The sequence below is a fragment of the Dermacentor variabilis genome, chromosome 1 (assembly GCF_050947875.1).
Source record: "Dermacentor variabilis isolate Ectoservices chromosome 1, ASM5094787v1, whole genome shotgun sequence".
In the NCBI taxonomy this organism is placed as follows: domain Eukaryota; kingdom Metazoa; phylum Arthropoda; class Arachnida; order Ixodida; family Ixodidae; genus Dermacentor; species Dermacentor variabilis.
This window is the reverse complement of record NC_134568.1, coordinates 49,552,545-49,840,902: the sequence shown is the minus strand read 5'-3', so window position 1 is coordinate 49,840,902 and position 288,358 is coordinate 49,552,545. Positions and strand designations below refer to the sequence as shown.

Sequence of the window (288,358 nt, the reverse complement as noted above, 5' to 3'; positions counted from 1 at the left end):
TCCTCCACTACGGCGTGCCTCATAATCAGAAAGTGGTTTTGGCACGTAAAACCCCAGATATTATTATTATTGACGTTTGGAAATTTCTACAAAGAAATTGTTTAAAAAATCTTCGCAGTCACGAAATTTTGCTTTCTTTAGGAGTACAACAAAATTATTTGATTAGGTACATGGGTTGCCTGATAAGGGCACTCTGAATCTCACACGTACTTTATATATATATATATATATATATATCTCGCAGTAAACGATGACTCGCATTCTAATCTGACTGAACCAGCGCGTTTTGTGCGCAGTCGTTACCAGACGATACACTACCAGCTGCTAATGGGTGTCGTGGTAGCTTCGTCTTTGTCCAGCATGCTGTCCCGCGCGCACAACAGCGTCCAGAGGAACGTCATCGGGTACGTCGAAAGGTAAGCATACACGGGGTTGGGTACATCTGTCCGAAAGACTGCATTATGTTACATTTAGTTCACTCCCTTTAGATAAGTTAACACCACTGTGGCGTGGCACAAGTATTCCAAAATTATGAACTTAATATTATTAAGTGGCAGAAAACTTCCAAGCAACAATGCTAGGAGCTTCTCCGCCGGCCAATGACAGAAAAACAAGCGTAATGAATCAGTTTATTCTAAGCAGTAATGCGAACTTCTGGGCTCGCATTCACAAAACTTCTTTTACGCGAGTGCCTTACATGATTTGCCATCCCCATGTCGATCGTGTAGTCATCACGTTGATCGTTATCACGAGTGGCGGGCTTCAAAACGCCGGCCAAGTGTTGTTAATGTAGGTAGTGTGACTGAAAAGTTCTCGGCTTATCAATGAAAGGTAATCAGCTGCTGAATTTCTCATCGCTATTTTTCAACGTGGTCGCCTTTCAGCGGCACAAACTTTTTCCACCGGTGCTGCAGGCCCATTATGCCTTCCTTGTAGAATGCTTCATCCTGCATGTAAATAAAGCCTTCCACCGCAGCAATGACGTCATCTTGTGATGAAAAGTGGGTTCCAGCTAAGTGTTGCTTGAGCTTAGGGAAAAGAGGAAATTCTCAGGGAGCCAAATCTGGTGAATAGGGAAGCGTGGAAGCAGTTCGAATCCAGAGGACTCATTGGAAGACACTGCACTGGTGGACTTGTGTGGCGGTGCGTTGTCTTCGTGGAAAAACGCACGCTTCTTCAACATTCCCAGTTGTTTCGCCATGTTAGCCTCCCGCAAACGTTTTCACTTGGGCGTCATGATATGTTCCGTTCAGTGTTTCACCCCTTTTGAGGTACTCAGTCGCATCCCAAAAAAAAAACAGAGACCATCACCTTGTCAGCTGATGGGACTCCTGACATTTTTTTTAGGGGAGCGGGTGCATGAGGGGTGTTTGTAATCTTTTGACGGTACTTTGAACTCTGCCTGAAAGTGGTGTACCCGTGCTTCCACGCTCACGAAACGTTTGATAAATATCACATGATCTGCCTCAATGAAGGTCGAGTTTATTCATACATGACATGTCTCTAGTGTTGGTTTTCAGCACTCATCATTTTTGGAGACCCATCGAGTTGATATCTTGTTCACGTACAGTAGAACTGCTAGGATGTGTCGAACTCGTTCCTGGGACACCCCACATGCTCTGCGATAAAACGTCCTGTCACACTTGTCTGTCGTTACAATGTCCTGGATTGCTGTGATGTTTTCTTCGGCATTAACTGTTGCTGGCCTTTCATTGCGAGGGGTACCTTGAACAGAGGGGCTCGCCCTCTTGAATTTAGCAGAAAATGTTCACCTCCTGCATTTCAGTCTTCTATATCTGACACGAAAAATAAGCTAGCAGCAAGAATTTTGATACGAGGCCTTGCAAAGGACATCTACTATGAGTTGTAAAACTAATATTTGGCTCAGAAAAATGCATCGTGGTTAGGCCGAGAAGAAGCCAGTCACCCCTATATGGGCCCAGAAATCCATATAGTTCTATAGCGCGCTCGCAAACGCAGAGTAACCGAGAAATAAACCATGGCTATACTCCTTACCATGATTGTGGCGAAACAAACAAACAAACAAACAAACAAACAAAAACGCCGCGACAGAAATAAACAGCAGCAGAAGAACACCGAGGACACGTGACCGTTTGGTTCATCTGTGGATTCGCTCACTTCTATAGCAGGTTCCGCCAACCTATGATGACAACCGCCATCTGGTGCATCGTGCTGTTACCCGCCGAGCTGCTGGGCATCGGCGCATTTTGGCTGCGCATCAAGTTCGCCTTCCTGAGAAATTTGTAAGAGGATACTGAATACTATAGGCTCATTGAGCATGCATGGTCTTTTGCGGGTAGCAGCCGTGGTCACCTTCACGCCATCGGTTAACTAACCATTGAAATATTTCAGTGACGCTCCCGACAATCCAGAGGCCCAAATCGCCATTCAGCTGCTGATCCAAAAGATCCACAAGGACATTGGCCTATTCAGGTAATCTGCTCAAGAAAACGCCTTGTCTAGGCAGGAAAGTTGTTCACCTGCGCGTGAATTGCTCTACAAATACAGTTTGCTGATAGGAAATGCTTCTGAATGCGAAAGACGAATGGTGACGCCAACTTCGGTTCCCCATGACGTCGTGGATTGTAAAAAAGTCTACCTGAGGCGGTAATTAACTGCAATTTCTTTAAATAAGGCATTACACTGTATTCGAAACGAACAAGAACTCTACCTACAGGAACTTCGGTTCTTGCTCGAAACTCAATAAGCATTACCATTGTTTCTGCTAACAGACCATTCTTATAGCTTGAAAAAGTGTGCTTGTAGCCAAACCTAAGCCACCGTCTCGTGATTGCCTCGTTCCGTGCCACGAGGACCAATGCACAAACCAAACAGCGCTTTACCTTAGTCACACACAAAAAAGTTTTTGCAGATGCGGACTCGGATTCGTGATGCTTTTCGTTCTTACAAACTGACAGTAACCAGTGGCTTCGCTATTAGCTCGCTATCATGATTGATTGATGGCTGGCAACGTGTACTTTCGCACGAATGGCTTCGTGTGTCCAGACACTGGGCTACAGGTTCCACACCTCGTTCGACGCAGCTTTATTGATAATCGGAATCCGGCCCGTGTTTCAAGGGTACCGTTCGTTCGCAATGGCTTCGAGGACTCGGCATGTTTCACAAGCATGTGTCCACATGCAGAAAAACTTGCACTTGGAGCGCGTTTCTGAGGCTACATTTCCACATTACGTGCCACGTTGATGTCGCAGTTTAGTGCTCGAGTGCTTCCAACTTTACAGCATCGATAATCTCCGCGACACGCATCGAACGCGGCGGCTGCCGCAGTTTAACACCCAATAAGTTCACCAACGCTATTACGCAGGTACGCAGAGATAATACCGACGGCGTTGCTATTGACGTGGGTCCTGGTGAACTCCTTCAACATGCTCGATTGGAGCGCCCCCTTCGACTTCGGCGAGTGAGTACGAAAAGTGGAGCGATGCGAAAAAACACTCGCCGACAGTTTTTGTGCAAGTTTGATACCCGCTTACGCTCCAGTTGGTGAAACCGTGAAAGCCCTGGAATTATTATAAGGCGTCTTCATTAATTGGCCGACATTTCGGTACTAGCGCTGCACATTTCTTGGCTGCTTGGGGCCATATACTCGGTTTAAAAGCGATCGGGATTTTTGTGCATTCAGTGCGACTTCACTGGCTGGTACAGCGACAATTGATATAACGAAAGAAACGACACACTTCCAATAAGCGTTAGTTTCACGTCAATTATTGTTCACGAGAGCACCGACAGGATGCGCTTCGCTCATGTGAGGCACCGTGCTGTACGTTATCTCGCTCATAAATTAGAATGCACAAGTATACTTGAAACAGAATAAGGCCCGTGTTTCGGGGTCAAAATGATATGCGTGAACAATTAGAATAAGCGGGAGGGAGGGACGGAGTGAGCGATAATGCAGTTCTTGACGGAAAGTTGCACCTTGCCTTCGCTTCATATGAATGTCCTGGAGACGTCTAATCGAAGTTTACCTAATTTTCTCATGTGCTATATTTGTTCATTACTGAAAAGAACGTCTATTTATGTTTATTTTCTGTGTGCGGAGCGTGTGGCGTGTACAACACTTGCAATGTCACAGAACTTTAGCACAGCTATACAAATAATGCGGTAATCCGCTGGCATTTCTGAACATTTTGCCCAATTTCAAGCGTTACCTAAGTGCCGTAAAGTTAACTTCGCGCGAAAATAAGGCCGTGCTGAAATGCGTGTAGTGGAAACACTTCGCACTGCGAAAAATGTCCGCTGTAAGAACAATGCGTTTCGAAGCATGCCTTCACTGAACATTTTGTAGGCGACTATAACTGTATACTACATGCTTTAAAAAAAATAATGAAATTTCAAAAGAATCGCCTGTGTCAGAAAGCACAATTTTAGTTATCCAACTGGATTTCTCGAAGAGGCAGACATTACTCGCAAAATAAATAGAAATAGACAATTAACTAATTAAAGCATTTCAATTATTAAATTTTTAACTGATTACTTTAGAGCACATATTGCAAGTTACCAATTGTAGGCGGTAAGTTTGCAAGGCATATCCACTTGGAACGATATCTGAGAATGGCACCGGTTTCGAAATATGCAGTCAAAACGCACTGTTGTTCCACTCATTTTTTTTAAACAGAACTACGTTTCATGCATTGAAGCAAGCAATTATACTCGAACGTCAACTTGTTTCGTTGTACGCATGGCAATGAACATTATTAACCTGGCGTCATGCTGAGAGAATTCGTTCCAAGTGGATACGCCTAGCGAACTCACCGGCTACAATTAATTAAATTGCAATACGTCCTGTAAAGCAATTAGTTGTAAACTTAATCAATTACACATTTTTTTTATTATTCAATCATGCATTTGGACTTCTTGTGCAAGTAACTTGCATCTTCGAGTAATTCAGCTGAAGGTCTAGAATTCTGCTATCTAGCTTCCACAGACGATTAAGAAATACCCGGTATGCAGGGTGATCATTTTTAAGTTTTACGAAATTTTTAAAAATAGCTTTTTGCAGATAACAAAATTCTAGCCCTTGAGCTGGAATATTCAGAGGCGAACATTACTTGCACGGCAATTCGAAACACCTGCTCAACTAATTAACAAAATGTCACTGATTATCTTCTGAATTAATTACCTTACGGTACATATTGCAATTTACGAATTGTACACGCCAGTTTGAATATATGCGCCATCAAACTCGCCATAAAAATGCACTGTTGCAAGGTTCCACTTGCTTTTTAAACAAAACGCTTTTATACCCTGAAGCAGTAGAAGAGTAACTGGAATGCCCATGTATTTCGTCCCAAACTTTGGGAAAAAGTTGACAGCCACTTTAACATACGCTAAAGAGGATGAAGGCGAAAGCTTGGGCGCTGTTGGATCTGGAGGACAATCCCACCGCTTTTCCCCAGTCCTTGGATCTTGCCGTTGAGTGCGGGAGTTGGCCGACGTTGAGGAGGACTTTGAGATGAAAACTGGAGGTTTATTTACATTATTTACAGTGAGAACACAAAGAAATTAACAGTAATAAAGTCATTGATGGCCAGCAGCAAATCGGACGCTGCGGCCCGTGGCAAGAAGCCCGAAAGCGGTGAATGAATGAAGGAAGGAATGCCCCTCTCGACTCCCTGTCTCTCGCTTTTAACCCCTTCGGTGTCTCGGGGTCACGTCAGTTTTGGCCAATCGTCGAGCCCGCTCAGGTGTCGTCATTTTCCTTCAATGGTAGGCGCCCGTGCAAGTGCCGTCACAATCGGCGGGTAGGGGGTTCTCCAAGGGCTCCACCGTAGGAAGGGTGACTTGCCACCGGCGTTGCCTCGCGGCTTGCAAGCGCCGTCACAATAGGCGGATGGGGGTTCCGAAGGCTTCACGGTGACTTACAGCCGACGTTCCCTCCGGCAGCGCTGGACTCGACTCTCTCCGCGCGGAGGAGCGAGTGAGTCGAGTCCGGCCGTGCCTCCGGGTTTGCAAGCGCTCAGAGGGGGAGGGACGGGCCGTTCTCGAGCGACCTCTCAGAGCCGCAAAACAACTACGCTCGAGATCCAGGTTAGCCGGAATCGTGCCAGGCTCCCGCTGCACTTTCGGGAGGAGTCAAGCAGTAGGACAATAGCTCTACGTGCGGCGCACGAAGTGGGGGACGCCAACTTGTCTCGTGGTGCTGCGCCTCGGGAACGTGGTAGATGTGCTTCTGCGCACCTTAATTAGGTGCGACGGCGATTCGATGTGGTCTGGTGAACTCGAAGGATGCCAGGAAAAGGCCATCCTTCGGGCGTCCTGTCTAGTCCTTGTGGATCGTCCTTTGCGCGCTATGTTTCCAGTGTAACTATGTTTTGCCAACCAGCCCAAGCCTATACTCCTCCGTGTCTAACAGCGCTTACGAGAAATTCATTAATTTACTTGACATTCTCATACAAATGCGTTGTTACTTCCTATTACTTGTTTTCTCCCGTCAAAGGTCGTAGGTTCGAGTGCTTAACTACCCGCCGTGGTTGCTCAGTGGCTATGGTGTTAGGCTGCTGAACACAAGGTCGCGGGGTTGAATCCCGGCCACGGCGGCCGCATTTCGATGTGGGCGAAATGCGAAAACACCCGTGTACTTAGATTTGGGCGCACGTTAAAGAACTCCAGGTGGTCGAAATTTCCGGAGTCCTCCACTACGGCGTGCCTCATAATCAGAAAGTGGTTTTGGCACGTAAAACCCCATAATTCTTTAAAATTAGCTCTATCTTAACTGTGCCTAAATTAACTTCGCCTTAATTAACGCCAAAGGTTGTGGGTTCGACCATCAATGGCGGCACCATCAATTTTGGTGCCGTTGAATTTTGGTCCCACCAAAAGTCGAGGGTTTGACTCCCACCACGAGTGGTGGGTTCGAGTGCCTTAATTAACTATATCTTAATTAACTGTGCCTTAACTAGCATCGCCTTAATTAACACGAAAGGTCGTTGGTTCGGCCATCAATGGTGGCACCATCAATTTTGGTGCCGTTGAATTTTGGTCCCGCCAAAGGTCGTGGGTTCGAGTCCCACCAATGGTCGCGGGTGGCAGCATCGATTTCGGTGTGCTTGAATTTTGGTGCCATAACGCCGGACGGTCAATTTTTCGATAACGCCGGACAACTGATTTTTCGGCCCATGAGCCACGTAAGGCTTTCGCCTTAACATCTCGGACCTGGTGTCATCCTGGATATTCATTTCAAGTGGATACGTCCTGCATGCTCACCGACTACAATTCCTAAATTGCAATATGGGCCGTAAATGAATTAAGAAGTTAATTAGTGAATTGTCGTTAGTTGGTTGAATATGTGTTTCATGTGTTTGGATTTCTCGTGCTAGCAATGTCCGCCTCTTCGAAATAATATAGCTGAAGGACAAGAGCTATGCTGTCTGCCACAGGCGATTGTTAAAAATTCCATAAAACTTAAAAACGATTACCCCGTACGAAAGTCAAACTGAAGAGCCGTGCATTTTATAAAAGGGAAAGGTTAAAAATGAAAAACGTGCCAAAACCGCGATTTCATTATGAGGCACGGAATAATTTAGACCGCCTGGGGTTCCTTAACGTGCACCTAAATCCAAGTACACGGGTGTTTTCGCATTTCGCCCCCATCGAAATGCAACCGCCGTGGCCGGGATTCGATCCCGCGACCTCGTGCTTAGCAGCGCAATACCACAGCCACTAAGCAACCAGGGCGGGTAAGTGGGAAGATGAACTTGCGGAAGCTGATAAAAGCTTCGATGATTTGAAAAGCTGCTTATAATTTTTTTATGTTATTTCTGCACTGTTTTATACGTCGCAGTCGCAGAATATATTTGACGCACCGTTTTCTCGTGCACCGAGTAAAGCGGACGAGGTTAGGAAATGTCTCCCTCGAAAGCGACACGAGGTCAGCGCTCACGTTACATTACCGGCCAGAGGTTTAGATTAGACACAGTGTCTACTCACGTAAATTTTATGAGGCTAATTCCCGTGCGAACCACAAGAGCACTGTCTTCAGAGTCTTTCAGACAGAGCCGAACCCAGTTTTGCACCATACTCGCGCATGACATTGTACAACACGAAGTTCACGACAGCACGCAGCGATATATGCAAGAGTTGTGGAATCACACCAGCTCTAAAAACAACGTGCGTCTGAAATGAGTTTCATGTGGCTGCCGAGACGTGTTTGCCAGAGTTGTCGGCTAGATAATTGCGGAATATCGGCAAGCAAGCGGTATACTTTATTCAGTGAAGAGCGTGGAATTGCGATAAAACTCCGTGGAAAGGAAGTGGGGGGGGGGATGGGGAGGGGGGATTTGCTGAGAACCTTGTTTTGCTGAGAACCTTGGCCTTGTTTTGTTCCGCCGATCTCTATGGAAACATTGCGTATAAAAGCTTTATCATTCGCCTCTGCGCTCTTCTGTTCATTAAAAAAAAGTAAATTCTTAGGTTTTAAGTGCCAAAAACACGATCTGGTTGTGAGGCACACCTGTAGTGGTGGGCTCCGAATTTATTTTGATCACCTGGGTTACTTTAACTTGCACCCAGTGCACGGGACACTAGCGTTTTTGCAGTCCGTCCCCGCGGGAATTCGGCCGTTGGGATCGTGCACCCGCGGCCTCAAGCCCAGCAGCGCACCACTGGACTACCGCGGCGGCTTCCAATTCATTTGCTTGCTATGATGATGCCAAAGGCACGAGACGCTATCGCAAGTTTATTGGTGCTTCAATCGTGGCCTGACGCACATGCTTGCCTTCTCAAGATACGCTACCTTCTTCCCTTTACGACACAGCGTAGTCTACATTGCGAACCCACGAGAACCACTTGTGCACCGTGGTGGCTCTCACAGCCGGTGAAGAGAGAATTGAAGGTCGCGCTACTTTTCGTGCCCTGTAAATATTCAAAGAAGCGAGGCGAGCGGAGGACAGCGCGGCAGAATGCTAGGCGCATTTATGTGATGGCGAAGCAATTAAGGTAGTGCCAGATCGACTGCGAGGAGGCGCTCCTAGCAACTGCATATCCTGCTTACCACAATACTGAGGTATTGCGGGTAGGGTACCTATATTTTTTCAGTCCACTATAGTATTTGTTCCACGTTCCATATCCTGTTTCATTTCTTGGGACACGTTATTTCCGCTCATGTCGGGAATATCGCAACGCCACCTGAATGAATCCACTTCGTCGGCTGAAGTGATTGCGCTAAGGATTCCCAGCGAAGCGAGCAATTTAACTGTAGTCGACGCAAGTAGAACCAGTCTCTTCTGGCGCTCTGACTCGTGTACCTGCGCTGCGTTCGTTCCTTGCCCGCAGAAACTGCAAGCACCTCGAATTCGATTACTTGATGGCCATCCTGGCGTTCGCCGTCCCTTGGCAGCGTTGGTACGACGGCCGGACGCTCGACTTCCGCCAGGTGGCTCGGCGGCTGCCCTGGGGAGCCTTTTTTCTCTACCTCAGCAGCCTGCAGCTCGGCTTCGTCATCAAGGCACGTATGCTCTTGCTTTCGAGCTCTTAGCGCGCGCAGGTACCCCTGTCGTGATTTAGGGCCTTAGAAGCGGGCTTCTCCGTGAAAGAACCCTAATTGTGAAGAAGCCGACGTTCAAGAGCAATACTGACAATTTACAGGACGGACCGACTTGACAGTCGGCAACGCGCGTCACGTGTTGCAACGAGACACACCACGGCCAAGTTTCGTCATAGATCGGGTGCTAGGCATAAGCCAGTTTATTAAGAGTATTTGTGTGCACAACCCCAAAATGCCAGAACGTTACCATCGCTACGGTAAATGCCGTATTTAGTAAATTAATGCGTGTCACCAGGAATCTATAGGCCGAGGCCCTCGATTGTAAAGACCGACGTTCCACTGACTCCATCATCAGGAACACTTGGTAAAACGCCTGCGACGCGCCATGCAGTATACGCTCCGCATGCTGCAGCGTGGATGCTAGTTATGCGATGAATCAGACGCGGCGGCAGTGGTGGGAGACAGCACGCGCGAAAACACGCACGGCTATCGTCTGCAGCACTCGGGCGATGAACATAACAAATTTTATGGCAATCGGAATTACATGGACACTCTAGGAAAAATTTCACCGTCGCTATATGATCGCACCCCGCGCACCGTTTGCTGTGGTTGCGTAGGAAAGCGTGCAAGGGTGAGTCGAGAAGGATGGCGGCTTGATGCGCGCCGCCCTTTCGCGTGCCCGGTGTTGGATGTCCCGCGATGAAGCTCGCGCAAGAAGGGTTGTAAGGGAGGGAGGAGTTGAGCGCGCTGTATAACGTGATTATGCGCGCGCCGTGAGAGGGATGGGGCAATTGAGCGCAAGCCTCCTCTTTAGCCCGGCCGTGGCTGCGCATGGCTTGTCCGTGCGCCATATCTTGGAGGTAATCTGCGGCGGGTGCAAAGCTTGTAAGAGCCGAGATGGCTGGCTGATTCACGTGAGCTGTTCTGCCGCGCGCCTAGTGTTAGAGGTCGCCTAACCTCAAGTGTCGGAGACGCGCTGAAGCGAGGCAGCCCGAAGCGTTCGTTCACCGAATGCCGGCGCTCTTCATCACGCCACCGTTGTGACAGTGAGTGCTCGCGGTCATTGAGCGAGATGTTCCTGTTTGCCTGTGCGCGCGTGACATCATGCTCGTTGATTTATAGTTAGTAAGCGAATGTTTACTGCAATTTTTACGGCCATCAAAACTACGAACCTTATTTCGTGTAGTTGTCGAATACATTGCTATCGCTATCAATGCTTCGCCTTTCGTGTGAAACTGCGATTTTTCTAACAGTCCCCACCAGCTTCTGTGGTCACTTGGTTTGGTTAAAAAGCGAATGTATTTTTCTTTTTACTGAGCAACGTAGTTATATGTTTTTCAGCAGCATTATCTCTCACACAGTTCTCTGAGATCCGACAGAGGGCTGTCGAATGTATCATATTTAGGCACGTAATCTATCGCGTTTGATCATCTCCGGCACACCTTCGTAGGAGTTCGGGCTGGCAGCGTGGATTTCGCGGCGAGTGCGCTCCATCCAAGCGCCCAACCGGCACTTGTCACAAGTGGTGCTCACTGTGTGCTCCGCGCTCCTCACCGAGATGACCGGCGACGCGGCCACCGCCTCTTTGCTCATGCCAGCCGCCGTGGACGCGGTGAGCGACCTGCTTGCGCGTGCCTCTTTCCTACAGCTTTCCGTCACGGCAAGGGGCCCATGGTCGCGCCACGGCATTCTGACGGGTCCCAGTCCGCCTAATCCCACACGGCCCAGTCATTCGGCCGACAGTGACGCTCGCGGTGAATATCCACAGCGTATGTCTGGAGGTCGTCGCTGTGGTTTCGCAGGCGATCGGCAACCGGTGCCACCCGCTGTACTTCGCGGTGCCGGTGCTCGTCGCTTCCTCGACGTCGATGATTTTCCCCGTGGGCTCTATGGCGCTGGCGCTGCTCAACAGCATCACTGACATTGGAGCCAGGGACATGGTACGCTGCGTTCATTTCCCACGCCCACTCCCCGCGTCCGCGCGGGAGCTGCATGAGCCATTCTGGCCCTTGGAACGATCTTAAATTAGGGGAGAGCTTGAGAAGTGGCCTTTGGATTAGGTGGTTAAACATGATGCAAGAATACAAGGAACATGATACAGGCAATGAAAATAAAATTTGCACAACGAAAGGGCACGTGCTCGTGGGCGAGTTGGTTATACATGTCTACGACGAATGCGCCAAATAAAACGACGGACGAAGGAAGGCTACACGAGACAACCACGTATAGGCACTAACGTGGCTACATGGTTGTCCCGTGTCGTCTTCCATCGTCCGTCGTTTTATTTGGCGCCTTCGTCATAAACAATGACAGGGACAATGCAGATGAAATTAACTTGCACAGACAAGCTCCATGTGACGCTTGGTGAATTAAGGTCACTGACACCTTAGGGCAAGCTATGGTTAATTACGATACATCTTTAAACCCGAGAAGGAAATACACGTCAATTTACTTTCACGGCAATTAAGCACGTCAGTCTTCGCACCATTACAAAGGGAAGCGCCCACCCGTACGTCTCCTGCGAGCAACTGCCTTCGCCGTACAGGTGCCCGTGTCGCATTAGCCGGCAGCCGAAAAATTGTAAACCTGCAATGACCATCACGTCACCGACGCCTCGCTTGCAAGATCTTCCTCACGTAGCAGAATGCGTGATTCGCAAGGCAGCCCACTTGCGCTAAGTGGCAAAGCTGAAGCCTGTGTCAACTTGTGTATAGTCCAGTTCGCTCTACACCGTTGGGGAAAATGGTAAAACAAATTCCGATGACAGTATACCCACCGTACTCCGAAGGGATTTCTATTTTTCGATCGTGGTATTCACTGTGCAGCGCATTCCCTCTTGGCCGTAATTCGAGTAGCATCCGAGCGAGCAAAGGCGGCAAAAGGTGCAGACGCACGCAGTGGCTCTCCGCTTCTTATCTGCTATATAATCGACTTGTAGTGATCTCCTTCAAAAAAAAAGAAAAGAAAGAAAGAAAAAGAAAAGAATGGCTGACAGCCATATTTTACTCGGCAAAGCTCATTCTGAAGGACCTCATAATTGTGCCAACTATGCACACGTGACCCAATGATAATGCAGTTCTCTTTTGCCAGTAGCCCGTTACTACAATAAGTGATAAGAAAAAAATGCAGGAGAGGCTGTTCCAATTAAAGCGGGATGCTTTAACCCTCCTCGTTTCAAGAAATAGTGCTATTACAGGTGGGGGGGGGGGCACTGGTACGAGAAAGGTAGGCCTTAGCAGTTCAGCTTCATCGAAGACGTCGAGTTCTAGCGGCATACGCGGAAAAGCTAAACTCGTCAAGTGTGGGGACGAACGTAGATTACAACAGAAACGAGTCGTTCGAATAGGGATTAGGAGAGGGATTTCACTAATGCTTTGTACAAAGTATTCCCTAGACAACACTTTCACCACTTCACATCAAAATATGACAGTGATGGTGATACTAACTCAAGCAGTGTGTTGCTTGAGCTATTAGAAACAAAAGGAACTGGTTTGAAATAGAATCATACTTGAATGGCGGCTATATTCCAGCCACCGGGATTCCAGCTGTACATAACTGGCAATTTTACATAATATACACGTTATTACCATGCTTAGACATCAGTATATTATTTGGAGTTTGGTATACTATTACATATAATTTGAAACGTGAACAAGAAAAAAAAAGCGTACCAGAACTCCTGCTATACCCATGATTACATGGGCGTGCGACGCGGAATGGCTATGTATTCGTTTGTAAGCATGGTGTGGTCGCAAATCTGCGTACGTTTTGGAGCTAGAATTAAGTCATTGTTACAAATGCAGGTGAACCAGAAAACGCAACAACGCATTCCTGTCGTTTTCGACTTTTTCGCGTTTCAATTTACACTGATATGTGTATGGTCCAGTGCTCTATACTTGTGTTCAAGCGTCACGGCTTGCTTCTGGAAGTGTGAGGCTCATCAAACACAAGTCAATTTCTTGCTCTCATTTCATAGCTCTTGAGTAGTAGTGAAAATCATAGATTCCGCGCTTCCAGATTGACATTCTGAAAATCTTAGTTAACATCATTCAGATGCATTATGACAGTATAGAGTGGATACAAGTAAACTGTTTGGGGGCATAATTCCTGGGTGCAATGAAATGTGTCATGGTCACTCAGAACATGAAACAACAATTTGTTTTTAAGTTTCGGAAACTCCGCATTTCCTGTGTTCAGCACACATAATCCTAATATACTTAAAAGAAAGAGGTCCAGACACCGACCAAAATGGTTTAAAATATGTATTTACGTTTCGGTCCTCTTCCTTTTAAGTATACATCATCCCGACCAGACGGGCTTCCGTCATACTCTCTACTTCATAATCTTAATATGTTCAAAACATGTGTTAAGTGTAACAATAATACAATAAACAGAATCTCATTTAAAAAAATCATGTTTTCACTATAGCCGCCATTGCAGGCTTCAAAGCACAACTTAGCACACCTTCGCTAAGAACAGGAATGTACATAATGTGAACTTTGTGTATTGGTTTTAAAGGTCAACACTTTCTGAACATGGTATCAATACTTGCTAATTCACTAGGCAATGCTTCCAAGGACATCTGAGCGCCTATATTATTCATGTACCTTAGCTGGGAGCTCAACATTGCGCTCGAAAGGCTGCCTGCCCTTCAACTTTTCAACAACCCAGCCATTCCCTCCTTACTCTTACGCAGAAGTAAACATAATGGGGACTGGGTGGATTTCTTTAAGTGCCAAGACTATGCAGTGCCTCTGGCTGAAGCATTTAAGAGCGCATAGATATTATGATGATGGTGATGATTTATTGGCATCCCCTTTGAAAGGGGGCGGTAGCAAATCGTCACCTAGCCTGTTTGACGTAATCAGGTGTGCTATACATGCCTTTCATTCTAGCATTTTTGTATGTTTTTCTCTTCCTCAAAACTTCTCTGTCTAGCTTGTACTGCTACATATGCCTGTAACATATCCGGTAGTATCAATCTCTTCCCTGCTTTTTTTCACCAATACTCTCAACGACTCTTGCTTATCTCGACTTCTAACCGGTTGATGCTCCCGTCCATTTTAAATCGAAGCGCTTCTGGAAAGTGTACTACGTTACCTACGGGTCTCACTAGGTGAGTCCCTTCACATTCCACTATAGGATGTGCTGAGTGGTCTTCGGATTTTTGCTAGAGCATACACATGCCTCATTTTATTGCAAGTATTTGGCAAGGCGCTGTCCTTTGTGTTATTGTACATATTTTCCCTTGTAATTTGCTTTACTGATAGGGCGATGACGATATCTAGTGGTGAAGAACGATGCCACTGCACCGATGCTATGACCATGACCACAGTATGGTCAGTGCGACGGAGGGTGGCGCCACGTATATAATATGTAGGCGATGCTGGCACAAAACCTTGTTAAGATGGAGGGCGGAACATAGCACGGCATAGGAGGCTATGGGCACGGAGACATCGTTATGTGAAAGTACGAGAGTGCGGCTCAATACCTTGCGAGTAGTAGGCATGGAAGTGGCATCATTTGATTGCCGATATCTTTTTTAAACAAGGCGCGCAATAATTTTTTTAGAAGATTCGTGAGAAGATGCCTTTTATTACTAGACAACTTCCACACCTTTCATAAGTGATGTTGCAGGGTCCCTTAAGTACATTGTACGCATTAACACAAATGAATAATATGGGGCTCACTTATAAGGTTCTTTATGCATGTAAAGAGAATATTTATACTGAACATGAACTTAAGGACAAAAAAAAAAGGTAGCTATCAGCAATACTTGAACCATCGTCGTATTTTCAGAAGCTTCATATGCTGACAAGCACATATTACAGTTTATCCCTCTATTATTCAGATAAAAACGCTTAACATTTGCAGCAAGGCAATGATATTGCTACGAAATAGTATTTCTGATGACGAAGAGGCGAGCAGTGAGAAGACGACGACGACGATTGGAGGCTAGCGCGGGCGGTTGCCTCTTGGCCAATTGCGGCGTATTACGTTGTAAATATACCTGTATATAGCTTTTCATCTGCGTCTTCTTACGTAACATATCTGGTGGAGGTGGACGTTCCCTGTACCTCCTCACCGAGCTTCGCAATGGACGGTACGTCGAGCCTTCCTTCATGGCTCCCGGCGATGACAACTCGACTCAGCCGCCTCCGACACCTGCTGCCACTTCGACGACCTACATCACTCTCCCTGCTCCTCGTGATCCTGGCGCATTCTCAGGCAAAGATGGGGAACACGTCGAGGACTGGATCAGCCTGTACGAACACGTCAGCCGCAATAGCCGGTGGGACCCTACTATCATGCTCGCCAACGTAGTCTTTTACCTCGGTGGCACACCTCGAGTTTGGTTTCGGACGCACGAAGATGAGCTCACCAATTGGGATTCGCTTAAGCAAAAGCTCCGAGACTTGTTCGGCAACCCCTACGGTTACCAACTTGCCGCGCAGAAGGCGCTTTCCGGCCGTGTGCAGACGTCAACAGAGCCCTATGTCACGTATATCCAGGACGTCTTGGCTCTGTGCCGCAAAGTTGACGCACACATGACTGAGTCAGACAAGGTATCCCACATCCTCAAAGGCATTGCCGATGACGCCTTCAACTTGCTCGTATTCAACAACGTGGCGACGGTGGATGCAGTTATAAAAGAGTGCCGCCGCCTGGAACTCGCTAAAAGCCGACGTATCGACCAGCAGTTTGCCCGTTTACCCAACACCCCAGCGACATCTTCCTGTGCCGACGCTCCTCGTCCCAACAACACTGGCGATATTACCAGGATCATCTGGCGTGAGATTGAGGCCGCCTATCCGGCTGCCTTCGACTCCAGCCCCACCAACGCACCTGCAGTCACGGTTTCCCTGATCCAGGCAGGTGTCCGCCAGGAGTTCGAAAACATGGGTCTTCACACCATCTGCTCGGCCCATCGCCCTGATACCCACCCGGCTTCTTCGATTCCGCCCCGTCCCGCATCTTCTTACCCACCACATTTCCGCAACCCATCTGAATGGCGCACTGCTGACGACAAGCCCATTTGTTTTCACTGCCGTCGAATTGGGCACATTTCTCGGCACTGTCGCAGTCGCTGGACTTCCTCGACCCCATCTGCTTATACTGCCTACTCTCGCCCTTCAGGTGGCCCTTCTCGTCCCTATGCCGCACGCTCCGATAATGCCGCCACTGATTCTTCTGCGCCGAACCGCTCCTATTCTCGTTCACCTTCTCCCCAACGACGACAATCTCGCTCTCCCCAGCCCCGTCGCTCCTTTTCGCCGACTCCCTTCGGACGGCGCTCCCAGCCGGAAAACTAGATGATGCAGCGCCTCGAGGTGACGCTGCATTGCTCCCTACGCCGCCAAATCCTCTACTGACGTTGCCCACTCATCTGAACTTTCTTGACGTGCAAGTCGACGGTTTTTCTGTATCTGCTCTTATAGACACTGGGGCGCATTTGTCGGTAATGAGCGCTGACCTTCGTAACCGCATGAAGAAAATAATCACGCCCGCCACGACGCCTCTTGTCCTTGTCGCCGATGGCGGAACAGCCCCCGTAATTGGCATGTGTGCCGCCCGTGCCTCCTTCGCCGATCGCTCCACAATCGTGCTATTCACAGTCATCGCCCACTGTCCTCACGACATCATCCTCGGCTTAGACTTCCTCTCCGCACATTCTGCTCTCATCGATTGCTCCGCCAGTACTCTCCGCCTTGACCTGCTTGTTCTGGATCCCGCTGAGCCACACCCCAGTCGCCTCAGTTCCGTCGACTTCGTTCGCTTGCCACCTTCGGCACTGACATACGTTGACTTAGTGTCATCCCCACCAGTGCCCGACGGTCACTACATCGTGGCTCCTATGCAAGACGTCCTACTTACGCACGGGATCACAGTACCTCATACCGTTTTATCTATTACGGCGAATTGCGTCTCCCTGCTGCAGTGGTCAATTTTGGCTTGACGACACAAGTGCTGCCACGCGGGATGTCTCTGGCCCAGCTTTGCTCATTCGAGGATCACTCAATAGCACCTATTGCAGTAGACAATTTACCCGATCCTCCTCTACCATCGCAGTCGGCAACTTGTACCGTCGCCGACTTACAGAAAATGATTGCGCCTGACATGCCGTCCAAGCACGCTCATGAGCTCTACCGCGTTCTGTTTTCCTACCACGATATTTTTGACTTTAACGATCGTCCTTTGGCCCAAAGTACAGCTGTTAAACTTCGCATTAATACCGGCGATGCCCCTCCTATTCATCGCCGCCCGTATCGAGTGTCACCGGCTGAGCGTCAAGTTATTCACGAAGTTCGCAAAATGCTTGCCAAGAACATTATAGAACCGTCATGTATTCCATGGGCGCCGCCTGTTGTACTGGTAAAAAAGAAGGATGGCTCATGGCGCTTTTGCGTGGATTATCGGCACCTTAACAGGGTTACCAAAAAGTACGTGTATCCCCTACTTTGGATTGATGACGACCTTGACTGCCTCCACGGTGTTCGCTACTTCTCCTCTATTGACCTTCGCTCCGGCTACTGGCAGATTGCCGTGGACGATCTCGACCGCGAGAAGACTGCTTTTGTAACACCCGACGGTCTTTATCAATTCAAAGTGATGCCGTTCGGTCTATGTAACGCTCCTGCCACTTTTGAACGCATGATGGACTCCCTTCACGGTTTCAGATGGTCCAGGTACCTGTGCTAATTGGACGACGTTATAGTATTCTGTCCAACGTTCGCTACGCACCTCGAGTGCCTCTCGGCAGTCCTGGACGTTTTTCGTCGAGCTGGCCTGCAACTGAACGCATCGAAGTGCCAATTCGGCCGTCGCCAGATTACCGTCCTTGAGCATCTCGTTGACGCGAACGGAGTGCAATCGGACCCAGGCAAGATCCATGCTGTTACGCACTTCCCTGTTCCGAAGTGTGTCAAGGATGTGCGCAGCTTCATCGGCCTTTGTTCGTACTTCCGCCGTTTCGTGAAATATTTCGCGGCCATAGCACGACCAGTAACCGAGCTTTTGAAAAAAGACGCCCCTTTCCAGTGGGGCGATAACGAGGCCCCTGCATTCTCGCATCTAATCGACCTTCTCACAACGCCTCCCGTTCTGGCCCATTTCGATCCTTCTGCGCCTACCGAAGTCCGTACTGATGCCAGCGGTCACGGAATTGACGCAGTACTGGCACAACGCCAGCGCGGCAACGACCGTGTTATCGCTTTTACGCCAGCAGGCTCCTCTCACCCTCCGAGCACAACTATTCTATCACTGAGCGTGAGTGTCTGGCCCTAGTTTGGGCGGTTGCGAAGTTCCGCCCATACTTATATGGCCGACCCTTTTCAGCTGTCCCAGACCATCACGCGCTTTGCTGGTTATGTTCGCTGAAAGATCCTACAGGAAGACTTGGTTGCTGGGCCCTACGCCTCCAAGAATATTCGTATACTGTCACCTACAAATCTGGCCGACTACACAAGGACGCTGACTGCCTCTCTCGTTACCCGGTAGACGAGCCTGACGACGCCGACAGTAGTACCTCTAACGGCATTTTCTCTGTGTCTGCCTTCGTTAACATCGCCGATGAGCAGTACCGAGACCTCATCGAGCGTCTGCGCTCTACACCTACCGACCCATCCGTTCGCCGATATGTCATCCAGGGTGGCATTCTGTACCGAAGGAACATCCTCCATGACGGATCTGATGTTCTTCTTGTCATGCCAAAGATCTACGACAGACTGTGCTCTTTGAGATGCATGACGCACCCACTGCAGGACATCTCGGGGTAACCCGCACGTACGACCTCGTCCGCCGTCGCTTCTATTGGCCTGGTCTCGCTCGCTCTGTCCGACGCTATGTTGCTGCCTGTGATCCCTGCCAACGTCGGAAAACACCTCAGGTGCTACCTGCCGGTCATCTCCAGCCAATCACTGTCCCTGTGGAACCGTTCTTTCGTGTTGGATTAGACCTCCTCGGCCCCTTTCCCACGTCATCCTCTGGGAACAAAGGGTACCCGTCGCAACTGATTACGCCACCCGGTACGCTATCATGCGGGCTCTGCCTACCAGTTGCGCCACTGAAGTCGCGGACTTTCTCTTGCGTGACATTATCTTGCTTCATGGCGCCCCGCGACAGCTCCTTACTGACCGTGGTCGAAACTTTCTCTCGAAAGTTATCGCTGACATTGTGCGTTCCTGCTCCATTCAACACAAACTGACTACCTCATACCATCCTCAAACCAATGGCCTGACAGAGCGGTTAAACCGTACTCTTACCGATATGCTGGCCAAGTACGTTTCCAAGGACCACCACGACTGGGACATTGCCCTTCCTTACGTAACATTTGCGTACAATTCTTCCCGGCACGACACCGCTGGATTTTCTCCCTTTTATCTACTGTACGGTCGCGAACCTACCTTGCCCTTAGACACGGCACTTCCTCCTGCTTCGGTCTCAACAAGCGAGTATGCGCGCGACGCCATCGCCCTCGCCGACCATGCACGCCAGCTTGCCCGTGCTCGACTGACGGCCTCGCAAACCACTCAGCAGTGCCAGTACAACGCCCGCCACCGTGACGTACAGTTTTCGCCTGGTGCGCTCGTGCTCCTGTGGTCGCCCACTCGTCACGTCGGACTTTCAGAGAAGTTCCTTTCGCGATACACAGGGCCCTGCCGCGTGCTGCGCCAGGTGACGCCTGTGACTTACGAAATTGCTCCTGTGGGTTCAACCTCGCCCTCTCCTCTGGCATCTAGTGATGTCGTGCACGTCAGTAGGCTCAAGGCCTACTACACTGCTTACAAGTCCGGCCTTTAGTCGCTCCGGGACGGCGCTATTGCCGCCGGGGGTAGTGCTACGGAATAGTATTTCCAATGACGAAGAGGCGAGCAGTGAGACGACGACGACGACGATTGGAGGCTAGCGCGGGCGGTTGCCTCTTGGCCAAGTGCGGCGTATTACGTTGTAAATATACTTGTATATAGCTTTTCATCTGCGTCTTCTTACGTAACAATGTTAATGGAAACCCAGAGTGGCAAAGTATGATTAATCCTTTTTCCCGGCAATCTGGACCTGGTTGTCTTTCTCACAGTACCAGTGACCTTGTCATGTAACATGACTTCGTATGCTGTTGAGCATAACAAGGAAGGGCCAAAGCTCATGCTATATTCACTTCACCACGCAAGCAAGACCAGTTTTATTGTAGCATCTTTTTCACGGCCCTAGAAATGCCTATTAAACCAAAATAATGCCAGTAATTGTTATTTGTAGTGCTCAGACTTGTACACGTTAAATAAAAAAGGTAAGCAATTACAAGTGTAATTGCTTCATTAAAATGTAATTGATTACAGTTACCAATTACTGCCTCGCGAAAGCAATAAAAATTACTCAAAAGTAATCGATTACTTCTACGTTACTTCTCTTGAGACTTTTAATAACGTTGCACAGATACCGTAAACAGAACAAGCTGGCCCCGCACATTCAGTGCGTTTTTTGCAGCCTTTCACACATTGATTATCTTTGATAATAATTTTTTTTTCAAACGTTTCATCCGTAATCTTCCTTCGTTTTTTTCGTGAAGACATTAGCAGCGGCACCGAAAACTCGCTCGATGTGCGCGCTGGGGAGTAGGGCGCTGTTAATTGTAACGTACTGACATGTTGCGCGCAAAATTGTCGTTACTCAGCATCTGGGCCCTGTGTGAAGCGAAGCGCTTTATTGTTCCTGGAATTTGCCGCTCCTGGTTGGGCCAATGAAAATCTGTAAAAAATCGTCCGTAGATAATATTCTGGCATGAGCGCCCTAAGTGGCCGTCGCGATTGACACATACCAGCACCGGTTAAATTCGTTGACCAGCATCCGGCAGAGTCCCCTTTAACGCGAGGAAACAAATGTCTGTATGGCATCTGGGTTTGCCTGCTTGAACTGGCTGTCGCGCGTGGCGCGATCTCGGGCCTTCTATACTTTTAGTTTCCGCCAAATTCAGCTTTTCGAAGTCGCTTCACCTGTTACAGCCTGTCTCGCCAATAAATTACATGTAAGTTGCACTGACAAAAGTAACTGAATTACAGTAAGCGGTACCGTGTAAAAAATGTAATCGTAGAATTACAATATTACCAAGAAATGTAATAGATTACGAATAATTAATTACAATTAATTAATTAATTAGGTCTGGTTGTGCTTGTGATAGTGTTTGTGAACACCATTGGGAAATTCGAAAATTTGCTCCTATGTGAGGTATTCGGCTTAACGTTTGATTTAGTTAAATCAAAATGATAAATTTAAAAATAATTTGCCCTCTTCACATGAGAGTCGTTGTGGGAACTAGATGGTAAAATAGATGGCTTACTCAATATTGTACTGCACATCTCTCCGTGGTGCACGTTGCAGATGGTGGCCGGACTGATGACCAAGGCAACCACTATAATCATAATGCTCTTCACAGTCAACACAGCTGGATATTATGTCTTTGATTGGAAGGAGGCCCCACCATGGCTGGACCCAGCAGGCACCGGCACCGTTGGAAATCTGTCTACCAGGCTGGATGTCCTCCCCGTCTGAATTCGCTTACCTAGTCTCTTAACGTCACGCGTCATCCTGCCAAGTTCCTGACATGCTACAAATATCTTACTTCCATTTGTTACAGCACGCACGCCGTCATGTTAAGAGAATGCAGTGCAAAACATCTAGTGTCACGCTAAGACGCTGACATATGTCCGCCCACAGGCGAGTATCGGGATTTGAGCCTCACAGGTCTGTTACACACAGTTTGGACGTTTGCTCATTCCCACTTAAGTGATGGACATTCACAAAACGCGTAGCTGTGTGGCGCGCGTATCTCTGGCGTCACATGAATTAAAGAATAAAAACAAACACGCATGATTTTGTTGAGACAAAAGCGAGGTGCAATCCGAGTCACCGTTGTCAAGGGCAACCATGGATACAAGCGACTGCGCAGCGACGCCCGCCTCTCCGATGAGCGTCGCGTGCAGAACGCGCCCGCGAGCAGTGTGGGTTCCCCTGGATCACAAAGGAACCTCCACTTTTATCCATGTTTAAACGCGTGTTAGATGTGGGTTTCCTCGTCCTCCCATAGCGGCGTTCGTTGCCTAGAAAAAAAATAATTGCATGATGCAAATGTCCATTTTCTTTCTTCTTTTAAAATATATTCTCATATCTAATGTTTAGTTACCAGTGATTCATACCTGTACCAGTTAACATTTAATTTCACAATTTTCACTTGGTAATTTTGTTTCGATTTATGTTCCTGAACATTTTTTTTTTTTTTACCTTCGTAGCGCCCGATTCGTGGCCAATCTCCCATAGTGGGTTGCGCCATTCACACTAAAGGACGACCAACCTATCAACTTATTTGTGAAGAATGCCCACTGTGTCGATTCACGTTTACTTCGTTTTCAGTTCCTCTTTTAAAGCTTCTTCCAATTCTACGCGTCTTGAACGGAAGCCGGAAGAGGATCCTATTGCCGAAATGTGCCGTGAAACGAGTCTGTCAGCTGCCCTTGTTCTCAAATGCCGCCGCCTGCGTCCGTGCGCCGTCTATGCCAATGCCCCTAGGTAGCGCCATCTCCTTTCCTCCTCCTCCTGCGCCGGCGTTAGGTCCCTCTACGCGAAGCCGAACTAGCTGACGCTCTCCGAATCAAACGCTGTCGCTACGTGTCGCTCGCGCTTTCGAGGCCGTATTTCGATCGTGATTTTTTGACTATCGTGACTGGCTGCTGAAACATCGAGAGGACGCCTGATTGTCATTGCGCTTGGATGGCTCGGTGGGCTCTGCTTATCCGTGCTACCTCTCTCATTTCAGCGCCAACGAAGCGGCGAGAACATAGCGTTTCAGCAGCGCGCACTCAGCGACTTTCGCAGATAGCTTTTCAAGATACAGGCCGGCGCGACTCTCTTGAACGCTAAGTAAGCGTCGAGAACACAAAGCGCGAACCTATATCAGAGTCGGGACTCTCTGTCGGCATCGCAGATCGCTTTCAAGGTACGGTCGCGGGACCGTGGCCGCTTCGTAACGTACGGCGATACACTCAAAAGGTGCTGTTCGCATACATTGAGTCCAAAGACAACGCAATGGAATGTATGACTCAGTCGACAAAAAGCATGTGCGTTTGACGACTACTTCGTTGAAGTCGGTCTCGAAAGTTACAAATAAGCGCAGCGCGAACTATCGAAACCACATACAACAAGTGGCAGCATATGAGATTAGCGATGAGCGAAGGATCGCTCGCTTACCTCACAGAACCGGGACCACTGCGTTGGTTTGAAATCAGCCCGGCTGATTCTTTGAAGCCAGACCTTCCTCCGCGCCGTGTTTCGCTTCGCAGATAGAATCCGGAAGAGTCGCTTGCCGTCAGTTTCACGTGTGGTGCATCCGAAGGCACAGAAACACATCACGAACACGCAACTACGCTACGAAAGCACAAAGGAGGCGCAAACGTGGCGTATGCGTATGCCGCTCGCGCAGTGTTTGGCACCGCGATGGCAGCGGAAGCAAAAACACCCAAGAAAAAAGCTCGTGGCGGCGTCCGGCCAGTGGGATGGCCGAACATCGACGGAAAGCTCAGGGGAGCACGACGGCGGCAATCTTCAAAGGATGGCACTACTATTGCTTTTTAGTGAGGAGTTTTAGTGTAGGCCACAAAGATGTAAACGGCTTATAGTGACCAGGCGTGTTTGGTTTTTAATCAGTCTCCGTCCCCTTTTACAGTGAAGCTGTTAAGGGCTACTTTCCCCACTGTCGTGTCGGCGTGTATCGTGTTAGCATTGGCTCCAGCGTCAGCTTCAACAGCTGGCTCGTTGGCGCCCCTAGGCGCTACCACGCGAATGCGCTCGTGCCACTGCTTCCGCGTTCGTCCTCGTAATTAAATAATTATTTAAGCAACACAGTGACGTAACCAATAATTGAGAAAGACTTTAATAAACTGTCGGGATTTACCCAGTGATAAACACCGGGACCGCACGTTTCAGCTTCGGTGGTTAACCATCTGTACGGAGTGCTTGGGCTGACAGTTTTTTGCTCTAAAGGCTGTCCGTTTTATGAGAACACAGACACCTCATAAATGGACGCTATTGCGCCATGCCAAATCAGCGGTACAGGCGCTAAAATGCTTTTTAAACAAAGGACCATACTACCTGCTTGTGCTGGAAATCGCCAAACTTCATCACAGTGCCGAGTTAAGTGGCCACGTGATCACCTTTCAATAGGTGCCTAGTCATTGTGGTGTGATTGGCAATGAACTCGCTGACAGTGAGGCAAAATCGGCCTTCTCTTCCTCTGATGAAGTACGGATTGCCTACTTGAGACCTGACACCAACTCCATAATCAAGACACTCATGCAGGACCTTACAAAGGCATACAGAGCCCACGATGACAACATTCACAGACGCCTACATATGATCGACCCAGACGGTAAATTCTGTTTGCCCCCGAAGCTTACACGGAGCAAAACGTCATGGCTATATACACAGGATTCGTCTGGGCGTTGCTTTCACCCGTCGCTACGCGCACCTCATCGGCCAATCGAACAGCCGTGATTGTGAACACTGCCAGATGCCTGAAACACTGGAACACATACTGTGCGATTGCCCAGCATATATGCTGGAGCGAAGGACGTTAGAAAGTTTCCTAGCCAGCGTTGGCAGGCAACCACTCTCGGAGGAAGCTATCCTCGGCCCATGGCCTGGCACTGCAACTTCAATGCGTACAACTAAAGTGTTGTTGAAGTTTCTGCAGGACACCAAGCTCGACGAGCGGCTCTAGCAAGGCAACTGTCTCTTGTACATAAGCACTCACCACTTCTCTTATCATCATCATCCATCCCAGTACTTTCACTCCCGTTCCCTCTTCCACAGTGCAGAGCAGCAGACTAGAGCGCACCACGACGTTTTGGTGTGAACACATTGCCAGTGGGTGAGAAATTATTGGCCTAATGAAGGAACATAATACCGTAGTAAAGCGAGTATATATATAACGTGTCATTTTCGATAAAGCGCGCAAAACAAAGAACAACAAAGCGGTGGAAGATGAGACATGTGCGCCGTTTCCCGTTTAAATATTTATCTTGTCCTTCGCCTTTACGCGCACTTTCCAAAATATACCAATATCAACTCGCCCAGTATCAACTAGAGCTTTTACTAGAGCCAGTTGCAAGAACTCGTCTCACAAGCATGCTTCGTTATTGCTTTTCCAAACCTTTGGTTACTGAATGCGGCTTTAAGTCACGTTATTATCGTAATAATTGTATTATCATATTCTTGACACTTTGGGACGTTCCCCTCACAACGTTTACGTGGTCGCGTTATACGAGTCCAAATATGGTACATAAAGAAACCTTTGTAATAATAAGCACTCACTGGGATAAAAAAGTTTGTCATATTAGTAACCAAGAGGCAGCACAGCAGCACTTTTCTGTCCGAAATTGTACGGCTCACAGTAATGAGTTCGGGGACAGCAGAGCATAGACTTCGTCTCCGACCGTGATTCGGCCATCTCTGATGGGCAATGCGCCCACACCAAAAAGTGGTTGGAATTCATACTTCTTCACTCCTTCTTCAGACCTGTCAATTCTGTACCTGCAAAAAGAAGCTCGTCGTGAAAACGCTTGAAGCCTGAATTAAGCGACCACTTTTTGTACTTACTTTCGCAGTGTCACAAGTGGCTCTTTGTCAGTTCTAATGCCTGTGTCTTGATCTACCGTCGTCAAGATACACCTGTAAATTAATGACAGTTTTGAAACAATGCCAACAAGAAGACAAAATTGCGGAAAAGGAAATGACCTGGGGAATGTGAAACATCTCTTGCCTCTCTTGCAACTTGCTGCAGCACAGTGGTAATGATGCAGAGTTTGTGCATCGACCTTAATTTAAGTGAGCGTAACAACTGCAGTAAATATTGCACTGCAAGAAATTTCTTCATGCATATTTGGTTGCCTACGAACATGAAAGAAGATGCTGATGGTTCTGGCCCATGATCTACTTCTCAACATTAGACTGCAATCTTTTAACTTACGTGCTGCCAGTTCGCTAATTATTTACATTATCTCAATTTTTGCAGTTTCAACAGAAAATAGAGCATGTTCTTAAAAATTCTACTTTATTACCTAGGTGTGCGGCTTAAGAATGCCATCTCTGCGCCTGAGATCCTGAAGCGTCGCCAGTGGTCCTGCACATGTACACGTAAAGTGTGATTCATGACGAAAGCTCCCCCGTAAAACGAACATTCACCTCTGCATGGGCTTCACAGCCGTCTATGAAAAGTGTGGGTCGGAAATTGCGCTGTTGAATGTCACAGTCTGCAGGCAGCTTTGACAATAGCCCATCGAGGGATGCCTTTGAGAGGACGTGAAATGATGATTCATCTTGGAAGGCCACCTGAACCAGAAGAGTGAGCGAACAAGTAATGCAAAATAATTGTTCAAAGATAGCATCGCCAACATAGCTGAAGGAAACACAGGGATTGCTACAAAACTGAAGCAAACGAGAAAGCGTGCAGAAAGAGACATCATGGCCAAGACAGCTTAAGCTATGGCAGAAAGAAAGACTGCTTCTGCCGGCTGTGAAAAAAATAAAAATATGCAGAGCAGGCAAATAGAGGAAGTTAATTACTTTGATCGGACTTTATAAGTTCCCTTGCTCTGGTGAAAAACAATATGCAGAAACTCCACAGGAGTTGTGTGAGTGAACCTGAAATCAATACGTAAGGCAAGGAATGCACAAAGAAAAAAAATTCTAACAGGAGCGTATACAAACTATTAAAAGGACGAAATGCGCTAAGCAAATGAGAAAACAGAACGTAATCAGCTAGCTAAGCTGATCATTCATGTGAATAAAGAATACACTGTGAACAGTATAAGCAATACCAGCAATATGCAAAATTTCACATATTAAATAACTATATATATATATATGTATATATATGTGCGTAAAAAATGAGAAGTACAGATAACCGTTCACACCCCAAAATGACTTTAAATTGTGAGCGAGCTCTTCATGGTCGGTGATACAGGCAAGGTCTCAGGGTAGGTTATTCCATTCATTAATAGCACGGACAAGAGGTGAATGTAAAAACACGGTCGTTCTGGCAAACAAAGGTTCTTATTTACATTGGTGGTCCAGGCACGAAAACACTCGATGGGCAGATTTGATAAGAGATGATAACTGGGAGCCGCTATGGTAATCATTGTGAAAAAGACAAAATTGATGGCAGTCTGCGTGATTTCAGAGAAAACAATTTTAGGGATATTTTTATTTCACTTTTGCTGGATGTTCGAGAGTAAATTTTTGCTATTAAACGGGCACTTTTGTTCTGAAGTGATTCAAGCCTATTTATTAGGTACGCCTGGTGAGGATTCCAGATTTATGATGCGTAATCCAGTTTTGAGTGAACCAATGTATTGTAAGCTAAAAGTTTTGTATCAGAATTTGCGAAATGCAAGTTGCGCCTAATGGATCCGAGCGTCTTACATGAGCTACTAATTACAGCGTCAATGTGCATATTCCATTGTACGTCTGACGCTTAATGAACGCCTAAATAGTTGATGTAGGGTACAAATTCAACTGGCCTGGTATTCATTATGTAAAAATACGTTAATGAATTTAGCTTTGCAGTCGGCTTTTGTTTTGCTTACGTTTACTTCAATTTGCCAGTCCTGAAACCATTTACCTAACCTGTGCAAATCACACTGCAAGTTATCAGCATCCTGAGTATTACTTACCTGTTTGTACATCATGCAATCGTCCGCAAATAATCTTATTGAAGAAGTCATGGAATTTCTTATATCATTAATGTAAATTAGAAACAAGATCAACCCGAGCACGGATTCTTGTGGCACTCCTGATCTGACGTGTGCTAATGGAGAACAATGTTCGTTTACTACAACAGATTGATGGCAGTTTGTTAGAAAATCTGTTAGCCAGTTGATTACGTTAGTATTTACGTTAAGGCTGGTAAGCTTTTCTATTACACGCATGTGAGGGACTTCTGCGAAAGCTTTTGTAAACTCTACAAAAACGGCATCGATACAGAACAAATCGTATACATCAATGTGAATTTCTGTAATTAACTCGAATAATTGCGTCTCCCATGACCGACCGCGCAGGAGACCGTGTTGGTTAACGAAAGAGAAAAAGTTATTAACCCCTAAGTATTCATGACTGCAGATGAAATGACGTGCTCGAGAAATTTGCTAGCAATACTGGATAAGAGATTGGCCTGTAAATAGTTAAATTAGAACGGTCTCCTGATTTATATAGATAAATTACACGAGCTAGTTTCCAATCGTCTGGTACATAGCACGTGTCAAGAGAGAGGGAGCAAGGACAGGAAAGCCAGGGAGATCAACCAGACGAGCACCCGGTTTGCTATCCTACACTGGGGGTGGGGGAAAGGGGAATAAAAGAGGAAAAGGGACAGTGTAAGCATTGAGTGCGTGTGGGAGGAACACTATACACAGGGACACTATGAACGACCTCTTAAGCCGGTGCACTTCAAGTATTGCACTAGTGCACGAATCGCTTTTCGTGCCAGTGACGGGTGTGGCCACGGTCCGAGTATCTTTGACTCGGTGAACGGTCTCGAGTCCAGTCGGTGTAAAGTTGCCCGCAGAGAGAGGCGTTGTACATCGTAGCGAGGGCAGGTACACAAAAGGTGCTCGATGGTTTCCTCGCACCCACCGGAGTCGCACATCGGGCTCTCGACCCTTCCCAAGCGATAAGAGTATGCGTTCGTGAACGCCACTCCCAACCACAAGCAGCATATCAAGGTTGTTTCGCCGCGGGAAAGGCTAGATGGCAGTTGTAGCCGTAGCGTGGGGTACAGTTTATGTAATCGGCAACTGAAGGCACTTAAACTCCAAAGATCTTGTTATTTTTTACGTGCAAGTAGGCGAAGTTCCCTGGCAGCGTCCCACCTCGCCAAAAGTGTTGGACGCGTCTGGGTATCTTAGTTGGCAGACCGGGCAGCCTTGTCAGCTAGGTTGTTGCCGACGATGCGACAGTGAGCAGGAATCTATTGAAACATAATGTGGTGCCCTCTTTCCAGAGCATGGTGATGCACTTTCCTGATGTCAGATATCATCTGCTCGTAAGTTCTGTGATGTAATGCAGGCTTGATACTGCGAAGAGCTGCCTTAGAATAACAAAATATGACTCATTTCTCTGTTGGCTCTTCGGTGACGTACGTCATAACGGCATGGAGAGCTGCAAGTTCTGCCTACGTAGATGTAGTCATGTGTGACAATTTGAATGTAACTGTAACCTGCTTAGCTGGAACGACTAATTCGGCAGTTGAGCTAGTAGGTGAGGTCGAACTATCGGTATATATATATATGTATGTGGTCATGATACGTCTCGTACAGTAATAGGAGCGTAAGTTGCTTCAGAGCCGGCGATGGATGATTGGACTTTCTTGTAATTCCAGGAATATCAAAATTCACTTGGTGCTGTCGCACGCACCACACGGGAGATGAAGGCTTCGCCATTGGCGTAAAAGATGACGGCATGCACTCTTGATGAGCGCTAATCACTCATGAAAAGGTCGCTTCAGGTCTCTCGGCTGGTAGGGAGGCCAAATGATGGTCGGGATTCTTGACAGATGGCGAATGGTCGCTCTGAGAGAGTCTACAGCTGCATGTGTCTTCTCCCGCGATGGCGATTGTTGCTGCTCCTGAGGTGCACCGAGGCAGCCCTAAACACGTGCGTAGGGCTTGACCTTGTGTGCTCTCCAAAGTGCGAAAGTTCGTCTTGCATGCATTTGACAACACTGGTAGACTGTAACGTAGGAGTCCGAGAAACAGTACCGTGTACAGCTGCATCATAGAATGGACTGGTGTACCCCAGTTTTTCCCGCAGAGAAATTTGAAGACCTGAGCAATGGCAACTAATTTCTTCTTTAGATAGACGCAGTGAAGGCTCCACGAGAGGTTGCGGTCAATGATGACACCCAGAAAGCGATGCGTCTGAACATAGGATACAGCTTGACCATTGATTGAAACAGGATACAATGACATTTGTTTGGGCGTAAAGCCAACCAATGCGCACTTTTCAGTAGACAAACTGAGGCCTTGTTCTCGGAGATAAGACGCCGTCATGGTTGCCGCCCGCTGAAGCCTGGCTCGTACCTGAGGGCGAGTCACCGCAGAAGCCCAGATGCAAATGTCGTCGGTGCATACTGAGACATGAACTGTTCGCGGTAATTACTCTGCTAGTCCTACCAGGACGAGGTTGAACAAAATAGGGCTCAACACTCCACCCTGCGACACACCACGGCAGATGCAATGGCTTGAAGATGGGCCATCTTCGGTCTGAAAGAAAAAGCACCTCTCATCAAATAGGACTGAATCCATTGATACATCCGCCCACCAACTCCCACAGTCTCAAGTGAGTTCAGTATGGCCTCACGGGTGACGTTGTCGTCCGCTCCTTTTATATCTAGAAAAAGTGCCACTGATAGGCGCTTGAGGCTTTTTTGATTTCGGACCCAGGTTACGATGTCAATGACGTTGTCGATGGACGAGCTACCTCGACAAAAGCCCGTCATGGCGCCCGGATAATGTTGAATCGCTCTAGGTACCATTTGAAGCTAGCAAGAATCATTCTTTCCATCACTTTGCTGACGCAGCTCGAAAGCGCAGTCGGACGATATGATGATAGATCAAGCGGAGACTTTTTAGGTTTCAGAATGGGGATCAAGCGGCTCGATTTCCGTTGTTTAGGAACGGCGCCGTTCTGCCAAGAGTCATTGTAGTAGTTGAGCAGCTCTCCACTTGCGTCATGTCCAAGGTGGCATAAGGCAGCATACGTGGAGCCATCAGGTCCTGGTGACGAAGAACGCCTGCAGGGCGCCAACGCAGCATCGAGCTCTTCGTGTGAAAATAGCACATTCATTTCTGGTACACGTGCCTCAGGGATGTCATTCAGTGATGCGTCAGTAATGATGACCAGGGACCCAGCAACCCGTGCACAGAACTCTTCAGGCACTTCAAGTTCCGAGCGGAGTTGGTAGATGGCCAGAGCAGCAAAGGGCTTCCTTTGATGCGGAGATGAGCGAAGACTCCTAAGCGTTCTACATATGTGCGAGAGCGATTTTCGGTGATCAAGCGACTGACAGAACGTTTTGCATCGCTTGTCTTCCAATTTATCCATACGACGCTGGGCTTTCGTTTGTATGCGTTGTGAAGCCCTCAGATCCAACATGGACTTTGTGCGCCGATACCTTCTCTCCGCCTGTCAGCGTGCCGCACGCACCCTCTCCAGTTCAATGTCCAAGTTTTTTCGCCTCGCTGACCTTGTAAGCGAGCAGATGGATGCTTTCAGTGCCTCTGCGTTTGCATCTTCGATAGTGTGTGAAAGGCCTTCCCGACATGCGTCATCCATATCCTTCTTAAACCTTGACCAATCAACTGTACGCAAGACAGAAGAGGAGGAGCGTTGCTCAGCTCCTCTAATCTTTATGCATGTTGGAATATGGTCGCTTCCATGTTTTTCTATGTTCGTGAACCATGGACGATCGAGGCAAAGCGCCGTGACACCAAAGTTAAGTCCGAGCAGCTGCTATAGGTCGTGCCTCGCAGAAATGTAGGGCTGCCGTCACTCACACAGCACAAATCATGGTCGGGAGCAAAGGAGGCAAGACTCCTGCCTCTGGAGTCAACTTTAGTGCTTCCCCATAGCTGGTGATGCGAGTTAAAGTCACCTGTGATAACCCAGGGGCCATTGTGGTTGCTGATTGCTGATATTCCTTCCGGTTAGTGATGCAGCCAGTAGGCTAGATGACTTCAGGCTTTCATTTGTGAAGGTTAGTTGTTGGATAAGGTGCTAAAGAGCGATAAAGGCTTATAATGGTTATATAACCTTATCCGTCCGCGTCGATCCATTATCAACCGATATCAGAGCCATTAACGCCTCATCACTCCTTATCATCCTTATTAACTTATTGACTGCTTATCTGTCTGTATTACGCGACAACACACACAACGCGGTACAACGCATTCATATCATTCAGATATTCGCTTTCTGCAAGCGGTAGGCATGTGGGCTCTAACTCCCTCTGTGTTCTCGAATATTCATTGGAATCAGTCTCCACTGGGATACCTTGGTGTGCCTCTCGATGACGTCCGTAATTGTGGACCTCATTGGACATCCGCAATAACCACTATCTGTCGAAAGGTGACAACCTGGCAGGGACGTGACCTCTCCGTTTTTACGAGAGCTAAGGCATGCAATATATTTCTTGCTTCTAAGCTTCTTTATGTTCTGCAGGTCTAGCACTGCTTTGGCATCCATGTTCAGGCATTTCACAAATACTTGCATGTTTTATTTGGCGTTCATCATGGGAAGCCATGAGAAGGGACAACATTTTTCTTCCACTTGAGAGGGGAGGTGTTACGGTTCACTTTCTGCAGCCATGAATGGAACGGATGTCAAACGCCTGAGACATGACGTGTCTAATCGTCACGCTTGTCAACATGAAAAGACTTGTCCGTCGAGTGTGTGCGACGGGATTATGTACCAGTGTAAATCCTACTCTCCTTTGTCATACGTTCACCCCCTCTACGCCAGGAAGTCGTTTCTCTCCAAATTCCTCTGGGTGAGTTGACAGTGTGATGACCCGACGTGACCTGCGCTCATCACCTCTACACCAGTGAGGGGTTTTTCTCCGTATTCCTCTGTGTGAACTGACCAGTGTGCTGACAAGGCCTTCTACCAGGGCGCAAGGGAGAATGAGGTTGCCCGGATGGTGTAGCACATAAGAAGGCCAACGAGATGAAACGTGGAGACACATCTTCTCTGCCATTGCGTGCAGGAGCACGCACGCCGAACGTTTCTGTGTTTTTTTGTCTTGGAGCGTACCGCCCACCCGTAACGACGTGTTAAACTTCTGTTATTTGCGTTTACATCATCTGGTCTTTCCTGCTGGACCCTCTGCGATGGTCAATCTGGTTCGAGCTTCAAGCAGACGCCTTGAAGGTAGCCGAAGCCCCCTCCCCGTACCAACTCGTGGCAGCCTTAACAGAGGTCTCAGTCTTGTGCATTTGTTTGTGCGACAATTGGTCATGCGATTATTTTACCTTAAGAACGTCCGTATCCATTCCTTCTTGCGGTTAATATAAAACGTCTTGCACACTTCCCTTCTCTCTTTATCCCGACAAACTTTGCTCAAGAATTGCCGTAGTGGGGCTTCCTTAAAGAAGTTGTCGACACTATATTTAAAAGCCACATTCACACTACAGTATTTATTTAATATTGATCGAACGTCGCTAAATATAGAACTTGTACATAACCTTTTCTTTGAACCGATGTATCGAATGCCGTATCTGTCTCTACTTGCTCAAGATGTTCTTTGCCGTGTCCGTAGAATGTGTATAACGCCAGCGGCGAAAACGTTTTTTCTTTAAGCTGCGCACTTCCACCCTGCCAGTTAAAACATGGCTTCATGAAAAAAAAAACATTATACGTACCCTAGAATGCAAATTGTAGACTTTGCAACCAATGCGAGACAATAGAACATTGCTTTATTCTTTGTCGTGATGCATTCTTTGTCGGCAAGGTTCGAATCTCACCGACGTGTTTTCTTCGAATTTTTCCTTCCTTCCGAGGTTTTGTTTTTCTTTGTGGAACGTATCATGTTACGCGTTACGGACAGACCGACGGACTGGTTTCCTGGGTGAGTCGCCTGAGAATGCTTACGCATTAATAAGTACATAGATGTGACAAATGAATAGAGATATATATATATATACGTCACCGGAGCAGCACCATTCTTGCTTCGGATGATGGTCTCTCGGTCAAGAACAACCCTCGCCAGACGAACATCGTCATGCTTGAGGTAGTTCCTGAACCAATCTGAGGCTTCTTCAGACACTTCATTGGCTTTATAACTGAACTTTCGAACCCTGCATGCAAGGTACACGTACAACTGTGACATTAGGCAGATAATGAAATGTAGTGCAAAATGAAATAATTGCAGCAATAAAAAGCCTATTATTCATATGCAGACAAAGACGAACTAATTTTGTGCGGAAAATTAGTTGAAAGTCATGCCAGTCAGACGCATATATTGCAATTTATGTGAAGCGGTTATTAAAATGCTATAAATTTGGCCATTTCATTCCCGCATATCTCGCGTAAAGGAAACTGGCGCGGGCACATATCTTGTCAATATGCTCGCGAATTCGTACTACGCAATGCGACACACGCAGCGATCATTTCATGCAGCTAGTTGGCGTTGGTACGATGGGAGTATACCTACGATTGTCACCTAATGGTCAGAGCGTCGGGCTGATGTACTTGGGGACCGAGATTCCATCTCGTCATCGGCCTCGTAATTGAACTTTATTTTATTTTTTTAAAGTATGAGCTTTTCGGCGAGGCAGCATCAGCAGCTACAGTCAGGAAAGTCCTGGAGAGTTCCAGATGAAATGACGTGGAGTATTGGAGTCCTGGAGTATTTGACTCGGCATGGAATGCCGAGTCAAATACTTTCTCCTGGCACTTTAACGGCTACAGAAAACACGGACAAGCGAACGGTGCGTCGCTTGTCCGTGTTTTCTGTACCCATCTTTTCGTACATAGCGCAAGAAGAAAGTAGGAGCAGCCAACAACTAGTCCCTTTCATCGCCCTTTTGAGCTGCTTAGTTCGAGGTCGCTGGTTCGACCCTGCCCGCGGTGGCCTCATTTCGATGGAGGCGAAATGCAAAAATGCTTGTGCGCCTATCGTTAAGTGAACATTAAGGAACCCTAGGTAGTGAAAATTAATCCGGAGTCCTCTGTTACGGAATTTCTCATAATCAGAGGGTATGTGAAACCCGAGAATTTATTCTGTTTGAAGGCAATTTCATGACATGGCATTTTAGTAGACAGCTTTGACATAGCACTACCGCTCTACCGCTGTCGCTACCGCAATGGCCGAGCGCCAATGTAGCATGTGAAAGCTTGGCTAGCACATGCAAAGATCGCAGGTGGCGAAGACAGTAGCGGTATGCTAAGACACACTAATATCAATTGCTATGGCAACTGCCATGAGCTTAGATCTATTAGCAACACGCAAGCGCATGACCCGAGGTAGGCAATAAATACAGATGAAAAAATCTGGGATGCAGTGTTATTTTATTTGACTCGTTTGAATTTTCAAACATTTCAAAAGATCGCGTATTACATATACCAATGCAGCATTTCTTGAAATTCATTTTCCATAAGAGGCGTCGCTAAGGTAACAAGTGTATTCTTGTGAGCATTGCCTGAAGTCGCAAATAAAAGAAAGTTTAAGGCGTTACTTTTGTTGCCCAGGCATTATAAGTGCGGTAAGAATTTTGTGTGAGTTTGCTGGAAACACAGTGATATAATGTATATTTCAGATAATTGTGATAAATTTATTGCAGCTTTCGATTGCATGTTTTGTCACTTTTCCACTTCATACAACGTTAACTTTTGGGGGAACTGTTCGAGGACGGGACAAGAAAGGAAACAAACACGAGCGCACGTGCTTGCTTCCCTTCTTGTCCCGTCTTCGCGAAGTTCACCCAGAAGCTAAAAACCCGTCTCCATACAACCTTCCTTCTATCGATTGACGTCGGTGTGCGCTAAACCACTGCCCTACAAACGACTAAGGCCACATTTCGTAGTGGCTATCAGGGCATCATAGTTGACGTTACCATATCACAGGCCTTCTTACCATAGGCCTTACCCTAGGGTAACCCTCCGTTGAGTAACTACAATCCGTCCTAGCCTTTTGATAATGGGTTGAGTTGTTCTTTTTTTTTCTCGCTAGGATTCGTCGCAAGGCACATCAAACTCAATCGTCGCAAGGCAAAAGAAAATCAAATTAAAGCTTCCAACTCCACGTCATGCGGGAACTGCAGCAATGTTTCTGCAATCTTATTGTCCGTCACCCAACGGGTGTGATATTCAGATACGTCTGGATTCAGCCCGGCTTTCATTCAAATCTTAAGTTTGATCACCAGCGTTCCAGGGCACATCCAAAGCAGGTATCGAGCATCTGGCACTTGCTTTTGATGTGCCCTGGGTTGAGTTGTTGGTATAGTAGAGCTGCATAACATGAGCCTATGAATGGTAATGCGACCTCTTGGTTGAAAAAAGAAAGAGCGCTTAAAAGGACAACCGCAGACAACATACACGAGCGTTGAAATATGCGGAAACGTTTTTGTTTTTCACTCTCTTTTATTCTGAAAATGCTGTGATCATCCGCAAGAAGTCCCATGTAAGTGAGGTCACCTACCTGACGGTGAACGAAGGTTTTTTGTGCTCTTCAGGATCACAAGCATCCAATATGAGTGGTGCATAGCCATCAACTGTCAGTGTCAGTGTCAGCTTGTCCTCATCGAAGGTGACTCTAATCTTGCCGAGGCGTGGCTCTTCGCGCATGGAGACAAAGCAATCGCCCTTGACAACGAGCATCTGCCTGCATATCAGAAAATAAAGTGGGGGCACTCAAGGCTCTTTCTTCGTAGCAAGGTGCGAGCTGGGGTCAAATTGGTTCCAACATCTCAGAAAGAAACAAGAGCGAGTGATGATGGGACAAAAGGAAAAAGACAAGCTCTTGCATTTTTAATTTTTTCTGTGGTCCCGTATCCGATTGCTGCAAGAACTTAAAGTAAGATAGGAACGAAAATATTATGAAACAGAGAGGGCACCGGACACACTGGAGAAATTGGAGGTGTACACTGGAGGGGGGGGGGCGCAGTCACAAGAAATTATCAAAGTTTCCCTAACTGTTGCGCACCGTACAGATAATGATGAGACTAAAACTATAGCAATGTGAAAACCAAACGCCAAATTGGAACGATACATAGTAAGAATACGGAGGAAAATTGGAAAACATGATCCAGTTAAAGGTTTGTATAAGCTCTGCTTTCCCGCAACCTTCAGACGCTTCGTGGCCGAGCCTACCGCTTGGAGAAAAGAATACGAGTTAACGACCGTGGTTCCGAAAACGGCCCGACGCACATGTTTATTTTTTGGGGGGGGGGCAGGGGGGGTATTGCAGAAGAGTGCAGACGTGTTAAGTTCGAACACAACCGGCCCTGATGACCATGACGTCTAAGACTGGTAGACTTTTCGTACATAAAAAGTGAGTGTGCACAGTGGGACGACGACGGAAAAAAAGTGCACCGCGTCATATTTTATTAAACAGGTATTGCGATTGAGAACCTGTGGTTGCGCAATTATGAAGCTGAGCTTGCCGCTTGGTCCGCGTTCAAGGTAATGTTTGCAGAGGTGTTGACTTGCCCGGCTGTGCGCACGCTTCGCGAAGAACTGCGAAGCGATGCATTACTCGTTGTCCTTGAACTGTTCAAGTCCTACGCAAATGATATCGACGAGTTTCGATGAAGGTTGCATACGCTCGCAGTTGTTGACACTGGTGTCGCTACATGTCTCCATTATAAGTTAACAGCTTTACCACTCTCTTCCCAATGTTACAACACCACCTTTAGGCTTGTCGCTTCTTAGAGCCCGCGTGCAACACGTTTCAGTCCAGCACGTTATCTATACGATTGACTTTTTTTTTTGGTCCTGACGTGTTGCTTCTATGATATCATAACGGACGGCATTTCCTGTCCGGCAGTAATGCCATCATCCATGGATGGTGTTTGTACTACTACATTTTTCTTAACTATGCGACGCCCCTTCTAACGCCGACGTTCAAGCGCCAATTTTCCCTCCGATTTGCGCCTCTATTTCGACCGCGACGGTTCCTTTTAGCCCATCGGATGTTTTCACCTGCCAACGATATTCCGCTGTCGTACTCTGCGCCTTTTTTACGTGGCGAGGCCCAGTGCCGTGTGTAGCCCGTGGGCGTTCTTGAAGACCTTGACTCTCCTGGTTTCTCACGTAATGTTAATCTACGCGCGTAAATTAAAATATTTCGTCCATGGCATGAGAGGATCTTTTATATTGGTTGTGAACTTTAGAAATCAGCTGAATCATTCATTATTATTTGGAACATTTTATTACGGCGTAATTAGAAGTTTATCCAACAAGTATACGTATATCCAAGCGCAAGTCTACTCAGAATCACAAGTACGAGAAAGACTAATTACACTTAAATGGCGTTGTCCACATTTTGAAGCGCTGCTGATTAGACGTGTGCTGAGGATTGATATGCGATTAGGATTAGACGCGTTCTGATATTGATGAGCGAAGCGTCTTTGAAAATTTAGGGCTAGCTCATTTCTGAAACTAAGCGACCGCTGAAGCTAAGGCTAGTTGGGCTACAAGACAAGGGAAAATAGCCATAATGTGTGCGAGTAGCGCGTGGTCAGCCCCCACTGCGCTGCGAACACGCTCACAACATTCCTTTCTCGCTTCGAAGGCAGCCTTAGCCTTTTTTTTTTTTTAATTATGGGGTTTTACGTGCCAAAACCACTTTCTGATTATGAGGCACGCCGTAGTGGAGGACTCCGGAAATTTCGACCACCTGGGCTTCTTTAACGTGCACCTAAATCTAAGCACACGGGTGTTTTCGCATTTCGCCCCCATCGAAATGCGGCCGCCGTGGCCGGGATTCGATCCCGCGACCTCGTGCTCAGCAGCCCAACACCGTAGCCACTGAGCAACCACGGCGGGTGCAGCCTTAGCCTGGCGCTTCAATTCGATCCATTGAACTCTTTGTCGTCGATGCAGCATTTTCTCACAACGGGTCGTGTTGTTTTGAAACGCTGCTAAAGCTCAGCCGTTAAACTCTTAAGTGCTTTCGACAGTACCTGCAGACGACGCGGCGTTTCCCTTAGACTCACGTGCTTCCGGTTTGTCACGCGCACCACTCAGGAGTCATGAAAGGCATAAAAGGGTTCTGACGCGTACGTCATTTGTAAATGTCACTGAACGTTTAAGTCGTCTCAAGGAGCGATGTCACGCAAGCGAAGTAGGATATAGCCGAAAGGGTTAGAATAGTTAATGTGCTCCGTGCGTGCGTGTTTAAGCGTTTTGACGTGTTCGTGAGTTTGTGTGTGTCAGTGAGTGTTTCAGGGTGGGAGCTGCCAAGAGCGAAGGAGAGTGAACGCTGGCCTACTCTGCCTGTTATCACGCCTATCTAAGCCCCTGACTCGGCGAGCCGCCTGTGTGTTTCTTTAGCGACGGGCGTGCCTTGTTGGCTATGCCTTCAACCGTCGATAAGAAAAATTGACATGGTCAAAACCGCCGAGGTAACCACCCAAATATTGCTTCCGAGATGAGATGAAGGGAAGCGAAAGTCTGCAACCCCCGTACAGTTGCCGTGGAGGGGGGGGGGATGGAAGGATATTGCTACGCTTTCAGTCTGAAGTGGGAGAGCCGCCATGTCCATCAGGGCCATGACGTTGTTTCCGTTTAACCACGACGCCGGAAGTCTGTGGGATACCAAGCCATAGACCGCAGATTTTCAAGTAATATAGGTGTCGGAATGTGAGCTTGCTGTTCCATGGCGGCTTCCTCGCTGAATCATGTAAGAGCACGGGTTGCCAGGCACTTGACTAACAGGATTTCCAAAAGCTTTAAAAATGTGCTGAGGAATACTTGTATCTCTACTGGTCATCCTACGCATACGCTGTCTACATGTAGATGCCTGCAGGCGTGGCGCTGCCGGCTATGCGCTGTTTGTGTCCAGCGGGCTCTGTTGGCCACACACGTTTCATTTTTGTAGTCGTTCACGTCAGTGTTGGACACGGGCCCATGGTGTGCGCCACAAGCAGGTTTGTCCATTACTGAAGTCGTCTGATGCCGTTTTCAAGAAATTAAATTATCGGATTATGCAGTCTGCAAGCAGCACGCTAACAAAATGTGGAATTTGCTGCAGTGTTGCATTATCGGTAAAATGTGGCGTTAGGTAAGTAATTGACGGATGAGCAGTGTTAAATGTCAGGCATGGTGCAAGCCCAACGTGCTAAGAAACCTAAAAAAAAAAGCGTGAAAACATTGTTTGGCTGAGTGCCATGTCCCATGTTTACATGACATTCCTTCACGTACAATAGGAAGATCATCCGCTTTTCGCATAAAAAGTGACATTCTAGCAGACTGCACAGTAAATGTTCACTGCTGTCAGAAAGATTGAATACCCCCCCTCCCCCCCAAAAAAAAATAACGAACAAAGGACGGCGGAGCGCCGCGCCCTTTAAGTTTCAATGCGTAGCACCGAACACTCGTTGACAGGTTTCTCGCGGTTATAAAATGTCTGGAGAGAGATATAGAGAGGAAGAAATAGATAACATTATTTACAGAAAGACAGAGAGGTCGACCTGAGCTATAGGTGGGGCACTTGGCCAACATTTTGATTTATCCAGTCAAGTCCATTCACAGAGTAGAGGCCTGCTATTCTACGCTGCAGTGCATGGGGAAACGGGACGGGAGTAAGAGGGCTGGTGAATGATGATAAGCGTATGGGAGCAATTTCACAACGTTACAGCATCTCTAAAGTCGTGCGTCTAGCCAAGTGGCTTGTAAAAAGGTGATGACTGCACCTGTAACGAAGGCTGCGCTGTTTCCACCAGGTCAAGGACTCCAAAAAGAAACTCGTCTGCAGATAGCGGCCTCTTATCTATGTATACGATGGAAAAGACCACTTTCTGTCGTTCATGCGCGCACGCGGGACAAATGCAGAATATGTGAGCAAGTGCTTCTGACACTAGCCCAAATGTCTGGAAGCCCTAGTAAAAAGGCGGGAAAATTTAATATGGACAAAGGTACGTGACATAGTCACAAAGAAAAGTAGACAAAGTTACGTAGTGGTGTGCCACTGAGCTAGCATGTCCAGGAAAATTACATTTGATTACTTTCACCATGCCACTAACCATAAGAACATCACGTCACGAAGGACTCCGCTTGGTCCCTGCTCGTTAACCAGTTCGGCGTCTATGTTAAGAACAAGAAATACAATGAAAACCCAACATTTGATGCAGAGTTATTTCTGCTCCTGCCTTGTTGGGTAGCATGCATAGTTCGCGGGTGAGATTTGTACAACTATCTATCGTGCACCGAAAACGGGCCAGTGTACCATCGGCCAAATACTTCCTCTATCGCCTTAAATATACTTTTCCCTAGGCGTGTCATACATATTTTGAAAAAAAAAAAAGATGAAATGCAGAACAAAATATTGAACTATTTGACGAAATAAGTAACTCAAACACAAGCACAATAAATAGTACGCACCACGGCTGCCTTAACATGTTTTTCTGCGTATATTTTTCAGTCGATGGAACATTTTTATTCTTGAATTGACAAAGTTACTTCTTACGATTTTTGCGTGTTTCCTTCCCTAAATGTTTTTGGGATTTATAGAGTTGAAACTCTGAAAAATAGAGACAGCAGCTAAAGAGTGCCGTGTTACGCAACACGCTGTATAGCGGCTGGAAACCTTCCTTCGCTCTCTTATAGAGCGAGGTAGAAGGAATGAAAATTCAGCTATTCCAGCCAGAGTGCAGCAAACGACAAAGGCGATTCCCCTAGCTCATATCACCGGAACGCTGTTCGCAGTGCCACCATCCGTTACATACAAAACCAATAGTTCACCTAAGCCATAGAACACCTTACATACCCAGTGATTCTAAACACTGCTTATTCGGCTATTTGTCAAGCTTCACCGCAATGTACCAGCAGAACGTCGAAAAGATACTTCCTTCTAATAACACACGCATTTGCAGCACTTACCCCCGTATTCAAGGACGCAACTTGAGTTGAAGCCCATGCTTCAACTTTTCACTCCCTTTAAATTACACCTGTACTGAACGCGCCAGGGGGAACACAATGAGCGTCCTTGGCACGTTCACGTCAGGTGTCACTCAGATCAAATCAAGCATGGCCCGGGCTTCAATTTAAGTTGCGTTCCTGAATACGGCGGTCAGTCGTAACTTCCCCGCAGCGTAACTTTTGGGACGTGAAGCCCTATCAGTCATTATTAAATATGTCCCATCATACAACTTAGCTGTATGGAATTCAAGACAGCGAAAACCTTGTTTACTTCTGCGGAACTGTTGCTAATTCTTGTTTTCCTTTCCCACTTTTAATCTTGGACAGCATACGACAGCAAATGCACAGATTTTACGCCCACACACAAAACATGTTTAACAGAGCATTATGCAACGGCTTAGTGAACGTAATAAATTTGCTAGAGCCAAGGTATGACAGTTTCTTAAAAGAAATGCAAATAAAATGCTCTAACTTCAGATCCTCCTTTTGCGTTAAATTCGCCTTCATCCATTTTACGGCACTGCAGATACAACATGAAATTTTCTTTCTGTGTACTCTGAAGAATACGTGTGTGAAATTTCAATGTATTGATACAATTTTAAGTACGCAAAACGGTCTGCAAAAATTATGATTATAACGGAACAAAATCGCTAAATAAGAAAAAAAAGCACTGGAAAGTTTATTAATGTAAGGGTATTTGAAAGTCATCGAAATACGTTCCCTTTATTAATTAAATTATGTCCTACTGCTACACAACATTCACAGAAACCCATTCATAAGACTGTGACTTTCCATATTATTAACTCAAACATAATTAACATACTCAATTTTCTTGAACTACCATGGCTGCATTGCATAATTTTACATGAGCTGTTGTGTCAATTTCAGCCTCGACTTTTTTTCTTTTTTACATATGGAAGTAATATTTGTGAGAATAAAAGATGAAACTGTAATAAATTTCATTTTATTGCGATAGCAACTATATGGACACTCCAAGCGCATTTCTGGTGTCGCCGTCGCCGTCAGGTTTCGTATAAAGTCCAAGGGCGATAAAATCGTCGCCGCGCGCCGTATGCTATATGTGCGAGTGAAAGCGTGCGAGGGTGAACCAGCGATCGCTGTTCAATCTCGCGCACGCAAGTGAGGAAAGTGCGGGGGAAGCGCGCCGTCTTCCGTCCTGCGCAAGGCTCCAGCGGAAGGGTAGGGAGGGGGGGGGGGGGGCGTTCTACCCTGGGCTGCCATAAGTTTAAGGGGCTTTAGGCTGCCACGCGCGGCCGCCCGGGCCACATTTTTACAATTGCTATGGTGCGTGGCGTTTCTCGCGGCGCTCGACGTTTCTGCGCAGGCGCGAGTAAGAGCGGGTGCTAGACAGAAAATCTGGAGGCCTTTGCTCCTTGAATATGTGACTCTGCCCAGGCACTACGGAGGAGGTTTCTTAGCGCGGGTTGTATGCGTTTGTCCCCTAGACATGCCGGCATCGCTGGCTGCACGCGTGGTGAGTCAGTGGCCACGGACGCCCCATTTGATCATCGCCATGTCTGAAGGGGCAAGGTTCTGACTGGTGTTGTATAAGTAGCGGGTCGCTTTTTTCGTCGCGACGATAGATTGCATTTTTCACAAGCACTGTTCCAGGAGGGCACATGTGACCGGCAAACGGATGCCTGAGGAGAGGACCTGAGGTTATAATAAAGCAGGCGGCGCAGGATCTCCAGGGCACCCAAGGAGCTAGTAGCGGGGGGATCAAAGCTGGAAGCAGGGTGGCCCGTGGGTTGGGGCCGCGGAGGCCGAAGCGTGCCAGGGGGTGTTCGCATAAAAAACTGGCTGTCCGCTGTCGCGGACAGCCGATACACCCCTGGCACGCGCATGCCTCGGCGAGCACCAACCCACGTACCAGTCCAGGTTTTGGTGTCCCCGTTGCCACTTTGGTGTCGTGGAGGCGCCGCCAATAATGCGAAGTAATGACACGTTGTTTCAATGAGTAAAAAATACGTTTGAATAAATATAATTATGTCTAGCCGCCAAGTTGCGACACTAAGTTCAGCACCACCACGCCCCGCGACTTCTGAGGGCACGCCTAGGGACGAACGCATACAACACGAGTTACGCGCTAAGAAACTCCTCCTGCGTAGTGCCTAGGCAGAGTCATATATTCAAGGAGCAAAAGTCCACACATTTCCTCTCTCGCACCCACTCTTACTCGTGCATGCGCGCAAACGTCCGGCGTCTCCGCAAGTGACACGTCCCGCTGTACTTACTAGCAATTGTAAATACGCGCCCGGGCCGCTTTATCTTGAAAGTTATCTGCGACGGGTACAGAGTCCGCCGTGCGCTGGTTTCGCGGCTTATTTCGCATTGATGCGAGAGGCAGCACGAATGTCAATTCGCTCGCTGCTGCTGCCGCGATTTCTCACTCCAGCGTTCTGACAGCGAGTTTCCGCGGTCATCGAGTGAGATGTGTTCATGTTTGCTTGTGCGCGCGTCACACCATGCTTGTTAATTTATTTAGTATTCCTATGTTTACAAGTTTATACGGCTTATAAAGCTACTATATCCTTGCTTCGCATAGCTGTCCATTAATTTGCTATCGCAATCGATGCTTCGTGTTTCGGGCGAAACTGCAACTTTTTTAGCACTATAATGCAGTTCGCGAGTTCAATATGTTTCCTTTAAAGCACTTCCCCTAAAGCTGTTATCACAACGCGCTACACTAGGCTTACAAGCTTCATATGTGCATGCGCCGTCTAAAATAAAATTTTCATTGAAGAACTAATGCTGGAAGTGTTTAATTTAACCGCTTTCCAACTGCATTATTCTCTATGCTGATCACGTTTCCCTGAAGCGAATGAAATGATTGCTTCTGATTCAGCACTCTAGTGTTGACAACCTAAAGTGATATCATAGTGACATTCGCAAGATGAGTACAGCAATCTGAAGAGTTTGGTCAAAGTAACCTAAATTCAATAACTTAGTGTATTACACAAGATACTCCATTGGGCAAACTTAGCCCCTCTATTTACTAGATGCGCACTACCACTAAAGTCACGCAGCATACATGTCCCAGTAGCTTTCGCTGCAAACCTCCAGCAGTAACAGCTCTAACGAAAGGCTTATTTCATCTGAACTTGTTCCATTATTATTTGTTTAGTAATTAGCTTTACATGCTCCTTCAAAGCTGAAGATACTGGTTCTTCACTCATTTTTCTAATGCAGTGAAGCTTTTTTTTTTCTCCAAGCCGTTACGTGCGAGTGACCGCACACTTTAATACCTTCCTAATTTCCTATAACAGGAAACATACCCTCACCTGTCCTTGAGCCCTCTGTAGACTGGTCCAGTCACTGTGCAGTCTGCATAAGGCACCTCTACTCCAGCAATAGACTTGATTGGATGAATCACAATGTTGGCCAAATGCCCCACGGGCACAAAGTTGTCATTGTCTCTGACCTTGCGTTTTAGCCAGAAGTAAGTCGCAACACCCACTGCTCCGCCCACAGTTGTGGCAGTCAGGGCAATGGCGCTCACAGTAGGTGCACGTATGGTTGAATATACCATGTCGGCAACAACAGGCGCTTCACGTCCACAGCAGCACATAAGAAAAGGGAGGAATGAAAATGAGCACATGAGAGAACCTTCATATTCTGCGTATAACATTCATAAACATAGCTGACAGTTAATGCAATCGTGCGATTAATTGTCCTGTCTCGTCTCGGGATGTGTACAGCTAAGAGATAAAGTACAGCAAAACTATAATAACTAACACCTGCTATCGTCCTTTAACTTGCACCATAGCTTGAGCATCCGAATGTCTCTGCACTTTCATAGCAGAAATGCAGCCGACACAGTTGTAACAGGAACTGATGGTTTGCCTCGTTTTGTCTGTCCTAAACACACTGTTGTAAATTAGAAGAGAAAGCCCATAGAAAAATGAACTGTGAGCTTAGTTACGAGAACAAGATGACTGGCTAACATTGCCAGAGCCAGGTCATGCATACATGTAGTACGTAAATGCAGTACAAGCACGGTGTAACAAGGTTGAAGGGAAGCGGGCTATTATGTACTTGGTTAAAACGGTGTTCCACTAACACGACCGACATTAGCGGACGTTGCGACATTAGCCGCCGGCGAGGGAGGGGGGAGGCATTGCTGTCAGTAACTACCAGCTAACCCGTTCTGAAGAGCAAGAACGCATAACTGTACACGCTGGCGCCCAGCGACGGCCGTTGCACGAATTCGGAGGCTCGCAGCGCACCGCCGGCAAGTTCCAAAACAGTAAGTCACCAAACTGATAGCCAGACGATCGCCCAAAACATGAGCCCGTGTATTTTGGAACGACCGATCTCGTTTTCCACATTTATTCGCCGCGCCAATGATGAAGGTAGAAAGAAAAAATGAAAATTGAATGGATCTTTATAAGATACGGTCCCAGGACGCGGAAGACCTCCTGACTATGCATGCGCCTATGGCGGCGGTGGTGAGACGGCGCAGCATGTACCGAAGTGTCCTTCCTCCACGTGCCAAAAGCAACGAACTCTGCCATCCAAGGCGCATCAAACTGTGCACAGAGCGCAGCTGCTAAAGCAATCAAGGATGGCCGCTGCAAGTTGCACACATCTGTAATAACTGGTGCTCCCGATCATTGTATATGTTTTTCTATCAAACGCTACATATATGCATAAACTCAGCATAAGCGTGTGCAAACGCGTAGTATGCACAGCTCATATCTTTCATGTAGGGCTTGCATGCTCCAGTTGCACAGTTATTGCCGGTGGAACATCAGTTGGTGAACATGGATTGCTTAATTTACCCAGTGCAAGCGAACTTCAGATTTTTCATTTTATTTGCTAAGGATAGGTGGATAAAAATCTAATTGTAACTTCCACTAATTGATCTACAAGAGATTTTCTTTTATTTTTCCCAGCGGTAAACTCTGCCTCGAAACCAGTTTAAATGTTATCCGTTGCATGCTGTTCTGTGTAAACTTGTTCTCCAACACATCACTCCCTCTTGCTCAAAAGTCAATAAATGCAAAGTGATACTTATAAAATAAATTTCACTACAAAGAAGTGGATAAACAACAGCATCGAAGACTCGATTCAACTTTATGTTAGAGAGAGGCAAGCCTTCTCTGCCTTCTGAAAGAGGAAGTTGGACTGGTTCTAGGATTTTATGTAAATATGACCTCTGAGCACTGTTATTTTCCTCACAGAGGCATTGAAGTTACACTGAAGCTATGGAACATGCGCAAAAACAAAACGTTTGACACGATTTAAAGAACTCGCTGTATCTGACAAACTTCCACATTGACTGACGTTGAAGCATCTTATATTTCTGCGGTAGATTTGCATTTGCAAAATTTAAGTGTTTGGTAATATATTCACAAAGCTCCTTCAGGTCGACCAGGGAAATTCATCGTTACGATAGGGCATGTAATCATAACCGGTAAGATATCAGAATTGCAAAAGATATAGCACATCACTGGCAATGAAGTTGTGCAGCTTGTCCGCAGATACATACAGGTATTTTTTTTTAATTCGAACCCTTTCCTGAAAGAAAAAAAGCACATGCAGAAGTTGCTGGAATGAAGTCACTCAATTCTGCCCAGGCGGATATAATTCGCTAGAAAAAACCAAATCAATAAATTCACTAATTAGACAAGTTCCACTAACTAACTTCTTAGCTACAAATCTTACGGCGCATCTTTGTGATAAGAAGTTGTATGGAATCGTCATAACAGTCTAGTTCCGTGCTTCCGCATTTCAAAACGGTCATGTAAACCGAGATAACTGCCGTAAAATTATTCGTTCAATTTACCAAATTACCCATTTACCGAATTTACCAGTTTACACTGCAAAGCACGGCTCGCAGCGCAGCCCCCCTTTGACGTAGCAGGGGGGCGTAAAGTGAAGTGTTGCCGCAGGGTGCGATAGAGCGGTCTGCCTCGCCCCTGCTGCTGAAGTGACTGTGCATCCAGTCGGGCAGCCGCACGCAGCGCCAATCGAAATGAGGTAGCGGTAAGTGCGACGGCAGCTTCCTTTTGCGCACACGCTTTTACGTCACACAAGGGGTCTCGAGGTGGCACGTGCCCGAGCAGCTAAAAAAAAAAACTAAAAAAAACGTAATCTGACGTTAGTTATTTTGGTCTATATGTTCTTTTAGATATGTAGAAACACAGAACTAGATATATACGACGATTGTCTTCAACTTTCCAACATGAACATGTGCCATGAGGTTGGTAACTAGGAAGTTAATAATTGCATTCAGTTTAATTAGTAAACAGATTCCCTTGCTTTCTCTTGCAAATGATGTCGGTCTGGGCAGCTAATTCGTATGTAGTGACGTAATCCGAGTAACTTCTGTATAGGCTTTTAAAAAAAAAAAGTGTTCGAAATAAAGTGACAAAATAAGAGTTAGAAAATATTTATAGACCGCAGTTTTCGAAAATTCCTTTAGCATGCTTGGGGAAGTGGTTACTTGTAGCCCTGTGTTGCACTTTCTGTTGGCGCTCCCCTTGCCACCGTGCCAACTTCGAGCGCCGCATCCTTAAGTAACCACTCGGAAAGCCCGCGCAGCGTGTCGAACGACAGCGTCTCAAAACGTTAGCTGTCACGAGGGAAGAATGCGAGAATGCTCACTTTACCACCGTGCCACCGCGCGGTATACCACACGGTGGCACGGTAGTGAAGGGATGGCTCTATCTTCGATGTACCGTACCACTGTGCGGTTTTTACTAATTTGTTAGGCTTTGCTATCTTCGGGATCAGCCTACTAAAACGGCTAGACGGTCGCGAGAAATCGCAGTTAGTTCCCAAAGAATCCTAAACGCAGTGCCATACTGTATGCATATGCTTGGAGAGTGAAGTTTATTTTACATGTATTCGTCGCTGGTTGGTTGTTATGGACCAACAAACAGCTTGATTTGGGCGAGTTGGGTCATACTAAATAACATAGGTACAGCGCAGCAATTTCAGGAAGGAAAATGAAGAGACAGAAAAGAACGCTGATTTTCCGTTGAAAGTCGGCGTTCTTTCCTGTCTCTTCATTTTCCTTCTTAAAATTGTTTCGCTGTACCTACGTCATTTGTTGTGGACATGCTGTGACACTCTATCGAGGCATTTAGGTCAAAAAGGGAACCTTACAAGTTTCATTCTGCTGCTAATCTTTTGGTTTTACTCGAGCGAGAGGAAAAGGAACCTTTGCAAGTTTTATTCATGATTAAACATTAAGCCCAGTCAGCATATCCTTTGCAAAGGACGTCGCGAAAACATATGCTTGTATTTGTGCATCCTTACAGTGTGCTGCTATTAATTTCATTTCACAACTTGGCACACGTTGGTTAATAGCAACATATATAGTATCCTAACCTCTCTCTCACTCCCATATTTAAGCAATACAAAAAACATAATTTTTTTGTTTTGTTTTAGTTTTTTGCACAAGTGGTGATAAATTACGAGGGAAAATGCACGACGAGCGCTACAGTCAACACGCTACACGCAGAAACCGCGGAGGAAATAGCTATCGCGTTAGCCACAGCACAATCACAAGCGGGCATAATCATCAGCGATTCCCAGACGGCCATGCGAAACTTCGCCAACGGTCGAATCTCCCCAGAGGCACTGCGACTCCCAAAATTAGCCAATAACCACGACAAAGGTGTCCATCTCATCTGGATACCCGCTCACACACTATACCAGACGGTAGCACTGAGGCGGCGCACCGCATGGCTCGAGAGCTTACCGACCGAGCCTCGGTTAGCCCCGCCTCACCGACTACCGACGAGTGGGAGGGGGAAGATCGAATGACCAGCTTTCACGAAATTACACAACACCATAGGTTGCAGAGGCGCACATTCCCGCCGCTGCACCCAAAGTTAAGCAAAAATCAGTCTGTCGAATGGCGGCAGTTACAGACCAGATCCTATCCGAGTCCAGCTATCATGCACCTAATACACCCAGATTTATACACGACTGACAAGTGCAGACATTGCGACTCTAGAGCCACGCTGGAGCATATCCTATGCGAATGTACGGCTATAATACAGGATAACGGTAATGCAGCCTCAAACAGCGACATCCTCCGCGCGTGCTGGGAGTCTGCGTTGCTCAGCTCGTACCTGCAGCACCAACTCTGGGCCGTCCAGCGAGCCGAGGAAGCCGCCAAGGGCCAACAACCCTTGGCCGAAACCTATAGGCGGGGTCCAGGCTCACCCCAGCAAATCGCAGGGCACCCAATAAAGTTATTTGAATGAATGAATGAATGAATGAATGAATGAATGAATGAATGAATGAATGAATGAATGAATGAATGAATGAATGAATGAATGAACTCCCCACACAACATTAACGTTTCATCACATATACATGGTTGTATGTTATAGGCCGTGTATCTTGGTCCCCTGAGCATCGCAACGCGTCCTGCGAATGTGTCGATAAAATTTATTAATAAATTAATGTAGGCGCTAAGCGAGACATTGAAGTTCACATTGAGCGACTATGTTCTTGTTTATTTTTATTACATTTCTTCGTTCACTGTGAGGTCAAGGCAGAAGACTCGAGAAAATAGGCAACGTCAACTTAAATTCTTTCATTATCGCTAGAAATGTCCTCATTTCGGTGCTTTTATGCTTAACATTTTATTTGAAGACGTAGTAATCGCAACGTATACTGCGATGCATAATATAACGATGCCTGGTCATTGCTGTCTTGAATGGATGTATAGCTTGGAATTTTTGTTAATTATTATGTTAATTGTCAAAAAAGCGCCTCAAGGAACACGAATGAAAGTAATATGCTATTTTTAGTATATGCACTGAGAGTAAAATAGAAGAATTCTAACCGAAATGTTTAACAAAGCGTATATAAAATCGATCAAAGTGATCGAGTTCTATAGGCGTCGTAACGAAAGAGTTCAAATATTAAATGTGGCGAAAGTGTTGACTCACCAAAGCATTCGAGCAGGGACACGAATCACGAGTCTTGTGTTTCCAAATGAACCTCACCAGAGCAAACGGAACGCAGTCGGCAGCGTTTCGCACAGCAAGAAATAATTCAACTTGTGGGCAGCACGATCAAGGGAATGCGAGATCAAGACGAGCACATTTGTTGCGCATCCATGCAGCACGCAGCAATCACTGATGAGGATGCTGAAATCGCGACAATTCGTGGGAGACGCTCAAGTTCTTGGGAGACGTTCCTTCAGATAGCGCCGACCTTGCGCGCGTGCAAATGACACCGACCGACGCGTATTAGGCAAGTGAAGAGCGATAGTGGCCGCCGAGACGGTATCTTGGCTCTTGCGGAAGGAAAACTTCTAGCGCAGCGACAACTCCGAAAGTGTGCCGATGAAAAGAAAATGGCAGCTTCGCCCTAAGGGCGATGCATTAGAGAGTTTTAGATTAGGGGACACAAGCCGCGCCCAAGCGGTGGAGGACGCAAGCTCCATTGTGGGCCCTCCGCGCTCTTTTGTGCTCGCTTTGGGTTCTTTTGTACGCCCGGTTTGTTTGCGTCCCCGGACCTAAAAGTCTCTATCGACAGCGATAGCAGATTTAGCGTTGCGCTCCAGCTAGTTGGATCGTGTCCTAAAAATACGCGGATAAACGCGGTGGCGACATGCTGGCGCGACGCAGCATGCACTTGCTGTGGCGCAGCAGAAACAGCGCCCCGTAGCTGCCGCCAGACGTCTTACAACATCGTTGTAGGGTGCTGCACCATACGTTGGCGTGCCGAGGAGCGCTGCCGGAGTTGTGGCAGGAGTGGCGCTTCGAGAGTATACGAGGCCGTTGGAACACTGTCGACTTTTGTCGTCGCGAAGTGGAAGTATTTTAATTTTTAGCCTAGCATTTACTGTCCCTTTCAGCTCAGACCAGTGCTTGTACGCAGCGGCTCAGCACGAATGCTAATCTGTGTGCGCACAACGCTCATGCACGTTCTCATGTGTGCGCACCGCTGATCTCTATACTATAATATACAGTGGTGGAGATCAGTGGTGCGCCGCGGTCTAAACGACGGCCTGCCGCGGTGAATCCACGTACGCGGCGCGAGAGCACGGAGAAACCTGGCTCGACCCTGGACCCGGCTGCATTTTTACAATTGCTATTAGGTACAGCGGCGCGTGGCCTTTCTCGCGGCGCTCGACATTTATGCGCAGGCGCGAGTAAGAGCGGGTGCGAGAGAGAAAATCTGGGGGCCTTTGCTGCTTGAAAAAATCTATGAGCACTTTGCTGACCTAAACTGCGATAGGCGAAAGCCTATCTATGACTGCCTCTGTTGCTACTGTCTGAACTGTTCTGCGAACGGACGCCGCCGTGGCCGCGAGCATGGGATGCAAGCGCAGTGCGCGCGCTCTTCGGAGACATCCGGCTGACTCGGCTATACTTTCTTTTATTTTTTTGTTTAATTACTTTATTTCTTTTTATTCGATATTTTCTTGCTTATTTTTTAATTTTTAATGACCCATTGTTCACTCGGAACCACCTGTCAACTTTGATGCATCACCCAACTTTCACCTAAGACCATCTGTCAACTTCGATTGATCCCCCATTGTTCACCTAGGGTCATCCATCAAGCGCTGTCACAGCTGTCACCGACTGTGATTGATCACTGCTTTCCTGCGTCCACCACGGACTGTACATGGACACCCATGAGCCACTAAAGGCTTACGCCTTAATATGACTCTGCCTAGGCACTACGGAGGAGGCTTCTTAACGCATGTTGTATGCGTTTGTCCCCTAGACAAGCTGGGATTGCGGAGTGCGGTCGAGTTTGTTTACGGTCCGCCGCTGGTTGCCCGCGCGGTGAGGCAGTGGGCACGGATGCCCCATTTGGTGATCGCTGTGTCTGAAGGTGCAATGTTCTGACTGGTGTTGTATAAGTCGCGGGCCGCTTGTTATGTCGAGACGATAGCTTGGATTTTTTACAAGCACTGCTCCTGGAGGGCACATGTAACCGGCAAACGAAGGCCTCAAGAGAGCACCTGATATAATAAAGCAGGTGGCGCAGGATCTCCAGGGCACCCAAAGAGTAGGGGGGGGGGGATTAAAGCTGGAAGCAGGGGGGCCCGTTGGTTGGGGCCGCGGAGGCCGAAGCGTGCCAGGGGGTGTTCGCATAAAAAATTGGCTGTCCACGATAGCGGACAGCCGATCTTATACAACCCTGGCACGCGCAGGCCTCGGCGAGCCCCAACCCGCGGACCAGTCCGGGTTCTAGCTTTGGTGTCCCCGTTGCCGCTTTGGTGTCCTGGAGGCGCCGCCAATTATGCGAAATAATGACACGTTATTTCAGTTAGTAAAAAGAATGATTGAATAAATATAATTACGGCCCGCCGCCAACTTACGACGCTAAATTCAGCACTAGCTACCGCGCCCCGCGACTTCTACCGGCACGCCTAGGAACAAACGCATACAACACGCGCTAAGAAACTCCTCCGTATAGGCAGAGTTATAGGCAGTCATATATTCAAGGAGCAAAAGTCCCCACATTTCCTCTCTCGCACCCTGTTCTTACTCGTGCGTGCGCGCAAACGTGCGACGTCTCCGCAAGTGCCACGCCCCGCTGTACCTACTAGCAGTTGTAAGTACGCAATTCGCAACGTTTCAAAGTGGGCATTCTACTTTTTTTAAAAGCGCATGTAAGAAAACATGTAATATCACCATCACTTATATTTTTTTGCATCCGTACTACTCACACGCTTTTAATATTTATGTGTGAGGTGAAAAAAGCCAATTATTCGATATCATTCATATGTCGGGTGCGCAGGTGGCGCCGTTGTCACATCGCGCATGACGCAATCGGAGCTAAATTTACCCTCACGCGCGGCGTTCAGAGGCGGATACAGCTCGGCAGTACGTTTGTCCATCCGAGCAGAAATGGTCGCATTTGAGAGAGCTCACTATGCCACAGCAGGTATAATAAGGAGTTATGAGGTTTACAAGTGCGCAGTTTGTTGGAGAAATTTCACGCTTTCTCGGTTATGGCGGTATAGGTTGGGGTGGCCTTGGCGAGGCGGTATATAGCATACATTATGATGATGCTATGCATGATAGTCACCTAGCCTGCTTGATTTAATAAGGTTTTATTACATCTATCGTTGTCTAGCCTTTTGCCTATCTGGTATCGATCTTAACGTTCGTGTTTAAAATCTCTACCTCTATCAATGTAATATATACCATTACCAACGCTTACAATGACTCTGGTTCTATCAATCCCTTCTACCTGCCCGTTTTTCCACCAATACTACATTCGTCTCTTACTTTTGCCGACTGCCGACGAAGTTAATCGTTCCACCTTTGAATCAGAGTGCTTCTGGAAGGTGGACACTCCCTACGGGTCTCGCTGGGTGAATATCTTGGCATGCCACTACGATGTGCGCAGTCGTTTCGAGGCTTCTTCTTTTTTTTTTTTTTTGCAGCACACGCATGCTTCATCTTGTGGCGCATATTTTCTGCGGTATTTGAGGCCCGAGCTGCCTGCCCAAAAAAAGCAAGGCACTTTGCGTTATACTACAGATATTGCCTCCTGATATCTTTATTGCAATTTTTGTAAATCTTGATTTTTTTTTCATCCTTCGCATCCAATTTACCACCTCTGTTTCTCGCACTTCCTTTGTTACGAGTCCTGGTTGTCTATTTACACTTTCAGTTACCCTGTACTTGATCGCCAACTTTCTTTATCTCTTACTCCATTCCGTGTCTACGTTTTTGTGCACTTGAGCCGGTCATTTCTTTTCATCCATCTTCCTTAGTATTTCTTCAAAACCGTGTTCAAAACTAATCTTGCCCAGCGCTTCTCTGACTTGAAAAGAAGCCCAATCCATGTCACTTTGCAATGCCTCATTTGTGGTTTTACCATGGATATGCGGACAATACTGTGTTGCTAGCTAACAAGCAAAGCGATTTGCAACGTCTGGCTAATATCAGTGAACAGGGAGGCAACAATATAGGTTTGAAATTTAGTGTTAGAAAATCAGGTGTTATGGTATTCAATGAAAACAGTGAACAGACAGTGGCGATACAGGGCCAGGAAATACCTCGGGTAACAGAATATATGGTATATGGATAAACGAAGGCAATGGATATATAGAAACACAGGAAAAAACAATAACAGTGAAGAGGAAGAGAAATGCAGCCATAATGAAGCACAGAGCGCTATGGGGATACAATAGGTAGGAGGTGCTCCGAAGTATGTGGAAAGGTGTAATGGCTCCAGGACTTACTTTTGGAAATGTGGTTATTTGCTTTAAATCAGGGGTGCAATCAGGACTCGACGGCAACCAAAGGTTAGTGGGTCGCCTCGCATTGGGCGCTCACGGGAAGACTACAAATGAAGCTGTGCAGGGTGATATGGGCTGGACTAGCTTTGAAGTGAGGAAAGCTCGCAGTAAAATTGAGTATTAAGAACGGCTGAGGAATATGAAAGAAAGTAAATGGGCTGGGAGAGTGTTCAGGTATCTGTACAGGAAAAACATTGATTCACAGTGGAGGAAAAAAACTAGGAAGCTTACCAGCAAGTATGCGGCCTGTAGGGTGGGCAACACAGCAACAAAGAACGTCAAGCGGAAAGTCAGAGAGGCCGAAATAATGTCATGGGTGGCGGCAATGGAAAATACGCCTGCCATGAGTAACTACTTAAGAGGAAAAAATGAAATCAGGAAAGAAACAATTTATGATAACTCAAAGAGAAGCTCATTACTTTTCGAAGCGAAATCGGGATGCCTTAGAACACGCACCTATAAAGCGAGATATAAGAAGGAAGAAGAAGCATGTGCTTGCTGCGGTAAAGCTAGGGAAACTATGGAGTATGTTTTATTACAATGTGAAGACATCTACCCAGCGGTCGATTTAGGCACCACTGGCCTCCCTGAAGCCCTTGGGTTCATCGAGAGCAGTGGAAAAGTAAACATGTCCGCAGTAGGGATTAGTAAGAGGTGATAGGAGGATTGGTGGAAGAAAAGTAGGGAAGCGACAAAAAACGGAGACGTACAAAAACACAGTTCGCAATAGGGGATCAGAAAATTCGGTTGTGGGAGTTCATAGGTTTTTTTTTTCTTCTTTTATTGTTAAACTAGGTAGGACTTTAGGCAGTGTAATAGCAAGAGCTTGGTAGCGCACAACCCACCGCCCCGTTCCAAAGTGGAATAACATCCATCCATCCATCCATCCAGAGGGCAATGACCCCCACGCTGAGGCAAGCTGGATTACCAAGGAGCAGGGACAACAAAGTGACGGACGGTCGCTACAAGGGCTCACCCTCACCCCCCCCCCCCCAGAATGCCGGAGGCTTAGGTGTGAATAGCGGAAGGAATGCAGAGTAATGTTCAAGATAGGCTGGTTTCACGCGGTCGCACGACACTGTCTCATCTTTGCCGCAAACACAATCTTCAAGGTTTTCTCTGAAGGCGAAACCGCACGAAAGGGACCTTCATAGAAAGGAGTTCATAGTGTCTTGATAGAGTCGCGCCGCAGAAAGACGTACGTGGTTGTGTCCGTTGTCGGAAAACTAAACGCAGGCTGCCCGCGAGCGATACGTGGCGGTGTAGGTCGAAGCTGGTCGAGCCAGGAATGTAGCATCTCTAAGTGCTGCGCGGCCGCTGACGGAGTGGTTTGCTCGGTGCCGAAAAACTGGCCAGGAATGCAGATTGCTGACCCATAGAGCATCTCGGTTGCGCTGACTCCGAGGTCATCCGTGATTGCTGTTCGCAGCCAGTAGTGCTAGGCGTAGCCTTTCCACCCAGTGCTGTCTGTCGGGCGTGGTGGTCAATGACGCCTTCAGTTGTCGGTGGAGATGCTCGACCATGCCGTTTTTCCGTGGGTGGTAAGCCGTGGTGTTATGAAGGCGCGTGCCGAGCAGTCTCGCCAGGGCGGAAAAAAGCGAGCTTTGAAATTGTCGGCCTCGGTCAGTAGTTATTCGCAAAGGGCAACCGTACCGCGACACCCACGTAACAACAAATGCTTCCGCCGCAGTTTCGGCCGTGATGTCTTGCAGAGGCATCGCCTCGGGCCGCCTTGAGTACCGGTCGACATACGTGAGGACGTACCCGAAACTTTGGCAGGGCGGAAGTGGCCCCATCAAGCCTAAATGCACGTGATCGAAACGGCTCTCTGGTTGTTGAAACGGCTGCACCACTGAACGCGTATGCCAAGTCACTTTCACGGCTTGGCAGCTTCTTGCCTAGGTTCGAACATCTTTGTTGATCCCTGGCCAGACGAAGCAGTCTGTGATAATCCTCTGTGTCGCTCTGGTGCCGAGATGGCTTAGCCCGTGCAGTGAATCGAATATTGGCCGCCGAAACTGAAAGAAAAGCGAGAATGAGTTAACAGCCCGTAATATATGTATCTGTATCACAGTTACCGTTGTTTAAGTAGTTCGGCCGCTCATATTGACTCGTCTTAGGGTGTAACAACATGGCACATATGCGCAGGTGTGCATGTTTTGCTACATTTTGACGCTATTTCATATCAGCGATGGACCTTTTCCACAATATTTGACGATAACAGCGACTTGCGGCTGTAGATGTCGATGCAAACGAGTGCACTGCCCTAATAAATCCGACGCAGAAGGCTGCGCTCGATTGGATTGGATTGGATTGGAGAAACTTTATTTATGCCTGCAGTTGGGCGCTCGCGCGCCCCGACGAGGGCCTACGTCATCCTCAAAGAATTTTTGAATATGCGAAACGTTTAAATAATGTGTAACAAGAATCAAAAAGTGATGTCCAAGTGCAGAAATCAGTGACAAATTCCAAGGCAGCCGTGCCGCCAAACGGAACTCAGCGTGCCTTTATCGGCCGCATTATTTGCAGAACAGCGCACTCAGGCCGGCTCACCCAGTAGTCATTGAGTGCTACATGGCTCCGGGAACGACATGCTGTCCCGAAGAAGCCATTAATAATTTTCATTTTCATTTCATTTGTTTGTTGTTTGAGACATACAGCTGTCTCAGGTGCTGCAGCAAAAGGCAGTATTCTTGCCTGACAAAGGCTGCAGCACCGAAAGCATGTTGACACTCTGAAGCAAACAACAGCACAACAAGTGTTACAATTTTCGAAATATGATAACATATCAAAAGCGATTAATAATTCGAATCACAATCAGAACATGTTGAAAAGGAAAACAAAACAATGACATTGTGGTACATAAGGAAGTTATACAATAAAGCAGCGAAGAAAATACGTTTTAACAGATTTCTTGAACCTCAAGCTTGATTTCGAGGTTTGTAATTGTTCCAGGATTGTGGGATTATTGTTTAGTAAGGTTGATATTTGAAATTCTAATGCCTGTTTCCCGTAGTTCGTGCGAGTAAGAGGTATAGAGATTGGGTCATGTCTGAGATTATACGGAGTTTCTTTGGTGGCGAAGGTCTGATTAAACTGTATGTGATCAGCTTGACGGAGACGGAACGCCTCGAGCGATAGTTTATGCAAAAATAGGTGGTCTATATGGAGTATGCCAAGCTTATCAAAAAACGGTTTAGTGTGTGCAAGAACAGGTAGGTTACAAACTGCCCTTACGGCTCTTTTTTGCAGCCTATATAGTGACATAAGGTTAGTTTTGGTAGTAGTTCCCCAGACCAGAAGTGAATAGTGTAGACGAGAGTGTATTAGTGTGTAATATAGCTGTTTCTTTAAATTCATTGGAATAAGATGCTTTAACATGTTAATCATTCCCGTCGCTCTACGAATGTCGGCTCTGAGGGTATCCACATGAATGGACCAATACAGGTTTTCGTTAAACCATACGCCTAAAAATTTTACGCACTTCGTATTTTCTATAATGCGCCCCCCAAAATTTAACTCGTAGTGACCCATCAGCTGCTTTCCTTTAGGTCTAAATATGACGTACTTTGTTTTTTGATGTACTTTGAATGCTTCGCGGTCCCCGAAACGCACAACCGACGCCCACTCAACGTGGGCGCAGGTACACAAATCAACCGGCGAAAGCGCGGGGACCCTTCCAAAACGTTTTCAGAGGCGTGCGGCAGAGGGCAACACAGCCACCGCCACCACAGAGTTCACCCGCTGTGCCCCTCTCTGCCCAGATCGCTCAGGCTTGGCCGGTACCGACCATCAGACGTGGACAGTGTCTCGGAGTGCCGTTGATAGGGCAATCACGAGAATAGGTGCGCGCACTGCTGGAGGCCTTGACGGTATCCCGGCGGGACTTGTGAAATGTCTCGGTATTGAATCACGGTCACAGCTGGCTGATTCCTTCAGCAAAATTCTGGACGGTGGCTCAATACCCATAGACTGGCTACGTGGCAAGGTGATCCTGCTCCCCAAAAGGGGTGGCGACTCCGGCCCTCTACGTGACTACCGGCCACTTACAATCACAAGCGTAGTGTATCGTGTGTTCGCCCAAGTGATAAAGGCGTGGATGACTGCGTGGGCCGAAGAGGGCGGGCACCTCACTGAATCGCAGAATGATTTTCGGCGTGATCGACGGCTCGAGGACAACTTGTTTGTACTGAGGAAATGTATAGAGGTCGCACGAAAGGAGGAACGTGGGCTAATTAGCTGCTTTCTTTATGTGACGAAGGCCTACGACAGTGTCCCGCACGAGCCATTGCTACGGCATCTTGAGGCGACTGGGATAATGTCAACATGGACTGGGCTTATCAGGCGCCTCTATGCAGACAGCACGGTTGTAGCTACCCTGAACGGCGCCTACTCGAGCGAGGTAGTGGTGGGAAAGGGTTTAAAACAGGGTGGCCCATTCTCTCCTTTGCCTTCTCTGGCCCTGAGGCACCCGGCTCGCTGACGCTACCATGCGGAGGACTACTGCCCCAGGCAACTGAGTACAGATACCTCGGCGTGTGCTTCAGCGCGCAGCAAGATTATACGGCAAACCATGAAAAGCGCCTGACAGGGACATCCCAGCGGGCCAGCCAAATACTCCGCAGGAAGTGCCTGTGGGGATTCAATCGCTTCATTATGGTGGGAGAGCTGTGGAAAACCGTACACGTGTCTGCACTGACGTTTGCTAATGCAGTCGTATGCCCCACAGCACAGACCTGAAAATGGCCGGAACGCAGCCAGCGCGCTGTAGGGAGACTGGCTACGGGCTGCCACGGCAACGTGGCAAACGACGCAATTCAGAGAGACCTTGGTTGGTCCCGGTTTGAAGCGCACGAGGCACGCAGCAAGCTGACGTACGAGGGCAGGTTGCGCCTGATGCAGCAACACCGCTGGGCACGGCGTATGTTTGATTACATACATCGCAATGGCATCCGCACCAGGTGAACGAAAAGGTTGCAGCAGCTGTCCAAGAAATACGGCTTCTTCTCGAGCCCTGTACAGGATGAGACCGAGAGAACGTGTACCAAAGCAGTCGAGACCCTGTTGCGACAGACGGAGGCGGACACTTGGCGAGGAGCAATGGAGGGTAAGTCCACACTGAAATTCTATAGTGATACAAACAAGAGATCAGTGTGGAACCCCTCTATGGCAACAGTGTAGCCAGCAGCCTCCTCTTCGAGGCACGAGCGGCGCTCTCAGAACTCTGGTTTACCGCCGGCGCTTTGACGACAAAGTGGGAAGCGCTATGTACAGAGTGTGTGATGCGGATGAAGAGACAATTGAACATTTGGTCCTGCACTGCGCGAGCCTCACACCAGCGCCTATATATGGCACCACACTACCGCTAGCGCTTGGCTTCTTCCGCAGCGTTCCATCTAGCGGCGGTGACCAAGTGGCCACAACCAAGAGTCGACTCAATGAGTGGTGGGCCATAGTGCGCGCACATTAACGGCCAAACGTGGTGTTGCGTTTCGCCTGCGACACGTGGTTTTGCCGGCGCGACTGCGGCGGGGCGGCAGACATTTTGGCCCGATCGTCGTCGCCGCAACACTCATCGCCAGGTGTTTCCAGGCGCGTCTGCGGCGATGCGACCGCCTAGGGATCTCGTTCCAGTCATTGTGCCCGAAACAGGCGATGCCAAAGCAGGGATCTCATTCCAGTTATTGGGCCCGAAACAGGCGATGCCAAAGCAGGGATCTCGTTCCAGTCATTGTGCCCGAAACAGGCGATGCCAAAGCAGGGACCATCTTCTCGTTACAGTCATTGTGTCCGACCGGCAGCGCCACGACAGGGTGCTACGAGATCGTGCGCAGCGCCACGACGGGGTGCTACGAGATCGTGCGCAGCGCCACGACCGGGTGCTACGAGATCGTGCGCAGCGCCACGACAGTGTGCGTCACCATTAGCCCATTGTACATTCACGTGCTCGTCTTTTGAGGGGTTCCTTCTTGCCCTCAACTGCGAGAGTATAAAAACAGCTGCCCCCGGACGCCAAAAAGAGGGCTCCGATTTCTTCTGTTGAGTGAAGTGCTCTCCCGTCTCTCTACTTCGGTCAAACCTGACCGCCAACTCTTTGCGATGTTAAAATAAACAAGTTGTTTCGTTGTTACCAGTCGACTCATGCTTTGCCGGGACCTTCGGATGCTTCCTGTTGTACCCCAGGCCGCCAGGCCAACGCTACCCTTGGGGCTTGCGACCCAGGTACAACCACGGGCGTCAGCGCCGAGTTCCCATCCGATCGCTCCAGTGTCGCGATCCAAACAGTGGCGTGTGCCTGATATTGACATTGATAGTGTGTGTGAATGCATGTGTGACTGCTTATGTGTGCGTGTACCTGATCGTTACCTACCAAGGCCAGGGCAACGCTACTTTTTCACAGCGATGCCCAGCCGTTACAAAGGGCAAGGCCACCAAATCCAATTCAATCCAATCCAAGGCGGATTAAGGTGCGCAGAAGCGCGTCCAACACGTTCCCGGACCTGTCAGACAAGTTGGAGACCCCCACCGCATGCGCCGCACGTCGAGCTATTGTCCCTCTGCTTGACTCTTCCCGAAAGTGCAACGGGAGCCTGGCACGGTTCCAGGTAATCTTGGTCCTGTTAAGAACGGCCAGCTGCAGTGCAAGTTTGCCAACCATTGACGACAGCGGTGGCAACCTCATCTTGGAACGCCGCCGCCAACCTCTAGCCACGGCGTGACTAAGTCGACTTTGTGTCGGGAACAATGTGCGCATCCTCCACTCTCCTTCGCTTCAGCTAGGATGCGGTTGGCGAAGCAGGCTTTGTGCTGAAACCACCACCGTTACGCTCTAGCCTCGTCGCCGTTGTGACTGAAGGAGTTCGACGAAGCAGGCTTTGTGCGCAACACGACAACGCGGACCTGATCTGCTACGGGTGGGGGAGTTGCCGCGGGAAAGCCGACGAAGGCTCCTTCCCACGCGCCGACCAAGACGCAAGACAATGTGCTACCCGGGCGCGCTACCCGGAACGGCTCCGAGTTATACGAAATTCGTGTGGTGTCGATTTCGGACCGTGAATGCATGTGTGTGTGTGCGTGTGTGTGAGCCCTCATCCTCCTCCAAGTCGAGAGCCCGCCTCCTCCAAAACGGCGGGTCATCTACAATGCCGTCGAACTATGACGTCGAGCGGAGTGCTCGTTGTCGTGCTCGAAATGTACTCGTGAGCTGTGTGCTCGTAAGCTGTTTGCTGTATGCTCGTCTTGCGGGCTCCATTTGGGAGTCACGCTAGACTGTCAATGTATCTCATCATCATCATCATCATCATCATCATCATCATCATCATCATCATCAGCCTAGTTACGCCCACTGCAGGGCAAAGGTCTCGCCCATACTTCTCGAACTACCCCGGTCATGTACTAATTGTGGCCATGTTGTCCCTGCAAACTTCTTAATCTCGTCCGCCCACCTAACTTTCTGCCGCCCTCTGCTACGCTTCCCTTCCCTTGGAATCCATTCCGTAACCCTTAGTGACCATCGGTTATCTTCCCTCCTCATTACATGTCCGGCCCATGCCCATTTCTTTTTCTTGATTTCAACTAAGATATCATTAACTCGCGTTTGTTCCCTCACCCAATCTGCTCTTTTCTTATCCCTTAACGTCACACCCATCATTCTTCTTTCCATAGCTCGTTGCGTCGTCCTCAATTTCAGCAGAACCCTTTTCGTAAGCCTCCAGGTTTCTGCCCCATATGTGAGTACTGGTAACACACAGCTGTTATACACTTTCCTTTTGAGGGATAGTGGCAACCTGCTGTTCATGATTTGAGAATGCCTGTCAAACGCACCCCAGCCCATTCTTATTCTTCTGGTTATTTCAGTCTCATGATCCGGATCCGCAGTCACTACCTATCCTAAGTAGATGTATTCCCTTACCACTTTCAGTGCCTCACTACCTATCGTAAACTGCTGTTCTCTTCCGAGACTGTCAAACATTACTTTAGTTTTCTGCAGATTAATTTTTAGACCCACCCTCCGGCTTTGCCTCTCCAGGTCAGAGAGCATGCATTGTAGTTGGTCCCCTGAGTTACTAAGCAAGGCAATATCATCAGCGAATCGCAAGTTACTAAGGTATTCTCCATTAACTCTTATCCCCAAGTCTTCCCAATCCAGGTCTCTGAATACCTCCTGTAAACACGCTGTGAATAGCATTGGAGAGATCGTATCTCCCTGCCTGACGCCTTTATTGGGATTTTGTTGCTTTCTTTATGGAGGACTACGGTGGCTGTGGAGCCGCTATAGATATCTTTCAGTATTTTTACATACGGCTCGTCTGCACCCTGATGCCGCAATGCCTCCATGACTGCTGAGGTTTCGACTGAATCAAACGCTTTCTCGTAATCAATGAAAGCTATATATAAAGGTTGGTTATATTCCGCACATTTTTCTATCATCTGATTGATAGTGTGAATATGGTCTATTGTTGAGTAGCCTTTACGGAATCCTGCCTGTTCCTTTGGTTGACGGAAGTCTAAGGTGTTCCTGATTCTATTTGCAATTACCTTAGTAAATACTTTGTAGGCAATGGACAGTAAGCTGATCGGTCTATAATTTTTCAAGTCTTTGGCGTCCCCTTTCTTATGGATTAGGATTATGTTAGCGTTCTTCCAAGATTCGGGTACGCTCGAGGTCATGAGGCATTGTGTATATAGGGTGGCCAGTCTTTCTAGGACAATGTTCCCCCCATCCTTCAACAAATCTGCTGTTACCTGATCCTCCCCAGCTGCCTTCCCCCTTTGCATAGCTCCCAAGGCTTTCGTTTCTTCTTCCGGCGTTACCTGAGGGATTTCGAATTCCTCTAGACTATCCTCTCTTCCATTATTGTCGTGGGTGCCGCTGGTACTGTATAAATCTCTATAGAACTCCTCAGCCACTTGAGCTATCTCATCCATATTAGTAATGATATTGCCGGCTTTGTCTCTTAACGCATACATCTGATTCTTGCCTATTCCTAGTTTCTTCATCACTGCTTTTAGGCTTCCTCCGTTCCTGAGAGCATGTTCAATTCTATCCATATTATACTTCCTTATGTCAGCTGTCTTACACTTGTTGATTAACTTCGAAAGTTCTGCCAGTTCTATTCTAGCTGTAGGGTTAGAGGCTTTCATACATTGGCGTTTCTTGATCAGATCTTTCGTCTCCTGCGATAGCTTACTGGTATCCTGTCTAACGGAGTTACCACCGACTTCTATTGCACACTCCTTAATGATGCCAACAAGATTGTCGTTCATTGCTTCAACACTAAGGTCCTCTTCCTGAGTTAAAGCCGAATACCTTTTCTGTAGCTTGATCTGGAATTCCTCTATTTTCCCTCTTACCGCTAACTCATTGATCGGATTCTTTTGTACCAGTTTCTTCCGTTCCCTCCTCAGGTCTAGGCTAATTCGAGTTCTTACCATCCTATGGTTACTGCTGCGCACCTTGCCGAGCACGTCCACATCTTGTATGATACCAGGGTTAGCGCAGAGTATGAGGTCTATTTCATTTCTAGTCTCGCCGTTCGGGCTCCTCCATGTTTACTTTTGAGTATTCATTATAATTAGGGTATTCATTATCCGCATATTATTCTGTTCCGCAAACTCTACTAATAACTCTCGCCTGCTATTCCTAGTGCCTGTGCCGTATTTCCCCACTGCCTTGTCTCGAGCCTGCTTCTTGCCCACCTTGGCATTGAAGTCGCCCATTAATATAGTGTATTTTGTTTTGACTTTACCCATCGCCGATTCCACGTCTTCATAGAAGCTTTCGACTTCCTGGTCATCATGACTGGATGTAGGGGCGTAGACCTCTACAACCGTCATTTTGTACCTCTTATTAAGTTTCACAACAAGGCCTGCTACCCTCTCGTTAATGCTATAGAATTCCTGTATGTTACCAGCTATATTCTTATTAATGAGGAATCCGACTCCTAGTTCTCGTCTCTCCGCTAAGCCGCGGTAGCATAGGACGTGCCCGCTTTTTAGCACTGTATGTGCTTCTTTTGGCCTTCTAACTTCACTGAGCCCTATTATATCCCATTTACTGCCTTCTAATAGTACTGCTAGACTCGCCTCACTAGATAACGTTCTAGCGTTAAACGTTGCCAGGTTCATATTCCAATGGCGGCCTGTCCGGAGCCAGGGATTCTTAGCACTCTCTGCTGCGTGGGAGGTCTGACCGCCGCCGTGGTCAGTTGCTTCGCAGCTGCTGGGGACTTAGGGCCGGGGTTTGATTGTTGTGTTCATATAGGAGGTTGTGGCCAAGTGCTACACCAGGGTGGCCAATCCTGCTCTGGTGAGGGAGTGCGTTACCGGTTCTGGTCACCGGGATCAGGACACACTCCAGGCCTGTTTATGCAATTTTATCAACAAGGGGATTTTTTTTTAATCCGGTGGAAAATTGCGCGGCACGGGGATTCGAACCACGGACATCTCGCACGCGAGGCGGGTGTTCTACCTCTACGCCACCGCTGCAACCCTTTGCCCTTATAGATATGGTTGATCCTGCGTTCACCCCACCCAAACAGAATTTCCCCCATTTTAATCGCTTGTTTTTTGGCATTAGACAGCACTTCCTTGCTCTTTGAACCCAGCTGTTTGATTAACTGCATTGGGATTTCATAGAATCCCGCGGTCGTATATTAGGGACATATTGTTCTCTTTTTTTTTCAGTAAAAGCTTGTTACGAAAAATTTTGATCTCTCAGGCTTCTTTGTTGCTGGATCTGTTTGAGTTTGGACTACGCTTTCTTTCTTTTTTGCCGAAATTATCTCTAATAACGTCTCTGACATACGACAGCGCGTCTTCTCCTTCGAAGGCGTTACCGTCTCCATCCCTTACAGCTGTTTACGAATTTTTAATCGCAACTTCTAGTGCTCTTACATGGTTCCAGAATCTTTTTGGTGCGCTTTTATAATTATTCTTTCTTTCTTTTTTGCAAATGTCGAGCACCCAACTTTGACTTGTACATTTAATTTGTTGTTGCAAATGTCGAGCACCCAACTTTGACTTGTACATTTAATTTGTTGTTGTTGTTGTAGTTGCGCTAGTACGCTCGCCACTCTTTTCTTTTCCTCGTAATTGTCCCATCTAAGTAGCACTTCCTCGTGTAATCCCAAAATTTTGGCTTCTCAGTGATCCCTATAGACGCCTACTTACGCTCTTCTGTAGCTGGTTTATTTCGTTGTTCCACCGCTTGCGTGTTCTTCTCTTTCCAGTCCAACAATTTTTTAGCAGTGTTTGTCGTATCTCATGCTGCATGACGTCTACGAGTAGATTGTAACCCCAGACTGCTGTAGCAAATGCCTCCGTTTTCTTCTCCACACTTTTTGCTATTTCTTTTATTTGCTTTTCACTTTAAATATTGTGCTGCTGTTGCTTCCCGGCATGCGTCGGTGTCGTTCCAAAAAGTTATGATTCCAAAAGTTACGAAAAGTTATGAAGCATGAACGCTTATTGTCACTACCAAGGCTATCTGTTCCTTGTTCATCAATCGTCATTTAGTCTAGTCGTTAGTAAGCCGGTTCTGAGACTAAATAATAGTCGATATATCACTGCCGATTTCCGTACTGCAATGTTGTCTGTCCATGGCATTTACTTTATCCTGTTAATTAGTACAAATATCTGTTTCTTGCACAGCTCCAGCACTAAACAGCCGTTGTGATCAGTATATCCGTCTAGATCTTTCATGGGCGTATTATATCTCCTACTAATGTCATGTGGCCTGATTTTCTGAACTCACCTAAATATATTCTAGTTCAATCAATCAATTCTTCATTTTGATCTCTACTGTGACTACCTATCCACTTGTAAGCTACTCCCAGCGACGTCTTTTCACTTTCCATGTGCAGCTGCTACATAAATGCTCCTTGCATGCCTGTTTTACTCTTTGCCACCTCATATACCTAGTCCAATTAGCATGCCCTTGCCTCTGTCTTTTATTGACCGAGTCATGAGGTTGCACTCTCCCCATACAAAATTGTCAATAACAGGAGGCTGCCTGTTATCGTTCTCTACTACTACTACGCTGCTCTACTACTGTCCTAATAGATGGCTCTCGCCATCTAATAGCGGCACGCGGAAGTACGCAGCACGCGAAAATTCGACAATGCACAAGCGCGGCATCGGAGCGAACGCGATTACTCCTCCAATGGAAATTTGTTTTCCCAAATTTTGGGCTGCCAAGCTGGGGGTGCGACCCTTACGCGGGTGTGGCCCTTACACGAGTCTATACTGTATTTGTCTATCCACCGTCGAATGCGAACGATGCAGACGTGGCACATTATTACGCCGACCCTTTACTTTCTTCCGAACACGTTAACAGATAACATTTTATTCTACAACTTACTTGCACAGGTAATGCTCTGGGCGGAACGCAGACATGAGAAAGAAGGCACAGACGGTTTCACCCCATGGGTCCTTCTTTTTCGGCCACCCATGAAATAACGCACAAGTGATGATTACTCAAAAGAGAATCTAGATAAGCCCGTGAAACTTGAGGCGTGCCAAGAGTAGAATTTTCGGTGTTAATACCATTAGCTCGTTCATCTGAGGGCATCACCAGAGCTCGGGGAGATCCCTAACTTTTCCAAATTCTGGCCATCTTGCATAGCACCTCTGGTAAGAGATGGTGGGCAGAACCTTGAGGGGATGTTTGCATGGAGGACACTAGGAGAGAGAGAGAGAGAGAGATAAAACGAAGGAGGGGTTGTCCACTAGTCAAGAGTCCGGTTGGCTGCCCTGCGGTGGAGAAGGAAGAAGGGGAATAGAAAGGAGGGAGAGAAAGAGAGAGATGGGGATATAGATACGTGCACGGACAGCACTACAGAGTCAAAGGGGCACGCACAAGACAGACGTTCTCAGAAAGCACAAAAATACCTTTATTGCCTTCTGAGCCAATGATCGGTGTTCTAGTATTGTTTGTTCAGTCAGAAGACGATCATCTAGTTTCCTGTACGCGTTGGACATAGATGGTCTTTGTGCTTTAAACTGAGGACAGTTGCCCAATAGGAGGTCAATGTTCTCGTAGCCGCAGACACAGCACTCAGGACTGTCAGCCATTCCCACTACTTCTGTATAAGCTTTCGTGAAGGCAACTCCCAACCACAACCGACACAGAAGAGACGCTTCGCGCCGGTGCAGTTCGGCCGGAGGTCCGAGTTGCAGCGAAGGGTTGAGTCTGTGCAGTATGGTGCACCTTGTATGTGCGGTATTCCACTCAGATAACGAGAGTGTGCGTGCTAGAGTGCTAAGCTGTCTCGCAGCGTCTGTACTTGAGAGAGGAAAGGGGACGCAGCGGTCTTCTTGGTTTGACGTCCGAGCTGCCTTGTCTGCGTCATTTCCTATGATACTTCAATGGCCTGTTATCCATTGAAAAGTGATATAACGACCTTTTTCTCTCAAGTGATGGATGAATTCCACGATTTCGCACGTCAATTGATCGTGAGCTCCATGTCAGAGAAATGACCGTATGCATTGTAACGCCTACCTTGAATCGCAGAAGACTGCCCATTTTTCAAGACTCTGTGTTGATCACATGAAGTGCACCGCGAAGAGCCGCAGGCTCTGCAGCTGTAGATGTAGTGACATGGGAAATCTTGAATCGTTGGGTTATTCCCCTTGTTCGTACAAATACAGCGCCACCGCAACTGGTTGATGTAGTTGAGCCATCAGTATAGACGTGTATGTAGTCGTTGTATTTCTCGTACAAGATGAGTAAAGTAAGTTGCTTGAGTGCAGATTACGGCAAGTCCGACTTTTTTTGAAGTCCTGGGATTGTGAGGTTTACTTGAGTACGGCCCACACATCATGGAGGAATCGAAGGTCTTGCAGCAGGTGCGTACCTTGACGTAACAGAGGCACGGTTCGCGAAGGCAGTTGCACTGAATGTCGTGTAGGGCCTTTTTACAGGTAGACTTGCGAGGTGGTGGGTAGTGGTCCGGGCGAAGTATGCAATGCGTGTGCACACGCATTGTTTCAAGGATAATGTGCGCTTAGATAGTGCAATCTTGAGCTATTGCAACAACTTCTGTCGTTGGCGCGCTCCGCGGTAGACCAAAGCATATCCTGAGTGCTTGGGCTTGGATACCTTGGATTCTATTCAGATTAGTTCTGCAGGCATTGGAGGTGACCGGCAGGCTGTACTGCAGGAATGCAACAAAGAGGACCATGTACACTTGAAGCACAGATTGTATTGACACTCCCCAGGTGTTTCCTGCTAGGAATCTAATATACATGGCAAATTCCTGTAAGTTGTTTTTTCACGTAATTCACATGAGGGATCCAAAAGTGGTTTCCGTCAGTAACCGCCCCCAAAAATCAGTGACTTGTGCTGTACGAGATCAGCTGTCCATCGACGTATTTCACGTACAAAGATATTGGTTTCCTGGCAAATGCCACCACTGCACACCATCCACATGATATTTGAAGTACTTGTTCTCGAAGGTAGGATGATGTTAAAGTGGCTACCTTCTGAAGCCGCGCACGAAGCTGAAGTCGCGTCACACCCGACATTCAAATAAAAATGTCGCCGGCATAGTTGGAGAGCCGAACGATGTATGGAAGGATGTCGGCGAGTCCAATGAGTGTTAGAATGAAGAGCGTTGGGCTAAGTATTCCGCCCTGAGGGACCCCACGGTTACTGTAATGCCGGTAGGTTGAGCCATCCTCGGTACGTATGAAAAAGGATCTTCTTTGCAAGTAGTTGCTAATCCAGAAGTAGATCTTGCCGCTAAGTCCTAACTGCCTCTAACCTGCTGAAGATCGCTTCGTGTGTTGCGTTATCATATGCTCATTTAACATCCAGAAACAGGGCAGCAGATAATCGTTTGCAGAACTTCTGGTGCTCGACGAACGTCGCCAAGTCGACAACGTTGTTTATGCAAGAACGGCCACGCCTGAAGCCTGCGAATACGTCTGGATATACCTCGTAATGTTCTATGTACCATTATAATCGTGCTAGAACCATTCTCTCCATTAGTGTTCCGATGCAGCTGACAAGCGCAACCGGTCGGTATAATGCCATGTCTACAGGCGACTTGCCAGGCTTGAGCAGTGGGATTAGGCGACTGGTCTCCCATTCCTATGGAACCGTGCCTGTCTGCCAGAAGCTGTTGAACAAGTACAGGATCACTTTCATTAGATGGTCGGTATGCCAGTCAGTGCGAAACAGTATTGTGTGGGGTGTGTGACAACGCACTGTTTTATCGTGGCTGCATTGCTGAGTGCCAAAACAATAAGGAAAGTGGTAGCTAGGTGTGAACGAGTGTGATACCACGTCCATTGTGGAACCTGCAGGTCCAATTTCACAGCCATTTGGCCGTATAACATAAAACTATTCCAATGTGTTTTTATTCCAATCTCCTGACGTCAAATTTGCGTAACCGCCGACGCAAGCATCGGGCGGTCACTCGCAGGCTTGTCTGAACAAACCAATCAAATGCTCCCCTCGTTCACAGGAGGTCACTTTTGTTTGCTTGGAAAACGAATAACATTGCCTGCACTGATCAGCTTGTCTTATCTAATTGACTCGCAAGATGCGAGGAGCATGCTCAAGTGGAGAGGCATTCGATGGGGCCGAGCCACTGCAGTGAATATCGATAACCGGATGAAGAGGGTGGTGCCGGCGTCTGCGATTGGTCCGCTTTCTTTAACTTAGCTTGCGGTGGCTCGTCGACAATCGCGGCGGCATGCAACGGAAGATTAAAAATGACGCTAAAACGGATCTCAGCAAAGAAGAGTTGGCAGAACGAGGTCATAAACGTGCCGAAAGTGCTCGAAAACGTTACATGGCTACGCAAAAAGTTTTGTTAGACGCAAATAAACCCATGCTCTCCGGCACGGGCGAGTAGCCAATGCCGGAGCGATCGGCAGCAGCCATCTTTTATTACTTTCGGAACGGGGCAGCCTGCGGCTATTCAGAAGAAAATTCACTTTTGTTCGGCAAATCAATGCATCTTTAACGCGTACACGTCACTTCGACGCGGTGAGTTTTTGCGGTTTTGTGACGCCACGTGAGAGGTAGGTGAAGTGGGTGCAGCCCGAAAACTTTTGACCAATAGCCAAGGGCTATGGCGAAAAGGTGTTGAATCAGAAATAACTATTTGTGTTTTGTTCGGTCACATTATGCATAATCAGTGTGTACACGTCATATCAGATGGGGAGCTATCGCGGTTTTCGTGACGTCGGGTGACAGACAGGTGAAGTGGGGGTGGTCCAAAAAGTTTTTGACCAATCGCGGTGGGCTGATTGCAGAATTGGAATAGAAAAGTTTGGAATAGTGTTACGTTATAGCACCCATTGTCACTGTTTAATCTCGAAAACAAAACAATAATCAGGTGGAATCTAGAAGAAAGAATGGCTCACACCACACTAATTACGTGTTGCAGGATGCCAAATAGTCAGGTAAACAGAATAACTATAAAATATTTATATAAAAAGCTTGTTATGTCTTTTTTTGCTTAACTCTGGGGCGCTATAACCGATTAGCGCCCGCGAATTTCCTAATTTCATCGCTCCACCTAGTATTCTGTCGTCCTCGATTGCGTTTCCGTTCTCTTGGTACCCATTCTGTAACCCTAATGGTCCAACGGTTATCTAACCTGCGCATTACATGACCTGCCCAGCTCCATTTGTTTCTCTTGATGTCAATTAGAATATCGCCTATACCCGTTTGCTCTCTCAACCAAACCGTTCTCTTTCTGTCTCTTAACGTTATGCCTAGCAATCTTCGTTCCATCGCTCTTTGCGCGGTCCTTAACTTGTTCTCAAGGTTCTTTGTCAGTCTCCAAGTCTGCCCCATAGGTCAGCACTGGTGAAATGCACTGATTGTACACCTTCCTTTTCAATGATAATGGTAAGATTCCAGTGAGGAGCTGGCAATGTCTGCCGTATGCGATCCAACCCATTTTTATTCTTCTGTGAATTTCCTTCTCATGATCAGGGTTCCCTGTGATTAATTGACCTAGGTAAACGTACTCCTTCACAGACTCTAGACTGGCGATCCGAAACTCTTGTTCCTTTGTCCGGCTATTTATCATTATCTTTGTCTTCTGCATATTAATCTTCAATCTCACTCTTACACTCTCCCTGTTAAGGACCTCAATCATTTGTTGTAACTCGTCTGCATTGTTGCTGAATAGAACAATGTCATCGGCAAACCGAAGGTTGTTGAGATATTCGCCGTCGATCTTTACTCCTAAGCCTTTTTAATAGCCTGAATACTTCTTCCAAGCACACAGTCAATAGCATTGGAGAGATTGTGTCTCCCTGTCTGACCCCTTTCTTTATAGGTATCTTCCTACTTTTCTTGTGTATAATTAAGGTAGCTGTAGAACCTCTGTAGGTATTTTCCAAGGTATATACGTAAGCGTTCTGTACTCCTTGATTACGTATAATGCCGCTATGACTGTTGGTATCTCTACTGAATCAATTGCCTTTTCATAATCTATGAAAGCCATATGGAGAGGCTTATTATACTCTGCGTATTTCTCGATAACCTGATTAATGACATGGATGTGATCCATTGTAGAGTATCCTTTCCTGAAGCCAGCCTGTTCTTTTGGTTGACTAAAGTCCAGTGTTGCCCTTATTCTATTGGAGATTATTTTGGTAAATATTTTATATAATGCTAGGAGTAAGCTAGAGGCCTATAATTTTTCAATTCTTTAACGTCTCTCTTTTTGTGGGTTAGTATATGTTTGCATTCTTCCAGTTTTCTGGGACCCTTGCAGTCGATAGACACTTTCTATAAAGAGCCGCCAGTTTTCCAAGCATTGTGTCTCCTACATCTGTGATTAAATCGACTGTTATTCCATCTTCTCCTGCCGGTCTTCCTCGGTTCATGTCTTGCAAGGCCCTTCTGACCTCATCGCTAGTTATAGGTGCAGTTTTTGTATCCTGTTCATTACTGTTTCTAATTGAGGTATCCTGACTTCTCTGGGTACAGGTCAGTATAGAATTGATCCGCTGCTTTTACTATATTTTCGAGATTGCTGATGATAATACCCTGCTTATCTTTCAGTGCATACATCTTGGTTTGTCCTGTGCCAAGTTTCTCACTGATTTCAGGCTGCGTTTTCTTCTTCAGTCTTTCTCACGTTATAGTTTCGATTATAACTTATTTTCGCCTAGTTGATCAGTTTTGACAGTACGGCGAATTCTATATCTTATCTCTTGAGCTGAATACTTTCGTTTTTTGTCGTTTCTTTATTAGGTCCTTTGTTACTTGGGGGAGCTTGCCTACTGGTTGCCTTGGTGCCTTGCCTCCCACTTCTATCCGCCTTTTTCACGGCGCCACGGCGCATGCGCCCTGCCCTAGCGGATTAGTCGCGAAACGTTTTGGAAGGGACGCCGCGCGCGGCCGCGCGGCCAGATATCGCGCGGGGGAAAGTACTCCGAAAAAAAAAAAAAAGCGATTGGACGCGCGCTGTTGCAAACGCTTGTGCCATGTACCGCGTTGAAACTCTACTGGTAACTCGACGTCGGTGCGGTGCCGAAAACGTGCGTAAGACTGCAACTCCGCTTTGAAACAGAAAAGGGCCAGGGCTTGGTCCGGTCTGCACCGTGAACCACGTAGTTGCCGCCTTGCATTGACGGCTGTCAAATTTATCAATAAGCCCCTGCGTTACACTTGGGCGACACTTCAAAAACGCGTTACCGACGCAGTCTTCTTGCAGCGTCGGCCCACTGTTGCTGGTGGTGGCAGCGCGTGCCTGACTTCATGTACTGTTTTAAGGCGTCGTAACATTGGGTCGATACGAGACCGACAAGACGCTGACGCCGACGATCGGTCGACTATTCAGCACTGTGTCACTGAAAGCATTTGATCGTAATAGGCCGTCAACGACGCATCCGACGGGTGCGAGTTGTCATATAGCGCGACGGGCTTTCGCGTCGACGGCACTGACAAAAACAACGTGCCGACCGTGATAGCTTGACCGAACCCTACGTGATCAGCCGTCGACCGACAACGCAATAGCTGCAGTTAATTCACTTGTAAATATAATTATTCGCGCTCAAAATGCGTCGACATGCCTTCGAAGTTGAAATGCACGAGCTTCAGTCCTCTCAAGCCGTGCACGTAGAGTTTGAGTCAATATTGATCCTGTTTAGCGAAGTTTGGGTTAGACCTGACCCCGTCAAGTTCGTGCACCCGCTACCAATGGAGCTGAACTTAAAAAATAAGCAGTCGTGACGAAGGAAACCACCCTTATAGTTAGGTTGCGGCCCTATAGCGATTTGATACCTACTCTTCACTTCGCACGGCACGTACACAAAAAGCGGCAAGAGGCGACACAGCGCTCTGCCAACATCTTGTATTTTGGTCACCGTTCCCGAATGCTGCTGGGCGCATTCCCGTAGACGGTGGGTCTGTGTGTGTTATGCTGACATTTCTTAATTCCAAAGAAGCATTGTTTACCCCTGCGTCAAACAGGAAAGAAGAGACAGTGCATTCGATACAGCAGCATAAACTCGCTCAGTTGCCAACGGAGTCAGCGAAGGCATCCGCCTTTTCGCCAGAGAACTACACGGCCTATAAGTGGGGACTTAGGCCGAGCACAGTTCTCTCTAATAATACTTTATAGCACGCGCAAACTGTAAGAATGATGAAGTTAAACAAAAGGGAGAATCAGTGGTTATCAGCGATATCAGTGGAATCAGGGAGCAGTTATTTAAGGGACTTGGCCGCTCATACTAACTCGCCTGTATGTTTTGCTACGTTTTGAGATTATTTCACATCAGCGATGCGCCGTTTCTACAATAACCGAAGCTAACAGCGATCTGAAGCTGTATAGGTAAACAAATGCACCGCTTTGGCAAATCCCACGTGGAAGGCTGCGCTCGAAGGCTTCTTGAATAAGCGAAATTTTTCGCGAATGTGTAAAAGGAATACAAAAAGCGATGTGTAATCGCAGACATCAGCGACAGCGAACTCAAGGAAGCCGCGTCGGCAGACGGAACTCAGCGTTCCCTTATCGGCCGCGCTGTTACCACAACAGCGCACTCGGGCCTGTTCACCCACTATACTCGATGGGTGAGCGACATGCTGCCCCGGAGAAACCATTAATAATCAATCGCGATCCACGAACCGCACAACCTACGCACACTCAACATGGGCGCAGGTACACAAATCAACCGGTGAAATCCCCGACACCCTTCCAAAACGTTTCCAGCGGCGTGCGTCAGAGGGCAGCACAGGAACATGAAAGAGGCGGATTGCTGCCTCTGAAGCCAACATAGTTAGGGTTTCATTCATTAGCTCTATGTCATGATCATTTCTCTTTTCTAAGGTTGCATATTTGTTTGCAAGTACCAGCCTGAATTTGTCTGCTTTTACCCTTACTGCCTCTAGATTGACCTGTTTCTTCTTGACCAATTTTTCTCTTTCTCTCTTCAAATTGAGGTGAATCCTAGCCCTCACAAACCTATGATCACTGCACTTTACCCTACCTATCACTTCTACATCCTGAACTATGCTAGGATCGGCAGAAAGATTGAAATCAATTTCATTTCTTGTTTCACCATTAGGGCTTTTCCAAGTCCACTTTCTGTTGCTATGCTTCCTGAAAAAGGTGTCCACTATTCGCAGCTTATTCCTTTCCGCGAATTCTACCAGTATCTCTCCTCTGACGTTCCCAGAATCGACGCCGTAGTTGCCAATTGCTTGTTCACCAGCCTGCTTTTTCCCCACTTTTGCATTGAAGTCGCTCATTACTACAGCATACTGAATTCGCACTTTTCTCATCGCTAATTCGACATCTTCATAAAACTGATCTACTTCCTCATCATCGTGACTGGATGTTAGACAGTAGGTCTTTACCACCTTTAATCTATACCTCTTATTAAGTTTAATTACGACTACAGCTACCCTCTCATTAATGCTATAGAATTCGTTAATGTTGCCCGCTATGTCCTTATGGATTATGAATCCTACCCCGTATTGCTTCTTATCTAGGAGACCTCTATAGCAGAGGACATGTCCGTTATTCAGCAATGTATAAGCTTCACCAGTTCTTCTAATCTCACTAAGGCCGATGATATCCCAAACAATGTCTGATTGTTCCTCAAAGAGTCCTGCTAAGCTAGCCTCACTCGATAAGGTTCGGGTGTTAAACGTTGCAAGGGTCAGTTTCCATTGGCGGCCTGTCCGGACCCAGAGATTCTTAGCACCCTCTGCTGCGTTACAGGTCTGACCGCCACCTTGGTCAGATGCTCCGCATCTGCTGGGGACTGAGGGCCATTGGGTAGTTGAGTCAGCCATTCGGGAGGGGGTGGCCGAATACTGCACCAGCGAGGCCAATTCCTGTTCTGGTGAGGGAGTGTCTTGTTGAAGCTTAGCGGGCCTTTCTAATTTGGTTGTACCTGGATTAGTATAAGCCCATGCACTCGCTCTCGGCGTCTTTTGCCGATGACAGGCGCCACTCCAAGCCTGCAGATGTTGTGCACTGGAGGAGGTAAATTTCAAGCTCACACTCGTCAAAAAAAAATAAATAAACCTTATAGAGGTATTCGAACTTCCGACTATGGCAACCGAGCATTCGACATGGTTCAGTCAGATAATCCTATATAGATGGTGAGGCTACCTTATAGCCTACAAGTACAGCCCAGAGGGCCCTACATGCCTAAAAACATCTTGATTTATCCGCGATGGAAGTGTTTTCCTGAGCGCGATGGGTAACTAAATATAGAACGATTTCTAAACGGTTCTGGTCTCGTAGTTCCGGAATCGCACGTGCGCAGACGGCCGTGAACTCGGCTATGTAAACCCTACAGGCGTACCGACGATCACATATACGTAGGCGGTCGTGAATTCGGCTAGGCAAAAACTATACAGCCGACTCCAACTCCCGTTAAAAATAATAATGTCGTGCACGATGCGCTCCCTTGGAGTCAGTCAAAGTCAATTTCGTATATCTCAAATGCTTGAAAACATGTTGGAAATTTTTCGCGCAATAGGGGCTTTGCTGATGGCAGCAGATGACACGGCATAGTATTCCTCAATGGTTCTAACATCGTGGTTTCGGAGTCACCCATAAGCATGCGTCCATGAACGCGGCTAGATATACGATACACTTTCGGCGAACTTGAACAATATTTAAATGTAGCGTGAAAAAAAAGAGAAAAATAAAAACTTTCTGCGCTTCCCGGTAATTTACTAGTCGCCTGTTGACGGCGGTACACCAAACAACACCAACCACCAAAATATAATACACCAACTATTCGTATTCGAAAGATCGAATATTTGTTCACCCTATAGTAAATAAATTAGTACAGGTAACGATATCAAAAGTTAATACAAAGTAAACTTAAAGCTAAACTAAAGCTAAAACGATCTGCTGCGTCGAGCTGCTTGGAGGCGCAAAGGTAGATGGCACACCAACATGGCTGCATTTCCGGCTTCAAAAACGTGACGTCAGGGCCTCTCTTATTTCGTTTCTTTCTTCCGTGTATGCATTGTTCATGACTTCGATGCTGCTTTCATGAAGCTGTCTACTTTAAAGTCTTCGTGAAAATTGGAGCGATACTTGGCCGCAATCCGCGTAGCCGTCTACTTTGCCGTGTACGGCGAGCATTAGAAAGCCTCTATGACATGTTCAGCCCTCTGCGCATGCGCGTCGTATAGGGCGAAAAGACTGTAGCGTTACCGCCGGTAACCGTAATTGCCATCCTAACCGCGATTAGGTAGGGACATGGCAGCGCCGATGCAGCCCTGACCTTCTGCTTCGATCCAAATTTGCGCTTGTTACTGCCTCTCAGCCCAGAATTCAAAAAATAAATGGTAGCATCAGTTATCGCTTAGTGTAACTGCATGCTAAGGGCAAAGCATCAGGTATGTTTTGTCTTATTATTGAGATCAAATGTTTGTCTTGGTGCTGCTAAGACTACAGAGGTACAGCCGAGCCGTAAGTGGTTTCATTTCCACTTAGTAGATGGCGCCACAGCATCCGCACTGGTGGCATACGTTGACGATGCGGTACTCCATAAAGGCCTATTTGTTCATTACATCATTATTTTACTATTACGCTCTAGTATGGTACGTGATGGCAGGCGAACGAAAGCCAAATAGACGCCGAGCATACGACGCGGCATTTATACGGGCGTTCGCCATTACTACTGGCTAAGGAGGCGGCAAGGAACTGCTGAGAAAGCGTATAGATCAAGCGGAGCCCCGCTCACGCGTTCAAGTAAACGCTGCTTATCGTTATACCACCAAAACATTTGCTGCGTCAATCCACCAACCGTGGAGGATGGCAGAGCAGACGCTGAGCAGACGACGCAGCGCGGATGAATATTTTGAGGTGTATTCGGCCTTCCTATTTTCTAAAATGGCCTGTTGCTTCCACAGGGCTGCAAGCAACTGAGATAGAGTATAGAATAGTCTAGTACACTATATTAAACACACGACGTACAGGGCGAATGGACAGATTTTTGCGCGCTCAGTGAATGGAATGACGACGATGATGATAATATCTTTACAAAATGGCAAAAACACAACTTTGGAGGGTGGACCAGGAATAGCTAGAAAAAGAAAGAACTTAGAACAAGTAAAAAAACTATTAATAGACATTTTACAAGGGAAAACCCCTAAGCCGTGTCTAAACTGTGTCTTATTGTTCTTAATTGTTTCATGGCAAATCCCTAGATGTGGAATCATCATCAGCATGTGCACGTGAGCTGCTTGCGCATCTACCCAGCTGTGGATTAGGGCTACCAGATTGGTTTGGCGACCATGCCACCCAAGCGTTGTTACCCCAGTCCGTCAACATCTCAAGCGCAAAAGCGCAGCCGTGGAGGTGGAAGAGGGAAACTACGAGGCAGGCGTGAGCCGGCAGCTTCCTCTCCAATTCCAGGTGCGCGTCATCGCTACCCCCTGGTGGACTCGCCGCCGATGCCTAGCGACACGTCAGACACGGTGCCAATATCGCTGTCCAGCGACGGTGAGCCTGGAGTCGTTTCTGTCAACTATAGCGATGATTGGGTCCCTTATCCGTCGTCCAGTGATGAAGATGACATAGAGACCATGCGGTGCTCGTCATCCTTCGAGGGCAGCTCCAGTGTGGCTGCCACGGCGGGCTCCTTCAAGTCTGGCTCTCCTCCTCGGGTATTCGTGGCACCACAGTACCGTTTGTCAGGATATCGGCCCTTAAGTTCCACAATGGTTGAAGCCGGTGTGCCCATAGACATCATCCCCTCGCCGAGCACTTCTGCAATAGAAGTGCCACTTGCACCTTCTCCACAAGACGTCGAGGATGAGCCCAGCACTTCTGCAAGGGAAAGGCCACTCGTGCCTACTCCGCAAGACGTCAAGGATGAACCCAGCACTTCTGCAGGGGCAACGTCACTTGCTCCTCCTCTCGAAGGCGAAGATGAACAGCCGTCGACAATGACAGAGGCGATTCCACCATGTCCTTTAGGATTGCATCGGATCATGCAGCTTCGCGAAATGAGACGCTATGGCGTACACTTCAGCGGGTTCCTGCCGCGTAACAAGAAGTGACGAGGATCAACATGCAGCGTTTTTTTTTTCAGTCCGTTGCACCGCTTCTTTTATTTTCTCAAACACGACATAACGCTCGAAGTGTGTTGTATATTCTTTGAGGGCCCGGTTTTGCCGGCCGTGCGCCCAATTTCTCCTATGCGCGTCGAGACCAATCACTGGCCCAGAACCTTAATCAGCGGTTGTAGAAGGCAGCCATGTTTTCCTAGGCATTGTGGAAACAGGCGAACGAGCGAGAGGCCTACAGCTCAGTATATACGTACTTGCCGCATGTGCGGCGCGCAGTCACTCCAAAGGCCACGCCGACAGGTGGTGACTTAGGTCGAGATTGTGTGGTGTGCTTGCTCTAAGCGTGGGTGCGAAAGGAATGATTCATGACAGCGCAGCGAAGTCTAGGGATCTGAAAGGCACTTATTTTAAAGGCACCCTCTTATACATTTTTCAATATTCGTGTCTCTAAAAGCCGTTGATAATTTGAAAGTAGCGACACACTCGTCCTCACGGCGATTTCCTCCTCGATTCTCCTCGCCCGCCGGCTGCGCACGGCACGCTTTTTCTCCTGGCCTCCCGCGGACGGGAAACAGCATTCCATGGAGGCGCGGTATTTTGGGCCAGTTGCACGCTCCAGTGGTGATGAATATTTTGAGAAATGCTGATAACAGCATCGATAATGCTGAAGACAACGTTTAAGAGAAAGTTGTTTTTTTCTTAAAGGGACACTAAAGGTTACCAGAAAGTCAAGTTAAAGTGATAAAGCAATACTCTAGAACGTCTAAGGCGTCAATATAATCGCGAACAGAGCTTTAGTAACCGAGAAATTGAGGCAAATGCATGACACGATTTGAGACCCCCCAGCGACATTCCGGTACTAGCCCAATGACGAAAGCACTCGTCATCATAATTTATGTCACTAGTACTCAACTACTCGTATTAAAAAGATGATTTCATTAGATTATAAGACGGAAGAAAATACTACTTGTCTACTTCTATTCGATTCTACGAAAAAATAACATTTTGACGTTACCCTTGAGTAGTATGGGTGATCGAAAGGTTTCGTTTTCGCTCGACTCGGCGCGCTCGACTTTGCGCCGCGCGCGCTTTGGAGTTTCAGTTGTTTCTTTATCGCGTCGTGCTGCGGTTGTCCTGCTGGCTCGCGAAACTTGCATTTGGAACAAGCAGCGAGAATGCCACGTCCACGTGATGTCGTGGGATGCGCGAACGGTCCGCAGAACTTGGCCAAGGGCAGTTGCAGCGGCGAATCCAACGTTACTTATCACTGTGTGCCAACGAGTGAACCTCTTCGTTCGAAGTAGTTAAGTGCCGTACCTCTGCCACAGCGCGCTGGCAAAGAGCCGAAAAATCACGTAGTGTGCTCGCTGCACTTTCGTCCAGAGGATTACGAGTTCAGCGCCGACTTACTGAAGTCGCGTGAAGTGCCTTTCAAAGCAGGCCGTCGTCGTAGTAGTACGCAACGACGCCGGCAGCGCGAGCCCTCAACAGCAGGTCACGTTCATCAGTGCTTAAATCGCTGAACTCGAGCCCAGCATCGCGAGCTAATGTGTCGTTGTCAGGGTCATCCATTGCAACGAGCGTCGAAGTTGGCGTCATAAAATAAAGAACCAGCTTATTGTCGTGCGCTTTCCCTTCCGCTAGCCACCCTAGTTCCGCTTTCGCGCTGCTATCGGCTCTGTCTTGGCTCTTTCTGGCCGCGCGTTTGCGTTTTGTGCAGAAAAGCCGTAGCGCCGTCTGCGGGAGCCGTTTTTACTCACCGACGGCGCAACGTCACTATGAGACCATGACGTCAATACTCCTCGATCGGAGAGCGGGTGACTTGAACTGCGCTAGAGGTACGCGAACGCTTCAGAACGCATTTTCTCCTGAAAAAAGGCTTTTCTTCGCACGAAACAAGCGTTTCGAGGTTTCTGGGAGGGTATCTCAACAGTTCACGTTGACTTAATAGTAACCTTTAGTGTCCCTTTAAAGAACCCCAGGTAGTCTAAATTTCCGGAGTCCTCCACTGCGGCATGCCTCATAATCACGTCAATATTTTTTTATACACCTTAATCCTTATTCATTCACCTTAATCCCCTTTAATACACTCTAATTCACCTTAATTAAATCACTAATGTATCATTAATTGGCTAATCATTCTCTTATACAGGGGTGAACATGCTTTTGGAGCAGCAGCGAGAGCTTCAGTAGCGCGGTTGCTATGGCAACGTTGACGTTTGGGGTAGTAGTCCCAGTGCTCCTTTGCAAAAAAAAAGCACGTGACTACCACCACACTTTTTCCAACATGTCCGTGTTGGTCGAAGCCTCTCCTGTGCTTTCCTTCCTCCGTGCACCATAATTTAACTACTCTCCTTGCATAGTGCCGGCTTCTGAGCCACGTGGAAACCATTCCAAGGGTTGGTACCATATGCGCAAGCACACAGCGGCGAAGAGCGGCGGCGGCAGCAGCGCGGAGATGGAGGGACGGCGCATGTCGAGCTTATCGTCTGCTAGAAACTCGAACCCTCAGCAGTCCCGATTCGACAGCAATTAAAGACAAAATTTTATGAGCATAAATAAAGAAAACGGAAATGAACACATATTTCTGCTTTTTCTGCACGTATACAAAGCATTTGTAGATGTCCCTAGAGAAAGCAGACGAAAAATAAAGTTGTACGAAAAGGCGCTGCAGAAGTACACATTTTTCACGCCCGAACGTGCACGCGTAAGTGAAGGTTATGTGCTACGAACTTTTCATGTTCGGCGCTTTGTTTACTATGCGTGCAGTATGTTTGATCATGCCCCACGGAACAAGGTGTGTTGACACTCATGCGCATGACACTCATGTTGACACTCATGCAAAAGCAGAACAATAGAGTAGTAATTGATGAAATGTTCTGCGCCCCGCTATAAATCCGGATATGGCAAAGAACAGGGAAGTTTGCTCTCTTTGTAGCAGTCTGATCCGCAACAGCAGTTCACGTCAATACCAACCTTGGAGACCACTATTGCATCAAAACGTGAATTCCTTGACTTATACACAGCTGGTATTGAAATGGGGCCCGCAACTTACACTATTCAAGGCTATCATTTTTGTTCTACCGGGCGTTTCTTTTTTTTTTTAGACTGCGCAGAATCTTTTGTCATCGCCTGTTGTACTAAATCACTCGAAAAGGCCGACATGCACGAGAAATCTAAAGGCTTAATCGAATCATGAAACCAATAAAGGTCAATGAATTACTTTACGACACATATTGCAATTTATGAATTGTAGCCCGTGCGCATGAGTTCGCAAGGCACATCCGCTTGGTATGAATTCTGCAGTTTAGAGATATTCATTCCCCAAATGTGCGACGAAATACATTGGCGCTCCAATTGTTTTTGTGATTCAGTGCATAAAATGCGTTTTGTTAAATAAAGTTGTACAGCAGTGCATTTTTACGCAAGTCCGACGGCGCTTATCTCATGACCGATGGCATCCTCATAATTCGTTCCAAGTCGATATACTGTGCAAACTCGTCCGCTACAACCAGTAAAGTGGAATATTTGTCAAAGTAAATAATAAAGACTTAATTGGCGGATTTTTTTCTTATTCAACCAATTATGCATTTCGACTTCTCGTGCAAATACCCATCTCTTCGTGCAATCCAGTGTAAGGATTAGAATTGTGCAACCTGCCAAAGGCAATCTTGTGAAATTCTGTATAATAAAAACTCAGTGCCCTTCCACTCTGCGAAGAAGGATGACCAGCGAAGCTGCGTATGTGGGCCCCTTAAGGGGTTCCTCACCAGGTCCCATAGCAAATTTGGTTATACGCTGGAAGTTGTTACATGTCCTCTAGGGAGCGTTCTGCCGTAAAAATTTTTCAAATCGGCTCATTAATAGTCGAGATTGAAATATTTCAGTGCCGCGAACTCATGATTTTACAAGGTGGGCTCCACTGTCAAGCGAGACAGTCTCTCCACTTCCCCCGTCTAGCCTCCGCAAGCGAAATTCCTTCCCTGCGTTATCCCATACTGGACCTCGAGGATCGCGTGAGGCATACGTCACGGACCCGCCTTCATTTATTTTCTCATCGCTTTTTCTGCGGCCGCGCGCACTTCCACTGATGGCGTCGTGCGCGTGCTGTTCTGATTGCCTCGTTTTGCGCAGCGCACGATTTTGCGCGCTGTGCACGAGGACACCTGACTAGTGGTATAAGTCAGTCCTACACAAATACTGAGGCAGACACAAGCGGATCACAGAGCCATCATGAATCCCTCCGTGCAAACTATCATAAGCGACTCCAAAAGGGCAATAGTCAACTTTTCGAGAGGCAGCATAGGCGTCTGTGCAGCGCGAGTCCTACGGGACTTTACAAATGAAAATAATGTTGAACTCGTATGGGTCCCTGCCCATTCGGGGAATCAAGAAAATGAGGAGGCGCACTGGGTAGCCCGAGGTCTAATCAACCGGGAGGTGTGCCCCTCACACTCGGATCCCATGGATCAGGCACCGACGACATACCACGAGGTAACAAACTACTACAAGCAAAAAAGGCGAATCTACCCGCCTCCAAACGCAAGCCTCACGCGAGCGCAAGCCTCGATCCTGCGTCGAATCCAAACTAAATCGTTCCCCAGCCCACATTGGCTAGCCATAATTATCAACGGGCAATGGAACCCCCAATATGTCAAAACTGCACAAATCAAACAATGGCTACCCAAAATCACATTCTTTGGGAGTGCGAGGGCTTACCCCCTCCCAAGTCGCTCCTTCTAGCTCCCTAACAACAGACGTGGGAGGAGCTGCTCAGAACACCGGATGAAAAACTACAAAAAGCCCTCGTTGCCTGGGCCGAAAGGGTCGCTCCTCGTGAGGGGCCATCCTAGGACTCGGGCCTGCCACATCATAACTGAGCAGAGTCTCAATAAAGTTGTTACCACCACAACCACCAGAGCATGATCCCGCTCTGGAACGCGGTAAGAAATAACATAGTTTCGATGTCTGCGCGCGTGACAGCACGACGTGGAAGCAAGCAGACGAAACGGATGTACATCTCTCTTGCTGCGATGCGAAGTAAAACAAACATGCAGACATTCCGTTTGTGTTTTATTATTTCTATAAGCTTTAATTCGTCTATTTAGACAACATACTAAACAAACAACAGATGTTGCCTTAAATAATTCTCGAAGTCACGTGTCACGTCACAGCACAAACAAGTGTACGTAGGCTAACTAGCACGCGTACGGAGCCACGTGCACTAGCACGTGGCTTGGAGCGCGGCGGCCGCGATGAGAAGGGAAAACGGCGTTCGGATTGAAATTTTACGTTTCCGCGGTACGTAGCTATGCAATACTTTGCAAACACGATCTTTATCGCGCATTGTATGCTCTGCGTTTGTCAGCTCAAAATGGCTGGCGAACTGAAACTCCGCCATGGATCGGCCCGGCATTGCACTATCTTCGGAATCGGCCCACGTATGGGGAGTGATTCACGCCTGCTCCACCTCCGCCGCGGGTCGGCCCGGCACTGCATTACCTTTGGGATCGGCCCACGTGTGGGGAGTTTTGTGTCTACACACGGACACGATCCTGGGGGAACTATAGTCCTTAACAGCTTTGCTGTAAAATTGGTTACGCCTTTGTGTTTCTTAATGACGACGACAGACGCAGGAGCACTGGCGCAAGCCCGTTCGTGCGGTAGCGCCGAGGGGCGCCAACGAGCCAGCTGTGGAAGAAGCTGGGGATAATTCTGATGATGATAGTTTTGTGTCTACACACGGACACGATCCCGGGGGAAAGTATGCCATAACAGCTTCAATTAAAAAAAAAACTGCTAACTATTCGTCACATGTCATAGAGATCAAAGTAAAGATAACTGTCACAATTATAACACACGCGAACGTAAAAGCAGAAGCCTCAAAATGCAAGCTATCCTCAACTCGAATTTTTGCGGCTCCTAATCTCTCATTTCACCCTTCCAGTGATGACACTGACATGCGTACTTGGCCTTTTCTCAGGGACTGCATCTCACCCATTAACAAGATATTGCTCAGCGCAAGACGCGCCTGCATGATTGAAACTTACTGCGATTCTTATCGATGGTTCTATCTGTTGCCTGTTTTCACCGATGCTTTTGTAATCTGATTGTATGCATGACGCGAATTGTGTAGTATATGGTAGTAGTTTCGCCATTCACAGTTCTACCGTGTCCTTGACCGTCACTACCACGTGACATCTGGTGGAAGTGCTTTGCGTTCATGTATTGGACACCCCCGACAAGGCGTGATCCAAGCCCGGACCGCGAAGAAAAGACCAGCGTCGTCCCGGACCATCGAGCAAGCCGCAGGCTACAACACCTGCCCCCGGAACACAGACTTGCACCTGAGACAACCAAGAAGATTGTGGCCAAGTCTACAAACCCAATGGCAGCCCCAGCGTCCCCCATCGTGCTGCAACAGCCCAGGGAACCACCGACCTCAACGTGCTTGTCAATGGCCACGCAGTCGCCGCTTTAGTCGACACAGGAGCCGAATGCTCCATGATTAGTGAACCCATCGCCGTCCAGTTGGAGAAAGTTACAATTACATGTGAAAGCCCTCAAATTCGGACAGTTGGATGACACCTAATGACACCAACTGGAATTCGCACGCCAATAATTACTGTTCATGACCGGACCTACCCTACTACCTTCGTTATTCTTCAACAGTGTTCACAAAACGTCATTTTTGGCATGGACTTCTTGAACCAACACAGCACAATCATCTATCAGAAGTCTATAATGCTATCCGAAGATCAAGCGATACCACTGGAGAGCGCTCTTAGTCACCATGCCTTGAGTGCACTTGAAGATCACGTCAGCAACCAGCCTCGCTTCAGCATTGTCATTTCCAGCAGCACCGAAACACACGCAGATGTAGAAGGAGTCATCAAGGGCGACCAACATCTACTGCTCGACCATGAACTTTGCATCGCAAGAGGCATTGCTCAATTGCACGGACAGAAAGTGAAAGTGATGCTGACAAACTTCAGCCATGAGTTCAAGCACGTCAACAAGGGCACAACTATCGCATGCATCGATGAAATTCTGAAAAGCAGCAATGCGTTTGTCCTCTCAGATTTTGCCACATCTACCTCGACGACTACAGCTTCCGAAACCAGACTTCAGCATACAGACAAGTCTCCCTGTGAGTAAGCAGCAAAAGCTTGAAAGCCTTCTCCGATGATACAGACTGCTTTTCAACGTCATTGAGGATTCGACAAGCGTTGCATAATCAAAAAAAAAAAAAAGAGTGCGCAGGTGTTTCCGCATTTTACACATTTCCGCATTTCTGCAAAAAAGTACACAGGTGTTTCCGCATTTCACCCCCACTAAAATGCGGCCGCCGTGGCCGGGATTTGATCCCGCAACCTTTTGCTTAGCAGCCGAACACCATAATCACTAAGCAACCACAGCGGGTAATCCTGTTCAAGTCACTAGTCGTTACTATGTTTACCCATATTTCATGTGGCCTTACTAACAAACGATTAAAGACTCACTGCTGCAGAACAGACTGATCCCTGATGTTTTACGGTATATTTATTTCACAGCACTTTGACAGCTGTGCCAGCAGTAAGTGAGCCAAGCGAACACACAATGGCAATTAACTCAAGCATGCGAAATGTGAAACGCTAATCGATATACAGCAGCCCCTTTGAGAACTCTGCCTGAAAGCAGGTCGAGTGGCAGTTGTGTGCAGTAGCACTGAACTGCAATGTCGAATCAACGGTGATTTGCGAGACCTAGGAATCTGCGCATTTTGGCAACATTTGACAGCGGCTTTATATTAGCGATCACTAACTTTCGCGGGATCCGGGCGTATTCCGTCATTGATAACTCGGCACGCCAAAAATAAACCTCTTTTGCACTGAACTGGCACTCTTCTTGATTCAAAGTTACCCCAGCTTTTGCTAAGCGGTTTAAGGTATGAAACAACTGCTCGTCATGCTCTTTCTGGGAAGAACCAAAGACCAGTACATCGTCCATTAAATTCACGACCCCCGGAATTACATCAAGAATTTCACACATTTCTAGTTGAAAATACTCTGGAGCAGGGGTTATGCCAAACGGAGTAATAAACATTCTTAATAGCTGACATTCTTTGGTTAGCTTCACTTGATGGAATCCCGAGTTAGCGTCAAGTTTAGAAAAAACACCCGCTCTGCAAGGCAACCAGAGTGCCATCAACAGCGAGGAGCACAAATCACTCGCGTTTCACAAGCTTGTTCAGTTGAGTCAACATATATTTGCACTTGCCATGACGGCTTCAGGACGGGCAATATGCCAGCACCCCATCCTATGTGCCCTCGAACTTTCCGAATGACCTCATTTCTTTTCATTTATTCTAGCTCGTTTTCCGCCGTCCTGCAGCGGTACAAGCATGCAACGGGTGGTGTGAAAGGTACGGAGCACAGCATCTGTTACAAGACGAATATAGCATTCGCTTGTCAAGGTAACAAGGCCGCGGAACAAAAAAGGGAAGCGCGTTTGCACAACATGGTGAACCGAAGCTTCGTCCACAAATTTCACTATTCCTAAAGCTTCTATTGCTGGTAAGCCAAGAATTACATTGCTAAGCAAGGTGCTGTGCAATAAAAACATGGACGAGAAGAGCATCCTTGTGCTCTTCTTGTCCATGTCTGCATTGCGCAGTACCTTGCTTAACGATATACGACTGGCTCGCCCAATGACACTGCTCGCTGAGTTGACGACAAGAGCATCCTGCCTCGCCAAACTACGTTTCCACAGAATGTCAGCAGTGAACTTTCCTTTGTCTAACACTTCACTGCTTTGCCCCTTAAGAATTACGTCAGAAAGATGCAGTTTCTTGGGTTTGCCAGGAAACGATGCTGGAACAACATTTACCTCAGCTTCGGTATCAATTTTGGCAGACAATTTTGATATCAACCTGAACAAAACAATATTTTGCAAATGTACCAGTTAAACCGCCAACGAAGTAAATCGCACAGTTCCTAGCTGTCTAATTGCTCTCTATGAGTTTCAGTCCGGTGAGCACTGCACACGCCTACTACGAATGGCATTGCTTCTGCTTCCGTGAAGTTCTGCTTCCGTGAGCAGACAGCGGCGAAAATGTCCCCGGCATTGGCGCTTGTAGCAAAGTGCCCCTCTGGCAGGGCGCGATGACCTCGAATGAGGGCCCCTACCACAACATGCACACTTCTGGACGTCTTCACTGGCCCGCTGGTTCTTCAAATGTCCCCAGTTCTAATCAGTCGGCCAAGTGAACAGACGTGCCATCGGTGCACTCCGACACCACCGAGACGATGCGACCTTCACCGACCGCCCCATGCCCAGGCTTCTCTCGCCGGGAGTCATATGGGAAGCGCCCTTTTCGCCATTTCCCACGGATCGTCCTGTTCCCGTTAAACCGAACGCCTGCGGCAACGGTGTGGGCTCCGACTCGGTGCTGACCTAATCATGGCTATGGAAGCAACTAGAGATTTCACGAGCACCGGGATGCTACACCGGCAAGCATCGGACGACGACGAAATCGACGTTACCGGGCCCGGCACGTCGACGGGGTACCAACCATATGGATATGAGCGGACCTAATCTACAACCCCCCCCCTCCCCCATATCGATGCAATGCAGACTGGCAAACGGTGCTTACACTACGTCAACGGAAGCAACAAGCGTTGGAACGAAAGCGCAGCAAATCGTCGGCCAAAGACAAGCTGGAAACGAACACGGAAACCAAGAAGCTCCCTCTCCAAAAGGAGGAAAACTACCCAAACTCCCACTTCTACTAAAGGACAATTTCAAGATCGTTATATGACCACGTCAGGGCTTACCTCAACGCAACATAATCACACCAGCAATGGCGACAGCAATCGTTGAAGCCTGCAACCATCAATTTTTTGGGGCTCAATTTCTCCTCCGAATCAAGCCAGGCTCTAAGATAGCCATCCTCTCGACTCCGCACCAAGAGGTGGCCATGAAAGCACAGGGACTTCGCCTCCTGACCATCAACAGCACAGGCCATGCCATCAAAGCACACGCGGCCACAGAGGAAGACGCACTGCGAGAGGTGGTGCACAGCATACTGCAACACACTTCGTCAGAGATCGTGCTTGCTAGCAATAGGATTCGCACGCAAGGAGTCTAGCTGATACAGGCCCAAATGATCGGCAATATCCAAAGTGCCACCCTGACGTTCAGCAGGCCCATACTACCAAGAACTGTATACTATTAGGAGGTGAACTCTTGTGTCACCCATTTCTTGCTACTGTGTTAAGTCTGTAAGATCTGCCACGGCACAGGACACCGAACGGCCGTTTGCCCAAATCCTACGTGAAGAATCTGCAAAGTCTGTAGGCTCGAGAATCTAAGCGAAGGCTACCTTTGTGAACCGATCTGTGCGTCGTGCAGGGGGGCCCATCTTACCGGGGACAAAGCTGCACCAAGGGCTTAAAGCAATCGCAACAGCCACAAGCATTGCGGGCACTATGTCCACAGGCCACCAGACAACTAAGATGGCTCTCCTCCGAGTATGAGCAAGAGGACTGCAGGGCAGGTCGAAGCCAGAGAAGCAGAAGCGCCAGCACGAAGAGATCCCGCTTGAGATCCGCACAGCACACTGCTGCCTTCACCCCGCTAACAAGTACACAGAAACAAAGATCCCAATCCCATGCCTCGACGAGCAACAACTACCAGCAGGGATAAAAGACCAAGTCAAAGAATACAGCACAGGTAAGCCGGGCAGGGGTTGCATCTTCCACAACCAAACTTGTCGCGCACAGTGAGAAACACAAGCGACCAATCCTGCACAGTAAAATGCAAGAGGTAGAAACACTCAAGCAACAAGTATCTATGCTCACGGCTGAAATGGGGACACTGAAACCCAAGCCACTCACTCAGTCGCAGCAATGGCAACCACAACCACCGCTTGCGACACAATTCAAACAGCCAACACAACCATCACTGTCACAGTGGCCACCAGTACAAACACAGCCCTCGTCACAAGAAGCAACAACACAATGACACTACAGCAAGTTGAACACGCTAGCATTACAGCAGCAACGAATCCAACAATTTCAGCAAATGCAAGAGCAATTACAAGCGCAAATGCAGCAATGTTTACGGAATTCCAAGGACTAAAACGATATGTAGACAATTCCATTCAGAAATTCCAGCAAGTATATGCCCCTCCCCATAAACACCTAACAGGAGAGGAGGCTATCAATTGGACAAAATTTCAAACAGTGGTTCATCCCCACTTAAAAAAATTACATGCCATGTTCCTGACATGCCATTGAGGTTCCTGCCCCTGGTAGAGACTAACTCCTGCACTTTTTCACAGTACCTAGGGCTGCTCAAAACAGCCCCCACACCTGAAAGACACATTTGGCAGCACAATACACGTTGGAGCAGTGGGAGGTGTAACTGTCCAGCTCTGACTAAAGACCTGGCCGACCAGCAATCGCGGATCGACCAGGTCGGACAGGCCCATGGAGCTCTCGACTAAGGCTCCCCAATGAGAATAATCTATTTTATCACTGTATAAAGTTTCTTCTCTCTCTCTCCAAGAACTGCGCAAATGACGACAGAGACTCGCCTTGGACATCATCATCAGCCTGGTTACGCCTACTGCAGGGCAAAGGCCTCTCCCATACTTCTCCAACTACCCCGGTCATGTACTAATTGTGGCCATGTTGTCCCTGCAGACTTCTTAATCTCAACCATCCACATTACTTTCTGCCGCCCCCTGCTACGCTTCCATTCTCTTGGAATCCAGTCCGTAACCCTTAATAACCACCTGTTATCTTCCCTCCTCATTATATGCCCTGCCCAGGCCCCCCCCCCCCCCCATTTCTGTTTCTTGATTTCAACTAAGATGTCATTAACCCGCGTTTGTTCTCTCACTCAATCTGCTCTTTTCTTATCCCTTAACGTTACACCCATCATTCTTCTTTCCATAGCTCGTTGCATCGTCCTCAATTTAAGCAGAACTCTTTTCATCAGCCTCCAGGTTTCTGCCCCATACGCGAGTACTGGTAAGACACAGCTGGTTATACACTTTTCTCTTGAGGGATAGTGGCAACCTGCTGTTCATGATTTCAGAATGCCTGCCAAACGCACCCCAGCCCAATCTTATAAGATTCTTATGGTTATTTCGGTCTCATGATCCGGATCCGTAGTCACTACTTGCCCTAAGTAGATGTATTCCCTTACCACTTCCAGTGCCTCGCTACCTATCGTAAACTGCTGTTCTCTTCCGAGACTGTTAAACATTACTTTAGTTTTCTGCAGATTAATTTTCAGACCCACCCTTCTGCTTTGCCTCTCCAGGTCAGTGAGCATGCATTGCAATTGGTCTCCTGAGTTACTATGCAAGGCAATATCATCAGCGAATCTCAAGTTGCTAAGGTATTCTCCATCAACTTTTATCCCCAATTCTTCCCACTCCAAGTCTCTGAATACCTCTTGTAAACACGCTGTGAATAGCATTGGAGAGATCGTATCTCCCTGTCTGACGCCTTTCTTTATTGGGATTTTGTTGCTTTCTTTATGGAGGACTACGGTGGCTGTGGAGCCACTATAGATATCTTTCAGTATTTTTACATACGGCTCGTCTGCACCCTGATTCCGCAATGCCTCCATGACTGCTGAGGTTTCGACTCAATCAAACGCTTTCTTGTAATCAATGAAAGCTATATATAAGGGTTGGTTATATTCCGCACATTTCTCTATCACCTGATTGATAGTGTGAATATGGCCTATTGATGAGTAGCCTTTATGGAATCCTGCCTGGTCCTTTGGTTGACAGAAGTCTAATGTGTTTCTGATTCTATTTGCGATTACCTTAGTAAATACTTTGTAGGCAATGGACAGTAAGCTGATCGGTCTATAATTTTTCAAGTCTCTGGCGTCCCCTTTCTTATGGATTAGGATTATCTTAGCGTTCTTCCAAGATTCCAGCACACTCGAGGTTATGAGGCATTGTGTATATAGGGTGGCCAGTCTTTCTAGAACAATGTTCCCACCATCTTTCAACAAATCTGCTGTTACCTGATCCTCCCCAGCTGTCTTCCCCCATTGCATAGCTCCCAAGGCATTCTTTACTTCTTCCAGCATTACTTGTGGGATTTCAAATTCCTCTAGACTATTCTCTCTCACATTATCGTCATAGGTGCGACTGGTACTGCATAAATCTCTATAGAACTCTTCAGCCACTTGAACTATCTCATCCATATTAGTAACAATATTGCCGGCTTTTTCTCTGAATGCATACATCTGATTCTTGCCTATTCCTAGTTTCTTCACTGCTTTTAGGCTTCCTCCGTTCCTGAGAGCATGTTCAATTCTATTCGTATTATAGTTCCTTATGTCAGCTGTCTTACGCTTGTTGACTAACTTAGAAAGTTCTGCCAGTTCTATTTTAGCTGTAGGGTTAGAGGCTTTCATACATTGGCATTTCTTGATCAGATCTTTCGTCTCCTGCGATAGCTTACTGGTATCCTGTCTAACGGAGTTACCACCGACTTCTATTGCACACTCCTTAATGATGCCCATAAGATTGTCGTTCATTGCAAGCTGAGCACAAAGATCATAGTCACCAGGGAAACCTCGCCGTAAAAATGTGCTGTTGTTCAACTCACGCTTAACAAAACTCTTTACTGCATTGAAGCAGAAAACTGGAACGCCCATGTATTTAGTCCCACACTTAAGGAAATACCTCAAAACTGGTCTTATCCTGGAAATCAATTTCAAGTGGATACATACGTCTTACAAGCTCCCCAGCTACAATTCGAAATTGCAATATATGCTGTAAAGTAATTCAAAATTAAGTAATGCATTTTTGTTAATTAGTTGAATATGTGCTTCGATTTCTCACATAAATAATGTCAGTCTCTTCAAGTAATCCACCTCAAGGACAATAATTATGCTACCTGCTATAGGTGGTTCTTAAAATTCCGTAAAACTTAGAAATGACCACCCCGTACATACATATGCGTGTACGTCACGCATGCGTCGGGCATCACTTGAGTACCTGTGGCATAACAAGACATATAGATAACACACAGAACTATAACGTCACACTGTTCTCCGTATGCTTTGATAGCGCAATTACTGTCAATGGCAATCCAATAAATTAATGAAAACAAAGCAAAAATCTTCTGCCAGTACTCCTTTAAAGTAGAGAAATCAATGCCCAAAAGCTTCCAGTATTTGTCTCGAGGAACACAAGCACGCTATAGATGATGCAACTATTCTTTTTTTCTTCGCCTGAACTTGGATGCTTACCCGAAGTGTGTCATGTCTAATCTAGTTAACCATCGAAGGCTTGCAAGTCCTTCAGAGCAGGAGCAGTCGTTACTTTAAACTCTGGTGATCGCACGTAGCCAGTGTGTGGTTTGACACACGTACGCATAAACTTGGATGCACGTATGCACACGCACGCACACACGTGGTAAACCAGTACATGCGCAATTGGTGGCATCGGTAATGGTAGAATGGCAATGCTATGCTAAACTCATAGTTTCCTACAATAATTACTGTATGAAACTATGGCTGAAGTACTCTAGTAGAGGCACCAATTCTAGGAGATCGAAGACAAGAATATCGTAACGCATTCAATTCTATAAACACATCTACAAAAGCAAAAAAAAATTGGCTAGGGTAATATATGCAATAATCCTACTCGAATGCAGTTCCTTTTGATGCTCCATTGGCTGTCCAAGCGGCACTTAGTGTTCGTTGTCACCAGCTCACCGGAATTGACTGTTACTGAATGGCGGATAAGGGATCGAGGAAAAGGGTGGAGTGCTTATACTGGGCAAGGTTCCTCACATTTCATTTGGCATACTGGAACATTACTCTCTAGTATGGGTGTGCAAATAAAAGTTTCAAGTAATGCATTGAATACATTACCCTATTCAATTTTTTCGTAAATGCAAATATTTCTCATAGTATTCAAATACCTTGCATCACCGCAGTTAACGTGCATGTTTTATTCTTGATAGTATACATGGACGCTAACGGGTTGACAGACTGGCTTCGTTCTACTAATTGATAAGCAAACATGCTCCAAAGAATTTTACTTATTTGCATAAGACAGACACACTGTGCATTGCCAGGCGGCGCTACCGTCGGCTATCAGAAAGCTACAGTACACTGTAGAAAACGCCACGACGCCATCACATGATCATTGCCTCCGAGATCGAGCAGTGCGCGATCTCGGAGGCAATAGTTAAGGGAAGGAGCGGGCGATTCCATCAAGTTGCAAATCGCCACGCGAGTTTGGCACGGTGCTCATTATGGCAACAAAGTGCATTCCCGTGATCATAGTGACGATTTCTCGAACTATGAGACTTGGACACATTCTTTCGCGTTGCTAACGTCAAGGTAAAGCTCATGTTTAGAGCAAGCCACGTCTACAAAATTGAGGTGGTGGTGGTAGCAGCCGTTGCAGGTGCTTTCAAGATCACTGGGATATGTGTTCCGCAAACTATAATCAATGTAGCAACAAAGCAAAATTTATTGTACAACTTACCTGCAGCAGCATGCACATGGGGTTCTTGATTTCAGGTTAGCAATCCGAGAATTCAAACGACTGCCACAACAATGTTGCGGCGAAGTGTTAACACACTGCGGCTGTTGCTCTGCACGTTAGCAAGACTATGTTGAACTTGTGCACAGGCCAGTGTCGTGCGCAAGTGTTCTTCCGCCATGGAAGGCATATCAGGCTTTGGAGGATTCGTGAGCCAAAAGGAGAACTTAGTAAAGCTAGAACGATTTGGTGGCTATCCACACATTGTAAGGAAACTACTATTATACCATTATGTGAAGGTGCTTTAGAATTGGAGGATACTGCCCATTACAAGGTATGCTCTTTGCAAAAACAAACTACCTTTCAAACTAACACGCATTACCTGATCCTGCCGACGAAGAGAAAGTGCTGCTTTTCGAATGGGTGAAACACATAACGGTTTCAAATGTCATTGCTCAAGAAGCAGGATCAACAACGATGCGAAGGCTCTTGTCCACACTGAAGCAGGTGATGTATTGACAACCGCGGCTGGCAGGAACCTTACGCTTTAGGTTTGCCTTTGTTCGGCCAATATGCTTTGCCTTATTACACGTTTGTACTAAGGTGACGTACACTAAAGCACATTCGTCACTTTTCACGTGCACTGCTCAGCCGTCCCAAAACATTTGCTGTTGCTTTGCAAAACGCAATAGTTCATGTGTGCAAGTAACCGCTCGACAAATTATTAAGGGCACATGTTTTGGAATGTGAACACTCCTTAATGCGAAAGCAATTTCACTGCTACATCGATGGACATTCCAGGAGAATTTTCGTCGTTGCCGTGCGGCTTGGCATATATTTAAGTACATGTATGCTATATGTTTATACATGCCGTATATGAATGCTATACTATTCAACCACCATCTCTTGATCAAACTAGGTCTAACGTTCTTGACTAGACTATTCCTCAGTATTTTGTGAATTCATTGCTATAGTGCACTCCATGGAGGCGCATGGCCTTTTTATTGTCTTCCGAGACTACGAAACAATAAATGTGTAAAAAAAAATTTTTCTTAAATGGGTGCTCCAACCTGAAAAAGATGCAATTTTGCTGGAGCGGCTCTTTACAAGCAGCATAGTGGTGCCTGTGCAATACCATTACAGGCCATGTTAGAGGTTTCATGGGTGCCAGAAATTTTGGCAGATGCATATATCACGTCCGCATTGCTCAGACCTGCGTATTGTTAGAACACTGTCTGAGGAGTTGCTATCACAGTCAGCTCGCCTTTCACGCAAATAGCCAATATTTTAAGGGCCGCTCACCAGGCCACATAGCAAATTTTGGCTATATGCTGAAGTTGTTCATTCCATCTAGGGTGTGTTCTACTGCAAGAATTTTTCATATTGGCTCATTATTAGCAGAATATTTGGAGCGTCGCAAACCCATGGTTTCAGGAGGCAAGCTTAACTGCCAACATAGACAACCTCGCCACTTGCCCCGTCTAGCCTCTGCAAGCAAAATTCCTTCCCTGCATTCTTCCATACCAGAGAAAAAGTTTATTTGAACAAGACGTCACTAACATTGCTAGTCACGGTGACGGCATGATACGAGCAAGGTGAGATCATTTACAAAATGAGCACTATATACATGGCATATGTTTTCAGAGAAATTTGTTTAGAAAAAATTGATTTCGACAAAAGACGATATGAACATTTTGAGTCGCAATGACGTCACAATTCCACTGGATGATAACATATACAGAGTCCTAAATAAATGTCAGAGTCCACATGGCCTCACTAACATATAACCACATAGACCCAAAGAAATGCATAGTTACACATAAACCAACAGTCACGTTATATAAAATGTTGAATATGTACAATGCACACAATGGTTATGTACAATGGTGATGTGACAGGGGCACTTTATATAAATATGTAGTGATGCTATGAGATGTGCATGTACAAAAATTTTCAAGCATACGAGAGTACACACGCACAGAAATCACGAGCACCCACATATGTACATTCAATCAATACATTCGATAGCCTGGCTACAAGAACAAGGCTGGTCGAAAATTAAGCCATGTGCGTCCATCAGCCACCAACAGGAAACAGCGTGACTACTGTCGAAGGAACTCCCCTTCACCAAGGAAGAACAGCTCCTCTGACAGGAACGACAGTAGGTCAGAGCGGAGCCTCCCTAGAAGTGGAAACAGAGGGTGGCAGCAATCCCACATGGCAACTGCCTTGCACCGGTTACGTCACGCACAAGAGGTCCCATTGCAATTAAAAGCCGTGCAAGGTGGCCACATGAGCAACAACCAGATTTGATAAAACAGTTAACTCCAAGGCCAGGAAACCAGCATGCCCGGCCCTCCAAAATATCCTAGCAATGACGCATTGCTGCAGCACATGCTTATAGAATTCATGAAAGGGGGCAATTGGGACACAGCGAAGATGGGCCCATGCCCCACTGCTCTAGTCTGTCACGCGCTGGGAGCACTTGCCACCCTAGAAGCCACATGTAGTTACACAGATGGCCAGGCAGAAAGGATGTCATTATTGCACCCCACAACACATTAGTGGAATGTGCGCGGCGCACTGCGCTAACCAGAGGAAGCACTAAAGCTGACATTCTATTCACAACTCAGTTTTCGAGGATGGCTACATCAGGACATACTTGTGGTACATGGCGATAAAATGACCTGGCCATAAAGTAAAATGAAGGTACGTTTAATACTTGCGACCTGCAATTTAAGCGTACGCCCAGGAACAGGTAACAAATCTTCGTGCAAAGAAAATAGCCGGCTAGTTCACGTGCAGGACACTGATCACCGAGTAACAGCCAGAGCAGAAATCACAGAGCAAGAAGCCGGCAGCAAACAGACACAGATGGAAACGCGAACCCACTGTCAGAATGTGGCTGCCCAAGTGCCGCTGACAGACCAGTTCTGTACTGCCCGACCAGAAGAAGGGCCTGTAATGATGTACTAACACGTAAGGGTGGTTGTACAATGTGACAAACATGCCACACATGGCCGCAAAATAGACTGTGCTAAGTACTTTCTTTTTAATAGGTGTAAATCGTACCCCTGAGCCTCCTGAATATTTTGTACTGCATCTTCATGAATTGAAAGCCACACAGAGTCTGATATGCCATCATAGGTGTAATCAAGGCCTAAATGCGAATAGAATCACTCTTTTGAAGGTGGAAAAAGGGACTTGGGGGCATGTCTGTAGGAAACCAACTGACATTTTGAAAAATTTAGCATCGCACCTGAAATATTTCCGTACTAAGTGAAAATTCAAAGGCTACGGGTTAAGGTGCCTTCGTTCAAGGGATACAATGTGATGTCATTGGCAAAGGCCGTCACCTTCACACCACTACAAGGCAGTGGGAGGCTACACACACAAGGGTCTCTCAGTAATGAGTACAGAAATGGCTTAAGGCTGAGCACATAGAGTACTGGGAATAAAGGGCACCCTTGATGAACACCACGAATAATGGGAAATGGTGCACTTTCACCTCCATCAAGAAACAATGTACTTCAGATATTTGAATAGGCATTCCTAATAAGTTCAACAAAATTTGACGAAAAACTAAACAATGTCACTATAGTATGTAGCTATGTTCAAAGCCATCGAATGCCTTTTCTTGATCTAGTGAAACCAAGAGATCCCGTGCTGATATGGTCAGGGTGTACATCATGTCCCACTTAACAAACGAGAGACTATGTATATCTCTGCCAGGGACTGAGCATGCCTGATGGTGTCCTATTAAGAAAGGCATCCGGCTTCCCAAGCGTCGAGTGACACAGCTGCAAAGGTTTTGCAGTCAACATTGAGAACCATGACTGACCTTCAATCCTCTGGACGAACTGATGATGGATCATGACTGCGTATCAGCACAATGCAAATGTCGCAATAACTGGGAATTCAAAGTTCTCAAAGCAGTGGCAAATAACAGACATGAAAGTGGCACCAATATTTTCCCAGAAGGTTAAATAAGCTCAACGGGCAACCTGTCTGGCCCTGGGGCTGAGCCACGCTTCATAGAAGATAATACTCCTTCACCTCATCAGCTGACAGCCGTGCACAAAGACAATCAGCCATCTTTGTGAAACCTTTGGTGGAACCTGGAGTAGCACAGGTGGGTTGCCTTAGGTGGAACCTGACGCAGCCCACTAAGCATTGTATTAGATCCTAGAGCACCATGATCTATTTGCATAGCCGTAGGTGCCGTTTCAAAACGCATTACAGAGTGAAGAATTAAGCGCGGGAGGCATACAAGAAGTGCTCTTGTAACCACAGAACCCAATGGCTTCGGCTGTCTAAAAAGTGCCTTTCTTGCGAAGCACATAACTTCAGGTTGCATGCACACACAGGTTATGTCTGCGTCACCAAGTAGCAGCTGACGAAGACTATGTTGCGATGAGGCATTGGAAACATGTAGTTCAGGCTTCCAGGCCTGCATCAGCAGAGTGAGTCGATTGGCCCAAAGGGCAATACGAACATTTGTTGGTAGTATCCGCTAGTTCTTCTAACAGTTGTCCAAGGGTACATCCTTCAACTGAACGATGTAAGCGCCACTGCACTTTGAGCACGTCCAATGACTTTAGGCCAGGTCACGGCTTTTGACAAACTAGAGAGCAAGCGCGTGTCATGTAGAATGCAGATGTCGAGGTGCCAAGGTTTTACTGATGAGAAAGGAGAGGCAAACTTCAAGCAAAACTGGTCTTTGATCGGAGATATAAACAGCAGATGAAGGTAAAGGTAAAGTTATCACATCAGATTGTGAGACATACAGAGCTAAAGTGCTTGGCACACAGGCGTGATATAACCTGCTAAGCGTCGCGCCGCGTCCAGATAAACCAAGATTCGTGTATGAGTCCGTAAGTATCCAGCAACAAAAAGTGCTGGATTAGATGACACAACGCCCATGCGTTCCAGCCAGATCGACCGCAGCCTGGGCCTTGCACATCAGCTCCATGTGACAACAGTCTAGGAAATACACATCCAGGTCATGAAAAAAATCATTAGGCAGTGGTTTGCGCTGGTCCGTAGATGCACAAAATATGTAACTTAAATGAAGATAGTGCACAGTCAAATCTCAATATTTGCCTTGTCCCATCATAAAAAAAAACATGACCTAACAGTGAGCTCCTTGGAAAATAATGCTGCCGACCTCACTAGAGAATGATGTCGCGAAAGAGAAAAAAAAAAACAATATAGGTTGGTATGCGTTTGAAAGCAAGAACATGTCCAATGGTGAAAAACTGTGTTTCTTGCAAACAGAGAATGTCGCAATTTTTAGCAAGGGCCAAATAGATATCTTTGACTTGGTTTATAGGACTTCGGCACCCCTGTGAATTTAATTAAGTATTCAGGGCGTCAGCCACATTAAGTTATGAAAGTCTCAACAAACTGACCTGGTCGTTTTGTTCAAGTCGGCACCCTGGGAACAACTCCAGGGGGCATGCACCACACATCACAAGACACGCTTCGACACTCCCTAAGAAGGCCGAGGTTTCTTCGGTCGCTGTAACTTGGTGCGGCGAGCTGGGGCGTCATCCGAACCAGAGTCCGATATGTGGGCACGCTTTACTTCTCGTGGGACCACAACTTTTACGTCCAATCCATCCAGGCTTGGTGAGAGTCTAACGCTGTTTTTTGATGACGTCGGTAGCGGTTGGGCTGCAGGATCGATGTTCTTGCCGCCAACAACTTCAGTAGCCAGGGGCTCATTTAGATGCAACGGTGCAACAGCTTTCACAGAAGCTTTTGGAGACTGCGTTGGAAGCGACACAATTGTGGAGGCTGAAGCCACAGCAGGTTTTGTTGATGTACCCAGCATAGAAGTCATAGGGTCAGGTGTTTTCGTAGTGTTTAAAGCTCCAGCAGCAGCGTCTAAGTCTGAGCGCAGTTCAGGGCACATGACCGTAGGATGACCATCCCCGCAACGCTGACATGGACAGTCACATCCTTTGCTTTCATGGCCGTCGATTCCACGATGGCCACAGAATGGTGCGGTGCACTGTGCATGGCAATGGTCACTCGAGCTGCACTGATGACACACACTTCGTAAACCGTGGTAGTCAAACTTCACTCGATGACCAGAGACTCGCAGATAATTAGGGACAGGGTTTGTGGTGCACATCTCCATCCGAACGAAGCGCGTACCTGTGAGCACGCCATGTCGTCCGCTCATAAGACCAGCATTGACAGACAGCACCTTGCCGTATGGTGAGAGTGCCTGGATGAGAACTTCGTTCGGAACGAAGGATGGCAAGAAGAGGCAGGCTACATTGGTGACCTGCAGGCCGACAGGAACAACAAGACAACGCTCGCCACCGATGACAAGGCAGCCAGCATTGACAATTAGAGTCATGGAAGCCATGCTCTTGACAGTAACTTGGAAGTTGAGGCCTCCCATGTGCTGGACGCAGTAGACCTCAGAGAGGCCAACTATTGAGGCTGTCGCATCGACGACTGTCTCGGGACCATTCCCCGCAGGGACAACAACATTGAAGACTTGGGCCTTTGAGGGAGTCCACGACACTGTAGGCGCCATGGCATGAGAGGTGGACGTCCCTGATGTGTAACACGCAGAGATGTCAGCAGTTACACATTAATGATCGTCACATTGTATACATGATGTTGAATTTACATGAAAACATGCATGAAAGTACCAGCAAAATGGCTGATGTACAACCCTTGTATGCTGACCAAGTATGCCCACCTGTGTTCTGAGCAACAAGAAAATGACTTGGATGATACAATCTGCACGTATGTCGTTTCAGAGGTATCTCTAAAGCACATGAATCTGTTAATGGAATGGTGAAATATATTTAGAGCATTTTTTAATTTCATTTATTTTCTTTAATTTAGCCACTCGGCATGAGCCAGCAGGTGTGTGCCCATTATTGGTCAATCTTCTAGAGTAGGCATGTCCCACTATGATTACTGAGTGTGTCCAGATAAGGACAGACTGGAGGGATCCCGACTATTAATTTTCAGCAAAATTTTGATGAGGCAGTAAAATGTCTCTGTAGAAAGGAATCAACCTTCATTTTGCGACACTTGGCATGGATTTCTTTTAAAATACTCTTATTTTGCTAAAGGTAGAAAAGAGCGTTTTAACGACTTGCACATTTTACAAATTCGAAGGCCTACCACTAAAATTAACACATTGTACCCTGCCAAAATGTTTTTGGTAAATCTATGTCACCAGTACTATTGGCCCACAAGAAGTTAAATTTGTGTCACCCACAGTATGTTCTTGGAAAATTTACAAACTTTGGTATTAGAGCAGCTGCATCCGACTAACTCAAAAACCAGGGGTTTTTGGGCTATTTTAGTTAAGGCGATAAACTGAAAAATATTTTGGACAAATCTTCAAAAGGTTTCTTGCAAACTAAAAAAAAATGCAACACCACGTATTTCACAATAAAAGCCAGAAAATGCCAAAATTAGAACATTTTATGGCCATTTTAAAATAATCTTCGCTGATTTCTATGAAAATTTTATAGAATAACCAACCAGGACTGGTAAATGTAGTACTGCAAAAACATGTTGCATTATTTTGTTTTAAATGAGAAAATTGAGCCTATCTTAAGACCCATGTATGGACATCCCAACAATGTGTCTCGTTCTAAAATAAAAATTGCACTCACTGAATTCTGAACTCATTCTTTTTGTTGTAGTAAAGAAGAGCAACGCAGATTTTCTTTTTTGCATCTTTTTAGCCATGAAACGAGTTGAGCTGGAGGTTTCAGGGCTCCTGCATCCATATTCCTACTACAGTATTTCAGATAGCAGATGCAATTAGCGATCAATGACAGAAATAGGTTACCCCGACCAGTCTTAAAAACTCTTATGCGCTCTCACATGCTTTCTACCTCAACATACAGTAGTAGGAATACGGATGCAGAGCTCTGAAAACTCCAGCTCAACTCATTTCATGGCTAAAAAGAGGCAATAAAGACAAAATGAGCCACTCTTTACAACAAAAAGAATGAGTTGAGAATTCAATTAGTGTGATTTTTATTGTTAGACCAAGACACATTGTTGGGATGACCACAAACACCATGGCTTAAAATAGGCTCAATTTGCTCACTTAAAATAAAATAATGCAACATATTTTTGTAGTACTATACTTACCAGACCTGGGTGGTTATTCTATAAAATTTTCATAAATATCCATGATGATTACTTTAAAATGTCCATAAAATTTTGGCATTTTAGGGGTTTTATTACAAAATGAATATGTGGCATTGTTGCATGCTCTTTTTTTTTTGAGCTTGTGAGAAACCTTTTGAAGATTTGTCAAATATTCCTCAGCTTCATCGCCTTGAGTGAAATGGCCCGAAAGCCCCCAGATTTCGGTGTCAGTCAGAGGCAGCTGCTCAAAAACCAAAGTTTGTCAATTTTTCAAAAACATAGCATGGGTGACATATATTTACCTTCCTGTGGGCCAATAGTACTATGGTGTAGCTTTATAAAAAAAATTTTGGTGGGATACACTGTGTTACCTTTGGAGAAACAGGAATTTTTTAAAAGAAATCCATGCTAAGTTCTGTAAAACAAAATTGTCAAACCGCTTTATTCTTTAACGAACTGATGCTGGTGTATCGTGAATAATCTGAAAAAAAAAAAAAAAAAATTGCGCAGCATGGTTTAGGAAGGCTTCGATGTTACCGATGATATAAGCTTGTTTGGGGATCCCAAGTGGCAGACATGTATTCTAGTTTGGGACGGATTAATGTGGTGTCCGCTAGTTTCTTAATATACATTGGGGCATCTCTTAAATTATGTTTAAGAAGTCTAAGAGTGCAGTTAGCAGAGGCAAGGGTAAGATTAACATGATTATTTAAGTTGTGGCAAGTTCAACAATGAGGTTATCAAGGGAGTAAGTAGTTGGAATTCGTGGCCTATTGGTGAAAGACATGAGTTTAGTTTTGGAAATATTTAATGGCATTAACCAATTTGAACACCATACACTTATCGCTTCTAGGTCAGTTTGTAGCAATTTGCTATCACTGTTGCACGTTAGACATTCATAAAGTACACAATCATCTCAACATAGTCTGATTTTGGTCGTCATGTAACTGGGTAAATCATTGATATAAATTAGAAAAAGTATAGGTCCAAGTATGCTGCCTTGTGGAACTCCATACATAATATCAACATAACATGAGTTAGAATTGTTAACTGGTGTAAACTTTACCCTATATGAGAGAAAATCGGTGATGCATGCAATTATATTAGAGCGAATGTTAAGTTGTGGAACTTTAAGCAATAACTTATGGTGCGGAATGTGATAAAATGCCTCAGAAAAATCTAAAAACATTACATCAACTTGAAACCCAATGTCCATCAGTGCATGTATGTCATTAATACATTCGGCAAGCCTGGTGTCGCATGAGTAGCCCTTGCGAAAACCGTGCTGATGCTTGAAAATAATGTTATGGTCTTCAAGGTAGTTGATGACTTGAGCGTGTATGATGTACTCGAGTAATTTACATATAGTGCTGCTTAAAGAGATGGACGATGATAAAGTGGAGAAGCATAATCACCTGATTTGAAAATCGGGATTATTTTAGTTACATACCAGTCATTAGGAATGCAGCTGGTTGATAGAGACATTTTCCCACCTCATATAAAAATTTCGCTGAAAGCTAAACATAGTCGGGACCACTCAGCCTGTTCTTATCTGAACACACCCTACTACATCAAACTCGTCAAACCAAACCAAATCAAGCTATCTTTGTATAGCATCAAATAGGCATCACCAATAAACAAAACTTTGCTTGAAATTGATTATAACATGTGCATTGGATCTGCATGCAATATCACCAGGGCTGGATACTCTGAAGAAAATCCAAGTGAAGAAGAAAGCATAGCCATCGAAGACCATCTTTCAAGTCACAACACCTAATCTGACACGCCGTTTCTTGAATATGTGCCCACCCCTCATGTAATATCCCATTTAGGGACCTTTGAAGTATAATAAATAAAATAAAAATAAATAATAATATACTGCATGCATCAGTCATGTTTTGAGGCAACAACAACTATATTGAAAAACAATAAACATGCACATATGTAAATATGCAATACGCGTATATATGTGTATGTGTGCATTAGTACAAAACATTTTATTTATTTGAATACCTTCAGGTATTCAAAATAATTCTGTAACGCCCATAGGGCGTTACAGAAGGGAGTGGGAACAATAAATAGGAAATAAAAAACACAAAGCAAATATTAGGTAACATATTCAAGCGCATTTTTAATATAGCTGGGGTCCGTAATAGATACAATGGAGGTGGGCAAGTGGTTCCAATCATTACAAGTTTGAGAGATGAAAGAATGAAAGTGTTGGTTAGTGTGACAACGAGGAACAAGCACTTTATAAAGATGATCAATACGAGGTGCAGATGGGACGATTACGAAGATAACTTGAGGTAAAGCACAAGGGAGCACATCGGACAACAGAAGGGAACGAAGACGCAGCACTCTTTTCTGTTGTCCCACGTGCTCTCTTGCCTCAAGTAAACGGTGCAGTACTAACTAGTTCACGAGTCTGTTCTTTTGTACAAAGATAATTAACCCAACGTCACTTCTACTGGAATTTTTTCTATACATGTGTGTTATCAAGGCTTTTGTACAGGTAGTATTTATTTCAACACGAAAGTCCACCTATTGCAGCAGTGTGACAGCCCATGCTCACCAGCATTTCTTCCAGAACTCGGCTGCCGCGGTGTCTGGGTACCAGCTGTGCGCAGGATTCTAAGGGTTTGTGTGTGAGCCTCGGATGTCGCAGGAAGGCTGCACAGATCCTGTGTCGTCTGCGAGCTGGCTGTGCAAAGCAGTGGGGCTCGGCTGCATCTGCACGTCTTACCCTACAAAGGTGTCAATACCACTAAAATCAGTCACTGCATTTAGATATGTCGTGACACTTACTGTTTGTGATGCTTCAGGCCGACTACTGCATGGCGCAGGCAAAGGCTGGAAGTGAAGAATAATGGTGCATGAAGTGCGCTGCACGTCCACTCATTACTGTACTGCAGACATTGCTGCAGTTCCTGGTCAATGTACTGAGGTAGAAGTTCTTTTTTAAATCTTTGTTATTGCACATATGCCTCACAGAAAAAGACATTATTACTTCGCTAATCAGTATTTTGGGCGCATGAATACGCCTTTGTTAGCTTGCATTGTTTGCGGCCATGAAATGACGGTACTTTAGAGCAGTGTACAGCGGTAGTTTCCTTTTAACTCAACACATATTTCCTGCTACGCGATTTAATAAATAAAAAAATATGCGCACAACACTGTCGATAGCGCAGTAGCAAAAAATTACTCGGTTAGCTCATTTACTAATACAAAGGGCGTAAGTGGTACTTGAAGTACGGTGGACGGCAGCAGTTTCGTTTTGTTTGAATCCGCATATCTTTACTGTTGCCCGATTTAAACAAGAAATTAAAAAGCACACTGCGCGCACGAGCCAACCGATATGCAACAGTAAATGGTACTCGGTTAACACATTCGCTAATAAAGCCGGCATTGATCGCAGATTGAGCACGAAAATGCGTCACTTACCACCCTGTTCGGAACGAAGAGCGTTGGTATCGTGCCCGGGCGCAGCGCCGGTCTAAACGCAAAGCCCATTTCCTGTTGCATCCGCGGGTCGAGGGTGTAATCCTCCGGCGCGAAGTGCCGACCACAAACGAGCGCAAATTTCTTCGTCGGCGGAAGTCCAATGCATTGCAGCCAGGCAAGGCGCAGCGCTTCATCACAAGGCAGCCTATGCCGAATGCGCCCTGGCCGATCACTGGGCTTGCAACCGACAACAGAGCATGGCGGTTGTTGCGACATATTTACGGGCACTAGACTGACGGTATTACAAGTCAGTGCCACATGAACACTAAGGTAGACCCAAGCAGATGAAAAAGCATGACAGCGCGCTACAACACGGCGAAAAATGTAATCGGTCCATTCTCTGCGCGCGCGACAGCGACTGCACGACGTCTGAACTTGAGTGTACCGTGAGTGTACTAGATAAATGACTAGATGCAGATACAGAAGAAAAATTCAAGAGCCGCCACTAAGTGAAAACAGGAAATACGTCACGTTAGTATCAATGCCATTCGTTAACTGGCGCAAGCATCGAAAAAAAATAATGTGAAATGAAGTTAACAAATAAAATTTTTTTCTCACTAAAATTAAGAAAGTTTGCGTATAAATGAACTTATACATTGCAATGATGATGATGATAATGATGATGATAGCAACTTTATTGTACTGCCGGATTAAGAGGAAGCTTTAGCTCGAGTGCTCCTATCTAAATACATGTAAAGGACAATTCGTTTTTCTCGGCAACCACTGCACCAAATATGACGAGGTTTGTTACATTTAACAGACAAACTTAAAATCTAGTGACTGTTGGTTTCGAATTTTTGAGTTAGATTGTCCATTTTTATTAAAAATTGGCAAAAATCAAAAATTTTCAAAAAACGAAACTATCAAGTTTACAACTATGTAACTTAACTACTAAAAACGATAATACAATTCTGTGAATTGCATCTAATAGTACATCTAAAGCGGACAAAATTGATATGTTACACATGAACATAAAAACATTTAATCATAGGGAAATACAACTTTTGCAAAACCGTTGTAACCAACGTAACCAATCTACGTAACATGTAAAATGACATATTGAATTTGTCCGCTTTGAATGATCTAATGAATGCCGTTTACAGAACCGCGATATCGGTTTTTGATGCAGAGCTATGAATTTGTAAACTTCGTGCTTCTATTTTTTTCAAACGGTCAAATATTTGAAAATCGTTTTAAGAAAATTCAAGCCCTAAATCAAAATTCCGCTTCCAACAGTCACTAGAATTTAACTTTCTCTTTCAAATGCGACAAATTTCATCAAAATAGGTCCAGGGGTTATCTCATAAAAACGTTTTTGCGTTTTGCATGTATTTGAATAGGCCGCGTCGGAGTTGGGCCCGAGCTAAAGCTTCCTCTTAAGAGGAAGCTTTAGCAGGAAGCATCGCCATGGCATCGCTCGGGCCCAACTCCGACGCGGCCTATTCAAATATATGTAAAACGCAAAAACGTTTTTCTGAGCTAACCCCTGGACAGATTTTAATCAAATTTGTTGCAATTGAGAGAGAAAGTTAAGTTCTAGTGACTGCTGGAAGCATAATTTTGATTTAGGGCCTGAATTTTGTTAAAAATATTCAAATATACGACCGTTTGAAAAAAAATAGAAGCACGAAGTTTACAAATTCATAGCTTTGCATCAAGAACAGATATCGCGGTTCTGTAAACGGCATCCATGAGATCATTCAAAGCGGACAAATTCGACATGTCATTTTGCATCTTACGTGAATTTGTTACGTTGGGTACAAGGCCTCTGCTTAATTATTTTTTTTTTTTTGTATTCATGTGTAACATATCAATTTTGTCCGCTTTAGATGCAATTCACAGAATTGTATTACCTTTATTCGTTGTTGAGTTACAGAGTTGTAAATTTGATAGTTTGGTCTTTTGAAATTTTTTTATTTTTGCCAATTTTTAATAAAAAATTGACGACCTAACTGAAAAATTTGAAACCAACAGTCACTAGACTTTAAGTTTTTCTTTTAAATGCAACAAACCTTGTCAAATTTGGTGCAGTGGTTGCCGAGAAAAACGAATTCTCCTTTTACATGTATTTAGATAGGAGCACTCGAGCTAAAGCTTCCTCTTAAGAGGCCCCTACTCCCCGTCCCCGGCACACAGGCCTTGGGGACGGGCAGTGGCGTAGGAGGGCCGGGTGCCGTGGACAGGGAGCAGTGGGCCCCGGGTGCAAAGGGCCAGTGGGGGGGGGGGGGGGGGGTCATATACGTCTGAATTAAGACACCCGGAAATTGTTGATATATCCTCGACTACACCCAGTGGGGGGGGGGGGGGGGGGGAAGACGTACCTATGGGCCCCAGGTGCCAGACGACCTAGCTACGCCACTGGGGACGGGGGCCGGGACCTCCGCGATTAAAAGCAAGCAAAGAGGTCTTGACTCTTTGCGGCTTCTTCCGCCAGGCGGATGGCGTGTTGCTGTGGAGTAGGGTCCTCGGTCAGCAGCAGGGCTTCCGAGGCCTCTCTACAATTTATGTTTGCTTTAGCCCCTGGGGAGCTAGCACATTCCCAGATTATGTGATCGATGGTTCCTCCCACCCCACAGTGTTTGCACTTATCGTTTTCTCTATGATGCATAACATGGTATGCCCAGACCGGGTTTACGAAGTTCCCAGCTTACAGGCGTCGCCATGCGACTGCGTCTCTATTGTTTAGACATTTATCCGGTGGTGGCACCAGTCTCCTGCGTAGCCTATAATTTTCGTCAATCTCCGTAAAATTTTGCAGATGCTCGTCCATGTTCCGGCAGTCGGGCGGTTCCACAGCCACCCAGAAGTAGAGAGCTCGGGCTAACTTGTGGGGCGCCTCGTTGCCAGGAACGGACGTGTGTGCGGGGGTCCAAATTAGGCTAATTTTTCTGGTCAGCCGTCTACTGGCCAGAACCCTTGCCGCTTCCGGCGAGATCCTACCCTTTCCAAAATTCCAGATGGTCGTTTTGCTATCGCTAATTATAAAATTTGCTTCCGTTCCCATGCAAGCGAGTGCTATCGCAACTTCATCAGCCGTTTCCGAGTTGCGGCTTCTAATGGTGGCGGCCGATATGGGGGCACCTCGGCTAGAGTATTCTAGTACACTCTACCTCAGCCATCGACCACCAAGGTGATCGCCGCACCCGACTTATCACTTGCCGCGTCCACGTATGCAACAGACTTGCTGTCCATCGAATCAAAGCGTTTGACTAGTGCTTCTGCTCTCTTTTCCCTCCTCTTCGTGTTGAATATGGGATGCATGTTACGAGGGAGTGGGGGAATGATTAGATTTTTTTGGCAGCCCAGCGGGACGTTTGTCTTGCCTCGTAGTCCCCTATCTGTTTGCAGGCCTACCATATCGAGGATAGCTCTGCCCATGATCGTTCGGCTTAATCTTTCGAGCTGCGAAATTCTGACAGCCTCCGCTATTTCCTCCTAGGTATTGTGCACTCCCATAGAGAGGAGCTTCTCTCTGGAGGTGCTAATTGGTAAGCCTAAGGCCCTCTTTATGCACCGTCGAATTAGCGAGTCGAGTTTCCTCCTCTCCTCTGACCTGATGTTTAAGAAAGGCATGGCATAGCACACGCGGCTTATTACGTATGCTTGGGTTAGTTTAAGCAAGCTTCTTTCCTTCAGGCCTCGTCCTTTCAGCGCGACCCTTCTAAATATGCCAAGGGCTTGCGTGGCAAATCCCTCTAGATTTTTGATTGCCCCATCATTATATCCGTTTTACTGTATGAAAAGTCCCAAGATTCTGATTTGGTTTACCTTTGGGACTGGTTTCCCCTCTACTTTAATGTCAAATTCCCAGCTACGCTTGCACCGGAGCGACTTTGGGTTGTAGACGAATAATTCCAATTTTTGCGGGGAGCATGAGAGACCCCTACTGGTAGCATAGTCCAAGACAGTGTCCGCCGTCGCCTGCAGGCACTCATCGATACTCGCATTGCTCCCCTGGTTGGTCCAAAGGGTGATGTAATCCGCATACATAATGAAATTTAGCCCCTCTATGCTTCTCAGAGCTTTGGGGAGGCCCCTCATTGCCACGTTGAAGAGGGACGGGGAGAGAACCAAGCCCTGCAGTGTGCCCCTGCTTCCTAATTTCAGTGTTGGAGATTCAATATCTTGGAACTTCATGCAGGCAGTTCTGTCTGACAAAAAGTCCTTGACATAGAGTGACATACATACACTGCGACTTACTTTTCTTGCGTAACCTAACAACAAGGCAATGATGTACACATGATGTGCCAGATCAATTGGCTAGATGCATGAGCGTGCTTGCGCCAGACAAGCCACTGAAAGGAGCGAGGCCGGCTGCGTGTGTGAATGTGGACCTGTCTTTTCTCTCTCTCTCTCTTTTAATGTAGCCTTGTTTCAACAACGGATGACACCGAACATCGCATTAGGCGTGCGATGCTCTACCAATTGAGCTACCGCGGCACCGTTTCCCCATCTACTTTCTTGGGTATTTGTTCCCTAGTAGAACCCTGAGAGTGTTTGCCAGTGCCACCACTCACAGACATTAGCGAAGGTTGTAGGATCATTCCCCACCTGCAGCAAGTTTATTCATCCATTTCATTTCCATTAATTTATCGTTTCTCTATTTCATTTATTAAGCACAAGTAATTTCCCCTATGTTGGCCTTGGTGTCAGTGTTTGTTGGCTTCTTATGATATGACTAATAGCAAGAATAGTTGTATATGACTTGTGTATATATCAAATAGAAACATAAGCATTTAACGGCCAAAAAACTTGTCTATTTCAAAGAAGTTGTAGATTGCACTAAGCGAGGACTTGCGCTGAAGTTCTGTCCATCTATGAAGGCTGCTTAAAAGCACTTAAATAAGAGGGAGAGAGGGGTCCTCCCTTTCCTGGAAGTGCTCTCTCTCTATTTTTTTTTTTTGGAGAGCGAAATTTACTTGGAGAAAAGTTAAGAGGTAGGGCTTCCAAGAGAGGTGTGCGAATCTGAAAGCCTTACATATTCAGGTGATTGAGACGTAACTGCAGGAAGCTGATTGTGGGAAGGAGTTAACCCACGTACATGTTTTCATCCCTTTGGACACTGTATAGTTGCTGCCAAACTTAAGTGCTCAAAGCTGAAAAATATAACTGGTTATAGGTGATTAATTACTGAAAAATGTAATTGAGTTACAGTGAGCATTACCGAGTAAACAAAGTAATCATTAAATTACAAAAGTACCAAAATACATAATTGGTTACATGTAATTCATTACAATCAAATGTGCCGAAAACACTTATTTTTTGCCTGCCCTACGAAGATTTTGAAGCAAGAACGATAGCTCACAATGAATAGTTACAGAATTTACCCAATTTTAATGTATGCCATTTTTCACCATGAAAATCGGTCCAAAAATTGCCTGCACGGTGCCAATTAGTTACAAAACCAGATTCAAGAAAGCCTATTTTCAATGCCAGCCTAGCCAGCATCACACCATTGTCAAGGTTGCGACAGAATTAGTTTTTGCACAGCATGACAATGATGATGTGTTGGTTTCACTCTTCAATTACGAAAGTTAATTTGAAAGGTAAGTTACCTTACACGCTAAAGTAACAGCAACAATAACATTATATACATGTTTTTGCCGTTCCAGAGAATTGCATACATTGCAAGACGTGGGCTATTATACCCTATTTATAATTATAGAAGAGTCGTTTGATACATGCAGAATATCAAATAAGCTAATAGGCCATACTAAGAGCAAGTTATGGTTCATAAAAAGCAACAAAATGGTGTCTGAGAGTTATGATTAGGTGTAAATAAATTTGTATTGTCTAAAAGTAAAGTCTTCTGGTTTGATCTTTTTCTTATTCCCAGAATCAGTGGCCTCCTATACTACACATTTCTTTCTGAAAAATTGGGTGCGCTTAAATTTCTACTTCGCTTAAGAGCTCTAATGCCATTCCTTTGTTAGTTTTCTACACTGAACGCATAAGAAGTGGGTTACCGTTCGATTTGGAGATATGCTAAAATCAAGCAGATACTATTGCCAAATGAATCAGCGGCGTGTTTCATCATTTTTCCTGCCTTGTTTAATTCGACCTGCCAGATAATACAAGCAATATTGTCGGTCCTGTTTAGGTCAAATTAAAGGAAGTCAACTGTAGTACGTTCATTTGCTGCACTGTGTCGCATAAAATGCTGCATAAAACCACAAGAATTTGTTCTTGGGCAAGTTTTACAACACATCGTTCTGCTTGGCTCAAAGTAAGCAACATGAAACAGAGAAAGAGTATTTCTCAACTCACTCTCTTTCATGTTGCTCATGTTGTGCGAAGTATAACAATGTACATGGTTATTGAGATAGATGCTGAGCTTTTTCACATTCAGCCCGGCAACAATGCAGCAGAGATAACTGACTGCATCTGCCTGTGCTGTAACATCGATAACGAACCACAGAATAATGAGCAAGTTGTGACTTGCTCAATGATGAGCAGTGAACATGATGGGAGGGTAGCAATACATAAATTGGTCTGCGTCAAGAAGACGCCCCAGGAAATTATGGTGTGTATTGGTACAGAAAAATACCCCGGCTGCGGGGGCCGCCGGGGACCTTCTCCATCGGCGTCGCCACCTCTGGGAGGTGGCTCTCAAAAGTTCAGAGTTGGCAGACCAGCTCTGGGCCATCTGGCAAGCTGAAGATGCCGCCCGAGTCCAAGGACTTCGAGCCGCCACCTGAGGCCACCACAACATAACTGCCGGACCATTCATTAAATCTTCTCTCTCTGTACCACACTGCCATGACTTTCAGGGAATACAACTTACAGCAAGCTATCACTGCAGATCGAGCCAAGCACAGAAAGCAAATAAGATCGCAAAATAACAGCAGAGTTCTGCTGGCGATTGAAGCAAAAGGTTAACCGATGGTTTCGACCTTAGCATGAACGACCTCGAAAAAGCAGGCGAGGTCAACAGTCAGGCTGGCAGTGCGTAAAGACTTGCAGTACACATCCTTTGTATTGAGAAACTGCCAACTGTTAATTGAGAACAAGCTTGACCAAAACGTGAAGGCCCAAGCTCACCTGAATGACCTGAAGCACACAAGCACTGGCTTTCCGAGGTGCTTCTCGAAAGAAAACTTAATTCAAGACAAGACAGTGAACTGCCAAAATGACCGCTGGATATGCCAGAATGCGACTGATGTACCCAGAGTCACGCACACCAAATTTCCCACCGCTGTGATGGTGCTGGCAGTGGTGTGCAGTGTGGGTGACGTTGGCACCCCATTTGAGGATGGTCTGAGAGTTGACTTTTGGCAGTTATGTCAATGTGCTGGAGGCAGTTGTTAAGCCCTGGATGCACAAGGTGGCAGCTGGAAGGAAGTGTTCTAGCGGGACTCAGCTCCGGCACACAAGGCAAGGAAAACAGAATCATGGCTTTGTGACAATGTGCCCAACAATTGGTCCCCTGACTTGTGCCCCTCACCTCTAGTCCCAACTGCAACCCGCTCGACTTAAGATGGTGGGGTGCCGTTGAGGCAAAAGTCAATGTACTTGGTTCTTGGTCAACAACAAGAATGCCCTGAAAGAATATATAAAGCAGGTGATGATGAACCTGGACAGAGAGGAGGTCAAGTGTGCCTGCAGCTACTTTGTTTAGGCTTTTGAGGCAGCTGACGAAGACCTTCTTCCATGAAGTGTGCACGACTTCAAGGCCTCAGTCATTTTGCGCTGGCAAGACTTTTCAAGGGCATCGATGAAGTGCAATTTTACTTACTATGCCATGTTTATCGAGCTTCGAGTGGTCAGACTGGGGCCTTTAAACAATTTATCATGGTTGACAAATGCCAATTACCCTTTTCACATGCTAGTTGTTTCAGAAATGTTTTGGAAAAGGTATATCAAAAAGTGGACTGAAAACCCAGAAGCAACAGCTCAGGACCAGTGAAAAGTAGCCATACTCCCTTATATGCATAAGCTTTTGTGCAGCCTTCAGAGGGTTGTGCAACATGCCAGTGTGAAAGTGGTGTTTTCTGCTCCTAACAAACTCGACAGGCCAATTGGAGCCTAAAAACGTGTCAAGGACAGAATACCAGAGGCACAAAAAACTTAAGAATTTTAGGAGTGTGTGGAAAGCATTGCCATACCTTATACCTCTTGCATACTGTAAACACTATGTTGAGCAGACTGCTGGCTGCCATGTTAATGTCAAGAGTCATGTCAAGTGTACACATAAGACTGGCTGTCAGCTCATGGAAGCACCTGTGGGTGCCTGCATTTGCTAAAGGAATGCACCATTCTGAACAGTTGTCTGTGTCAGAACCCTTTCAACTGCTCTATCAGAGGCAGAGTTATTTCTGTGCATTGGCGTAGGTAGCAATCTTTCTTTATTTTGACAAATCTATTTCTTGCGTAGGACAGTTCGCTTGTAGTGATGATAATGGTCTCTTGCAAGCATTGTCGCACACATTGTAAAGTAAAATTGTTGGAAGTCGGGAATGTCTGTTGTCACCTGTGCTTTTGACCAGCCTTCTTTACGCTATGCAGTGAAGTATGCCATAACTCTCAAGTACCTATGTATTCTCATGCAAATGCTGTGCAAGTGCCATAGTTCCTTAAAAATTGCACAAAATTGTAGTAACAATTTTTTAGCACTCAAATATTGCACTTTGTGCCATATTTCTGAGTACAGCTTTAAAAAAAAGAAGAAATAAATTACTACATACGACAAACCAAAAACAGGACAAAATTGCCTTTTTTATTGTTGAAGTACATACTGCGAAGGAAGCAACTGACACACCCCAATCACATTTATACTTTGAGTTCAAAAGATCACACAATAGATCTCCGCAGTGTAAAGAAATGCTTTACACAAGAGCGTTCGATATCAACACAACTTTGTAAACGAGGGTGGGAATATGGGTAGATCTTGACCAAATTGAGTGCAGAGAAACACGAGGATAAAGGAAGGCACACTGGACACACAGGAGCTTGCTTGTCCAAAGTGGCTTTTTTTCCCCTCGTGTTTCTCTGCGCTCAACTTCCTTCAGTCAACTTGTAAAACAAGCACGACACTTTGTTACACATCGACTAACACACAACACAACAGGCATGGCAACTTTGTCTTGCAGTGGTTACCCACCACATTTTATCGCTTGTTATCACTGCCAATGCTGGCCACTGCATCGGGCCACATTTTCACTTTGCACAACGACCGTTAGAGGTAGGAACATTATATATATAATGTATACACATACATAGATGAAATTTCTGTGCTCTTCAGTATGGTGTACTGAGAGACAATAAGAACCTATTTACATGTAAGCATAAATAATAGAGAAGAAATACAGCCATCCAGAAATATACAACCATAAAAGCCTAAGTTCCTTGAACAACATCCTTATCACAGTTGTGTGAATCTCGGTTCAATGCACATGGGTGACCCAGGCATTGAGTGGCATTACTGGCAGTTCATGATGCCGATAGGTTAGAAATTGCATAATTAAGTTCTTTTAAATGAAAAACTGCATGCAATGATGCTCGTAATTTGTACCTACAATACTACAAAGAGAATTTTTGTTCCTCTTTAATCACAGTTTCAGTTTACGCTCACCCCAGCCAGACCAAACCCTATGATATTGCACTTGTCACAGCAACTTATCTCATAGACATTTAATACAAGTTGCACATGTATGCCATTACACAAAAGTTCATCCAATGACTAAAGCACAAAGTGCATGAAGATTTGTGTTAAATGTGCAGTTCAATTCATGATTATCAGGTGTATTAACAATATCCTTTGGCAACAGCACAACTGCAAAATAAAAATTTGCAGCTGTGCTACCACAGTTTACATTGTGCTTATGCATATGCTATACTACTGGGCTGCAATGAAGCACATGCTATACATATAAACCACAAACACTCACTTGTACTTCTACATCCAACCATATTGACAAGCAGTGCAATTCACGTGTCAGTGTGGGAGGTCATGGCAGCAACTAGCTGCACAGACATGAAATGTTTGAGCATTTCAGTAGAATCCAGTAGCACTAGAAGATTACATTACAGGGAGTGCCATAAATACTGTCACAAGGTTTAAGCCTATACTCAGTCTCAAAAACTGGTTGCAGCACTGTGGAAGCTATACTAATTCTTAGCCAATAGGAAGGTCGAATGCCCCTCGAGATGTGCTCACCCATGTCGCACCGTCTAGTCGGCGTCTGCTTGCTATCCTGTTATATGCTCCATGGTCGGCTCCATAGTCGGTGGATTGATGAAAAAAAAGGCACACATGCGACAGCAGAGCTTCGCTTTACCTGTGCGCTTTCCCTGCAGTTACCTATCTTGCAGCCTCCTTAGCAAGAAGTATGGGCGAAAGTCCTTACAAATGTTGACAGCATCTACTTAGCGTTTGCTTGCTACTGTCATCATGTACCATGCTAGAGTGGAGTAGTAAATTAATGATGCAGTGAACAATTAGGCTTTTATAGCATTCTGCATCATCAACGCATCACCAATGCTAATGCTATGGCCCAATCTGCTAACTAGAAATCAAACCAGTTTTACGGCTCCGTGCCGTGTCCGTAGACCTAGCAACGTGAAATCAAACTGTTGATCTTAATAATTATGACAAAATGTACCTAATGATTTGACCTAAGCTTCATATGGACTTAGCAACGACAGATTTTGCCGCTTGTTTTTTGCTGACGGGGTGGAGAGCCAGAAGCAGGTGCGAATTCGGATCGAAGCGGGCGGTCGGTGCTGTATGGGCGCTGCCTTGTTGCCACAGTTAGGGTGCATGGCATTACGGTTACCGGCAGTAAGTGCCACAGTAATTCTTGGTGTACGATGTGCACATGCAAAGGTCCTAAAATGTGACATATATTCCTGTACCGTATCATGTAGCTAGCAAAAATAAAACTCTCTAGTGTAGCCAATAATCAGCCAGTTACGCCCATAACTATATACCGCTGCGCAAGGATATTACCTGTGAACGCCTCGTACCTTCAGCAGTGCTACAACCAGCTTATGAGATGAAGTATAGTATTTTGGTTGAGAATAAAAAAATCCCAGTAGATCATTTGTAGGGCATTTACTGAATGTATTAGGAATGAAACACATTTTATTGAATGTCTCCGATCTTGACCTTGATGATGGCCTTTAAGCATTCTGGGTAGGCCTAAATCGCAGCCTGCAAGGTATTCCCAGAGAAATTTTTATGCATACTCGTTCCTGCAATGCTTTTAGGGCCACTATGCTGGTATGCCAATGGGTGTGGGCCTTCTTTTCAAGAATAGCCCACACACATATGTGGTGTGTGTGGGCTATATGTGGGCTACTCTGATCCATAGGGTTCAGATCAGGGTAGTGCGCTGGCCACTCTTCAGCTGAAATAAAGTCAGGCATGAGAGCGTGACACCCCTGCTGTGGTGTTGATTTTATCTTCGATTGCTGTGCTGGGGCGCCATCCTGCTGCAAAATCAAAGATTCCACGTAGAAGTGGGATTGGGAGTGAATGAGGCTCTAGAATATCTCTAATGTATGTGTGAGTGTCGATTTATGCACTTTTTGTCATGAGAACAAGAACAATGTGGCCACTGGCGGTTACCCCGGCTCAAAGCATGGCAGACACTGCATGAGAGTCTAGAAAAAATTTTCAGCTGGCTGCATCAGCAAGTTCTGATGTTGGAACAAGCACATGAGAGTTCCCAGTGTTGTGAAGGGCCTCTAACGCAAAAATTTTCTCATTGGTGAAGACTGTTCCCAAGTGTTTTCCATTCATGGCCCATGCTTATTCATGGCCCGCCATTTCTTTTCCATCTTCCTTTTCTCTGCACCTCTGTCAGTCCATGCCTTCTTTGGAACTTGTAGGGGAATATCTCGAACTCCCTTTGCAAGGTGGTGGTGAATTGTAGCAACAGGCGGGTTTAGCCTGGCGGTCAAGGCCGGCAATTGCTCCGCCCGAGCGTCTCTTACAATACCACTGAAGGGTTTCACCATATGTCCATCAAACCAGTCTCTCTTAAGAATTCGATATGGAGACGTGAAATTTCTTTGCGGGCTATAACTGATCCCTCGGCAAATATAAGGTGTTGCAGGCACGCATACGGAAGGTCCTTTTTTTGCAGATTCTTCATGAAAGCGTCGTTTTCATCTTGGAATTTCTGGCAGGACCACAAAAAGTGCTCAATGTCTCCTGTCTTGTTGCATGCCATACAGTTAGGAGAATTGATTCGCCCCGTCTTAAATAACCAGGCCGGTGTATTAGCAGATCCTGTCCTTATTCGATATAGAAGTGAGGCTTCCTCTCGGTGCAATCTCTTGGTTACGCAGGGCATATGCAGTGGAACCCAAAGCAACGCAAAGTGATTTTGAATGTCAGATTTTTGCACTTGATTACTCTTTGGAGCCTTGACTTTGGGAGGATGATAGAGCGCTGCATATGCAAGCACATCAGCTTTTTCGTTGCCAGAGATACTAATGTGGGAGGGAATCCACTGAAACTTTACTGTGAAGTCTTTGTTGTTGAGCTCTTTCACGGTGGCTAGTGATTTGCGTGGGAACTTGAGGGATGGCAGACCACGGTATAGTTGTTGTAACGCGGCCTTTGAGTCCGTAAGGCCAACCACATTCTGCGGAGGCAAAGTCTTTAGTTTGCGCAGAGCAGAAGCTATTGCTACGCCTTCCACAACTGTCGACGAGGCTATACAGTCCAGACGGCCAGACAACATATATCTTAGAGAGCGAATATCGAATGCAGCTGCGCAGTGGTCTTCATCTGCTTTGACAGAGCCATCTGTGTATACTTGCAGGTGATTCGGGTAAATCGTGTTCAGATGTTCCAGGACTAATGACTTGGCTTCTACAGATGGAATGCAGCTCTTTGACTGCAATCGTGGTACACTTAAGTTGCATGTGATGTCCTCGAATGTCCACGGTGGTTCTATCCTTTCTCTCTCTCTTGAGCAGCGTAATCCTAATATGCGAAGCGTGTTCATTGCTGCATAAAAATGTGAGCGCGGCCTGTTGCCTATACGTCGTAACAGGGCTTTGCCGGGCGTAGACTCACTCAATCGTAGTAGCTGGATCATGAGAGCCTGAGCAGCCTGAAGTCGCAGAGGGCGTGACTCAGCTTCGTAGAGCACTTTCTTGTTTGACGCTGGCTGAGGGACTCCAAGGCAAAGTCGGATACCTTTTCTGTGCATAGCTTCTGAGCACTAGTATTGGCTGTCTGCGGGTGACATCAGAGGTAGCTGATACAGGATCCGACTGGTAACCAACGCTGTATGTAGCCATAGTGTCGACGTTGGGTGGTTGCCCCAGCATATGCCAGCGACTCGCTTGAGCACATGTAGCCTGGGTGACGATGACGTCACAATGTGGTCAACATTGCGATGCCAGAGTAGCCTGCGGTCTAAGGTAAACCCAAGAAATCGGACGTTGGTGACTTGTCGAATCTGGTATCCGTCCAAATTCAGCGTCAAGTGTGTAGATTTTCTTTTCACTCCAGGAAATAGTACGAATGATGATTTCTCTGCTGATAGTGATAATCCAATCGTTGCCAAGTGGCCCTGAATGGCTTTTACTGCTCCCTGGGCTATTCGTGCGAGGTGGCGATACTGGTAGCCGGAGACCCATATGCAGATATCATCGGCACATATAGATATCTTCACTGGTGTTCAATGGTTTAGTACTCTTGGGAGGCTACTTATGGTTATGTTAAATAATAAGGAAGATAAAACACTCCCCTGTGGCACGCTGCGAAATATACGTATTTCATCGCTCAAAGTGTCGCCAAGATGAACTGATGCGACGATCATTGAGGAATGTATGTATGAAGTGCAAGAGATGACCTGTGACGCCTATAACTTGTAACTGGCTGATGATGGCTCTTCGAGACACATAGTCGTAAGCCTTGGAAACATCCATGAAAACGGCAAGTGTCGACAGGCCATCCGCACTGTAATGTTCTATGTGGCTTAGCAGGTCCGGCACATTGTTTTGAGCGCTTAGACGCTGCCGAAACCCAGTCATGCACGATGGTAGTGTTCGACCCTGCTTGACATACCAAGTGAGTCTTGTGCATGCCATCTTCTCCATTAGCTTCACTGCACAAGAAGTCAGCGATACCGGTCTGTATTGAGTCCAGAGCTGCAGGATTCTTTACAGGCTTCAGAATCGGTACCACCCATGCTACCTTCCATAGATGTTGGACATCCCCACTGGCCCACACTTGGTTAAAGAATGCCAGCAAATCACGTCGTCTTTCAACCGGTAGGTTAGTCAGCATCTGATTGCTGATAACGTCAGGTCCCACCGCACAGCGACGTCGGAGGCTGCTCACAGCTAGTTCCAACTCTCTGAGTGTGAAAGGAGCATTCATTACAGACGACAATAGCAGCGGAAGTGGGTTGGTTGTGCCGGCTGACCTGCCGGAAGAGTATATTTCAGCAAAGGCATTCGCAAGACAAGCGAGCGTCTTGCCTAACTTCAATGCTAGGGCTTCAAATGGCTTGTTTGGTCGAAACTTTCCAGCAAGGTTATTAACAACCCACCATATCCTTGGAACTGGCGTGAAGACCGATAGGCTTGCACAAAATGTTGCCCATTGATCTCTTCTTAGTTTCCTTGTGTAACGCCGAATCACTGCGTTAATCCTGTTATATATAGTCTTCATTGGTGGGTCGCCCTTCGTCCTCCATCAGCCTCCGTTCCGCTCTTCTACGGGCAGCGCATAGATTTTTGGGCTTTAGATCCGGAGCGGGGAAGTGGTCGGGTAGCTTCAGCTCAGCGGTAGCTAATCTCTTGCTATGTAGCATGTCCGCGAACAGGTCTCCAGATGATTCGCTTAGGCCGTCCCTGTACGTATCCCAATGCGTCACAGGACAGAATCTTCGACCGTTGGTTCTATATCCAGCAATGTTAACAAAGACAGGAAAATGGTCGCTGCCCATTCTATCTTTACATGTCGTTGACGATGTGAGGATGTCCGCTGAGTGTAACGTCAAGTCAATGACACTGTAAGAGGCCGGTGGTCGAAAAAACGTTGGCTGTTTGTCATTTGCCACGCAGAGTCCCTCGGTGTTTAAAGCACTAACAATTTGCTTCCCACGTGCATCAATCGCCTTGTCACCCCAGAGAGTATGGTACGCATTAAAGTCCCCGCATATAATCCTCGGAGCTGGGCAGCGGCTGCAGAGGTCTCTCATAATTTCTCCCATCGAGACCTTCAGGCGAGGCTCACATATACGGAGGCCACGCTGAGGCTTTGGTTTCCCAGCCGCACTTGTACAGCAGTGACTTCCAAAGCACTGCTGCAAAGGTCTTGAACTGGTAGAATGTAATGTGGTATTTCACGTCTGACATATGGCACGGCGCTCCTGTTCAGAAATGTCGGAATACTTTGGTTTCCATGTGCGACATAACCAGCAATTGATCTGGAATTTGGAAGACCAGCCTCGGACAGGGCCCATATTGGCACAGGCATGTTGCGTAAGAAAAGCGACAGTTCAGGTAAATGGCAGGCAAGACCCGCACGGTTACATTGCATAATAAGTGGCACCTTTGGGTGAGATGGTGAACATTGTGTCCCGACCACATCCATATTGCTAGGTGCTTTAAGAAGAGGCAGAGCTTAGAATCACTGACTCGAGAGCCAGGACTACTTCGAGCATGTCCTTCATCGAGCTCGCCGGCATCTTCTCTATGTGTGATCGCAAAGCCTTAAAGAAAGCACGTAGCACCTGCTGACAGTCCTCCTGTGGTGTTTTTTCATCGCAACGCGATCGGGGTGGCTGCAGTGCAGACACATAACTTCGTTGTTCCGGTTATTCAGCAGTCTTCTCGTCTACGGGGCCTCTGTTCATTGATTTGACTGCTTTAGCTGGTCCGCTGTGTGATGGCACCACTGTGTCCTGGATTCCTGGAGAAGGCTTCAGGCTTGGGTAATCAGTTTCACTCTTTGAGCTCCATTTGATTTCGTCTGACTCTCTGCGACTCTCCGTCTTTTTCTTCGTCATATTTTTCTCATCCTTTCCTGTTGGCCCCAAGATAAACGTTTTCTTTCGCTTTATTGCCATTGCCCGAGTAGGACACTTGCTATAACTAGCTGGATGACCACCACTACAGTTTGCAAGGCTCTTCTCACTGTTGTCGCCGACACATTCAGCTCAAAGGCTAACCTTCTGATACTTCTCCATGGCCGGCATTGGATTCTCTTCACATTTTTCTTAAAACTGAGAAGAGACCACAGAGACAAGATGACCATTGTGGTTTAAGTAATTAAATTTGCCACATTTGAGAGCTCAGTGGACAATCTTGCAGTAATCTTTAGAATTTTGGCAACCTCGGAAAGAGAATGTCTGGCCTCGCTCAGGGACGAGATTGTGGGTTGATGTGAGCTAGGGCATGCCATTTTGTGAAAAATGAACAAAGCAGCATTAAATATGGTCAAAATACCAAAGAAATACTGAAGAAACAATGTGGAGAAATGCTAAAAAATCAGAGGCACTATTATTGATCCAAGTGTGTGATAGTAATTATGGTGCCCCCTGTAGAACATGATAAGTAATTTAACTAAAAGCAAGAAAAGTGAACCTTGCTTTTCCATGGCCACTAATTCCCAACAACATTGCAGTGCAAACATGTCACTGTGACATGCAAGTATGTTTAACCTTTTGGTAATCCACACTTGTCACGTTATACTTACTGGAATTCACATTGTGGCATGGTCATGCATCAGCAAACTCCATTCAGACTTCAAGCTTGAAGTCACACACGAGTCCCCAGGAAAACATTGTGCAAGCACTACAACTGTGACTGGCGATTTCAGAAACATAAATTCAGGCGTTCTCTGTTTTCGCAATATCAGAAAAGCATGTCTAAATTGGGAAGACAATATAACAAGTTTGAGTAGTATGTAGAACTGTGAACAAGCTTCTGTGATAGCATCCTTGCATTGTAACTAAGAGCAGCTACAGGCACACACATGCAAGACATTGCATAGCACTCTTGCTCATCAAGCTGTCTGGTTAGAAAAAACATTCCAACATATACTGAATCCTTATATATATATGTAAAACTTTTTTTCCAGTACAAGAGGTTCTTTTTGGCACCATTATTAAAGTCATTATGGTCAAGGCACACAACTATGGGAGATAAATAGAGTATCGAAATATTCCACTTCAAGCGTATGCAAGCCTGCTATCAGCAACTAAAATAACAGTGATATGGTGGATGCCATAACGATGTTTAGCCGTGAGGTTAAGGTTGTAACAAAATTTCTCAAACAGAAAAAGCAAAAGAAGAAACTTCAACTGTGCCTGAACCTCTAGGCCAGATTCTAGCGATAGTTCGATAGCTTTGAAAAATAGACTTTTTTAGATATATATACCACTACTGTTGCAATGATCACAAACACTGAAACAAACATGTAGCACAATGATTAGCTTGCAGTTCTTATGACTACCTATGCTGCACATGTGCAATCATGTTTAGTCTCTTAAGAAAAAGAGTTCTTACAAAAACAATTTCGCAAACAAACAACAGGTAGAAAACTAAAAAAAAATTCAAAAAACATTGGTTAAAAAAGTTTTATTTAAGTATCTTCATCATTGAAATGCAAGACTTTACTCCATGATACTTGTTTGACTATCACGATATGTTTGACTATCACGATATCAGCGCTACAGATATTGTAAAACAAAACACATGCAGTCGCCAGTTTCAATATTTGTGGCCCACAACTGATGTAAATGCCCATTTGCGCCCTGCATGTATCAGAAAAGTAAAATAACCTGTTATCTGACGAAGCATGAATCAAGTTTTAACTCTTCATTCCATGAGGCAGAGTGAAAGAAAATGCCCTTGTTTTAAGAACCAGTCTGAGCAAACGTCATGGGCCGTTAGTATTTTTCATGGGCTTTGTTAGTACGAAAACCCAAGCTAGTATATGTCTACAGTGATGTCTTGCTTACATGAATGTTTATGCACCACCTACTGTGTTGTGCACAAGCAATATTCAGCAGACATCACACATTCTTTCAAGCAGCTGTATTATCTCATAGGGCCAGCAAGACAATCAGGCCACAATGTCAGCCAGCTCTATTTCATGGGTCATTTGAGTCACTGCTCTGCAAAGAAGTGATATGCCTCGGGTAGCATGTGTAGCAGTAGCAGTACCTACACAACAATCAGTTACACTAGAGTTACATATAGAAAAAAAGCGTGTATGTTGCATTATTCTGGGAATAATTAACAAGGATACTTTTTGTTTCCAGTCAGATGGCCAAGTAGTCATACATTGGCTGATGGGCAGAGATAACCAGCAAAATGTGAATTTTGCATCACACAGTTGGCATGGATGGAATACAGCCTGCATAATCAGTAGAGTTATTCTAAGAATGCCTGATTAGTTTTCTGGCTGCCTGGAAGTGAGCGCACAATTCACTGCTAATTGTCACGACGAAGATTTAAAGTTCCAACATTTTGGTTCCTAACACCCGACCCTGGCTAGTGGCACTACAGAATGGTAACAGACATACATACTTATGGCATTTTCAGTGTATATGGCAGGTCACACCCTTGTTCTCATCAAAAATCCATGGTAGAAGCCTCCAATTCCCACCACACAAAGAGTAAGTGCTTCAAATTAAATCTTTCCTGTAGTACTCAACCTGGGGTTTGACGGCTGTGTTGCTACTCTGCTAGGCGTGTGCACTGTCCTGCCATTAGGAAAATGCTCATATTTCGGTTAGTTACCTATTAACAATTATGGCATTAGCAAGCAGCACCCAAGGTCACCACTCTTTGAAAGTATGCACCATGGAACAGCAACTGGATAGGTTTCAATTTAAGGTGTGTGAGAGAAGTGAGTGTGCAAAAATGTGGCTTGTGTGTTGCCTTGACATTTTTGTCAACAGCAAAAGTTCCAAAGGCAAAACAACTTAAGGAGTCGAGACATACAAGACGAATTATTCTTACAACACACCTGCTACAGGCAGTTGTGCAAGTGTGCCCTCATTGCCCAAGAAATACTTTTCCTGGTGGTTTTCAAGCATTATTAGAACCCTAATGCAAGTGCACCAAAGTTAGTGGGAGCAGTGTGTATCATGAAGCAGTGAGGCACGCTTCACTAGCACCTGTGAAAATTTTGAGATTGAAGAATGAAGCATAAGGATGGTTTATGACTGTCCCTTCCAATTGACTAAGCACTGCTGCAAGCATTCTCACTGATAAAAGCTGCATTAATCATTAATCAAACTTGTCAGTGATTAGTTAAAAAGCTGAAGCACAGTAGATGGGAAGCAACTGTATATACAATGAACATAAAACAACTGCTACAAGGAGCACAGTGTCAACATACGTTAATGTTTATTTTAAAGATATGAAAGAAAAAAAAGAAGAAGCCAGATATTTACGTAATGCCTTATGTGAAAACCACAGATTCTGCTGCGTGCTGTACTTGAGCTGCAGTCTCCTAAGTTGATACACACCTATGAGGTCCCGCAACATGCTGTTTCTTGCCAGAATAAGTCGTGGTAGAAGACATGCACCACACAATGGCGAAGCACGCCATTCACGACTCTGTTTTATACAGGGTGTCCCAGCTAACTTTAGCCAGAGTTTAAAAATATGATAATGCACTCTAAGGTGACATGACCAAATGCATGTTGCTGACTATTGTATGGAGTTAGTCACAATTTTTTGTATTCTGCTTAATTGCATAATTCATCATCATCATCATCATCAGCCTGGTTACGCCCACTGCAGGGCAAAGGCCTCTCCCATACTTCTCCAACAACCCCGGTCATGTACTAATTGTGGCCATGCCGTCCCTGCAAACTTGTTAATCTCATCCGCCCACCTAACTGTCTGCCGCCCCCTGCTACACTTCCCTTCCCTTGGGATCCAGTCCGTAACCCTTAATGACCATCGGTTATCTTCCCTCCTCATTACATGTCCTGCCCATGCCCATTTCTTTTTCTTGATTTCAACTAAGATGTCATTAACTCGCGTTTGTTCCCTCACCCAATCTGCTCTTTTCTTATCCCTTAACGTTACACCTATCATTCTTCTTTCCATAGCTCGTTGTGTCGTCCTCAATTTGAGTAGAACCCTTTTAGTAAACCTCCAAGTTTCTGCCCCGTAGGTGAGTACTGGTAAGACACAGCTATTATATACTTTTCTCTTGAGGGATAATGGCAACCTGCTGTTCATGATCTGGGAATGCCTGCCAAACGCACCCCAGCCCATTCTTATTCTTCTGATTATTTCCGTCTCATGATCCGGATCCGCCGTCACTACCTGCCCTAAGTAGATGTATTCCCTTACGACTTCCAGTGCCTCGCTGCCTATTGTAAATTGCTGTTCTCTCCAGAGACTGTTAAGCATTACTTTAGTTTTCTGCAGATTAATTTTTAGACCCACTCTTCTGCTTTGCCTCTCCAGGTCAGTGAGCATGCATTGCAATTGGTCCCCTGAGTTACTAAGCAAGGCAATATCATCAGCGAATCGCAAGTTACTAAGGTATTCTCCATTAACTTTTATCCCCAATTCTTCCCAATCCAGGTCTCTGAATACCTCCTGTAAACACGCTGTGAATAGCATTGGAGATATCGTATCTCCCTGCCTGACGCCTTTCTTTATTGGGATTTTGTTGCTTGCTTTATGGAGGACTACGGTGGCTGTGGAGTCGCTATGTCCAGATTAATTAACAACAAAGTTAGGCAATAAATTCCAAGTTCTAGAGCGCTTTGCAAGATGTCAGAAAAACAGTTTCTAACTTTCCATCTATTGGTAGTGTTTTTCTGCTTGCTGCAGATGCCCGCAAAATAAAAGAAATACCACGCGACATGCCCACTTGCACGTCATGATTGCAGTGCTCCCAACGTTTCTTGTACGAACGAACATAGCATCTAGCAGGGTGTGCTGCTGCTGCTTAAAAGGTCACAGCGCAGTGACGCGGGCACTGGCTGTGCGATTTACGCCACCGATGTACTTTCCTCGTGGCGGTTTATGATAACGATAAGCAGGTGCAACCCACGGAGCGTTTGGGAGCGCTGAAATCACGGCATGCAAGCGGACATGTCACGTGGCATTTTTTTGTATTTCGCAGGCATCTGCAGTAAGTTAAAAAACACTAATGCCAAAAAATGGAAAGTTGGAAACTGTCTAAATGGATGTTTTGCAAAGCACTCTACAACCTTCTAAATGGAATTTTTTTTACCTAACTTTGCTTCTTCCAAAGTTGGTTAACTAATCTAGACTAATTATGCAATTAAGCAGAATACAAAAAATAGTGTGACTTACTCCATACAATAGTCAGCAACATGCATTTGGTCGTGTCATCTTGGAGTGCATCGGCATATTTTTAAACTCTGGCTAAAGTTAAAGCTGGGATACTGTATAGTTCTTTCAAGGTAAACGACCCACAGTTGCAATTACTGCGGTTGCGCATTACCAGCACAGTTTTAATGTTCCATTTAAAAGCACAAAATTGTGAAAGTTTTTATATATTGCAGGATTTCATGTTTCAAATTCTTCACAGCTTTTCAGCTTGAAAGTATAATTAGCTGCTCCCAGCACCTAATAATTTGACCTACAAGCTAATTTATGTTATTGGACAGGAAAGCACCGTTACATGGCCCCCAACAAACACAAAGGCATTGATTTATGGGCTTCACATATATCACTAAGTAAATATTAACCTCAGAAAGCCCAACATATAATTTTTCATACGCCGAATTTGATGCCTCAAAATGCTGATTTAAGCATGGGAAACTCAATGAAGGTCCCATAGTGGTGTTTTTGACATGCTAGAGCAGTTTCAGTTGTGGATAGCTTGACAACTCAGTTAATAATTAGTTAATTATTCAATATGCTAATTGATTAATAACTCAAATGCCATATCCCTGTTTTTTTTGTACAAATGTATTTTTTATGATGAAAAATAAAGATGATCAAGTTTTAATTTTTGTTAATCTGGAATGGTGTTTGAGCTTTGTGGGATTAAGCACCTTTAATTTCTATCATTACTTCTTCTTTTGGTTTAACTGGGCAGAAAGTGAGTATTTTTCTAGATGCAGTTCCATCATTTGAGGATATCTTGGGCTGTTTTTACCAAAGAAAGTAAAATCAGGTTGCACCCAAGACAAAATGGTCTTAGATTTATTTAGCTTCATAAGCTGTGGACGATATATGCTATGTTATGTTCCTAAACTCTAATCAGTGATACAAACAGCAATTTACAATTTGAATAAACATGTGCAGGCATGCGACAATGCCAGAGTCTCAGTTTACAACACTACAGTTTGTATTAAGAGATTGGCATTCAATACCGAATCATGCCCACAAGCTCCATTTCGTAAAGAAGGAAATTCAATGGGTTATGCAGTACTAGTGAAAGTGGACCCTTGAAGAACTCCCTTGTCGGCATTTTTCTTATTGAATATGCATTTACTGTTATGAAGTCATAGAAGAGTATGTCTTATTTCTTTTCTTGGCATTATACACTGTATATTCCCTTCAAGAGGGACCTTGTCTAGATGGATAGTTTGATAAGCTGAGCCTCTTCTTAACCTCTAAAACAGGGACCTCTGTTTATTCTTCCACTAATTCAGTGCACTTAAAAAAAAAATACTCACTAGGCACCATCAAAAAATTTGCTATGTACTGGAAGCTGTGAAGTGTCTTTCAGGAAGCAATTTATCAACAATTTTTCAAAACGGTTTACTAATGGCAGAGATAAAAGCAAGTGAATGCAAGGATGGGAGCTGCCTTCCTTGTAGCATAAGCTTTATTCCATTGCCTGGAATAGTGTTTTGCAAGCCACATTGCTCTTTTACCTTTTGCCATAGTGGCCCCACATCACACTTATACCCAAGCCCAGTCAGTCTTTTTTTTTTTTTTTTAAATCTCTTCCCTCCTTACTGTGCAGTGCATTTCTGGCAGCAGTTTTATGCACTATGATAATCAGGGAAATCCCCGTGTTCACACTTAGGCTGGCTATTTTTATGTTGTGCAGTGCATAATCATCTTGGATTGTGCAGGTAAGAACTTGGACAAGCTTGCAGGCAAGGAGAATGGCTGCATTAATACAAATAATGTGCATGCTTTCTTTTGAATTTTCAGTAGCTTTTGTGGCATATATAGGTGCAATATTTTGTAGAAACAATTATCACTATGTGATCAATGCAACAGGCTTGCTTATTTACAATGATAATATCTGGCGAGGTGCCGAACTTTTTAGGAGATGGGCTGATTTTGAAGGCATCTCCAAATTTATCTTAAATGTAGCCTACTGTAAGCTAAAAAGCATCGGCAAACTATTTCATGGTGTCTTATGCTGCTGCTGTATCTGTTGCTCACACTATTTCGAACCAAAATAAAATGGTGATGAAGTGATCACAACAAAAACACTGGGCTGTAACATGAGCACCACAAAGAGGGGCATTAAGTGACGACACTATCTAAAACCAGAGGTGTCATGCAGCCACCCAACTTTGTTCAAACCTCCACTTCCTTAATGCCACCATGCAGGTTATCAAATGTTGTGAAGAACGATGCAACACTCAGTGCAGTGTCAGTATTCATCCAAAAGATGTTCATGATGATGAAATACTCAATCAGTCCAAGTATGGCACCACCCACCACATCACCAACATAGTGCCGTCCCAGCAGCACCCGTGATGCAACCACAGAAAGGCTCCACACCAATGAAACAGCCTTGAAGACCACATTGATTGTTGTGTAGTTCATAAACAGGCATGCAAGGAAGACGACACGTGATGCATGACCCGATGGGAATGAGTGGTTATCGATTGATACCGTGAAGAACATGTCGTCCACGTTGACTGGGGGCCGTTTCCGCCGAGCTACTGCCTTAATACAGGCCACAGCAATGAGGTCCAACACGAGTGCTGCAAGTAGTTGCAAAAATAAGACTTGAGAGTTCGGTGGCTTTAAACAGAAGCCACTGCAGGCCACTAAAATCAACACATTGCGTTTAGCAAAATATAGCTAAATCTGTTTATTGATGCGAAAACGTCAAATGGCCCATTGAGTAAAAAAGCTGGCGCCTGTCGTCTGTAGCAGCAAAACGGCAGATAAAATCGCATTGCCATTGACTGCGATGCCACATCACGAGCACGCATCGACAGAGCAAATATGATAAAATACTTTGACATCCATGACATCACATTTGCATAGAGGCTCTGAGGTTTTGCTGTGAAATTCAATAAATGAACGTTTGACCTGTGTTTTCTCTTCCAGTAATGAACCTCTTCGTGCAAAATTAACGGAAACCAAGTTTTTAAAGAATTCTTTGTCAGTCAAGGCTGATGTAGTAATATTTCTCCTTAGTGTCCCCTTAATATTCCCAGCTGGACCAACTTGCTTTCAGAGAGCTGCTGATTGAGTGGATCTTCAGTTATGGGAAACGCTGCAGATATTTTCCACTCCAATATCCACTGCACTAAATGCATTAAAAATGTGCAACAGGAACTGGAACCTGTGCTGTGAGAACAAAGTGGAGCTAAAATGAGCATATATTCAGTGCAATAAGCAATGCAAATGCAGAGCAAATGTGTGCAGAGCAAATGCATCACTGCGCAGCACAGGTATTGTAGCAGCCAACTATAATGCCCACTAAGAACTGCAACAATATTTTTTTGGCACTGCGAAAAGTAAAGACATTGAAGCCATTGGTAAGGTACAGTTCTGCTACAGTGACCTTCATTTTTATTCTAACAAACTTAAAAGAAGATTTTGCACTTACCACTTCTCCACTTTCCCTAAAATATTACACTGCATATCTTTTTGGTCCATATGGAATAATGGATTTGTTTCTTCTGTTTACAACAAAAAGGAAGCAGAAGCTAAAGGCTGTGTGGTACTATAGTTGAACAAAGCACACACCTACTGACAGTTATTTGATTAATCAAAAGCAAAAGCTACTATGAACTAGGCTCGGTCACCGTGAATGACAGTGAACTGGTCCCAGCCAGATACTCGTAATAATAATAAAAAAAAAATCAAAAGTTCAACCTTCACTCAAGTTATGCTTGGAATAACAAACATTCTACACATGTAGTTTAAAAACAACACTGTAGCACGCACCTATCAGCAAGTTGACGTAAAATGCCTCCAAATCTTGGTCAGTGACGAACCAAATGAGTAGGCATGTCACCAAGAGCCATGGGATGCCATGTGCTGAGTACTCAAGCATCTGCATCATGGGCCGGTAGTGGGCCAAAGGGGAACCATTGTTTGAGGCCAGGAACAGGCCACTTGAGAGCTGCTCATCAGCAGCCTTCAGCTGCAGTAGCAGAGGGTGCTGTTTCCAGCCAGACATGGCCCAGCTGCCACTCTCCTGCATGATACAAAATATCAGGTGCGAACTTGCATGGCAGCAACCGCCTAACCGGTGTCTAGAACCATGTACACAGCCTTTATTACAGTAGATTAACCCTGGCTATTTGTAGTGCACTAGCGCAACCTCTAGTGCTAGAAGCTCGAGAGGGCAAGGACAAGAGTTTTTTCCACTCTTCAGAACTTTCTAGCAGTGCAGGTGTGACAGGAGGTCAGCTAGGTGCCACAGAGTCAGCTATGGTCATGCGCTCAGTGGCTGTGTTTCTTTCGACAAAGGCTGTACATAACTTCAAAAAACAGATCAGACTAAAGTTACAACTACTTGGTGGCACACAGAGCACAAACCACTTGGCTGCACATAGAGCACGACACTCGGTACCATGTTCTTTTTTTTTTAATTTACGTGCCTCGTTCTCCCAAATGTAGTAGAAGGGGTATGGCAAAGCACCCTAGCGAATTTATGCAACCTGATACACCAGAGACAGTGCCATGCATTATGTGGCACAGAACCTACTACAGTCTCCTCCTATCTGTCCAGTCACCAAAAATCAACAGCAAACAATAGCTACCTTTAGCAAACATGCAAGTGTTTTGCTTAATAGCACACAGGTTTGAAAAAGCATGTACTCTGCACAAGCACAAAAGAGAGACAGATACGGAATTTTTCATCCTTGTGGAAAGTGTGCATGATTTGACTAGCCAAGCAATTTTATGCTTAATAGTGTTTGCTGTTTCAGACACTGCACACACACTGGACGTTGGCCTTTTGCTCTTTGGGTGTAATCTTTTTTTTTTCATTGACTACATGGCAGTGAAAGCCAATAAAGAGCGTGCTTTGTTTTATACATGAGCATGACATCATGCATCACGTCACTTTAGAAGCACGCTCAAGCGCAAGCATGACATTCGCTTTGCTCTACCTCCTAAACTGCATCTGACTCCAATCTACACACTTCTGCCATCATGAACTCCCAATGCACTGCCTCGGTCTACTCAAACCCTGCCATACATTTTGTAATCTTTCAGAGATCTTGCAATCACCAGGACTGTTTAGAGGGACTACCCCAACATTGTGTAAAGTTTCAAGCTACAATTTTTTTCTCTCACAGTGATTGCTTACAAATTTTAGAAGCGCCCTGGAGCTCCCCAAGTGGCACTCTTGCAATTTATCAGTCTTAAAACTCCACATGACTTTTCAATTTTAACAAGGGAACTCTTATGGCATCTACCAGTAGTTACAAACACGTTTCTAAACCTCCAGTAATGTTTATCCGAATATATTGAGAAGAGTAGCAGGCTAAAGGACTTTCAGCTCAGGCTGACCCCTCTTGCTTTTCCCTCAAATTTCTTTCTTTCTTTCTCTCTCTCTCTCTCTCTCTCATTTCATTCTCTTGTAGTAACTGTTAAACATGGCGCATCTCGCTCAACCTTGAACTTGTCGTGCAGTCCACCAAAAAGACAGAAAACTCGGGAATGAAACCTTAGCATGTGATGCTGTAAAAAAAATTGCATAAGAGCCCTGTCTACCATTGTCATGGCAACATTGTTGATGGAATACAGCCTCAGCTTCTTATGGTATGCTGATAGTAGCAGCTCAAACAGTAGTGCAGACTGCATGTCTAGTGCAGCACACGTGAATGATTATAAAGGACTGAGCTGATGGTAAACAACAATTTCTCTAGACAACCATAACTTTTCCTTACACTTTAAACTGCTGACTTTCAAGTTTCTCTATATGAATACGTTTCTTGCTTGGACATTGCAAAATCGTGTTAGTTGCGTTGAACCTAAGCATTGTCCTCCACTTTGGTCAAGGAAGACGTGCAAAAGAGAGAGTACAGGGCAGTTAGCTTTCAGAACATTGGTTGAAATTAATTTCATATAGCATGCACCTCTTCAGCCTGTTGAAACAATTCATGCAGATGAATTCAAAGAACTCTCATGTGTGGAACATAACCTGGCAAGCTAAGGCTGCTGTGTTAGAGAGAAAGCTTGAGCTGAGCCCCGTTGTGCTCTAATAAATATAAAGGAATATCGATATTCTGCATCAATCAAGATGTTGCTATGGAACTATACTTTGTGACAGCCTATACATTCAGTACATGCTCTGCCCACAAAACTGCAGTGCACCTGCCCTCCATGCTTCCACTCTCCGGAACATAATGCCTGAGCGAGGTGAAGCCAGTGCTTGCCCCAACTTCACCTCTGAAAGAGAGCAGTGCTGGCTAGAATTGCTCTGCAAATGTAAATGCTAAGCTAATTAGAAAATAAAAGCTTGTTGTTTCTACATAAAATATTACCTTTGGCTGAGTGCTGATACCACGAGTGGCCATAAAATTTGCCAAGGCATTCAGGTTTAATCCTAAGGCCAGTGACACAAAGATAAATCTGTATGGATAATTAGTTGTCTAAACACGTAGGAAAACAGAAACTGCTCGACCTTATGAAAATGAGCGAATAATTGGCTGGCGCATCTATACAAATTCTCTGACTTGGACAGCAGTACATAAGCCACTGAATTCTTAGGTTGTCACCTAAGGTGACTAAGGTGACTAAGGTGACTAAGTGAGTGCAGGGTGTTAACAGAAGCTCCATGAAATTTCCCACAGTGACTTGCCAGCCCACGACCCTGAAAAACAAAAATCTAATCAGAAATCTAGTAAGCCCACGAAATGATTCTTTTCTTCTTTGACTTCAGCTGCAGGTCATGCATTTAACTGCACATGTGCTCCAGCCTTCCTTAACTTTCATTTAGAGAAAAATTTATTTGGTTCTCAGAGAGCAAGTATATGGTTGCACAGCATGATGAAACACTACTGTCTTAATTTCTTTGGTCTACATAGTGTTCTACAAGCTGTAATAATAATATTTGGGGTTTTACGTGCCAAAACCACTTTCTGATTATGAGGCACGCCGTAGTGGAGGACTCCGGAAATTTGGACCACCTGGGGTTCTTTAACGTGCACCTAAATCTAAGCACACGGGTGTTTTCGCATTTTGCCCCCATCGAAATGCGGCCGCCGTGGCCGGGATTCGATCCCGCGACCTCGTGCTCAGCAGCCCAACACCATAACCACTGAGCAACCACGGCGGGTTCTACAAGCTGTATCATATAGTAATGGTATAAATGACTTTGTATATTTTTACCAGAATAAAGATCTTAATTTCACTTGCTCTTGTTATGGAGTTCTTATAAACAGGGTCGTTAAAAAAGGTTGGTATATGTGTTTAAGGGTTGAGGCTACTTCTACATGTGACTGAAATCTTTAAGGATATCAATATAAAAAAAGGCTTGAAGCTAAGTTGTTGATGTAGATTTGAAACTTATGCAACGGCTATTATTTGGTGACATTTAATAATTGTTTTAATAGTTTAATTGTGTGGAATACGTATAGGATGAAAAGTTTAAGCAGTAACAGTACTCGACATGAATGGCTGGAAATGATCCTGTATGCGGAGGTTAATCAATCTTTTAATTAATCAAGGTTAATCAAACATAACTTCATCACTGCAAGTTCCGTGCTTTGGCCTCCTCTGGTTTGGCCATTCTGCACCTCATATGCACAAAACTAAGCCTGTGAACTGCTGATAAGAGCACCCTTTATGCTAATTTCCTACATTCTTTTTCCTGGGAATATGCATTCTTTAAAATTAAGTCAATGTGCCCGATCAAGTATTGCAACTTACTTAACTTGCGACCCATGCAAGCACAGAGAAAACCCGTTTATGACAGCTAGCTAGAGCATCGTTCGCGCTAGTTCCCCATTTTTTTTTTCTTTATTTTAAAGCGAAAGCCGTAAGTGGCTCATACTCCCTATCATGGAAAACGCTGCCTGCGGTACAGAAATTTTAAGTCACGTGAGCTCGCCTCGCGCAGACACGCGCTCGTGCCACTGCTCTCGCGTTTGTCTTCTTCCGCAGCTGGCTCCGATGCCGCTCATCATCAAAAAAAAAAAAAAACGCAATGTTAATTAATTACGATATATTAATTCAGGCACTAGAACCCACTATCTTCGGTGGGAGCCCTACCCTCAAAATTATGTCGAACCCACAATGTTTGTTGTTAAGGCGAAGTTAACTAAGGCACCGTTAATTAATATAGTGTTACGGTATTCGAACCCACGACTTCTTGTGTTAATTAGTGCGAATTAAGGCGCAGTTAACTAAGGTAGCGTCAATTAAGGCATCCAAACCCACGACCTTGGAGGGGGGGAGAAAACAATAAGAAGTAACAACGTATTCGAATAAGAATGTCAAGTAATTTAATGAATGTCTTGAGCGCGCTGCTTTCGCTTTCACTATATGGCGTATATTGTAATGTGACTGTCAATTTAATTGCAGAAACGTTCCTTTTCATATACGTTCCTTTTTATTACACTGTGCTCAGTGACGCATAGCGGCTGCATTACCTGTGAATTACGCACAAGGAAAAAAAAAAAGAACTGCCGGCAACAAGCGAGTGTGTAATTCGCAACGACTGAAAATCCGTGTGCATGCTGTGCAGACCACGGTGGTGCAGACACTTCACCTTATTTTCACATGCTGGTACATCGCACGGATAATTTCGCTTATCTGGTAAACGGCTCGGCCGACGAAAGCCATTGTGGACTGCACCATTCCGCAAAGTCCGTCATGCACGCATTTCTCTTCAAACACACTTTTGAATACATTCACAGTAGCATAACCACACAAGCGAAACTTGGAACAGGTGAAATGAATCCGGTGAAACGAGGCAGAGCCACTAAACGAAACCGAGTCATATAAGAAAGCAAAGTAATATACGAAGATACCAAATATTCCACTAAGTATGGAAATCATGAGGTGAAGGATTACCTTAAATACTTCTCACAACCTTCAGCAAAGGGATCACACAGAGAACAAACAGCGCATGAAGCAACATCCAAAAACAGAACAACATAACAAGCCGGTAACCTTGTGGCTAGACGACTTTTCATTTTGTTCCAAGCAAAAATCAGTTAAACAAAATTTCTTAAAAATTACGTAAAATAAACGCTGTAATTACCTTTACAATCTAGACGAGCAGCATTCTTTTCAGTGATGCGCAAAGCATAATTTTTTCGGCCAAAGTGACATATGGTATGCTTACAAATACAGCAACGCATAGAGTTTCCTACAAAAATTTTTGTAGAAAACTCTATGCAGCAGCGTTATCTGACATTATGCAATGCGTGCATGGTTTCCATCGCAACATGATCGCAACGTAGCCAGCAGCTTGGCGCCTGCTTGGTAGCCGTAGCCGTAGTAGTGGTAGTGCTGAGCCTGGTAGTAGCGCGCGGAGGGCGCGCTTTTTTGTGAAAGTTAAATCACAGAACGCGTATAAATACTCTGTAGTCATCCGCAGCTGCTGCGAGGAAGCAGATCACATTATTCAAAAAAGTTTTGTTCTGCAACGCGCTCAAGCCCAGTCTTTGTTTTTTGATGGTCCTAAATGACCTGAACGTTACAGGCACTTAGTAGGAGCCTCGTTCATCCGTGTTGTGGGACGAGACGAAATGGACTACGGTGACTACGACGAGTACGACGACCTCTATGCGGATGAATTGGAGCTCGCGGATGAGCTCCACAGCAGTGAGTTCCACTCTGCCTGAGCGATCGATGCGCCAAAAGCTACTGCCTTCAACGCACATGACCGCCCTTATTTATTTATTTATTATAAAGCAGGATCTTCCTTTGCCTAGCCTTCTGAGGCTTGTTTGGCGGGGCTGCTGCTGCTCAGTCAGTCGGTATCTCGCCGTATATATATATATATATATATATATATATATATATATATATATATATATATATATATATATATGCATGCGCACACTCATACATACAGAGTGACATAAAGACTGTACATATAATGTCAACCGATATCTCCAAACCGCACAGATCTCTTACTGCAACAGCACTTTGATATTCAACAGCTTCTTTAATTATCCTAAATTTGGGCTACCCCATTCTTGAGCCGTTGAGTATGTGCCGAGTAGAACTTGTTGCTGGGCGAGTTGGTTGGGATCTAATGAATACATTGTTGTGCCAAAGAAGGAAAATAAAGACTTGGAAGGGAGAGTACGAAACATTCAGTCTGTCGTTTCGTACTCTCCCACCCAAGTCTTTATTTTCCCCTTTTGGCGCAACAATGTATTCATGATTATTTGCAACTGGGCATGTGCCAATTCTTCTCGAATCCTCCAAAATGGGTGTGTGCCTTAGTGACACAAGGTGTATCGAATCCTTAAATGTATTTAGATACTTGCCATACTTCTCTGTACATATTGCCTCATCACCATTCTTTCCTCCACAAGTATCGAACACTGCCCTAATTGTTATTGTGACATTGCTGTGTTGCTATTGCACAATATTTATCTGCCTCATTTAGTGCTTACATTTCAGCATAGCTTGTGAGTGGCGTAGTGTATAAACATCAAGGTTGCATGAAATTACACAGTGCATAGGATGAAAACTAAACAATTGTACACATCACATTTAGTTGTATAGCATCAAATAAACTGATTTACTAAAGATTCATGCCACATAAGATTTGTATGTGTGCATTGGATTTCTCTCTATGTATTCTTTTGTGCTTGCAGAAAGTCTTTTTCCTTGCATCTGCGAGCTTCACGCACAAATGAAGTGCGAGAGAAGTGCTCGTACCACACATGTAATTATTACCAAGTGTGACCTTAAACATTTGTTGTTTTGCTGTAACGGTTTTAATTTTGTTGGCCGTGTTTCACCCTTCCACGATACTGCAATTCTCAGATCCAGAGGGATAAGTTTGTCAATTACTAATTTAATCATATCATTTTCAGTGTTGTGCACTGTCTCTTGACAGCTGTTGACGATGAATGGGTGGGCATGTCTCTTAACCGGCAGTTTCTACCATTAGGTGTGTCTACACTGTTTGGTGCATATTCCGGGTTTTCCTGCTGTCAGAATTTTAAGTTTTCTGTGAAAGTAACATGCACAAGCCAAGTTCTAGTGTGTTCCTAAAGACGTCAATATTTCTCCATACAGCCTGTATGCTCCATGAGCATTGTATTGCCCTTTAATCTTTTTTGTCTGTATATACTCATCACAGCATACAGGTCATAGTATACTGTATTAGGTCACTTAAAACACTACTATGTTCACATTTTAGTTTAGTATGTGGGATGACTGCGTGTATTGTACCGAGCATGCGTTTCTCCCGCTACCATTTAGTCATTTCCGACCATCATGCATTGCCCTTTCCTTAGTGTGAAGTGGCCAGGTGGTGACGTCTTGCCTTGGTAGACATCTTCCCTGGTAAAGCAGGATGGTGGAGAAGTTGTATTCTCTTAACATAATTTTGGTTCCCCTTGTGAATACTCAACAGCTGTCCAGAATGTGATGCTTCAGGTCGACCTTGCAGTTCTCTGCTTGTATGTTATCCAGACATATTGCAAGCTATTTTCCCTAGTTCTATCTGTAGGGATATTAACTTCTCGTGCAAACTTTCTTTTCATGATGTTCATGATGTAGCAGTGCAGGCAAGGCACAGACAGAAAAGAAGGAAGGACACAAGTGCTCATATTCCAACTCACCCAGTTTTCTTGTGCAACATTTTTGTCACCTGTGTTTGTTGACTTCTGAAATGTTCTTGAGGAACTATAAAAATGTACTAATGACTGTGCATGCACTGACTCTTGTAAATTCTGTCAAGTGTATGAATTGTAGCATGATTCTCTGTGCATAAATGGCTAAAATATTTTATGTAAATGGGTGAGCTTGCATGAAATTCGTATACTCCAATCTCAAATATTTTTCTTTGCTGTGCAGATTTCTTTAAAACATTTTGACTGTTTGATGCACTAGGAGAAAGAAGAAATTTTACTGAGACACATGGACTTATGTGCACAAAGTCACATTTACCTTTAAATAACTAAACTATTCCAGCTTTGTTTGTAAGCATGGTTACACAATGTGACTTGGAATACTGGTTATGCAGTCATTATAAGAACAAAAGAAAAACTCATTTGCTAAATTCATTGTTGTGAATCTTTGCTTCAGTATATGAAGGCATGGTGATTAGCTGTCATGTTGTGGGATAATCATGTCGAAATCTAGCACAGGATTATAGTAATCATAATCAGAATTGTAGTCGTAGAACTAGTTGGAAGATCACACTATTATGTAATACCATTAGACTTTATATTGAGTGCTTCAATTTACATGGCAGAAACATTATTAGACAGTGAGAAATAAAATGAGTGGAGCACCTTATAATGAACTACAGAATGCATGAAAATTCTTTAATGTATTCAGTGGGGCTTATATATAGAAATGTTTTAAACCATGTATATTATATTCCTGTTTTGCAGTGTATCGTGAATTTATTGTGCTTGGCTTTTTCATAAAGTGAAATAAATATGCTCCAGGGACTTCTGACAACGAACAGCATACTTATAATAGCCTGATGGCGCACAATCGTTTTTTAATTAGTCTTGATTTATTTTTACTGTGTTGCACTCAAATACCACTTTCAGGTCAAAAGAATAGATTGTGTCATGTGGGAACAAAAATAACAAAATTGTTTAATTATTACTTCATGTAAAATAACAAATGGAAAAGGAAAGATGTTTTTGCTCACTGAGCCTTCCACTTAATAAAATTAAATTGGCAAACTACTTTAAAATCAAAAGCCTTTCTTTTATGTGCAGCGATATGGCGACTTGCCGGTTTGCCAAGTCACTCTGTACGTGTACTAAGTTGTGAGTTTTTCTTGAAGGGTATTGAGGCTATGCGCATTGTTGGTCGAGGCCACATTTCTCTGTGTAGAATAGGTACAGGACACTGCCAATGCTGTCATTGTGAGTGAATGCAGATACATTATGGTGGTGGTAGCAGCTTCTGAATGAGTTTGATGCACTGAATGAGTTTTATGTCTGGTCGCGTTCAATATGCACGGTGCCTGTGGTCGAAGGGGCTCCAAGACTACATGGCAGTGCCGATATGTGAAAAATTGGTGAACTAAGCATTGTTTCAATTGCTAGTATTTATTAAACCAATTTTTCATATATCGGTGCCACTATGCAATCTTGGAGCCTCTTCTACCATGGGTGCTGCTCATATTGAATATGAGTGTACATCACATTGCTAACTTTCGTATAGTTCCAACTCATTTTATATCGAGCTTACATTTGCTGTATCGAAGTTCACTATAACTGAGCTTTGCAGTAGTGGAGGTGAAGTGGGATGATTATTTATGAACTTAATACAGTTAAACCTCGATGTAACTAAGTCAGTAAAATCGGCAATAAGCTTCGTTATATGGAAATTTCGTTGTATGGAAATTCGACCTTTTATGCAAATAAATACAGTCACCGATCGATTTTTTCTTACATGGAAAGGGGTCGCAGAATTTTCTGAATTATCAGGCAATCGAAAAAAGCAAATTTATATGAAAACAATTCATTTTGATAAATTTGGGAGTCGGCGACCAATGATACGGTTTCATACTACGTACCTAGATGATATCTTTACATTGGCGCTGTGAATTAAACGGAGCCAGCCACGCTTTCGCGTGCATTTCGTACCCGCGGCTGATATTGTCGCCTGTACTGGGACGACGCAATCGGGAAAAGCGCCGGCAGCGGGGAGCGAATGCTTCATCTGCCTCTCGCTCCAACGGGTCACCGAAACTCTAGATTACGCAACCTTCAATACTAAACGCGCGGGTAGATAGCTTACATGGAGCCATGCCTTCTCGGCACGCCCCCTCTTTGCACAGGTGGCAGCGGCTGCGTATGCGCTCAGCCGCGCTTACAAGCATGCGCAGCCATGGCCGAGACGCGCGCCATCTTACCCCCCGCCCCCTCGCTCGTGCTTGATCGCATTACCGCGATCTCGCTCCCCTCCCCTTTTTTCCCTTTGCTTGCGCGTGAGGGCGTTACTCGTGAAGTCACCATCGTTTTTGTCTCATCCTCGCTTACTTTCACTTGCACCTAAAGTACACAGTGCGCGAGGTGCGATAGCATCTTACCGTACTTGGACTTTATAGGGAACACGATGCGGCTCCACTTTGGCGGTTGCTATTGCCGCATGGCGCGCGATTTTAGAGGTGCGTTTGCAAGCAGCTGCTTGTAATTCAATCATTTGACCATCTGCGTTCGCGGAAGTTTCCATTTATTTTCTCGGCATTCCTTTGTGGCGGCATTGAAATTTCGTTATATTGAGAGTCTTAATACATAGTGTTCTTGGACAAGAGGTTATGAAAAGTTAAATACTTCGTTATATCTAGAATTTCGTTATATCGAGGTTTAACCGCATCAAGTGCTACAATTTACTTGAGATAGAAACACGAATTTGGTTGTTGTTGTTGTTGCTGTCAAAGTAAAATATGTTTAGGGCACCTTGTTTTTGGATAAAGTCCAATAATATAGTTAACACTTTTTACACCACAAAATAGGGTTAGAGATCCAGTACTTAAACCCGTTTACCTGCCGCAGTGGCTTAGTGGCTGTGGTGTTTCGCTGCTAAGCACGAGGTTGCGGGATCAAATCCCGGCCGTGGTGGCCGCATTTTTATGGGAGAAAAATGCAAAAACACCCATGCCCATGCATTGGAGATGCATTAAAGATCCACGGACCACCGTGGATCTTTAACTGGAGTCCCCCACTAAGGCATGCCTCATAACTAAATTGTGGTTTTGCCACGTAAAACCAATTCATTCATTCACTTAAACCCATTTCTCTTGGAAAAGTCATCTTCCTGGATACATAGTTTAATGGCAAAGTAACATTACGCAAGTGCTCAAAGTGCCATTTTAGTGCCCTTTTAGTGGTAAGCTTTAGCGAAAAAGCACAGTGAAAAGTTAGAATGGCATGTTTCTGCTGCTGCATTCAGACCACCTTGTCAATGTTAATCTGCATAAGCAGTAACTTTCCAACTATGACTGAGTAAAGACTATGAAATGAGCACTGTCTTCTTTCTGTTTTTGAAAAGTACCATGACAGCATTTAAATTTTATTGAGTTGTGCAGGAATTCCAGCACATACTATATGTTCCAATGTGACCAGTGCAGTGTGAAAGGGTGCCCATAATCAAGGTGAAAGTTGAATTAAGGTGCGAAATTTATCACCCACCCATTAAAAAAAAAAAGCAACCAGAGGCAGTTGTTGGATGATTATAGGCCTTTTGTGGTCACTGACCACATATTCGAAAAATTAAAGTGTAAGAAAAGAAGGATCATGAGTGTTGGCGAGGACATCTTTGAAGAATTCTGTAACTTGTTTGCGAAAATGAAGAATGTTCTGTCCTGCTATAGCCCAGAGAAAACTGAATTCCTGAATGTTTCTCAGGAAAAACCTGGTCCGTCCCTGCAATTTAGGACACAAGGAGATTCAATAGGCTCTTGCTAAGAAGAACTCAAATGGACTGTGAAAATTATTCACCTTATAAGGCGTTTGTCTTAATGAAAGTGAGCTGCAAGACTAAATATCAACTATTCCTGGAACATGAAAATGTGCTCAACGTAAAACAATAAATTTAAACAGTATTAGAAACAAAAGGCAGATGTAAAAAAAAGAGTTGTTGAATTTGCATGATACAATGTATTGCTTTGCACAACTGTTATGCAGTTGAGTGATTGCTGCTTGTTGGTGCTGTGCAAACCTTTACATTTTCACAAAAAGCTGACATCTCACCTAACTTGCGAAAAAATTCTTCAGCTTCTCATGTTAAAAACAAACTGCACCAAAGTATTGCATTTTCGGCTAGTTCTTGTGGTTCCTGATCAGTGTCCTCACAAAAATTATAAGCCTGCAGATGCACCCTGAGGACGTCCTGAATTAATGTTTCAGTAGTGCCAGCCGTGTAGTTTTTCATGTTGTCAGTGCTTGCATAGCTGTTTGTACCCACAGAAAGACCATTAGCTTCTAATGCAGCTGACAGAATCGCCCCCCTAAAGTCTGCTGATCTGGACCTCTCGTTGAGCTGAGTTTCAGATGTCAGGGGCGGAGACTGAAGTTCAGCTTAAGTAAATCAGTGGCCCTATAATGTAAAACTTCCAGTATGTTTTTATTCCAATCTTTTGACGTCAAATTTGTGTAACCGCCGATGCAAGCATCAGGCGATCACCCACAGGGTTGTCTGAACAGACCAATCAAACGCTCTCCTCGTTCATAGCAGGTAACTTTTGCTGGCTTCGAAAACGAATAACATTGCCTACACTGAGCGGCTTGTTTTATCTAATTGGCTGACAAGAGGTGAGGAGCACGCTCAAGTGGAGAGGGATTCGATGGGCTGAGTCACTGCACTGAAAATCAATAACCGGATGAAGAGGGTGGTGCCTGCGTCTGCGATTGGTCTGCTTTCCCTTACTTAGCTTGTGGTGGCTGGTCAAAAATTGCGGCGGCGTGCAACGGAAGCTTAAGAATGACGCTAAAACTGATCCTCAGCAAAGAAGAGTTGGCAGAACGAGGTCGTAAACATGCCGAAAGTGCTCAAAAATGCTACACGGCCACGCAAAAAGTTTTATTATATGCAAATAAACCCATGCTATCTGGCAGGTGCGAGTAGCCAGTGCCTGAGCCATCGGCGGCAGCCATCTTTTATTCCTTTCGGAATGGGGCAGCCTGTGGCTATTCAGAAGAAAGTTCAGTTTTGCTCAGCATATTAATGCATCTTTAACGCGTACATGTTACTTTGACGCGGTGAGTTTTTGCGGTTTTGTGACGTCCCATGACAGGCAGGTGAAGTGGGTGCAGCCCGGAAACTTTTGACCAATATCCGAGATCTAATGATGAAAAGGCGTCGAATCAGAAATAACTGTTTTTCTTTTGTTCAGTCAAATCATGCATAATCGGTGTGTACACGTCATACCAGATGGGGAGCACGCGGTTTTCGTGGCGTCACAGGACAGACAGGTGAAGTGGGGGTGGTTCAAAAAAGTTTTTGACCAATCGCGGAGGGCTGATTGCAGAATTGGAATAAGAAAGTTTAGAATAGTTTTACGTTATAGCACCCCTGCCGTTGTGTTCAAATATTTCTTTTTTTTTTTGTAATTGGCCAATAATAAACCAACCAAATGTTTAGCTTTGTTACTCATATCCAAAAGTTTGGCTTAACTGGGTTCATCGTAATAGGAGTCTACTGTAGTGTCCAATTTTTATTCCTGGATATTGATATAAAACCCTCAAAATGAATTACCCTAGATATGTGGGTAACAAAGCGTGATATCAGGTATAGCAAGGTTTGTGGGGGTGGTCACCTCGGTACTCTTGGGACAAAGGAACGACAACACAGTAGTGCAAACAATCACAAGGGCATTTATTGCACCTTTCATAGATCAGTGCCTGCTAGCCGAGTTGCTATCCGCAAAACATGCCGATGGGCGCGCGACAAATCTAGAAGTCTGACTCACCGCGACCGGAAGCGAGCGAATATGTTCGCCCCATGCTGGATCCCAAGGCCTGGTCGTTCGCGTGTATGGTCACGCGAATCGTGGCGCGTTCGAGGGCGGCCACGCGAGGCGGTCTCGCAGAAGCATGGGTCGGCGCGCACGCGGGATACGTCCCCGCCGCGCGCCGACCCGCCGGGCAAGAGGGTCGCTGCACGTGCGGCACGGACGTCCCGCTTCCTGTCTCGAACCCAACAGCCCGAGCGCCTTGTCTCCCGACGCCCGAGTAACCCCGCAGCGGCGCGACGCTCGCGCCATCTCTCGCACCGCGCTTCAACCACATTGACCGCCGCTGACGTCACGCAGGCCACGCAGCGAAGTGGGATTATAGGAGACTCGCTATGCGGGAAAAACATCAGGGGACGCGCGAGAGTCGCGCATCCCCACAGGTTTTACGTACATTATTGTTCTATATTTGTCTGTCTCCCAAGGAAACACAGGTATTGATTGAATATATTATGGGATTATTTTTTTTTCCAATTTGTCAATAATTTACAGAGGTGCCTGCAAATATCTGTCAGACTTTCTGTAGGAAGTGCAAAACTTGTTATGTGTTGGGCGCCAAAGAAGATTGTTTGGTTCCAGTTGGAAGAGATGGATGCTGTGGTTCTCCTTAGTTGGCTGCGGCCCCACTAGTGCAAGTCCTGCATATCTTACATAGTGAAATTTGATTTCACTGAAGCATCCGCAACAGCAGTACACTCATGTAAGCTAGTCAGCGGCATTCTCACTATATACCTGCATAATTTCAAACCTATACTATTGCTGACATCTGAAAAGCAGTTGGCAAATTTTTATTAATAAGTTTAGCCAATTATGAAACATTTGAAGGTCTTGTAATTGGTCATTTTGGAATACAAGGATCTCTCATCCAAAATATGTTTCTATGTTTAGTATTCTTATTTTGGGGACCTATTCTGAAACGTTCGCCGCCGCGAAAGTTTCACCCTGGCCACGCCTCCGCCGTTGCGGCGCGCTCTGAATGGCTGCTTTGACAAAACCGGAAATTCAGGTGGCGCAAGTGAATTTCCGGTTTTGTCAAAGCAGCCATTCAGCGCGCGCCGCAACGGCGGAGGCGTGGCCAGGGCGAAACTTTCGCGGCGGCGAACGTTTCAGAATACGTCCCCTGCAGTGTTCCTCATGGTATGTCTGTGTGCTTTGAGAGGCCGTAGGGGACTGTTCTTATATATGTGTACCAGACTGACACACTTTCTTTATTGCAATTGTTTACCCTAAGGGCCTAATATGGAGGGGACATAATCAAAATATAAGAGAATGAAAGGTAACAATGCAAGTACAAATCTATAAAGTAAACAGAACAAACCAGATAGGCAAAGTAATAAAAAAATAAAAATATGTTACCACCTACAACTTGCGAAAGTTATCAATTTAAATTTGTATTGATGTTTTGTTGAATGTTAAACTGTTACGGAGTGTGTTGACGAGTGTGGCATAAATAAAAGGAATAAAAGGAAGTGAGAAAAGAAAGCTAGACAAGTCTGTTCCAACCATCGCAACATTTTATCATAATTATGGTGGGAAACTTGTATTGGGAGGGTGAAATTATCTGTGCAATCTATGTTCACCCATGCAAATCACATATGTGTGTTGTTTGCCACAGCTAAGGCATACCCACGTATCGGAATGCTTATTAGTTGACTTGGGGCATAGTAATTGGGGAAAATCTGTACGGGAACGTAAATAGGAAGCTTTCAAGTAGGGTATCTATATAATACATTTTCTGTAGGGTTATGCTGAATGGACCTCCTCTTTGCTTGTATAGAACATGTGAAGCTATTCTAAGTGAATTGATTTAATTGCAAAATAGTGTCTTCTCTCTACTTTGAGCAGATACTCCACCACCGCTGCCTTCTGGTCGTGTGCTGTCTGGTAGAAATGATGTGTCAGACCTGGATACACCGCGGTCCAGCTCATCAGTGGCAAAAAGGACTCTGGATGATCCTGATGGGAGTTCACAACAAGATGCATGTACTCCTACCCTTGGTAAGTTCCTTTATTTTTGCTTTACAGCAGTAGCTGTTATGGGCTCACTCCCCTAGTTGTTTTGATGTCCATCACTGGTGCAGGTGTCCGCTGATGTCCGTTGCAGAAATACCAAAGTGGTTTGCGAAAAGTTTATAAAAAGTTAGAGACCCTTAGTGGATTCGAACTCTGGTCCCACGGAATGGCAGTCAGAGGTTTTACCTCTCAACCACTCCACCTGTACTGCACCAGAGAAAAATACTGCAAAATGCAAAAGGCATGATAGGAAAGAGAAGGAAGAAGCTGTGTCTCTCCACTTATCACCAGAAAACGCCAATTCTGTAATGAAATTTTCTTCATAACAGGAGATTGCTCCATGTGTATTTGCAGATGTTACACCAACCAATACTGCACGAAACTGTGCAAGACTTACTGCACTTCATATTTCCTTTCCGACGGTGCTACAGCAGAAAATAATGATGCAGCTGGAGAGCTATGATGGGCTGACGCCACGCTCTGCATCTGATCTATAAGCGAGCACCAAGCTGAAAGAATTGAAGTTAACAGTAAGAAGTAAAAAGCAGGAGAGGAAAGAAAGGGAAGAAGCTGTGTCTGTCCTCTTCTTTACTATTAGGGAACGCCACCTCCACAAATGAAGACGACATGGACTAGATTTAACATCGAAAAAGGTTTTCTTGAAAGCATATCACTCACACACATTTATGTATGGTTCAACTAACACTCCAACTAACACCATGCGAAACGGTGCAAGAATCACATGTATAGTATTGTTCCAGCTTTCACGTCACTGTGGGGCATTATGGGCAAAACTGCAATTTATTTAAAGGGTCCCTAAACACCTTTTTAACATAGTAAAAAAGCGTTGCTGATCTGTTAACGAGGCTCCTGTGAACATGTGAGCCAAATATTGTACTGCATTGAGGGGGGAATTTACAATCTCGTGTCAAAAGCAGTGAACAGTCGCTTGCTCTCACATCCACAATGTCGTTATCGAAAGCAGTTGGCCCATCAACGCTATTGGCTGATTTCGTGCTCGCTAGAACATTCTCAGTAATACATAATTGCTAATTTTGAGTTAAATAAATGAAAGATATGTCTGCAATCTCGAAAAGACAGAAAAATCATTTCATCTTTGCACTGTGCATCTGCTGTGCGTAGCCTCCGAGATGGCAGCGGCACGCTAAGTAGCGTTGTCTACCACGGTGGACACGGGTGCTGCGACGAGCCCTTTAATGCCGCGACACTCAACTTTTGTCTGGAACTTTACCCTCTTGGCTTCCAGCATGCTAGCGGTGACGAAAAGAGAGAGAAAGATGGGTATCAGTGTGATAACTCCATTTAAAGTTGAAGGAATACATCAATTTTTGCAGCATGAGGTTCATGCAACGAGATACTTTAGTAGTGCGGCCATTTTATGATTAATTGGAAAAGTGTTTTCATGACCCTTTTAAGAGAATACGAAGTTGTGATAGGCAGTTTCAACCAGATTTAGTAAGCTTATACAGAAGCTTTCCTAGGTTCATCCTTCAATGTGGTTTGTCATGAGTTATGGAGACATTAGCAAACAAAACATTTACATCATCGGCTGTCATCAAACAAGCAGCTTCTGAATTCCCAAACTTGGGCTTGCCTGGTTTAGCTAGACGTGTACATGGCAGACCTTAGAGCCTGTTTCATGCCCAGTCCACGGACAATCTGGTTCTCCTATGTCTTGGGTATGAGCGTACTCTGCTACATGCAAAACCTGATGTCTGCTCGGCTAAAAGATTGCAAAGTTTCTTCCTCACAAAACAAATTTGTGAGTTTGCTGTAGAAACTATTGATATGCTTGTGCTACAGTGCACTGCTCAAGACCCCTCGGGAATCACGTGACTCATTCCCCTCCTCCAAAAAGCTAGTTTTGGCTCGGCCGAAAGCCTAGCAACCTACATTAAAAGCAAGGGGTTGCATTGCTAATCCTGAGGGCTCGGGATCAAAACTTGGCCGTGGTGGCCGTATTTCGATGGGCGTGAAATGCAAAAACTCCTGTATACCGTGCATTGTGTGCGTGTTAAAGAACCCTAGGTAGTCAAAATTAATCCAGAGTTCCCCACTATGACATGCCTCATTATTATATTGTGGTTATGGCATGTAAAACCCCAGAATTTAATGTAATTTTTAAAAGCAAGAGGCACAGTGACAGCCACGTCTACCATATTGCACAGCCATGATTTTCTCCAGTCAAGTAGATTGGCAGATAATTTGGTTACTGTTTCATTGTGGCTGTGCCAGAGGTTATCTCACCAATGAGCGCAGGGAAGTGCATGGCACAAACTTTCTCATGAGCCTGCCGGTTGGAAGACCATTAGGTTGTGAGGGTTCTGTCATATTGCCAGAGGGTGTCTCCTGCGACATCGCCGCTAAAGTGAATGAAAGGCACCATTTAATGGAAGGGCAGTTTGATAAGTACTTGGTAAGCCCAGAACCAATATTAATGGTAGCAATAAGGCCCCCGTGTCACAGAAAATCCGGCGTCGGTGTCCCGCGTCCCGCATCCGGCGTCAACTGTCATTTTGGCAAAAATCATCCTGAATCATGCATACCCAATCACGCAGGCCCTCCGTGTAGCGCAATGAATTTACTGAACTAATTGAATTTCTCAAAGTAAAATGCTTCAGAAAAATCCTAAAGTATGACTTGCACACAACCTACAGACATGATTGCATCAGATTGTAATTTGAATATTTATTTATTTATTTAATCATACTGTTACCCCTCACTTGAGGGTCGTTACAGGGAGGGTCAGTAATTGAATTGTACATAGAACAAACATTGAAAATAATTTGTAGGAGAACATTTGTAACACATAGAACATTTGTAGAAGAAAAACACTTACATAAAAGGAATAAATAATAAGCTGTACAGTTTGAGTGAAATACTTATCAAGACCAACCTCAATATCACTCGCAGTATTTTTTTGTACCACATCATTCGGTAATTCACTGCACAGTTTAATAGCGTCAGGAAAGAAAGAAAAGCAGAATAAGTCTGTTTGAGCTATTATTGGTTGAACAAATGTACTGCGTGTTGTTCGTGGGAACCTTTTGTGAAAGAGCGTTAGATAATCATCCTTGTTTATTTTCACCTCTGCGTTTAGTATTTGAAAAAGCAGTTTCAATCGCTGCTTCTGCCTTCTTGATTCCAGTGGTACCAAGTTACATATTTTTAACATTTCAGTTACCGAGTCACTTCGTCGATATTTCGAGCAGATAAAGTGAACTGACATTCTCTGAATTCGTTCTAGTTTATGTCTTAAAACCTCTTGATGGGGGCTCCACACAGCACCAGCGTATTCTAGGCTCGGACGGATATATGTCTTGTATGCAATCAACTTGACTTCTTTTGTCGCCTGGCGCAATTTCCTTTGCAGGTAGCGCAACTTCCTGTATGTTGATTGACACATATTTTCAACATGGGGATGCCAGTTCAATTTATCTGTTATGCATAGATTACATCGAATTGCACGCAGGCATCTATAGCAACACAGAAATCATGAATGGTTTCGATCAACTGCGTTACAGTTTAAAGGCCACTGCGGAATCCATGCTGAAACGGACATAATAAGTCATTTTGTTCCAGAAATTGTCTGATGTATTTTGCCACTATATGCTCAAATATTTTACAACACACTGACGTGAGAGACACAGGGCTATAATTGCTCAACATTGTTCTATTGCCGCCTTTAAAAATTGGGACAACAATTGCTCTATGCCAATCTTGAGGTAGCGAGTGGCATTTTAAAGACTTCTGAAATATAATTACTAGGTAATACGACAACCACTCCGCGAATTGTCGCAGAAATTCATTAGGTATACCGTCAGGCCCAAATGACTTTTTCGTGTCCAAGAGGAGCAGCTAATCAAATATGCCTTCTCGGTTAATATTATTATTATCTGCTTGAAGTGGCAATGTAGGAGCCGATTCATATTCTTTGTTGTCATCCTTGTCCGTACAGAACACTGACTGGAAATATCGATTGAATCTGTCAGCGATATCAGACTTTTCCGTAATTACTTCCGTTCCCTCTACAATCTCTTCAATTCCTTCATTAGTTTCCTTAAAAAACAGCCAGAACTTTCGTGGTGAGCTCTTCAGAAAGTTAGTGAGGGTGTTATTAAAAAATTGTTTTTTAGACTGCGCAATCTCTGCCTTCAAGTTTTCTTTTGCACGAGATATTTCCATTGGGACCCTTTTATTTTTGTGAACTCTTTTTATTCTGCGCTTCATCTGAATTATTTTTCTGCTTATCCATGGGTTTCTTCGTTTTTTTTTTGGTGCGAGTAGGTACGTAATTATCTAAACAGTACTGCACAATTTTCTTAAAACGTTTCCAGAGCTGTTCAACCGACTCTAGCATTGATATAATCTGAAATTCGCCAAGCGACGTTTCTGAAAAGTCAATGATAATCGTATCATCAGCACGACCGTAGTCTTTAACATGTGCATAAACATGACGTTTTGCTTGAATGCTGGTTTCACAGAACACGTCGACCACAACCATTCTGTGGTCCGATATACCGTCCTCAACTGATACGGCGTAATCGGCCACTTTACTTGATATGAAAACCAAGTCTAACAATGACTGTGACGTAGGGGTGATTTTTGTGCAGTCTTTTACAATTTGTGTGAGATTATGAGAAAACATTAACTCTAATAGCCTATCAGCACTACGGGTTTCTACATGACCAGTTGAAAAACTTTCCCAGTTAATATGCGGTAAGTTGAGGCCCCCAGCCATTATTATTCTTGTGTTTCCATTTACATGATCACACAAAAACATATTTAAGTCCTCTAAAAACTCAGGCGAAGTGCTAGGCAGTCTGTAGACAGCTCCAATAAGATACGAAATGTTGGCGTAATTCACCTTGTACCACACTGTTTCTGGTAAATGGCAATCCACTTTTATTGCCATCATTGTGCTTTTATTTATCACCGCCACGCAACCACCTCGAGTGTCCCTATCCCATCGAAAAATCTTGTATCCCGGCGGTACAATGCAGTTATTGGTTATGACACTATTCAGCCATGTCTCTGTTATGACCATAACATGGAGACTGTATGTAATCAGTAAGTATTCTAAATGTGTGACTTTGTTTACAATGCTTCGCGAATTTATTGAAAGAAATTTGAGCTATGATCGCACTGGCTGAGGTGGCATCCCACCCCTACTATCCAACGTTGCAGGCATACGTGATCCACCATGAGCGGAAGCTTCAGAGCCGTCGTGACGTTCTGGTTTATCTTGTCTATGCTTGCATTGACCACGAATGTTCCATTTTCGATCCCATTCGTAGAGCTCCCATTCGCAGAGTTTACTTTAAGCTTATCATGAATCAGCTTCACTTTTGCACCATTTGTTCTTTCTGCTTCGCCACAACTTGTTCCTGACATCGACAGTTTCCTTGACGTAATCATTGCAGATACTAATGGTAGACCCCTTCAGCTTTCCACAGTTTTTGAGCACATTTTCCTTTTCCGAGTGATTATAAAAATTGATGATGACTGATCGTGAGATATTTGGTTTTTTCTTGCCCAGCCGGTGAATTCGGTCTATTGATTTCACTATAATGCCCAATTTTACTTCAAACAGCTTACCAGCAACGGCTCCCCTCAAGTCTGATTCGGTTTCACCAGAAGTTTCAGGTAGGCCGAAAACGATAAGGTTATTGCGTCGAATGAGAAAATGAGAAAACATAATTCGAGAAAACGAGAAAACATAATTCTGTTATGTGGAAACTCAAACATACCCCTTTTTCAGTGTTTCTACCATTCATAGACCGGCCCTGGCATCCGAGATTCGCACATGCGTGTGTGTGTGCGAATTCAGAGTTCATGGAGCAGCTCGCCTAGTTCCTTGCAACACTTCCAGATGGTGCTTGCCTCCGCCGCATTGCGGCCCACTCAAGAGGCCATGTTTCTGCCAGAAAGCTCGCCTTCATGCATAGTGTTTGCCGCCAGCGTTTCCTGGTAAACATTATGGTCACATAAGCTGCAGTTGCGGGGAAGCATGAGAAGCAGTCAGGGATCTTTGAATGCTATCGGCATGCTACTCTCAAAGGCGAAGCGTAATGGTCCTTCAAATTTTTACATCTGAAGACCGGTATCACTGGCCGAAGGTGACCTTGTCTTTTCTGCAACTCTTGTACTCCAATGTGGCCAGAGGCACTTAATTCAAGCTGGTTCCAAGCAGACTGCTACTTTTCCACTCTTCCTTTTCAACCACTCTCTTATGGTGTTGGTTGGTCAGCTACCATCCACCTTAGTCACCACAAGTCTCACTGTTTGAAAGGGAGGAGCAGGTTTTCAGGTGGCACTTCTTGAGGCATTGCAGCGTTAGCGTGCGAAATGAGAGGTGACTTAAATGAGGAGCAGGGCATTGAGGCAATGGGAAAATCAGATGCAGGGAAAGTGAGTGGCACCAAAAGGTCTGCCGATAACATAGCAACTTGTTTCACGGCAGCTTGATAAAATGTCATATCAGAGACTGGCTGCATGGGCTTTTGGTATTGTTGCTAAAATAGGGGAAATCTGTCATATCAGTGTGAAAAAACACAGCTGCAAAGGACAGAGGAACATGGATATTTAATATATTTAAAATAGGGGAAGCATTTTTGTTTGCAGCAAAACACTCATGTGAATTATTTGCTCTTATAAATTCTGTGCTACCATACATTTGTGAGATTTTTGTTTTCAATGCAATACAAGCTGTGTGTTTTACTATATTCTCATTAAAAAATATGTTGTTGAAGTTCTTTTTGCCCTTGTTAAAATTAGAGGGCATTAATTCATCCCATCAAATGAAGTTTGCAACAAAGCTGTAAGCATTGTGATGCAAGACAATATGGCACCAGTGGCTGCTTTTGTGTGTACATCTCCCTAGCTCTCCCTACTTTTTGACTGGCTCTTTGCAGTGTCCTCATCGCTAGTCCTCTTTTTCATCACATGAAAAGCTTGTGAAATGTGTTGTGAACTGAAACATTTGTAGTGTTGCACATTAAACCAAATTACTTAGTGTCTTTTACAGCGAAGCTGTATATGGCTAGGGCATTTCTGTCGTCCGCAAACAAACTCATTGGCGCCCCTCGGCGCAACCACACGAACGGGCTCGTGCTACTGCTCGCGCGTTCGTTGTCCTCGTCTTCTTCCACAGCTGGCTCCATTGCCGCACATCATTCCAGCGTAGAATTTCATTTCTCTTCTGTCGTCGTATTGGGGAGGCTGCATTAAAATTTTGTTTATTTGCTGTGGTATGAACCATTGCTTAGGGCAATGGTTGAGCCATTCATTGTCTTAGGTGACGGACACATTTAATAACAGGTGATATGAGAATGTGTGTGCATACCTATCGTCATGATGACCACCTATTAGGACAATAAATATGTTCGTACCTTTGTTCAAAATTCTATGTCATCTCTGTATCGTGTGCTAAACAGCTTCACTGGTCATCCATCTTCACAGACTGGAATGGTTCATTTTTTTTTTTCAGAGTCAGTGCGCAAGAAACTGAGGCTTGAAGATGATGCTTCAAACACCCCTTCTGAGTTTTCTTCGCCCAAAAAGCTCATCATTGACGATGGCAAATATGATGCCGATGGTGCTACATGTGCTACCTCTGTGCAAGGAAAAGCCCTTGATGACCTTTCTGTCCCATCACCACCGCCACTTGCCAACACAGAGGAAGATTTGTTCCAGACACAGTGGGATGATGCCAGCTCATATGTGCTCACTACTGGTCTAAGGGGTCGTGATGGACGACTCAAGTTTGTTGGACTTAGGGCTGACAACTGGGCCGATGACGTGGAGGTAAATGGCTGGATTTATGTTGCTTTTCAATCATTTAAACTAGCTTTGTGGTTCCTCAAATGACCTGCATTGCTGGTATTTGGTGTGACCTGGGTAATGCATGATTGTGCAAACTCGGCTTAACATGTTGTTAAATCCGTATCTCCCTCAAGGAAATTTAAAACGAGTGGACATATTGGAAAAAGGCGCCAAATGTTTGTTTGAAGTTTTTAGTTACAAGTATGATGTGCAAAGAGAAAATGCTCTTAGTGAAGAGCTACATGAATTTGCAATGTGGTGAACACGGTTTAAATCATGGATCCAGGACCTCGCAGAGGTGTGACGTAATGCCTAACGGATTTCTCTTGCACTTGCCTCTAAATTGCCACGTAATTTTTTTATACCTGCTGTATATACTTTTGATTTCTATGTTTTAGCTTCTGCTGCCCAGTAATCGTCCAAAAGGCAACCTCCTGACGCGGCCTTTCTGGGATATATGGCTTGATGCACAGGCAGAGGTAAGGCCTATTTTATTTGTTTCACTGTAAGGTGCATGCAAAATTTTTATGCTCTATTTGAGCATTTGAATTTCATGCATGCGTGCGTGCATGTGTGTGTGTGTGTGTGTGTGTGTGCGCGCGCGCGTGCGTGCGTGCGTGTGTGCGTGCGTGCATGTGTGTGTGTGTGTGTGTGTGTGTGTGTGTGTGTGTGTGTGTGGTATAAATGAGAAGGGGGACCGAGGAGCCTGGTTTTTGTTAGTCACAACCACATGAAGCCAACAGATTTTGAATTGGGGTAGTTATTTGATAACGATGAAATGTTAAGTTGAAGGGAAATCAAAGTGGATGAAAAAAACCACTGACCTCCACTAAATTGGCTGGATGGCGCATTGCCGCTACCCGGGGTGGGAGCTTGTGAAGCCACCGAAAGTTCTGCTGCTTGGCCTGGAAGCTTGTGTCTACTGCACTTCTTAATGCACGCAGACGAAGTATTGTCAGGCTGCAGCTGTTTTTCTGGTTGCACTTTCTCTGTACTTTCTTAAGTATCACTCGCTCGTGGTTGCCAGAGCAAGACAATAGAGCATGGGGCAGCCACAGATGCAAATAAATTGTGGCTGAATGCATCTTTTAAGCGGAAAAGATCTACACATCAGCCTGACGTCCTTCTTGAAGTGCGCTTGAAGTATTGCTTCTTGAAGTGTGCCTTTCTGCCAGGGACGTTTACGCTTGTTGTAATGTTCTTACGCTGTGATTATGTTTGTTTTTACAATTTGCACAGTCATTGCATGTTTATGACTAGATTTATCTATTGCTGCTGTTTCACTTGTGGGGCACTGCGTGCCATTCGGAAAGGTTTCAAAAATGACAACCTGTGTATTTCTAAATGCATATGCCTGCGCAAAGTAAAAAAAAAGTAAAAATAATAATTGGAGAGTTGTTTTACCATTGGTACGGAGCTAAAAAGCACTTGCATTTTTGGGTTCCTTTAGAATTACAGTGCATGAAATTTATAATAAGTAGTAAGATTTTTAGTGCAAAAGTGAAAAAAACTGCTTGCATTTCATATGTATAACGCCGAGGGCAGCTAAATAAGTGTACAAGGAGCTGCATTTAAAAGAGCTATAATGTTGCAGTTACTGGCATTGCCCACTGATCTTAGTGGAGATCAGTGGCACTGCCCATGTGTGTTATAAAAGATGCAATGTGCAATATGCTTTAAACTATAACGAGCCAGATGAGAACAATCTACAGTAAATTCAGCAATATAGAAAGCACCAAAACTTTGAGCTCTATATTATGACAACTGATAAATATATCTCGATTTATGATACCCTGCAGCCTTGACAAAAATAAAATTGGAAAAGTAGGTTGTTAGTGATAATTACAATAAGTAATTAGTGATGTGTAATAATGGCTAAATTAGAACCTGAGCGCCAAATTTACCTATAGCTCAAAACGAGCTCCTTCACTGCCCGATAATAATTACTGTTCAGTTTCTGCTGATCGTGAGGTGCATAGAAGTTAGGCCATAAAAGTATGCTACATCTGCGCATGAAACCAGTAAAAAATTACACACCAGAACAGCTCATGTATTTATACAGTAGCCATGTGAGGTCGATATGCATGATCTTTTTTTTTTTTTGATGACTGAAAAGGATAAGTTTTATCAACTGCTAGGGAATGTTTGATCCAGTAATCTTGGCAGTCGCTGTCTTTGGAGTGTGATGCATTCTAATCTTGATCTATGATGCCATTACACACTTCACAAGATGCATGAAGTGGTTCGACTCAGCAGCTGACTCAAACATGTGCTCATGTAGCTCTAGGTATAACTTCTGAAGGCCTCCGGAATGCTCCGTCATAACCGAAACTGTCAAGGAATCAGCAACATTCCCGATATTTCGATTTCGGGGTACTTTCACCTGAAATGTCTTCCCTGAAGACTTTTCTGGTTGGCTTCTGCAGTTTACTGTGCAACAGGCAGGCATTGTTTCGGAAAAGAAAAACGCTGTCCCGCTGGCAGCAATCGAGCGGCTGTTGGTGCTCGCTTCTGGGACAAGGCCGGCAACTTCTGGTGGTTTCATGCCCACGTGCTCAAAGTGCAATCCAGTTCCCTCTAATGGAAATCAGTGGAAAAAAATATGTGGATCCCACTCACTGTGGGAATTGACGTAAGCAAAGCTTTCTGTGCTGGTTGCTTTGATCGGCGATAATTAGCTGTGATGTTGACAGTAAATGTTTAATTTCTTCAGCATTTAGTTCAATGCAAGAGTAGTTAGTTGATGGTAAATGTTACCATGCATGCACCACTGCTGTTTGTCTGCATAGTACACAGAACACACAGCGAGATGTGTTTGCTTGAGGCATTGTTCTGCACCATTGTTCATAACCTCTGAGAAGGTTAGTATTGTCATTGCCTCACACAGCACATTGCATTGTGACAGAAGTGTTAAACTTTTCTTGAATTATGGGACGATACGTGCCAAAACCATAATCAGATTATGAGACATGCCATAGTGACCAACGTGACTAGACTAGCTTCAGTTGTTAAATTCGGTGGCATTGCGCGGAACCACCACGCACCCGTGCATTCGTGGCGCTGCAGTCGCACCCAGCTTCCCTTCCTTAATAGCCAGCTACGCAGACGGGCTGGAGGAAGCATGTGTTGCAAAGTTGGTTGTTTATGACGGATTTCAGCAGGAATTGTCATTCGCGAAATTGTAGCCTTCCCCGCATTTGTTGAGGATATCAGCAGACGATGCCAACATGCTGTGTTCGTGGCTGCACAAGCGGCTATCGGAATGATGCCGACAGTTTGGCATGCCAGTTCTTCCGTGCTCCCAGCAATGCGACACTTCGCTCGGCGTTGAACAGAGCGATTCCTTGGACCGACCGGGAACTCTGCGAAATCCAAGGTGTGTGATTTACACTTCCGTGAGCAGGACATCTTAAAGTGGTATGTGTATAATATCAACGGACAGACGGTTGAGGTGCCATGAGGCCAGTGGACACTTGCCGAGAGTGTGGTGCCGAAAGCGTTTCCAAACCTTCCCTTGTACCTGCTGAAGCCACCGGAAAAGAAGATGCAAATGAAGAGAGCAGAACACTGGAAAAGCAGTTGGTCTCACCTGGTCACATTCAAGTGGGGGTCAATGTGAAGACGCACAAGAAGTGCAGATCACTTATAGCCCAGGTGCCAGTCTTGAAACTATGAAGGAAGTCACTTTAAGTGAAATGGAAGGCGTTCGGCTACCATTTTTATGGCGGATGCTTACTCTTGAGGACATCAATGGCAAATATGTCGCGTTTTCCACTTTCAAACCACAACAAAGGCTCGCTCAAATTGAAAAATGTCAGAAGGAGGAGGTAGACAGGGACTCACCCCAACAAAGCTACAGTCGCCCTTCTGCATCTGCAGCTGTTCTCCACTACCTTGGTAGCTACGTTGTTAAGAAGGCTGCCAAGATGATGAGCTGCAGTGACTGCCATACGACTTCGGAAGCTGAATCAGACGTTCCACCTGCTGCCATTCCCACTGAACCATTCCCACTGAATTTGGTGACCTGTTCTGGGCTATCTTAGAAGAGCTGTAAGAGAATATGCTGAGTCGTGTTGGGTGCTCTTTGCACTTTCAGCAACTGAGTGCTCACATCATTAAATTTTAATAAGTGATGCGCATGCATCTTTATGCAAGGTTCCTGGAGCAGCGACGGGAATCCAGTCTTGAAGTAAAGGAAGCGAGGAAATGTACTATGCTGCTGTAGGTGGATTTGGTTTCCACGTGGGCGCAAATCATTTGCATAGATTATGTCCCTTGTGACAGTTTAGGACTTAGCTATATATGTAGGGCATGCAGTTGTTTTTTAGTTCATTTTCTTTAATGAAGCATTCAGTGATTCACAAGGAAATTGTGCTCTTATTTTTGTGGATAATAAATTTGGTCTTGCTAGCTGGCTTATAACTGCCCCAGACTTAAGCAAGTAAATTGTGCAATTAAGCAAGTAAGCAAGAATTAAGCCAGTGGCTTAAATAAGTGGCTGAGGAGTTCTATAGAGATTTATACAGTACCAGTGGCACCCACGAAGATAATGGAAGAGAAAATAGTCTAGAGGAATTCGAAATCCCGAAGGTAACGCCGGAAGAAGTAAAGAAAGCCTTAGGAGATATGCAAAGGGGGAAGGCAGCTGGGGAGGATCAGGTAACAGCAGATTTGTTGAAGGATGGTGGACAGATTGTTCTAGAAAAACTGGCCACCCTGTATACGCAATGCCTCATGACCTCGAGCGTACCGGAATCTTGGAAGAACGCTAACATAATCCTAATCCATAAGAAAGGGGACGCCAAAGACTTGAAAAATTATAGACCGATCAGCTTACTGTCCGTTGCCTACAAAGTATTTACTAAGGTAATTGCAAATAGAATCAGGAACACCTTAGACTTCTGTCAACCAAAGGACCAGGCAGGATTCCGTAAAGGCTACTCAACAATAGACCATATTCACACTATCAATCAAGTGATAGAGAAATGTGCAGAATATAAGCAACCGTTGTATATAGCTTTCATTGATTACGAGAAAGCGTTTGATTCAGTCGAAACCTCAACAGTCATGGAGGCATTACGGAATCAGGGTGTAGATGAGCCATATGTAAAAATACTGGAAGATATCTATAGCGGCTCCACAGCCACCGTAGTCCTCCATAAAGCAAGCAACAAAATCCCAATAAAGAAAGGCGTCAGGCAGGGAGATACGATATCTCCCATGCTATTCACAGCGTGTTTACAGGAGGTATTCAGAGACCTGGATTGGGAAGAATTGTGGATAAAAGTTAATGGAGAATACCTTAGTAACTTGCGATTCGCTGATGATATTGCCTTGCTTAGTAACTCAGGGGACCAATTGCAATGCATGCTCACTGACCTGGAGAGGCAAAGCAGAAGAGTGGGTCTAGAAATTAATATGCAGAAAACTAAAGTAATGCTTAACAGTCTCGGGAGAGAACAGCAATTTACAATAGGCAGCGAGGCACTGGAAGTCGTAAGGGAATACATCTACTTAGGGCAGGTAGTGACGGCGGATCTGGATCATGAGACGGAAATAATCAGAAGAATAAGAATGGGCTGGAGTGCGTTTGGCAGGCATTCCCATATCATGAACAGCAGGTTGCCGTTATCCCTCAAGAGAAAAGTATATAATAGCTGTGTCTTACCAGTACTCACCTACGGGGCAGAAACCTGGAGGCTTACGAAAAGGGTTCTACTCAAATTGAGGACGACACAACGAGCTATGGAAAGAAGAATGATAGGTGTAACGTTAAGGGATAAGAAAAGAGCAGATTGGGTGAGGGAACAAACGCGAGTTAATGACATCTTAGTTGAGATCAAGAAAAAGAAATGGGCATGGGCAGGACATGTAATGAGGAGGGAAGATAACCGATGGTCATTAAGGGTTACGGACTGGATCCCAAGGGAAGGGAAGCGTAGCAGGGGGCGGCAGAAAGTCAGGTGGGTGGATGAGATTAAGAAGTTTGCAGGGACGGCATGGCCACAATTAGTACATGACCGGGGTTGTTGGAGAAGTATGGGAGAGGCCTTTGCCCTGCAGTGGGCGTAACCAGGCTGATGATGATGATGATGATGAAGCCAGTAAACGTAGCAAGAAAATGTGCCGAGCTGCTCTAGGTGAAAAGTAAATGGCGCGGAAGGTTAAGAGGGCAGGAAGAAACACACGGCACTTAGAAACGCAGCTTCTGTGCTGTGTCGTATGCGTCTCTTCTCTTCGTGCAGTTTACTCTTCTTTCAGTATGAACCAACTAGCCTGATAAATCTGTTGTTGTAGGTGGATACCGGTCTCGCATGGTATCACTTATTCGGACAAGGGGGAATGCCAGCAAGCACGAAACACGTGCAAGCTGCCCGTCCATACGAGCTCAAGGCTGGCGAGGTGTCTGCAGTGGAGCTCGATAGAACGGCACCCTCATTTGGTGGCTGTCAAAGGAGTGGTGACAGCGGCAGTAAGTGCACAGGCAGAGAGTTTGACAACTGAAGCTAGTCTAGTAACGTTGGTAGAGACAGACTATGGATTAATTTTGACCACTGGAGTTCTATAACGAGAACCTGAAACTTAAGTACACGAGCGTTTTTGTATTTTGCCACTGTCGAAATGCGGCTGCTGCAGTTGGGATTGAACCTGCGATATTGAGCAATGCCACAGCTGCAAAGGTACCACGCCGGGCACAAAAGTGCTGAATTGAAGTGTGACGCCTAGACTCTACGGGGCTACAGCGTTGCCTAGACGCTACAGTGCTTTAATGCGGCTTTGAGTCTGCATGCCGTGCGTCACTTGTCCACTTGATAAATGTGCATGGTGTTTATTTTTCAGAACTAGTAGAAATGTATTACCTTGAACTTCAATTTCTCCTGTTTGACCGCTACCACTGTTGTGTTATTAGAAAGTTTTAGTTTCACATACTTAAAGGCTTTGTGTACGTAGAGCTCTTAGGTGTCAACGGTGCGCCTGTACAGAACGCACGCAGAACGCAAAGGGTCTACGTGAGTGTCATGGACGTACGTGAAAGGTAGCTAAAATTCCCCGGGGCGTGCAGATCAAGGCACCCTAGTAGTAGCGTTTCCTTGCCTTCTCACGTCACCTCACGTCAACATTGGAAATAAAGACGTTTTTAGCATGTGTGTCCTCTTGCTATAAGTACATGTTTACTACCATATCCAGGAAAACATTCACTATATATATGTATGCTCCAGAGAGTAAATTGTACAGTCTTGAGTTAAAATTAAAAAGAAATAAAATAACTTTAGGACTATTTTATTTCTGAGTGAAATAGGTTACCACAAGAGCTGCAGCCACTGAATGCTATAGGAATAGAGTAGTCGCAAATAGATTTGCAAGTACAGTCAAACCTAAACATAACAACCTTTGATTTAGCGAAATTGACTGTGTAAAGAACAATTTTCATTTCCAGATTTTAGTTCCATTTAAAGCCATGTATTTTTGTTTTGTGTGACTTAATGAAGTAATTTCGTGACACGGGTTTTGATTTAACTAAGTTTTCGGCTATTTCGAACATCTGCTTGTAGCCTGTATGGCTGGTGAATCTAGCAAACAAATTATAATAATGTTGGCTGAAGAAAAAGTTATTTGCAAGCATCCTTCCGCAAGAAAAATTCAAGCAGCAAAAGCACCATCAAAGCACGCGTGCTGGGACATAGTATGCAGGAAACACTGCTGCGCCATTTGTCTTGTAACAACTTGCGGAGGCCGCAGGTGCATGACAGCTCGGAGTGCTCGGAGAAATCCAAAAAACTGGGTTGTGTGTCGCTTATGAGGAATATCATAACAATGCACCAATAATATTTCAGTTTAATGACATTCAGTTCATAGTCATCTGAACCACGCATGATGCAAGAATGTTGCCACTTCTGTCTAATACTGCTGCTCACTTTATACTTGCCTGGTGCTAGGTCCTAGCAGCAAGGGAGCCATAATTAGTGGTTCAACCTAATCGGAGACCTTTTGATGCAAAACTACGATGCGATCCATAAGTTACCACACTGCAACAGTATTAAGTGTTTGAAAGTGTGCTAGAAGAGGCCTTGCCAGAAATTTTAAAACTGAGCTTTCTGTGCCTATTTTCCTGGGGTTTGTCGTGGCTTGGTGTCTCACCGAATAAATTGGGCCGATCCTGGAGACTGTGTGGGTTTGTCCCGACATCAGTGCACAAGAAGCAACCTTATGGTGTAATTTTTCTAATATGATAATTGATTTCATGCGATTCGATTTGAAGTGGAAAGAGAGAGAGGACAAGAAGGAGGAAACTTAGTTGCGAGTGATGCTTTTTCTTGTCCTGTTATTATTTTACATTGTTTCGCGTCCTTTTATATTGTTAAATGTATGAACCAACTAGCCCGGCAACAAGTAGTGATACGACATGTGTCCTTGCAAAGGTTTTATTGTAATTTATAATGCGGAGAGGCACTGCAATCAAAGACATGGTTGAGCCGATCCTGATAATGCTATTGCAGTATGGTCGTCCAGGTGTGGCGTGAGGATGTAGCTTATTTGCCTCCTTCTTCGGGTTTGATGTCAGTGTCTCGCTGAATAGACATAGCGGGTGGTCTCCCACAAACTTCGGGTGCGGAGAGGGAAAACAAGAAAAAACAGCCGCAGCCTTAGCATGGAGGAGTTAGATAGCCAGCATTCGCAAAGTAGCGTGGGTTTATATGTCACTACTGGTGTTTGTATAGTTCAATGTGGCCTCAAATGACATTTACGAATGTATCGTTTTTGAGGTGTGATTGATCATCTCTTTACAAGGGGTGTAGACAAGTTAAGCATCAGGTGTTGTTTCGTACTTCTCCGTAAGTACGCCCCTTGTTTCAATTCGAGCGACACTGTGAGATAAACAGTGTGTCAGTATTGAAAGTGGGATAAAAGCTGTCGCTGGTGTAATTATGCTTGAATATGAAGCAGTGACAATCATTCACTTTAAGAAGTAAAAAAGTCAACTTCATTCATTCTCCTGTATTGCTTCAACACAAGCAATGTCATCATGTGCAGGACGTCTATATAGGTATAATCTCCTTAACATATATTAAATTTCTTTTCATTTCATTTCATTTATTTTTGCCTTAAATGTCCGGAGGCATTACATAAGGGAGGGCTTTAATCCTTGCGACTATCTCAGAACAAATGAACAGAACAGCAAAAGAAAAAACAAAACAAAAACAGGCCAGAAACAATTGTGAAAAAAAAAAAAAGGGAGACATTGTGTTGCAGTAAGGGGGAGATAGGATCAGCAATTAAGCCATGTGGTTATTTGACATTTTGGAGAATGATTTACGGTCAGTGCATCAGACTATTTCTAGGAGGCTGTTTGCGCCCGTCCATGTCCTTACTCGTCCGTGTCTTTTTTAGCGCAATTCCCTTCTTTAAGTATGTTCTAATGGGTTATTGCATCAGGGAAGAATGAAGCGTTCAAGGCAGATGAACGGGTGATAATGCGTGCTATGGGACGACTGTGGCTTAAGCAGGAAGATGTACGTGAGGGTGGATTTAATGAGAAATGCGTGGAGTACGGAGGGTAATAAAAGGTTTGAAGCAAGCAGAAACGTGAGATGATCTGGGAGGAGGCAAGTGATGTCAGCTGAAGTCTACGTTTTAGTGTGGTTATGTTGGTTTCATGAGAGTATTCGGATGTTATAAACCAAGCAGCGAGATTTTGTGTTGATTCTATATCACAGGTAAGATATTACTGGGAAAGGTGCCAGATAAATGATGCATGTTCTAACTGAGGACGTACCAATGTTAGATATGCTAGCTTTTTTATTTGAGGTGATGTGGTTTTCAGGTTACATTTTAAATATCCAAGGGCATGTGAAGCATTAGAACAGATGATGTCAGTATGTGTTCATCATGATAGTATTGACGTCATGTGAACGCCGAGGTATTTGCGAAATGGGGCATGATTTATAGGAGCAAAATTCATTGTGTAGGTGTGACTGGTTAAGCTGTGGTTGTGGGTGAATGAGAGAGCTTTGCACTTAGTAAGGTTAAGCGGCATGAACCATTTCTCACACCATACTGCGATGGAATCGAGGTCCTGTTGGAGTGCAGTGATGTCATTCGAGCCTTTGATAGGGGAATATATGACACAGTTGTCCACGAAAAGACGTAATTTATTCTTAATGTTAGCGGGTAAGTTATTGATGTAGATGAAAAAAAGTAGAGACGATAAACCAGTGCCTTGTGGCGCACCCAATGTTGCCCTGCTGAGGGATAGATTATAGTTATTTGCAGAGGTAAACTGTGCACGCCCTTTTAAGAAGGGACATGACATCTACATAATGCTACATAGTAGTATCTACATTGATTGATTGATTAATAGATTTTAATGGCACAAGGGCCATCATCATCATCATCAGCCTGGTTAAGCCCACTGTAGGGCAAAGGCCTCTCCCATACTTCTCCAACTACCCCGGTCATGTACAAATTGTGGCCATGTCGTCCCTGCAAACTTCTTAATCTCATCCGCCCACCTAACTTTCTGCCGCCCCCTGCTACGCTTCCCTTCCCTTGGAATCCAATCCGTAACCCTTAATGACCATCAGTTATCTTCCCTCCTCATTACATGTCCTGCCCATGCCCATTTCTTTTTCTTGATTTCAACTAAGATGTCATTAACTCGCGTTTGTTCCCTCACCCAATCTGCTCTTTTCTTATCCCTTAACGTTACACCCATCATTCTTCTTTCCATAGCTTGTTGCATCGTCCTCAATTTAAGTAGAACCTTTTTCGTAAGCCTCCAGGTTTCTGCCCCGTACGTGAGTACTGGTAAGACACAGCTGTTATACACTGTTCTCTTGAGGGATAATGGCAACCTGCTGTTCATGATCTGAGAATGCCTGCCAAACGCACCCCAGCCCATTCTTATTCTTCTGATTATTTCAGTCTCATGATCCAGATCCGCGGTCACTACCTGCCCTAAGCAGATGTATTCCCTTACCACTTACAGTGCCTCGCTACCTGGTAAGGTAGCGAGGCACTGTAAGTGGAAGCGGCTCAAGGGCCAGTTCTGTCCAGAGAGCGCTGATAGTGTCTACCTTAATGTAACACCACATAATATCCACACATTTAGCATCAACACAAGCATCTACACCAAAGAAGCTTTGTGTTCACCGGTTTGGTTCCGCACAGTGCTTAGGACCCGCATAATTTTTTGGCCAAGTGGTGGCCGCATACTCGTGTGGTACTTGCCCATGAAAAAGTGAAATATTTGGTGTAAAAATTGAAACAGAAAGGAACAAAGCACATGGGCATGTTTCTGCCAACCGGGATGATACATGTAAAAAACTCATTCTTAAAGCTTTATTGGGTTTATATACACTCTCAAGAAGTTTGAACCGTTTGGGGCTTGTTTTAGCTCACAACAATAATCGTCATCTGCCCTGTTTGTGTTTCCTTTCTTGAAAACTCTGCACTCGCTACTGTCCTGTTGAGAATGCTATGTCACGTTGATAATGTGCATGCCTTTCGTGATCTGGAAGTACCGGGTGCTTAGCGTTAAAGAAAGGAAATGCGGGCAAGATAGATGACGATTATTAAGGTAAATGTCTTAGATGACTCATGGGTCGAAAAATTGACCATCCGGCGTGAGCCCCCAAAATTCAAGTGCATGCGCCAGTATTTCATTATCAATTTAAAAAAAAGAGCTCGATTATTATCTTTGTTTGCATTGAAGAGACAGCCTTCTAAATAATCAGTGTGGCCACAAAAGTGTCTGCATGTGATTTTCCCAGTTTTGTTCTTTGCTGAGCGATGTACCCATGTCTTATGACGTTTTGAGGAGTATAAGTATGCTTGCAAGAACTGAAAATAAATCTGTTATTGAAAGTTAGCGCTGTGTGTTTGTCTAAGTTGCCTTTCCATGTCCCTCTCATTCTGCCTTCACTACAAGAAAGTAGAGGGCACCATATATACATGTAGCCCATGTAGCTACCCTCGTCGATTAGTGTTAATATAAAAAAAAATCATTAATTGAACCTGCATATGTGTCTTAATGATCTTCATAGACTTGCCACGGCCGTTCTAATGTGCCATTAACCACACAGAACCAGTGGTAATGTCTAGGTGACCAAAAAAGAGAACAAGTACAGAGAAAACAAGTAATAGGAAGTAACAACACATTCGAATGAGAATGTCAAAGTAATTTAATGAATGTCTCGTTAGCATACAGGCTTTCGCCTTCACCTTCTTTAGCATATGCTAAAGTGACTGTAAACTTCTTGTTGTGTGACAGGCTAAGCCCCAAAGGGTGCAAACTTTATTTAAGAGTGTAATATGCCACGCTACTTGGTCACGCCTGCCATGGTTAGTAATTCAGTAATGTTGATAAGAGGCTTCTGCATGACAGTGGCAATTGCCCTGTCATCCATGGCATGAATGCTGAAATGCTCTGCATCAGCCTCACCTATTGGCATGCATGTAAATTCAAAATATCTATCTGGTGGCCAAAAACACATTTCTTCACACACGAGAGAAAAATGGGAACCGAGGGGCTTGATTTTGTTAATCATGATCACATAAAGCCAACAGACAGTGAAGCTAAGGAAGGCATTGGGAAAATTAACTGTGGTTGAAATTTCCCTGATGCTTTCCTTGGCTTCATTGTCTGTAGGCTTTATGTGGTCATTTCTTCACAAAGCAAGTTTTAGACAAGTCTGATTCAAATGATTGGAACATGAGCAGTCTGCTGAGCAACAATTGAATCAAGCGCGAATGGTCAAATTTGTCTTCAATCATAATGTTTTACAGTGAAGTTGTATATAGCTCCGGCAGTGATTGATGTCCATCTATCTATGTGTCGCATCGACACAAAAAAATGTTTGTCTCCATTTTCTCGCGAATACTCTGTAGCACTCAATCTAATGTAGATATCTTCAAAAAAATCATACCGAAATTGGCCGCTAAGACGACTCCATCATTACGCCGAGTTTCATTTACTTGTCATAATTAGTTAGTTCACAGTGAAGTTGTAAACGTTACAAAATTCCCATATGCTGTCAATACATGGCTATCTGCGGAGAAAGTATGGTTACAGAAAACGGCTGTAACTCTTGTTTTATCGAAACTATCCGAAAACAAATCGTACGGAAATTGGCTGCTAAGACGACTCAATCATTACACTGAGTTTCATTTACTTGTCATAGTTAGTTCGCAGTGAAGTTGTAAATGTTACAGAATTCCCGTCTGCCATGCGGCAGTACTTGCACATCACTATTTCATGAAAGAACAAGAATAAATTACTCCACAGTCAAAAGATGTATTCGTTGTTTGCGTCCTTCAATAATAAGAATAATAATAATAAGAGCTATATATACATATGTGCATCGATTGAGGTAACACACACCGCAGCTTTGTTGCTCGTCCTTCTTCACAGAGTGGAAGGGCTGGTGAACTTCTTGCAGTGGGCAGCAGGCCGTAACGGAATTTCTGCATGAACTAACCATTGAAATAAATGCTAAATAAATTTTCTTCATTCAGTTGTATATGGTTGTGACGGGATGCAAGGGTGAGTCTGAATTATGTATCGGTTTTGGTTATCCATTAGTTCAAATATAATGTGAGCTGAAATTTTGTACCTGGTAGGCATTAGAAACTATAGGCAAGAAACCAGATTTTTGCATCGACTTCACACTTGCTTTCATGTTTCTTTGTAAGCCTTTGTGTCAGTCTTGTTTTCGAGACCTAGCGCATTTATTTAAGTTAAAGCATAGTTATTGTATTGACTTTGGTTTATAACCCTTAGGCAGTTAAAAAAGAACACTGTTACAAAATTGTTACAAATTGTTACAAAATAGCTATCCTTTATTTGAATAAACTGTTCAATATTTGGGGTGGTCTGGTCTAAAGGCAAGTTTTTTCTCCCATTAAGCTGCTCCAAATTTGAATTTGCTGTTCCAAGAATTACTCCTATTACCCTGTTTCGAATTCCATAATTTTTCTGCTCCAACATTGTGTTCAGAAGATTTACCAGCAGCCTAACCCTTTTTAATGCTCAGCTCCAATGCTGCAATTAGGATGTGTACCCTGAGGTAAATAATTAGTGAAACATTAATTAGCTCACATCATAATGTGATTTGCCATGTAAATAATGTCTACCTCATCAGGTAATCCACATAAATAGCCTTGTGCTATATGCTCCAAGGATTTTTTAAATAAAATCTGCTAAAGCTAAAAGAAAATGAAAAATAAAAGAAATAGAGAGATGTGGTTGTAACAGGCATACACACGGAACTTGGCATTTTTAGCAGCAGCACTTCTAGAGTGTGACGTTTGGTGCGTCATCTCGGCACATCCATTTCTGCACTTAACATAACAAGATGCTGGCTAAATTGTGTACAAAAATAGCCTGAAATAGGAGGGCGCCACTTTCTAACTACAATTTATGAGAGCACTGCGGGGAAAGTCTGGTCACTGCAAAAGCAACGGGAGTACCAATTTTTTACAAATTGCTACAAGCAAGTAGATGTGCAGCATGACCTGTGCATTGAGATTTGCTGACAGTCGGGCTGAATGCCAAAGCCAAGTGCATCCATGTGGAAACAGACTCGGTCCAGGCATCATGTGCCGTTCATGCTAAAGTAATTCAGACTCTGTGTCAACCAGTGTCACCCCCACACTTGTTTCTCACGACTCCTCTGGTGCCATAGGTTCTGGTTATGTTCGATCTTGGTCACAATTGTGAAAAGTAAAGCTTATTCTGCTATGTGCACATTCAATAAAAAGAAAATGAGACATCCACCCTGTTGTAGCAATTGCTACAAAGGAACCCCATATGGGTTCCTCCAAAGAAAAGCCTAGCAGTTGAAGAAAAAAAAATGATTGGGTGGATGTCTCATTTTCTCTTTATTAAATACTTCTCTCCACCTTGCAGGTTTCCGCAGAACCATTACGTCAAACTATGTGCATGTTCACGCAATGCCTAGTGCTAAACTTCCCATCTGACTATGTCCAAACCTCCTTCAGTGAGCTGCCGGGGTGTGAGTAGTAGATGCAGTTTTATCAGTGGCGCCAGTAGAGCATGCAACACCCAATGCATGCCTGCAAAGTATTGCAGGCCACGTGTTAGCGATTATATTATTAGCACTCAGGGGAAAAATGAAAGAAAATTAGGAATTGCACACTGTTGGGTGGCTTTTGTACATATGCACCGTCTTCTCGAAAAACCTCAGTTGGAAGTTGGCGCTTGTGGCGCACATTTGTTGTTTTTATGTCCCCATTTATTTTGTGCCATTACAGCTACGTATTACATATTCTGTGTTTGTGTGCCAGTTGGCAAGAGCTGGTTTGGCATGCAACTCGCACATGCTTTTGTTTCGGCCGTGTTTTGTGTGGTTCACCTTTGCGCCTGCTTCTGTATTTTTGTCTTTGCTATATATGACGCATAAAAATTCAGCTTGTGGTGATCATTTTTCCTCTGTGGTGTACAGTCAGCCACAAAAGTTTGCGGGATCTGCAATGCGTGGCGGAGCAACGTAATACTGCATTGCTGTGCCGTCTTTCATCACAGAGTGTAGTGTTGAGGCTGTGCAAAGCGCGCCTGGCATGGACGTTCTGGGAGCCTCGGCACCACGCTGTGTGACGATAGGTGCCGCAGCAATTCAGTTTTGGGTTGCTCCACCTCGCATTGCAGAACCTGCAAACTTTTGCGGCTGACTGTACATGTACAAAATTATGTAGATGAATCTACATAGCATTGCCGGGATTTTGAACTGACACACGAAAGGGCTAGCAGACTTTGGATATGTTTGTAGGTTGTCTGCTGTACTTAAGGAAGCATTAGTACTTTCTTTTCCATCGTTGTTGGTCACACTGTGTAGTGATTCAGCAGGCTTATTTATTCCAGAGCATCTTTTCTAGGTTCATTTCCCTTTTGAGTTGTGAGTAAGGATGCTCTATCGTTTTAATGAAGCCCTATTTAAGCATATGGCATATTATGGTGCGTGTTATCAGTATCTTATTGTAATGTGTTTGCTGAAAAAAAGTGATAGAAGTATAATAAAAAAAAAGAATTTAGTGCTTTCTTCTTCTATCTGGGTAGCCATTGCATGGTAGAGCTGAATGATGAAATTTGATTCTTGACTTGCAGCTTGAGAGACAGAGGCAAGCAGAGGCTGAGCAAACTGCCAACATGATTGAGAACCATGAGATGGATTCGCTTCCGGAAGGTATGGTGGTTGGTGAAAGTGGTGGCGGCCCTGGGTTTGAAGAAGGGTCATGTAGATCGGCGTCACTCTGGGTAGAGAAATATCGTCCAACAAACTTCATGGAGCTGCTCAGTGATGATGTGAGTATTCTACCAATTATGTGTTGCTTTACTAAGCTATGACAAATAAAGATATCTAGGGTCATGAATACATCAGAAGAAAATCACTTCATTGGAAAGAACCCTTAGAACACACTTTCTTTATTGGTGGGAACTATAAAAGTTGTCTGAAACAGTGCATGGTTTCAGTGTCCCTCTGCCGCTGTTATACTAAATAGTCCAGATAGCATTGACTGTGTTGAGAACACTATGTAAATGCGCATCTGAAGGCACTTCACTCTCATAAAGTTTACGCCCTTTGGGTCGTATCTTGTCCCGCAACAATACTCATCATCTGTCTTGCTTGTGTTTCTTTTCTTGAAAACTCAGCGCTGACTACTTTCCTCTCGAGAATGCTGTCATGCTGATAATGCGCAAGCCATTCGTGACTTCGAAGTACCAGGCTCGCAGCATTGAAGAAAGGAAATGCGGGCAAGACAGATGATGATTATTGTTGTGGGACAACATACGACCCAAAGGGTGTCAACTTTTTTAAGTGTTGTCTGTCAATGTCTCTGCAAGCACTGCATAGAAAGAAGTTGGCTTCATGGAAAGATAGGCTAGTAGGAATTGTTTGGATTCTTGGTGGCAGCCTAGAATGAACATGAAATGCAACAAGTAGTGCTGCAATGTAGAATTTCTAGGCTTGTGTGATTATATAATATAATCTCGTTGGTACGATTCTGCATAAGTTTTTCGGGATAACACTTTTTTTTTCTTTTCCCAGCCGACGTCCCATAGGAATGATGTATTTTCTTACGGTTATTGCGATCGCTTTTTCACCTGAAGTTGGATAATATGACTGCAGAAGTGGGCTTCTACTGGTATTTCTAAAACTCACTGCTTTATATTCATGTGTACTAGCTTGAATACAATTCTAATAACCCACTAACAGCGTGTTAAGCCCCAGCCACACTGGGGGAAAAACGCATGCGGCACTCCCCTGGCGGTAAGACGTTGCAGGGGCAGTGCGGCTACACCGACTGGTGGTGCGCCGCTGCTCTGATGAGTGAGGAAACGACAACTTTTTTTAACTTCCAGAATAACTTTTTTTACAGACGTTGAAAAGAAGAAAGTTCAGCACAAACTAGCGAGCTATTTCAACATTGCTGAATAAAAGTGCATGGCAGCGGTTTGTGTGGCATTGGGTGACGCTGGTCTGCATAACATGTTATGTGGAGCAGTATTACTCGACACCATGCGAACCTTTGCTATTGAGTTTGTCCCCAAGTACGCCTATTTTCATACTTTTTGGAGCTTGCTTTGGATAATGAGATTTTCGAATTACATGTTTTATTTTGTGGTTCCTCTGAAGATCGTATCAATGAGTTTCTACTGTATTCGATCAAATATTATGCCGTTCAATATTTGCTACAGCTTGAATTTTAATATTTAAAGTTTTATTGCGATAGAAAATATATGGACACTTCAAGCACATTTTGCCATCGGCTTCGGCGTCGCCGTGATGTTCTGTATAAAGTCCAAGGGTGATAACACCTTTGCTGTGCATCGTATGCTGTGTGTGCGAGTGAAAGCATGCGAGGGAATCCAATGATTGCCGCTCAACCTGGTGTGCGTGAACGAAGAAAGGGGAGAGCAAACGCACTGTCTTCTGTCGCGCGAAAGGCCTTGGAGGGATGAGAGGGAGGGGGGGAGGCCTTATGCCCCAGCAGCTGTGCATTTAATGACCAGGTGCAAGGGGAACTGACGATCGTGGCTCAATCTCACGTGCCATGTGTGGAGGCAAGTGGGGAGGTAGTGCGGGAGGGAGGGTGGGAGGCTTCGACTTCGCCAACAAGTGCATACTTTGTATGACTGAGCACGGTCGCGTGCGCCATATCTTGAAAATGACCTGCAGACAGCTCATACCTTTGTGCGCGCTGTGTTCTCGCCGCTGTTGCATTGAAGTGATAAGACTGCAAGAAGATCATTTTGCTCATTGCTGCTGCCGTGCTTGCTCACACCAGTGTTTTGACAGCAAGTGTCCACGCTCATCGAGTGTGATGTGTTCACGTTTGCTTGTGCACGATGACGCCATGCATGTTAATTCAGTTAATAAGAGAATGCTTCCAAGTTTATACGGCCGATAAAACTACTATCCTTCATGTAGCTATGCACTTTGCTATCTCAATCAATACTTTGCCTTGCAGGCGAAACTTCGCCTTTCTTAAAGTATATGAAACCAATGAATATGCATATTTTTTTGCTTATAAGCCACACTTGCGTATAAAAAGAAGAAGAAAAGAAAGTCCATGCATATAATTCACGGAAATAACTGCATACAATGGCCAAGTCTTTGTAAAAATGGCCTCTATTTATGGATGCACAAATCATCCACATCCTATCGTCGGCCAGTGGCTTTGCTCTTCACCTCTTTGGCAACACTGATGGTGGAGAACTTTGTCTTTAAGGTAGTTTCACGGCTGTGTGGGCCATGCTGCCATGAAATTACACCTCAAGGCGGAATGCACATTGCATTGAAGCCATACCTCAAGTTATAATTCACATATAATCTGCAGCTCAATTTCACTTTTTATATAAAGATTTTTTGCGAGTGTTTACTAAAAAAAATATGGTAAGCTTTAAAATGTGCGTAATCGGCAGCTACGATTTTGGTGAGCAAGTTGCGTTGCATCAAGACAAGGCAAAGACGAATTTGTTTACAGTTGCCAAACTGATTTCTGCACCTGCTCGGTTATTCAAACATATTCGCAGAGGCCATACGACTTCCTGAGAGCCATTTAGCCGCTGTGATTAGATTTGCGTTGATGCAGCACTAAATTGCAACTTTAGTGACTGACACCCAGGGAAGCAGCACTGGTCAGGCCTAACAGCCAAAACAGGTTCGACTGTGGATGGCAAGCTGTCACGGGAAGTTTGCTGCTCATCATTGATCAGGCTGCAAATCATGTGCACCAGCTAGATTGAGGACCACAAAAGCAGCGAGCATGCCTACGAAGTTCATCTGTGAACTTATGAAACGAAATGGGTTAAGTTTGTGTGTAGACGGAAAGCATCAAGCTGAATTTGCGCAACTCCGCATAATCTGCCAGCATCACACAGTCAAGGTTACACTTCACAGCGTTGCAACAACGCACTACTGGCAAACATGAAACACTCCTGTGGCCTCCACCACCACAAAATTTTAAGTAGAAAGTAGACTGAAGCACAACCATGAGAAAGAGCCTGTAAACAAATTTCTGTGCTGCTGGAGCTGTAATAAATATTGAACTTGCATTTTGCATAAAGATATCTTAATATTGGTACTTTGAGAATAAGCTGACTCCACAACAAACCTGTTTTCTTTCTGGCAAGTGAAGAACCAGCTTTTATTTCTAGATTTGTCAGCATCTGGCTCTTATGTCAAGGCTTCATTAAAATCCCACAACTATTAAAACTGTTTGTTTCAAAATTATTTGACAGCAATTATTATTTGCTTCGACTTCGCTTCGAACGAAAAAATTCGCACAAGCCTAAGAATTTCAAATATACATGCAACACCCAAAAATGGACAAATTGAACATTCTCGTCTCCCAAACAGTATTTTCATTTTCTAAATCTCCAACATGTGCTTACGAACATGACACATTCCAGAGAAGCTGGTGGTTATCACAAATAAATACTATTCCAATTGTTATGACATGTATCATGACATACTGTCACACTGAAATGAAACGCGAACAAGCAGAAGCAAAGTGGAATGCCTCTTATTTATAATTACCGTACTTGAAATTTTAATGGGTGGTTGTGGCATAACAAGGTGCTAAATGCATTCTAGGCGCAAAACTAAGAGTCTTTGAGTTAATCACACCAGTGTCCATTCAGTGGCGAATATGGATAGGGAAATGTGCGATTTAATTTTTCTTGAGATCAGGTTAATTCTGGCATGGTGATATATAGAGTTCGATACTTTGGGTGTGTCTTGTAACATAACAGGAATGTATGCGACAATGCTGCATTTTGTTGGTGAAAATGTGACCAACAAACAAATAGTGCCTGAAATATTGCTGTATATGCTTAAGAAACAAACCTTAAGTGTAGTGCATGTTGCATGCAGTGTTGACATCTAGATGCTCTGTATGCTTTCACTTCGCATAACCCTTGACAGCTGAGTCACTTTCGTTTGCAAGGGGAGTACTTACATACAAAATAAAGCTCTAGTCTTTCCACACATTGTCACATTTCCACAGTATGTAAATTAGCCATAAAATTGTTTTTACTGTCTCAACCCTGCTAAAGCCTTTCTCACTGTGCATACAACCCAGTTGTCTCATGTCTGATCTATAGCTACCTTTTAGACTCTGGCAGTTTATGATATGTCGTAAAATTCGTCCATATACAACTACTCCATGCAGTGCTAATGGGAAGTTTATGCACATGTCTTTTCTGTATTATATGAATGAAATACATATTGCTCATTGGCCTCTAAATTAAATTCAAAAGTCGCTTCATAAGCTTCTACATTCAGCAAACAAAATTGTGGGCTACCAAAAATCATGTTTCACTTTATCTTGGAGAGGATAGATTTTACATTTAGACTGCTGGAGGTTATTACTTGAGGGTTCTTGCAGTTGTAAAAAATAGAAGTGTCACTTAATCTTGCGATTTTGTATGGGGGCTGTAGAAGAGGCAGTGACACTTGTCACCAAGAGCGTTTGTCTGTGCCTGACCTGTCTGCTATAACAGCTTCTGATAAAGCAGTGCCGTTAACAATTTTTTTTCACTCTATGTGACTATTGTGCTAAATGCCTAAAAGCCAAACAAGTCTAATGAGAACTAAGCAAGTGCAAATGCCTTGAATAGAAGCTGTGAACATGATGATTGGGTACAGTTGTCATACAAAATCCAACTCATTCAACAGAGAAGTGCTTTCACTGACTTCAAGAAAGACTTTACCTGTTTTGCTCCTAGGGTGTCAACCGAACATTGCTGCAATGGCTGAAGCTGTGGGACTGTGTTGTGTTTGGCCGACCACCAAAAGCCAAGCCGCAAAAGGAGAAGCAAATGGCTGCAAGCAACCAGAACAGCTTTATCAAGCGGTACATGCCAGAGGTTAAAGAGGTGAGAGAAGCTGCATTATTGTATTACAAGGCTGCCTTTCTCAATTGGACATGGCCACTGCTTTTGGTTAACTGTGTTCATTGTCTTGTTCTTTTGCTTTGGAGTCTCACTTCTGTGGGATATTTTATTTACATTATTTTTCATGTAATTGTTTTATTACTTCATACCAACCCTTCGTTTGTGGTTGCTTAGCCATTATCAGTTGTTCACCACTGATTGGGCCATGCTTGGACATAGTGTTAGGGGGACGTAATTACTTCTACCTGTAATGAAATTCTTGGCCCTCACCGACACTTGCATGTACTGGCATGCAGGGTGAATGAACTGTTTGTAGCTCGCTAATTTACTCTGGGCCCATGTCATAATTAGTAGTTTGCAGAAATTGAGATACTGAAAAGCTTCTGGGTCCAAGTCTGCTTGATGTATCCTCAAGTGCTGCATACTGTTTGATAGTGAAACTTTACTTTTGTCTACACTACATGCACCAGCTGCACAAGTTAAATGGGCCTCTAAAACATTGTTTCTTTAGAGTTGTTTAGTATGTTTTCGTATCACGAGACATCATGTCAGAATTCTGTCCTCCTCGTTTTCATTGTTCTTCTTCGTGCAAACATCTGTACAGTAGCCATAGAATATCTTTTTTCTCTTTTTTTTCTTCTGCATGGCTTATTGCTCTGCTCCCTCACCCTTCTCACTTGTTGGCAACAAATGCTACTGGTCCGGTTATTCCTCTTTCATTAACTTTATTCAGCAAGTATCCTGAGGTTCTACCATTCAGCTTGTATTAGTAGTACTGTGTTACAAAACAGCTCTGAAGACCTGGGATGTCTTTGTTGTGACTGTTTTGTCAATTCAATATACAGGGTGTTTCAGCTAACTTTAGCCAGTTTAAAAATATGTTGATGCACTTTAAGACGACGCGACCGAATGCATGTTGCTCACTTTTGTATTTAGTGTGTCACACAATTTATTATATGTTGCTTAATTAGATAATTAGTAAAAATTAATTCACCAAGTTCTGAAGCAACAAACTTAGGGAAAAATTCAAATTAAAAAGTAGTAGAGTGCTTTGCAAAATGTTCGATTAGACAGCTTCTAGCTTTCTATCTATTAAGTATTAGTGTTTTTCAGCTTACTGCAGGTGCCTGCAAAATAAAAAAAGATACCACGTGCCATACCCGCTTACGCGCCGTGATTGCAGCGTTCCCAGACTGTCTGCGTACAAACGAACATAGCATCTAACAGGGCTTGCTGCCGCTTAAAAGGCCCCAGGGCAGTGATGAAGGCGCTGGCTGTGCGATTTACGCCAGCGATGTGCTCTCGTGGCGGTTCATGATAGCGATAAGCAGATGCAGTGGCAGCACACCCGGCTAAATCCTATGTTCGTTTGTGCGCGAAATGCTTGAGAGCGGTGCAATCATGACGCGCAAACGGGCATGTCACGAGGTTTTTTTTTTTTTTTTTTTCGCAGGCATCGGTAGTAAGCTGAAAAACACTAATACTTAATAGATAGAAAGACAGAAACTGTTTGGATGTTTTACAAACCGCTCTGCAACTTTCTAATTGGAATTCTTTTCTTAGCTTCATTGCTTCAAAAGTTGGTTAATTAATAATCCCGGCCACGGCGGCCACATTTCGATGGGTGCGAAATGTGAAAACACCCGTGTACTTATATTTAGGTGCACGTTAAAGAACCACAGGTGGTCGAAATTTCCGGAGTCCTCCACTACGGCGTGCCTCATAATCAGAAAGGGGTTTTGGCATGTAAAACCCCATAATTAAAATTAATTAATTATTGGAATTAATTATTGGTTAATTAATCTTGACTAATTATCTAATTAAGCAAAATACAAGAAATAGTGTGACACACTACATACAAAAGTGAGCAACGTGCATTTGGTCGCGTCGTCTTAGAGTGCATCAGCATATTTTTAATCTCTGTCTAAAGCTAGGTGAAAGGGTGAACAGGTCTCTGCGGTTTAATCATAATGATTGATACCGCCTTCAGAATGTTGTAACACTGCTCCTTTGTGGAATATGCTTCCAAAAGAGGTAACTGTCTGAAGCAGCCGCCCATTTTTACTTTGAAATTATGATGTTGGTTATTTGCTGGAACTGATGTGGCTATATTAGAAAATATGAGGAAAATTGCATAAAATGTGGTACTTGTTAAAGGGATTGTCTGGCAATATTGTAAACATTATGAATTGTGGTGCGTCATGTGAAAAACATAACGAGGACTTTGCAAGACAATTTAAGCCTTGTAAAGCATTTTATTTGGTTCTTGTTTCATGCATACGAAACCTAGATATATCCTGATGAGTGGTGGCCATTGTGCCATAGTATCACGTGAGACTCTCAGAGCTGTCTGCTTGTGCTTTGTTGTGCATTTTACTCTCTGCTGGCTTGTAAACATGTTGAAGTTAACTTTCTTGCTTATACCAATACTGTATTATAATTAAAGATCTATCACTAGAAGCTCTGTCCTAACAAGAGCTACCAAGTGTGTATAGCTTGGGAAGTGTTCAGAGACACATTTCGCTGCAGTACATTGTTTGTTTACATTATTTTCATTTGTTACTATTTCCCAGCTGTGTGTGCAACACAGGTGATAGGCACTGCATGTTTCTGCGACCTTCAGTACCATGTCTTCCGATAAAACGGAGAGCTGTGCAAACTTTTTGGAGTTGTCAAGCAGTGACAGCTGTGATTTACCCTGTTTTAGCCACTCTAGAAACAGTTTCGATAATAAAGAAGAATAATCCAGCATGCTTTGTCCTCTTGTGTTCCGGCTTTGGCCTTTCTGCATGTCAACACAAAGCGACACTGAGTGGCAGCACGTCAGCCAGTAGTGGCAGAAACACTGGTGCCAAGATTTTACCTGTCCAGCCTTCAGTATTTTGGCTTGCCTTTGTATGCCACGTCAATGTCGACGCTTAGAATTATACAACTCTACAAATGACTGTGAGGCTGTTGTTCCATCAGGTTCACCTACAGGGAATGTCGGCCATCATGTAGGGATCAGTGGTTGTACTGCCAGCAGATTCCTGCAATCCAGCGTCTTTTAAACAGTGTGACGTGCATTTGTCTGCATCGGCCAGTTGCAGTTCTACAACATTTACTTGGAGAACTTGTGAAAAGTCACATCTGATGTGCATCTCACACACCCCACTGCACAGCACCTCTACTTTGCCATCATGCTGCATTGCTATATGAACCAGCTTGCAGCAAAAATTTCAGAAAAAATGTCGCTCTACCAAGGTCTCTGTGATAGAATTATCACAGCAAAGCCTGATCACGCAACACATACACATGTGACGTCAAACTTGCTCTGGCCAGCAAATCCTGTTCTCCATGCGGGATTTTCAAAAAAGTGTGAGGTTTGATAATTAATTGAGAATTAATTAGATGATTGTGTTATTGCTGATACAACTTAAAGAGCAAAAGTGGGCACTTGCTTTCTTTCAATGTCATTCGTTTTCATTTGTAAAATGGCTGGGCATTCTTTTAGGACGACATATAAAAATACCTGAAGAAAATGTTTAATTTTTCATCAAAATGGGCATTACACAGCGAACAAGGATATTCAACTAGAAGAAAACAAATATTTTGCAGAAACTTTCTACAGTAGGTCAGTAACACCTGGCAGAACACTGGAAGTGAGCTTCACCCCAATACACCTATGGCTTCGTGTAGAGCTTGTACAGACAGTGCTTGTTGGATGTGAAACAGAGGTGTACATTGCATTTGCTCTAGGTTACCTGTGTGATACCACTGCAGCTGGGGATCTTGCAGCTGTCTTTCTCCTCTGACAGTGCTTTCAAAAGAAAGCAAGTTGTGTTCCAAACTTCTACTTCTTTCTTGTCCTCTGTTCTGGCCCTAATTCAGCAAATGATGCTTGTTGTCTGTCATTCACTGTTGGCCTAAGACCTTTTGCCAAAAACGCTACTCTAAACTGAAACTCGGCAAGAACAAAATATTTTTCTTGTGTGTTGCCTGTAGGCAACACTTAGGGTTAAAAGCTAGAAAAGAGACCTCTATTCACTAAAACTAAAAGAAATCTTGAGGGTGTCACTATTTAACTGTGGAAAGATATTATCTATAATTTTTTTTTAGATTGGCAATAAAGTAAGACAGCAAATCGAGATTGATCAGGTATCAAAACTGCTATAGCTGCCTATACCTGTACTTCATGGGGTGCCTGCAGTTTAATAGGATGTTCCACATCAACAAAACAACTGCAGCCAGAAGTGGTATTAGCTCACTGTCTCAAGGCTAGGTTACATATACGTAACCTATTTTTAAGGTGATGAATCCCTGTATATGATGTCCTGAGATTGGAGGTTTGATCCCGGCAATGATGCGTTGTGCCTTCTTTTATGTTTTGTTTTTAGTTTTCTTAATTTATGTATAACATAAAGTAATGACCCGCTGCAGTTAAATGACTTCACTTTTCTTAGTTCTCTTAGTTTCAGCAATTATCAGAACCTTTCTTGGCTAAACTTTAGCTGTACTTTAGTCGTAATTCCTTTGTACCTATGTCATCATATTAATTTACCCATTGATGCTGCCCACCTGTACTGTGGTATGTGTATTATATACGAAATAGATATTATGTTGCAGTATTGCACATGGCTACTGTCAATGGTGGACACTGTCACTTCTGTCGATGTTCATTGTTGATTCTCTCTCTCTCTCTCTCTTTATTTTTTGATGCAGGAATTGGATGAACATAAAAGACCCCAGCAGAAGGCAAGCTTTTTTCTTTAACTCTAATGTCAAGGTGAAACTGTTCAATGAAATTGTGTGGCTTATAGTGTAAGAGATGCTTTGATCTATGTTCTTAAATCTGACACTAAATTTAAACAGTATGGCAAGCTGAATTGATATATAGGCAGTTTAGAAAAATATATCTGGGCCTTTTACTGAGCACATAGCATCAGTAAGTGAGAAAAGAACAAAAACCTAAACAGTAGTGTCGCAGCCATCGCATTTGAGATTGGGAGCTAGCCACCCACAACACATGGCAGACACGAGGCACGAAGCTGGCATACAACACTGCAATGTGTACGTAGGAAGACATGAATCCATGCACAAACATCTGTCCCCAGAGAACACCTGGTGATGCACCATGGAGGAGAAAGGAAAAATAACTGGAGTGATAACGTATACATACAAAGCAAGACTTGCTGAAATCATGGCACAGCAGTTCACAAACAAAAACAGAGCATTAGCAGATTGAATGCACAAACATCATAAACACATGGAGAAAATCAAAGAGAGCGATGTTCACTAGTGTCCTAAAGGCAGCATTGATGGGAACAGAGGCTGGCACCATTGCGAGTCTAGACACACAGCAATGCAACCTTGAGAGAGAAGGCTGGTGGTGTGAAAAAGCAAACATGCCTTAAGCAGTACAAGCACAAGAAAAAAATAAGCGGAGATGAAAAAACAAAAAAAAAAGTAGCAATGGCTGCAAGAAAAACTGCCATAAAGATAGTGACAGAGTAGGTATCTTGGCAACACACTTGTTGGCAAGTGAAATGCATGTGGGAAGTGCAGTCTTTAATTGCAATTTCTTTGACTGCTAAGTCATCTTATGCGCAACAAATGCTAAGGGCATGGCAGATGTGTAATCTACTTTTCTAGCTAGACATCACGTTTGTCTTTAAATGTTCTTTTGAGGCTGCAAGCCAGTTGTTTTAGGTTACCTTTGTCTTCGCATATTACACCATTCTTAATTACATGAATCTGACAGCAGGGCATTGAATTCGTTGGCTCACCATTTTGATTTAATGTACTGCTCTTTATGCTTAGGAGGCCTTGTGTAGTAATGGTAGCACCTTGAGTCACATGCTTGAAACAAAATCATGGTGCCTGTTTCTAGCTAGTACGCGTTGGCAGAAAATGATGAAGGGTGCATGTCAGCCATCTCAGATAGATCTCCCTCAAGCCACCTGTTGAAATATACATGCTAAAGCATACCTCTCCTTCTTGATCTTCATTTTCAACTAAGTTTATGTCTACATTTTGTTGAACAAAGTAAATGCTTAGAACAACAGAAAGCTGAGCAGGTTGGTAAGGATTCATGGTACGGAAAGGCCGGCAAACAAAACTTGGGCACAATATGGTGTTTGTGTTATAATTCTTCTATTGTCTATGTTTTGTATGCCTGCCTTTTGGAACCAAGAATAGTAATGCAGGGAGCAGGGGACGTACTGACAGCTCGACGAGGTCCCTCTACCCTTAGAAGCAGGTGCTGGCGAGGCAGCAAATAAGATTCCTTTTTAGAAAGCAACTATGGATGCCCAGGGAAGAAAAAAAAAAGTCAATTATATAAATATGTATGTAGCAGTGTTTACAATGCAAGGTTCACACAGTTTCACAAAAGAACAAGTGACAATGCTGTTATAATGCATAAATGGAAGTACATAGAAAGAATTTAGTAAGTGCACTTTCAGGTCAGCTTGCCCAATTTCAGATAAATTTGTGCCTAAGAAGAGTAGCTCATTCTAAAATTGGCTTACACGATTTTCTGTACTGTCACATATGTTATTTGTTCCGGGACCTTAATCTTCCTCTCCCTCTTGATGTCATTTTTTTTTTTTTCCACTGAGTCAACATTCCATGGCATTCTTAACTCTTCATTACAAACTAAATGCATAAAAGCCTTTCATGACCATGTATTGTTTCTTGCTATTCTTTAGTTATTGTTATTGGTGGCATCTTATAAGCTTGTTTAATTTATTGGTGTTCCGGTACATTCTACTTTGTTTAGTGTTATTTTTTTTATACTATGCGCACAAGCATGTTTTGACGAGATGAGTGTTCAAAACTGTGATTTCCATAATTTGCATTTTATAGGTCATTCTTCTTTATGGGCCACCAGGGCTTGGCAAGACAACCCTGGCACATGTCATTGCAAGGCATGCTGGCTACAATGTCGTGGAGCTCAATGCCAGGTTGGAGTCACTTAATTTTCCAGTTCCTAACAGTCTAATGTAGTACTGGAGTAGTTCAGCATCTCTATTGTCCTGAGGTTTTGATTATCTTGTGGCAATGAGAGAATACAAAGTTGGAAAGGGAATATCATGCTTGCACATGTTGAAGATAGTGTCAAATGTTTCCAATGGATATGTGAACTTATTGCATCGTACACTATACATGTGGCATGCTTCCCATAAACTGGTGGTCGGCTGTAAGCTTATTAGAGCAATGCATGGTTTTCTAGTAGATGGCAAACATTTGGTTATCATTTTGCTAGTGTTCTAGCATAATTTTTCGGGGGGTCTGGTTAAAAGAACATATATGTAACATGTCACACTCTCCCTTGCCAGGTCTGGATATATCGTATATCAAGTAGTCAAGCACAGTCTGTAGCACGCCTTACCATATCAAGGTTTGAATATTCCTTAACATTGTGTTATGAAGGGACCTGAAGTGTAAACGAAAGACTACGGTTTCAGCAGAAGCCAGCAATTTTGGTGGAAGCAGTGAGTGCAGAAACATTGTGACTGAAATTGTAGGCCCAGCTTGCAGCAGGAAAGAATAAAGTGCATCATTGTTAGTTTGGCCCCTGATACCGTGTCGCATCTTTTGAAGGCTGGGATCAAGGCTATACATGTGCCATGTTGAGGAATAGCACTGATTAAAGGATATGCGTAGGAGCATGCAACAGTATTTTATTGCTTTGAATACCTTCAACTCAGCTGTTACTGTGGTATTTAAATTATAAAATATTGGGGGACAGTATTTCCTGGACGTGGGCATTAGAAGTGTCATGTGTGACCAAACTCTTTGAATATAGCTTAGGATCACTTTGATAACTGCCACTTTGATATCCATTTCAAGGTTTATCTAGCTTAGAGCCTTGTCTAACTACGTAGCTGTTATCGGTCTCGTGCCTTGAATAATCTGTAAACAATATTGATGTAAGCTGATGTTTGAATTTCTGCACCAATTTAAACTCTAATGGAAAGTAGGCCTGCATACTTGAGGGCTCTTGCAGCGGCAATAATAATGCTACAGATCACTAATCAAAACACATGCACAGTTCATTTACACTTCTGGGATGTAGACTTAAACATGTACACTACCGCTGTAAAGCAAATACTGCACGAGATGAAATCTGTAGTGCAGTGACTGTTTACAGGGTTGCCATCTCTGCTGTTTAGCTGATAAAGTTAGTGTGTTGTACTTAAGGCTTGTAATAAAGCTCTCATTCCTGTCCTTGCAGTGATGACAGAAGCCCTGATGTGTTCAAAACTACTCTGGAAACTGCCACTCAAATGAAGGCCGTCTTAGGGCAGGACCCACGACCAAACTGCCTTGTAATTGATGAGATTGACGGCGCACCAGCTGTGAGATGCTCCTTTTAACTGCTCATCCCATTTGTGAATGGTACTAGCCTGACTGGCTAGCCATTAGTGTCACTAGCATTGCAAATTTACTTATTTATTCAAAGTGCATATTAACTTTGGTATAATAAAGTCGGTAGAATTGGCAATTTGCTTCATTATATAGAAACTTCGTTATATCGAAATTTCACCTTTTATGCAAATAAGTGCAGTCACTGATAAATTTTGCTTACACGGAAAAGGGCCCCAAGAATTTCAGCATTATCGGGCAACTGGAAAAAGCAGATTTCAGTGAGAAAAAATTCATTTTGTTGAATTTGAGAGTTGGCGACAAAAAATGCGGTTTCATACTATGTTGATGATATGTATCTTCACGTTGGCGGTACAAAGTGAACCGAACCACACTTTCGCGCCCACAACGCTTCTGCAGCTGATAGTGTCGCCTGCAGTGGGACAACTCTATCATGAAAAGCGCCGGCAGCGGGGAGTGCATGCTTCGTCTGCTTCTCACTTCTGTGGATCTCTGATACTCAAGATTACGCAACCTCCAGTACTAAGCGTGTGGGAACCTAGAGCACACATTTCCATGCCATCTCTGTATGCTGACTCTTTGCACATGGGCAGATTACCTCTAAAATAGGGCGTGTGGACTGCATAGGCACTCAGCTGTGCTGACGGCTACGCAAAGCCACGACCACGGTAGAAAAGGATATGTGCGGCGTCCTGCCCCCCTTTTCCTATAACCCCACCCCCTCCAATTATGTGCACTTTATTGCGTTACTTTGAGCTCACTCCTTTCCCTTTGCTCTCCCGGGAAGACAGTATTCATCAAGCAACATCCTTCTCGACTCACCCTCGCACGCTTTCACACGCACCCGAAGCATACAGTGCATGGAGCGCGATAGGATCGTTTTGCACTGAGGCTTTATAGGGAACATAACGCTTCGACAGTCAGTCGTGCGGCGCGCAATTTGAGTAGTGTGTCCCCAAGTAGCCGTATGTTATTCAATCATATGACCATCTGCGTCCACGGAAGTTTCCATTTATTTTCTCTGTATTCCTTTGTGGCGGCACAAAAATGTCATGATATTGAAATTGTGTATGCACACACTTCATTATATGGAAGTTCTAAATACGTAGTGTTCTATGGACAAGAAGTTAAGAAATGTTGTATACTTAGTTATGTCACGAATTTTGTTAATTGAAGTTTGTTATGTCGAGGTTTACCTGTACCTACAGGTCTCTATATCATGCATAAGGAGAGCTAGTACAATAGTATGGCAGTGCAAAAAGCAGTAAAGTAAGTTAGAAAAATGTACAAAGCTTATCGACAATACAAGCATAAACACAAGCATAAACACAGGCATAAATGCAGGCAACAATGTAGGCATAAATCCATATGTTAGAAAAATGCATAGTTAGCAAGAAAGGCAGTTAATGTACTACATGAAGATACATAAAACACATCAGAAAAGAAACATACGAACTGTTCAATAGCTAAATATTTAAACTGAGTGAATACAACCTTTGTCCGTAATGTTCCGAGACTGAGTCCATTAAAAAAAAATGTGTTTACCATTGAAATCATTTGTGCAGCACCCCTTCAAAATAGTCTCCCTTGCAGTCTATACACAGCTTCCAACGCTTCTTGAGGTCTTGGAAACAGTTGGAAAACGCTTCTTTTGGCAGGGCTGTCAGCTCCTTTGTCGTGGCGTCTTGAATGGCCTCCACACTCCCCATCCAGCGACCTTTTAGGGCTCTCTTCACATGAGGAAACAGGAAAAAATCGCATGGGGAGAGGTCAGGCGAGTATGGTGGATGGGGAAGTACAGCAATGCTGTGCTTGGCGAGAAATTTTGTCATGCTGAGAGCAGTGTGCGGCCTTGCGTTATCGTGGAGAAGGCTCCATTGTCCAGATGCCCATAAGTCAGGGCGACGGCGTCGCAGTGCATCACGCATGTGTTGGAGTACGCGTATATAAAACTCCTGATTCACCGTCTGCCCTTGTGGGACGAACTCATGGTGTATGACACCTCTGGCATCTAAAAAAGCTATCAGCATCATCTTCGTTTTGCTCTTCTGTCGCCGCACCTTTCTCGACGACGGAGAGCTTGTGGACCGCCATTCGGCACTCTGCCTCTTTGTTTGAGGATCGTATTGAAAACACCATGTTTTGTCTTCAGCAATGATGCTGTCAATGAATGCAGCATCCTTCTCTGCCTCGGAGAGCAAATCAGTGCTCACTGATGTCCGCATGTTCTTCTGGTCCTCTGGTCCTGTGTGAGAGAGTGCGGTACAAGTCTGGCATTCAGCTTTCGTTTCCCCATGTTCTCACGCAAAATTTGGTGGCATGTTGTCTTACTAATGTCGAGAGCATCTGATAGCATGCAGACTGTAATGGTGCAGTCTTGCTGTACGATCTCCCTGATCCGAGCCACGTTATTTTCATTCAGTGAGGTTGCTGGGTGCCCCTGCCTTGTGTCGTCTTCCACCTACGCTATCCCCGAAACAAACCTCTTGTGCCACTCGAAAACTCGCACCCGCGATAATGTCTCGTTGCCGTAAGCGTCACGAAGGAGCTGATACGTCCGTGTGGCTGTCTTGCCAAGTTTCACACAGAATTTTATGTTTACACGCTGTTCGAGGTGGACGTCTATCTCTCCACGTTCACTCACAGTAGAATGCGCAGACAACTAGTGACAACGTATTTTTCTACATGTAGCGCCATCTAGCAACTGCCACAGCAATTAACATCAATAGCTCAGGTTAGCCCGAAAAGATGGCGCTGCACATATGCACCAACATTTGTTTTGGGGAATCATTTCTAGAGAAGATAATAAATCAGTCTCGAAACTTTACAGACAAATGTTGTAAAAAGCAGATCAAGCATTCTCAAAACCACAATGTGTGAATACCAGAAGAATGTGTCATATTCATGTCTTTTTGCTCTTTATGGCCATTTCTTCAAGTTGTCTAGTTGTCTTTCTTCTCACTTTCATTTCCCTTTATCTTATTATTTCTTCATTTCAATTAAAGATGCAGTTAATCTCTCCTATGCTTTCCTTGGCTTAATTGTCTCTATTTTCATATGTTTTCTTTTTCTACCCTTTAACTCCCAAGTTCTTTCTAAAAAAATTTATTCTGGGAGAATTTTGCACGCACTATTGTGATTAAAAAATATTACATGTTATAGTTTATACCATCTATATTCATCCTAAATACAAAAGAAACCTTGTTCTGAAAGGTTGTGTTTCTTTCTTTTTTCATCAGTGTAGTTAAGTTTTGAATATTACTTGTTGTAAACCATGAATATGAAACAAATGTATGCCACAATATAGTATGCATGGTGCAACTTCACATACTGAAAAGAGCTGACCACCATAGTTTGTTTCCAGTGGGCTAAGAAATAGCGGCCTGAATGGCAAAAATGAACCGAGTCAATTCACCAAAGTAACTGAAATAGGTGCTCACACATTAACTTCCTCTCCGCTTCCTTTGACACTAGGGCAGAACTTAATAACTTGGCATGCCTGTGCACATAGAGTTTACTGCAAAAATTACTAATGGGAAACCTGGCACTTATGTCTGTGGGGGCTGGCACTTGAGCCAGCATGTGAATTATAGGTAGTAAATGGATTTGCATTAACTACAGCGACAGAGTTTGCAGCACCAGAGTTGCCACTAGTAATTTTTGTAGGAATGTCTATGCATGCAAGTGCAAAGAAATGCTCATGAGACAAGTGTTGACACCTTTTAGCACATGGTGCCATGGTATCTATGCTGTTTGATTTTTCCCCTGCTTGTAGCTGCTTCAGCAAAGGCTATAATAGTTGGGAGCAAAATGCAGCGGTTTCCTTTTTCACATCATTTGACATGGCATAAATTTGTTTTTCAGTCAATTCAAAGGCTGTTGAGGATACCAATTGTTGCTTGTTTTGCTGTTTGAGCATGAGCTGTAAGGTGTATACAAATAAGCTAGCAGCCACGTGACAAAGGTGCTTGTTGGTCTTGGAACAAAAGCATGAAGCTATGACAGACGGGTCACAGTGCTTCTCACAACTTAGTTGTGTCATGTCTGTGTTTGCTTTCATGTTCCTGTTCTTTATGTTTTTGTTTCAAGATAATTTCAGTCTCACTCACCCAACTTGCAGCTCTTCTACTATTCGATTAGTGTTGTAGTGTGTCACCACTGCATTACCCAAGCATGATCCTTTCTGGCCCGCAGTGATTCTGCACACACCATAAGGCACTGTCCACTGTCATGGGGAGCCTGGCAGCCATGTGAAGAAGGCATCCTTTAATCAGTGCAGCACTTTGTTGTGTGTTGTAGTCTGTGAAATCACTGCCAGCTGATAATCTGTGGTGGCTCTATATGCCTCTTAAAACATACCTGCTTTCGCTACAGTTGGCTGGGTGTCTCCCAACCGGGAATTCTCAGGGATATTGAATAGTCTGGGAAATACTCAGGGAAAACTCGGGGAATTTGTGTTTCTATCAGGGAAAATTAGCAGTAATTTTATTGAAAGGGAACGAAAGTCGCGGTAATGCTGGCTCGAGTCATACAGAGGAATCGTAACAAATCGTCTTTGACACCGTGTCGTCGACTGGAGGAGTTGCCAGTGTACAGTCAGCGACCGACTTTCCGGACGCCCGATAAGTCGGACGGCTTCGCGGCACCACCACGTATCCCATAGAGTCAATGTATAGGAACGTCTGAATTTCGGACGCAAGAACCCTTCGCCGTCCGATTTTCCGAACTTTTTGCCGTGACCGCAGGCCCGAAACGGCATTAACCAAAGCCACCACCGCCGCCATTTTGATAACCTTGATACCTCGAACCGGCGCTCTCACACGCAGATCCGCTGGCAGCCGTAGCCATTCGCCGCCACGCTAGGCCTAGCTGCTTTGGCGTTCGCTATTAAACTTCTTGCCGTTCTCGATGTCAGCAATGGCACCGACTCCGCCTTTATGGTCCTCGTGATTGGCTTCAAAGCTCGGAAAGCACGGCGCGTTGCATAAGCCGGGTCCCGACGGTCAGCTTCACCTCAATACAGAAATGTTACGCGGTGAAGCATACGCAAAAGTATTGCGGGGAAACAAGCGTGTGAAGGGACAATTGTCACGGGACACAGTATGTATTCCTTCATTATACACGCGTGCACCCGCCATCTCCTGTCACAGTACGAGCACAGATATGCCTAATAGGTGTACTGGCAGGCCTTGGGAGCTGTTTCAGATGTGCGTGTGGCGACTTGAGCTCTTAAGGGCAATGAAAGATACGCATTCATTTTTTCAAACTGCCCGATTTTTCGGGCGTTTTTGCGGCCCCTAGGGAGTTCGAAAAATGGGACGTTGACTGTACAACTTACCAAGAGAATGCTTCAAATGGTCCGTGGGGCGAACGTGCGGCTGAAGGAGGATGAGAACAGGAAGAACCTATGCATTGAGGAATGAACGGGAAAGGAAACGTGCAGCCGCTTCTTTGAAGGAGCTTGAGCTCAAAAAACAAAGTGTTGGCTGAAGCCGAGATGCAGGTTTCCCTCTATCCAAACCAAAATAAACTCTTTAAAGTAGTGAAATGCAACACTGAGGCATTGTGCCTGGGCTGAGAGTATGTGAGGGCACAGTGTGCTCTTGATAACAGCGCAAAGGGACACAGACAAAACAAAGAAACACGACAACATGGGTGCCTGTGTTGTCGTGTTTCTTCCTTGTGTCTGTGCCCCCTTGCACTGTTGCTAAAAGTACAATGAATCCTAACCAACTCGCCCACCTTGCTATCTTGCTTCAGCATATGTCAGGACAGTTGAGGATGACTTACCAGCTGTTGATAGAGAATCTCACTTGTGACAATGTGTGCGCCTTATGCCAATGAGCTTGCTATTAGTTGTTAGAAATAGCTCATGTTCGAAAATATTTGCTTCTGCATGCATATCCATTTTATTCGTATTTGAGAATGTTCGACTTGATTTGCCATAGGTTGTCCCATTTTTTTCAAAGATATCTTATTCAAGGTGCATTTGACTAAACCCTCCCTTCTGTTCTCTTTTTGAATAAAATAAACACTACTCCGTAATATTCAAACTGGATTAAGTTTTTTTTTTATTTTTTAACATGCTTGCTAGGGAGTGAAAGCATTGGGTGTCAGCCCATCTTGACATAAAACAAAGTTTTGTGTCTCTAGGGGAATTTCGCAGTGGCACCCAGGGAAGACCTGGAAAACTCAGGGAATTTAGAGATGTCAACCTGGTAGGCACTCTGGTTGGGCAGGGTAGTCATTGTGGCCCATTCCACTAGATTATTGTGATTATTATGTGTTGAATAGTAGGAGGGTTAAAAAATGGGGACTCTTTTGCTTTTTATGGTTTGTGTGAAAGCACTAAATTTAAGTCATGCTTGCTTTTTCTTTTTGTTTGTTACGTGCACCAGGCTTCTATCAACGTACTTGTCAACATGATCAAAAGCACTGGCCAGCCCACAGGAAAGAAGAAAAAGAAAGATGGAAGCCTGCTTCTTAGACCCATCATTTGTATCTGCAATGAATTGTAAGCATGATAAAGTATACTTCCTTGGATAATTTGACCTTTCACTTAATTCGGCCCCGAGGTGTGCCTCGACAGGTGCCCTGACAGATAGATGCCTGCTTATTAAATTGCATGAAAGAGCTTGCTAATTTGAAATCTTTTGAACCTCAAATGCAAACAATTAATGGCATTCAACATGCAACTGCATTAACACTTGGAATATATGAACCGAGAGAGGGAGGCGCGCGGAAAAAATTCCCTGTATTGCCACATAGTGGCAGCACATGACAGAAAAGAAAAAGTTAGGAAATTGGCGCGCTTTTTAAATGTACAGACGGCGCCGTAAATATATGGCATCGACCATTTTGGACTTGTTCGCGGCGCCATATATTTACGTCATTAACCCTGAAAGGGTTAATTGCACTTGATTGAGCTGGTGGTGTTTTTCATTACATTTCACACTCATCACTCATATGTTATAGCAAGACTAATTGTTGCTGTGGCATTTGCTGATGACTTTCGTTTTTCTGATGCCACTTCTAGCTTTGTGTGCTTTAGACTGCTTTGTATGTCCATACTTATTAGGTGCATTAGTGATGCTGGCTAAGTTTTCTGACACAATCTATAATACTTTCTGCATATAATAAAGTCTTGACAGGCTGTAAGCATCAGGAGTTGATAAATATGTTTCAGAATATTGCAGTATTCTTTCTGCACTTGAGCATAAGCGGTGGCAATGATAGATTTGTTCACTGTGGTGTCGCATGGGCTGTATCTGTGCAAAATATGGCTTCAGAGCCCAAAAGGTCCAGGCTTCATATGGTGCTTCTGCTACAGAATATCAATACTGACAGACTAAAACTGCATTTCTATGCAGGTATGTTCCAGCCTTGCGGCCATTGCGTCAAGTTGCATTGATGCTGCACTTCCCATCTACACAGAAGGGTCGCCTTTGTACTCGGCTGTTGGAGGTATTAAGAAAACTGCATCCCTTCGCTTTATTGAAATGGTACAGAAATGTAACCTGAAATAAGTGAGATGCTCTGGTTGGTATGTTACTGATTTTTTCCTTGTAGTATATGATGGCAAATGTGCAAGAGCTAGTCTGAGATAAGTGAGATTGTACTGTGTTAATATCCACGTATATGTGTTGCTTGTTAGTTATGCTCAAATCTTGTGCAACGTTTACATGTTATTTATTGTCTGTATTGTGAAGTACTATGGCTAATAACATGTGTATTCTTAAAGTTACATGACTCAATTGGCCAAGTTGGGAGTTGGACTTGTTGTAACTGGGGTGGTGAACACACATACAATAAAACCAACAATAATTTTGTTTTGTTAAGGTTCTGGGCCCATGCTCTTTGATTTCGTTCCACTTCAGTTTTGCTTCAGGGAAATAAAGAGCTCTGATGATTTTTGGACTGATTGAGCACAGGGCACTTGTTCCTCAAGTTTCCATGTTTCGACCTGATAGGAAGCACACAGGCTATCAGTGACTAGTCTGTGCATGCAAGTATTTTATTGGAAAGCATAATTTGGCATATATGCAGCATGCATCCGAACTCACACATGTGAACTGTGTTGTGACTCATAATGGGCTGCTAGTGGGATGGGCTGACTGGGGAAGAAAAGCTCTTTTATTTAGCCTAATGCTTTTTTTGGCTTTGCATCACTAGTCATGTTCGAACTGTTTTGTTCCAAACCAGTAACACTTACAATTTTTTTAGTTCAAGCTTGTTCAGGTTCAGGCATGTTTCAAAAATACAATTTTAGGTTCAGATTAGTTTCTGGCAAAAATGTTGGTTTGGGTATGGTTTTTGGTTCAAGTTTGAGTTCAGTTTGTCAGCTTAGTTATAACAAGATTGGGCTCTGGCTGATGCAGAGTAGAGGCATCTTGTGTGTTCTGCACATTGCATTACAACTAATTTCATGTTCATACTCTGTGTTTGTCCTACTTTTCCAACGAGTACATGGTAGCTGAGGAATTGAAAGGTGAAGTTGTCAGCCCACTGTACGCATATCAGTAATCACACAGGATCAGAATGGCTTAACTGTTCATTCAGCTGTTTCATGTCCGATCTTGCCCTCATGCATAGTATGGTTAGGTAGAGAATGTTGGGGTTTGGCAAGAATTAGAACCTTGTGTTCTTGCAGGTGATGCGAAGAGAACGGATGAAAGGGGAGCAGACGGCTGTGTCTGCACTGTGTGAGAAGGCAGGAAATGATGTGCGTTCCTGCCTCTCTACACTTCAGGTAAAATGAGGAGTGTTGAACCACCACCTTTACATCAACATATCTGTTGTTTGCGACATCTTTCCTGCTATGCATAAGTGCACTTGATGGGAGGCTTTAAGCTCGAACTTGCGATAAAAATATTCTTTGCAGTTCATCCATGGCCGAAAGAAGCAGCTGACACTAACAGATGTGAACACTGTCAACGTGGGCCAAAAAGACGTTCAGCAAGGACTGTTATCACTGCTTCATGAAGTGTTTCAAAAACCACGGGCTGCTCGGTCAGGCATTATTCATTTCATTTCTATATTACTGATGAGAAGGTTTTTAATACCTAAAAGTTTCCTGCAGTGTCATCCCTCCCCTGAGCCAGGATGCTGCTGCAGTAAGCCACTCAGAGGAATTGCCTAGGTTGTGCAAGTCTTGTAGAAAATCCAGAAAGTAGGTGTATGAGAAACAGAACAACCTCTAGAAGCATTGGTTTTGGAAAAGTATGTTGAGAGTACCTATTAACTGTTATCAGTGGTGAGAGGGACATCATGGGCGTCGGAGCTATTATGATGTTAGTTGAAACACATTGCAATATGTTACTAGCGTTCAGAAAAGTCTCATATGAGGTAACACTTTTTGTAACTGTGCACTTAAATACATGGCTTCAACCTGCATACCTTGGAAGGCAGAGGGTGGTTTCCTGACATAAACTGAACTCTGACGATTGTGTAGTGCATGGCTGTTCTACCTTGCTGAAAACTCCAGAGCATAGACTTGGAAACATAATGAGGTAATTGTGAGTATGCGGGGTTCCAGCTGCACTGCAAGCATGTATTGTGCCCTCGTGTCAACAGCCATGGGCTTTTGCTGTGTGCTGCTCTTTACTCTCAATCAAACTTGACACGGAGCCGTTAGTTCCATCAGCTAACAGAGGGAAAACCAAGGAGTTTGATTCAAAATTGTGGGCTTCGCAGACTCTACAAATACTTTAGCACACCATTGCTTAACAGCTCTGTAATAAAGTCGGCTTCACTGCTCTGTTTTTGAAGTTTGCGTCTTTGGCATAAATTGAATTTGTACTGGTACACATTGTGTTGGGTGTATGAAACTTGACAGGAACATGTGAATTGCCAGGATATACGTGTATTTTCATGTTGCCGTGACGGTGCTCTCATCAGAAAACAGACAGGGATGGTGAAGAGAAGAAGCAAACTGTTTACTGGTCGAACTTATGTCTGGAAAGTAAAGCGGTACTTAAAGTCACAAGAAAGCGACAATCATAGTTGTCTGTTTTTGAATCTCAAGACTCTGTTCAAAGCTCCATGCTATTTGTGCATGTGTCATATGTTCGAGAGTGGCCAGTGGTTCTTGTGTGTGTTCGAAAATGTACAACAGTGTTTGCAGTGCATGTGTGATCTGATTTTGGTGAGCCTGGCTTGCTATAGATGGATGAAATGACATCGGCATGAATAAGATCCCGACCGCGGTGGCTGTATTTTGATGGGTGCGAAATGCAAGAGCACCTGTGCACCGTGCATTGGGTGCATGCTAAAGGTCCCCTCAACAGGCAATATAGCAAATATTGTTATACACTAGAAGTTGTTATGTGCCCTCTAAGGAGTGTTCTACTGCAAGAATTTTTCATATTAGTTCATTAATAGCAGGAATAAAAATATTTGAAGTGCTGCGAACCCATGATTTCAGGAGGCGAGTGCCACCACCAACATAGACACTCTCTCCACTTGCCCTGTCTAGCCTCTGCAATCAAAATTCCCTCCCTGCGTTCTCCCATACCGGAGCCAGAGGACCGTGCGACGAATACATCAGAGGCCCTGCCTTATTTCTCTCTCTCTCTTTCTCATCTTTGCTGAGTGGCGCAGTTTTGATGACAGTCTTGCGCGCAAGCGCATTTGTCTCGTTTTGCGCAGCAGATGATTTTTCGCTCTCTGCACGAGAACACTTGATTAATGGTATAATTCAGTGCCATGATCATGAGCACTGAGGCAGGCGCGAGAGGATGAAATACCATGATCGTGGTGCAGGAACACAGTAGAAAATGACATAGTTTTGTTCTCTGTGTGCGTGACTGCACGACATGGGAACAAGCAGATGAAACGGAATTACATCTCTCTTGCTATGGTACGAAGTAAAACGAAAACACGCAGTTGTATGTCTTATTATTTCTTTAAACTTTAATTGTCTTGAATATTCTCGAAGTCACGTGTCTCTACTAGTCACAGTTACACTGACAGTGTCGTGCTGTGACACTGACAGCACGGCACTGTACGTAGGGGTACAGTGCCTGTACGTAGGCGCATTTGCATGATTGACGTCAGCTCTCCGGCTGGGAGCGTGGCACCCGTGAGAAGTGCAAACGACGCTTGGTTTAAAATTTCAGCTCTTTCCGTGGTGCGTAGGGATGTAATACTTAGCAGACACAATCATTAGTGCACAATGTATGCACTGCATTTGTAGCTCAAAGTGGCCAGACCCGGTGAGGAGCCTGTTAAAGAACCCCAGATGGTGAAAATTAATCTGGAGTCTCTTACTACGGCGTGCCTCATAATCATATTGGGGCTTTGGCACGTGAAACGGCAGAATTAGAAAATTAAAAATAAAACAGCATGTATGCTTAAATAGAATAGGCACATTTTACATTGCATTAAAGCAGAATAACGCTGATGACAGGCGGCAGCAAATGTTAACAAGAAAAAAGATAATGAAGAACATATGGCAGTATGGTGTGTGCGATAATTTTAATCCATTAAAAATAAGTTTGTCTGCTGTGTCTTTTCAAACTGTATTATAGTGTGTCTATGTCTGCCGTTGCGTCTGTACAAAAAAAAGTCTTATAAATATGCATGTTTTACGTTGTTACATAATTGAAACTTTACCTCAGTTAAATGGAGTGTGATCGACTGACCACACCTTCTGATTTTCTGCAGGAAAATGTTTCGGCACCATATGGACAATGCGTTCAACACTGCTGCAAAGAAGCCTGAAGATATGCGGTAATTTATTTTCACAGCTGAGGGTTGTACAGTGTACAGCTACCCAGAAACAGCTACACCTACAACATCGTCACATAGTTTTGTTTTGTCTTATTAGGGCAAATTTTGCAGTATGTATGTTACTGCACAAAGCGCGCTACACAACAGGCTCATAAATAAGATTGGTTTCAACCTCCTTGCATATTCAGAGTGGCATGTGTAAATACTGATCCTGTAAATATAAAGGAAGCATTATTCCAGCACATATAATAGGTAAAGAAACAAATAGGACACATTTTCTGAATTGTGCAGGAGCTAAATTGACAGACCGCAAGCAGGCTAATTTATTAGAAACGATGGCAAGTAGTATCTTTGGTAAAGGGCATGTACGTTGTAAAGAAATACGACTAGCTTGCTTGTGAAATTTGGAAAGCATAAACCGTTCACAAGCATGTACTGGCACACTTCCTGTCAGTCTTCTTGATGAAAAGGTGAAATATCTTGACTATTAGTTTTTGACATTTGTGCCTTGCTGGCAATTTTTATCACATCTCAGTTCCTATACTCTCATTCTCGCTTTGTCTTTTTTTTTCTGTGTTGGTTTCTTGCAGGCTTTATACAATTTTTTTAAATTTTATAAGTGTTCTTTGCCTGCACAATTACTTCTATTTTTGACTGCCTTCAGCCAATGACTGTTTGATGGTCTGCTGAGCAGCTGACTTGGATAGCTTCATCATTTTGACTCTTGAATGGCCCTTTCTGCCTATGTCTAAGCATGCCACATTTTTTTCAACTTTGTATTTATCACACCACTTCGAATAAAACCATTAGTTGAGCCATTAGCAAGCCATACAGTCCAGCTTTTAACTTTTATGAAGTGTTGCTATTGTGTTCTTATAGACAATTGACATTGCTTCCCTCTCAAGCTCCCTACTCAACTCAAAGTGGTCACCACGTGGGTGATATTGAGGGCTTCTGAACATGACAGAATTAAAAGGCAGGCGAAATTCACTGATGTTAAATTGACAGGAAACTATACTCCTTTAAGCTATAACGGTGCACAAGGGAAATAAATGAGAGTACTCATTGCAAATGTTCTGCATTGTCTTCAATCTCTGTACCTTTTTAATGCTTTTAGAAGGCTCATGACTAGAGACGAGAACTTTAGCTAAAATGACAATTTTTTTTCTTACAACCTTATTGGGCCTGTTCAACATATAAGCATGAACTATGGGTCTAGAAACATATTAAATGGTACCCGCTGTGGTTACTTAGTGGCTAGGGCATTGTGCTGCTAAGCAGGAGGTCACGGGATCGAAACCCGGCTACGGCGACTGCATTCTGATGGGCGCAAAATGGCAGAATGCACATGTGCTGTGACAATTCGGTGCACATTGTTTTATTGGATAATTTCTGGAGTCCCCCACTACGGCGTTCCTCATAATCAGATCATGGTTTTGGCATTTGAAGCCCCAGAATATAATATTTAAACATTTTAATGGCACTTTTATGCCTATACATAGGTGCCTATTTCGATGTTGATGCCTGTTATTGTATTTTCAGAGCTTAAAGATGCCCTTTTCCACATTTTGTTCTAACCTTACTTTGTTTACAATGATATCATTCGGTGGGGAACTTGGCTGAAGGCAGCCGATTGTTACCACAAACACCTTGCCTGTGCAAAGGCCGTTCTACATAGCTTCGCTGTAGATGAGAACATTGCGGTGAGACAGGCTCAAGCTGCACTATGCGACAATACACTTGAACGTAACTTGGCGTACTTTGTGCCCACATCACATTTTTAGCCAACATCATCGAGATACTTGAATGATGGGGCACAACACTGACCTGTTATGTAGGGATAATTTTGGACATTCAGGAAAAATTTGTCATCATCCCCAAAGGACCTGTTGCTGATAGAGTTGGAAAATTGAATCTGTCTCAAACAAAAATCTGGAATTTTTGGTAGAGGTGTGCAAATACTCTAACATTCGACTTACCGAGTAATCAATCTTTTGAATACTTTATTTACTTGATTGTAATGTGCACCTGCTTTCCATAACTAAAAAAAAGTTCTTTTACAGTACCACACACCTCATGCTTTCATACAGAAATACAACTTTCTCTCATTTGGAAAAACAAACATTTACTTTCAATGCACTAAAGTTGCGATTGTAGGGAAGGATTGGAACAGTATAGTGGGTAGTCCTCTCCGATGCTTTCTAGTGCGTCGTCCTCTTCAGCACTTTCGCTTGAGAATGGTGCTTGCGCTCAGAGTCCGTGCTCTGCCTAGACTGTCGCCGCTGTGCTGCTGCTAGTCCGATCAAATAAACACCTTAACATTTGGTGGAGAGTGCTGAGCCCTCAAAGCTCCCACCCTGAAACTTCAATCCCATACCCTGGCATCTACCATGCCTCAGGACGCCTCCCAGCAAACGCCTCCTGCTGCACCGACCGCGTATCCTGGTGTACCTCATCACCGCGACCCTGCCATCTTCACTGGCGCAGCTGACACCGATGTGGAGGACTGGCTCACCACATACGAGTGGGTCAGCGGGCATAACAAGTGGGATGAACCAGCCAAACTGAACAATGTGTTGTTCTACCTCACAGGTGTCACCCTATGGTATAACAACCACGAAGCAGACTTCCCGACCTGGTCCGCCTTCAAGACCGCCCTTGTCAATGTATTTGGTCGCCCCGCTGTTCGTAAGCTGCGTGCTAAGCAGCGTTTGCGGGCGTGCTCTCAGCAGCCAGGTGAATCATTTACCAGTTACATTGAAGACATTCTGGACCTATGCAAGAATGCGAACTAGACTGTGGCGGAGTCTGAGTGTATCATTCATGTACTGAAAGGTATAGAAGACGACGCCTTCAACATGTCGCTCACCAAGAATCCTCGCTCCGTGGCCAAAATCATCACATTGTGCCAAAGCTATGAAGAGTTACGGTGGCAGCGGTCGTTTACCCGTCGCTCTTCATCAGGCAGTGAGCCCCTCACTGCTTTGGCTGCAATTTTGGACCAGTCTGCGTTGCTCGAGGAAATTAAGGCACTCATCCGTGAGGAGCTTGCCCGCCAACTGTCATTGCTGACCTTTGCGCAGCCGCAGCATATGCAGGAGCCCTCCTCTCGTTTTGTGCCTTCACTCTGCTGCACTATTGAACACGAGATCATGGCTTTGCCTGAGCTCTGCCAAAACGTTCCTGCGGCTGCACCTCTCAGCAATTGTAGAGAAGGATCGGAACGATATAGTGGGTTGTCCTCTTCAGCGCTTACGCTCGTGAATGCTGCTTGCGCTCGGAGTCCATGCTCTGCCTAGACTGTCGCCGCTGCGCTGCTCCTAGTCTGATCAAATAAAGACTTTAACATTTGGTGAACGTGCGGGGTACTACTGGCAACCAGTGGTGGCTATCGGTGATGTAATTGTATCGATGGAGTAGGTCGTCAATGAATGGCGAAATAGTGGGCTTGATGACGTAACACACGAGGGGTTGGTTGTGCCGATGGATCCGAGAGCAAGTCTATCAGCGAGGCAATCCAATGGTCCTTGTGCTGTTCGGAAGCAATGGTGCGAAGGTTGATGGAAGAAATCAAGCTGGGATACGGAGCAGCTGGCATTGTCGTCAAACAAGAGAGAGCGTGCGAGGTTGTCATCGTCAGAGGGCTGACGGCCGCTACGGTACAGCACGTGAATATTGTAGTCCTGCAGGCAAAGTGCCCAACAGACAAGGCGGCCTGAGGGGTCCTTCAGTGATGACAACCAACAAAGTGCGTGGTGGTCCGTGACAATGTCAAATGGCCGGCCGTGCAAATATGGCCGGAACTTAGTAAGAGCTCAGATGATCGCCAAACATTCTTTTTTCATCGCAGTGTAGTTACTCTCAGCTTTCGTAAGCGTGCGACTTGCATAAGCCACAACGTATTCAGAAAAGTGTTTGCATTGTGCAAGGACTGCGCTGAGGCCACACCAATGGCATCAGTGTGCACACTTGGGATTATTCCAAACTTACCAGCACATTCAACAGCGGTACTACTGGTGCGGGATGTACAGCTACGTTCAGAAGTTTGTTCACTCGTGCCTCGATTGCCAACGCCGGAAATCTTCACTGTGCCTCTTGCCAGCCAGTCTGCAACCGTTACCTTGCCCTACCCGGCCATTCGGGCACATTGGCATCAATTCGTATGGGCCACTTCCCCCGACATCTGCTGGTAACCACTTGGCCATTGTGGCTGTTGGCCACCTCACATGATACACCAAAAATGCCGCCCTCCCAGTGGCTACAGCGTGCGATGTTGCCTCCTTCCTAGTTCGCCGAATCATATTGCATCATGGTCCACCACAGGAGTTGCTCAGCAATCGTGGACGTGTCTTGTTGGAAGTCATTGAAGCCATCCTTAAAGAGTGCTATGTTGTGCACCCCACGACTACTGCTTACCACCCGCAGACCAATGGCCTCACAGAATGCTTTAACCATTGTGGGGATGCGCGACTCTCATGCGTCCCTTGATATGTTGTTTTCTCTCATAGCTCCCGTCTCCTGTAATCAGGCTTCACCGCGTGGCTTTACTGCAGCGGTCTGTATGCTTGCAGGTTAGTACGAGAGATGGCGTGAGTGTTGCTCTGCTTACGCCACCTAATGGCGGTGTTACTTGGGCGCAAAAAGGAGAAGACTCTTCCTCTTTGGCGCGAGGTCGGCAAGCGGCGTGAACGTTCTGCGCGTGCGCCAATCCATGCTTCTGCGAGACCGTCTCACGAGGCCTACCCCGGAATGGACGAACACGATCGTTCGAATGCGCCACCGTTCGCGTGACCATACACGTGAACGACCAGGCGTTAGTGTCCAGCATGGGGCGTACATATTCGCTCATTGTCCGGTCGCGGGGAGTCGGACTTTCGCGATTTGTCGCGTGCCCATTGGCATATTTTGTGGATAGCAACTTGGCTAGCAGGCATTAGTCTATGAAAGGTGCAATAAATGCCCTTGTGATTGTTTGCACTACTGTGTTGTCGTTCCTTTGTCCCAAGAGCACGGCTGAGAACCCCACACCATACGCTTGGCGACATGCTCGCAATGTATGTAGCCTCCGATCACACAAATTGGAATGCCATTCTGCCCTTCACAACCTACGCCTACAATACCGCCATTCAGAGCACCATTGGCTTTTCATCCTTTTTCTTATTGTACGGCCGACACCTGTCACACGAAATCGACACAATCCTTCCGTACAAGCCGGATGCATCTGAGTGCGCGCCTATTTCTGCCACAGCCAGATATGCCAAAGAATGTCGTAATCTAGCATGGGCCTTTACTTCAAATGACCAAGAGAACCACAAGAGCATTTGTGGTGACACTACTTCTGTGCCCACGTTCTTCCCCGCAGCGCTTGTGTGGCTTTGGGTCCCTTCCACTGCACCTGGTCTCTCATCAAAACTACTGCCCAAGTATGAAGGCCCCCTACCATGTTGTTGAACACACATCTCCGGTCAACTTCATGATCCAGCCAGCTGAACCGTCTTTGGACATGCATCGTCATGGATAAGACATTGTCAACGTCGACCGCCTCAAGACTTACTATGACCCACTCACAGTGAGAAGCTGTTACGTCGCCGGGTGGCGCCCTTTTCGTTCTTGGGAGTAACTGTAGAGAAGGATTGTAAGGATAAAGTGGGTCGTCCTCTTCGGTGCTTTCGCTCGTGAATGCCGCTCGTGCTCGGAGTCCGCGCTCTACCTAGACTGTCGCCGCTGCACTACTCCTAGTCTGATCAAATAAACACCTTAACACGATGAACAAAAAAAGTCGCAATTTCTCCCGAAAGGCGCAGCATTGATTGCGATAGCAAATTAGTAGACAGTTATACGAGTAAGGATAGCAGTCTTATCGGCTGTGTAAACTTGTAAACATTCGCTTATTAACCAAATTAACATGCATAGTGTCATGTGCGTACAAGCAAAAATGAACACGTCTCATTCGATGACCTTGGAAACTTGCTGTCAAAACGCTGGAGTGAGGAAGTCCTGTAGCAGAAGCAAGTGAGTTGACCTTCGTGCTTCCTCTTGCTTCAATGCAAACCAAGCGACGAGAACACAGTACACACGAAGCTATCGGCCCTCAAAGTGCCTAGACACGTGGACTCTGTCCCCATCGCAGATTGCTTTCATGATAGGGCCCGCGCGGCTGCATGCAGCCACGCCATACTCAGCAGCCACCCGAGTAGAACGCATCTCCTTCTATTTGTGCCAGTCCCGCATGCAAGTTTCGGGAACTTCGAATGCCCGTGATGGTGGCCCGATTTCCGTCAGTCTCTGCACACACAATCACTTTTCTTTTAAATGCGACATCATGATGAACTCGGTGTGCTTTCGCAGTTGGTACTTCCAAGCTGATAAAGCAAACACAGAAAATGGGATGACAGGTGGTAGACTAACCTAAGCATGCATACTACAGCACATGGAGGAAGCTATGGCAGCTAGCCTTGAAGCGAGTTTGAGGCTGCCATTTTGCATTACTATCATCGTGTGCTCACTCAGTCTCAAAATATCTTCGCGTTATTTTTGATAAATCATTACAAGAAAGTGCCTTACCTGATGATTGGAAATCTGCAAATGTTGTCCCTGTGCACAAGTCTGGACCCCGTAACAGTGTATTCAATTATCAACCCATTTCTTTGACATGTATTGTTTGCAAAGTGCTTGAACATATCCTTTTTACTAGCATTATAAACCACTTAAACAGATACTCACTGCTAAGCCCTCGGCAACAGGGATTTCATACGGGTTTTTCCTGCGTTACCCAGCTAACAGAACTAACACATGATATAGCAAGTGCATTAGATAACGGCTGCTCTATTGATTCGGTTTTTCTCGATTTTGAGAAAGCTTCTGATGTTGTTCCGCACGATTTATTGGTAGAGAAGTTATCATGGTATCATTTAAATACATCAGTTATTGCTTGGATTAACGAATATTTAAGCTCAAGGCACCAGAAAGTAGTTTTAAACAGCCAACACTCGGACGACATTGAGGTAATATCAGGAGTACCACAGGGATCCGTCCTGGGCCCTCTCCTATTTTTAATCTACATGAATGACATATGTGTTGATATTTGATCTCCTGTACATTTATTCGCAGATGATTGTGTGTTATATAGAGTTATTCATAATGAAAATGATTGTCTTGCCTTGCAAGGGGATCTGAACAAGGTTACGGATTGGAGCAAAAGCTGGGGCATGCATATAAATTTGCAGAAAAGTGTTCACCTGTCTTTTACAAGAAAACGTGCTCCTCATCAATTTAAATACAAAATAAGCACTCAACAGCTGTCATCTGTATTCGAGTTCAAATATCTTAGTGTTTTTTTTACCTCCAGTCTGTCATGGCACAGTCTGTCATGGCATTGAATACGTTTCAGCCAAGGCGTGTAGCGTACTAGGTTTCTTGCGACGAAATGCAAAACATTTTCCTTCGGGAACTAAGCAACTCCTGTATATTACGAATGTTAGATCTGTCCTCGATTATGCTTGCACTGTATGAGACCCTTGGCTAAAGGTTGATATACAAAAGTTAGAAAGAGTGCAAAATTTAGCGGCTCGTTTTGTGTTCCGTAATTACTCTAGGCATTTCAGCGTATCACGTGCGAAAGAGAACCTTGGCTGGGAACTATTAGAGGAACGAAGAAAATCACTCAGGTTAAAGTTCTTTCATAACATATTTCATTCTAGAACTGGTATTGAATGCGATAAGTACATATTTAAGCCCGATTATGTATCTTTACGTCTAGATCATGTGAATAAGGTAAGAGAAATAAAATGCAAAACCGAAATGCTAAGAATGTCTTTTTTCCCCAGGACGATTTCGAACTGGAACAGGTTACCACAGGACTCTGTAACAATTCTGTCTAATTATGCATTTTTTTCTTCCTTGTTATAACATGTTCTTTTGATGAATGAAGTTGTGCTCTCAGGATCAATGCTGTCTGACGATGTATCTTTCTTTTTCTTCATTAATATAACATATTCTGTTAATGACTGAAGTTGTGTTTCTCAGGATGTATATGTCGTGCCGTAAATTATTTTGCATTTATTATGAAATGACTTGTACTGTTTGTTGTATATACTATTTAACCCCCCCCCCCCCTCCCCAATGCCACACTGGCGCTGTGGGTTCTGTAATAAATAAATAAATAATAAATAAATAATAAGTAAATAAGTGCCAGTAGCGATGTGATAACACAGATCTAGGGTCATACTTCATTCTAATGCTCACGCAATTTTTGGACCCGTTTTTTTTTTTTTCAGAAAAATAAAGTATGTGTTTTATTCGAGCAAATACAGTATTCCATCTCTCAAATATCTTTACCTTCGGTGAATGACCCAGCCATGGCAGTTGCCTTGGATGTGCGCAGTATTCCCATGGAGCGCTATCTTTATTGGTACAAGAAGGACCCTGGTACAAGGTGCAACCAGGCCAACTGAACCACTGCTCGAAATGATTAACGCTACCAGAACAGAGGGAACAATAAAAGCAGCGCGTGTGGAAAGCACAGGAGCATGTGTGGAGATCAGGCGATTTAGCCACTGTAAGGGATGCTGATTGCATTGCATAAGCGAGTTCAGAGTTCGCACAAGCATATTCGCACAGTTTGAAGCTGTCACTTGGCACATATGCTCGCTGTAGTTGCCGGCTGGTCGACCCCGGACCCAAATGCCGCTTCAACGACTGTCTATCTAATTCATACAAGTGATGTTGCCACCAATCACGGATGAGCCGTCCGTAGGAACATATTAGCGATAAGCTTTCCACGATGATTTGCAGCCCGTTATCACATTGGCCGGCAGTGAATTTTTGTAGAAGCCACACCATTGGCCACACTGTCTAGCCAGTTAGGCTTAATCGGAGCTGTGTCGTTGGGTGTTGGCAACTAAAGTTACGGTTACCGAATCGACACAGATCTAGTCACAATGGTTGCTCAGCCCTCAGAAAGGTGACAAACTGGCTCGCTGATAAAAGCGATTGCATGGTATGACCATTACATATTCATGGCCGCCTTCTTTGTGAAATATTGTATGGTGGCCCCTCCTGCTGAATGGCGTGTTTCTAGGCGCACAACAGTCTCTTTTCATAGCTACGAGCGACCCGTCATAAGACTAGCTTTGCATTTACATGGGGGGCTCAAAAATATAATGTGACAACGCTCTGACCCCTGGCTGCAGACGCAGAGTGCAGATGAATGCGGTCAGAAAAAGAGGGGTTGGGGGGAGTGTTGTGTGAACTTTCCATGGGCCTTCCGGTTTGAGAACTCTTTACCGACCTTGCTGACCGCGGTCGACGCTTGCGGCGCCGATGACTCCGCAGAGCGGTACCGTGTGATGTGATGGGGGGGCACACTTCCCCGCTTTTGTCTGTTGTGCACATTGGCCTTAACGAGCTGACGATGACCCGCAAGAACCACCTGCCATAAAGTTAGAAAACCCCTCCCTCCTGTTTCCTGGAAGAAAGCTGGAGAGCAGTACTTTCTAAGCAATAGAAGATTGCTATGAAGCACAAGATATGGCCAACTATTATATAACTTTGCTATTTCGTCAGGTTCAGAGGAAAAAAAAAACCACTTAATTCTATTTGACAGACATTCTATCAATAAAAAGATATTTTCCAGACCTTCATATACAAACTAAGTCATATGTGCTGGCATACTAATTTGGTGTTCCCTTTAAGAGTAGAGCATACTATGCATCTCAGTTCATAGGTACCTAAGTTACTATAGCTAGCAAGATTCTTGTTAAATAATGTGATTCGCCTCCTGAGCATGTGCAGCACTGTGTTTCTTGTACAAGATTTGGAAGCATAAAAGCTTGTGTTAAGTTTTCTGATATTCGATATTTGATTCGAAATCTACTACCATATTCGGTATTCGCACACCCCCACCTTTTGATACTGGAAGAATGGTCAAAGATTCTGAATTCATCAGAATTCATCAGGGCATTGGATCATCGAACATTCTGAAGTACAAATATGTGCCGCTAACTTTAATGGTTGTTGAAAGTTTTTTTTCTGCATACACACCAATACTTGGTGATAAAAGGTGCAACATGAAACCCGAAAATCTTGAGATCTGCTTTGTCACTGCTTTCACAACTTTTCTCATAATGTCTAGGCACATTAAAGTTCGCATAATTCTTGGAACCTACGCGGCTTGCCTCATTCCATCTTATTGAGGCAATGAAATGAATTTCATAGAACTGGGCTTCAGTGGGCAGTGTTGCTTAGAAAATCATAATTTATCCTCAAATTCACAGTGAAAGTTCTTACTTATTGAGCGTATACGTGGCCTAAAAGACAATATTTGGTGCTTATATATACCTCAAATGACAGCTTTAATGCCTGTTATAGGCACCCAAAACAGCATTTTTTAGTGCCTTAACTTGGTGTCTTCTGTATGTTGGTACTTGAAGTATAAACTCGGCGAGCAGTAGTCGGGTTTTGCATGTATCTATTGTTGATAAAGTGTTGATAACGTGATGAACCGTCTCTTGCCAGTTCTTACAGTGGAACATGTGTGATTTGTGCGTTGTCCCCTCCTTTAAAATAAAAAAAAAACATTGTATTCAGTTTAGTTAACACAATGTTTTTATTTGAAAGTAGGGGACAATGTCAGGTGTGTAAGCTTAGAACAAAATAATTGTCTACTTGTCAGTGAATGCAAATGCAAAATGAAAAGATCTGTGGTATTTTTCAACAGGCTGTGCTGAAATTTTTTCGCTTTGCCCTCTCTTTACAAAAGAGTGCCTTTGAGTCCTGCATACAGGTTCAGTACATTTCCACTTGTCATAAAAGAACTAATCAGTTTTCATTGCTTCTGTTATGTCATAGGTTTGACTCCCTAGCTCGATCAGCACAAGGATTTGGAGACTACGAGAAGCTTATTCAGTCTCTTTTTGACAATTATGTCAATGTCAACTTTCGGGATCCCCGTTTTGAACTGGTAAGTTTATCGGCTGACCAGAGAAGTATTGGAAGCGTCAACAGCATACCTTTGTCTTGATGCAATTTTGTGCAGTCGCAAAAAGTAAGGGGCTTTAAAACCAAAACCACTTTGATGAATACTTTAATTACAGTTTCATTTCAGCCTATTTGAATGCTCTTAGAAATAAACCAAATGTGTCCTTTCACATTACACATTCCAATGCATCTCTTAAATAAACGTGCCCTGAAACACTTTTCTAACTAGTCATTGAACGGCCTCACTATTAAAGTATGTTGTCCCACGAATCTCACGGCCCAAAATTTTTTTGGACAAGTGGAGTTATCGCATCCATATCTGGCTTTATCTCTCTTTTCGTCTCCACTAGCGCTCTGGAAGCAACACAATGGAGAAGCCAAGAAGCCACAACCAAAAGTTTAGTGTCGTGGTGGCAAAGAGCTCATCGCAGCAACCTGTGGCAGCCGTGGTAGACTATGCAGCTATGCGATGTGCAAAGATGAAATCATTTTTCTGTCTTTTTGAGATTGCAGACATATCTTTCCTTTATTTAACTCAAAATTAGCAACTATGTATTGCTGAGAATGTTCTTGCGATCACGAAATCAGCCAATAGTGTTGGTGGGCCAACTGCTTTTGATGTCAGCATTGCAGATGCGAGAGCAAGCAACTGTTCACTGCTTTTGACACGAGACTGTAAATTCCCTGCTGCATGCTGTACAATAATAATTGTCTCATGTGTTCACAGGAGCCTCGTTAACAGATCGGCAATGGCCAAAATGGCAAAGTGCCAGTCCTCTCTGTCTGCCTCCTCACATGTGTGAAGGTACTGAGAGGGAAGCAGTCGGTGTTCCACAGTTCAACATTGTGTGCTTGTTCTAATGTAATTCATTGACGGGATGCTTGTTCAGTTTCACTACCTTTTCCTTTTTGTCCTCCCTTGACAGATCCATGAAGGCCCTGAATGGCTGTGCTTCACAGATCAGCTACTGACTACAGTGCACCACCTGCAGAACTACTCACTCTACCCATACCTGCCATTCATTGCACCTGCCTTTCATCGTGTTTTCTCAGTTGTGCCCTATACAAAGATGGTCTTCCAGAACTCCTTCCTTGAGGTAATTGAGAAGCCTGTTCTTTTCAATAATGCTTAAAGAGAAGCTGAAGAGTCTGTCGAATTCAATAAGACGCTCATATACGGATGCGGGAACCTTATAAACCATGCACGTAAAATTTTGGGCGTGATTTTTCACTGAGGAACGACGTAATCGCTCCGCCCCCCGTCGAGCGCCGCACGCTGCTGATGACGCTGACGCTGCGAGCGGAGAGCGGAAACCGTACCGTAGTGACGTCAGCACCGGTGTTCCGCTCCTTCGCAGTCTCCGCGACCGTGCCTGACCGCGCTTGTTTCTGTGTGCGTGCCATCATAATCTGCATCGCTCGAGCCTGCATTCCTTTGTTTGTGTGTATGTAGAGTGGTAGTTGACGTGCGCAGCATCAATTGAAGCGGTGGGCCGATCATGCCGGCGTTCTGTGCAGCCTACGGTTGCATGAACACCAGCGGCCGCGACGATGTTCCATTACTCCGCGCAAGACAAGAAGCTTGCAGCTAAGTGGGAGGCTGCTGAGAATCGAAAGAATTTCAAGCGCTTAAGAACAACAGTGCTGTGCTCTAACAATTTCCGTGACGACGATTACTACCAGAGTTTATCAATAAGGCGTGAATGTATGAGAGTACGACTTTCTGCTAGCAGGCTTTCTAAACGCAGCGCGAAAAGGTCGGGGCAACGAATGCACAAAGGCAGGACAGGTGCGGGCGGACTTATGGTAACTCGTCTTGGAAGACCTTATGAATACACGAACTCGTCCAAACCTGGATTTTTATTTATTGCTGGCTCTTTCGTGTTAGCATACTGAATGGAAGGTACATGTTCATCTGCCACCCTTGACGCAGGTTTGGTCGCAAACTGCCGTTAATTTTCTATTCGCACGTGTGGTGTGAAACAGCCAACATGCAGCTACCATTTATGCAGTGGAAGTGTAAAGTTTTCATGTGTTTGAAGGCCGGCGCATGCCAGGATGCTGCGCTCCCCCTCGCGCACAGAGAGAAAGTGGCTGTCTCACGTAGCCGACGAAATTCGCCGCCTTTACGACTCCGGTTAAGATGAGCGTGCGGATGGCGCTCTGATGAAGGCCAGTGCACACGCTACAAGAGCCGAAAAGCTTTTCCCGCATGTAAACCGTCTGTGTAGAGTGCCAACAGCTTTGGGGCAGCACACAAATGCCGACAATCGCGTCCCTCCTTACGTTCCACGAGGAGGCACGCAGGAACATAACAGTACAGTTGTCTGCCCGGAAACGAACTCACTGGATCGCTGAATACAGCTTTGCAAAAAACATACTCACCAAAGAATGTTTCTAACACGAGGAAATGCTAACATTTCGCTTTCGTTCGTGTCGAAAGTACTGCTTGCTTACCAGCATCTTTTGCTTCTTGGAGAGGCTGGCTACGTATACATGTAGCGAGCAGTGCCAAACTCCTCAGAAAAACGCAAGCTCTCGAAATTTACCATTACCGTCTCACCAGACCACAGCGCGAAACCACCTTGCACCGTGCTTTATGTGCGGCGGCAGCGGCTGGTCCGGACGAACACCAATGTTGACATCACGAGGCGCCTGACCAGTCGCAGGCGGCAACGAGGCGCGCGAGCTGCCCGAGTCTGCTGCTGCACTTTTCGTCGAAATACCTGTTTGCGCTTTCTTTCGCTCAATTTCGATGCGATATTCGGAGGGTCGAAAACCATTACGTACAGCTCTTCCCTCATTTTTTCTGGAAAACTCTTCAGCTTCCCTTTAAAGACTCTTGCTATGCTTAATGGCAACAGAGAGAGAGAAATGTTTTAGCAAGTGGAAACTTTGTTAAGTGCGTGGAGAGGCTTATGAACTTTGTATCCAGTGAAAAAACAGTACTGCACTTTGCACAGTGCGGCTGATGTTACCACGGAGAGCACCTTTGTCATTTTCATGGTATGCTGTGAAAACTTAAGAAAAACACTTGAGGCGGTCAGTATGTGGAACAATAACAACGAGACAATAAAAAAAAATGTTGATCACATGATAGCACCAATATTGTCACCATTTAGGCTGTGACACATACAACTATACAAACTGTGTGACTTGCCCACTTTCATACACTTGTACTCTATATTTGAAGTAGTAACTTAGCGCGAATAAGACCACGGAAACAAGAAAGACAGACAAGGACAAGTGAAGTACTCTAGTTGGACATTATAGATATTAGAAAGCTACAAGTAAGCATCATGAAAAAAAATGACGGTACTTGAGATGAATGAGACAAAGAGAAGAAGGCACACAGACACCGCTGTACTTTTGTGCCCTCTCCATCTTGTCCTGTTCTTTTGAAGTGCTGTTCTTTTTTTTTTTTTCATGGTACCAACTGGCTGGGAAGTCTGCCCTGCACAAGTGAGCATCTTTGGGGGCAAAAAAATAAAAATTTGGAGCTGTAGTTAAGCAGCAGGCATCATGAGGCACACCAAATATGTTGCTTACCAACTTCAAAATAATAACATCTACAACACAAGACACAAAACTTTATTACAGGACTGGCCGTTAAGGATGAAATTATCATTATAGTGCATAGGCAGACAATGTTTGATAACTATGCTTTGTTGACTGATTTCAGCCTTGGTGAGAAGTACTGTTTTATGGTAATATAATGCTTTGGCAGGATCAGAAGCCTTAGGGAGTATATTTGAAAGGTGGGATACATGGCTTCTTGCTGTTTAAAGCAAATTAGTGCTACAGTCGCAGGTCAATTGTAACATATCAAAGCGATATTGGAATTACCTTAGTGTTGAGGCACCTTTGCTGAATTAATAAATACAGTCGAATCTCGTTAATTAAAATGCCTAATTCAAATTTCTGGTTTATTCGAACTGATGCTGTGGTCCCGTCAAAGTTATGTGTATTCCTATGGGCGAAAACGCCTGGTAATTCAAATGCGCAAGGATTTGCGACGGTTACTTTGAACATACCGCACTTCGACAATGCTCTCAGCAGCGAGCCAAATCATGCAGCGGCGCCTGCGACCAGCATTGCTCTGACCCTGCCATAGACGAAAAGCTTAGGATAGACCCCGCAGTGCCTTGCGTGAAGAAAAATAAAAAACAACCGTGGTGGCGTGAATTTCACCCTCTCTCAAGTGGCAAGGTAGCAGTTTCTGCATCACGCTAGAACAGTGCCTCCATCTGAGCCACATGGAGAAAATGGCAGTGAGCCCTTCTCCTCTATTTTTTGGTCACATGTTAACCTTGGCTGTGGCACAGAGGGAAGCAGTGGCAGAGGCCCAGTCAGTCAGCCCAGTTGTCCAGTGGTGTCGCTGTTCTTGTTGCCGTGAGGTGCTACGTGTTGGCTAGGCTTTGGAGGGTACACGTTAGTTGTCACATTTTCAAGTGTCATGGTGAGCTGGGGCACATATTGCCCACCAAAGGGCCTCAAAATGAAGGTGGGAATTCTACATGTGACAGGTGTCCATAACTGCATTAGTGACAGGTGTCCTGTGATTTGTAAATACCTGTGAATAAATCATCTGGAACTTCCCACTCATCTGTTAGCTCAGTGCACATGCACCACTGCAAGTAAGTCCTCCATTCAATTAGCTTCCTTTAATTCAAGCTTCCTTAAATTCGAACAAATTTTTGGACCTCTTCGAGTTTGAATTATCAAGATTCGACTGTACTATCCTCCAGTGCTCTTCAGGGTATTTGTCAAAGGTGCACCTTGAACTATAGCAGGTGGACGCCGTAGCATCACATAGCACATTACTTAGCAGCTACACACAGGAGTAGCACTTGCATAAACAATCTTTGCAACACAACAGCCTTCAGGGAGGCTGTAGCACAGCAGCATGCATCCGTTACAATGCACAACTTGTTATTAGCATTTTGCATCAGCAGTTGGCACAAGCACTTCCTCGGCTGCATTAGTCATGTCTTCATATTTTTTGTACTTATTAGATTGCAATCATCATAGTGTTTAGCCACAGATTTTATGCACAGTGTTTCTCTTACACCTCTGTGCTTTGCGTCCAGAGGGGTTGTACTATCACAAATTCTTATGTCATGCTTCTGTTCTGTCTGCACATTTCTAGGCCCGAGCCAAGCAGTTACAGATGCACAACATACTGGTGTCACTGATTGGAGAATCATCACCACAGGCACGCTGTTTTGTGACTGAGACGACACTGCTCAGAGATGTGCTACCTTGGTTGTTGTGCATCGTACAGCCAACAATTCGACCGGTGGGTTTTGCCTTTGCAGTATTTGATAGTTGTTTTTCTTCTGTGCAAAGTATACTGTGGCTATAACTACAGCAAGGTCATTACTGTGACCATTCTTTTAGCGAAATTTCCAGGTGAGATAGTTTTTATGAATTTATGGATGAGAGTTCCCAGATGAGATGTTTCACTTACTTTCGGCGCATATATAACCCTTGAATATATAACAGCAAATATATCCAATGAACTATGGACCAACCCAACAGCTGCCATGCCAAACGCAGGAGGGTAGGAAAAGAAAGCTTCACTTCAAAAAAGACACAAAGAAAGCTTGAGGCTTTTGCCACAGAACAATGCAAAATTGAAGTCCCCATCTATGCTCCAGGTGCAGTCAGTAAGGCACACTTCTCAGTCTTAAAGCCAATTTTTCTTACTGCAGTTTTTCATCACATTCAAGCATTAGCAGAAACAATTACAGTTAAACCTCAATATAACAAAATATTTAACTTTTCATAACCTCTTGTTCATAGAACACCATGTATTTAGAACCTCAGTATAATGAAGTGTGTTTGTATGCGATTTGAATATAACGAAATTTCACTTTTGCCACAAAGGAATGCCAAGACAATAAATGGAAACTTCCGTGGATGGAAATAGTCAAATGATTTAATTACAAGCGGCTGCTTGCAAACTCTCCTCTCAAATCGCGTGCCGCATGACAACGGCGACCGCCAAAGTGGCGCCGCATCATGTTCCGTATAAAGTCCAAGTGCAATAAGATCCTATCACACACTGTGTGCTTTAGGTGCGAGGGTGAGACAAGAAAGATGGTGTCTTCATGAGTGCAGTCTTCCTGTGCGAGCAGAGGGAAAGAGGGGGAGGGGTGCAAGCTCGAGCTCGCAGTAATGCTATCAAGAGCGCACATTTTCTTTTCTTCACATTTTCATTTCTTTAACTTCTCATGCATGCAGACTCCTTGAACACATAATTTATAAACACATTATCACTTTTCTCGAGTCTAATAACATTTTATGCAGCGCTCAGCATGGATTTCGTAGTGGTTTTAGCACAGTGACTCAATTAACTGAATTTACACACGACATCAGTTTTGCTCTTGATTTAGGTCCTCAAGTAGATGCGCTCTTCATTGATTTCGCCAAAGCATTTGATACTGTACCACATCCTAAACTATTACATAAACTAAGCCTTATCCTTAACAACCCTCTTCTCGTTGACTGGATCTGTAATTTTCTTTATGATCGTTCACAGTATGTTTCTTTTAATTCATTTAACTCTCCTGACGCATCAGTATCTTCCGGTGTGCCCCAAGGTTCTATTTTAGGGCCATTGCTTTTTGTGCTTTATATTAACGACATTCCAAGCTCTGTTTCAGTAAAAATTTGGCTTTATGCTGACGACTGCATTCTCTACAATGTCATTTCTACACATAACGATCATAACACTCTCAATCAATCTTTTATAAGTTTTTGTGAATGGTGCGAACTCTGGCAAATGAACATTAACTTTAAAAAATCAGTCGCCATGTCCTTTCACAAGCATGCTAATTGCTCATATTTCAATTACTCCTATAAATCCACTTTTCTGCAGCGCGCATATGAATATAAGTATTTAGGCCTCCTTTTCATTTCAAGGTTATCCTGGTCGGAACATATTCTAACAACTTGCAGTAAAGGACTACAAAAAACTTGGTTACCTAGCCCGAACCCTACGTGCTGCCCCCAAAGAAACTAAACTCATTACATACAAAACACTTCTAAGACCTATTCTTGAATATGTGGCTACCATATGGAACCCTTAGAAAATTTCGGACATCCACAAAATTGAACATGTTCAGAAAAAGACGGTTCGTTTCATATACCGCCGTTATGACAATGTTTTCACCATCATCTCATCTGAATATGCTCGGTTTAACCCCTCTTTCCCACCGTCGTCACATTAATTCTCTGAAACTTCTACACTCTCTATTTTACTCTCCACATTATGCTTCCCCTAACACATATCTGAGCCGTGCAAAGCCCCTAATCACGAGAAACAGCAATGACTTAAACTTATGTGTCTTTTTTGCTCGCACCAACACTTTTAAATACAGTTTTTTTCCTAGGACAATTGAACTCTGGAATGACCTGCCTGGTTCCATCCGTTGTTTACAAAATAGAGAATTTGGGGATGCTATTGAGTGCTCCCCTTAGCCATGTTACTCAAATATGCTTCTTTTGTATAGTGATTTGTTTTTTTTTTTTCCCACATTTTGTATTCACCCACTCCTGCAATAGCCCTTCCGGGCTGCAGTATTTGTAAATAAATAAATAAATAAACAAGGTGGGGGGGAAGGGACGAAGTTGGAGCTAAGTTAGCGTGTGCCTCGGCCGTGGCTGCGCATGGCTGTAAGCGCGGCTGAGCACATATGCAGCCGCGCACCCTGCTTTAGAGGTAATCTGCCAGGTGTGCAAAGAGTGGGCGTGCCGAGATGGCGTGGCACAATGCAAGCAGTCTTACTGCACATTTCGTATAAGAGGTTACGTAATTTCTAGTTTCGGTGACACGTTGGAGCCAGAGGCAGATGAAGCATTTGCTCACCGCTGCCAGCGCTTTTCCTGATAGCGTCGTCCCAGTGCGGGCAATGCTATCAGCCGCGGGGACGGAGCACACACGAAAGCGTGGCTGGCTTCACTTAATTCGTACCGCTGAGAAGGTATCATCTATGTACGTGACATCGAACCCTAGCATTCGTTGCAGACTCCCAAATTTATCAAAATGAATTGCTTTCTCATTCAAATTTGCTTTTTTCGATTGCCCGATAATTCGGAAAATTTTGCGGCCCCTTTCCATGTATGAAAGATCTATCGAGGACTGTACTTATTTGCAAAAAAGGTTGAATTTCAATACAACGAAATTTTCATATAACAAAGCACATTGCCAATTTTACCAACTTCGTTATATTGAGGTTTAACTCTACTTTTCAAGTGACCAACTTGTTTCTAGGGCATTTTCTGAGGTGAAATCTTCTGCTGAATGCTACAGCGTAACCAGTCCTTTTTTTTATATTTTGTCATCCGTCTTATAGAAAAATATGTTTTGAAGGCAAGGGGGATGTAATATTCTAGTGGTGTCATTTATAGTGTCTTTTCTTTTTCCTTTGAAAAGTATGGTATAGAAAAATTGGTTCCACAGTAATATAGGTTTGCCATTTTTAGTACTTTTAAATCAGAACACTTCAACCTTTTTTGAGTGATATCTCTTTGAGGAATTATTCTAAATTAGTAAAATACTGCTGCACAGATGCCTAGATTGTTGCTCTAAATATGGCCCCCAATGTTCATAAAGATTGAGTGAGGTGGCATGACATTGCCTTTTTCACTACGGAATTTGATGTTTCTACTAACACTGCTAGGAACTGTAGCCTTGGTGATTCTAAGCTGTGCTTCAGACTGGTGCCAACCAGGTGTGCAGAAGTGGGACATAATGTAACCCCATCATGGGTAGCAGGACGATGCCTGTAGAATTGAAATGTGTCCTGGTTAAGTAGTGTACTGATATGTAATTCATAAAAATCATAATACTCAGGCTCTTTTGCAGCCTTGAATAATTTCCATGGTAGCTGTTAGCGCTGCATGTGTTCTAGCCATTTTTTGTCCCACTGAGCATATGCTGTGCTGATAGCTACCATGGATTCACAATTCTAACTCACCTAGATGAACGCGTTAATCAATAATTTACTGCGATAAGCCAGTTAGCTTGAAGTTCTTTTTGCTCACTCCACTTCTTTCACTGTTTCTGCATGAGCTTCGTCTTCATTTGCAGAATGGTCTGGTTTGGTCCCGCATCGATTCTCCCTACACAAACTCTTGTCTTCACCCTTTCAGTTGCTCCAACTTGAGTGCTTATCTATCCCAATTAGTATTGTCTCACATCCTTGAAAATTTGCACTTCATGTCTTCTGATTTTCAACCCTCATAATTCAAGATTTCTTCATTGCACATTACCCCATTCGCCCTTGACAACGTAAGAGTTGTTGAAATGAGCGTGACAGTATGTTACATTACATGATCAACAGTGGTCGGACAAGGGATGTGTCAGGCTGGAGCCAACATTCCAACAAAGGCACTTGCCTATGTCAGGGCAGCAACTGCTCTCCTTGGCAGCATAATATTGCCGCCGCTTTGCGAGAACAAAAAAACAACCACCACATCCCAACTGCGTTTCAAAGAGCCGCCACGCCGCAAGCATCAAGCAAAGCACCGCAAGGCAACGCTGGGCCGGTGCTGACAGACCGGCGGCTCGTGCGCAAGAATTGGACTGGCACGCGACAGGAGGCGAGAAAGAGGAGAACGACGTTCGAAGAAGTGAAGTTCGAGGGACATTTTTGTTGAGTGCACAGTCAGTTTTTGTTCATGGGCACAGGCTCGCCCAGAATAAATTAGTTTTCATAGAAACGGCTGTCGTAACTGTTGGTTACAATATGCACTAGAATCTTGCTGATACATTCCTGTTACGTAAGTTTTCCCGGCGCCAACGTTTGCAATCGAGGACACAAAAAATGACCCAATAGAGTTACACTCATTTTTTTACCGGTGTATATGTTCCCGGAAAACACGATTTTTTGGCACTGACATTCTGTACATCACCAAACTGCAATCGTATGATACATTTTCCAGCTACTAGATCCCATGTAAACAAAAAAAATGTGTGAGGAGTGCGCGATCGAGAACAATATATAGCTGCCCACCATGGGAGCTTCACCTCAATACTTACCCACCCAGCTTATGTGAAAACGCCGGCGTGCACTCAGTTTTTAATTTCGGTATCAGGAAATCTTCTCCAGGGTCGTCGCACGTAGCATTCACAGCTATCACTGGCAATCCTATTACGATAAGCATTTTCACCTAGCTGTTCCACAGTGTGCGGTGCGGTTGGAAGCATACCGCACACTTTTAATAGGGGATAACCGAAACGCACCGCCGTTCCCTGCCACACACTGCGAACATTTTTTGGCCACTAGATCCCATGTGAACAAGACGCGAGGCGTGTGTGATCGAGAACAGTATATAGCCACCCGGCTCACGTAAAAATGACAGCGCGCACAGTTTCTTATTCCAGTACCAGCAAATCTACGCTCGAGTCGTGGCAAGCCGCATTCACAGCTATCGACGCCAAGCCTACTGTGATAAGCATTTTCAGCTATCTGTTCTATAGCGCGTGGTGCGTAGTGCCATTGGTAATGTGCTGCACACTTTTAGTAGGCGATAATCCAAACATGCCGCTGTTGCCCTGCTGCAGGCGGTGCTATGAGGGCATCACGTTTCACTTCGGCTGCATCCAGTGTCGCCCACCAGATCGATTTCGTTTCGGTTTCCTGACACCCTCTTAAAACACCGCACTATAGGAAAACAACAAAATGCGTCTCAGGCCTCTGGAGCACCACCAGCTTGACGCGTATCGGCATCTCGGGCTGCAACGATCCGCACAACATTTAGCATTACATGTAGATATCAACAGTAGTTGAGTCTGTCAGATTTTTTTAATTGTACGTTTTTGGTTGTACGTTTTTGCAGTTGGTACGTTTTTCCTCAAGTTTTTTTCCAAAACGTATGAACGAGGTTCTACTGTATTCCTCTCTCTTCCCTCTAGCATGACCGAAAGTTGAGTAAATTGGTAGGGATTCTTGATAAGCAAGGACGGGTGTGCAAACATGGACACGAGAAATAACACAAATGCTATCAACTGAAAGGTTGCAAAGTAGTGGAAAAGAAGAAATATACAAAAGTTATCTGTGCATGCTCATGGGAAGGCAGCACCAACCTGCCAATCATGGACTCGTGTGGGCACTTGTGAAATATAACTGTTTAGGCATGACAACTCTTCCGCCTTTCAGTAACATGTCTCCAATCCACAACCCTCAACGGTGGAGGAGAATAAGCAGGTATGTAGAGTAGGCTGAAGGAAGTTGAAATGTTCAAAAGGGTAGAGTGGAGGGGGAGGTGGTGATTGTAAGATGATTTGGGGTGGGGAGTTTTGCTGTTCTGTATCCTATATATACTTTCATGCCTGCCCATAGGTGCAAAGAGTGCAGGGTGCTGGCTGTCATGCATAGTTTTGATGGTGCCAGCCCAAAATAGAAAAGAAGATTCTATAGTGCAACGCACGCTATAGCTGGCCTTTTTCTATGCAGCTTCAATCACTTTATCGTATCTAAGTGGCAGTAATACCTACACTGGCACGAACAGTCTGCCACAAAAAATATGTGTACGAGAAACAAGCATAAGTGATTGCTCTCATATGTCCCTAAGATGCTTCCTTGCACTTTCACATATTGAAGCTTTATTACAAGCCAGCCAAGCAAAAAAGCACTATGAAGTTTGAAAGGGAAGCACAAACACAAGTAATGGCGTCATTTGCAGTGACAGCTTGTAGACCATCCGTGATAATGGCTTCTGTGCAAACATTTTGGCAATGTCGTTCACGTACATTACATAAAAGGCAAAGTTAGTTAGCAGAGGGTGGAAAAACTTAGGATCATCTCAAACAACTTGTTATGATTGGGACCTGAATATTTGAAGACTTCACGCTGTTGCAGTACTTGAGCACGGTTTTCGCAGAGGTCATACACCAAAAGTTGTGATCTTGTGTTCATGATCAAATGACACTGATCAGACACCTAGAATAACTAGCAGTTCGAACTTTCAGGACGCAGTGTATAGTCGACAATGTTTCCTCTAATGTTGAAATGCAGCCACTATAATCTTGTGACTGTTAGTGAAGATGCGCAGAACAAGAAAGCAGAGTGATTCAGTAGCTTTTAATATATGGCCCTTGACGATATAAACTCTTGACCAATGCAGTTCTTTGTATAAAGTATGTTACTGAAATTCTAAAGGCGAAATAAGAGTGTGTTTAGTACGAAGCACAACTACGAAGTTGCTAGGACAAGCTCATCAGTACTTTTTCTGGGAAGTTTATGCCTATAGTCGACTTCGCAGATGAAAGTGCCTTTTTGCTTTATGTACAGCAGCCATTGCTTTACACTTATTGCTATATCCTTTATCCTCATCTGCTACTTTATCCAGTGAAACAAGTTTTGTCCAATTTTAGTAAGCATTTAGACGTGCATCTGCTACCTTTGCACCTTTTCTGCATGCTGGCCACGCAAATGCTTTGATAGCACCGCTAGAGAGGGTGCTGTCAGCCCAGAATAGAAATGCAAGGAGGGCAGACCAGACAATGAGGTTGAACACTGCTTCCAGAGCAATTGTACGGGCACAGAAAGTATGTATATAGGATGTATATAGTATGGCTATGGCTGTTCGTTCTTCAAAAAGAAAGGTAAGGTGACGAGAACGTGAAAGACAATGTTTTTGTCACGCCTGCTTCTTCCAGTACAGCTTACATGCAGACTGCAGTATTCTCGGGATGTCCTGTGTCATCTACTAAGCCTTTCTGCACAGTTTCAGTGTCTCTCATGCTTTCGAAAGCTGTGTGCAGTGTAGTGTGGACAATGAGTGCAAAATATTCATTCAAGTTTTAGGTGATACTGCTTACTCATAATTTAGAGACACTGGTTATAAATGCTGTAGCACCAGAATGTGACATAAAATTACTTGCGTTTAAGATACTCAAGGCTTAGTTGGTGAAGTATATTCAGCTTAGAACAGGGCAAGTTACATTTATGTTACAGCAGACTTTTATTTACGGGGCTCTGGTAAATTTGGCTTCTAGGCCCTAACTGACAGCAGTACAGTTCCTTCGTATTTTGCCTTCTGCTGTTTAAATATTTAAAAAGGACAATTATTTACAGAAATATTTTTCTTAGCTATAGGCTGGACCGTACTTGAATGAAAATGCAAGTTTGAATTGAATCTTTATATCTTCTCTGGAAAAAAAAAATGAGAAGAAGCTTTATACAGAAAGAACTAAAAAAAAAATACCGTAGTGAACATTAGGAGCCTCAGCGCTGTTGTTTCATTGTGGAAAATTGGTCGAAGCACAAAGAAATCCAAGCTGGAGGCACTTGCTATGAGTACACTTGATAGACGTTTTTGGGGAGAACCTTCGTCTGCAATTGCCAGCTGTTGGTTTGGATAGCAGTAAAACGAGTTATTTTCTCAGTTTTGAACTGACCCTGTGCACTTGTGTAAGGTTTGTTGTTCCATGAAACCACTTATACTAGAACTCTCAATATAGTAAATGTTTAGCTCATTCTGAATTGATTTGCTATAGCGGTGTTCTACTGCACTCTGTCCTGCACAAAGCCAGTTTTGTTGCAGATGTGGCAATCTTATGTAAGTCACTACTGTTTATTCCTGCAGACTGTGGCATGTAACCACAGTGAGCCAAGAATGTGGAAGCATATGTCTGAGTGTGCACAATGCATCCGCATTTTATACAATATGCACGTCCTATGAAGCACCTATCGTTATTTGTCAATATTCAAACTTTGTTGCGTTTCTGATGGCTTAGGTTGTCCAATGACTACTCAAACATAGAAAATATCAGCATCCCTATCAATGAGAGAAAATTGGTCAATTCATTTTTATATTCATGGATAACCGTGGAGTTCCTCAAGGCTCTGTGCTTATGTCATTGCTTTTCAACATTGCCTTTGGTGTGGAAACTGCATGATGTACAAAACATCAGGTTCCCCATCTACGTGGATGATGTCACGCTGTGGTCCACAAATTGGGACATGGCTACGCTATGCCAATACCTACAGGAAGCCGTAGATGTCCTTCATACGTACACTCAAGCTGCTGGTCTCAAAGTTTCAGCCCAGAAATTGTGCTATATGCATGTTCACATGTCGCTAGTAAGGCTGGCAGAGAGCAGATCTCTCAGTCTGCCTTTACACTGAAGGTTGACGCAACATACACACTGCACACCAAAGAACTGCGCATGCTTGGGCTTGACATTCAGAAGTCTGGACGTCGTTTACAACATTGCACTTGGTGCGCAGGATCACGTCGAAGAGTGGAGGTGCATGTTACACACAGATACACATAAGACTGTGGTACACACAAGGTATACAGGAGGCACACACGAGGTACACGCAAGACTGTGGCTCACAGTCTTGTGTGTTCAGTTCTGCAGCCACGCATTGTAAACAGGTGCAGTTTCACAGACTCACTCCGCAGCAGTGATCCAGACTGGAGGCTGTGAATAAAGATGCTGTGAGAGAAATCACAGTGCTTCCTTGCCTTACATCAATTCCCATTCTGCTAGAACACGCTTAACAACATTTCAGAGCTGGTGACACAATGTGAACGGGGCAGGGTAATAAAGGAATTCCAAAATGCTGCAGTAGTGGCACTTCAGTCGCATTTTTCTGGATTACCTCCGCAGACTACGTTGAAAGAGACCTTCCCTCGTGGTGTTATACAACATTCACCACAAACAAAACTATGAGACTCCATTGACATGACCATCGAGTTGCTCCTAGTGATACTGTCCCTGAGAGTCACTGTGTCATGTACACGCATGTGACGGCTTCCTCGTGTGGAGGACGAGATCTCACCCCACAATTACATTTTCCCTCACCTACGAGTCAGAAATGCCCAACTCATTAATACTTGAATTGCAAGTCGTACACGATGCCATCAAGACAATTATTACAGTACCCAACACCAGAAGAGCGTAAATTACACTTACTCACCCCAGTACCACGGGTAGACACTATCAGGGTCCTAGGAATGCTTATCGAGTCGAACGGGGCCAATGGAGCCACCCTCAAGCGCATTTTTTCCAAGACCGAAAGCGCCCTCAGCCTGATCAGAAGAATCGCCAAGAGGTACCGCGGAATCAGGGAGGACAATCTGATCCAGATTATCCACGCCTTCGTGCTATGCCACCTCGCTTATTCAGGGGCTATGCACAACTGGCTCGTGTCGGAGCGCAACAAGATCAATGCCCTAATCAGAAGAGTCTTCAAGCTTGCCGTCGACCTTCCCGTCCGAACGCACACAAAAGACCTCCTCAATTTGGGAATTCACAACACGTTCGAAGCAATCGTTGAAGCCCAAGAGTTTTCCCAGTTTTTCAGACTCTCCGGTACCCCAGCGGGCTGAGCCATACTTGGCAAGGTGGGACGTAACCCCACGGTCATCAGTCCCAATGCTGTGAAGCTGCCCAACGACGTGAGATCCAAGATTTACATACACCTGCTACCACGCAATATGCATCCCACCTACAAGGAAGGATGAAGACGCGCCAGGGGTAAAGCTCTGCTCGCCAGTGCCCGCTTGAACAAGGACCAAACATGCTTCGTAGACGCTGCTTCATACGTTCAAGAAGAAGCCTTCTCCTCAGTGGTCATCGACTGTGATTCTAAAGTCCTTAGCTGCGCTACCATCCACACTTCTAGTTCCAGCGTTGCAGAGCAGGTTGCTATTGCTCTTGCATTGACGAACAGTGTGCATGACACTATTTATTCAGATTCCAAGGGCACTGTAAGGGCCTTTCAGATGGGAATGGTGGCTCCCCAGACCCTACGTATCATCCAAAGTGCTAAAGACATCAAACATCACTCTTTGGCCTGCTTTCCTGCGCACCTGGGAGCCATTGAGGGTGCCTCGATCAACCCCAACAAGGAGGTGCACTCAGCTGCACGAGGTTTGACTGACTATGCACTGGGTAATGCGTCCTCTCCTGGGTGACTCGAGCCTCTCTGCTTGTATAACAAAATTTGCAAACATAATTATCTGTCAAGAAGACTCCTGCCTTTGCCGCACTCCTCGCTGTGTAGGGCCCAGGCAGTCACTCTCAGACTTCTGCAAACAAGCACTTACCCGAGCCCCGCGGCGCTGCACACAATGTACCCCGAACGGTTCCCAAGCCCGGACTGCTCTTTGTGTGGTGATTATGCAGACTTCCAGCATGTCCTGTGGGGATGCGCCTCTGCCGGTCCCCCTTTCACCCAAGAGGAAATGATGAAGCTAATTGGGGCCCAGGATCAGACCTCTCAAGTCCTGGCAGTCCAGAGGGCTCACGAGAGGGCCGTCAGGTTTCACCTGATGGTCCCCGAGTGGGCCTAGCCAGGTGACGTTGAGTTTGCTTGCGTCTATTGTGGACCAAATAAAGTTGTTTCACTCACTCACTCACTCACTCACTCACTCACTCACTCACTCACTCGCTCGCTTGCTCGCTCGCTCGCTCACTCACTCACTCAGTCAGTCAGTGCAGTGAGACGCCTTAAACGTGTAACAAGAACCCTACAAATCTGTCAAAAGATTCACAGACTCCACAAGTCCTCACAGCTTAGCATTGAGGTGCAATGGGTACAGGGGTATGGTTGGAATCATTTCAACAACATGTGGTCAGACCACCTGGCTCAACCACCTGCCTCATCCGAGTCACCTTTGTCCCCTCTGTCGGATCTCCACACTCTGCACAAAGCACTGAAATCTAGCCTCCGACAGGACACATGGACCTTGATTCTCCCGTGTGTCTGTTTTCTTCCCTGTATCTTTAGCCGGGCTCACGAAGTATCTCTTCAGAGGCTTTGGGCTAGAGTGGCCTTTACACCATCGGTCACATCTGATTGTAGGTCGACAAAAAATAACCAAGGAACATGTCCCAAGTGCTAGGTTCCTCTGACAATGCTAAATGCTCGACACCTGCTTTAGATGTATCCTGAAACAAGGGTGATCCGACTCCAGAATTTAAGAGGCTGGACTGAAGCCAGACCTACCTGGAAACTATCATCGTTTGGTGATGTACAAGTTTGCAATGATACTGCTGCAGTTCTTGCACAATGCAGAGTTGAAAGCTTTTAATAAATTTTTTTAAAGTTCTTTATGCCTTGCAGCAAATCCTTCCAAATAAATAAATAATAAATGAGTACTATTTAGTATTTTAGTATTTAGTATTTTGCGACTGAGCTGTGCAGCTTCATTAGGCAAGATGGCTGTTATAATGTATTTATGACTTGCCATTCCAGGTGAATATGCAGCTGTTTAGCAAAGAGGAGCGCCAGCAGCTGCAGCAGGTGATTGCTGTGATGTCCTCATTTAGCATCACCTACCAGCAGACCAGAAATGTTGATGGAGTCTACCAGTACAGCCTTGAACCGTTAGTATCCCAAAGCTTTTGTTCTTTTCTTTCTTTATTTTTTGGGGCTGTGGAGGGGGGAATTGAAATGTTTAGTATGAGTGCAAGAATACATTGTGTTGAGCAGCCTGCTCTTGCTCCAGAGCGTGCTAGTGAGTCTGTGCAGCTGCTTTTATCTTCCTTCTGTAGGTATTTTAAGTAAGACCATACACTGGTATATTGAACAAAAGAATAAAGTAAACAATATTGCAGTTTACAATAAAAACAGGAACAGCGCAACACAGGACGAGCGCTGACTAGCAACCAAATGCTTTATTTGCAAAAGCAGCATATAAATACATCATGAAGGTGACATAAATAATAGAAAAATAAGGATAAGTGTCAGCCACAAAAATAATCAGTTTCTTTTGTTGAGAGCGTGAGGGACGCAGAGCTGACGCACGCATCGCCACTTTTGAATATGCAAAATGCTTTGCTGTTGCTGAAGTAAAGATGCAGCGCAACAATGGTAAGGAAGAGAAAAGAGACAACTTGGCCCCAGTCTGTGTCTCTCCCTTTTTGTCCTTGTCTCGTTGTGTAACATCTTTCCTTTAGAATAGTGAGCCAAGTAGTATAGCAGTAAGTTTAATTGAGATTGCAGTTGTTTGCTGTTTGAATTAGAGGTGGGCAAATAACAACTTTCTCGAATACAAATAGTAAGTATTGAATATTGAAGCGAATATTGCATGGCCAAATGCAGACACATATATTTACAGCAGGAATACTTATTTTGCTAAAATAGGTACCATGCCTCCCAAAACTTAAGAGCCTGGTTTGCAAACAATCTTTCCAAAAAATATAGGCTGCTGTATAACCAACTTTTAAAAAACACTGAATAAATGGTTGCCGTAAAAAGGCCAGAAGTTCTGGAAAAGAAAAAAAGAAACTGGCTGGAGGAGTTGTGTTCCGCAGACACATGTAAAAGGGCCCTTTGCAAGGAAAATATCACAGGTTGTAGCATGAAAGCTGAAACTGCTACATAACGTGAGTGTCAACACCACCAAAAAATGCACGAAAATGAAAATTTTAGCACAGATGGTTGAGCCACCACCCCGGGAAAATGGTAAACTAGGTTCGATCCTCAGACCAGGATAAATTTATCCGTGTCTGTGAAGCTTTCTTTCTGAGAGGCCTATATGGGTTTCATTTGTAGCTTCATGCTACAGTTGGGCGGCTGAAAATTTTCACGTTCATGAACTTTCCTTCACGTTATGGCCTTCTGCACTATTGATTTGACCTTAATGACGAACTGCAAGCAAAAATAGCGGGTTGTCATGTAGGCTGCTGCCACAAAACTGAAAGCAAAGCTTGCATTACCCATATTGTTTCTGCATTGCTGCGAAAACTTTTGCCATTGCCTCATTTATAATAATTTGTGATAGCTTTTTGAGCAGACAGAGAACAGTGACCAGTCATTAACAATCAGCTGTTGCGAAATATTTGATCAGTTTTGAATATTCTAAAATACTGAATAGTTATTTTTTGAATATGAATAAGAATAGTTAGTGTGTACTATTCAATTCGTATTTGAAACTTGGAATATTCACCTACCCCTATTTTTAATGTTTAGGACTTTTTCAGCCAAGCAGAATGCACATACGAGAGCAGATCCAAAAGTTCTCAGACTTATCTATTAAAAACGAAGCACAGCCAATAAATTTATTGACTTCCTTCCATGTACTCCCCTCCAGTGTCAATGCACTTGTCTCAGCAGGATTTCAATGATTAAAAGCACTCCTCGTGGCCATATTGTGTAATGTCCTTCACTGCATCCCTCGTTGCCCCATGGATCTCGGCTACCATTTCCAATTTCTTTCCCTTTAGCTTGGTCTTCAGTTTGGGAAAGAAAAAAATAATTACAGGGAGCAAAGTCTGGTGAGGAAGAAGTGTGTGGAACCACGGCCTTCTTTGTAAATGCAAAAGATTTTGAAGAATGAGTGAGGGGACTGGTACACTGTCATGATGCAGCATCCGAAAATCTTTGCTCCACATATAAAGACATATTTGCTGAACTTTGTTGCTAAAATGCCTCAGGACATAAGGTGGCCGCTCTCTGGTGCACGATTTGAGAGGTGCGTTCGCAAGCAACCACATGTAATTCAACCAGTTGACCATCTGCGTCCGTCCCCGCAGGGGCGTCTGCATCAGCAGGCGTTTGGTGTGTTGCGACACCACGTACCCGAGCACACGGGGGTTAGACCCTCCCATGTCTAATTGTGCGCGGCTTAGCCATGTATTGGGAAAAGGGGATCCTGGGGGTTGAGCCAATGCTGGGTCTTTGGGCCTTTACGGCCCCTCAGTGGAAGCAACACACCCCTTTGGCCGCGGCTTCACGTAGATGGCCCTCCCGGGCTGACCCACCCGGGGAAATCGGTAGTTGCCTTTTCCTGTCTCTCTCTCCCTCTAACCTTCGTCTTTTTCTCACTTTCCATCTTTCCTGTCTTCTCCTGGCTTCCCTTTACTTCCAATTTTCCAGGCAGCAAGGGTTAACCTTGTGTGAATAGCCAACCTGGGTTATTTCAAATTTGGTTATAGTGATGACGTACAGCTGGCGTTTGCAAGACCTGTTTTACAGCTCCTGTAGGGCTCCATGGTGGGTGGCTGGCGTTCTTGCCGAAAACTACATTTTTCTATGGCAAGTTCCTTTCCTCCACTTCCTAATCGCCCTCAAAAAAGAGGGCACACCGAAGATGTGTTCCAGTTCTTTGGATGTCAAAGGCTGAACTTTCCGCAATATCATGTCATCCACTCAGAAAAATCCGATAAGCAAGTACGAAATATCTCCCCTTTTCTAGTTTCCAAGTCCTTAACTGATGTCCTTGGTCCAGGCATCAAGGTATCAAGGATGGCAAGTGGTGATCTCCTCTTAGAGCTGCATGATCAGAAACAATACGAAAAGTTGCCCAGTCTAGTGTCATTTGGGGACGTTCCATTGACAGTAACTCTATACCGCACTCTGAACACCACCCGCGGCGTTGTCTCTGATGATGATTTGCTCCAGCTGACAGAGGCTGAGCTGTTGGAGGGCTTCAGTGAGCAGAATGTTGTCAATGTCACAAGAATTAAGATGAGAAGGGATGGTAAAGAAATCCAAACGAAGCACCTAATAATCACCTTTGGTTCAAGTGTCCTGCCCGAGTCAATCGAGGCCGGGTACATAAAGCTCCGTGTTAGGCCATACGTGCCAAATCCCCTCCGATGTTTCAAGTGCCAGCGTTTCGCCCACAGTTCGCAGAGCTGCTGAGGCCATCAGACTTGTGCGAAATGCACTGCCCATGAACACACCTCTGAAGCTTGTGAGAATTCTCTCCACTGTGTAAACTGTGATGGGGAGCACGCCACGTACTCGCGGTCATGCCCATCCTGGAAGAAAGAAAAAGAAATTGTAACAATCAAAGTAAAAGAGAATATATAATTCAAGGAGGCACGCAGGCGGGTTTCATACCTGCCTAAGAAAAGCTTTGCCGATGTGACGCGTCAGGGGGCAGCGACACAAAGGCTTCCAGCGGCTGTCCGACCCACAAGCAGTGAGTCGGCAGTTAGGCCATCTGCCCCCGCGGCGGCTGCAGCTAGCGCTGCTCCACCAACCCAGCAGAAGGAACCATCGACCCCGAAGGTGGGCGCAGCCTCGGCTGCCTCAGCCTCCCCGGCCCCTTCCAGCGCTGGCAACAGCCGGCATAGCTCAATCCCACAGGCAGCCCCATCGCCGGCAGCCCCAGCGCCTAAGGAGTGGCGAGGCTCCTTCGAACCCTCCAGAAAGGGCAAAATCCCCGTTACAGGACCTCGAAAGAGCTCTGTAATCTAAGGCTTCGCTTCCGTTTCCGTGCACACAGGACCAATTTACTTTAAATATGGATACACAAATCATTCAATGGAATGTCAGAGGTCTTCTTAGAAACCTTGATCATGTGCAAGAACTTATCCACAAACACAATCCAAAAGTGCTGTGTTTACAGGAAACACACTTAAAATTGAAAAACACAAACTTCCTCCTGCAGTATGTTACGGTTCGCAAAGATCGCGATGATGCTGTCACATCATCGGGCGGTGTTGCCATTGTTATTCATAAAAGCATAGCGTGTCAACGTTTGCAGCTACAAAAGCCCCTTGAAGCAGTGGTGGTTCGAGTTGTTCTCCTAAACAAACTCATCACCATTTGCTCGCTTTACATACCCCCACGTTACCAATTAAACATGAATTCCAGTCCTTTGTAGATTAATTGCCAGAACCTTATGTTGTTCTTGGCAATTTCAATGCACACAGCAGCTTGTGGGGATACTCTCGTATCGATGTGCGAGGTCGTCTTGTTGAACAGTTCCTTTTTTCTTCTGGTGTGTGCCTTCTGAATAAGAAGGAACCCACAGATTACTGTCTTGCAAACAGAACCTTTTCTTCAATTGATCTCAGCATAGTTCTGCATAGCATCTATACTGCCTGAACTCGAATGGGAAGTTACGAACAATCCTTACGGGAGCGACCACTTCTTTATACTGCTAAGAACATATAAAGAAAATGAATATCCACCACAGGCTCCTAAATGGAAGGCTGCTATTGGCCAATAGCTGACATCACTAAAGAAAGGTATTTTGATCAATGCACTTCTTACTACTGTTACTGTGTATATTTATTGATGCAGTTTAATAAAGAGGATGAAGTAAGCAAAAATTTGCATTTCAAATTTCAATAGGAATTAGTATGTACTTTCGGAAGTACAACTATTGTACTATCGCCAGCTATCGTCTGCTTACACTTGGCTGCACCCACTCGTGTAGGAATGAAACTTTGGCCACACTACTTTTCAGTGTCGTAGCTTTCGGGTCTAATTAAATTCAATAGTTGTGAACACTCAACTAGCCTCGAACCACGCAAAACTTAAGGCCAGACGAGACATACATTTGCGCTCACTTCTGGCTGCTCCTGGTTAGACGCCTTAGCAGACTTCACTTTGTAGTGAACTATTGCGCAAAATGCGAAATTTGAATGTGGCCTCTACCTGTTGTTCAATCTGGTACAGGACAAAGCTGATTCGCACCACATACCGTAGCAGAGCCAGACTGGAGCAAATAAGCGTGAGAATGCATTCTAATCCTGTCGGGCACATACCGTATTTACTTGCATAATGATCGCACACGCATAATGATCGCACCCCTGAATTTTGTCGTCAAAATTGGATTTTTTTATTTCCCGTGTAACGATCGCACCCTGAGCTTGCCGCATCGATATGTCGTGTGCCAAGTCTAGCTAATGATGATCGTGCTTACCATCTGTCGAATGCTACGCGAACAACTCTTCAAGACATACCAGGCGGTTTGCATGCACCAAACATTCTTAAGCAGATGCCCCATTTTCATTCATCACTTTCCGCACTTCCATGAAAAGAAAAAGCTACAGCCAAACTTGCCTTGGCTTTATTATGTGTAGGCTTTATAATGGTTGTGGTCAACAACAACAACAAAAGAAGGCGCCTTTCAATTCTTCTCGTCTGCACTCATGGGCACGCAACAAGTCGCGAGCGGCAACGATAGTAGCCACGTTTACACTGATACGTAAGAAGTGTACCCTATTCATATGCCGACGCTCGTAACACAGCTAAGATATTCACACACCCTTAGCGGAAACTTTCTGTGTTAGGATAGTAGTGAAGACAAATGCCGCAGTTTCCGCAGCATGCCCGCCATGTGTTTCTATGTCACTGGCAGCTAAGCACGCCCATCTCTGTTTCTGTCCCCTCAAAGTGGACATGGCTACGTTATTGCTGCAAACTTGCCTATATTAACGATATTATTCATTACTGATACGGATGAAACTGTTTCAGTGCACGTAATGTACACGCGAGAATAAAAAAATCATGTTCGACGCGTTCGGCTTGCTCCACCGGCTACGATTTTCGTTTTGGTGTCCCGCACTGTTACAGCAGCCAGTTGCAGCAGCAGCTGCCTCTTTGTTGACCTGTTGTCATCCCGCAGCAAATGTGGGATGAAAGAAGAAAATTTTTTTTCGCAGGAAATTTGACCCACGTAATGATCGCACCCCTGAATTTGCATCATTTTTTTTTACAAAAAAGTGCGGTCATTATGTGAGTAAATATGGTAGTTCAGCACCACCATTGCACATAGCTGCATATGCAGCGTAGCGTAGATACCACAGCCAATGCGGGGTTTCCTGACGAATGCACTTGCTGAGCTACTGTGGTTCGCTGAGGACAACAGCGGGCTCCGTATGGTATCTGCTGGTAGCGCGACTCAAGGCTGAAGCACCAACATAATCACGCGAGCGAATATGAAGGTGAAGTTTGTTTGACCCTTGGAAATTGTGTGATAGTCTAGAGATAAGTGCAAGAGGAAATGTGCTACTCATGTCACTCGGTGCGAGAATAGCAGTGCGTAGCTGTCTAGTACACTGTAGCACAGCAAAGGGATGAGACACCAGGAAATCAACTGTAAGCTGAAAGATAGCCTCTGAGCTTGGCGCGTCTATGTGAACATCCAAAATAAAACGTGAACTGCAGGCCATGGGGACTTTCAGTAGGCAGAGCGTTGTGGGCACCACTCTGCTGTGCTGTAGCCTTCGCAGTGCAAGGCACTGAAGAAAGGCTGGGAGCAACACGAAGGGCATCACAGGCGATCACAGGAGCGGAGCCAATGACTCCACTTCCGCTATACGCTTTGAAGTACTTTTTGTGGCAAACTATTTCTGAAATAGTCTGTTTTAAAGTCAAATGCATTTCTTGACTTCGATAAAAAGGGGTTCTGGACTCCTTTAAATACTTTATATTGAAAATTTTGTTATACTGAAGTTCATTATATTTACGTATAACTATACTGATAACTGTACAATGCAGTGCACACTACAGTGGATGAATGCCCTATCAATATTTATAGCCATAATTTCCAATGTTTGGATTGAATTAATGTGTACCTGCGCACTTCACATAAATGCATGACACAGAATATTATATTTGTTTAAGCTTCATTCACCGACACATACTCTGTAAAGCAATGTAAAACATTTAGTTCACCATCATGTTAGGTGCAGAATTCATCAAAAGAAATACATTAAGACTGTCATCACATGGCAAAGAGAACCATGGGAAATCCTAGGCGGTTGTCTTCATTATGGCAGACTTGAGTTTTCAGTCCTATTGAACATTTAAAATGTTGTTAGCAGACCAATGAAAGTCTAACAATGAACTGTGCTGATGCAGCATTACCCATGTTAATCTGCCCATTATCACACAGAGTATTGGCATCGGAATGGTCTCCAAGATCTGTCCTTTTTGCTGTCCAATCATGGAGACCATATTATCTGCACAGTGCTATTGTTCTCTGACAGTATATGGCACCACTGCCATATCAACCGTGAGATCTTTTTAAGTTATCAGTTCTTGGCTGCAGGCGCAGTTTTCTTGTGACATCTGAAGAAATCGGGCCAATGCTGCCATGTTTATAGGTGCTTCACATCATGCAATAAAAGCAGTAGGAATTTCGCTGGGTTGGTTACCCACCATGGGGACGTGGTGGCTTCGACATTGTGCTGCTAAGTCGGAGGGCATGGGATTGAATCCCGGCAATGGCGGCCACATATCCATGTGGGAGAAATGTAAAAACGCTTGTGTACTGTGCATTACATGCACATTAAAAAACCCGAGTTAGTCAAAATTAATCAGGAGTCTCCCACTATGGCGTGCCTCATAATCATGTCTTTGGCATGCAGAACCCCAGAATTTAAATTTTTCGCTAAGTTGAAGGAAAAGATGAACAGTCTTTTGACCAAGAATGCAGATTATCTGCTGCTTGTTCTGAAATAATGTTTGTCTCAGGTGTTCATGAGAGTGTTGTTTAGTGAGTAGGCTGGTTTACCATAATTAAGAGGTGTTTCGGGTGCCTTTATAGATTGATAAGGCTGACTTCAGTATTTCTGATCTCACACCATTATATTAACCCAATTTTATGTGACATTCTCAAAACTTTCCTGCAGTAACATTGAAGAGCTCGTGCAGTTTCCTGGCATTGCACCACAGCAACAGCTCCCGTATGCTACGAAGCAGCTCATTGCTAGGGAGGTAAGCATGGAATGTGGTGTGGCAGCCATATTGTATCACTGCTCGTTTGCAACAGGCAGAATTTCCGGACTGTTATTTTGCTTTTTTTTTCAGCACCTTGACAGAATTGACACCTATTAGCGTTACTAGTGCACAGTTTTAACTCCGTGATGACTCGGTAGCTATGACATTCTGCTGCTGAGCAAGAATTGATGGGTTTGATTCCTGGCCTTTGCGACCACATTCTATTGGTGGCAAAATGCAACAACACTCAGGGTGCGGTGCCTTGCGCATACATTCGGAGCCCTATACAGTGAACTCTCACTTGAGTGAACTTCAAGGAACCGAAGGAAATAGTTCACTTAACTGAAAGTTCACTAAACTGAATATTCACTAGACCAACATAAGACATGGATGGCATACATAGTCAAAAGTTTGAAGTGCAATTCATGGAGACAAAGACATGGCATCCACAGTGTTAGAAATGTGTGAAATGGAATTTGTACATATCAACAAGTACAAGGTTCATAACAGTTATAATGCTGCCTTTCTCACTTAGAAAAAAAAATCTGTAATCTTCTTCTGCACTTGTACTTTTAAAGCACAGGAAGTAACAAAACTGTCCAAAGAGTCAATGTTTTTGTACACTTCTGGCACAGCTTGCTGTTGACACAAAGTCTCTCAACTTTCCAATGTGCCTATACAACCTCAGCTAGAGGGCTTGAAACTGGCTCGGCAGTTGCCTCTTCTTCGTCTCTTCATCGTTTTTTCTTCGAAAGAGACGACGACGATGCCACGACTCAACAAACACACACCACGTGGTTTGTGGTGTGACAGATCGCCGCTTTGTTCTGGCGGCGTTGTAAGCACCAGCGATGTTACTTTGGTCATGGCCTCCGAGATTACATGCTTGCTCGTTTTGTGCGGGCAATCTCGGAGGCAATGCCCCGTTGCCGTTTGTTTTTCGCGCCGCCACTTTGGCCCAGGGGCGTTGTAGCGCCAGCGACGTTACATTGCCGTTGGAGCAGCGGTTTGATGAGGGCGGGCATCGGTACTGATCGTAAAAATAAGGTCCTCTGAGCGAGTTTGTTAAACTGAAGTAATGACTGTTCCAAAATTCGTTTAAGTGAAACACTTTTGCATAGAATCTATAAGAAAACTGCCGGGGATTTTTAAAAAGTTTGTTATTCTGAAATATTCGATAAACCGACGTTCGTACAACTTAGAGTTTACTGTACTATAGCCTCTGTCATAGTTCATGTTGCTTATGGACATTAAACCTCACAACAGCAATCAATCAATTAATGTAGTGCTGTGCGGATTGATCATCATATCTGCTACACATTTCTTAAGTGGCTCTATTGTAGCTATTGCCTAGTTTTAGAAAAAATTTGTCGGGGTGTTTTCTATACTGTCAGTAGTAGCATCTACCATGCTTATTGCTAAATTGGTCATCACAAGTGTTTGGGGAATTTGGTAGTCAAACAACACATACAGTTGGATATTACAAAAACATATGACACTTTTTTGTTACACTGCAGTCAGTTTCTAATCTCCTCCTTTTGAGAGGGCTGTGATTTTATTTGAATCATGTTTGCTGGAATAAATTCAGTCATATTGCATGTAATAAATGAAATCTTACAGGCAGGCATTATAACAGCAGCTATTTACAGTAGAACCTCATTGACACGATCCCATTTCATACGTTTTTCTGGTACCAGTGTTTGCGATCGAGAAAACAAAAAATGACCCAGTACAGTTACCTTTCTCTCTTTATTTTTACCAGTTCATATGTTCCTGGAAAACACCACCTTTCCGCACTGAACTTTCAATACATTCCCAAATTGCGATTGTATGATACGTTTTCAGGCTGCTAGATCCCATGTAAACTAGAAAAGGTGCGAGGTGCATGCGGACGAGAACAGTAGCCCCCTGCCGCAGCAACTTCCCTGCAGTGCTCGCCTACCTGTGTCACATGAAAACGCCAGTGCATACTCAGCTTCCTATTCCAGTACCAGCAAATCTCCTAATGGGTCGTCGCACGCCGCATTCACAGCCATTGCTGCCAACCTGATTGCAATAAGCATCTTCACCTATATGTGTCACAGCACGTGCGACATAGTGCCATTGGAAGTGTACTGCATGCTTTTTATTCGCGATAACCCAAACTCACCATTGTTTTCTGCTGCAGGCAGCACAAAGTGAACCTCACATTTCACTCTGGCAGCATTGTATTCCGGCATCGCTCACCAGCTTGGTATCATTTCGGTTTCCTGTCGCTGTCTTAGAACACTACACAATAGGAAAACAGCACACGTCTCGGACTGCTGAAGCCCCACCAGCTTGACGAGCGTCAGCGCCTCTTGCTGCAACGATTCGAGCCGAGTGGGCACGTCAAAACTTCCCACCACAATGCCTTGCTCGAAGAAGCTGCTGATCCAGTCTGAAATCGAGAAGCTCAAATGTCAGGTTGCCAAAGACGCCAAAGCCACAACGCGCATCTCAGGCCGCTTGGGCATAGTATAGCCATAGCAAAGTATAGTGATAGCAAAGTATGAGACAACTACATGAAGCAAGGTTTGTAGTTTTATCATCCGTATAAATTGCAGTAAACATTTGCTTACTTATCAAATTAACAAGCCTGGTGTCATGCGCGTATGGGCAAACATGAACAGATCTCACTCGATGATCGTGGGTGCTCATCACAATACTGGCTTGATGAAGAGCGGCAGCAGCAGCAAGCGAATTCCACTTCATGCTCCCTCTCGCTTCAATGCGAACTAGGCATGTGATAACACAGCACGCATGAAGCCATCAGCTATTTCAGGTTACCTAGCCCACTGTGGTCTAGCCTTTGTACCCACCGCAGATTACCTCTAATATAGGTAGGACGCATGCAGCCGCGTTCAGTCACGCCATATGTAGCTGTGGCCAGAGTATAAGAGGAGACGCGCACTAACGTGCCTCCCTCATTAGTGCATTCTCACTTCCTCGATTCCCTCCCCCTTGCACGTGCGAAAAGATGCCGTGCATCAAATCACCATCGTTCTCAGCTCACCCTCGCATGTTTTCCCTCACACCTAACGCACACGGTGCATGGCCATGATCTTATCGTACTTGGACTTTATGCAAAACCTCATGGCATCAATGGCGTCAATGGTGGCTACGGGGGTGTCACATCCAAGAGTGATGTAACAATGTTGAGGAGCTGTTGAGTTCAGGCACCCGACTCACTAGGCTGGCCGCAGCATGTTTGTTAATACAACTGAAACAACATCCCCTGCCGGGTTGGCAGGTTGTCATAAATATAACATCCCTCCCCTCTTTATACATCTTTTGTAGAAGAGAGATGTGCCTATAAGTCACAAAGATATGCGAACTTTCATTTGTACAACTGGAAAGCTGCGCTTTTCCTGTTGTAACAATGGCAAAGTGCAGAAAAGGAAGGAAGCCTTGGATTACACGTGACCTGCTTAGGCGAATCAAGGCATGAAATAGACTTTTCGCCCAGTTTGTAAATTCTAAAAACGTGACAGTTCTAAAAGAGCATAAAAAGGTTAGAAATCAATTAGGTGCAGATATTAAAAAATCTAGAATTCGATACTACGCTCACGTATTTTCACAAATCTCCTTTGACCCTCAAAAAACGTGGCGTGGCGTACAGTCAAAGATCTTCTACAGAAATCAGAAAAAAATTTACCTACACAAATGACAATTGGAGGAACGGTTCTGAGTGGTAAAGTTCTTGCCAATGAGTTCAACAGACATTTTTTGGCATTTGGAGATTTTCTTGCAGGAACGCCCAGTAATATTTGAAAATACATGGAATATAATCTTAAACACAGCCTTTTCTTATATGCAGCTACTACTGAAGAGATTAACGATATAATATTAGGTCTCAAAAGTAACTATTGTTGTAGTTATGATGGCATTAAGGTAGCAACAATTAAAGCAATTGCTGACGTAATAGTTAATATACTTTGTCACATAACAAATCTGATCTTGACAACAGGTATTTCCCCCGAAAGAATGAAGATGGCAAGAGTTGCTGTTTTGTTTAAAGGCGGTGCTGCAAGTATCATTAGTAACTATAGACCTATATCAGTTCTACCGTTGTTTTCCAAAATAGTAGAGAAAGTGATTAATACATGGGTTACTACCTATCTTAACAAACACCAGTTAATTTCTCCCAGCCAGTACGGATTTCAGAGGAAGAAATCGACTGAATCGGCCTTGCTCAGTATTAAGGATAAACTTACTGACAACATAGAAAATCATTTGTACACATTAGGTGTTTTTCTAGACTTCAGCAAAGCGTTTGATTCAGTTAAACATAATATGCTTCTTAGCAAACTACCGTATTATGGAATACGAGGCCCTTCACGTAAATTATTGCAGAACTACCTTTCTGGTTGTTCCCAGTATGTTGTTATTAATAATGCCCGTCCAATTCTGAGCTAATAAAATTTGGGGTTCCTCAGGGGTCTATCCTAGGACCTACTCTGTTTCTTTTGTACATCAATGACATGGTATCTATCCCACAAACTCATCCTATTATCCTTTACCCGGATGACACAAGTGTATTTTTTTCTGGTGACAATTTAGGTTCCTTCATTCCGCATGTAAACTTATGGCTTAAGAATCTATCTGACTGGCTTGTCACAAATGAACTCTCAATAAATGTTGACAAGACTATATACATTGTTTTTACCCCTGTTACCAGACCTTTTCATATTAATAATGATGTGACATTTGAGTCGCGACCGCTAGAAAAGGTAACACAAATGAATTTTTTAGGTGTTCAGTTTCATGAAAACCTTCATTGGTCTTGCCATGTTCACTATATTAAACTTAATATTGCACAGTGTATTGGTATGCCTAATAAGTTTCGCTTACTGTTGCCTCATTATTTACGATGTCAACTGTATTTTAATACTGTTCACTCGTGACTACACTACTGCCTGCTTGTCTGGGGCACCACTACTAGGTCTAACATGGAAAGCCTTCATCGATTACAGAAAAAAAGTGCGCGCTTTATTGAAAACCTACCAAAACGTGAATCAACATCACTATATTTTAGGCAGAATCGAATCTTGGGCATTGAATCACTACATAAAGTGCGATTATAAGAGTGCATTTTCATATTTCAGAATTGATACACAACTCTTCTTTTTGAGGTATACCAAACATGAATCCCATTTACGAATTTAGCAGAACCAATCTCATAAAGTTTAAATGTAGGACGAACTACGGAACACAGCTATTAAGTTAAAAAACCTTTATCCTGATCTGATTTATATGAAAAGCTGTTCCTTTTTGCCTGCGTTCCGAAAACAGGCGAAGAATTCTTTTTTGAATCGTGTATAAGCCAGTTACAATTTCTTCCTTTGTTTTTTGTTTTGCGTCAAGTGAACATGTTTGTCAACGAACATTTTTTATTGTTGTTTAGGAGATCCAGTTAAGATTTCTTGCTTTGTTTTTTTTTTTTTGTCAAGTGAACATACTTGTGGTTATTATAAATTTTTAATTACATTGATTTGAATGTACAGTGTACTTTTCATATGTATATTGCTGTATGTGAATTGTTGTAGTCTTCCTGTAAGAGATTGTTTTTACTTCATCATTCATTATGTGGCAACTGTGCCTGCATGAATGCAGGGTGTCTAGGGCCAAGTCAGGTGACCACGTGTATCACCTTTAGCTCACTTCACCTGGACAATTGTATGTTGTCTAAATTAAAGTAAAGTCAAAGGCCCATCAGCAAAGAGAGTTCCTTCTTTGCTATGGCCAGTATTGCACCACAGCCTTCCTGGTTCAGCTACTGCGACGAGCGGGAGTGTGCTGCATTATTCCTGCAGAGGACCTAGTGGGTGTGCTTGTGTCCGTGTCAGAATGGCCTACAGCGATGTCCCCAGCAAAAGCTGCAGTAGTAGTGTCAAGTGACAATCAACCAGCCTCCCCAGTGACCGGATCGGCAGCCAGAGTGCTCAGAAGAGCCATATGCTGTGATTCCTGGTTGTCATTGAACTGGCTGTCAACGTTGCTGCTCATACGTGATCATACTGCCTTAACCACACACAACTGTCCGGAAGTCTCGGCACTGCTGTACACCCTTGGTCCAACTCCACTATTGCTGGCACCCAACTTGTCCCAGGTCGAAAATTCCGCACGAGAACCTGTTCTCCTGGCTCTAGGTTAGCCATCTTGACTGACATCTGGTTCCTGCGAATATTTTCATGGAGCTGCTTTGCTATGACTACCATTCTGAGGTCTGGCATAATTAAGTCCTGGGCTGTTTTCAACTTCTTACCTAGCAGAAGCTCAGCAGGACTGCAGCCAGTTACTGCAGTCAGCTCGTTCGGTAATATAATCACGAATGCCTCCATCCAGTCTCTCTCCAAAAGCATAGGACATGGTCCTTTCACAACAAACACTGGCAGCATTGCCTTGCATGTTCCAAACTTTGCTGCAGCCGTTATTTTCCCCAGGACTGCTGATAGCTGCCCTGAATAATTTTTCAACTTGATGTCAGAGTGCTCCAACTGTGTGCCTGGAAACATGGCATTGAACTTATTCTTGCCTGTGATGGAGACAGTAGCACCGGTGTTTAATGGGTCACTAAAGGCAAATATTAAGTCAACGTGGACTGTTAAAATACCATTCCAGAAACCTGGCAGCACTTGTTTTGGGCCAAGAAAAGATGTTTAAAAGAAAATCGCCTCTGAACAGTGCGGATACCTTCAGCGCAATTCAAACTGCCCGCCCCCAAGGGCGGGAGTAGTGACATCGTATATGCTATCTCGGCCCTTTACAGCCGTCTGTGAGTGAAATGGTACCCAACAGACGGTGCTACATTTTTTTGTGCAATATGCAAATGCAAAGCCATGAAGAAACCGAGCCAAGAGAGAGCAGTGGATTCGCCGCTGCAGCTGCTTTTGCTTAAGTGACGTGGACCATTCGGGCAACCCGCGACATAACATAGACGTGCAAATCTCTGCTACATGCATTTTGTGGCAGTTTCACGAGCCACCAAAACCAGAACAGCACTAAGCGAAACTACTGAAACTCGATAGCGAAACTACTGAAATGCGAAGGCACGGGTGGTGTAGAGTTGAGCTAAAACGAAACCTTTCGAACACCCACATTGTTGTCAAAAGTAACGTCAAGGGTAACATCAAGGGTCACCTCGATTGTGGCGGGCTTGAGCAGGAAGTATAAAAATGCATCGAAGGGAAGCAGTACGACTGCTAGAGTAAAGAAAGTTGCTGTGGTACCGTACATTCATTGTATTTCACATAATCTCAGAAGAATAGCGGCAAAGTCGGCGGTGGACATGGTTTTCTCTGCCCCTGAGTGTCTACAGGAGTTATGCAAACAGGTTAATTCAGAGAATAACAAATGAAACACATGTTCTACTCAACATTGCAAACAGTTTGTAATTGCATTTACAAAATCTTTCGACAACGTCAAACACAACGCTATATTGGAGGTGCTGTCACATTTGCATGTCGGCCGTAACACATACCGATATATTGCAGATTTCCTATCTAGTCGTACAGCCATTCTAACCATTGGGGAGCTCAAATCGAACATCATTTCGCTAGGGAGTGAGGGTACACTGCAAGGATCAGTACTCTTGCCCGTGCTCTTCAACATCGCTTTCGTCGGACTCCCGTAACGTCCCTCTGCCATTCCCCACCTCCATCACAGTCTCTATGCGGATAACATCACGCTCTGGACCTCAGGAGGTAGCGATGACTAATTTCAAGCAACCCTACAAGGAGCCATCGATACAGTGATAGCATACATCTAGCCACGCTGTCTTTCCTGCTGTCCGGCTAAATCCGAACTCCTCGTGCTCGAACCTGCTCATTGGCACCGCCAGTCAGAATCTCACTCTCCATCCATTGACCTGGCAGCCCATGGTGCACCTGTCCCTTGCGTTCCTATTCTCCGAGTCCTTGGGCTCCGCATACACCAAAACCTCAAGAATACTGCAACTCTACATCATCTTAGCAACCATGCTGCACAAATAGGTCGGCTTATCTCATGTATTGCTACCCGACATACTGGTATGAAACAGGACAACATTCTTCAGCTAACCCAGGCCTTCATCATCAGTTGCATCGTATATGTTGTGCCTTTCCTATGCCTCTCACACACTGCGAAACACAAGATTGATATCATCGTCAAGAAAGCATACAAACAAGCGCTCCACCTTCCGCCCAACACCGCCAATGTAAAGCTGGCTGAGTTAGGGCTCCATAATACCCTCAACGAGCTCATCGAGGCTCGGCGCCTAGCTCACTACGAACACTTCTCCCACACCGTGACAGGACGCCAAGTCCTCAGTAAGCTGAGCATCCCTTACCTCGCGCAGGCTGGAGTCGAAGCTCCCCATACTGCTGGACATTCACGACACTTTCCTGATTGCCCCTCTCCCAAAGAACATGCACCCCGACTATAATACAGCACGTCGCACCGCAAGGGCAGCAACTCCGCAATAGGTATGAGGGCGCTTTGCACATGGCTTATGTCGACATCGCGGACTACCCGACCCACTAGCCATGACACTTGCCGCAGTCACGTGCTCGAAACTGAATATCAACATAACCAGCTCCATGCGCAGTATTCATCCTGAAGAAGGCGAAGAGGCTTCTATAGCTCTCGCCTATGCATCGACTACTGCATCGTGCATCATCACTGATTAAAAGACGGCCATACGTAACTATACCAGAGGACTCATCTCGTCCCAAGCGCACCACATTCCCACCGGCACACATCCCTCCCGTCGCCGCAGCGTCCACCTTATGTGGGCCCCGAGCCACTTACTGGAAATGAAGCCGTGCATGGTGCCGCCCGAGCAAGCGTCCACCGAGCATGTCGCTCCTCTTCTGGCCAGCAGTTTTCCAGATAGCCTCACCATCCACAAGCCCCTGATCATGAGGCCGTAGCCTCTTGGTGCAGCCACGCGCGAGCATATGATCACCTATGGCAAGATCCTCACGTACTACTGTAAAGCCCGCCTCAAATACCCCCCTCTTGACAAATTTCTCAACAAGCATCAATTGACCACGTGGTGGCTCTTACAGATGTGAACCTTTCCTACACCATCCCTGTATCATCACATCTACCCCGATGCCTCCACACCAAGCTGCAAAACATGGCACCTGCCACGCGCAGATCTCGATCACATTATCTGGGCATGCCCCCGGAGCACCACACACCATCAAACACAGCACCAATCCTACATTCAGAATCACTATGCCCGAGCAGTGGGAGGCCATGCTGCTTAGTGAATGCCCGAAGGATCAAATCTGGGTTGTCCGGCTGGCCGCCACCGCCACCGACACTCAAGGTCTGGCCGCTGCCTGAGGAAGGGAGGCTCCAGTGGGGCTAGTCTCCCGGCCCCCCGCCTCCCTTGACCCCAGCCAGGACTTTGAATAAAGTTTTCTCTCTCTCTCTCTGCACTCATAACATTGTCTACGCCATTCTGCTTTTGTGCAGAAGAACGTATGTTGGTCAAACTGGCAGATGCATCAATGAGAGACTAAAAGAGCATCAATATAACATCACTAGAGTAATCTCGGGCCATTTGGGCATTCATTGCCGAGATTGTCCCTGCAAACCCATGTTTGAAAGTACTTCTATTTTGTATAGGGCTTATAGCAGGGTGACAAGGGAGATTATGGAGGCCTATGAAATTGCAAAATTAGAGGAAAGGTGCGTGAACATGCCACCAGTGTCGCTATCTGGAAAAAGAGATACGATTCCCATTTTATTGTTGTAACTATTGCAGTGTATGTTTTGCTCACGCCTTGGACACGTGTACGGTTCGTCGACATGCACCACTGAATGCTCTTTTTTGTTGTCTTGTTTGTTTCCACTCGTTCGATATATATTTATCGATGTGTGCGAAAATAAAATCATAGTGTATGTTTCTTTCTATGTCCTTGTTCAGTCGCGCTTACACATTCTATCATGGATTCAAACCAACTAGCCTACCAACGTGTTTTAACATTGAACAAGTAGCATTTTCTTTCATCTTATAACGCAGTGCAATTATAGTTTTATTATGAGAAGTTGTGTACTAGCAACAGAAATAAAATGAGGAGTGCCATGTCATGGGGCTTGTACTCAAACTTCCCTAGTGAGTCGCAAATCGTGTACTGCATTTACCTCAATTTCTTGATTACTAAAACTTAGTTCGCGATAATATTGACATCTTAGGCATTTTTGAGCATTGATCTATCACTTTAGCTTTGCTTAATATTTGCCTTTACTGTCCCTTTAATTCCATCACGAGTGGTGCTTCATTAATGAAGACTTGTACCTGCATGGGCTTGGGTCCACCCGCTTGTATTGTTCACATGTCTTACTGAATAACCATGCCATCCGGCTTTTTATTGGGAACATTGTCCATTCTGTGCAGTGCATGCGGTTTCATCCAATTTCTCTGGCCCACTGTCAAGTCGCCGCAAACCCTTGCCAAGTGCCCTTTCTGTCCGCACTTAAAGCAAACGTTAGTACTGTGTCAACACCGCATCGCTAACTGTTTGCCCCTGCACGGCACGCAGCACTGCTGCCCTGCCACATTCCTTTTTGGCAGTTGATCCACAAAATTGGCCGCCCCTATCTCGCTTGTAGATGCTACTCGCATACTAACGTGTTTGAAGCTGTCCTTGTGGCTTCAACGGCATTCAAGCGAAGACTAGCCCTGACTGAGTTGGCACCAGCTCATTCTCCAATTTTCACCAGTGCTCAGCCGAATTCACACGCTCTTGTGGAGATGGCCACTTCTATAGCCATACTGTGGTTCAACAAAGGCCACAAGAACTTCGAGGTGGTTCTACAGGAGCTGGGTATCCTTTCAACTAGGAAGTTGATTCGGTATGATCCACCAGACAGACCCAAGAAGCATCAGAAGAATATCTGAAAAAAAGAGAGCTGAAGGTACATCTTGTCATCACAGTGCAGCATAGAAAGCCTGCCTGGAGGAGGAAGCTCACAAGGGTACCACCTACGTAGCAGGAGAAGTTAAATGTTTTACACTTTCCTTTTTTTGCCAAGAGTGGTCTGCATCCTGACCATATTTCATGCATATTGACTGTCTCCAATGCTAAAAAGCATGTTTAGAACTCTGTTTTCATTGTTTGCACACCAAAACTCTGTAGATACATTTCTCTTGTACGTACAGAAAGAAGCAAAAGGATGTGTGGAATGCTAGTATTTAGGCCCTATTGTAATTTTCATCAATTTCACTCATATGCTCTTTTAGAAAACCACTTATTGATGTTTTCAATAATAATAGTCAGGATTAAGAAGCTTTCTCTAAGTATTATATAGAAGAATATCATTTTTGAGCTTATTTGCAATTTTGTCCATAAGGAGTAACATATGCTATTTTATAACCCTTGACTATGTTTTGTAGGAAGCCCAAACCTTGCCCTATTTTCCCCACTTTCAGGCGTCACAGAAAAATAACGATTTACGATACTGGAAAAACTAAGGCGATATTAGAAAATAGGAGATTGAACCAGGAGGTAGTATAACCAAAACTCGGTCTATACCTAAGACTGTGTAACCAAAGCTTGGTGGGCCGATCTCTGACACCATGTTATGAGTCCTTGCAAGGGCTTTAAATTTAATGCATTGTGTCAAATTACAGTCGCCCAGGTGTAGCACGTGGACTTGGCGTTTTTGCCTCTTTCCCAGGGTTTGCAACCGCTGTTTTCCCTAGTCCATATGTAGCAGGGAGTTTCCCACACAGCGGTGGCGCTTGTTTATACATTACAAATGGTGTTCGTATGTAGTTGCATCTCCAAAGGACACTTACCAATGTCTCGATTAGGGGTGCAATTGGTCCTGTCAAGGGCTGTTGACATGTTAAACATTGAGCATTACATTTCGCATTTCTCAGTAACATGGGCACACTTTCTTACAATTCCACCTGCACCGTGATGCCAACAGCCTCTCAGTATTGGGAATATGATAGAAGGAAGCTTTCGCAGGTATGGATAAAATTGGATAGGCTTGAATTTTCAGTCGTAACGATGTTGTATAAAGATAATGTGACTTGTATGATATCTTGCATTGCAAACAACATATGAATAAGTGTTCTTCTTTTTCTTTTTTTATCCCTGCACTGCACTAATAACGCCAGGCATACTTAAACAAAAAAAATTTCAGTGCTCTTTTGATAACATTGCTGCATGCACCTCTAAAGAAAGAGGGGGGGGGAAACCCTGTTTTTATGCTATGTTGTCTCCACAGGAGTAACGACCATCACCGGCTAGAGCTTAGCAAGTCACTTCAGCAGTCCCTGCAATGTGCTTTTTCAGTCACCGCGGGACCATTTGGAATCTCTCCCAGCATTTCTGGTGGTCTATGGACCGCAGTTTGAGAAACACTGTCCTGAAGCAAAACAGAATATTCATGTGTATTTATGCTTAGACAAAGTTGCAGTGCAGCACATTGCATAATGTTGGGTTGGCTCATACTGACATGTCTTGTGTGGCTCCTTTCAGTTAGAAGTGGAGAAAATGAGGAAGAGTGACTCATCAGAGGTACCAGTTGCAAAGCATTCAACAACTGCACCTGGTAGCACAGGCAGCATACCAGCACTGAAGCCGGCACCAAAGATTATCGAGCCGCCAGCTAGGGTAAGACACAAGGACTACTTCCAAAGGGCGACTGTAATCAAACACTTTACACTTTTTTACTTTGGGTTCACGTGAACAAAACAAACTGCAATATGATAGACCCAGGAAAGTTTCTAGACTCTAAAACAGCTGTGTATGCAGGTGTATGCTTTGTTCACAATTTTAATGGGGTGTGTTAACAGCCCCGTATTTGCATTGTTATGACCAGCTAGTATGTAGGTGCATTGTTTAATGTTGCAAGTAGGAAGTGTCCTTTGTAAAGGCATTAGGCATGCTGTTAATAAAGTGACTTGTGAAAATTAAGTTTTGGAGTGGATGAGATAGCACCTCAATATATTTATTTATATCTGCAGGTATTCGTCGACTTCTTTGGCCGTGTTATTGAGAAACCTGTTGTGACCACTGTGACAGGTGAGTTGTTGCTACTGTTACATTGGCCATTCAGCATGCTGTATTTATTTCATTAAGGATCATACACTTAAAAACCGTGTGTCCTGCTCTCTTTCTTTCTTTTTTTCCTCTCCTTTTTTTGTTAGGTATAACTGTCACTTCTGTGATTATGGAATGAAGCCTTAATTTCTTGAGGATGCAGAAAATTGTGAATTTGTTATCTTCTCATGCAACCAGTTTAAGATATGTACCGAGTGCAGTGGAATTTAAGGCATGGGAGCAGGAAGCTTGTTGCGTTGGTGGCCATGTGGCATCCCAAGCTACTGACGCACATGCCAATCAGCCTAGTGTTGCAACTGAAGGCCACACCATGACTCTGTCAGTCAAAAGCTGGAGATGTGCTGCTAAATTATCACTTTCGTTGTCTTTTACTCTGTGCTTTGAATTTAATGTGGTGTAAGCTTGGTCTGCTGCTGCTGCATTCTCTGAGAACACGCTTATCCCATTGAGCGTTTAATGTTCTCGTATATCACTGACACAGTCACAGTGGGCCCTTGGTGTTTACTGTGCCGAGCTAACCGGTGTACCTGTCAGTGACGTATGGTACCGTGTGACCGCCACTTCTAATTTTCATTATGTAACCTGCTTGCTACTTCATGTCCGAAGCAATGCTGCACTTGGTATCTATTTTAAACTGGCCGCAATGAAAGATTGCATAATTATTTGTAGTATTCTTCAGGAATTTAGACTCCATACTGCAATTACTGGGTTTACAGCTGCTATCTATGAAAAAAAGAATCCATACAAATTTTTTGTCAGCACTTCTTTAAGAGCCGTTTCATTCAGGAAAAAATTCCAGCTTAATTAATGTGCCTGTAAACGCTACTCACATATTTTCCCTTGTGTTTGCCTAATTTCCCCAGTGATGACACATTTGGATCATTTCGCTCAGTGTGAGCTATAATGCATGACCGCTTTTCCATGCATTTTCACGTAGCTCATACTGAGTGCAATAATGCACTATATGTACACTGTCTCTGCTGACAGAGGCTACGACAGTGAAGTTTCAGATGTCGTAGATTTCATTCCTGCCCATAGACAGCTTCATGCTGGTAAGATATAATAATAATGATGATGAGATTTAACTTCTCAAACCAATGCTATGGGCTACAAGGGACACTTTTGTAGTACGCCTTCATGGTAATTTTGACTGCCCATGATCCTTTAGTGTGCATTTAAAGCACACAGCATTTTTGTCTTCTGCATCTGTAATATGGCACTGGTGGCTAGGATCCAGTCCCATGTCCTTGTGCTCAGTTAAGGATGCTGTAGCCAATCAGATAAGGGGCTTCTCTGCAACACTGGCCACCACGCAGTCATCCACGATGTGAATACAGTCGGCTCTCATGACGGACCCTGATAATCCGACAAAAAACATAAGTTTTACCCGAAGTTCGTAATATCCGAAATGCCTCACTTCCGAAACTTTTCTTTGTGATGTCTAACAACTTCATTGCAAAGATTGAGTGACAAACGTCCGAAGTAAAAAACAAACAAAATGTAGCAGTTTCGCCTGAAAGGCGAAGCATCGATTGCAATAGCAAATTAAGCAACATAAGCGTGGCAGCAGCATCGAGCGAATTGACCTTCGTGCTCTCTCTCGCTTCAACGCGAACTAAACGTTGAAAGCACAGCACATACGAAGCTGCTGGTGCTGGACACACATTTTCCACATCGCAGATCGCTATAAAGAAGAGGCTCGAGCGGGCGCACTTTGTCCACATTGCAGACCGCTTTTAAGATATGGCACCCGCACGGCCGTGCCGTTAACAGCAGCCACCGGAGTAGAACCCCCGCACCTCTTTCCCTCACCTCCCCCTGCCCTCCCTCCCATGCCTCATGCGTGAAAGACTGCGCGCTTTCGCTCCGTTTTCCTCCCTCTCTCGGTCGCATGATATTATTGAGTCGCGATCGTCAGCTGACCTTCGCAAGTCAGTTGCCAGCCCGTGTCGACACGGCAAAAGTCCATTTTATATGCCCAATTTTCACAAAATTGTCGCTAATTTCATCCGCTGTAGCCAATAGTCCATTGTAGTTGCACGGTCCATTAAAAGTGAACTTCGTTGCATTAATAAAATAGGTAGAACAAACTAAGGCTGAAATATGGTCTGTTATATCTAAACGTCTCTTGTACACGGGTCCATTGTAACCAGCATAAACTGTACCAGTACACTCCTGTGTTGGCCACACCATTGGGGAAGAGAATGCATGTAAATGTACAAATCTTCACTCGTAATCCAAAATACATTTATTTACAAGGCAAGTTCTAGCCATGGTTAAAATACCTGTAACAATGCTAAAAGCATCTAAGCATCTAAGGCAACCATCAGGCCTAGTACAAATGGAGCTGCTGGTCCACTTCTGTGCAGTGGACCAGCAATGGATGCAAAATTCATGCAGTCACAGCCTATTTGTAATGAAATTGCATATTATGTGTCAGTGCATCTGGCAGCACAAAGGAAATGTGCTGCTGCATGTGCCGTAGCACTCAAAAGTGTAATGTGGCATTTCAAATTTTCATATAGGCATCAGATTACCACGATGAGTGGTAAGCATGAAAGAGATATTAGTTTGAATAGAATGTCACATATACAGGGTTTCCCTGCTAACTTCAGCCAAACTTTAAATATATGCTGGCTAGTTTACTTCAGAAAGGCACCAGTAAAAGCGTTTTACTGGCCATCTTAAAGAGCAGGGCACACTGCATTTTGTATTGTCTAATTGCATAATTAGCGAACAACAATTAACAAGGATTTGCAAGTATTGTATATAAATAAGATCTTTCTACTTCCACTGTCCCAAAGAAAGCCTTTTAGATATGAGAAAAAAAATGTGTCGCTACTCGTTTGTGCACCGTAATCACAGTGCTGTAGAATGTGCCACCTTTGAGCCTGTAGTGTTACTCTCGCAGTGCTTAAGGCTGTTCCAAAAGGGAGAATTTTCTCTTGTTTTTGATTCACTTTTACATGTAAGCTGCTCACAAGTTTCGAGCAAAACACCCATTTTAATTTTGTTTGCTGAGTGCACCACCTCTGGGGAGCTTGGTATGCTGCAAGTGTGATCGGTGCCTAAAGAATTGTAGATGGTATGGAAAGGCCGGCATGCAAACACGGGCACAAGTACAGTGAGGAGGACAACACAAATGCTGAATACCAATTGGAAGTTTGAACAGCAGCAAAATAAAATAAAATAAAGAGAAGGAAGACAAAACCTATATGCGCATGTTCCAGGGAAGGCAGCACCAACCTGTCAATCAAGGACACATGTGGGTGCTCGAGAAAGATAACTCTTTAGGCACAGCAATTCCTCTTTATAAAAGATAATCAAGGGCTTACTTGTGCACGTCCTTCCACTATTAATGATATGCCATGCCTGGACGTTTTGTGCAGAACGTGATACAAAAAGATTGTAGGTAGGTACTCCATGTAGGCATGCCAGCTGCAGTAGTTGAAGTGAGTGTGGCTGACCTCGTGGTGCTTGCTAGGCTTCCACAAGGAATATCAGCTACTTGAATTGGCACAGCTGATGTGCTTTATTCATCTGCCTCCCTCCCCCCCCCCCCTTTTTTTTTCATTGAGGATAAATTCCAAGATGTGTGTCCTCCATTGTATTGTTGCTGCAGTTAGACACACGGCAAGTCTGGCCACTGAGAACTGGTTTACTGCCATTTCAGCACAGAACAGGTCATGTGCACTGCAATTTGTTTGACAAGAAAGAAAAGAAAGTTGATGTGATCTAAGGATGCCAAGCTCAGTGCACCTCGTTCACGCCATATCAACCCTCTTTGCCACAAGTCTGAAAGCCTCATACTTGACCCACCATTGTTGGTTTAGTGGCTGTGGCACTCTGATGCTGAGCATAAGGTCATAGGTTTGGTTCCCAGCTGTGGCGGTTGCATTTTGAGTGGGGCAAAATGCAGAAATGCTAGTGTACTTTAGGTACCCATTAAAGAACTTCAAGGTAGTCAAAATTAATCCAGAGCCCTTGACTACAGCATCTCTTATAGCCCCATTGTTTGCTTTGGGATAATAAACCCTATAAATGAATCAAACACAATATTGCTGTTGACCTTTCCATTGGGAGAAAAGAGTGCCTTCTCTCTGGACTGTTGCGCATAAATACGGAGCTCATGTACTGACACTCTTGCAGTGTTCTTGAGCTGGGGCCACGGAGTAAGACATATAGGAGGTGAAACTCCCGTCAGCGAGAGCGAGCGCGGGTGACCAGATAAAGTCACAATTGTTGCATGCGCCGACGCTACCGTATGCAGTGGCGGCACCATGCGGCGCGTCGTAGAAGCCGCAGCGGAAAAAAAAAAAAAAAGCAGCGCCCGGCAGGCGGCTCGGCGGCTCCGGCAGCTCCGGCCACTCCGTGGTATAAGTCAGGCGCGCGCGGCCGAACGGGAGCAACACGCTCAACCGGTTGCCCTGGCAACCGAAACGGCGGTAATTTCTTCCCATGCCGCCAGGTGCCGCCAGCATGAAAATATATCCGCGGGCTTGTGACCTTTACTGGTCGCCGCAAACAGCGGAGTTACCACTCCTAAATATTTCTTGCTCCGTGGCTGGGGCTCATGTAGTTCACAACAATCCAGAGGACATTAGGCGATGCTCAAGGAAGCCTCATTGGAAACATCTATACTCTCGAAGATACTTTGTCGGGACCTTCAAAGTCCTTAAAAATTCGTAGACTGTTTGTTTTTCTGTAAAAGCTGCTACAATTCCTGTAATTATATTTTATTTCAATTTCATTTCTCCAGATTACCATTCATTGAGGCATGATGCAGCACAGGCAGCTTTGCTACTTTGAGTATGCCTAAATGTACTGAAAACTCATGTCTGTGACTTTAGGCATACTGGAGGAGGCACAGACTGGCACTTTGTGGGCCAAAATAGGCTTACTTATAGTACTGTTAATCTCTGCTGTAATATTTAGCATATTAAATTGATTAAAAAACTTTCCACACCAATGCTAGGGCTATGAAAAATCCTATAGTGGAGGGCTCCATATTAATTTTCACAATGTGGGGTTCTTTAATATGTATCGAAACCTAAGTACAAGAGCGTTTTTTGCATTTTGTGCCCATTGAAATGCAGCCACCATGGCTCAAACAATGCATTGAGAGACTCCAGTCAAACCTTGGTGTAACCAAATTTCACTGCTAGCCTAAATTTTAATTAGATGGGGATTTCATTATGCCAAGACTACAACAACCTAAATTTACAATTTTGTACATTCCCGGAAAATGTTTGGGACTGACATCTTACAGATTAGTTTTCCAAATGAACTCTCACAAGAAATTGTGGCAGCAATAATTGCTACAAGTCCCACATCCTTTAAAGGAGCACTTTATGGTGTCTTTTTCAGAGCCTACCAGTGCTGGGAGCATTATTCCAGCTACACAGGTCTGGTACCAGTTCAAAGAGGGCTTCAGCAATGCCGTCCGAAGGACAGTGCGCATGAAGGATCTCTTGTAACTGTTAGCTGTAAATTTTTCTGCATTTGTGTGTTAATGTGTCTGTGATCTTAAATTTGGCCCCATGTCCAGCTCTCTCTTACTGAAGGATGCGACCTGATCTTGGGCTTTGATTTATTTCCCAGTGTAAGAATGTGATTTTTGTAAGCACTTAATGACATTTGGGTCTGTTGTCTTCTGTGCTTCTCTTAGCTTTCTTTGCCTTTTGGAGCAATGTCTGTTCCTCATATATGCTCTTTAAATGCTGTGTGCCCCTGTGTGATTTTGTGGTTTCTTTATAGTGTGTGTTGGAACATTCTTTGTACAGCTGAGTGGCAGTATTATTCTTCATTACATGCAGTCGGTTATTGTGGAGCAACAAATCATGGCAGAAAGAAAAAGTGTCTTGGATTGGCAATCGGGCATATATTAAGAAACATAAATGCATCCTTATGTCCACTTCTTGTGTAACCATACTAGTTTGACTGGAAACACAGCTGTTTATTGTTTATGCTATCCGCAGCTCTGGTACGAAGAGCACTTCAATTAATGGGCACATTTTAACAGGATGAAGATCACACGACAGTTTGTAAAAACATTGTGTCAAAGTACTTTCAACATCATATTCTTTTTGTCATCGGTTACTACAGTCATTACAGCTATTACTAGTAATATATTTTTTGTCAGTCACGGGCTTAGTGATGAGTGGGCAAAAAAAGGCTGAAGACCCGCACCAAAGTTGAGTTGAACTTGTTTTTTGTACCAAGGGTATATATATATATATATATAAACATAAGCCATGCAGTTTATAATTGGCATAGTTTTCTTCTCACCACTTTCCTCAAGAGTACTGGATAAAGCAGGAAAGAAACCACACTTAACGCTTCTTCTGTGTTTCCCTCTCACCTGATTGAGAGCTTTATGTACACTTATGCATCCAAATAAAATATTGCGCATGGCAATTCTCTTGACAAGCTATTCAGCACCATTTCCCAGATTCATTTATCAGATAACCTTCTTGATATTCATATTTAAGTTAAATTGTGACAGAGATTAACCTAAAAGTCTGCATTGTGAGGAGCGTAAACTTGATAACACCTTTATGTTTCTATTTCAGTGCACTAGCTTTTTAGCTCTTCCTGGACATTCACTTTTAGTGCTGCTTTTGCCTAACAATTTCTGCAGAATCTTTGTGCCACCTTTCACACAAGCAACAGTGTCTGGATAACTTTGCAAGCTCTCCCTACAGATGATGCGAGTGCCATGACTGTATCTGCAAGTGTCATTTGAAGCAAATGTCATTGAGGAGCCATGTGTTCATCCATGAAGCAAATAGTGTAGCATATCATTTTGAAAACAACACTGAAAATGGAACGCACATCAAATGAATGTTGTGTAACCCTTGAAAAGTCTGCACGCAATGTTTTACTTTTGTAAGCATTTTGTTCAGCCTACATTGTCTGTGTTGTGCTATAAACTGGACAGATTTTCCTGTAGAATTTTTCTCTTCGCCGTATGATAAATATAACCTTGATCTGCTGCGGAAGCCCCAGTGGTTATGGCGTTGCATTGCTGAAATTGAGGTTGTGGGTTCGGTTCCGGCCACGAAAACCGCATTCCAATGAGGGCAGAATGCAAAAACGGTCCTGTACTATGCATTTATTGCGTACTAAAGAACCACAGCTGGTCAAAATTAATCTGGAGCTCCCCACTACAGTGTGCTTCATATTCAGATCGTGGTTTTGGCGCATAAAACCCCCAGAATTTAATTAAGTTTCAAAATAAATATAACCTTTGGCCCTATTTATTTCAAATTCTTTGTAATCTTATTTTGTTTATTATTGCTGTCGCTAACTGTAGAATGAATTTCTTATCTGTAACAGCAGCTCGAATCACTGCACTTGCAGTATAATGTCAAGTAAACATAATACACAGTCTGTAGACCAGATAATTAATTTTGTATGGGCCACCAATACAGACACAAGCTGGCCCAATGCTACAAGCAACATGCCTGTCTGACCTTCCCCGATTGGCAAAGCCAGAAGCCCAAGCCCTGCCATGAATTCTACTATGCCGCAAACAGCAATTTATTCTTGTCTCAAGTAAAGGTTGCACGTTAGGTGTCACAAATTCTTGTTCAAAAACACTAAATTGTCCATTATCTCAGGTCTTTGAGATATCTTGTTTCTTTGTCTCTTCAAAGCTTTAATAAGTTCAGTGTAAAACAATGTGATGTTTCATCAGACAGGTTTATGTTTAGTCCATCTTCATTCTCATTCACTGTGCATTTGTCATCGCTCCACTGAATAGATAAGATATATGGCCTGCTTCATTGTGGGAGTCTCTTGGTGGCCCATATCCTTCAGCAGCTCTGGATATGATGCAGTGAACTGGCTTATATACTTTGTACATTCCTTTGCTTTCTGAAGGTGCAACTGTGCACAATTGCCGAAATTGAGGGCAGAGAATCTTGCTTTCCAATGTCAGCTTGACTTTCATTTTCAAAAAGTGCAGCACTCACTCTTGAATCTTGCTTCTTTCTGTGCTTTGCGCAGAAAGGCCCCAAGGTCTCCCTTAGATGTCCTTTCAAGTTTCTGAATGTGCAAGGTGACCAGCTGCAATTTGGACCAATTTTCTTCTAGGGTGCTTGTTGTAGATAACGCTTGCAAGGTATCAGTAGATCTTTCAGCGTTCTGATTTATGCTTTCTACAATAGCCGGGTTTCGTGTTTCCAGCAGTGCCTATCAGAGTTATCCTTATACTGAATTGGATCACATTGTGAGGGTTTTGAGTTACACCTTGTTGGAACTCCCTGCCAAACGCAATGGCTAAGTGGGCTGTCAGTCTACTTTGCTTGAGGAACTGAACAAGAACCTTCACATTTTAAAGGTTTTCATATGCTAACAGGACCTCTTATTGCACGAAATGTTCTGAAATCTTGTTGTGGAGAATTGTGCTTAATGAGAAAGTAGGGCTTCAGGGCCCAATAACATTTGCACCCTGGTTAGTGTCAAATGTTGCTTTTGGCAGCTCTCCACTGTCGTTTCTGAGTTTTGCAAAGCAAAACACTGCTGCAGTTCTTTAGGGATATTCTCCCTGGGCTTTCGTTCATGTGGAAAATCACATGTAATAGCAACAATTGAGTTCATGCACCACTGGCTATCAGAATAATGAGCTGCAGCCGCCATATAAGTGGTTTTGCAAAAAATCACCAGCTCACTTATCAGTCCCAACACAATGGCCTTCAGTCCTCGCTGCTAAATATCCAGTGTGAGCTTATTTTGGGCTTGCACTACTAGTTCCTTTTCTAGTGAGAGCGGTGTGATGAGGAAAGACAGCTTTTGTCTGGATATTGCCATGTTGTGCTCCAACAGAAATTAATCCTTGAGCAACTTCCTCGAAGCTACAACTACTCGCAGTGTCACAGACACATGTCCATACAACAGAACTTCGCCAATGGCAGAATAAAGCTATCTTTTGCACTGACTAGAACTGAGCTTCTGCTGGCTTCAGGAAGCTATACAGGATGTCCAAACAAACACTCCCTAGGCTTTAAAAAAAAACCAGATCATTATGAGAGAATAAAACAAAGTGCATGTAGTTTATAGTCTTGTTGAGGAACCGCCAGTAATTTTGTTTCCCCTTCCATCCGATTATTAAATCAAAAGTAATCATCTAACTTATTAATTGTTTTAATTGTCAATATGTCAATTAGTTGGAATGGAATGTAAGGCATGTCAGATGAAGTGTTACCAGCAAGGTACACATCTCGTATTTGCTTTTTTCCGGCAAATCGAGAAGCCCGCGAAGTATGGTAAATATAAAGTGACTGCGTACCCGTGCTCACGCGATAATAGCGCCATCAACAGTCTCAAGTCAGAAAGCAATTTGTTCATCTTTTACTGATCCGAGCGGTGGCGATAACAGCACGCATGTACTTTCCACGATGCGTGAGCAGATCCCGGCAATTATTATTGCGATAGCAATTGTGTGAACACTGCAGACGCAGTTTTGTCGTCGCCGTTGCCGTGGTGTTCCCTATAAAGTCTAAGGGCGATAACTGTCGCCGCGCGCCCTATGCTGTACGTACGAGGGAAAGCGTGCAAGGATGAGCCGACGATCGCGGTTCAATCTCGCGTGTGCAAAGGAGGAAAGCGGGGAGGAAGCGCGCTGTCTTCCAGCGCGCAAGGAACCGGGAGGAGGGGATGTAGGGAGAGCGTTGTACTTGTGCGGCCGCGCAGGCTATTGGCCTCGAGCTCCACCACTGGAAAAGCTGGCGCCACCGTCGGCGTGACGTGCTAGGAGGGATCACGTGGACATAGCGGCCGCGTCGGCTGCTTCGGGAGCGCCGAAGCGAGCTGAAAACGAGTTTGAATTCCCTCGTACGCTGCGGTCCTCATTTAGTGGCGAAATTTTCCCGCTTCGAGTGTCTCCTTTACAAAGCTTGAAAGCACTACAATAGGTAGTGGCTGCCTTTGAAGGCGCGCAACATGGTAGGCTACTGCTCAGTGCCGCAGGGCCGGACGCACGTAACGGAGGCCGGTGTCAGCTTTATTCACACGTAGCCGCAGGACAAGAAGCTGCGTGAAGCTTGGCTCGCGAAACATAAAACCGGCAAACAGTCATCGGCTACAACTCGGGTATGCAGCAAGCACAGACGCGAGGAAGATTTCTGCTACGGCGCCCGGTCTGCGATGTTCTGAAAACGCGCACTGAGACGCTCGCCCGAGTCTGCTGCACGACTAATGTTATGACGGTTTGGTTTATCAACTTGTCGATGCTATAGATACTGGCAAGTTCAGTGGAGTGGAAAGGCAGCAGTAAGAAGCACATTTAAAAAAAGCATGGCATATGGTCATGTTTGTGTTATGAATTAATGCACTGGATTACAAAAAAGGAGCAGCGGGAAATTGCACGCTGAGAACACCGATAAACATACAGTGCGACGCAACTCGAAAAATAATATTGAAAAGTCAAAGAATTTAGAAGCAGAAAAAAAGATTGAGTCGTCGTGACGGCACATCATAGTCCCTGTAGGCGTCGAAGTCTCTACAATGAAGTTATTTTTGAACAGCTCTGATAGCTGCCACGCAACAATGGTTGCTTGTATACTGTCAAATGCTCGTTTTCTGCGGCCTAAAGCTCATGGCACGGTGCGAGAACGCGCGCGCGGAGAAAGCGAAACAGTACGCAGACAAGCATGTAGACGCGCAGTCGGTCGCTGCGAATCTGCGCGATCGCTGTATTGAGGCTTCTCTCTATTACGCTCCATTTAGTTATACAAACACTATAAGAACATATTTCACATAGTTTGCTCTCAGTGTTTACCTACCTTTCACGCAAGAAGCCGGTTCGGGAGACTCCATCACGGCGACCGCGCGCAGTGGCGTTCACTGTACGTATTCGGTAAAGAGATAGCGTCTGTAAACGATTGTGTGCTTTCAGTTTGCCCAAGATCATTATTTAGACAGTAAACAACTTCTCTCGTTTGGAAAGTACTTACGGAAATGTCCGGCAGAGCTCGCGCGTGGTGTTTTCAGTAAGCGCTGGCAGCAAAACCTATGAGGAGCGCGCCGCGTGATCCCTCATACTACGCCAGCGAGGCGCTTCCGATAGATGGCGACTCCGTAACTCCTCGCCGCCAATATCTTTAATGGGATCTGGTTTGGGGGCACCGTCTAGGGTGGGCCGACGGTTCGTAGCTTTGCGTGTGCTGCGTCCTCGCCGCTCAGTTTACGTTAAAGCGATAGCCAGCACGAAGGTCACTTCGCTCGCTGCTGCTGCCGCGCTTCCGATCACGCCAGCTTTTTGACAAGAGCCCGCGGTCATCGAGTGTGATGTGTGCATGCTTGCTTGTGCCCGCTGATACCATCCTGTTAATTTATTTAGTAAGCGAGTGCTTACAAGTTTATACGGCCGATAAAACTATCCTTACTTATGGCTGTCTTCGATGCTTCGACTTTCGGGCGAAACTGCGGCTTTTTTGCGTATCAAGATCACAGAAACGCGCTGCCCTGAACAGCGAGCCTGAGATGAACAGCTTGCTTTCACAGAGACAGTTGTGTGGCCCTGCTATTCGCTGTTGCTATGTTGTTCGCGGTTTAAATGGGAACTGTAATTTTAAATTGATGCAGAAAGTTGCAAAGAACGGTAGGTCGCGATACATTGCGGTGAAACTGGTGCTATCGTGAAGTCCCAACTAAGTGACCACATATTGGTGTAAGTATGGTTATGTGAACTGTAGTTATTGTTTAAAATCCCATTCGTTATATTTTAGAAGCAATTATGATTTTCTTTGTGCTTATTACGATGCAAAAAAGGTTATACAAGCGGCGCTGCCTTCACGGAAACATCCTGAGGTGCTATATTGTCAAATTCTCTATTGGTGGCATTTTTAGCAAATTTGAGAAGCCATAGCAGCCCTCTGAGCACCTCTGATTGGTTGAAAAATGCCGACATTACAGAATTATACAACGCCCGGAGTAGCCGTTTCGACGGTGATACCATAGAATTTCATACAATAATTACTGGAGGGAACTCTGGCGCTGCGATCGTTCAGCCACCATTCGAATGATACTATCGGAATGGGAATGATGGGAAGTACGTGGATTTGTCCCATTTTCGTGCTTGTGTATTCAGACGCTCTTTTGGTCCGATGACCTACACTGTGATAAAAACTATTGCCCATATTGTCACATGGTGTCTTAAAGGGGCCCTAAACCACCCCTCAGGCTTGGTGAACTAACATAGTCCGCGGGTAGCATACGCTGCTGTGAACATCTCAGCCACGTTTTGCTGTCGTACGCGGCACGTGGGGCTCACAAGCGGAGCGCGAAATCATCTTTCTTTCAAACGCTCTTTTTCCAACAGAAGCCTGCTCCTCATGCTCTTCTGTGCGCGTTATTTCCTAATAAAGCGGATTCCCGTACGCGGCTGCTATTGATAGCTGCGGTCTGCTGCGTAGCGTAGATACCACGGCCGCCGCGGGGTGCCGCCACGAGTCCACTGGCTAAGCGCACTGCGGCTCGCTGAGGACAAGCGCGTTTGACTTAGGTCTAGGCTTGCGTTTAGCGCGTCGCAGGCACCAAAATCGGAAGTCGTGGCGCCTACGTTAACGGTCAAAACAAAATTTGAACTGCGCGCCACAGTGACAGAAGGCGGAGCGTTGTGGCCACGCCCCACTCCCCCGTAGCCACCGCAGTGCAGGGCACTGAATAAGGAACAGGAGCACAGCGGATGCCGTGTTTCATTGTCAAGAACTCCGCTTCTGCTGAACGCATTGAAGTACTTTATGCCACAAAGTATTTAAAAAATAGCCTGTTTTTTTCAGTAAAACACGTTGTTGGGCTAGTTGGTGCATTGTATTTTAAAAAAAACAGCCAAAAAAAGACACAGGAAACGTACAAGAAGGCAGGAAAGAGGCTCTTTCCTGTCTTGTATGTGTCCTGTGTGCGTCTTTTCTGGGGTGGTTTTTTTCTTAAAGCCCATTTTTCACTTAGGATGTCTTTCTCCATGTGCACCTCCATAAGAAGTGGTTCAGGGCCCTTTTAAAACGACTTCCGAAAATGTACGTGACACGCTCTACACTTTGTCGCCTGGCAGCTTAGACACAGCTTTCAATTTTAACGCGATAGCGTTAAAGGGCCCCTGAAACGGTTTGGACAGATTTTGTAGGCGCGTAGGGTACAGCTTAAGTAGAGCATTCGCACCACAATTTAAGTGAAACGTTACGTATTAATGGAGCTACAAGCGATTACAAGTTACCCTCCTCCCTAGCCATGTTTTTCCTCAACTCGTTCGCCGAGCCATCGGGGCTAAGCTCCGCCTTCACTGGTTCTGCGTCACGATGCGACGTCGCATCGTCCACTTCCGGTTGTTTTGGAGCCCGCCCGCGCGAAACCTCTCCGCTAGCCGCTTGGCCGTCGACCCCAAGCGAGAGCTATCGAAGCAGCGTGCGTTGCGAGCATTCTGTCGCAGCGCCGAATGTGTGGTATTTCGTTAACCACACACTAGCGGAACGTTTCGACGGAACGGTGGAAGCATGAACTCAAGCAGATGAAGGAACTTTAATGTAGACGTACGTGAGCTGTCTGATCGGTCTCCACGGTCCAGCCACCCGTTGGCGCAGAGCTTAACCAGCCAATGAAAGAGCTAATATTGCTCTAACCAAGTGTAAAACATTTTAAACATTTACAAAAACAATGTGTTAACGATTGCACTCCTGCGAAAGATTTACACCAGCAGCAAAGAAATACATTTTGTTACTGCTACTGTGTCTGGTTGAGCTCTATGCCACCAGGTGGCTGCACCGTGCAGATCATTCACATTTGCGCTTCTGTTCATCCCATGAAACGACACGCAAGGGGACACGGCCAGGCCCTGTCCCCTTCGCGCTTGCGTTTACTGTAATACCGGACTCGCGAAACGCTATTGCCTTCGTAATCTTCCGGTGCAAAGTGACGGCCGCAATCGCGCAAATCTTGGCGCTGATCGGATAGCGGCAGTCCGATGCGCTGCAGCCAGCCCGCTCGTCTACTGGCTTGCAGAGGGACACGATGTCGCAGCTTGACATATTGCCGGTCGCTACGTTTGCAGTCCACAACGCAATGAAGTCAAATCATAGCGCTCGCAAAAAGACAGATCGACACTGACGGCGGAGCTCTCGTCAAAGACGGAGCACGTTGTAACAAGCAGACGACACTTTCTGTGTGCCGGAAGTGCTTAATTGTACTGAAAAATTTTTCTTGTGCATTCCCTTTATGTTACTTTCTTTTTTATAAAAACAAATTAACTAACATTGCAACTATTACGAACATCATTTGTTTACCATAAAGTTGGAAAAATTATCGATCACGCGCCCAGGTCAGCCAATCGGATAGCTCGCCCCACTGACGTCATATGGGCGATTTGCGTCATATGTGTAGGGGCGGCTTAAAATTCCGCCGCGCAGTGTGCTGCCATCGGCAGCGATGTTCATTTTTAAAACCTTATAGTAAATTACGCGCTATACGCGGAGCACTTAGATGCCTCAATTAATGATCAGAAGGACCCACTCTAACGACTCAGTACGTTTGTAGAAAATCGTCAAAATCGTTTCTGGGTCCCTTTAAGGGCGTCGTTTAGCGAAAAACATTCCTAACCACAACCACGCAGGCCCTCCGCGTGGCGCAGAGGCGTTAAGGTGGAACCGCATGGCGCGATTTCAGGCGCGATTGACGCGCGGATGGTGGGACGCGTGCCCAGCATGATCCGTCACGAAATCGCGCCACCGCGTTAGGGTGGCTAGAACTGGGAGGTGTGAAGACCGCGGCGCCGCCGCCATTGCCTAGCGAGGGCCCGCTACGCGTTCCTCCCACTTGGGTAAAATTTGGCGCTTCCGTCGGGGGCGCCGCTAGGGTTGCTAGCGCGGGGGCGTCGTTCGCTTGTCAGTCTCGTAGGCCACGGTGCAGTGCAAAGTAACTCTCGTGGTAGGTATGGTGCAGCTGTATTTTTCTCGCGTTTCCTAAATTTCGATCGCTTCACAACGCAGCGAATCTAAGTGGCACAGAATGGGATGACGTGAAGGTCAGAGTGCGTGAGTGCTTCAGGTCTTGGGGCAAGCTTCGAGCGCACGAGGAGCGTGGGGGGATTAAAATCGTCTCCGACGCGATCCTCCTGCTCTCGAGGCCACTGTCCGGCGGGCCTGGTGTTGCTTCGGCTCTGGCCTCACTCCGAAAGAAACTTCGGATTCTCCTGCAGCGACGCTGGGACGGCTTGAGGGACACAGCCTGAGCAGAGCTGTGGGAAATGGAAGCGTGGTGCAGCGGAAACGTCCTACGTAAGCATCTTTCAAGGAAGGACACAACTCTCTTTTCCCTAATAGATCCAAGTGATGGTAGCATAGTCGACTCACTAGATGGAGTTCTTGCACTGGCGAGGCAGTTTTACATGACCTTGTGTGCCTCTCCAGTTGCCTCTCCAGCTGCCTTTCCGTTTGCTTCACCAGCTGAGCCGCCACAAGTGTGCGACTCAGTCATAGATGAGGACGAGCTATTTTCGGCCTTGAAGCCTATGAAGCGTAATCGCAGTCCAGGATCCGATGGTCTGACAGTCGAATTTTATATTAAATTTTGGACACTTAGTGAAGCCGTTCACATCACTGGTGAACAGGCTACTCGGTGAAGGGACTTTGTCAGCGTCTCAACGAGAGGGGCTAATCTCTCTCTTTTGTAAGGACGAGTCGAAGAGCTCCGATCTGAGAGCGTGGCGTCCAATCACGCTTTTGAACTGCGATTATAAGCTCATAGCAAAGTGCCCGTGTACGCGACTCACACCCGTGCTCAGCACTGTTTTGGGTCCATACTAGGCACGTAGTGTCCAGGGGCCGCTCTACTCAGCTTCACGGTTTAGCAGTGAGGGACCTTCTCCTGGAGGGAAATACCAGGAAACTTCCCGGTATTCTTAGCTCCTTCGATCAGGAGAAGGCTTTCGACATCATTAGCCATAGGTTCCTTTTCCGTGTTCTGGAAGAGGCTGGTTTTAGTGTGGGTTTTCGGCAGATGGTCCAAGCTTTGTATTCTCGACCGACTTCTGCTGTTGTCATACGGGACCGCGTCCCGGGGGGGGGGGGGGGAGGGCTTCTGTATCCCTCAGCATGTCTATACAAACTCATTCAGACACTCGACGACAGGTTCACTCGTGCATTTAGCACTACGCGACTGCACGCAAAAGTTGTCAAGAATTTTTTGCTTCTAGCAGCCAATGAGCCACAGATTGGCTGCAGGAGGCATTCCGCTGATCTAACAGGATCAGTGCCTAGGTTTTATTGTATAACACGTACGCATTCACATTTCCTCAAAAGCTTAAATCAGTGTGTCATCCACAACAAAGCCAAGAAGGTTAAGCCCTGCGTTTTGTAAAAATGTGATGTTATGCAATAATTGTTATTTCCAATAAACATGTATTAAGTCGCAACCGCTTTGTACTTTCTAGAATTTCTTCACAACAATGCTGATATATTGCATGAACTTCTTCCATTTAAAGTAATGTTACAATCCCAAATATGTGACTTATGCGCGGGCGACACATTCAAGGTTATTCCAATGCGCTGGCCTTGCGCGGCAACTCCTATGAACTACATTTTCGGTAAGGCATACGCGCGCTAATCTCGGCAAGAGGTGGTCGCAAAAACCGTTGCTGTGTCGGCTGCGTAGTCGGCGCTCGCTGTTTCCATGTGGAATGAGAGCAGCGAAACTTCATTAAATTCTGTCAGCATCTAAATGTAGAGAAAAAGTCTGGTCAGATTTTAACGCATTCAAACGCAAAAACTAAGCGCTACCAAATCATTTTCCCGCCCGGAGGTATGCAGACGCCCCGAGAAACTACGGCGCCCTAAACGGCGCCCCGGCCGCGCGTTTACATTCGCTCGCCTGTGCAGCCGGTCGACTGCAGCGCCGCCCCCGCGGCACCAAAGGGGACTATATATCTAGGTAACTTTTCGCCCTAGGGGAGTCTAGGTCCCTAGTTGTTGTGTAAAAAACGCGCCTAGCTCCTGAAACGCCCTAGTCCCCATGCGCGCGCCACGGGGCCCATAGAAATATGCGCTAGCGCAGGGTTTGTGCCAACTCGCCGGAGCAACAGGGTGGGAGTTTCATTGCGCGTGCACGCAAGCAGCGCGACCACGAACGAAGCGATACCAAGGTGGAACAGCGGATTTTACGGCAATCGAAGCTGTGTGTGTGTGTGTGGATGGGTGGTGTGTATAGCACGACCACGAACGAAGGTGGAATATCGCGTTTTGGCGTTTGGTGTGCGCAGAGCAGTCGAGTTGCGTGTGTGACGCGTTTGTTCGCGCAAATAGCACGACCACGAACGAAGCGATGCAAGGTGGAACAGCACGTGTTGGACAATCGAGTTGTGTGTGTGTGCGTGCGTGCGTGTGTGTCACGCGTTTGTGATGCGCAAAGAGCACGACGACGATCTCGTCTTCTAAAACTGCGCCAGAGCAAACCGATTGTTGAGTACTACATACGTACTGCGCGGGCGTTAAAACTAGAGAAACACGGGATTGCGACGCGACCAGCCGCAGTGTATAGGACTGTACGTACGTACGTACGTTTTTGTAATGTGGTCAATCTTAAAAGGACGATGGCATTTCTGCACCGGCGAAGTGGGAAATCGTGATTAAATTTGGCCGATCATTGTCAAAAGCAAAGGCTTACCCTTAATTAGGGGTTATCCCCTACCTTCTACTGAAACTGCAGCCTCCAGTAGTCTTCATGCACTTTTGTAGTCCTGACACCATACGACGATACCCTCTGACGTGGGGCCCAGACTACTGGAGAGCTGGTTGATCAAGCTTGCACTTAACCTTTTGTTCTTTGATTATGCTACAGTGCTAGAGCGTAGTTTCTTGCTATTAGTAAACAGGCAAGACAACAAAGCATTGCTACTGTACTCCTGTTGTGGCTCTTCAGTCAATGACACTAGAGGGGAAAGGAATCGAGATCCAAGCCAAGTGGCAAATTGTGTTTAGTCAGTCTTAAACACCCTTAACTCAATGTTTTAAATGCCTGTGTGGTTGATACCTTGTCTAGTGGAACTTCTTGCCATCCCCAAAATGTGCATAGCACCAGAGGTATAGTTTGACAGCTGTAAGCAGTGCAATTAAGGGAGTGCAGTACCTGTATTGCAGCTTTACACCGGCTAAGATATTGAAGCTTGGGAGTATGTTCATATTTCTCATCTATAGTGTGGCAAGAACTTGTAATCCGCCCTCAAGTTCTGCTGGAGCACAAGCTACTGTTGCTCTTTTGTGCAGCTAGTGTCAGCAGACAAGCTTGCAGTATTGCTAGGTAGAAAAGCACTTAGGCTTCACGACCATCCAAGTCATAAATGAATAAGTGCATGGCTAGAAGTTGTAAATTGCAAGAAACAGTTCAAATGCCATTGAGCATAGTTGCGCTATTGCAATGTATCCTTCGGAGCATTGTACGAGCCATGGTAGTTCCCACATTGTGTTGAAGTGCCACACCAGTGACATATGATAATGATGCTAGCGTGATCCAGTGTGGCTGTACTTTAATGTATAAAAACTTTTCATGTGTTTTAGATTATATTTAGTGCAGTATCTGAAAGTTTATGCGCAGAAGATGATAGCTGACCTTACAGCCATGTTTTTTATACAGTCCTTCACTTTCCATCAACTTCAGCAAATCATTGAAGCCCCAAAATAACACATTTAATATTGGTACTCAGATTGAACAGTTTCAGTTCTATGTCTATGTTTCAGAGAACTGGACCAAACTTGAAGAATTAAAATTTAGCTACCTATTGATGCTGTAGCTTTAGGCTCTGCAGGAACCATTTATCTGCAGCACCCAACTTATCCCGTATTTGACGGATCATGATAGATGTGTGAAGAAGCAAGAGTGTTATGCAGAACAGTTTTCAAGAGGTAATGAACCTCTCCCATATAATTCATAAATAACTGGAAGGTTTCTCCTAAGGAAATGTTCGTGCTCTGCACTGTAACATTCACAAGTACCTCCCTAAGATAAGGTGATAAAGAGAGCTGGTTTTATGAATCTGTTGTATTTCCGCAATTTTGACATGGCATAAGTGAGGCCCAAGGCATAAATGGTACTGCGTGCTGCACTTATTGTACAGGTCAATAGTAGCCAATCAATAGCCATTTTATTGAAGATGCAAACTGGATCATATCCTAGGGCCAATTCACTGTCAATGAAAACTGTTATACTGGCTTCCTGCACTGTTTATTGATCATGGACTTCTTTTTGAAGTGCGATTGAAGTCCCTCAATATCTTAAACTATGAATTGCAACTGGGAGAATGTGTCCATTCATTAGGACCACACTTTTTGTGTTTAGCTCTCATCATTGTAAACAGCTTCATAATGAGAGGAACCTCAGACGAAATGCTTTTTTTCCTGGCATCCTTCCTCTGCCTTCTTTGTAAGCACAAACTATGGACATGTAAACAAGGTAATCTTGCATTTACCCTGCCTACAAGTGCCTCTTTTGACATTCATGCCTGTATTGCCTTTTCAGTGCCACTGAACCACTGAACAGTAATGACGAAAGCATTGTGCGGAAATATGCAAGGTGATCAGGAAATGTAAAATGAGTCATACCCCCGATTGTAGCAAACTGTTGCAGAGAAAACCCATGCACGTTTCTCGGAAAGTCTTCACAAACCTATCACATGCTTCAGACTGCTCCTGTGATTCAGATGTCTGCGATAACACGTAAAAGTAGGTTCTCACGGGCACATCTATTCTCTAATTCATGAAGTCTTCATTCCAGAGAGCCTCACCATGCCGCAACACGAACCCCCGTATTCATAAATGCATCTTAACTTGAAGCCCATGCTTGACTCGATTTAAATGACGCCTGTCATGAACACACCAAAAGAAACGCAATGAGCATCTTGGGCGCGTTCACACCATGCGTCATTTATATCAAGTCAAGCATGAGCTTCAATATGTATTGCTGAATACGGCGGTAAGACTTGATAAAGTTTGCTATTATTTATTTGTCCAATGTTTCAGTTTTCTCATCAAGAATATCTAGCTTTTTCTGAATGCTACCAATTTTTGCTTCATTCTCCTTTTCACCACATGTGCTTCATGGCAATCTCTTTCTCCTTTCCCATGCTGTTGGCCAACGTGCAAGTGTTGTCTATGCACTAGACAGTTACGATGTGGTCAGCAGGCTTTGAATTTCTCTCTTTGCTTTTGTGATCAAGTCTGCCTGACCATTAGATTACTGTATACAATGAAAACAAAGCCTTTTTTTTTCATGAAATGGGCAAGCACTTGCATCTCTTGCAAAGGATCTTTCAGTAAAGTTTTTCGTTCCTGCAATCACACTGAACATGCACGTCCGTCATAATTTTTATGTATCTAAAACGCACCGCCAGAAAGAGTAACAAAAAGCAGCTATATTTTCAGATAGCACTTGTGGCTAAGAAAGCAACCCAAGACCAATTATGGATGGTCTCCATTTTTTTTTTCAACATGTAAGGAGCATTGTACACACACCTCTCAAGCATAAAGGCAGCACGTATGAGCCATGATGCCTCAATAGCTCCCATGTCTGATCACCCAAAAGAAGGCAGGCCAAACATAAAATTTGTTTTTTGGAAATTCCGTTTATTATAGCTAAAATTTTATCTTGAAAACACAAAAAGTAGTCTTCATTTCAAGACCGTGCAACCTCTGGCTGTATATTGCAGAGCATGAAAACATGAAAATATACTAAATTGAAATAGCAACAGCAAAGAAACACTGGCTTCCATCTTCTGCAATGCAGAAGAGAGTGACACTGTACACGGTAATCCAAAGTATGGACCCAACTTGGTCGTAGCATACATGCTCTGTGCTGATGTAACTTTAATTAGAACTGAAGTGTGGCATCCACTACTCGCCTGTGTCATCAAAGGCCATTTCATGTTGCCACACATTCTTTATCTGCTACCTGAAAAGATTACATTACACCATGAAGATGACAAAGCTCACATGCATTAAAGGAAAATTGGTTGGCTATCTTGTCTCCCACACAACTTCGCCAAATACATGCAATTAGTGTAAGTATGCTAGTTCCTTGCACTGTTTCCCATAACATCTTTGTTGAAGGTACTGGGTAACAATATCTCAATCACTTCACAAACTGTGGAGATTATTGTTAATTTTTAAAGCAAACAGCTTTATTTGCCTCTTGACAGCACATGGCATAATTTGTTTAATGTAAAAGGTTGAAGCAATTCATCGGCATGTGCTTCACAATGTGCCTTGCAAAGATTCCTCATTAACAAATATACTGTTTCGAGAGTTTTCATTTCAGTTTGCTGACACAATGACAAGAGACAGGAGGGAAGCTATGAAGCTGCTTGTCTCTCCACACCAAAAGCCAGCACCTATAGACTCTGCTAAAGATGTACTTCTCAAAATCTGGCTACTCCTTGACCAATCCGTGCAAAAATGTTAAATACGCGAGTCAGAAGTTATGTCAATCAGGCTGCTGCCACTCAAAGGGCAAAGCTCCTTGAAACAGCAAAGCCCAAAAAACAAGGAAATAAGAGCATGTGCGAACGTTTCATGCTTTATAATGTAGAATAAAGATTTCACCAACGCCAGGAATGACACGCATTAGTGCCAGCGGGAACATCGTCTTGAGAATGGCTCCTTGATTTGGATTACATATTTCAACTAACAATTCTGCTGTATTGATTTACAGGTTGTATTTATGAAATCAGCAGCAATTCTGCTCGTACAGTTTGAGAAATATGCCAAAATTGATGCATGGTTCTTTCACACAAGAATTTGAAGGACAAATTCTAGGAAGCGTTACAAAGGCAGAAACAGTGTTCGAAGGTGTCAGAATGAGGGCCATGAAATGAGGTCCTTGACTAACCGAACAGTGCCGCTGCTGCAGACATTTTAAGCATGAAATGCTTTTAGCTCCTGTTGTCAGCCACCTTCAATGAACCAAAAACCAGAGCCATTATCCTGGCACTCAAACCAGCTCATCCGGGCAAACAGTCAAGACTGCAATACATATGCTAGTTACTTCCCAAACATGTTAAAAAAATATTGCTTTTGAGTTCTAAATATTTGCTCACAATATCACTCAAGCTGTAACTTCTAGTATGCTGAAGTTTTATTTGTCACTTCTTATAGCAACGTTCAGAGGCAGATACAAGGCACTGTACACTTGTCATTTTTTGGCACTGAGACACAGTTGCTTGTGCTCTTTTCAATGCCAGCAGTCCGCGAGGTCCACGGCGCATATGGTGGACCTAGACGAGACTTGCAATGGGGTTCTGTCTTTGACAGGGAACTTGCTTCCATATGGACCAGTGTACAGTTGCGTGATGCGGGGGGGTGGGGTGTGCCATTGCGAATGTGCGCTACACCCATTTTAAGATTGTGGCTAGTAACATCTACAATCAATCTGCTTTGTCGGCAGCCATTTCATGCTTACATCTATTCTCGATTACAGGAGAGCCAGTATTTTTTATTGTCACCAGAACAGCCTGAAAATGCTCATACAAAATTCTCCAAAGAGTGCAAGCGCTTCCGAGCTTTTTTAGTCTGTACATTCCAGCTATCTGAAATGAATCCAATAAAGTAGTGGATGTTAAGGATATGATCATAGAGCTATGGCATATTACTTCGAGGTAGATGAAGTGGTACACGAAGATGTCCTGTGTATTCTATTTCAGTGATAACATCATAGTGAACTGTTGGATAGGAGAGATGCCGCGCTAGTGCGGCCAGCATCAAGTGCAATCAAAACGTGGCTTTGCTGTTGTTCAAAGCAGATATTGCATTCACCCTACAGCAGAAAGGAAACGAAGCAACACCTTCAAGAAGGCAGTCCCCAAACAGCGAAAAAAAAAAAAAAAGGTTGGAGGACACTTAAGCTGCGCCTTTAAGAGTGGAACACGATAGCATTAAAAGATCCCTGGCTGCTTCTCACGCTTCCGGGCAACTGCAGCTTATGCTTCTGTAATGTTTCCCTTGAAATGCTGGTGGCAAACGCTATGCGCGAAGGCGAGCTTTCTGGGGCATGCCACTCCTAAGACATACCTGAAATGGCAGCTGGAAAAGGGGTTTGTGTTTGAGTTTCCGCGCAACAGAATGATGTTTTCTCGCATATTCAAATTACAATCCAACGCTATCATGTCTCAAAGTTGTGTGCAAGCCATACTTTATGAAATTTTCACACATTATACTTTGAGAATTTTAATTAGTTCAGTAACGCCTATATGCCACGTGGAGGGCCTGCACGAATCTGGATGCATGGCTCGGGATAAATTTTCTCATATGGAAAAGGTCGCCAACACTACTGCTGGATTTTCAGCGACACGGGGCCCTGAACGCTATGGCTGTTAATACCATTGTGAATCAGTTCCAGGCCAACAGCACATGTGCCATGGACAAAAAAAAAATAAATAAAAGTAGATGCACGTGGGCACTTCCCAAAATTTTTTTACAAGAAAGGCAGAGGAAAAACCTTCGCTGCTAAGGCATCAGATGAGTAATGTGTAAAACATGCAATATAAAGCTTAATTTTACACCCGACAACGATTACATTGTAACGTAGATTGGAGACAAGAGTCTTTCAAGATATACGCTTCTCTTTAATGGCGGGCCAGAACAAGAGCGTGCAGCTTACGCACTTCATCGTCTTTAGTGGCACCGACCTTTGCGTGCGCCGTCCTGCGGTGCGGGAGCCCCACATCTTTGTGTCAATTGCCTCCCATGAGAAGAGCGACCGTCTCGGTTCAAAAAGCTCTTTCAGCTACATAAGAAATGGAGCTCCTCAGGTGCATCTCAGCATTCAGGTATGCGTATAGTAGGGTTTCATGCGCACTACACGAACAACTTCAGCGGGAGGACGACGACGTAGTGAACTGGGCTCAGAACTGCAGGGGACCACTTCGTAGGTCACGTCACTGAGGCGGCGTGTAACCTTGTAGGGACCAAAATACTAGCGGATCAACTTTTCTGAGAGTCCATGGTGGCGGACGGGCGTCCAGACCCACACGCAGCCGCCGGTATTGTAATGGATGTCGCAACGACCCTGGTTGTATCGAAGGGTGGCGGTATGCTGTTGGCTCCGGATACGATGCCGAGCAAGCTGGCGTGCCTCTTCGGCTCTTTGTACGAACTCTTCTGCGTGTTCGCTGGTCGGGCTATTATCAGCCATAGGTAGCATGGCGTCAAGTGTTGACCTGACGTGGCGCCTACACAAGTTCGAACAGCGTAAGCTATGTAGTCTCCTGTACAGCAGCGTTATACCCGAAAGTCACATAGGGCAAGATCGCGTCCCACGTCTTGTGCTCTACGTCGACATACGTGGAGAGCATATCAGCCAGTGTTCTGTTCAGACGTTCCATTAATCCATTGGTTTGAGGGTGATATGCAGTGTTCTTGCGGTGAGAGCTATGCGTCAGCTGGAGAACATCCTGCATAAGTTCCGCTGTAAATGCTGTAACGCGGTCAGTGATGAGAACAGATGGTGCACCATGTCGTAGGACGATGCGGCGTACAAAGAACTTGGCCGCTTCATATAAATTTACTTGCGAAATAGCTTCGGTTTCGGCGTACCGGGTTAAGTAGTCGGTAGCGACGACTATCCATCTGTTGCGCGAAGAGGTCACTGGGAATGGCCCAAGTAGATCCATTCCTATTTGTTGGAACGGTGCTTGAGGAAGGTCCACAGGATGGAGAAAGCCAGTCGGTTTAACTGGTGCTTTCTTGCGGCACTGACAATCATGGCAGGTCTTCATGTACCGTTGCACAGAAGAATATGGCCGGGGCCAGTAATATTTCTGTCGTATCCTTGCCTAAAGTCTTGGCGAATCCCAGGTGTCCCGCGCATGGCTCATGATGGCAGGCTCGCAAAATGTTGTGGCGTAGCGCCGACGGCACGACAAGGAGGTACGTATTGGGGCCGCTTCCGCAGTTTTTCCTGTAAAGGACGTTGTTGTGCAAGTAGTATGATGATAAGCCGCACATGAGCAAGCAGGGTAAAACACCTTCAACTCCTTGGAGGTGTTTGATCCACGGCAGCAGCTCAGCGTCAGCGTGCTGGTGCTCAACCACCTTTATGGCGTCGATAATGGCGACAAATGGCATGTCATGGTCAGGGTCCAATGAAGTCGTAGGGAGTGGTGCACGTGACAAACAGTCGGCGTCACTGTGCTTCCTGCCAGATCGGTAGACAACTGTAATATCATACTCTTGTAAGTGAGGGCTCCAATGGGCTAGTTTGCCTGAAGGATCCTTGAGGTTGGCAAGCCAGCACAGGGCGTGGTTGATCGCTCACAGCGTTAAAGGGTCTACCGTACAAGTAGGGTCGGAATTTACCAATTGCCCACACAACCGTTAAGCATTCTTTTTCAGTGGTTGAGTAGTTTTTCTCAGACTTGGTGAGACTGCGGCTTGCATAAGCAACGGGTCGTTCCGCACCAGCTTGCCACTGCACAAGCACCGAGACTCTCATTGCTGGCATCAGTATGGATTTCAGTGTCAGCGTCTTCGTTGAAATGAGCAAGTATCGGGGCCTCTTGCAAACGCTTGCGCATTTCATTGAACGATTGCTGCTGCTCGTCTGCCCAAATGAAAGGCGCATCATCGCATGTAAGCCCTGTTAGAGGCTCAGCAATTCTCGAGAAGCCCTTGACGAAGCGCCCATAATATGCGCACAAACTAAGGAAGCGTTGGACAGCCTTCTTGTCTGTGAGTGGTGAAAACTCAGCGACGGCAGCTAACTTGTCGGGGTCTGGTCGGACGCCTTGAGGACCAACGACATGGCCAAAAAATTTGAGCTCTTGGAACCCGAAGTAGCGTTTTTCAGGCTTGATGGTGAGGCTGGCAGTATGGATCGCAGGACACCCTCGAGTCATGCGAGATGTTCGTCAAACGTGCTCGAGAACACAACGACATTGTTTAAGTATACGACGCAGGTTTGCCATTTGAGTTCAGCAAGCACGGTATCCATCGTCCGCTGAAAGGTGGCAGGTGCGGAACAGAGACCGAAGGGGAGAATTTTGAACTCATACAGCCTATCAGGTGTCACAAATGCTGTTTTTTCACGATCCTGTTCATCAACTTCGATTAGCCAATATCCTGATTTAAGATCCAACAAAGAAAGAAACTTGGCATGTTGTAGACGATCCGATGTGTCGTCGATGCGTGGCAATGAATAAACATCACGCTTGGTGACACGGTTCAACTTTCTGTAATCTTCACAGAAGCATAGTGTGTTGTCTTTCTTTCTAACACTACAGGGGAGGCCCACGGGCTGGTGGATGGCTGGATCACGTCGTCTTGGAGCATCTCTGTAAGGATGCTGACGGACAGGACATGCAGACTCGTCCGTAATAATGCGGTGTTTTGTGATACACTTGCGCCGCACTTTGGATGACGTTGAAAAACAGTCTACAAATTCATTCGCGAGACTCAGTAGACGGTCTTTCTGATGGTCTGGCAGAGCGACGTTAACGTGAATCCGTTCTTTTAGGCTGGGGAACCCAGACTGCTGAGACGATGCGGTTTCCAATGTGGCAATGTCAGTAACGTTAGTGATTTCGTGAAGAAATGAGCTCAGTTCGGCCATGTTGTTCCTCGCGGTACACGCCGATAATCGTTGCTAAAGTTTGTTAGCAAAATGACTGAACATTTGTTTTGCACCTGAAGAAGCCCTCTGGCTATACAAATGTGGCGCTGAAGAAGCAGGGGCATGTTTGCCTCAGCAATTCCTTCGGCGGCGTCCTCCATGTCGCATTGGACAAGGGTAAGCATGCTGCTCTTGGGTCGCAACGTGATGTGATCGTCAGTTACGCGAAGCGCGATGTCACGGTCGTTGTCATTACTGTTCGCTATGGCTTGCGTAGTAGTGAAGCTGACTCTAGACTCTTGCAGGTCGATGATGGACCGTTCGCCTGAAGGAAATCCATGCCGAGTATAAGGTCCTTTGAACATTCAGGAAGATTGACGAAGTCGCCGATGTACGTGAAGCCCCGAATGTTGACTCGTGCCGTGCACCGGCCCATTGGAGTTATGAGATGACCTCCTGCAGTACGAATCTGAGTTTCGGTCCATTGCGTCGAAACTTTGTTCAGTATACGCGCGAGATTCTGGCTCATAACAGACGTGTCCGCACCCGTTTCGATTAACGCCATGACCTCGTGGTCATCTTTGGTAACTGGTACGGAACTACACTGCTTTCTTTGCGTCTCAATTACGTCATATCGCGGTCCTTGCAGTGGAGGATCTTCAGCGTTCGCAACATCAGCGGCCTCTTCCTCCGCAGGTCGTTGGACTCGGTTTTCCCGGGAGGCTGGGCTGAGTGAGCGACATCTCGTTGCTCTCAGCTTGAATAGGGGGCTGGAAGACCTGTTTCGGGCGGGTGACGGTGACCGGGGTTCACGGAATCGTGGGGCAAAGCAAACGAGGTATGCGTCAATCTCCAGGGCGCATTCACCATTGCACGGGCACGGCGCATTCAGTGAAAATTCACGGAGCCCAGCTCATTGGTAGGGACACGCCCTGTAGAGGTGATCGGCTTCACCGCAATGAAAACACAAGGGCCTCCGGTCTGCGGAGCGCCATACGTCGCTCTTGTGGGGTGGGTGTGTTTCAGCCATGAATGGCGTGCAACGAGGCGAGTGTCTTGTTCAACAGCGCGCACACCAAGAAGGTCCAGGACGTCGCTCACATCGCGAAAAATCGGGGACAACGAACTTCGTGCAGCTTCTGTATACGACATGCGAGGTTGTGGCTGCCGTATCTTGTGCTGTGGTGTCTCGCTTCGCTCTGGGACTTGGACTGCCTGCCTGATTTCCTCCCGGACGACCTCAGACAGAGCAGGTCGCTGTACCGATGCTGGAGCCACCTGAAGCTTTCGAAGCTCCTCTCGAACGATAAGCCTAAGGAGCTCCCACAAGGGATTAATATTGTCCAGGGATATAGCGAGAGAATCACGCGATAGGGTCGACACGTCGCGGTTCTGCCTTGTTCGCTGCTGCAGTGCCTTTTCCATCGATACGGCTTCCGCGAGAAACTCTGCAACAATATTTGGTGGGTTGCGTATTAGGGCACCGAATAACTCTTGCTCGACACTGCGTATCAAATTCCTTAGCTTCTTTTCTTCTGGCATGGACGGATCTGCGCGTCGGAAAAGTCGGCACATACCTTTGAGAAACATTGCGACGCTTTCGTTCGGCCTCTGTACTCTCGCCTGCATTGCAGATTCAGCTCGCTCCTTGCGATCGAAGCTGGCGTATGTGCTGATTAGCTGCCGTCGGAATTCGTCCCATGTCGATAGGGCCCTGCCTCACGGTTCTCAAACCAGGTCCGTGCATAGTCCTCGAGGGCAAAGTAGGTGTTGCGTAGTTTGCGCTCTGTAGTCCAGACGTTGAATTCTGCGACACGCTCAAAGTGATCGAGCCAGTCCTCTACATCCTCAAAGGTGTCCCCATGGAAGGACGTGGGGATTCGTCGCTGGTTGAGGACGACCTCGGTCGGGGCGGTCGATGAAGAAGGTGGAACCAATGTATTCATCCTTCTGACTTGATTGCGTAGAGGCTCGTGCTCAGGTGGCAGTCCTTGAAGTCGACAGCTTTCCGTACCTGCACGGGAGTCAGCTTGACCAGACTTCGTACTGGGCTTGTAGACGGCGTTCGATCTGCGAGTGGTAGCATGTACCCCACACCTCCGCCGAAAAATGTAACGTAGATTGGAGACAGAGTCGTGCAAAATGTATGCTTCTCTTTAATGGTGGGGCAGAACAAGAGCGTGCAGCTTACGCACTTTATTATCTTTCGTGACGCCGACCTTTGCGCGCGCTGTTCTGCAGTGCAGGAGCCCCACACCTTTGTGTCAATATGCACAAATTGCACGCAGAATTGACGTCGACTTGGGGTGAAGGTCGCTTTCCGAGTTCTGCCTGGTGTTGTCTACAGGCAACAAACGCATTGGTGAAGAAGCTTACACAAACATTTTTCGTTGTCCTTCACTGTCTTTAGTCTCTGTGTATTTTCTACATATCCACCAAACCTAAATCTTTTCCTTAGGGTTTTTCATGTTTCATCCCTAACAGTTAGTGCCCATTACAGTGTTGAAGATGTTTGCATGTTTTTTTCTTCTACGCACAGCACTTAAAGAAGAGCCATCCTGTCAGCCACCTAGGTCTACTCCTTTTGCTCAACTACATTTTTTAGCCCAATGATGAGAAAGACTTCTCTAGTGTACCTGAAGGTCATGAAGAAGTAGAACAGGATTACCGGCTGCGCGAGATATTTGAAGACATACTAATGATTTTTTTTTCAGACAAGATTGAAAACATGTTACAAATTTATTAGCTTTCTTTTACCATTTTTTATAAGGCTATTGAGTAAAACTATCTTCATCCTCAATTACTGACTGAATTCATCTTTGATAGCAGCAACATTCTTGTATCATATAGCGTGTGTTGATGTTGGGCAGTCCTTCCACAATAACAGCCTTTAGGGAGTTTTTATCTATGTGTAGCTGTTCGTTATTCTCCTTCCCAGTAACCCCCACCATACATAGTGGCATGCAGATTGAAGTATTTGGAACTAGGGATACTACATCGAGGTTGATGTGGCTTCAGAAATTTACCACCGGACACTCGCGAGCCATGCAGATGTTGTGGAAGCAAATAAATTATATAGGGTGGTGCCTAATGACATTGTGCCCAAAAAGCTTTACTATGTCACCTGGGGCTGCTTGGCTAAGGCCATAATTGGCTTTTGAGGGTTCTCACTCGTATCACCCCCTACCTCCTGGAGGAACTCAACCACTTGAATGGCACCTTGCCACAGGCATCAGTTATTTTTTGTCACAGATGATAATTAGACACGATTGCTTGTCTCACCCTGAAAACAATGTGGTTCGTGACATTTCGAGAAGGTGGTGATCTCCAAGTTACTGTGGTCAGTGTGTAAGGCGACTAGCACAACATAAAGTTCCATCTCGTGCATCAGGCAGAATGCTGCTATTTCCAAATAAATTTGCTAAATAGGTCACAGAGGTGATTGTGAAGCTGAAGTCGAGTGCTTAGACAGATTGAGAATGTTAATGGTTGTGGAGATTCAAAGCCGCATCCTCAAATACTTTGCGCAGCTTGCATGACAATGTTGACACTGGAGCCTGTGTCCTGTGCACTAATATTTCACTGTTTTGTATGGCTGCTTTTATAGAATACGAAAGCCAAACTTCTCCAGGTTTAAGACTGGTTTTACGACAGCTATGACAGAGCCAACTCCTTGGTGCATGCTTATGGTGACGAAGCCATAACTCCACACTTTTATGGATTACACAAAAACTGAACAAGCAAGCCCTATGAGCCAATTCCTGCAGTAGACCATACCCTTCAGATACTACAAGTCACAGCTTGGTGTATGAAAAATTGATGCCCAAATTCAGGGTTTTGGCAAATCCCTCAAAATTACAGAAAGTTCTTGACCACCTTTACAGCACCGTTCCGTTGGTTTCGCTTTAACTGCTCATGCGATTTGGTATCTGGTGTGCCCCAGATCAAACACAATGGTATATGAATGATATTCATCCAGAACTTATATGTGTTGCTTGTCATATGGTAGAGGTTATCAGTTGGTGCTCAACTAAACATGAACACAACGAACTCTGCAGTACATTTGAGGGCACCCACTGTGCAAGAGCTGCCATCCACAAAGAGAAATGTAAGTTTGGCGTCACAATAACATCCTACTTGGGGCACATGAACGAAAACAAGCTCAAAGCTGTCACAGACATGCCAAGACCATCCTCCAGAAATACTGCTGCTAATGGGCATGACCACCTATCTAGGTTTATTCGCTCCTAACATGCAAACACTACACCCATTGTCCAGCATGCTGTTTTCAAAGCATGGTTTGTCTGGAACCCACACAGGTTCCAGAATTCTCAAAATGGAAAGAAATACTTTCTTCAGATCCAGTGCTTGGCTGGTGCTCCTCAAAATGAGAGACCAGCTGCTAATCACAGCTGATGCTTTGTGCTGTGGTCTAGTTGCAGTGCTCAGCCAAAAGCAAGACGATGGGCAACATGTTACTAGATACGCCTCAAGATATTTTGCAGAGACAGAATGTCTGGCTATGCCCAGATATAGAAAGAAGTGCTTTCTTTCTTGCAAGCTCGAGATAAATTCTATAAATGGGGCAACAATCTGTTTCCCAATCTATAAAATGAGCACATGATTGATGCATTATGAGGCATAATGTACATCTTAGGCAAAGACTTTCCCGCAGCTGATACACTGTGAAGTTCTCATGTGAAGGAGAATAACAGGCACCACAAGGGCCTACCAAGATTGAAGGCTATGCATGCTGCCTCTCCCCACCTTCTTTACAACAATTGAAGAAAGAACAAGTGCTAGATTAATGCTGCTGCCAACTTTGCATTTTCACTCGAAAGAGCTGGACAAGGTGTTGCAAACTCTGAAAGAATTCTGGCTTTACAAGGACAATGTAGTCCAAGACATGTTGATATTTTTGCAATAAAACCATCGCGCCCAAGAAGCTACAGGAGCTTACCCACCCAGCACTTCTCACTTGAAGGCCACTTTGAAATCAAAAAATGCCTATCAAGATGACAAAGTGCTGCATCATAAATACATACAAACAGCAAATGTCTTCAAGTCATGTTGTACATGCTAGCACCACAGGGCTAAGAGAAGGGTGACACTCCTGCAATTGGGATTCCGAGAAAAGCTGTTACAGAAGTTCACTATGGACATATTTTCTATTGGAGGGGTGTGGTGGCTCATCGTCACAAAATACTAGTAAGGGTATCCTGAGCTAGTACTGGCTAGTTTGACAGGACCTGTGGTTGCGACTCAATGCCTCTTTGTTTTCACAAGGCGTGCAATAGTGTAGTGGTCGTGAACCGCAACAAACTGTAGCTCCCAAAAGGGCGCAGCTCGCTGTTTGCAGAATTCATAAGAATTCCAACAAATGGCGTGCAGTCCACGCTACCAACAGCGCAATGATCTCACAGAAGCCACCATAAACTTATCCAAGAACTCCCTTGAGACGTCAGGTGATGCCTACAAGACATACGATTATAGACTGAGCCTTCTGAAAAATAGCTCCTCGCTAGTGCAAATGCTTACGAGCCAAAGGCTTAGGACTACACTTCCAGCTACTGCAAACAGCTTCTTTCCACAACTCCCGGACCCGAGGAAAGTGAAAGTGCATGAGCAAAAGTGCAAGCAGAAACAGAAAACTTACTCTGATGTTGGGCATGGCATACAAGATCTACCCAATTTGTATCCAGACATTAATGTCCGAGTAGTTGACCTGGAAAATGCAGGCACACTTCAGCAGCCAGGAGATAAGCCCAGGTGATAGTGGATAGACACGGACAAAAAGACCATTCATCTCAAACAGGACACAACGAGTGCCACTGCCTCTGGCTGCATAATCAAGGGTTCGATGAAAGTTCGGCTGGTCAGGCATGGAAACGAAAAAAAAAAAAACGTGATCTAAGAAATAATAGTCACACGACTATTATTTGCCGAGCATGCGCAGGAACATAGTCACAAGATTGACTGGGACAATGCCACTGTTGTTGCCAAAGAAAAGAACATGTCATCCTGGCGGCTGCTAGAATTGCTAATCGTTCAATTGACGCCAGCTACGATGAACCGGACACCAGGGACTATGCCTGCCATTTACACATGTTCATTACGTCACATGCTGGCTACATAAGTGACGACGATTTCCTGTCCTACTCAGTGAACAAGGAACCCGTGTGTAGTTCCAAAACGTCGGGTTATACATCAGACTTGGTCAGTGACCGTGAACCCCCCTTCATGCCTCTGGCTAGGGGAGACGAACACAAGCAGCCACACGACTGTACCGAAGAGGTTCCGTTTTGTAGAGATCCTGGGCATCAACACCATAGAAGTGGACAATGCATAACACCAGCTAAGCAGTAAGCAACATGACCCTTTTTATACAGGGAAGGATGTGCTACAAAGATGCTTGTACTACTGTAACGCTAATGTGCATGCTTGTAGAAAATTATCACAATAAAAAACTCACCTCTTGCCTTGTGCTCAATGTTGAGGCTACCATTCTGAATCACAATTACTTTATCCCACCTAGCTAACAGTTTGTCAAATCTCAACGAGGTTTTAATAAGACTCTTATCTCAACTACCCGAAGCGCCAGTCTGTGTAGTAGTGTTACACAGTGTTGGGTTCAAATCTGCCATAATCATGAATCCGAATGAACTTGCCCACATTTCAGTTATTCTGCAAAAGTATTTGGGATCACTTCGTTGCTTCTATATGCACTGCGGCAATCACAGCTGTGAAACACATTTAGGTCGTACTGAAGATGTCAAAGACCATGCAACATATGTGCTGAAAGGTGCAATGACAACTTACGACATTGACAGATGCCATTCAGATGAGTGTTGCTGTGCCAGTCGAAATTGCTGCTTTGACAATGGCTAAACTTGAGACAGCATACCATGAGGCAAAGTGAAAAGAGAACAAAGGTGCATTTTTCAACTACATCACCTCATTGCTCCAATGCCCATGCATTTGATAATTCATTCATACAATGCGACGGCCTAGGCAAAGCCACGTTTGGATGAACCAATGTCTGCTTTTAAACATCACAAAATTCCACTTTTTCACGCACCAACGAACAATTGGCAGGTTTGAGGATTTACGAGTGTCAAGAAATAGTGAATCTGTCATTCATGTGTTTACACTTTGTCTCATTATCTTCGTATGATCAAGTGTATGCTTGAAAGCGCAGACACTACACTGCTGGCTTGCTAGCTAAACGCACTTTCAAGTGGCAGCTGGTGATAGAAATCTTCGAGCATTTGTCTATAAAAACGCTCGCGTAGATTTCGCGGTATGCTCATGCGCTTTCAGTGCAACGCACTGCGTGACACCTGCCTGTCAGGCCGAGCAGGAGAGCGCCAAGGGACGAAACACCAAATTGTTCATTTGGCACTGTAAATACGTATGTCTCTATTATAGTGTGCCTGTATATACACTTCGACGACGGCAATGATGCCACCGCTTGCAAAGTCGGCCAATTTAAAGAATGTGTCACAGCGTTCGCTTTCCATGTGTACAATCTAACACGGCGAGTCTCTTTTCTCATGCGGAAGCAGCCTTCTGGATCTAAAAACATTGATATCGCGAGCGCAACAGAACAAACGGGCGGTAGTGCGCATGAGGTTAAAATCGTAGTCCGCAAAATATGGGCTATAAATAACGGCTCAAACACGTTAGATGGGTGTCAATTTAAGGCGTGCAGTGCATTTAAAGCGTACTTTTAGCGAGAACTTCAGGCGGCGTGAAAAATGATGCCTAAGCATGCATAAATAACAAAAATATTATGTACGTCCCAGATGAGTTGAAAGTGGTCGCGAACAGCTACCTTACCTGTCTATGTGAATGACAGGTGCAGCCTCTGAGCTTCTATACGATTCATATTCGGTATTCTATTGGGTACAAGAAAGAGTTATTACGAGGAAATATAAGGAACAGCTGGGGATAACCAAAAAAGCTGAGATGTACCATTAAAAGCTCCCATGCTACGCTCATATCCAATTGACAGGAAGCCGCCATGGCACATTTTGACTACCGGAAATAGGTGGCGCTTAGAGCCTTAGAATTAGAGTTACATAAAGAAATGTTGAAACAGTTTTTCGTTTAAAATATTCTACGTGTTGCTTATTTTAATTGCCAGTTTTCGTTTTCATCCCTTGTCTAGAGAATCGCCAACAAAAAGCACAATTTACAAACTGTTGAGAACCGAAACCGACACCAGGGCGACGCACTCTTTGCGGGTAGTTTTATTAACCTTGATCAATGCCTTGATGATAGTGCGCCGAAGCCAGCACATGCGTGCAAAGGCGATGGATGCTACGTTCATGAGAACAATATCTCGACATCGGTCAATGCTGCATAACATAAGCTTGCAGCTGTAGTTTTCACACATTTTTTACACATGGTATGCTTCGGTTCTTTTCGGATTTACTCTCCGACACATTTTAAACTGTGCCACTACGCACATGCCAACATTTCGTCACAATTTCTTTAAAGCGGCATTTAGTTCATCGAGTACACCGACAAAACATGCGTGGAAACGCTTTCGAGCACCTGTCTCAGCAATCCCGCCCCCCCCCCCCTTTTTTTTTCCTATACCGCCGCTAATTAATGCACGTATGAGTTAACCTCCACATACAAATCACTCGTGGCGTGTCCCTTCACTCCGAATTAAGTCTGTGCAGTAAACTTACGTACGTACATGTACAGTGCTATACATCGCGGCTAGTCGCGTCGCAATCCCGTGTTTCTCTAGGTTTAACGCCCGTTCAATACCTATGTAGAATCCAACAATCGGTTTGCTCTGGCGCAGTTAGAAGACGATCGTCGTCGTGGTCTTTGCACACCACAAACGCGCCACGCACACACACACAACTAGATTGCGCAAAACGCGCTGTTCCACGTTGCATCGCTTCGTTCGTGGTCGTGCTGTTTGCGCGAACGAACGCGTCACACACGCAACTCGATTGCTGTTTGCGCACGCCAAAACGCGATGTTCCATCTTCGTTCGTGGTCGTGCTATTTGCGCATACACATTCGTCACACGCACAACTAAATTGCTCTTTGCACACACCAAGCGCGTCACACACACACAACTTCAATTGCCGTAAAACGCGCCGTTCCACCTTATATCGCTTCGTTCGTGGTCGTGCTGCTTGCGTGCACGCACAATGAACCGCCTACTCTGCTACTCCGGCGAGTTGGCACAAACAATACTACCACTGATACATGCTGATACTACCACATACTATCTGCGCTATGGTATATTTCTATGGGCCCCGCGCGAGCGAGCGCATGGGGACTAGGGCGTTTCAGGAGCTAGGTGCGTTTTTTACACGACACCTAGGGACCTACGCTCCCCTAGGGCGAAAAGTTACCTAGATATATAGTTCCCGTTGGTGCCGCGAGGGCGGCGCTGCAGTCGACCGGCTGCACAGGCGAGCGAATGTAAATGCGCGCCCCGGCCGGCAGCGCCGTCACGTGGCAGGAACGCGTTTTGGGGCCAGCTTCCGGAGGCCGGTCTTCACACCTCCCCATTCTAGCCACCCTAACCGCGTGCTGCTGCTCGGATAGGGTGGCTAGAATTGGGAGGTGTGAAGATCGCGCCGCCGCCGCCATTGCCTAGGGAGGCCCCGCTGCGCGTTCCTCCCACTGGGGGAAAATTTGGCGCTTCCGTCGGGGGCGCGGGTAGGATGGCTAGCGCGGGGGCGCCGTGAGCTTGTCAGTCTCGTAGGCCACGGTGCAGTGCAAAGTGACTCTCGTGGTCGGTGTAGTGAAGCTGTGTTTTTCTAACGTTTCCTCAGTTTTTCTTCAAAGTAGGCGGTGTGAACTGCTGTCGCTATCCCTTGACACCCTGTGAACATGTTACAACGACATGGAAGGTCGACAGCAGTGCCTTGACATTGAAAGTTGCACCCAAGTTGACATATTCACACACATATTCTAGTGGATTCGAAAAGATGCGGGTAAATCTGGCCTTCAATATTTTCAACAGTGCAGTTGTGCACGCCATGGACTTGCACAGAGAAAATATTGAGCAACAGTACTCAAATCTGGAGCCAACAAGGGTGTTCATTGACGTGATGGCTCAAGCAATTGAAGCCATGACATCACGGTTTCCAACTGAAGCTCTGAGATATGCCCACAGCAACTGTGTTCATTTTCGTGTGCCGGTGGTAAATGCTTTTCGTATTTCAGACGTGGCAGTGTTCAAGAAACTGCACTTAACAGCATGCTAGCATTTCTGGATCAGTGGGAGGCCCATGCAAAAGGGCTCGGCTTAAGCAAGGGCACATCAGAAGGTCTGCGTGTGACCATACATTCCACTAAAGACCTCTTGACGTATCTAACTGAGAAGGTTGGGTTCAGGTTCTTGATGACTTAATTCCCGCCTCAGTCAGGACTGCTTGGAGCGTTCATTTGGTATTGTGAGACAGTCCAACGGAGCCAATGATCACCCCACTCCTGCGCAGTTCATCATTATAATGAAGTATGCAATTAAGCTTATGCATTTCAGTCTGGGGGTGCATGGGGACATGGGGGCTTCTGTATCCCTCAGTCTGTCTATAGAACCTCATTCAGACACTCGAGGACAGGTTCACCCGTGCATTTAGCCCTACGCGACTGCACGCAAAAGTAGTCAAAAATTTTTCTTATAGCAGCCAATGTGCCGCAGATTGGCTGCAGGGACCATTACGCTGATCTAACAGGATCGGTGTCTAGGTTTTATTGTATAACACGTATTCACTTTTTCCTCAAAGGTTTTAAATCAGTGTGCCATACACAACAAAGCCAAGAAGGTTAAGCCCTGTGTTTTGTAAAAATGTGATTTTATGCAATACCTGTGTTATCTCCAATAAACATGTATTAAATCGCAAGCGCTTTGTACTTTCTAGAATTTCTTCACCACAATGCTGATATATTGCATGAACTTCCTCCATTTAAAGTAATGTTACAATCCCAGATATGTGACTTATGTGCGGGCGACACATTCAAGGTTATTCCAATGCGCTGCCCTTGCGCGGCGATTCCTATGAACTATACTTTCGGCAAGGAATAAGCGCGCTAATCTCGGCAAGAGGTGGTTGCAAAAACCGTTGCTGTGTCGGCTGCATAGTCGGTGCTCGCTGTTTCCATGTGGAATGAGAGCAGCGAAACATTAAATTCTCTCAGCATCTACAATGTATAGAAAGAAGTCTGGTCAGATTCTAACGCATTCAAACGCTAAAACTAAGCGCTACCAAATCATTTTGCCGCCCGGAGGTATGCCGATGCCGCGAGAAACTACGGCGCCCTAAACGGCGCCCCAGCCGGCAGCGCCGTCACGCGGCAGGAACGCGTTTTGGGGCCAGCTTCCGGAGGCTGGTCTTCACACCTCCCCATTCTAGCCACCCTAGCTCGGAGTAGTAAAAAACGCGTCGCGCGGCGCGTCCACCAATCAGAGTTCAGGTGAGTCACGTGGCATTTGGTCACGTGGCATTTTGGTTCTTTTTTTGCCACCAGATGGCCCTGCTCTCCGCGCATCTCGACGGAACCTCCTTGGCGGAATTTTTTTTTTTCTCTCGGCAGAACTGGCGCGCGCGTCAAGGAAAACGTGCTACCGTGATCTCGTTCGCGCATCGTGTTCACCTAAAATGAACAAAGCAACCTTCAACGAGGCCCTAATAACTAAAGTGGAGAAGCGTCGCGTCCCATCGCTAATACTGGCAAGACAATTTGCTAATAATATTACCAGTGTATGGTGCTCGCTCTCTTCTCAACCAGGCAGGCCGTACCCACATGTACCTCCTGACCCGCATTTTTTCTTGCTTCAGTATCAGCATCCCCCTTAATAGTAGCAATCGCCTCTTCTGCTCGGTAGTAAGCGGCCGACCCTCCTTTTTATATGTGAAGTTGTAAACAAGCAGCGGCTTCTCAGCGTGCGGAAGGTACGTACATAGTCGCAGTTTCGCACACAATATTGCTGCTTGAAATTAAGCTTGATAAATACACTTCGGAAAGAAATGTCGCTGTCTAATTACACTCAGATTATTTTTATTGTAGTTTTCTGTAAGTTTAAGGGCATATTATATATGCGGTAACAGAGACAATTCATCTCGTTGGGAGTTATATTGTATTTCAACCCGGAGAACGCGACGCGAAAGCGCCGCTCCCTTTTTTCGTGCGGGTGTTCGCGCGTCGGCGGCAACGCGGGCGTTTGCCGCGAATCGCGTTTTTCGCTCGCGAAAAACACGCCATGCGGTTCCAGCTTTACGCGCAAACTTAAACATAAAGCCATTTTCCAGCGTTTTTACCATTCCTAGAGCGGCATGTTGCGCTCTGTTCCTTGCAACGCCACCATTCCAGCATAGGCGACGAATATGAGTGGGGTGGGGGCTCCAGGGCCCGAGCTCCCCCCCCCCTCCCGGCGATGTCGAAGCCTCCCCCTTCGCCCCCCCCCCCACACACACACCTAACCTGTCATTACCAGAGTCCTGTTACCCGCATCATTTGAGATTTATTTTGACTGGCCTCGACCTTTTCACTTAAAATTTTAGTGTGGCTAATAACTTACTGCATCATTGTTGGCGCGTACGTGCACGGATTTTAATTCATACTTTCGCTTTATTTCCGCAAATCCTGACAATAGGAGGACAAATGCATTAGAAGTACCAGTGGCGGCTGCCTCATCCGTAATTTCTCACTTCAACATTGTTTTAAACTTCCACTTTAAACACCATGTACATATACAATATATTTAAATACATACGCAGGACAAAGTTTATTATATTTCTTAGAGAGAAGGAGGTAGCCAATTAACAATTATTTATAACGGTATGGATAACTTGTGCCTAGAGAATGAATATGTTGATGTATGTTCACCTCGCTTCAAAATGCTTTGCGTGCTTTTTTGACCCTGAAAAAAAAAAAATCTGTAGACTTCAGTGACCCCTTCGGCAGAGTCTTTTGTCAACGGCGTGTGAAATGCACATGAGATGTGTCTCAGTATCGCTTCTCTTTCAAGTAAGCAATGCTAACGACTCATGAAAAAAAAACACTTCTAATAATTTACAACTATTAGAGATGGAAACATCGTCACTTGCATGCAAAGGTCATAAACATATACAGGGTGTCCCAATCAAATACCATGCACGAAGATTTAAGATTAAAGAAAAAAAGCAATGTGTTACTCGCAGAAAACCTAGTGCATATTGTTTCCACCAAAGTGGAATAGCTGCCAGTAATTTTTTTGTTACTGAGATTTAATTAGGCACTTGTAATTATCGAACTCGAGATGTACTATCCTAACTACCAAAGTGTCAATGAGCATCATTTGTAGGCACAGCCAAGGGACATGCAACTGCGGTATTTTCAGCGACGTACTAATTGCGTACTAATTTTTTCCAAGTGATAAATAAACCCTGCGAAATGGAGAATACCACGTGTATGCGCTCCCGCCCGCATCATAAAGCAGCGCCCTCGAACAAGCTTTCTCTGAGTTATCCAGAACGAAATAAAGGAAAAAACATCGTGATCGAGCTAGTGCCTTATCTGCCGCGCCTCGGCCGAAGTTTGGTGTTAGTTGGAAACAAGCCATTATAGCTGTTGTCTTATAGCGTAGATGAAGTGCACGGATGTTTGTTTGTTTGTTTGTTTTTTGCCACGAAACCTATCGCCACAAAAGCGAGTTGACAACGTCAGCGCAAATGTTTAAAGGTGCGTTTTGTTTCGTCCCAGTCGCCATGTCTTTCTCTAATGAGCAGAAGAAAAACATGATCCTTGCCTTGGGAGCTGCAAATGGCAACAAGAGGAAGGTCGCAAATATATATCAGTTATGGAAGTGTGGCGGTCGACCAAACGCATCGACTATCATCAGAAATTATGAAAACCTGAGACAAACCGGCAGCTTCAAGAAACAGCGGCGGAGGACTCCCATCTTTGATTCCTAGCCTACGCACGGATGTTCTAGCATTTATGGCCTCAAACCCTCATGCTAGCGTGCGGGACGTGGCCGCCCGGGTACCAATTTCCAAGTCATCAGTTTGGAGGATTCTAAATGACGGTCTTTCACCTGTACCACCTTAACCAGCACCAGTGCTTGGAAGGTCGGGACATGTAGAATCGTCTAGATTTCTCGAATTGGCTCCTCACGAAAGCCGATGAGTCACCGGACTTTTTAAGCAACATCTTGTGCACAGATGAAGCCAATTTTCACAGAAACGTCCAGGTAAATTTGCATAATGCACACTATTGGAGTGACTACAATGCACACTGGGTAAAACGCAATCGGCACCAGTACCAGTGGTCGTTCAATTTGGGGTGCGGAATTTACTGCGGTTCTATAGTCAGTCCTACTTGAAGGACTCTGGTCCTGCCTTCTTCGATCACACACTGACTGGACAGCGATACGTGGACAAAATCCTTGAGGGAGTGGTACTTGAGTTTCTCAGCGAAGTACCGCTGTCGCCTCTTCCACTTCTGCAGTATCAGCAAGATGGGGCACCAGCACACAGCAGCAGCCGAGCACGAAACTGGCTGGATGCGACTTCTCATGCGCAATAAGTAGATTGGAAGGCACGGGCCTGCTAATTGGCCGGATAGGTCACCTGACTTCCCCCCACTCGAGCTCTTTCTTTGGGGTTATATGAAAGATCGTGCCTACATGATCGAGACGGACTTCAGATTAGCTCAAGACAGCACGCAACATCATTTGGGCGGAGAGCGTTGGAGGTGTGCGAACATCTACCTGGTAGAGGGAACTACTGGGCATCCCGCAGGAAACTTCCAACCTCGGAAATCCAACAGATGGTGCGAGGAACGGAGAACAGCAGTGATGATGGTACGAATCCGCACCCTCAGAGACCACCTCCCTGACGGCTTACTCACGATTGAGGATTACCATCTCGTGTAGGTTAGACGAGCTGAGTAGAGAAACGCACTTAGGGATTTTGCATATCGTCGAAAGCATTGTGAGCTTATTCAAATATATATTTTTTCTGTTAACCCTTTACTGCA

The 288,358-nt window shown here is 44.9% G+C and overlaps 4 protein-coding genes and 1 long non-coding RNA gene across 8 annotated transcripts; 1 reads left to right on the top strand and 4 right to left on the bottom strand.

The window, feature by feature from the left end:
* Positions 1-25,879: 25,879 nt before the first annotated feature.
* Positions 25,880-51,541, bottom strand: LOC142577504 (mitochondrial amidoxime-reducing component 1-like). Of its 2 annotated transcripts, XM_075687102.1 has the most exons (8): positions 51,136-51,534; positions 45,502-45,766; positions 36,759-36,941; positions 34,269-34,416; positions 26,750-26,896; positions 26,626-26,687; positions 26,165-26,236; positions 25,880-26,098 (listed from the first exon to the last, which is right to left on the bottom strand). In XM_075687102.1, the coding sequence occupies exons 2-8, from the start codon at positions 45,747-45,749 to the stop codon at positions 25,954-25,956; spliced, it is 1,005 nt and encodes a 334-aa protein (XP_075543217.1). In that variant the 5' UTR covers positions 45,750-45,766; positions 51,136-51,534; the 3' UTR covers positions 25,880-25,953. The 2 variants fall into 2 exon arrangements, with proteins under 2 accessions (XP_075543217.1, XP_075543218.1); XM_075687103.1 differs by lacking the exon at positions 36,759-36,941 and having other exon boundaries at positions 51,136-51,541.
* A 45,474-nt stretch (positions 51,542-97,015) lies between these two features.
* On the bottom strand, positions 97,016-107,574 carry LOC142577488 (uncharacterized). The gene is made up of 4 exons (XM_075687101.1): positions 107,078-107,574; positions 106,442-106,486; positions 106,209-106,380; positions 97,016-102,067 (listed from the first exon to the last, which is right to left on the bottom strand). The coding sequence occupies exons 1-4, from the start codon at positions 107,351-107,353 to the stop codon at positions 100,989-100,991; spliced, it is 1,572 nt and encodes a 523-aa protein (XP_075543216.1). The 5' UTR covers positions 107,354-107,574; the 3' UTR covers positions 97,016-100,988.
* A 17,099-nt stretch (positions 107,575-124,673) lies between these two features.
* Positions 124,674-137,386, bottom strand: LOC142577472 (polyisoprenoid diphosphate/phosphate phosphohydrolase PLPP6-like). Its single transcript, XM_075687100.1, has 3 exons — positions 137,300-137,386; positions 132,215-132,467; positions 124,674-131,016 (listed from the first exon to the last, which is right to left on the bottom strand). Exons 2-3 carry the CDS (start codon positions 132,447-132,449, stop codon positions 130,604-130,606), a joined length of 648 nt encoding a protein of 215 aa, XP_075543215.1. The 5' UTR covers positions 132,450-132,467; positions 137,300-137,386; the 3' UTR covers positions 124,674-130,603.
* A 326-nt stretch (positions 137,387-137,712) lies between these two features.
* cutlet (chromosome transmission fidelity protein 18 homolog) lies at positions 137,713-253,774 on the top strand. Its single transcript, XM_075687099.1, has 22 exons — positions 137,713-138,055; positions 147,744-147,896; positions 155,422-155,738; positions 156,155-156,235; positions 171,880-172,077; positions 177,007-177,156; positions 181,876-181,908; positions 184,021-184,118; positions 185,393-185,516; positions 191,943-192,058; positions 192,915-193,008; positions 194,195-194,293; positions 194,426-194,553; positions 197,209-197,274; positions 208,123-208,234; positions 209,178-209,348; positions 213,401-213,550; positions 225,474-225,604; positions 233,600-233,684; positions 246,191-246,325; positions 246,679-246,736; positions 252,143-253,774. Exons 1-22 carry the CDS (start codon positions 137,980-137,982, stop codon positions 252,250-252,252), a joined length of 2,685 nt encoding a protein of 894 aa, XP_075543214.1. The 5' UTR covers positions 137,713-137,979; the 3' UTR covers positions 252,253-253,774.
* A 13,586-nt stretch (positions 253,775-267,360) lies between these two features.
* Positions 267,361-281,351, bottom strand: LOC142577435 (uncharacterized). 3 transcript variants are annotated; one of them, XR_012827041.1, is made up of 4 exons: positions 281,198-281,351; positions 280,178-280,242; positions 279,015-279,230; positions 267,361-269,339 (listed from the first exon to the last, which is right to left on the bottom strand). It is a non-coding gene; the product is annotated as an uncharacterized LOC142577435 (long non-coding RNA). The 3 variants fall into 3 exon arrangements; XR_012827040.1 differs by having other exon boundaries at positions 280,178-280,247; positions 281,198-281,350; XR_012827039.1 differs by having other exon boundaries at positions 279,015-279,083; positions 280,178-280,247; positions 281,198-281,350.
* Between the last annotated feature and the right edge of the window lie 7,007 nt (positions 281,352-288,358).

Excerpts from the sequence above, each read along its gene's own strand:
- LOC142577472 (XM_075687100.1), bottom strand. The coding sequence starts at position 132,449 with ATGTCTGGCTGGAAACAGCACCCTCTGCTACTGCAGCTGAAGGCTGCT. Across the intron at positions 131,017-132,214 it reads TTACGTCAACTTGCTGATAG|CACTCGTGTTGGACCTCATT; the intron begins GTGCGTGCTACA and ends AACTACTTGCAG.
- LOC142577488 (XM_075687101.1), bottom strand. The coding sequence starts at position 107,353 with ATGTCGCAACAACCGCCATGCTCTGTTGTCGGTTGCAAGCCCAGTGAT. Across the intron at positions 106,487-107,077 it reads TCTTCGTTCCGAACAGGGTG|CCTTTGCCTGCGCCATGCAG; the intron begins GTAAGTGACGCA and ends CTTCACTTCCAG. Across the intron at positions 102,068-106,208 it reads GAGTTCTGGAAGAAATGCTG|GGACGTCCACCTCTCATGCC; the intron begins GTGAGCATGGGC and ends GTTACACATCAG.
- cutlet (XM_075687099.1), top strand. The coding sequence starts at position 137,980 with ATGGACTACGGTGACTACGACGAGTACGACGACCTCTATGCGGATGAA. Across the intron at positions 156,236-171,879 it reads GGCTTGATGCACAGGCAGAG|CTTGAGAGACAGAGGCAAGC; the intron begins GTAAGGCCTATT and ends CTTGACTTGCAG. Across the intron at positions 185,517-191,942 it reads AGATTGACGGCGCACCAGCT|GCTTCTATCAACGTACTTGT; the intron begins GTGAGATGCTCC and ends TACGTGCACCAG.
- LOC142577504 (XM_075687102.1), bottom strand. The coding sequence starts at position 45,749 with ATGGTATATTCAACCATACGTGCACCTACTGTGAGCGCCATTGCCCTG. Across the intron at positions 36,942-45,501 it reads TACAGAGGGCTCAAGGACAG|GCAGATGCTCGTTGTCAAGG; the intron begins GTGAGGGTATGT and ends TCTGATATGCAG. Across the intron at positions 26,688-26,749 it reads GCTGTGAAGCCCATGCAGAG|GACCACTGGCGACGCTTCAG; the intron begins GTGAATGTTCGT and ends GTACATGTGCAG.